The sequence below is a fragment of the Centruroides vittatus genome, unplaced genomic scaffold, assembly GCF_030686945.1.
Source record: "Centruroides vittatus isolate TY-2023 unplaced genomic scaffold, ASM3068694v2 contig_393, whole genome shotgun sequence".
Lineage (NCBI taxonomy): Eukaryota > Metazoa > Arthropoda > Arachnida > Scorpiones > Buthidae > Centruroides > Centruroides vittatus.
In genome coordinates this window covers 402,101-690,458 of record NW_027122209.1, presented here as the reverse complement: position 1 = coordinate 690,458, position 288,358 = coordinate 402,101, and the positions used below count along the sequence as shown (strand labels likewise).

The following is a 288,358-nucleotide window of genomic DNA, read 5'->3' as shown; positions in this document are numbered from 1 at the left end:
CCGAATTAAAGTACAAGAGGAACACGAAAACAATTCGTAGTTAATCACTTTAACCTAGAAAACGATTTTCGAAACATTTAATCCTTCCAGCTTCATTTAGACAGTAAATTTTAGAGTTTAAGTGAAGGCAGGACAATGAAAAGTGCTGGAAGGACTTTATCAAACTATTTTTTGAATAATATTTTACCGATTAATTCTATACAATACGGAATTTGATCATTTCAGAACAAGCTACATCTAGTTTAAAATACTTTCATACCGAAATCTGACCTTTACTTCACTTTACGAATGCAGGATTTTAAGAAATCCCTTTTAAAAAAGTAAATATTTAATGGTTTAATTGGGAGATATCTAAAAATTCTGTGGAATAACGTTAATAAAATTTCTTTTATTTTTATACGAAAGCAACCATTTAAGCGCTGCTTTTATGATGGCATTCAGAAATTCTAAGTTATAAAATACTTTAACATAAAAATTTCATTTAATAAAGTGGTTAGTATTATTCGAGTTAGCTACAGAATGACATTCGTACCATTCCAAATCAAAGCTTTGATGATATCCAGCGCAAATAACGTTTTAAACAAACATTAACTCGAACTAATTTGTACAGCAAAATAATTGTAGACATACGAAAAAGAAACGTAAACATTTAAGGACAAAGTATAGTTTAAATATAAATAACGATTTCTGCAAAATTTAAATCTGATTTTTACGTTAAAATTGAAGTTATTGATATTAAAATTTTTATTTTAGTATCAAAGACTTATGAGATAATAAAGATATATACTGTAATAGAATATTCGATATTATAAATGATCCATTATTACTTAAATGTTAGTGTGAAAAAATCTATCATATCATAAATGAATCTTCCCGACGGAAAATTTTCAGAGTAAAGGACTAAATTCTGAAATCATAAAACGCATAGTGATCCTTGAGAATATATAATTAGCAGGGTCGTTTGATGCACAAAGAAACTCCAAAATTTAGTCATTTATGTAAAAAACGTAATGCGAGGGACATAAAGATTCATTTCATAACTGGTGTAAAAATCTGTTTTTAATTGTTTTATTGAAATTGTGGATTTCGATAAGGGTCAAACCCCACATTTGTGATTAGCTTGGTTCCACCTCACCACTAGTAGGTCTTCGTTATACATAAATAAATTACCATAAATTTTTAAATTCATACGAGCAATTATTTATTATGACATCGTCATAATGCCGAGCTGCAATTTTTAATCATATTTTTAACTTATTTAACTTAATATATATGCTTTCCACCTCAAATTAGTAGTGTCGTGCCCCTGTACGTACATAATACTTTTCTTTTAACAATAGAGTCGTGCCAGTTATCTAACATCTTTCAAATGAAAATTTTTGAATTGAAATAACATGAGTTCCAGTTTGCATCGAAAGTTCGTATATAGTTAATTCGCCTCTTGCTCCTAAGGTTTTCATATCTGGTCTTGGATTTCATCTAATTCCAATCTCGATATTAAGGAAAGACGGACAGACAGACAGTGGGCATTTATACGTCTACAGTATTTTCAAATTGGAGTCCAATTATGCTATATAGTAAATTATAGTATTTATATTTATTAATACTAATCATCTGAATGTATTTTTATCAGCATTCTATGATTTCAGAATGTAGTTATTTAACAGAGATATAATAATAATTTTAATTAAATAATCTTTTAATAGAAATTAAAACGGATGTAACGGAGCCTTATTGTTTTAAAATAAATCTATCAATAATAGCAGAATTAAAACTGACAATTTAAATAATGAACAATTAAATACTGTATTGTTATAAATTATTTTAAAATTAATATTTTATGTTTTTCTAATCTAAATAATAAATATATCTTAATTATTATATATAAAATTTTAAAAATTTGTGAAAATATACATTCTAAACTTTAAAATTGAACTGTATAATTATAAGTAATATACAGTAAAATATCTTTTATAGAAGTGAGGTGCAAAGAACTAAAGGAAATAAGTAGTTTGTACAAAAACAAATTTAAAAAACTGAAAGAGTAAGTTGAAAAATATTAAAAATCCCGTGAAAAATCAATCCAGAGATAAATGTACATGTTTGAATTACATCTAATATAAGTCATGCATGTACAGTACAGTACATGGACTCTTGATTAATTAAATTACTTTAATATTTGACAATTTGTTTCGATAAAACAAGAATTCTTTGAGGAGAAAAAATTGAATAATGAGTTTGAATATGGAATATGATAAAATGTAATCATATTTTATAGAATCGTTAAAATAGTAAAAAAATAATTTAAAAAAAACTTAGATCTATATTTTCAGTCTGAAAAATTTATTAAGAAACACATTTTTTTCTTGTTTTAATTTAAAAAATTTGTATTAAATCTAATTTTTGAGAAAAATTCAGAGAGAGAAATGAAATAAGGCCCGAACAATTCATAAACGTATGTCCTCACTTCTTTCGAAAATTATGCGAATAAATCAATAAAAGGACTGAAAACAAAATTTCCACTATTTATCAAGACGAAATTCTACTTATATCTCTTTCGTATCTTGTTTTTAGAGACACGGATTAAGGTTAGCGGGTCCACTTTGTCAGTGCCTCGGACATAGAGGAATCTCTGTACTTTAGCAGTCCCTCTTTTGGGACTATTAAAATTCATTAATTTGTAGAATGTTTGAGGAAAAAAAAACTGATGTTTTTAATTAACATAAAAACTCTTCGTTAATTATATTGCGTTAATTATATAATGCAAAAATTGAATTTTGAAAACTCTTCTCCTATGACACGCAGTAAATTACGTGAAAAATTATCATCAATTTATTATATTTCGCAATTAAAATCACGAATAACGTTTTCAATAATTCGTGTTACGTAATTTTTCAATGGTTTATTGAAAAGCCAGGTGGTTCTTTTTCTTAAAAACATATCTGTTTAAACCGGCAAATAAATAATTAAAAAAAAAAATTGTAATTTACATACAAATACAAACGTTTAAGAATTATTTAAGATAAATATTCTTATGTATTTACATATAAAATCGATGTATAGATACAGGCCAAAGTAGAGGGTTGTCAGCCAGATCATTAGCGAGGTTGAGGCCGAAGTTTTCAACGCGAAAACGTGTACGTCGGACGTTCGGCGCCGTCTTCCTGTAAGCCTAGAAGTTTGACAATGGCGTTTGGAATGTCAATGGAATCATGCTCGACGTTCCAAACGCCATTGTCAAACTTCTCCGCTTACAGGAAGACGGTGCCTAACGTCCGACGTACACTTTTTCTTGTTGAATACTTCGGCCTCAACCTCGCTATTAATTCGGATTCCAGACATAAAGAGCCCAAATTTAAGCCCAGAAGAAAGGTGTTTTTTTGTTTAGGATAAAAATATGGAAAAAAATCAGAAATGATATCTTAAGGAATGATATCATTAAACAAATTTTACTTTAAATAATTCCTAAATTGCATATTTTGCAGTTAAATTAAAGGAAGAAAGAGCTAAAAATTCAAAATAATTCTTAATATTTAATAGAATAAATTACTTATTTCGAAATTTAGTAAATATTTTACGTTATAAATAGTATCTTAACGCATATTCTTATAATTTTTAACCTTAAAACGGTTATAATTAAAGAATTAGTATATTAATAGATATAATAATTAGTAGAATGATATTCAAATTTTCATTTTTAAACATTTGATTAAATTATAAACGAATTAGAGCGTACGTTTTTAAATTCATTTTCTATTTTTGTAAATGCATTTATAATCATTTATGTCCAGCTAAGTCAGATCTATATTCGTTAATACATTTTAAAATTAATTTAAATTAACGTAAATTAATATAATGCCAAATTCTCATCAGAAAATGTGCAATCGAATGAGAAATATGCAAGTGGTTAATTTTATGAATTGATCGAAACTTGTATATTTTTAAAGTCCAAAAATTTGTCAATTTAATTATAATTAAGTGAAAATATGCACGCGATTAAATGTTATGAACCGAAACAGATTAATTTTCGGTCATTCCATTACAATTAAATGGAAAAAGTGTTAAATTTATGAATGCAATTCATAATTGTAAAAATGCATCCATTTCATTCAAATGAAAAAATAAACACGTGGTTTATTTCATATTTCAATCCATTCGCCCAGATAGATCCTTTAATAATCTTTAATTTGAATAAAAACGACGAAAAATTATAAACGAAACAAATCATCTTTAAGTATCGATTTTAAGATTATCAACGGATTTAACTGCTGGAATTTTATTTTAATCAAGAGAAATTTCTTAAAAAAGTAATTTTTTAATATTTTTCTCATTTCGAAATTTTCGACTTTTTATTTAAAAAAAATTCTTTCAATTAAGCGCAAAAATAAAATTTTTTAAGATTATGTATAAGCAGTGAACGTGACTTATCTTTTTACGAAATTACAATGTAGCAATCGAATTCGGTAATATTAATTGGAGTAGATTCGTGCTTTAAAAACTACTTAATGGATTATGTAATAGTGATTGGTATGGAAATTCTACCGTTCTTTTCCTCGACAATTTCGAGCGATTGAATCGGAAGACGAGTAATGACGAAACAACGATCGATAATAAAATATTAAGCTTTAATCTTAAAAAAGTTTTGATGGCAGAACTTAAGTCAATATAACATAAAATAGTTCCAGTTGGAATGAGCCAACTCAGCAACCAATTATGTAGCAAACGGATGCAGTGTCAGCTGAACTCGACGATTTAAATTTAAATAAATTCGTCGTCAATTCATATTTAACCTTTTCATGAGAAATTTGTTTTTGTAAATTAAAAAAATTATCGATTTTTTTAACTTGAAAATATTTCTTGTATAATTTTAAATCTACAAAACATGTTTACAGTACGGCAATTCATACTGATATGTTTATTTTGTTAAAATAGAACTGAATATAAAGCTCATATATAAATAATTGCGTATACATGCATATATGTAGGCATATGTTATGTATTTTATAAAGATTTATATTATTTTTATACTGTACAAAGCCTAAATATATACGCTTTATATAGTATAAATCTACACATACATATACTGTATATATATATAGAGTTTATATTACTTTGTACACATTTTATATAATTTTATATATGTACACAATTTACATTTATAATTATGTATGTTAATAACATAGTTTTATTATGTGTGTATATAAAATAAATAAATAATATATAATATAGTTACATTTATATATTTAATTATATATATAACTAAATAAATAAAATTATAATACTGTATTATATATATCTATATATAATATGAATATAAACGTTATGCTTATGTAATGTATGTGTGCATATCTATGCATACTGATGCACATTAATTTTTACGTCATTTATTATATATATTTAAATGTATATCCTCGATTATGTTGACTGTTGTATAGTATGTACCTAACTATTTCTAACAGTAAATATTGAATTTTATATGGCCTCGGGGTTAGTCCCCAATTATTTTTAAATTCCTAAGTTTTTCTATGACATACAACCAATATAAATCAAAATCTGATAAACGCTTTAGGTCAAAAATCAAATTTGAATAAATTTAAATATTATTATATTTGCCCAAAGCACAATCATTAAATTTTTAAATTAATTATTGAAAGTTGTTAAATTTTGAACAGATTTTATAAACAAATAAGTTTAGTTAAATTTTAAACATATATTATCGCTTAAATACTTAATTTGTAATAGAATCTTATGTAATTTATAAGATTAATAAGTATAGGAAAAAATTAACTAATTTTGTACTTTACATACATAAAGTAGAAGGCTTATAATAGCTTTAAGAACATAAATCTTGTATAATACGAAATATAATGCTTACATAAAAACTTAACTTGCATTGTGTAGCTGCATGCAAACTGTTTTTCAAAAAGCCCAGATTTTCTTTGAAAGGAAACTATTTTTAACAGTCTTGGATACACACACATATATGTATGTATATACATACACACATACATACACTTCAAACATTGCCTTTAGTTTTCGTAGTAATAATTTCGAGGGAATTAATTTACTTTAAGGAGTTAGAGTTTATAAGAATTCAGATTAATCCTTTGATATATTCAATAATTTAAATATTGACTCTACCGAATTATCAAAGAGAAATATTCATTTTACTATTTTCGTTTTGGTTCGAGCTTAGTTTCATAAATCCTCATTAATCCTCAACTAACAACTCAGATTTACACGTGACCTTTACAACGAATAGACTTTATTAGTTTATAAACATGAATATTCATTTTTGTAACAAAAAAACCCACCATTTAAAATACAAAAAGATGGAAAATTACCATTAATTATTAGTCAATTATCCATTAATTAACGGCATATAAAATATGGCAAATTATAAGTTTCAATTGTATTTTATTAATTTGATACAGGCCTATATATTTTTGAAAAATTTATTTTTTACATAGTTTTTGAAGATATTTTAGAATAAATTCTACCTATTCACTGGAATCGCTGGAAAGAATGTTCCTTGACATTTTTCAATCTATAATAGCATAGATGCAGCACAATAAATTTTCTTTTGAAGGACCTTTTGTCGAAATGTATTATTTAAAATGGGGAGAAAATCGTTTTTTAAACTTCGTTCGAATAATGTTAATTTTCTAACCCTGTACAGATCTGTTACTAGATAAAGGTGGAGACGATACAGCGTAGTATGACTCCAGTCAATTCAAAAAGTACAGGGTGTGCAGAATAAAGAAAAATACTCTCCTGCAGAGAAGAGTCAAAGTTAAGCGAGTCACTCGCACCACCACCAACACCTATTGTCACTGGCAACCACCTCCCGAGTTATAGAACACTTCAGAAAGAGTGTTTTAAACCGTATATTATCCCATTAAGACTCTTCCTTATCTACTAATCCTCTATTTTACTTACCCGTTCAGTTTTTAAAGCGATTATCGCCGATTTAGAATCGAGCGACGGCGATTGGCGACAACTTTTAAAACTATTTTGAAATCTAACAGGTGTGGCTTTTTGGTAGGAGCCATGTTTTACACGAGTAGAACCGTAGCCGTAACACTTACCTGAAGTCAGCACAACGCATCCCATACATAGAAATAATATCCAACCGGTGGTTTCCATCTTTGCTTCTTTTTCTAACTCAACACGGTCGTCTCGGAGTACTTTTTTATGTTAACAACAATCAACTAACCGTCATCTTGGGGAGCAGGACTAGTATTTACACCTGTGAACTCCACCGCTCGGGTCGGATATTACGTCTACACCGTACAACCAATCAGAAACTGCCTATATAGTAATGTTAGCTCTGGCTATATCCAGCCAGTTGCACTAGTGAAAGCGACTGCCTTCCTTATCCGTTTATCAACAGTTTTAAAAATTGCAGAAAAGATACGAGTGTCTGAAGCTATTCAAATCATTTTTTTCGCCGTTTACTATTTTAAAAAAGTCGCAAATAACATGCAATTAGTGGTATTGTGCCGTTCGCTAATTACGCTAATGCCGCTCATTAGTAGCGATTTCAACAATCTACAAACGTTAAAAGGAAATCAATGAACATTAAGGACAACTACAATCGAACGGCGTACAAGATTTTAAACGTTCATATTAGATATTCCGCCATTAAATTTCCTTAATTTAGCACGAAAACGTGTGGATTTTTTCCGGCTTTCTTCGCGTGTAATGCAGCGCCACCTGATGTTATTTTTATTTAATTTTTAATAAAATATTTTAATGTAGATATGAATTTAATACTTTTACGTATTTCAATTTTTTTCGTGTTAAAATTTATTTCTTTATGTCCGTTTACGCGAATTTATCCGATTTTGAGATATGATTTAAATTATAATTAAGAGTTTAAAGTTTTGTTGTTAACGGATTTTGTTGCTAGGATACCTGTGACGTCAGATAGATTGAATATGTTTTAAATCATTCATACGTGAAATTTTGAAGGTTATTTGAGTTAAAAATTGAGTTGAAATATTCCTAAAATAAATTTTTACTTTATTTTTAGTGTATTTTTACCGAATTAAATCAGTAAATGTAAAGAAAAATTATTTTAAAAAGTTGTTTAGAAGTAGTAGTGCTGTCATCTGTTGAAAAGAAATAGAACAATTAGAATTTTATTTTTGTAGCTTTTATTATATCATTGTTAATTTCGTGTAATTTTTAAACATTATGTATAAAATTAAATTAAATTAACAGAAAATTAAAAAAAATAATAAAACAGAATTATTTTATTTATTTTACTATAACAGTGTTAATAACTATTTTGTTATTTTAAAAATGTATTTTCATTATGATTAAAATTATGAAAATTAAACTGAAAATAGTGAGGGTAGTTTTATTTTTTATTAAATTATAAATTAATAATAAAATTATTAAAATCGAAAGTGGTGCCATCTCGTAATTCCAATATTTAAAAAAAATTTCGAAAATATTTTTGTTAAATCTACAATAATTAAAATTTTTAAAATACTTTATTGACATTTTAATTAGAAATAAATTTAAAAATAATATAATAAAATAAAATTCAAATAAATTAATTACATTAAATTATAAACAATTATAAAATTTTAAATGATTTTTTAACGTTCGTTAACAACAAAATCCACTTCCAGGCAAATGGCGGCAATGACAATTCCTCTTGTAATATTTTACAATGCCGGATAATAGAAATTAAATAAAAATAATATAATATAAAACTTAAAAAAACATTTTTTAAATGCTTAAATTAAGAAAAAAATATTAAGGATATTTATACATTTAATTTTTTTTTAAATCATAAGTATTATTAATTGCAAGGCAATTAGTAAACTTCTCGTAAGTTGTATATTAGAAGGAGATGTATTGCAGTTATCTGTCGAGCATGCACGATGACAAACGATGACTACATCGCCATTTTCTATTCCATCTTCGCATTCCTCTTTTATAATGTCGTCAGGACTGCACGTCCTAGTAAGACGAATTAATTTTCCTTGAGAAAAATAAAAAGATGGAAGACAAATTTTAATTTTGAATTACGTTTTCTTAAAAATTTTCAAATTTATAACAGTTAATTAAATTGTATAGTATATGTATACATTTTACATTATACATTAGGAATATTTTAAACTCCTCATACAATTCTAATACAGTTGAACCCCCATGATCGGCCACCCTTAAATAGCGGCCATTTTTTCAGAAACGTTTTTTTGGAACAAAAATGCATACGAACACCGGTCAGTCTTCTAATTCCCGCCAGTAGCCGTTGTTTAGAGGTTTGACTGTATTAGTCTCGTAAAATAAATTATTTTTTTTTTAAATAACAAAATTTGATATTAATGAAATAATTTCTCTTAGAGGGCACTGTTAAGTAGTTATGATGATTGGCCATTTCGAAAATTTGAATTTACTTTATTGTTTGTAGCCATTTTTCGATCGTAAAATTGCGAACTTTACACCATTTACAGTTTATTAACAAAAAAAAAAGTGATAATTACTTGATTAATATGGCAGAATAAATTTTTGACACCGTGTAGTAGTAGATATTTGTTCTCTTCAAAAGAAAAGAACATCCAATTCAAACTGTCAAAAAATTATTGATACCATATTTCAACTTTAGTATGTACCGCCTGCCAGGCTTTTTCAATATCTTACATAAGGGTATTTTTGTCGCAGTCAATTTTCCGTTCAATTTTACAAAGAATGAATACAATTGCTTTGTCAACTTCGATGTTAAATAAGACCAATTTTAACGTTACACTCAATTAAGAGGATTTTTAATAATGTGGCATACGTGTTATATTAAAAATTCTCTTATCTAGCTGTTATATAACATTTTAAACATTTTCATCTGTGGGTTACGATAGCATCAGACATTTAAAAATAAATAATTCGTATTTGAAATATAACAACTTATTTTAGAACTAAAAATTTTCCCATATTTGTATTCTTGAAACAAGAAATAATTTTTTCATCAACAAAAACAATAATCATTTAATCAATTTAAAATTAATAAAAATTTCAGAAATTGCTGGACTTTTTGAAATGTAGGAAACGCCCACCAATGGCGGAATGGATAAAACCAATGTGCAACAGTAGTCAATCTTGGATTCGCGCTTCGCCAACGGGCTGGCCACGTGGAATTTTCTAGGCTTTCTTCACGTTTTTAACACCTAAATAGGGTCCATTTTCCCATAGGAAGTCCTCCCGGAGGGCATCCCTTTCGGCAGATCGCCTACGAGTTGCGTTGCCGTGTAAAACAACAACAAATGTGATAAACATGGGATGAATCTAGGAAGCAAGATTTATGGCGAACTCAATAGCTTCCACATCAACTAAACAAGTTACTGCTTAAGGCAGTATTTTTACTCAACCTTCTAACAGTAGCACCCCAACTTAAATTTTTCTTGTGGCACCCCTACTTCTTTGTCAATGTAGAGTTATTGTGCTTTGTGTATTTTTAGTAATACATATAAGAAGTGTAATGGCGCTGCTCAGCACTACATTTCGTCATGATGAGCAACCTGCGGCCCGCATTCATATATTTTGCGGCCCGCGACGCATAAAATGTCAATAAATATATCAATTTCCCAGCTTAAGGAAGTATGCAACAAAAATTCAAACGTTATTTTCTACAACTTATGTATGGGAATAGTTTTTCCCACAATGAATTTAGTAAAAATTAAAACAAGAAACCGGCTAACAGACACATCGAAACTAATTTAAAACTAGCAGTGACGAATATTTAACCAAATATGTCCAATATATTAGGTTTACATCAGTTCCAGAAGCTAAATTAAGTATACCTATGCTAGTTTATAATTATATATGAATAAATAATTCTGATTTACCAACATTTTTTTCTCTTTCTCTTGTATGCGGCCCGCATCAGTTCAAAAGTCTTAAAATGCGGCCCTTACATAGAAAAAGGTTGCCCATCCCTGCCCTATTGTGCTGGATAATTTTAATTAATTTGCACTAGGTCAGCGCCATCTAGGGACACTCAGAGAAATTAATGTCAAAATTAAAGGAGATGCGCCGTCACGAATTCTTTAATTTTAGTATCTCAGTTCCATATCGTAAAATGGGGTGACTTCGACCATTTTTTTAAAAATGAGATTAAAACTAATACAAGTAGAATTACAATTAATATATTAATAATAATAGCCACCCAACAGTATTACATACTCGTGATAAAAAAGTTTTCATTTTTAAATCATGCATTCATCTTTACCATGTGGTGACTATGTCCTGTCTTTGGAATGTGCATGTTATGCTACATTTAACCTTCTATGAGTTGAATATGACCATTAAAAATATTTTTAAAACTTACTATTTATTTACATTATTCTTTTAAAGTTTAAAACTTTATAAACTATTTAAAACTATATAAAATAAGATTTAAAAACTCTTTTTTATCTAAAATAAAATGATATTAGAAATAAAATCATAAAATAATTATTACAAACATTTTGAATACAAAGATATTACTGATATTATTTTTTTTCATAAAATTAACAAAAATATTTTTGTCATAAAGATCACATTTTTTATTTTTATTACAAAATTATAAGAATTTAATTAAAATAAGAGATTGGTATGTTTTTTACCAATGCTATTTTATTTCAGGAATTGAAAACATCTCTCGCCTGTTAAGAGCTTTTGGTTCTTATATAACCTGAATTATATTTCTATTTTCATAGGCCACTACCTAGAATACATCTTCCTTAGTAGGCCACTTCCAATAAAAAAGGCTGATTATCATTGTGATAACTATGGCACGTTTAGAGTCTATTCTTAATATTTTTCCTGGCAATTTTAAACTCCATTAGATCATTCATGTTACTAATGCAATACGGTTCAAAGCCATCCAATGTATGTGCCAAATTCTTGTAAAACTATAAATTTTATAGGTTCAATAGAAATTGTACCGCTTCTAGCTGTGATATTAGCAAATGTTCGTATAGCTAGCTTCTTATTGCATTGTAAAAATCCTTTTATAAAATCATATCCAGGTAAATTATCTCCGAGTCGACGGATTTTTGCTCCTTTATGGTCCATATAATCCTTTATGACATGACGTAATTAAAAATCCAAATTCTTATGCCATAATAATATGGTAACTAACGATTTTTTCCTCTTCTGTGGTCAAAACTGTCTGACCTCTCAAAGGATGGTTTTCACTATTTTGTAAAGTTGCCCTTGCAATGTTGTAGTAAGAACTAGCTTCTCGTTGTGACATTCTACCAGATTTAAAGCTTCAAGTGCAGCTTGTATTGTTTATTTGCTATGAACAACATATCGTATCATCTTTCCCCACTTTCAGGTATGTAACGCCTTTGCATTACTTATAAAAATGTAACAACATTGTTTTAACGTAATAAATATAACAATTCATTCATACTCAAAACAATCAAATACTAACCTTTTCTGTGGTCTATTCATTACTTCTTACTGCAAGCTGTCATGGCGGAAAACAGCGCCATCTATAACTTTTTTTATTGCCGGTGAATTTGGTCATCGTTGGCCACATTCATATTACAGAGTAACTTTCGTAATGTAATAGTAATTGATTAAAAAAAACTAATTATGTTTAATCTTTTTAACTTGAAACTAAAGGAATTAATAATTATTTTAGCAAAATATAGACTAAAATGCATTCACCACTTCTTTTTTCTAGATCAACTTTTCAGAGGTTAATTTTTATCATTATTATGGTTAAATATAAAAATTAACTATAAAAATAAATGTATTGAAAAGTTTTTTGATGGTTTTCTATAAACCAAATCGATTTCCAATTCAAAAAATTCAATTACGTTACAATTATTTTATATTCCGGAAGTTGTAGGAATTTATTTTTATTGTTTAATATTTTGGCCACGATCACCTACATGGGCCGAAATCACCTCATTTTACGGAACCTTTAACAACCCCAAAGAATGGAAAATTGTAAAAATAATTTTAAAAATCTTTAAGTTTGCAAAGATTTATAGCCTAACTTAAATTGAAATGTATAGGCCTACAGAGTTTATTAAAAAATACGTATCATTTAAAATATTTATATTTGATATTACTTATCCTATAATGAAAGAATAAATAATTAAGTTCGAAACTAGATTATAACGATTTAACAGGAAAGTTTCAATATGTGTATTGCACTATTATGATTGACTAAAGGAAATTACATAGAGCAAATATGAAATATATTACATTCTGTTGCAAAAAATCGACGTTTTTGCAACAGAGTGTATATTTGAAATTTATCCTGTTTCGCAATCCACTGTAGTTAATTGTTAATATAAACTTACAAGTAACAAAGTTACTGGATCAATGGAGGTTTAAAACGCCAGCCTTACCCCAGCATAATAGCAAAAAGAATTTTACGATTTGAGAACAGAATCGAAGGAGTTTGTTATGTAAGTACCTCAACTTATTCATTACTAAACGTAGTTTCATAAAAAAGCAATGATAAAAACAAAAGAAATTGTCAATTCCACTTGTCGATTTCTCGAATAAGCAAAAATTACACCGTATTATCAAAAATGAACATTCTGACAACACATATGAGATACAGTGTAATGGTTTCAGCTGCACATGCTTGTAGCCGCTACCTACTGGGATGTTGCCATATTTCTGATAGTAGCAAACTAGTTACCATGACTGGAGTTAATACCCTAGTCTTCTCTTTTCTAGAATTACTTCGATGGCATTTACAGATTTATAGAATATAGAATTAGTTATAGAGAGGTTTTAAGGTCACACGTCACGTGATAAAATGCATGTTAGCTCCGCTCCTTCGCCATGTTTGTGGTCTAACTTTCACTTGCTTAGCTTGCACGCAGTTTTTATTTGACAGGTTGCAGCACTTTTTTCTATTTAAACATAATAGAACTGTAGTATTTTTATATCATGGACAAAATTAAAAAAGATGCTTTTTTGACGGGCTATTCTCGCAATCTGACAGGACGAAATGCTGTTTTATATAAAGAGAAAGTTTCATTATGTCAAAGTGTCGATCCATACGAAGCCAGCGTCGTCGTTGTAGAACGAAAGTTGTGGTCTAAAGTAGAATTTGGTAACTATTTAGTTTTGACGACAAGTTACCACACTTATTTTACTTTGTAAGCTTTCACAAATGAAAGCTGAGAAATCTTTAGAGGCCCGTAACTATCTTACAAGTGGCTAGATTTCTCCTGATTACATGCTCTTTCATAACGCTCGTGATATACAGTTGGGTTGTGGCCACTATCATAATGTTGGCACTCAGTCTAGTGACAATACAATGAGGAAGGTTTTCCTTTGGAGTAAAAAAACTTTATCAATGATATATTATTATGACAATTTAATATTAAATTATTGTTATTAATATATATAAAATTATTAATATTAAACAATTAATATTTTAAAAAACTTATTATTATGGTATGTTATATAGTAGCAACTTAAAGAAATATTAATATTGCTTACCAAAATAACCTAACTTAGCTATTTGTAAGTAATCAATGGAAATTATTGGTTTATATCTTAAAAAATATACGCACTTTTATTTATGTAAACTAGACTGGAAAGACAATTAGTTCAAAATGCATTTCTAATTCTTCATCTGCTAAGCAATTATCTTTGCTTAACACTTTACATATTAACTCTGCTATATATTTATTGCAAACAGACGCTAAGAAAATAAATTGAAAGATGAAAAATAAAGTTAGAACACAATTATTATCTATTCAAACTAAAATCTTCGGTTGTTAAAATTATTTAACTTTGTTTTGTTGGTATTAACAAAAGGATTTATGCAAATGGCTTGTACACACTTTATAATACTTATGCAAAAATTCATCTAATCATTTATTAATAACTAGTAGTCTGATTTATTGCTTACCTGAAATTAAATGTTTCTGACAAACTCATGTATTGACATTCACTTTATCTGTATTGAAATCTTTCCGACTAACTCTTGAGGCCACGCAGATTGCCTTCGTCGTGAAAGCTCCTCAGTTTGGGGTCCTTGATGACAAATAATGCCGGGAATTTTAAAAAATTACATTCCTTTGTTCTTGAGTGAACTAGCATTACATCTAATTACACAACAACTCACCATAGTGATATTCGCGACGAATAAACAACACAAGAGCTCCAGCTAAAGAGCGCGTAAACATAAATAAAACGTAAATAAACCACAAAGATGCGGACAATTGCGCATGCTCATGACGTCACTCGTGATGTCGACTTGAAACCTCTCTATATATAAATTCTCGTATTTTCGTATTAAAAATTAGTTTTAGTCTAATTTTCTTTTGTAATTGTTTCTCTATAGCCCTCAAGCCACGATTTTTATATTTAACAATGGCCATTTGACATATCGATGAAAATATATAGGCTAACTTAAATTTAATCCTATGCATGAAAGTTATCTTCTTTTAATGTATAAATTCATTCACAATTACATAAATGCAGATAGCGCATCTGAAACTGCTATTAGAGGGGGCTGTGTGCACACCTACAATCATCCTATTCCACTATGGATGTAGCTACTAGTGCTGTGGATAAGTAAACTCTTAGATATTGTATATGCGTGTGTTTAAGTGCATTTAACACATTCAAATCTATTTTCTGTAATTACTTGAATTTTCTTTAATTATTTATTTACAAAGGAAAGGGAGCTCGTGCCCTTAGGCTCCTCGCAGGTTACGCTACTGTACAAAGGAAACTTTTTATTATCAATTTTATTACTTTTTTATGAAATTATACATGCCAATCAATCTTTTTACTTTGACTGCATTGTTATAGCCGTTAGTGATCCATGAATAGGAAGATTAGTAATGGATGAGTGGGATTTGGTTAATAACATTGACATTATAATTCATTTTATCCATTATTTTACCTACTTAGATTCAAGCGTATAAAATTTATCATTTTTTTATATGAATAAAAATGAATCTCAGATAAGTATGTTGCAATTTTCACTGTTCCTTTTTAAATTATAGGAATTAGTTTGCAGAACAATTTAATTATGGGATACGATAGAATGATTTGAGCAAGAAAATACGTCTAGAAATCAATTTAATTAAAATGGCTAAGAGTATTTTGCAATAAAAATATATGAAAGAAACTAAAACGCCTTTATATCTCTGTCATGTCCAATCACCAGGAGCAGACTTCCTTTCTTTCTTGGTTAGGGTGTTTATATGGAGTTTATGGCACAGTTAGGCACTATACTCCGGCGAGCTTGGTTTGATCACTAGGCGACCGATGAGCCGGCCTTAACGTACGCGAGGGGAGATAGAACGCCTTCCGGGAGGACTTTTATAGGGAGCTGGCCCCTATTTAGGCGTTATCTGCAAGGAGAAAACCCGGAAAACTCCTAGCTGTCAGCCTGTCCGACCGAGGCGCGAACCCACGAACTTCCCAGTGTTTAGGGTCTGGTTATCGCCGCTATCAGCGGCAACGGAGTCCACTCGGAGCAGACTTCCTTTACAGAGACGACCTTTTATTGAAGGAAGTGTCTGTAAAAATATGCAAAACAGTTTTAAAATGTTCACTAGTGATAAGCCAAAAATTAAGCGAAGATATGAAGACGTTTCAATTTCTTTCGTATATTTTTAATGTAAAATACTCTAAAGCCATTTTAATTTAAATTATGTATTTTTAATTTTTTACCATTTACTTCTTATTAATAGGTGGGTGTGGGTAACAGAATAATCGCTTTTGTTTCTGAAGTGTTGCATAGCGAACTGTACTGTACTGTTTACGTCACCGCTTTGTATGTTATACATGTAAAATAAAATAAAATAAAATACATGTTAATAAAATAATGCAACGTTCGTTACTCCTTGCTTTGTATTATTTCTTAGGACAATTAAGAGAACCCCTAACTGATGAGAATATGAGTTGCGTAATTTATGTACAACAGTGTTACGGAGCATTATAGGGTGTGGGATGATAGTTGAAAAGTATAAAACGTTACTTAATTTATGAACGATTCTATAGATCAGCAGATAGCTAAGGTAGTACAAGCACGATGGTGCCTTTTCTTAAATTCTCGAACTCGAACCCAAATCCTCAGAGTGCGTTCTGAGGATTCGGGTTTGAGTTCAAATCGTCTCAAAAATCATCATGAAATAAGCATCGAAAAATGCCACATAGCCAATCGGATCTACATTCTGCTAATCACACAAGCTTAACATCGCAGTGCAGCATACCAGAAGTGCCGCTATTATTTCTATCGCTTCGAAGATTTAGACTAATCGAGGATTTCAAGTACCAGTAAAAGAAAATTTGGATTTAAAAGTTTGTCGTAATCTGCATATATTTTGGTAGTAATTATATATTTATTAAATATTTTTCTAATTAATTTTATGTTTATAGTTGTTTGAAATGATAACGATTCTTATTCCGGACGATAATCTAATGGCTACCATCCGGTTCCGACATAATAGTGTGATTGTGCCCAGAGCCTGTTAATACAATAGTATATCAAATATGTAATACATGCCAAGGTAAGCTAATTTAGGTTGCTGTTTCAAGCAAAGAGATCGAAATCCACTGGTCAAAAAATAAACTTCCAAAACGAATTTGTCTTGTAATTTGTATCAAGATATATTCAGTCAGATCCTTTCACAAAATTGTCTATCGATACTGAAATTTTGTCATTTCTGACATTTTTAAACTGAAAATTCTCTTAGAATAAAAGAAAAGAAAACAAAAACACTTACATTTCGTTACAAATTTACACTTTTACGATTTTATTTACTTACTTTTACTTCCAAACAAATATATAAAATAGGGATTTTCAAGAATAATAAAGTTCCAGATTTCCGTTTTCTTTAAATTCTTATATAATTCTTTTCAAACTAATCTTTTTACCAAATGTCACTACTTTGATTTATAAATATTATTTCTCAATGTCAAAAAGTAAAGTCGAGTGAAAAATCACGTAATTTTTTAAACACAAATTGTTAAAATTAGAGTATACTAATCAGTTTTTAAAACCAATTAAATGTTTTAAACTAAAATTTGAAAATTTCCAATTAAATATCAAGGAAAATCTTAACTAAATGTTGCATTTGACTTAGATTTAGATCTATTTTACATTTGAGAAGTTTTCTGATACAGTAAAACCCTTGTCGTACGGTACAAAATATTTTTTCCGTTCAGGAAGGTTTCTGTTTTGAGCGGGTTTTACTGTATTACTTCAAAATTTTCATTGAGGCTTCGAAATAGCATAACCTCTATAATAAACAGGAATAATAAGACTTTAAGGAATATCAGTAAAATTTTTTAAATTTGAATTCAAATTTTTAGAGAGATATCAGATGAATGCCAAAGACGAATAGCTAAAATTTAGTTTGAATCTAGATTTAGTAATATAAAGAATTAAATTACTTTATTACTAAAATATTCACTAAATCTATTTAACTGTGATTTAATTACTTCAATTCTTTCGAATAAAACAGTAATCATAGTAATAGTAAGGCTCCGGGTTTGAATCCTGTCTGGCTCTTGAGATTTTAACGAGCCAATTTGGTTGTCGCATCACTCATTATCCTTTAATCGTATGGGCCAATCTCACTATGAGTCAGGCATTCTAATTATCAAATGGTTTCTAAGTATACAATATACGATATATTGGCACAGTCCGTACAGCATAAACTACATTATGACTTAATGATTTAACTATTTCAATCCCATTAAAATACGAGTGAAATAATGTGTCCTCTCCTCAGCCATACCGAGCGACCCTATTGCGGGCCAGACCCACCCGTAATTTGCATAGTTGGCTTGCATCGAGTCTAAATTACTTTATCCCGTTAACTAATCAATCAGTTTTTCTAAACGATATACAAATTTGATAGTCCCTGTATTGATGAGCAAACTGAGCAACAATCGGGAGCATTATTTACCATTTATCAAATTTAGTAGTTATCAAATTTAAATTATTTTATAGCTATTAATTATAAATTAAGGAAATAATTTATTCGAACATGCATTAGGTTTGTTTACGAAGACTTTCACAATATTTATTACTTTGTAACACGCTACAAATATATAGAAATCAAATTTTATAACACGAGTTGCATTGAATGAAGTCCGTTTTAAGTTTAAAAATTAAAAAAAAAATTATAAAATAAGATTGCATGAAATTTTTATAAATCACAAATTTATTTTTTAAAGAAAGAATTAAATTATAGATTTTGAGATGGAAAGAATGCATAAATGAACGTAGAAGAATACTTTATACTTTTCTACGAACGTAAGCAAACCTTTTCAGAAAAGTGTGACAATTTTGTTTTTTATATTTCGACTTGTTACATAGCCTTAAACAATTTATATCACTAAAGAAAATTAACTTTTTAGATATTATTCAGCTGTAAAATCTAATTACCTAAATAAAATTATTAAAAATTAAAGTAAATAATGATTAATGTCTCATAATATTATCATAATTGTACAGTAGAGCCCGGTTTTACGAGCGCTCGTTTTATGATAATCGCGTATAAATCTTCTGTTATGACTGTATAGAAGGCCTTATGTCAAGTTAACTATCTGTGAGTGATGTTAAGTAGTTAAAATTTCCTTTTCGAAAACATAACTAATTTATGATATTGCCTTTATGGAAAATAGGACGACGACTCACTTTACGACGGATTTTCGGGAAACAATTACGTTGTAAAACGAAGACAAGTATGCATAATAATACTGCAGTTAAATTAAAATAACGCTAATTAAGCATACAATTGCAAATTAAGTGCATAAAAACGCATTAGAGAAAATGAATAAAAATACGAATTAAAAAGGAAATTTTTCATGTAGGATTTTAAGAATTTAAAAATAAATAAACGAAATTTTTAATATAATAAATAGTTAGCGAATAATATATTCGTATTTATTTACAGATTTTTAGTAATTTGTAAACAATAATTTTAAAAATATGATACTGTATAAGAAACAGAGCATAGAATATTATAGTGGCGCCATCTGTTAGAGCTAGGATTTTTATTATCTCACGATATTTGGAGAATTTAACTTCTCTAAAATTAATTATAAAATTAAAAAAACCTATAACATGTAAAAAATAAATAAATTTTATATTTATTGTATTAAGTAGTTATATAACCTAAAATCAAAATTTTACATTTATAGTTTAGTTAAATAAAATAAGTTTATACTGTAACTTGTAATTTCGAGAAAATTCATAAAATTATTTCTTTATTATACGGAAGAGGGAACCATGGTATATTTAAAAAGATTAAATTATGAATTTATAAGGATTTCTAGTTGAATTTTATCCGGAAATATAAAATTTGACGTTTGAATTTTCTTTCTTTTAGAATTCAATACTCTTTGACAACGTACAGTACTAACAAGTTCCTTTTAAAGCTAAACACGTTTTACTTTCTTGTATTAAATAAACGGGATTTTATGTATATATAAAGCCATATAATTATGAAATACAAATATGAAATGCCACATATGAAAAATTTACCAACAATAATTTAAAATAAATCACATTATTAATTTTAACCTTTTTAAAAATGGCTAATTATTAATAAAAATATTATAAATATAATTTTTTTCAATTTAAATGGCTATTCTAAATTTAAAAACGAACATTCAAAGCTATATTAAATTAGAAAAAAAATCGATGACGTAAATTAAAATCGGGTGACGTAATACGATTCGAATATTCAAAATTCTGTTTTGTTTTTTTAAATAAACGATTTATTAACTTATTTACATAATAATTTAAATGTATGAAGTTAATATAGTTCAAAATTTAATCATAAATTTAAAAATTTGTTTGTTTTAAACACTAGGCTTTGAGTATGTAACAAAATTATCGTTAGCGTAGTCTCGTATTAGATATGAACGTACTAAACTTTTTTTATTTTAAAAACAAATAATTTAATTAATTATCGGAGATGCTTTATATAATTTTTTCGGATAAAATAAAGTTATAAGAATATTATAATTAAATTTTAAGATTTATTAAGTTTAAATAACATAATAAATTAAATTTTAAAATCGAAAAACAAATGCTGTATTTCTCGATGATAACGCGAAAACAAATTTATTATGTACTTAAGATGTTTATATAAATTATTTATGCAAGAATAAATACTGGATTTAATTATGAAATTTGAATCAAAATGATAAATTTAAATATTTAACTAGCTGACCCGGCCACGCGTTGTTGTGGCTCAAAATGTATCTATTATAAATGTATAACACTTCCCCCGTGGGGGAAATTTCAAAAAATCCCTTCTTAGTGTACATTCTCTTGACGTACCCTATTAAAACGCAATCAAAAACGCATCTAAAATAGTATAATAAAAGCCGAGTTCTTCACAGTAAGCCTTAATCCCGTCACTTTTCCCGCTGGGGAATATCGAAAAATCCCTTTTTAGTGTATATTCTGTTGACGTAACCTATTAAAACGCAAAAAACCGCATGTAAAATAGTATAATAGAAGCCGAGTTCTTCACGGTAAGCCTTAATCCCGTCCATCTCCCCCCACTGGGGGGAATTTCGACATGTATATTATATAAAAACACGTGCGTATTCGAATGCAACGTTGTGTCAAAATTTCAAAAGAATCGGTAGGAACAAACGAACGTTATATTTTATTTATATAGATAGATAGAAAATGATCTGCTTCAGTCCATTCTCACAGAAAAGCATAATGCCTCACAGAAAAGCAAACTTAGGTCGTCGGAAGTTAGCGCCATCTGTTGGACATAAAAGCCTTAATCCATATATAAATATATTTTTGAAAGGGGGAAATGGTGTAGGGGTATGTAAAATAGATAGTAGCCGATTCTCAGACCTACTGAATATGCATATAAAATTTGGTAAAAATCGGTAAAGCCGTTTCGGAGGAGTAAGGTAACTAACATTGTGACACGAGAATTTTATATATAAGATATACAGTATTAATGAAAAAATATTGTGGCGTAATGTTCAATATTATTTAAGAAAAATAGAATGTAGTTTTTCGACTATTATTATTATTATTATTTGGAAATATAATAACTTTTTTTTAAAAAATAAACATTTTCTACGGCGATTTTGTTTAATATTAGCATTAAAAAAATACTTTATACGAAAATAACTGGTTTTAAGTAGAATTAAATTGTGAAAAAAGGGAGACGATAATGTAAAACTCGTTATTTCTCGCATTTAGCGAGATATTTCGAAAGAATTTTTTTAAATTTAAAAAATTTTTTTGAAATGACAAATATTTTAATTTAATGGTTTGTACGCAATGATATTAAAACTTTAATTAGTTAAAATAATAGATTAAAATAGTATAAAAACCAGACGACATTTTATAAATCTCGCGTTTTATGCGAGAACGTCATCGAGATTTTACGTAATTTCTCTTTCCGTGTAAGTAATTGAATTGTTTTATAATAATAATAATTATTATTGAAGAATGTATAAAGATTTATCTTTTACAAAATAATCGCAAATTAAGGTTTTTTTCATTAATATAAGACTCGTAATAAGATGAATATCTCGACGTTTATCAAAAAGATGCTTTTCTTTTCCTTTGAAATGAAACATCATCAATCACTTTTTCTAATCCATAATCTTATAGACCCTTAAACATTTCAAACTTTTTATCACAGATTATGCATTTTAATCAATAAAAACTTTTATAAAATTAAATAAATATATATATATATATATATATTTAATTTTATAAAATGCCGGGCTGCAATTTTTGACCGTATTTTTAAAAATTTATTTAATTTAAAACATTGGCTTTGATTTTAATAGTGCCTTGCTCCTGTACGTCGCACTTTACCTATTTACAACAGAATCATGCTGGTCATCTAACTAACTTTGTTTAGGGGAAAATGTTTGAATTGAAATAAAGTGACTTCCAGAGCAAAGCGGAAGTTCGTATATAGTTAATAGGGGCCCCTAATCTTACCATATCTGATCAAGATTTTCATCTATCTAACTCTATTCTCGAGATTAACGAAGAACTGACAAACGGACGACAGTGGAAATTTATGCCTACAATTTTTTCAAATTGCAGCCTAATAAGCAAAAACGAGTTAATGGATGAGTTTATTAACAATATCATTATAATATACGAAAACATTAATCATAAGAAAAAAAAAGTTACAGAATTTTTAAGGTATAGATTTCCATATAAAGAACTGAACGGTGAGCATCTATTATATATATTTTGTATAATTTGTAACGAAACTTTTTCATGTTTCAAGCTCTTACGGCCAAATTCACAACCGAAGATCAAGAAGTAGAGTTAGAAGTTAACTAATAAGTGTTCATGTACTGTACTTAAAATAAAGCGAATTTTAATTGGTTAACTTCTAACCCCAGCTTCTGATCTTGAATACGGCCCTTAAAGACATTTGAAAACAAATAATTCAATGTGCAACGAAAAAGCTATTGCAATTTTCGAAATAAATCGCCCAACGCCCTCAAAAAGTTTGAAAAAATTTTTATTATTAAAACAAAGTACAGTGGTACCTCGTACTTCGAACGACTCTAACTTTAAACGTTTCGGAGTTCGAACGCCAAATTCGCTTCGGAGTTCGAACTACATACGGAATGAAAATTGCATTCGAAGAGTACAATAAGCTTTTGAACAAAGAATATAATCTGAAGTTAGTAATAATGTGTTAAAATTCACAACTGTTATAATTAAATCACACATCTATGTTACCTAACGACAACTGTTAAAATATGCAAAAACTTTCTATTAAACCCAATATCACTTTTACTTATTAATCATGGCATCCGAGAAGTGCGTGGAAGCAACGAAGTTTAACTATTAAGAGGAAGGCTAGAAAAAGGCTAAGACGAAAAAGGAACTTCTCGCGAAGCATGATATGTGGCGAACATGGCAAACATGGCTGCCATGTTTCAGATGCCGAACTCGACTGTGTACAATCAGTAAATGCAATTTTCATTTTATTATACATTATTTACGTATTTTATTTATTATTAGGGCATTTAATTGTGTTATTTTACCTTAAATTATGTGTATTTGCTGTTTTAAGTTTATCGAAATCAATATTGTCTAAGATCTGGGAATGGATTAATTCGCTTTCCATTATTTCTAATGGAAAAAATTTGCTTCAGACTTCGAACGATTCCGAGTTTAATTCATTCCAGGAGGAATGAATTTAATTCGCCAAAAATTCTTGGGGTTTTTCGACCCGTACGGATCGATCCCGGGTCTCCCAAAAGCGGCACGCTAACTACTTAATTTCTCGACTATCCAGACATCCGAAACAACGCTATTAAAGATTAATAATTTGAAGCATTGACGAAAAAAGCAGATAAACACCGAATATAGTGGACATACCGACAGCACCTTCAAAAAGCTAATTATCCGCGTAAGTTGAGAACTCTGGGCAGTTGAGAACTCTGCATTTGTACCGGTACATATACACATCTATATTACGTATTTATGTAATTATGTATATATACGTAAGTGTATTTATATATGTATCTATATACCGGTACATAGGTGTATTCAGAAGACAGCGAGAGCGCATATAATCCTTCCTAACCAAAAATATATTATATATATATTCAACAAAAATATAACAAAAAGAAAACTACCCATTCTTTCTCAAAATATTTATCTACAAAAATTCATGTACAAATTATTTCCGATGCCTCTTTATGATGATAGCTAGATACGCTAATGTTTATATAAACAAACATAAACATTTATTATAACATGCCATACTCACCATTGAAAGTTTTAACTTCTAATGTGATACAATATTTCATATCTGTACCATTACAAGGAATTGAAGGCGGAGGATTGTTGATGCAATTACTATCCACTTCAGACAGACATTGCACACATTCTATGGTTAGAACTAGATGAAAAGTAATAAAATTTGACACAACAAATACTATCCAAAATTAAATGTCAAGTGTAAAAATTATACTTCGAAAAGAACTTACTAAAACATAACTTTGAAGAAATAAAGTTAACAATATTTAACACATTTTTGCACTATATTTTATATATCGTTATATGTGAATAATAAATGAAATCATTCATAGATATTTTATCAAAGACGAAGAAACGTATTTTGAATATTTATTCTATCAATTTAATCAATATATTAAAAAATTATAAGATTAGTTTTATTTATAAGCAATTTAGGAAACATGAGATTTTTTAAATCAATAATTAATTACTTTACTGAATAAATAAAGTAAAATAAGCTATTATTAAATAAATATTAGGACTTAAAATCAAAATTATTCTACTTTTATTTACTAGCGAAACTATCACAAGGAATTGAAACTGAAGGAAAATCCTCCAGTTTCGTAAATGAAAATCTTAACATTGACTGTATTGGAATAAAATCATTCAAAACTTTTATCGAAACTTGTTGCATGGAAATTTATAACTGAAACTATTTTTAAAAGTTAGATTTTTCTATTAATTATATCGTGTTTTCGTTTTTCTTTAATTTATTGATGAAACTTGAGAAAGATAATGGTATCAATATCATTTCTTTTCTTTTTTTTTTAGTTGCTGATAGAAAATATCTCAAATTCAGTATCGGCATGTGATTCAAAAGCTATTTTCTTTCATTTCCTAAGAGATTGAATGCAAGCAAATCAATAAAACTCTTCAAGATAAATAAATCATAAAAACATAAGCATATTTATATTTGTTTTATAAATACGTTAAAAACATATTTATTATTTTAAATCTAAATAAAACTTTAAATGTAAAGAAATATTTTAATTTTTAAAATAATTAACTTACGTTAAAAGTTTATTTAATAAAATATCATTCACCTGATAAAAACGAGTTACTCCAAATTAAAGAGCAGATGAAAAAATTGAGACAATAACCAGACCTATAATTCATTATAATCCTATAAAATAATTATTTCAAAAATGAAAAATCTTTATACCATTTGCAAATTTGATAGATTTTACTTATTTTTATGCCCTCAGTTACGATGTTCGATCATTCGTTCTCTGCCTTTTTCTAACGTGATTGAGTAGAGTTTGCTAGATATATTCGAAGGCATTGCCATCTGTTGAGAGAGAAAAATAAAAATATTTATTATTATTACTATTATTCAAATATTATATTTAACTATACTATTATTATTATAATTAACTTAATCAATCATTTTAAAAAGTAAATAGTTTCGAATGATCATTTTCGACTTTTAACGTTACGATATTTATATCAAAATTGTTAAGTTACGGTTATATTAATCATAATTATTTTCAAAAAGTTAATAGTTTAATAATTTAATAACTAATGTCACAATAGTTATATTATATTTTACCTTTTAATAAAGAAAATCCACGGTTTAATAAAAATTTGTAAGATAAATTTTTACGTCTGAATCATTTCTAATTATCCAATTTTCTCGGTTTCCATAAATAGCATCGATTTAATATTATATTTAATTTATTTGTTTTTCTAACATAAAATAAATTTAAAATATATATGTATATTCTAAATATAAATATACATATATATATGTTATACATTTTAAAAATTTGCATTTACCTTTTTTAAAAATAATATATAGGGCCTATATATATATATATATATTATTTGAAAGTAAAAAGTAAATGTAAATTTTTAAAACGTATATCATAAATCATTTAAAATTAAGTTATATTTTAAAATTATAACTCGAATAAATTTGAAAAAAAAATTAAAACATTGAATTTTTAAAATTGTTTTAAAAAATTCATTTTTTTAAAAAAATAATATTTTATATTTAATTATTATCTTGTGCTTATTTATAATGAAACAATATAAAAATGTAAATAAGTAATTTAGAAATATTGATTTTAACGATTAATTTAAAATTTTTATTCTAATTATTTTTAAATGTTATTTTTAAAAAAAAATAAAATAAACTTTTTATAAGAGTTGTATCTCAACAGATGGCAGCATTATATTTTAATATCTGACACTTCAATCTTTAAACATCAAAGTAATTATACATGTAATAACAATTTAAATAGTAGGGAGAAAAAATTAAACTGCTTAAAACTGAATTACTTAATTTAAAATTAAAAATAGCAAATTTATGCAGATTGTTGGTTATAAATAAAGGAAAATAAATGATATTTTTCTAAAAATAAATTAGATAAATTTCCAAATAATTTTAGGGAGAATTATTTTAGTTTGATATGTCTCAATAATACAAACTATAGTCACTCATTTTTAGATCTTGTTACAATTAATACTTTCTAAAAAATTATATGTATGTAATAAATTAAATTAAAGTAGTTATTCGTCTTCTTTTAATTAATTAACATTTACTTACAGATGATTAATAAGCGCCAGTATTAAAAAATGCTTTTATGTTTTTAATCATTAAGTTAATTTTTATTACTTGTTAAATAATATATCGCTTTATTTTAATAAATGTTTGATTTAAAATAAGTTAAATTAAAATTCAGATGTTATATCAAATATTATTATATAAATAAAACGTATTTAATTAAGTTTTATAATTTCGAGTAAAAAATGAACTTCACTAAATGTTTGATGACGGAATTGTCTGCAAAATTAATCCTGTAAATGTGATTTTTCCTTACGGTATATAAGCTGTGAAGTGAAGTTTCATTTATTTTTATCTGCAAAAACTTTCATTTCTTTGAAAAATATTAAAATATTTTAAAAAGAATACTAAAAACATAACAAATCAATTAAATAAGTTAAAAAGTTTTTCTTTTTTTAAATAGAAAAGGCATTATTCTGTTTTATCCAGTCGGACTTAAAGCCATTTATCTAAAAGAAATTCAGTTTAAAGAAACACTAAATTTAACTGTATTATCCATGACAGCTTTACCTACGCCAGGTGTGTGTGCAACCCATGGGAATAAATACATTTGGTAGTATTTTATTTAAAAAGTAAACTCGGATCTCAGATAAAGCGAAGTAACAGGCGATGGACAGACAGACTCTTCAACTTAATCGTAAAATGTTTCGAGCAATAATTACCCTTATCTCGAGGACATTAATTCATTTTTATTAGAATAAATTTAAGTCAAGCATATGTAATATATAGACGTCGGAATGGACAATCTTCCGGGTCATTGACCAAATAACAATGCTGTTTTCTTTGTTTACAGTTTATCAAGCATACATAAAATTCACGGTTAGGATAATATAGTTATTAATAAGTTATTAAATAAGAGCAGTAGTTTAACAGCCGTTTTACAAGAGCGATAGGGATGTAGGTTATGAATAATTTTTGGCTAGAGAGGAAACCGTTACTTTAATGATTACAACAGTTGAATTATTTGTGTTTATCATTGCAGTGTCAGAATGAGGATAGCGCATATGTCATAGCACATGCGTGGTGTTTATTCCTGTGCGGCGCTGGAGTAGCAACTGAACTGGCTACTCAGTCGTCATCGCAGTGATAGTACAAACAAGACTTTTAAAAATGGTTTCTGACAATCTCAGCTCTTCGCTTTCTACAGACAGCGATATGACCAGCACCGACATGGATGACGCAGATGATCATTTAAAACTCCCGACCACATCGAACATGTAAAAATCAACAGTTAAACGTGTTCTGGTCGCCAGCTATACGGCGAACACTCCAGATATCCGAGACTATGAACTCTCATCTCGCAAGCTTAATCTATATAAAGAACGGCAGCTGAAAGCAGTGTCATGGCGGCTGGAGAAACAGAAGTCGACGTGGATGGATTCGGAACGACGACAACCTTAACTCCTCATCAAGAGTGTATGAAAGTTAGAAAATGGTGGTGCTTTTTGCTGTCAAGTATATTCACTTTCCTTGCAGGTCTGTTCATTATTCTTCTATGGAGGGCATTCGCCTTCCTCTGTTGTCGGAAGGACAAGCCATCTCAGGCCAAACAAAAACAAGAACGTGACTTAAAAGGAGCTAATAAAACACCCGGAGAAACAGAAATCGGATTTATGACCGAAGCTAAAGATTGGGCTGGTGAATTGATCTCTGGCCAATCAACTACTGGTAGAATACTAGTAAGTGACATTTTCCATCTTTTTAAAAATCTTCATCAAATATTAAAATATTTTTTGTTTTAATATCTACCTCGATTAATAACTCGTACGGTAGCATTAGAAGGGATATCATAAAAAATAACCGGATCTATATATAATTCCTAACTGCAACAGATAGGTAGTTTGCGTGCCTAAAACTTCTGTAATTCTCTCGTTTATCATAAGAACTGTTTAATTTTTCAGCACAAGGCGTAGTTTCAATTTATTTTGTAAAATATTAATATAGTATGTTTTTGAACCACTCGAAAGCGTTTGAAGAGGCTCAAAAATATACCATTTAAACGTGGAGATATAAATATTAAGTATACTGTTTATATTTTATATCCTAACGTTCATCGAATAACTTAAGAGTTTATTAAAAATTAAGCGTTACTAGAAACATCTCCATGCTGTAGACATTATTCAATTGTTATATGAATCTTCCTGTTACCATGACGACATACTTCTGTTTGTCTGACTTATAAGTACTTGACGTTCGACACGGAAAAGGATTCTTATTCCATTTTTAAACTCTGATCGAGTTTATCGAGGATTTAAAAATATCGGTGATACCGCATACTGCGTTTTATCTCTATTATCTGTTAAAGTACAGATTAACGCAACAGGTTATATAGTAAATCAAAATGGTCACGTTCCATTCCATTTGCTTTACTGATCCACTTAGCGACATCACAGCCGACATGTAGATAACGTTAACCGACCATGCTCTCCATATCTTGATGAAGTAATGAAAACGCTTTATCGAGCTTGATCGAACAGCTGATCGACGTAAATGCTACGTCATAAAAGCGTAGAAGATTTTATAGATTTTTTTCTTACATTTTGAATCATTTTCCATAATGGCAGGTTAGTTATTAAGCGAAATATTAATTTGGATTCATTTATGAGTTGTAGGAGCGACAAACGATCGTCTCGACTTCTTTCAATCAATATGTACAAAAGACGGAATTCAGCTGCGATTTTCTATTCACGTGAGCATGCGACTTCGCAGTAATTTCTTCGATCGATAAAATTGGGCAATACTTTTACATAAAGGAGATGCTGCACTTCCTCCTAACAAACATTAAATACACATCTATTTATCAAACGATCGATAATTAAATGCTACGATTATCTCGTCTAGATAGTAGTTTCGCAATCGGTAATTTTAGAGTGAATTGTTTCCTTCTAATCGTTCAAAATTCGTTCTTATGATCTATCTCTTTTTATATTCAACAGTTTAAATTTAGAAAATTTCTTTTTGAACATTATCTGGAATAAAAATAGATGAACGTCTTCGGCAGATGTGCTACTTATTATGATTGATTGAAAGGTTTTGTTAATAAGTTGGGTAAATGCGTGTAATGTCGAGACACAGCTGTTATCTCTCTTAACAAGACGCATACAGATAGGATTAATATGGAAAATGATTTTATAATTATTAAATGAATATGTTTTTATACTAATCTACATTTCTTTTCGAAAACACACGCAAAGTGCGAATGTTGTGGGCTATTCTAAAAAATATTAAAGGACACAGGAACAATTTTACGATATTAATGCTAAAGAGAGATCATTCGGAATACCAAATGTCATTCCCTAATGTTAAAACTTTCCTCTTTATTCTAAACACGTTAGAAGCATTAAGGAGACAAATAGAATAAATTTCTAATTATCTATTATCTTCAATAATATAGTTTCAATATTTACACAAAATTATATTAAAAAATCGCGATATGTTTCCTTTTAAAAATTCGTGAAAACGTATCCGTTTGCAATTTAAAAATATTTATATGTAAAATTGTAAAACTGAAAAATGTATAGGCCTACTTTTCGTTTTGTTTCTTAGTTTTACGATATTCCGAATGATTTAGGCTAATTTTTCTTTTCTATACAATCTTCTTCAAAAAATAAATAAGAAAATATCATTTTGTCAGGTAGGAAAACGATAGAATTGCGTGATACTGAAAAAGTTTTATTATACTGGATGTTGCGCTTTGTAGAAAATTTCGAATTATTTCTCCCATGACAATTTAGTTCAAAATACGGTACGGGAATAATAATTGAAGAAGCTATTTTTCGTTAATTTTGCTTCCAAAATTGCCATTATGTAAGTTTTATCGACATTTGTTTTTTATAAGCAAAATTTATAGGCCTGTATTTTTTTAAAGCAAAGTGAAAAGTTTTATTTTTGGTTGCTAGAAATAGTAAGTCTTAACTCGTAAAGCAGCTGGCTTTAAAACGAAGCAAAGAATATATATGTGTGTATATGTATATATTGGTTATAACAAATTGTAACCCTAACATATTTCATAGTATAAAATTAGTTTTGGAATGATAAATGGATGTATCTACCTCTTACTATCCAAACTTTCGTCTGAAATGGTTCTAGAATAAAACCCCGAGATGGTCATTCACTAGGAAAAAATAGATTTATGGAACTTACTGATCAATCATGACTAAAGTCGTATTTGCAATTTATACTTGGAAAACCTGCTTTTTTATTTCCATGCCTGACATTTACTAGATTTATTATTTTAAATCGTAGATTCATGTATGTAGATGAAATTCTAATTTTTAGAAACTTTCTAGAACATTTGCATAGTTTTGAAATATTTCAGCTAGATAAATTATTTGATAGTTAATTTTTGCTGAAAATTTAATATCAATGAATAATACTGTAAAAGAAATACTTTAATTAAGGCAAAACAAACCACAAAGAATAATTAATATCTACAAAAAATATGCTAAAAAATAACTTTTATCATTAAGCAGTTCAATTATTGAATTATACACGAGACATTGCAGGTAATATTTTATGCTACTTTTCTAATCAATTAGTTTGCTTGTCAGAAACAACTTGGTAGAAGTTTATTTTTTATTTTCTTTTTGTTATTATTGCAGACGTATCTTTTTACAAATATGTTTTCTTCGAATTTTATTCTATATGAGGAATGTGATTTCAGGTAGAAGTTTGAGTGATGTATTATAAAAGATTACCGCTCAAGTCGAACTCGTACATAATGCGATTTCAAACACTTCAAATAGGAGATTTAAATAAGACACGGATTATCTTCGGTAGCACTTCTGTAAACTGACTTTTGGCCTTAACATAGATTAATATAAGACATTATGCCATTCCATTTTATTATATACTTCAAAACTTGTACATTCTCGTGTATAATAGAGTGGTTGTTGCATATTTTCGACTAACTGTACCGAAACACTTTCGTCTTGACAGTGAAGGATTACCTAGTGATACACCTGTACCTGCTTCTTTCTCAATTTTTTTATTTACACAATCGACTCCAATTCCCTTAAGAAAGATGTCTGGTTTTTTAAAAGAAATTATTTCGATGCATCACTGATCTTTGTACTAAGTAATACCGGAACATTATTTAATACAAACGAATACACCTACAAAAACCTAAAATATATGTTTAAATAAACGTAAAAAGTTATATATCAATGTTTGTTATTCGAAATGTTAAATTTTATTACATCTTTTGTTCTAGTTCATCAATGATGGGAAATTTTCCAAATTTTTATCCAGAAAGTTAGTTTTCAAGGTTATTTAAATGTCAACAAAAGTTTGTCGATTTAAACAAAAATAAAAAGATTTTTATCCAAATATAAAAATGGCGCAGCAGATATAAAAAACAGAAGGAAAAAACACAAAACTGACAGAAATATTTCTGGATATGGAATGTAAAGATTACATATTTTATAGCTCAAAAAACTATAAATAATCTTTCTTTTATGAACACAGAACTTGAGTTAAATAATTTATTGTAAAGATAAATTCAGTTAAATGATATATAGATCTGGCCAACAAAAATTCGAACAACATAAACTACGTTAAATAGTTCTTTCCAATAAAAATAGGCGTTTGGTAGTTCTTGTGACGTAATTATCGATGTTCTCTTAGAAAGGTTGTTCGATTTATCGATCTATTCTTGATCTAAATTTTCCAGGTATTTTGTTTGAAGTAATTTGTCCTTGGTATGTTATTAAAACTATTATTAAATATTTTCTTTAATTAAAATAATTCAGTTTAAAGACCGCAAAGATGGGTGGAAACAGAGAAAAACGTGAAAACGAAATTTATAACTGCTTTTATATAGTATTTTATGCTAATTCATTAATGAAGTCTTGGAGTTTTATAGCTTTTAAACATATATCTAGGGGAAGGATCAAATATTTTATTTAAGCGACATTCTTAACATATCGAAGTGACAGAAGTTGAATATCTAAGGAGGAAAACCGAATGATTGATGGGTGCACACACCCACTTTTACATAATCCACCAACGGATGCAGAAATAAGATTGACATTTTGAATAATTCATTTGGGATAAAATATCCTCAATTTTGTTGCCTGGCTTTTTATTTTCGGATTATTAACATATTTTTATTGAGAGAAAAAAATGAAGAGATAGTCTTCGTTTCCGATAATGTCTAGCATTATATTGTGTTAATGCTTGTTAAATGCGTTTGTTATGCATTTATTCAAATCCTATGCGATTTCCATGATTAGTGTCAATGCAGGCTAATTTACTGAATTAGAATGAAGAAGAGCTATTAAAAAACACGAGATGCTCTATTTAGTTTTATGTTTGTCAATTAAATTGATTTGATTAATATTAGATTTGACATGTTAAATTTTAAATGTAATTGATGTACTTGAAGAATCTACATCAATATAATTTTCGTCCGTAATTGACGTCTGTTGTATGAATTAAAAAGAAAAAGTAAAGTAAAATAGAAATTAGAATTAGAATTGTTCTTTAAAATTAGAATTGCTTATCACTCAAACGAAAATAATATTAAATCAAATTGATTTTTGAATTTTGATCGATTTACTCGATATTTTTTGATTGAAATAATATCATAAAAATGTTTTCCTCTTTTTTTTTTATCGATTTCTTTCTATTTTTAGGTAGTATTGGTATTCCTCCTCAGTATATCTTCATTAATAATCTACTTCATCGATGCTTCCCGGTAAGTAATGTTTTGTCTAATTACCAGTGTGTAATTTTCTTTACTAACATAGGGAATCATCGCCCCATCTAAGTAATATAATCTGAAAGGCATTTATTATATAGATTTCATTAAAAAAGTAATCTTTCTTTATAAAATTTCGAAGCTATAAAAACAATACATGTACAGTACATATATAGATCTATGTGTTTATATGTAATGAGAATTATTCCTACATGACGTAGCTGGGATCGATTTTAACCTTTCTTAGCATCGTCGCCGCGTATTGATTACTGGATCAGAACTCCATGTTGATCCTGACGTCATAGCTCAAAAGATATATATGTTATTTTTTTTTTTATTTTTTGAAATTAACTAAATTGAAATAAAATATAATGAATTTTTATGCAAAATTGACTATTTTATACTTGCTTTCATTGCATCAGTACCGGACATTCTACGAAAGGGTGAGTGACCTTTGTCTATGCAGTTTGGATAAATCTTTAATTTCTTAAAAGATCAGAAAGTAGTTTTTGATGATGTTAACATGTTTCTGTACTTTGTAAACGCAGGGATGGCGTCGAGATGTGTCAGTCCTGGGCAACAAACACAACACAGCAAATAGACCTTGCTCTGAATATATTTTTTATGGTGTACTTTTTTATACGTGTTAGTAGATTTGAAAACATCATTAGAATGTTGACGAAAGATTTTGTTTTCTTATATAGTTTTACTTACAGTTTATAGCTGCCAGTGACAAGTTATGGTTCATGCTGGAACTTTATTCTTTCGTCGATTATTTTACCATTCCACCGTCCTTTGTCTCCATATATCTTGACCGCACATGGATTGGTAAATTTGTGTTTTATTTATTTATTTATTACATTCTCATTATCTGCAATTACTTCATTTACGGTGCTATCTTATAAGGTTTACGGTTTCTGCGTGCTTTGCGGTTAATGTCTGTGCCCGATATCTTGCAATATCTGAACGTGCTCAAGACTAGCAGTTCTATACGCCTAGCCCAATTGGTGTCCATTGTGATCAGTGTCTGGCTGACAGCAGCGGGTATTATCCACCTAGTGAGTCTTATTATTATAATAGATATAATCAACAAAATAGTAAATCTAATAAATCTTATGCAAAAAATTTAAAATGAACAATATTAATCAGAGTCTCGATTATGTTTTTAGTTAGAAAACTCAGGAGATCCACTGGATTTTGCTAATCCTCAAAGCTTAACTTACTGGGAATGTGTTTATTTCCTTATTGTCACTATGTCCACGGTAGGTTATGGTGACATTTGCTGCAAGACGACCCTCGGAAGAGCGTTCATAGTCTTCTTTATCCTTGTGGGCTTGGTAAGCAAGAATTTAATTTAACTAGTAACATAAAATCATTCTTAAATGTAGCTATTAATTAATGGAGAAATCATTAGTTAAGATTTGTATGTACTAACTATATTATAAACTAAATAGAATTTATAATGATATAATCGAATAATTATAGCGGATTTTATTAGCGATGGGTTTTTATCAAAATGGATTATCTCAAAATGCTCTTTTAAGGGAGGTGATAAAAACAAAACACAATTTTATTATTTTAAAACACAACTTAGTGTCAGGCCTAAGTAATTTAATCGAAAATTATTAATTTGGTTATTCGGTTTTAGAAGTCTTATTTAGTGAAAATTTATAATGCAAGTTTAAGGAAATATGTTAAGAAAATTGTAGTTTTTGAAAGTCAAAAACTTCAATTCAATTCATAATATTGTAGTAGGCCTGTATTTTAGTTTGAAACGTTTTTCCTCTTGCATATTTTGTTATTTTTTAGAATTCAGAATTTTATTATAATTTATTCTTAATATTTCTTGAATTCCTTTCCTCTTTTTCTAATCAAGAAAACCCTGATTATAATTGTTAGGATTGGTTTTCCCAAGTTCTGAAGCTATTAATTAATTGCTCAAAATTTTCATCAGAATTTTAGAATGTTTACTATAATTTCAGAGATTGTTCTACTTACGATAATGTTCAGAAATTGTCAACAAGGCAGTTTCGTGACATTCCACTACCGATTTTCCGTTCAGATTGTCCTTCAGACGACATTACTGCTCCGATAGGGATCGATATAGGATGTGTTGAAGTACACCTGGGTCCTTCAGTAATAAGCTAACACTCTTCCGTCGTAAATACACGTTTAATTAATACGAATAGCTGATTTAAATTGTACGTCTAAAAATTATCCACTTTGAAAAAAAAATTTCCAGTATCCTCTCGAATAAGGAAACTATCCCTATTTATAGATCTCCAAATTTAGGTTATGTTTTTTTCCTGCAGAGCAGGAATAACTTATAAAAGACCATAACTGAATTTAATTCTTTAAATTGTTCTAGTAAAATGTTAACATTGAAGAAAGGGGAACAAGAAATGGACAAATGGAAATTAGACGGTTTGTTAACACTTATTAAATCGAAATATTTTAAAAATTACATTACCAGTCCTATCCTTTTATCTACCCCTTATGTTTTATTTCCTTTATATCCTGCTCGGCTAACCTGGAATGAAAGAGCCCCTTTTCACCATCTTTTATTTACTGGGCAGTTGAATTGTTTTCACCATACCAAGCATTTTAAGTATGAGAACATGCCTGATAATTCGTAAATTCATTACTAAGCTATCCTCCTTGTAGATATGTTGTTTTGTGTGTATGATTTAATCATATCTGACAATTTCTGATGCAGAAAATTTTTTTTGTAGTTACAAAATAGTTTTTATCCAAACAAGAGCTTTACCGTTTTTAATAGTATAATAAAAAGCTTGTTTCCTGCTTAGGGAATGTTTAAAATAGCTTTATAATACGTTACGTGGAGAATTAAAAAAAAGAAAGAGAGAGAGAGAAAAAAAAACAATATGCATGATTATTGTAATAGTTTTAGTAGATTTTTTGAGTATTTTAAAAATTGCTTAGCCGTCTTTAAGTGATGGCAGTATGGCAGAATCATTTCCCAATGATCTTTTTTTTTTCTTTTTCCCCTGCTTTTTTTCTTTATTCATTTGTAGGCCGTCTTTGCAAGTTGCATACCCGAGATCCTAGAGTTAGTTGGAACTAGACCCAAGTACGGTGGTGAATATAGAAGGGAACATGGCAAAAGGTATAGCTGTGGTCCGTACACTTTTAGCTGGTCGATGTTCAGCACGTTACGTGGGCATGTTTGTATTAATGTGATCGTGTTATCTCTTGTCACCTATCACCTCTTTCTCTGGTACTTTTTCTGTATCTTTAACCTTCCTGTTTCCCAGTCTTTCCCATTCTTTCCGGACTGGTAAGTGCACTGTCTAGTGCATAACACATTACAGAAGGGTTAAAAATTTTAATGCAAAGGGAATAAAAAAGCGTACCACATTTTCATAGGGTCGGAATATTGTCACATAGCTAGCATTGTTGTTTTAATTATTATTATTTTTTTTTTTTACTTTTCACTCTGTTTACTATCTGTTGTTGTTGTTTTCTCTCTTCTTTCTGTATTGCCTGCACTTCTACACTGCATCTACGTGGCACATCTGCATTGTTGCACGTAATCTGCTAGGCCGTGTTTGCTAGCTGCATACCAGAAATCATAGACCTGATTGGTTCCCGACCTAAATATGGTGGTACCTTCAAGTCAGAAAGAGGAAGAAAGTAAGTTGAGATTTCGTATTTCAAATATTTAAAACTTAGTTGTTTCTGTACTCTTTCTCTTCCTTTCTATTTTTCCGAGTCTTGGCTTGATGTGTGCTTAAATACAGTGTCAGTTGTGTACGTGTAATGGGGCCTGCGTCGACATTAACGAACATTCGTATTTAGGCATATCGTGGTCTGTGGACATATTACGTACGAATCGGTATCCCATTTCCTGAAGGATTTCCTCCATGAAGACCGTGAGGATGTGGATGTTGAAGTGGTCTTCTTGCACAGGTGCGAATATCACTTTAACGTTTACATAAAAAACGGCTGCTTTAATGAAATAATCCTGTCGTTTTCATATTGTAGGAAGCCTCCAGATTTGGAACTCGAGGGTTTGATCAAGCGACATTTCACCACGGTAGAATTTTTTCAGGGGAGTGTGATGAATCCAATCGATCTCCAGAGAGTCAAGGTACTTTTTAATACTACTTCCGCAACACACAGAAAGATTGCACAGTAAAAATTTAATAATAGCTTGGAGGACACAATAGAATGATGGGGATATATATATATATACTGCTATAAACTTTGTAATATTAATAAAATTCGTTTTAGACCGAGGGAATTATTTATTTAAAAAATAAAATATATATGGCGTTTACACTAACTTGGGTTTTTTATTCATTTGTTTAAAGTTTTTCATAATTAGCTAAAATTTAAATGCGATTTTATTCCTGAATACTTAACATTAAATTTGATTTATGTTTTATGTTTAGAGAAAAATTTTCTCATATTTTAAATATATTTTTAGTTAAATTTTTATTAAATATAAAATAGAGATTATCTAGAAATTAAAACAACCTTGTATTTGTATATCTGATTTTTTGTTGAGTAAAAAATTCCACTGAAGAGTAATAAATTTAAGTTTTTTACAGTAATCAATGTATAACTAAATTTCAAGTTTTAACTCGAAAATACGGTAAAAATTTAAAATTATTGTTATTATTTATTTCGCGTTAAAATTGTTTTTTTTTCTTTTAATTGAATAACGAATCGTGTAAACTGTTTTGTTCCATTATTCATTCCCATTATATAGTTATCATAGTCACTAAAAGATATTTGCTCGTGATCACGCAGGTATCCTACAGGGTATTGTAAACTCTGTATCGGAAACCGTTATTATTCGTGAACACATGCGAACGTCCATATAGAACTTTTTTATTCTATTCTGTAAGATATAATTAAATGTTAAGCATTTAATATAAATTACTTTGCATTGTTAGCTAACACGCAACTTACAAATCGCATGCAACATACGTGAACAGTTTATAAAAAGTCCGATGCGTCTGGTGTTAGAATTAGTTTTAAAAATAACTATTAAAAGGGGAATTTTATTAAACACTTATATTTTGGCAACATTTTAGGTCCACGAGGCAGATGCTTGCTTAGTATTAGCCAACAAATACTGTCAGGACCCGGATGCAGAAGATGCAGCCAACATCATGAGAGTAATATCCATCAAAAATTATTCAGATGACATAAGAGTCATAATTCAGCTGATGCAATATCATAACAAGGTACTTATTTGTAACATTATAAAATATCTGTCGGATATATTTTTGCATTGTAATGCAAAAACATTTTTTCTATCTTAAAAGGCTTATCTCTTAAATATACCAAGTTGGAATTGGAAACAAGGTGATGACGTCATTTGCGTTTCGGAACTAAAACTCGGTTTCATCGCTCAAAGCTGTTTAGCTCCGGGCTTTTCGACAATGATGGCAAATTTATTCGCCATGAGATCTTACAAAACGGTACGTAATTTCAATAGACTGCCAGAATTTTCGCACATTTATGAAGAAAAAAGAAAAACAAAATTATTCCTTTGTATTTTAGTCTCCGGATATGCCAGCCTGGCAAAATGATTATTTGTGCGGAACTGGGATGGAAATGTATACAGAAAACTTATCGCCTTCTTTTACTGGAATGACGTTTCCCCAGGCTGCAGAGTATGTTTCGTGCTTGTATAGTGCATTGAGTCCTTTCTTTTTTCCTGTTATTTGTCGAGATTTTTCTCTTTCTTTTTTTCTTTTTTTTCCTGGGCAGATTGTGCTTCGTCAAGTTGAAGTTATTATTATTAGCAATTGAAGTTCCGAACGAAGATAATACCGACACAAAAATTGCCATAAATCCTAAAAAGAAAGTTAAAATACAAACCAATACACAAGGGTTCTTTATAGCCCAGTCGGCCGACGAGGTTAAAAGGTATTAGAAATATATTGACAATAAAATCTCTTCGTGACTGAAATGTAATATATTTTTATATGATTTCCAGAGCCTGGTATTACTGTAAAAACTGTCATGAAGATATTAAAGATGAAAAGTTAATTAAGAAATGTAAATGTAAAAATCGTAAGTAGCTAAGCTTTTTATTTAATTTATTTTTTATTCTACAGCGATTCAGTTTATTCATTATTTCCCAATCAAATATTAGGTTATGTTTCGATTATAACTAAGTTAATTCGGTTTCCAACTTCCGCATTTGTAAAAATATTAAGCATATATTAATTTTATAATTTTTATTTTATCTAACATGGAGCAGTCCGATGTCCAGGTAATAGCTGCTAAGTTATCTGCTAATTGTGATGTGAGAAATGTAGAACTGTGGCTTCTTGTCTTCCTTATTCTGCTTTCGTTCATTCTTTTGCTCCTCTTGACATCAATAGAATTTATTCTTTAAATATGCTAGTGTGCTTTCATCACATCAGTACTTTTACTATATTAGAATATAAAGATTAGAGCGTAGGCTTTAATATATGTTATCTTTCATAACTTATAAGTTAGATGCATTTATAATGGCGAAAATTAGTTGAAGAAGCATGTACTTCTATAAAATGAAACTGTTCTCTCTTTTTTTCTTTTGTACTTTGTGAGTCATTAGTTAGTTGTATGCATTGCTAAACATTTAAATGTTGTGGTGTAATTCCTTGAATGAAAATTTCTGCCGTCTTCTCCTTCAGAGTGACCATTTATTACTAATTTTGATCTTTATTCAATGATCATTAAATGTTAAATACTTTTCCTATACTGTATAGTGATTTTATTACGTAGACCTGTAGATGGGTCTTGGAATATAGTAAAGATTTCTAATTAATTAATCATAAATATAAATTTTTGTATATTCATCATTGCAGATGTTAAAAAATGGTCACTATGTAGAACTATGTATTATATATTGTCCTCCGTTTTTGTGTCGTTTTTTTGTATTGAATATTTTTAGGAATTAATTAATAACTAAGTTTTTTTATCGAATTACTTTTAAGTATTTTTTAAGATTCATTCTAATAACAATTACGCTAACATTACAGTCGCACTATTTAAGAAAGGAGTGAGAGCAGTCCAAGTTGTAGGAAGAGCAAGTACGTAGAAATTGAATGGAAATTTGGTGTTATACCATTTAGACACATAGTTGTGGCTGTATGTTTATATATAAACAAAATGTATACGTGGCTTTTGTACATTGTAGAATGCCATAGTCTGCTTTCACGTCAATTTTAACTATGTTTAGTACATTAGAGCGGATTATCCCAATAAATGCTGATATCTGCTATTCTGTACAAACGACAATTATAAATTTTCTATACACACAACTGATATCACTTCGCATGTCGCTTTTGGTATTTTTTATAAAACTAAAACTATTTAGTTGCTTTAATGTATCATTATTCACAGAAATGTCGAGTGTTGAATTGTTAATTATTGCACTTAAACTTGCTCGAGTGTGTATGTGAATTGATGTTTTAGCTTTAACTCTATTTTAGTGTCAAAGGTGAGACATTAATCATTAAATTATTTCTGATAAATTTTAAAACAAAGATTCTCTATCATGCCGGTAATTAAATACTGTATATTGAAATTATTATATATAGAATATAGACTTATAAAAAAAATAGAATAATCTGGATTTTACTCATTTTAAAGTTAAGAATGTTTAGAATGTTTTTGCATGATCATAAAAACCAATTCACTGGAATTGACATTCACAAAAGGTAAACTGCATGCGGCATGGTAAAGAAAGCTTGGCTTTGCACATTGTTGTCACGGGCTTTGTTCTTTTGTCTCTCATTATAAAACTGCTTTTCGAATATTTTGTGTTGTATTTTGACTATTACAGACGAAAACCTAAACAACTCCACATTTCCCACTTTTACGCCTCCCGAAATCCCCAAAAGAGTAAAATTACGAGGTAATTCGATACAAATATTATTAATTGTAAGTTAAAGAGTCGTAGAGACGTTAAGAACTGAAATGTAGATTATATTCCGACAGCCGACGTGACTAAAGAGCACGGAGATGGATGTGAGTGCTTCTATAATTAACATGCATAAAATTAAATGACTTTTTATCTGTAATTCAATTATACTCCTTTAAATTTTTTCGTAGTCAGCAATTTGCAGTCTCAAACTAGCATGATAAGACACGGAGGAGCAAGCGGACGTCCAAGAAATACATCTAGTAGTAAAACTCGGCCACATGGTAATCCAACAACTCCTCTAACATCTCCGAATAATCGTGGAGCGGGTGGAGGCGGTCATTCCGCTCCCGGTACATTTTCCAGGTACGATTTTTACATAAATATGCATGATTAATGTTTATCTGTACGTCGTATCTCGTCTTGTATGTCTCTGCACTTAGATTTATTAGTTAGATTTAATTATTAATAATTTAATTTTAATATTAATATAATAATTAATAATGTGTGTTTGAATACTAAATTTAATTTTATTTTAAATTTTAATTAAATAATTTATAAATAATAAAATTTTTAAAAATGCTCGTATGGCGAGTTCTAGTTTTATATTTTTGTGTCTGTTCATTTCTGTGGAATCTACAAACGTGTGGCAGTGCTCTCGGGTGAAAAAGTATACATATATATATATACGTATATATATATGTAAATTTATGTATATATATATGTATATGTATATATATATATATATTTATGTATATATGTACGCGTGTATGCAGCTCGTCCACTGTTTCGTGCACCTCACCGTGGATTTTATGTATAGATTCTTCTTGACATTACACATTCTGGTTGTGCACAATGTTTCATCACAGTATTCTTCCTCTTCCTGTTCTTTTTTTCCAGTCCGGTTACGGGCACACCACAAGCCTTACGGACAACTGGTTCCAACATGTATGCTGGCTTACACCTTGCCTATGAAGTAAAAAAGCTCATGTATGCTTCTCTTCTATCACTATCATCCTTCTTCTTGCGAATTTTTATTTTTTTAATATATATATTTATATCTTTTATTTGGCTATATGCGTACTTTGGTGTAATATTATAGGGTGAATTTACACCAAGGTACGCATTTATTCATGCTTTGATTGTAATTATTGCTCGACAGTGTTTAGCATGTTTCTGCTTTATTAAATTTTTAAAGAAAGAAATTATTACAGGTGTTAATATGCACTTAATTTTAACGTTAATGTAAAAAAATTAAATTATTTAAAATTTACATAATGTTAATTACTTGGTCAGTTGTTTTTTAGAAAGCTAAGCTTGGAAATTTGCTGAATATTGCTTGAAGGAATGCGGAATGCATGTAAAAGAAATTGGCCAATGCACGTTCAGAATTGAAATTGTCAGTTCACACGCTTTTCAAAACACTCGAATTGATACAAAAAAAAGAAAAAAAAATCATCCGAAGAGGAAATTAAAATGTATTGAATGGTCCAAAAATCTGTATTTTAGGGAAAATGCAATTTCGGAAGCATATTCTAATAAAACGCGAAATGTGTCGGAATAAACGGTTTTTGGATCAAATTAGTATTAAAAATTTTTTTATTTTTATTTTTAAGTGTTCCAAGCTAAATGCATTCTCGGCATGTTTTATATATTAAATTGCTTATTTTTATTTAACTAATTAAAATCCTTAAACGTGCCATTTAAAAAAGAGTATAAAGTGCTCTTATTAAACGGCATAAATATGTCATCCTAGGCCTACTAGTAGACCAACTGGCAGCAACGGACCAGCCAATCAGGATCGATCGTTTTCTGTCGGTCTAGCTGACGATCAGGCCAAGGATTTCGATTTTGAAAAAACCGAAATGAAATATGATTCCACGGGAATGTTCCATTGGTGTCCTGCCAGAGCAATTGAAGATTCTATTTTGGTGAGTGAAATAAATATTAACGTTTTTTCGTGTACAGAAATTAATAAATGATCTCCTTTTATTATTATTTTATTCCTATTATTTTTAAGGATCGAAATCAAGCAGCTATGACAGTTCTGAACGGACACGTGGTTGTGTGTCTTTTCGCCGATCCCGATTCACCTTTAATTGGTTTAAGGAACCTCGTCATGCCTCTCCGTGCAAGTAATTTCCACTACCACGAACTCAAACATGTGGTCATTGTAGGCAATGTCGACTATCTGAGGCGAGAGTGGAAAATGTTACAAAACCTTCCCAAAATTTCTGTACTTAATGTATGTTATTTTTGCATAAGCTAATGTCATTTGTAAATTACTGCATACTCAATCGCAATCTGCTTCTTTAGGGATCTCCTTTGAGTCGAGCTGATTTACGTGCGGTTAATATTAACTTATGTGATATGTGCGTCATCTTGTCAGCGAAGATACCCAGCAGCGAAGATCCTACTTTGGCTGACAAAGAAGCCATTTTAGCTTCACTTAACATTAAAGCCATGACGTTTGATGACACAATCGGCGTTCTAACCAATAGTGAGATAGTTATTTAATCTAATTTTATGTTTCTTTATTTCGATATAATTTTTATTTTATAATAGATCCTAGCGGTCCCGATGGTTTGTCACCCCTTGGAAGTCCTATTGTTTTACAGAGAAGAGGATCGGTTTACGGAACAAATGTTCCACTTATCACTGAACTCAGTAAGTTAAAAGTAATTTTGATAAGTAGTTTATTTCAAGAATAAGCAACGAATTTTTTTCTGTTTATTTATAGTTAATGACACAAATGTCCAATTTTTGGACCAAGACGATGACGATGACCCTGACACAGAATTATATCTTACTCAACCATTTGCGTGCGGAACTGCGTTTGCAGTCAGTGTTTTAGATTCACTGATGAGCACAGTAAATAAACATCATAAAATTCTGGCTTGCACTTCTAAATATATATATACATATATATTTTTTCTTCCCCGTTTCAGACATATTTTAACGCTAACGCACTGACTCTAATACGATCGTTAGTGACTGGTGGTGCTACGCCGGAGCTAGAATTAATTTTAGCAGAAGGAGCGGGTCTTCGAGGTGGTTACAGCACCGCTGAATCGCTTACGAATCGGGACAGGTGTCGAGTGGGTCAAATTTCACTCTATGACGGTCCTCTGGCACAATTTGGGGTAAGTAGACAATTTTTTAAATAATAATTTATGATGTTAGCAAATATTTAACGCATTTTTCTACGTTTTCTCGTAGGAGGGTGGCAATTACGGAGATTTGTTCGTTTCCGCATTGCGCAGTTACGGAATGCTTTGCATCGGTCTCTGCCGGTTTAGGGATACAAGTTCCTCTTGCGAAGCTTCTTCCAAGCGTTACGTCATCACTAATCCACCCGCAGACTTTACACTTCTCCCTACGGATATGGTAAGTCGATTGTTTATACGTGCGGAAAACGGCGGAAAAAGTAATTTGGCTTTTTCCTCGAATGCAGGTATTCGTTCTTCTACAGTTCGATCCCGGGTTGGAATACAAACCGAACCGTGGTGAAGAGATGAAGGACGATAACTCTTGACTCTTGCACTGTAGCGCCTTGACTGATGGGCCGTACTCCTTCATTTAACGAGAACGAACCAAAATCGATATGGGGAGAAACATTTTATTTTGTATCCCAAATGCTTTTAGGTTGTCCACAACCTAAGACTCACAATGGGTTCTAAAACTGAAGAACCCTACAGTCAAGGTTGCTACAGTTCCATTACCAGCATTCCAAAACACGCACGCGCGCGTGTAAATTTTACAGGCAGCAGCAATACCGACGCGGTATCGACTCGAATGGAGTAGATGCCACTTATATATCTATACATACTGTACATGTATATATATATATATATATATATGATTATACATAAACATTGTCCTTTCTACCCCTGCCGTCGGCACGTGTACAGAGATTTACACGCATGTACAATCGAAGATGGCAGGAAATTAGTCGAGACAAAGGTTGTGTTTGGAATGGAGGAGTTATCAGGAATCGAGCCCTTAACCTCCGCTCCTGTGGCGATTGTGTATACCTGTGCCTCCCGAGGACGGTGGCCTGAAACTCCTCCTCCAATCTTTGTCGGAAGCCGTGGTGTAGGGTAGCCACTACCAACCGGTCCACCGTCTCTGGTGGTACAGAACTATGTAGCACGACCGTTCAGGTTGAGGAACAACTATTCTCCAGTTCAAAGTCGCACTCGGGTTCGATTGCCGGGTTATGTTAGTGGTTACCTCTTTTTCATTTCTAAACTCATAGTGGATGAAAAAGAATCTTATGAAAAAAAAAACTCATTTTTCAAGCTTCTAATTCCCCGCTTCGTATTAAGAAAGATGCAATCACACACAAAAAAGAAACTTTTAGAATTATACGGTGCTGGTTTAGCTTGAGCAGTTGCCTTCTATGTCCAACTAGTTTTAAAAATTTAGTCTTACGCGGTTTACTATTACAGTAATATAGTTCAAATAATAAGTAAGAAGAGATGATGCAGGGGAAAAATTATAGTTCAAAATGGACACAATTTAGGGCCCAGAAATGCAGATTTAGGATTAGGGTAAGGAAAGTAGCATTCATCTCATGCGGGGAGTTTCGATTTCTCTATTGTATTTCTCTCTATCTATCTCTGTTTCGGCTCAGACAAGCATCTCAAAATGGTGATCTTCAGCAGCCATTAGCTTTAACTGTTCTACACCTCCACAAATAGTTGTGTATCACCCCCTCAGAATGAGAATGGGACTGTTCGTTACCGAGGTAATTTATCTGTACAGTTTGAGATGGTTACTAATAAAATAAGTCATGTTGACACTTTCACTTCAGGCTTTTTAATGTTTACATTTGATCACACACGCGTACCGAAACGGTGTTGCGTGTATTCTCGTGTCGCCATCTGGTGTAAAGAATTGTGAAACTAAATATCTATAACGTAAACAACCGTTTTGTGGGTGATTTAGATGACGAAGTAATGCTTCATAAAATTGAAACAGTTGTTAAATTATGACTTTACAAAACATAACATACACGTATGAACCCATAAAACTAGAAGTATATGGTCTTTAAACTTGCAAAATTTCACCATCTCTACAACCATACAAACAACTCGATGGTTGAGACGTGTAATGTCTGAATATTAGAATAATTTATAAAAATCGATTGCTCTTATCGCTAATTTATGCGATAAACTCGCTAATATTTTTCATAATTTATAATAGGGTAATTAATTAATGTAAAATTTAAATGATGGTTTTTTGGCAAGAATTTTTAATATTTTTTAAATTTATAAGTGATTTTCTTATTAAATTATAATTAATCTTTTTTTATATTTTTATGTTAAAAATTGCTATTATAAAAATCTGCACTTACTCAGCATCCAGAATTTCTGAAGTAAGGTATAAGAATGGGACAGTTCAAGTATTACGCCTCAGCTTTCAGGTTAGGGAAAGAGGGGCTTCGTATGTATTATGTTCGTCTCTCTGACGGTTGTTGACGGTGAGTCTTTGACGTATCATCGCATCCGTCGTTTATTTTTCTCCCCAGTTATCACAAAATTGTCTGAAAATAATTCCTGAATATTTAAGAGTGGTTTAAACTCCTGGCTGATATAATTAAAGAGTACCTTGGTTTCTGGTGATTGATGACGTTCACTTGAGGGAGGGTTAAATCGGATGATGTAATACTTGAAAACATCCCCTATAAATATTGTGTTAAATAAATAAGCAACTAAGAAGAATTTTTCAAAAATAAGGAAAACATGAAGCACTGAAAAATTCTTCAAGGAATTATATTGATTTCATTGAATTAAAAAATATAAAAGTCATGGTTAGAAGAATATCTAATACATTCTAAATTAATTATACTGTTATTTTTAAATTATAATAGTAACAAACAGTGCAAAAAGTTTATATAAATTATATATTGGATCATATAGTAATTAAATATAAGAGTTAGGATTTAATGATGATAAAATAACATCAATCTTGCTGCTTTGCAGCATGAATTCATTTTCAATAATGACTGTATTTTATTGATTAATAATCAGTACAAATGACATTATGGAACATATAGAACTGCTATTAACAATTCTTGATTGAAAAGGATGAAAATAATACTGTAAGTTGGCAAAGAAAATGGTATTGCCTCTTGTAGAAACTATTCTGGAAAATTTTATCTCATCAATTCTATCATCCACCAAACCTTTACAATAGGTGGTTACAAAGTAAAGATTGAGAACTGATATGGATTACATGGATGATTAAATTAAAACTGATCACAAAAGTTAATTAAAATTGTAAAAGAAAGAGAAATATATTTTCAATTACCTCTTGGATAAAAGTTTAATTCAAATTATATTTGGAATAGGGAAAATAATATAGTTTGATTGTAAGAATTCTTCTACTTATCAATTTACTATTGTATCATTCATTGAAAACTTCAAAATGATTGATCTTACATAATGAGTTTGGTATCTAAGTAAATTTTATTATGCCATCAACATTACAATGGCAAGTTTTCAAAGCTATTTTAGAAGAGAGTGGGTGCTTAATATATAAAAAGTACATTCTCTAAGATAAAATGCTTGAATGAATATTTTCTTTAGAAAATATTTTTCAGAATTTTTTATAGTTAAGTAAACTGGCACCAAAATGATTAGTTTTGATTGATGGAACTGATAAGTTACTGATAAAATTTATTTGACAAAATCAATTTGCTTCTTTTACAATCAATATATTTGTTAAAGTGTATATAGTTATAAAATGAGTAATTTATTATTGATAAGAAAAATATTTTAATTTAGTATATAATTTATTATTCATGCATTTTTTATTATTGAAAATATAATAAAATCCAGAGATTACTATATATAATTTAAAGAAAAAGATTAAATAAGAAACAAATAAGTTTTTAATGAAAAACTTTTAAGTAAAATACTAAATTATAGAATTTGAAACCTATTGCTATACATACTGCCTGTAATATCCAACAATAGATATAAGATTAAGTTTTCAAATGCTTTAAGCAACTATAATGAAATTAATTTCCAGTTATATGAAATGTTTCTTATATAAAATGCAAAATTCCCATGATGGTAATGTTGTTCAACTGCTGCATTTGATTTGCCCTTTTCATGTAAAGTTTACTTTCGTAGTATTGAATTTATTTGTATTCATTTCAAGTTCTTAACAGTGTGACAGAGTAAATATAAAAATATAGTATAGTGAAAAAAACTCCAAAAACTGGATGAATTTACTTAAATTAATACCAAAAAATAGAATGTTTATTAATGGAACAAATGTTCTATTTTTACTGGGGTTCTATGGGGGTTAAATGTTCTATAAATGTTCTATTTTTAAGGGTTTTTTGGTATTAATGTAGTATAGACAAGTAAGTACTCACTTTTTGAACCTTTGTATCTGGTACTTTTTTACCCTCCAGAAAACAAATGTTTTCGGCCTCACTCGAGGTCTGCTTCAGGTTAAAAGAACAAAAGAAACTGGCTTCCCAATTTTTGAATTATTCTTCGAGGAACGTTTAGTTTTAAAATAAATTCGAACATAATTTTTGAATATATGCGTGTGCTACATAGCATTGTCGTTTTCTTGTTCTTCGCATACATAATGCCAGTTTCTTTTGTTCTTTTAACCTGAAGCAGACCTTGAGTGAGGCGGAAAATGTTTGTTTTCTAGAGGGTAAAAAAGTACCAGATACAAAGGTTCAAAAAGTGAGTACTTATTTAATACCAGTATTCAGACTTGAAGATTTGGTAATAGACAAGTAAATATAAAAATGCTATTTTGTTGGTCTTGCCAGACATCCTCTATTTCAAAGGACAATTCTTTATTTTAATTAAACTGTCTTTATCCTTTATTGAAACAAGAAAGAATGCAATTTGTCCTTTATTTCTATTTTTTAATGCCTCTGTTTTGTATTGGCAGTGGCAGATCCCTATATATCAATCCATATCCTCCTGCATAGAAACAGTGGTATAGTGTCATTTCTTGTGAGGGTTAAGACATAGAAGACTAAGAAATAGGAATAGAGAATTCACCATTTGTAGGTCACAGGAAAGATGCAGCAAGTCTTAGGGGTGGTCACACCCAGGTAAAAGTGGGTCCAAGGTTAAAAGTCCCTGGAGAAAATTTGGTGAAATTTTTTAAGTGTACTAGTTAAAATATGCAACTAAGTACCCAAGTTACTCAGTACAGCTAGTAAACTATAATCTTGCCAGAATTTTATTTTAAATTAACAACAGATACAGACTGGACAAATAATATTAATAAGAGTATCTGATCAATCAGTACGTATTACAATATTTTCAGAGTAAATATATATCTTCCAATTTCCTCAATGGTGCTATGCAAATGCTTAGAAAGCTATGATTTATCATTAAATATGTTAAATTCTAAATTAAACTAAAATTTGTAATTTTTACAGTCAATAAGAAAACTATAATTTTGAAATCAAACTCTAAAATGCTGCAAACTCTATAATTCTGCTTATGCAGCAGAACGCTTAATTATTAACTTAAAAAAATCATTCAGTTTTACTTTGTAGAGGTGGGACAGAATGGAATAAAAGTTGAGGCATGGTAGCATTAATCACTTTTAAGTGTACTTTAATCTAGTCACATAAATCTGGCAATGCTAGCTACCCTTGAGAACTTGGGTTCAAGTCATGATTAACTCAATTTTATGTAAGTAGCTTGATCCAGAAAATTGGACCCTCTCACTCACCACCCAGCCACTCTGGCCTAGCACAACCACAATGGGAATAGTAAAAAGCTCACTTAGTGTCCAAAGAGCAGAAAGAAAATAATAATAAATAATAGTTTTCAATTTAAATTCTAAATACTAATGTCTGCTCTAGAATGAAAACAAATATATAACATACTGTATGTATTACTGGATATTATGGGACATGCCTCTCTCTTAGTATTTCTTACCTAGTATAGCAAACTTGCTATTTATTTCTGAAATATTTCAGATTCTGACTTATTTCAGAAGATGGAATTCTAAAGATGGATCAGAATCAAAACAAAAATATTTAAAAAATACATTTTAAATTTTATATTTAGAGATTATTTTTTAATATTTATTTTACATAACAAAATATTCAAACATAAGAATGTTGATGAATTGTTCAATTGTTGAAATTATTGATTTTATTATTATTATAAAGTAAATATAGATGTTTCAATTATGAGATATTTTTGCATTATATGCACATATTGAAAAAATATTTTTAAGAATCTGAATAAATAGTATGAAATTAAAACAATTTCTCAAATACTGGAAATAGACAAAAAAAAATTATTACAAATTTTGGGAGGAACCCTCTTAATTCATATAATTGAGACTTAACTATTAATCAGTTAATCAAAAAAAAAAAAAAAAAAAAAAAAATACAAGGACTATATTGAAGTGGGCATAACTTTTTTACTTACTGATATAGGTAATCCAAACTGTACATCTTGCTACAGTAACTCTTCCTGTATACAAAAATAGTATTCAATATAGCTTCTATTACAAGCAATGCATTTGTGCCATTGTTCAACCAAATTCTGGAATTCTCTGGGAAAAAGTTAAGTGTGCACTGTTGTACCCACTTTTTCACAGCCACTTTCCCTCATCTATGCCATCAAATTGTTGTCCCCAAAGACTGTTCTTCATTGCACTAAATAGGTGGAAGTCAGAAGAGGCCAGACCTGGGCTGTATGTAGATGGGGAATACCAACCAGCCGAATTTGCCAATTGCCTGATTTGGCATCAGAGATGTATGTGGTTGTGCATTGTCAAGATGAATGCAAATCCTTTTCAGATTCTTGTTTGGTCTCTTTCTCTTTGTGGTTTCTCTAAGCTTCTTGAATGTCTCACTGTATTTTTCAATCATCATATTGGGTTGTTTGGAAAGTTCGTAGCGATTTTTAAGAGAAATAAAAGAAATTGTTTTAAAACTAAAAATATACTTTTATTCCATTATGTATGCGCCATTGTTTATAATGACGTGTTGCCATCTATGGGGCAGCTTCATGATACCCTCTTCGTAGAACTTTCCAGTTTTTCCCGTGAAAAACTGATCCACGTGGTTTTTGCAAGCTTCCAAAGTATCAAAGTTTTTATCATGAATGGAATTTTGTAGAGAACGGAACAAATGGTAGTCCGACGGGGCAAGGTCGGGTGAGTAAGGGGGGTGTGGTAAAACATTCCAGCCTGGTTCCAATAATTTTTGGCGTGTTCGTAAAGACGTGTGAAGTCTGGCATTATCTTGGTGAAACACAATGTCTTTTTTTTTTTTATTGGCCAGTTCCGAATGTTTTTCTTTAATTGCCATGTTCAGCTTATCCAATTGGGAACAATACTTATCAGAATCAATTGTTTGATTCTGTGGAAGCAACTCGTAGTACAGGATTCGTTTCCAATCCTACTAGACAGTGAGCATGACCTTCTTTAGATGAAGACCGGCCTTTGGAGTTTTTAACAGTGATTCATTTTTCTTACCCCATGATCGTTTTCGGCTGATGTTGTTATAAATGATCCACTTTTCATCAACTGTCACTAAACGCTTCAGAAAAGGGTCATTTTCATTTCGTCTTTCAAGAGAATCACAAATGGAGATGCGATCCAAGTTTTTTCTGTTAAGTCGTGAGGTATCCAAATGTCGTAATGATTCACATATCCGAGCTTCTTTAGATGTTGAAATACAGTACTGTTTGATGACTTCACTATGTCTGCAATCTCTCGAGTTGTGTAATGAGGCTTTTCATCCAATAATGCTTTGATCTGGTCCTCTTCAATAACAGGAGGTCTTCCTGAGCGAGGAGCATCTTCAAGGCTGAACTTGCTCGTTTTAAATTTTGCAAACCACTTTCGAACAGTTGATTCTGATACAGCACTCCCACCATAAACATCACATATCTTTTTTGCTGTTTGTACAGCATTTTTGCCTTTACAAAAAAAGAAAAGAAACAAGTGTTGATAATGCACGTTGTTCGCATCCATTTTTGCAATGAGACAAATTAAACGCTATTTGAATAATCTTAACGGTTTTTTGTAATGGACGCGTCTCAAGGTCATTTATCGTAATATTCATTGGTTTGTACAATTCTAATAATTTTTGCGTCAATCGGTGTCTCAACTGTCGGCTATCAAAAATCGCTATGAACTTTCCGAACAACCCAATAGTATGGCCATGTTCCAGGAAAATCAAGGAGAATGAGGCCTCATCATCCCAAAATACAGTCACCATGATCTTCTATGCTGAAGAAGAATTATTCTATCAACATGTGCAATTTGAACAACCTCTGTCAGTTAATAAAAATGTTATGCGCAATTTTGCATTACTTTTGGTACAATACCCATATTTAATAAAAAATATACATATGATATCCTTTTATTTAAATAAAATTTCATAAAATTTACATATATTAACTACTTAGGTAATAAACTGCAGTATTTCATCATATAACATGCTCCAAGGAATGGATCCACAGGGGTTTAGAGACTTAAGCCCGCCCCATTGACACAAAAAAAATTAAAATTTGTTTGAACTTCAAAACATTGTTTTTAAATACATTTATGATAACAAATATGGTTTATTAGATCATCTGCAATACAATTACAGGCAGGGCTGGATTAACCGACTTTGGGACCCTAGACATTTTTTTCTTACCAGGCCCCCTCCCTCTTCCACAAGAAGAAACATAAGAACACATTTTCTTTAGATTTTAGAATTCACAATAACCATATAAAAAGCAATATATTTTTGTTTATTTGTTTATTATATACAGCTGTCCAACAGAAAAGTAAACTATCTTATTTACAAATCTTTTCAAAATAGACAGTTTGACCGTGCCCTTCAAAAAACTGGGCCCTAGACATTTGTCTCATTTGTCTATGCGATGATCCGGCCCTGATTACAGGTATACCTCACCTTACGTCGGTAATTGGTTCCAGGAGAGGCGACGTAAGTCGAATTTACTTGTGTAGTTACAATGTAAGTCGAACTACAGTGGAAAACGCCAATAATGAGCACTTAAAGACCGCTAAATAAGATGACAACACAGAAACAGATGTTTTCATGTTTCGTTCTCTAGGATTTATGATGATTATATTAACATTTACTGTAAATGTATATATTTTAATATGATTTTATGTGCTTTTAATGCTTTTCTAGTGGTATTATGACTTCAGTGTTCGTGGCAGACGGATGTAAAGTCGAATAAAATGACTTAAACTTAATTTTTATTTTTCCATATACTTTTTTTGACAAATGACGTATAATTGAGAACAACATAACTCGAGGTATACCTGTATTGTGCACATATTAATAAAAGGTACTTAAAATTATTCAAATATTTTTAACTTTTGAATTAGCCCATCTCTGGGTTCTTCACACAAGTACCCTTTGAGTTCTTCTGGATCTGTCACTGCATGCTGCTGAGAGTTGATTTAGACTAATATCTAACTCTTTCCATTAATGTGTAATGTTATAATACTTTTGCTTTGTTAATTGCAAAAATTCATTTAAGTGTAACACTAATGTTTTGGTGTAGGTAATTAGGATAAATAAATGGACCTTTAAGTTACCTAGCAACTTTAAAAATAATTTTTTTCATAAATGTGTATAATTTGAAAATTTTTTTAACACAATTACAATAACTTGAGTCCTTCATTGTATAAGGAAAATTGTTTAAATTAGGTTCAATCCAAAACAAAATTGCTAAAATGCTGGAAATTTATAATTCAGAAAATTTTTAATTCCAAAGATGGCACACTTTCTAAGTGCTTAGAGATTATTCTGAATATAAACATCTTAAACCTGGTTATTATAATATATTAAAGCCAAATGATCATTTGACTTTAATAGATTATTCTGAAATAATTTTGACTTTTAATTTTAATATTTAATTCCATTATGTATTAATTTTAATTTATGTACTTTTTCATTACTTATTTTTGTTTCTGTTTTTTTGTTTTTATTTTTATATTTATTTAACAGTTAAATAGTCATTTTTGTTCGGTGCTAATATAGTTATGTTCCATGTTTTATTTGTATTTTGAATTATTGATGACCATTAAAGATTACCAAAAGTGTTTTTGTTAAACAAATTATTGCTGGATTACAAAGATTTTTGTTTTAGATTGATTATTTGATCACTTAAATGTTTTCTGTTATTTAAACTATAATATATTCACAGTCTCCACTCTAAAAACTGGTTATACTTAATAAAAAACTTACTCAATTGATATTGGTATTTGAATGAGTTTTTTGTTAATATATTCACTCATTGGAGCATCTTTTGGATCATTTTATATAATTCATAAAACATTTTAGATTTAGATTTAAGTATTTAAACTCTGATGATGCCTTCATAAAACAAAATGTTTAAACTTTTTGCTTCATTAACAAAAACATTCAAATTAATGTTTTCTTATTTATTAATCACATAAATCCTTCAACAAAAATGTGAAACGTTAATTTAAAAATAAAAATCATTTTTATAAATTGGTCTTTCATTCATATATTTTTTCATATACAAGAAATTAGTCCTTTTATTAATAATTTTGCATTCATTCATTAGAATCTCTCAATGCCATTTTTATTAACTACAGTACTTATTTAAATTGTTATTTAATCAATATTTATCTTTGCTTTTAATATGCCCTTAGTTAAAAATTAATATCTTGCTATACTTATTGTAATATATTGCTAAAATAGCCTGAAATATGTTATTAAAAAATGTTTAAACATTTCTAGAAACTTTTATCTTAAATCAGTTTTGATTTTAAATATGTAATGATTATATTGGTATTATTCTAAGGATTACTATGTGAATATAAATTGAATTTTTGATATAAACAGTAAAAAAATGAGATGACATATATTGTTATACAGTAGTTGAGATGATCATTATCTCCAAGACTTCACTTATAACTAGAATCAGGGCTGTTAAAGTGATCTCATACCCCTGAAACTTGATTAAATTAAAATGAGCAATTATTTATTGTGACATCATCACAATGCTGGGCTGCAATTTTTAATCATATTTTTAATTTATTTAATTTAAAAATGTTCTCCACCTCAAATTAGTAGTAGCTTGCCCCTGTACATCATACTTTTCCTTCAACAATCAAGTCCACTCATCTATCAACTGCTTTCAAGGAAAAAGTTTTGAATGGAAATAACATGACTTCCAGTTTGCATTGGAAGTTTGTATATAGTTAATTGAGGCCTCCTCCCTATCTTTCCATAACTGGTCTCGGCTTTCATCTATCTAACTCCATTCTTGAGATAAAGGAAAAACAGATGGATGGCAGTGGAAATTTATTAATGTACAATGTTTTTTTAATTGCAGCTCAACTAGAGTAGATTATGCACTGTACATAAGTCTTTCTTCATAAATCAAATGAATTACCATATATTTCCACAGATAAGACAATAGTTGAATCATAAAAAATGGCCTCCAAAATCTGGGGTCATCTTATAGGACAGATACAAAAAAAATTAGATTGAAATTTATATAAATTAAAACCATTATAAAAAAACGGACAAACCATAATTATTTATTAGTAGAGAGTATGGTATGTCCACAAAATAGAATAGCCCATAGGACGTTTTTGTGAATAGTCAAGGTCATAACCCAAATGCCCGAATCAGTGTGAGTGTTTGCAACAATCACAAGGCAGTGCTGCCTTATGCAAGAAAATAAAATTTGTTCATTCGAATAATTACGAATAGGACATAATTCCATATACTATATGGAATTATGTCCTATTCGTAATTATTCGATGGTGATTGCTGATCTAAACTAAATTCAAAGGCCGTTGATAGTTTGGGGGTCCTATAGCATATAGCCCTATAGATCCTATATAGATCCTATAAGAAGCATATAGTCCTATAAGATGACCCATCTTATAGGACTATATGCTGAAACTATAAAACTTTGAAGAAAATTTATACCTTGTCTTATCTGAAGGTTGTCTTATCTGTGGAAATATACAGTATATTTTTTGTTTTATCCTAGTTATCAAAGAAGTACAGTACAGTATATTTTATCTTGCAAGATATTTTTTAAAATTAAAAAAATAGAGAGACTGTCTTGTGCTTCTACAAAATGTCAATAATATCCAACATTGACTTTAGAAAGTAGGATGACAGGATGATTCAAAAATTGCTTTACAAAACAGATATGAAAAAGGACTACTCTTATAACACAAGTGCACACATAACGACATATGTGCTAGTAGATATTTTGTTTTAACTGCAGAGGTGGATTTATATTGAAACTAAAGAGACTCAAGCTTTGGCCCCAAATCCAGGAGGTCCTATATGGCTGAAATTTTGAAAATTTATTTTCAATTTGTAGCCATATGTTAAAGTATGCATGTATGTATAGTTATACATTTTCCTAAGACAAAAGGAGATCTATACAAGTGTATATTCAATGTACTGTACTGTAAGTCTTATAGAGTATGTATTTTGAGATTCAAGTTTGCTAAAAATATAAATGTTTTTGAACACTAGAAATTGCATTTAGTTTGAATGTGTTCAATAGCTGAATAACTAAACAAATTTTGTTACTCTAAGTTTATATTTTATTTAAAAGCATATGTATGGTTACCATAACAGTTGAAGGCAAAATATGGACAGATTAGCATTAATAGTACTCAGACAGTGAGGCAAAATAAAATGAATTTATTCATATTTTTCAATCTAGTAAATGTAGGTATATAATATAAAGTTTCAATTTACACTTTCCTTTAGACACAGAATGCAATTTTAAATACTAAATATGGAAGTATGATAACCCGAGGCATATGGGTCCCTAAGATGACAGCATGTTTCAGATTCTCTGAAAAGTATCAAATGACAATAAGAAAGCTTTGAAAATATTTAATAAATATTGTCATGCTTATAATATGGATCTGTTAATAACATACCTACTAATATATGTGATAAATATATTTTATTTTAATTTAAAATTAAAATAAAACATTTTAAAATTTTATCAACCATCAGGACTGCTCTTCTCCATTTAGGGCCCTGTTTTTAATATGTATATGTGAAAATTTTTTTAAAGAGGTCTCCTGATGAGAAGAATTCATTTATATGTGTAATTAAACAGCACCCACATAGATTTCATTCTGTGACTTAAAAGTGATTGCATAATAAAGTAATCCATTGCCTTTTGAATCATCCTGTACACCATTGTTAGTATCATATGGCTGTCATTTATTATCTTAAGATCAGTCTTCGATAGAGATAGCATGAGATCAAGAGCTGATGGAAACAGACATTAAAGGAAAATCCAATATTGCCAAACAGAATCTACATAGCAAGTAGATGATGTAACACTCAAGTGATGTAGCTCCTGTTCCAAGTAAGGAGTCTGAAAATTATTATTGCTGTATTATGATTTATTGTGTGTATGTGTTGTTGTTGCTGTATGTTTGTTAATTTATATACATTTTAATCTTTAAATTTTGGTTATTCGTGTATAACCTATTATTGTGTGTAAATGGTGCAGAAGCCAAATGATTACCAGATTGCATTGGGTATAATAATGCTACTAATTATTAATTAAAAGTCAAGTAATTTGACCTGATGTAATCTAGCAATCATTTGGCATTAAACTAAAAATCAGGTTATTAGATATTTATATAGTGTAGAAGTTTGGTAAAATTATATTAATCCAATTTTATGTTTATTTTTATATTGGTTTAGTTTAGTGAATATCATTGTAAGAATATTTAAGGAACCTTTATCTATCAATATAATTTATTAACTGTGGAAATTTTATATTGATTTACATAGGCATTTTGATAAGCATATTTTGTCGTCTTCAGGTAATGAATTAAGAATCATACAATATATTGTAATTTTTGTATAATCTTGATAATTAAATCCTAAGTGTTTTTCTAAGAAGTATAGCTTTTTTAGAAGTTGGATTTGTTAGGAAATTACAAAATATTAAGCAATATTATATTATGTAATGTATATATATTGTATTTGTAATCAGGAATTATTTACACTATTACATTACAATAGTTGTAAATAATTTTAGAGTAAATTATATGTAATAGAAAGTAAGATAAATTTAAATTGCATATAGAAATGTTTACAGGATTTTTTACTTAGTTTTTAATACTGAATAACATAAAATATATAGAATCATGTTTATATTGGAAGTATTACATGTTTCTATTGTAAGAATGATAGTTATTTATGCTTTATATAATGTGCATTATTTAATTTTTAAAATTCTACAAAAATTATGTTGTGTGATTTTTTAATTTCTTTGCTAAGAAGACTGTAAGTATGCTTGTTAAGTATGCATAAGATTTAAAATTAAATTTTCAAGTTTTCATAGTTGGCTTATATGTAGACAGTTATTATTCAAACAAAAAGGTAACTAATAATATGTTTAATATTATTATTATGTTTATAAATAATATGTTTAATATTATTAGTTACCTCTTTGTTTGAATAATATTTCTAAATGAATTTAGTAACATGTCCAGAATTTAAAGTAGTTTAATCAATCTATTGGTAATATTTGACTATTAGTCAAGAAAATAATGGTTACATAAAAGTACAATAATCTTATGACTAAGTTTTTATTTCTTAGATGATTTTTTCCATTATATTTTTCTATGTGTAAAATTTCTATCTCAGTGAAATCCAAGAAAGAGTAGACAAGTAAATAAGTTTGAGATTCTGTTCTAGGGCATATTCAGGAGAGTGCTTATAGTGCTGTAGCCAGGGCTATGGAGTCAATAAAGCAAGTCCTTGATTCCAACTTTTTCCTGTAAATAATAATTTAAAGTATACTTTAATTATATTAACCTAGATAGCATTTCATACTACCAACTGAATTATCAAGTTACTTTTATAAACATTTTTTAAATGAATTATCAGGCATTTCTATTGAAACTGAAAGTAGTTTTTTCCCCTCAGTTTTTCATTTGTAAGATTTTTAATCTAACTTGAAATCTGGACAGATATAAAAGAGGTAAAGTTTGGATTGGTTGAGGTCTTTGTACGGAAAGATATGACACTGGGAGTAACTGAGTACCAACAATATTTATTATAAAAAAGGAAATAAATAAATGTTTCATACAAATGTGAGTTACATAATCATTTTGGAATGTAGAAAAGAGTGGTATATTTTTCAGACAACCAAAAATGCTTTGTTTGTCAATCTTCAGTTTAATTAATCTCTTTGTTTTTTAAATAAAAATGAAGGTTTCATAAAAAAAATTAATGAAAAGTATTCACAATTCAAAGAAATTAGCACAAAATTTTGAACTTTGTTCATACAAACCAAAGGTCCATGTTTTCTTCACACACACAAGTCACACCACTGATATCCAACAAAAGCCTTCCTATATTCTTTCTACTCTCCCATTCCGAAATGAACCCTTGGGGGTAAGATACCCAAGTGACAAATGATTCATCCTCTCATTTCTGCCTTTGAGGTTTGCCGTTTCAATAACAAAAACAAGTTCAGTGATGTTGCATACAAATAAATACACACAGTATTAACATAAGTTTGTGAGGAACAACAATTTGATACAAAAAAAACAAACAAAAAAAGTATACAAAACAAGTCCAGCAATGACCTTGCCTAACTTTCCCAGCAGGATTTAAAAAATGTGTGCTTGACCATTTGTTGTTTTAAAAAGTTTTTATATTATTAATTATTATAAAATAGCAAAAAGCTTAATGTTGAGGATAGAGATGAGTTTTATAAAATTCAAATTGTGTTCTTATTTAATTGCATTTTATCGGAAATTTGCCTTCACCTGAGGAGGAACTGTTTGTTTATGGTTTGAAAATGTTCATGGAAAACTGTTTTTTTTTTTTTTTCATTGTTTTTTGAGTTTCACACCAGTAACAGGCTTTGAGATATGTAAATAACTTTACTCTGGTGTTGGTTAGTGTTGATTAGTTTTATAAAAAATTGTAAATGCTAGTAATGAATAAAATCTTCATTAAGTCTATACCCACTTAAGATATAACACACAGCTCCCTCTATCTCCTCACCTCTATCCCTTTGACCTTTAACCACCAAAATTTAATAGCCTCACTTTCCTTAATACACAAACCTCCCTGTAAAATTTCAGAAATTTTTAATAAAAGGCACAGAAGTTACTAAGCTTTGAAGTGGATTAACAAAACTGTGCTCCCCCACACATACTAACATCCAAATACTTCCAAATCCTTGTGAATTTGAACTCAGATAGTTCAAAATTCTGTTAGTTTAGAACTGTACTTTTGTCCCAGCTTGGGATATGGAGATTTACATGTTAAGGAATTTGATTAATTTGAAATATGGCTACTTGAAAATTTAAAGTGAAAATTCTGTCCAAACTTTGATCATGATATTTATGTCTGAACATGATATGTTAACTCATTCATGTAGATTGAAGTGTTTCCCTACTATAAGAGAACAAGAGACCAAGTACAACTTTAATCTGGCTTTGCTTTTATGGTAACAGATTTTCAGGTGTCACCTTATCCATGGACAACTCTTTTTTTTCTTTCATCTCATAAAATATAGCTGGCTTTTGGGATTGCATGATTGGGCTATGAGTAGCAGATTGAGATATTTGTAGGGCTCTAGGCTACTACATTCAGGTGACTTACTACTTTTAAGGCCACTTAAAAATAATTTGGGATACATTTTGAGGAATTGTGCTTTATTTCTTATAAAATCTTTCTGGCAACCTGTAATGTTCTCACCGGATGCACTGTTTACCTGTAGTTTATTTATATTACTATTATTAATTATTAATTAATGAAAATAGCATTTTGTATACATAGCCCTATTTCAATTGCTTAATAAATTACATCAGTTACAAGACATTTGGCATATTGATAGAAATATGTAAATCTCAGATAATTCAAAGTCTCAATTATTTTGTTCCTTGAATTTCAAACTGATGAGGATTTCCTGTATACAGAAAAAATTCCAAAATTTTTTTGCATTTCTCTGCATTTCAAGTTTCCGAGTTCAAAAATGTAAAAATCTTAGGGGTTATTTTCTGACTAATCACCATACTTTTCCTCTATTATATATAGCAGCTAAGAAAGTAAAAATGGTGAATGAATATCACATTATCACATTATCACTATCATCATCATCATCTTCAATCACACATTTACACAAAAATGTTTTTTATCCGTGGTTATAGTTAAATATAGGCATTAGATTTAACCAATCATCTTAACCATTTTGTGTGGGTCTTTCAATAAAAAACTTTAGAATCGGCAAACACAAAATATAATCAGATATAACTTTCTGAAAATAAAATTGACAATACTTAGTGATATGCAAAGAAAGATAATGAAGTAAGGAAATTATTGTAAAATAATTTTCTTATTTCATGATTAGGAGCATTACAAGAGACTCCTATAATGCAAGATAGGAGTCTCTTGAAATGCTCCTATTAAAAGCTCATAAGCTTTATAAAGTATATTAAAAAAAATAGGAATCAGAATTGATCCATTTTTACAACATCTGACTCCTCTAGCAATGATTTTGTTCCAACTTCACAGCCCTGGCTGCAGCACCCTTTGATACAAAAACAATCAGTTTTGTTACTTTAAAATAAAAACGAATATAATAACACATATCTCATGACTATAATTGAATATCAGAAATTATTTATAAATATTATTTATAACTAAATTTTAGAAGGGCCTGGTTGTGTTTCATCATTTTCATTGACTGCTGAGTTTTGATATATGAAAAATGAATCTAAAGTATGTTATTTCTTGCAGCTTATTTTTTCATTTAATATTGTTTTATAACAAGATAAGTCTTTCATCCTGTGCTCAAATTTTTTTGCCCGTTCATAAACTGGATCATTTTTAAGAAAATAATTGACAATTTTATCATACTTTGCAAATGTGTTATGTAATGGATGGGCCATTCTCATTGGGAATTTTATTCATGTGCTCATCACTGAATTAGATTTCTTCAATTGAATGCCTACTTTTAAGTATATTATAATATATTAAGAATATTATAATATATAATATACACTGCTATTATATTATATTCTAGACTGTATGAAGCACGTTTTCTTTTAGGAACTTCATTGTCAGGTTTGCTATGCTTTGTTGACATAATTTTGATAAGAAAACTGGAAAACAAAACAGAAAAACTAGCCAGAATCAAAACTGAAATGACAAATGCATGTGCAATAATGCATCTGTATATGGTGATTATGTGTTAATGTGTATGTTTATCAAGTGATGCAAGAGGAAGTTACTATTCACCAGGGAAACCTTGTACATGCAGGTACTTTTTAAGGGGTGTTCCACAATTTTTTGACCATGTAACTACAGGGGTTTGGATAATGAATACTCGTTAAACAAGGAACCCTTGTAATTGAGTAACATTCTCTGAAAAATGACAGGGATCATGTGCCTTAGTCCCCTGGATCCACCTTGAGCAGCTCTGTATTCCTTAAAATCTTGGCTATGTCACTATTCTGTTCTAAAAGCTTTAAAAATCTTAAATACTTAAAAATAAATATTCTACTTTTTAAAGTTTATTTCTGTGTAAAATTGAACTTTTAACATAATACAATAGCATAATTCATCATGAAGAAATTATGATATTTTATATATATTAATATTCTGAGAATATTGTAAGAATTTTTATATATCAGATATTATAATTTTACAAGGATACAGCTTGTATAAAATACAACTTCAGTTTGTTTTGTTTTCAACCTTTATTCTATTACTTTAAAAATTCATATTCTGAAATTTCAACTTATTCAATAAATCTGCCACTTTAAATTTTAAAAAAGCTGTAAAATGAAAAATTCTGTGTATGTATGTGCACACACACACACACATTGTGATTTTTAGCCTCCCCTACACAAATCATTGTTCTATACTAATGTTATCAAATATTTAAACATTTTTGCAGGAATCTAATAATAAGAAAAAATTTAACAGATGGAGTTTATATTTTTACATTTAAATTCAACTGTCTTTTATACATATGCCACAACTATCATTATAATATGAAAGTAAAGTGTATGATAACATAAATAGCATCATAAAGAAAAGGAGATGTATAGTAAGAGAATAATTAATCGACAGTTTAGTGTAGGATCAATAACTTTGCCTACACATTCTGTATATTGATGACACTGTGGATAAACATATATTTAAGTATTAATCAAATAATACAGAGTACTTTCTCTTTCATTGATTATTCATGGCATCTTTAAATCAACTTACAAAGTTATTAGGTTTGAATATTTTATTTGTAAGCTAATTTGAAGATGCCATAAATAATCAATAAGGAGAGAAATGCTCTCTTATTATTTGATTAATTTTTATTTCCTCTGTAAAAACAGTTATCTAAAGCATTGCAGTATATATGTAAGTTATTGGAATTTTTGAGTTTTAATGCTTTATTTATTTATTAGTATCAGTTACTCAATTAAGACTCCTACAATTGGCATAGTCTAGTATGGGATCTTAAACTATATTTATGAAAAAATAAAAAAGTCTGATAGAGTAGAGAGCAACATTTTGTTATTAAATATTTATTGTCATATTTGAATTGCAGTTTAGGATATTAGATATAGAATAAAATATTCAAATAAAACATTGAAAAATTAATATTTTATTAAAAAATTTTGCTTTTAAATAATTTAATTCTCATACAATAATTTAATGTCATTAAATACAATGTTAGATAGGTTTCATTTAAAATAGCTGGATTTAAATTTACTGTAAAGGTTCTGAAATTTGAAATGAAAAATCTTTTGCCTTCTGTACAAATCTACATATATAAAAACGAATGTATGTCTTTGTGTGTGTCTGTGTGTCTGTCCTTCATGCATTACCACACTATTTATCCGATTGCCATGAAACTTTGGGAAGTTGTTTAATACACTCCCGCGAAGGTTTGTGGCATATGTGAAGACCACTATTTCCCCCCTTTCAAAAATATATTTATATATGGATTAAGGCTTTCATGTCCAACAGATGGCGCTAACTTCTGACAACCTAAGTTGGCTTTTCTGTGAGGCATTATGCTTTTCTGTTAGAATGGACTAAAGCAGATCATTTTCTATCTATCTATATAAATAAAATATAACGTTCGTTTGTTCCTACCGATTCTTTTGAAATTTTGACACCACGTTGCATTCAAATACGCACGTGTTTTTATATAATATACATGTCGAAATTCCCACCACTGGGGGAGATGGACAGGATTAAGGCTTACCATGAAGAACTCGGCTTCTATTATACTATTTTAGATGCGGTTTTTTGCGTTTTAATAGGTTACGTCAACAGAATATACACTAAAAAGGGATTTTTCGATATTCCCCAGCGGGGAGAGGGACAGGATTAAGGCTTACTGTGAAGAACTCCGACTTTTATTATACTATTTTGCATGCGGTTTTTTGCGTTTTTAATTGCGTTTTAATAGGTTACGTCAACAGAATATACACTAAAAAGGGATTTTTCGATAATCCCTTGCGGGGGAGAGGGACAGGATTAAGGCTTACCGTGAAAAACTTGGCTTCTATTATACTATTTTAGATGCGGTTTTTTGCGTTTTTAATTGCGTTTTAATAGGTTACGTCAACAGAATATACACTAAAAAGGGATTTTTCGATAATCCCTTGCGGGGGAGAGGGACAGGATTAAGGCTTACCGTGAAAAACTTGGCTTCTATTATACTATTTTAGATGCGGTTTTTTGCGTTTTTAATTGCGTTTTAATAGGTTACGTCAACAGAATATACACTAAAAAGGGATTTTTCGATATTCCCTGCGGGGGAGAGGGACAGGATTAAGGCTTACCGTGAAAAACTTGGCTTCTATTATACTATTTTAGATGCGGTTTTTTGCGTTTTTAATTGCGTTTTAATAGGTTACGTCAACAGAATATACACTAAAAAGGGATTTTTCGATAATCCCTTGCGGGGGAGAGGGACAGGATTAAGGCTTACCGTGAAAAACTTGGCTTCTATTATACTATTTTAGATGCGGTTTTTTGCGTTTTTAATTGCGTTTTAATAGGTTACGTCAACAGAATATACACTAAAAAGGGATTTTTCGATAATCCCTTGCGGGGGAGAGGGACAGGATTAAGGCTTACCGTGAAAAACTTGGCTTCTATTATACTATTTTAGATGCGGTTTTTTGCGTTTTTAATTGCGTTTTAATAGGTTACGTCAACAGAATATACATTAAAAAGGGATTTTTCGATATTTCCCTGCGGGGGAGAGGGACAGGATTAAGGCTTACCGTGAAAAACTTGGCTTCTATTATACTATTTTAGATGCGGTTTTTTGCGTTTTTAATTGCGTTTTAATAGGTTACGTCAACAGAATATACACTAAAAAGGGATTTTTCGATAATCCCTTGCGGGGGAGAGGGACAGGATTAAGGCTTACCGTGAAAAACTTGGCTTCTATTATACTATTTTAGATGCGGTTTTTTGCGTTTTTAATTGCGTTTTAATAGGTTACGTCAACAGAATATACACTAAAAAGGGATTTTTCGATAATCCCTTGCGGGGGAGAGGGACAGGATTAAGGCTTACCGTGAAAAACTTGGCTTCTATTATACTATTTTAGATGCGGTTTTTTGCGTTTTTAATTGCGTTTTAATAGGTTACGTCAACAGAATATACATTAAAAAGGGATTTTTCGATATTTCCCTGCGGGGGAGAGGGACAGGATTAAGGCTTACCGTGAAAAACTTGGCTTCTATTATACTATTTTAGATGCGGTTTTTTGCGTTTTTAATTGCGTTTTAATAGGTTACGTCAACAGAATATACACTAAAAATGGATTTTTCGATATTTCCCTGCGGGGAGAGGGACAGGATTAAGGCTTACTGTGAAGAACTCGACTTTTATTTATACTATTTTAGATGCGTGTTTGATTGCGTTTTAATAGGGTACGTCAAGAGAATGTACACTAAGAAGGGATTTTTTGAAATTCCCCCACGGGGGAGGCGTTATACATTTATAATAGATACATTTTGAGCCACAACAACGCGTGGCCGGGTCTACTAGTATTAAAATAAAAACACTGTTTTGTCCCTATGGCAAGTGAGAGAATGAGTTTCTTTCTGTATATAGAATACAAAAATATTCCAAGATGTTTCGTAAATCCTGTAACGATCTTAAACAATTTAATTTAGATATTTTTTATCTAAAGTTTCTTTATTTTCTAACTTTTTAAATATGTAATCCTAAGATAACTTTAGTTTTGTGAAGAATATGTTACAGTAGTATGTCCAGGATTTTGAGAATGTGGGTCTTGTTCTAGACAGATTTGTAAGTACAAAGGCACTTGAACCCTGTATTTTTTGGAAAATGTTATTCAATTACCTTAGTTGCCTAACATTTTGCATCATTCTTTTTCATTAATGTTTTAAAATTGTTAAATGGAAGATGGAAAATGTATAATTTTGAATTGTTAGATTGGTTATAAATTATTATAGATTTACACTTAGTATGATTCTAAAAGGAGGAATAGAAAAGGTATGAAATCATTATATTTCTCATTTTCACTAGAAATGAATAAAAAAAATAGTTATTTTGTATTCATATTTAATTATCTTTAGTCTGCATTTCATTCTTTCCAACATGTATTTCCAAGAAATGTCAGTTTAAATTTTTCTTCTTGTTTTTTGTTTATATATGACTACTTTCTCCCATTGAAGTCTTGCAATATTTGTTGTTGGGTTGCAATTTGAAAAAATTGTAGACCTATAAATTCCCACTGTCATCCATCTGCCATCTGCCCTTTCTTAGTCTCAAGAACAGTTAGATAGATGAAAGTCGAGACCAGATATGGTAAGCTCAGGGGTCCCTATTAACTATATATGATCTTCCAGTTTGCACTCGTCACGTTATCTCAATTCAAAAATTTTTCCCTAAACAGAGATGACTGGCACAACTATTGCTAACAGGAAAAGTATGATGTACAGGGGCAAGGCACTACTAGTTTGAGATGGAGAACACATTTTAAATTAAATAAATTTAAAAAATATGATTAAAAATTGCAGCCCATCATTGTTTTAAAGTCAAACATAACGTGCAATTATTTATTGTATTTTCATTTTAAAGTAACAAACTGATTGCTTTTAATGAAGAGAGTGCTGTAACACCATAATCACTTTCCCTGGATAAGCCTGATATAGATTGTATTCTTGGATAAACAGAAATATGTGCATGCTCTGTACAAAAGACTTGCTTGAACTTCCATTTTGTGTTTGTAGTTAGTTATAATTAAATGACACACAAGTGAATGATGCCTGGAAATTATTTTAATTTAATAAAGTCTAGTATGCTGTTCACACCAAATATAACATGTATTTTTGTATGTGTTCTCCTTTGTTTCGAACGTTCATGTTCAATATATATAAAAAATCGTTCATTTTCCTGACGACGACGGAAATACATTTGTTGAAAGCACTTGAAAGAAAAGAAAAATATTTGATAACGCCGTACATAGTGAGTTATATTTTGTATTTATTTTAATTTGTAGGATACTGAAACAAATTTAAGATATCAAGAAAAACAAATATAAAGAATTGGAATTTCCAGACCCATTAGACAAATACATCAGAAATGACATTTTTGAACAGTCAACAATTGGACCACACATTTATTTTGAGATATTTGGATTTATCTCATGCAAACTACATATACCTACCTACACAAAAGAAACTTTTATATGTGGGTGGAAGGGTTTAATTAGTCAATAATGCATTCAAACATTGGTCTTTGAAAATATCTGGCAAGTTATTTTTTTAATTGTATTCCTCTGTGATCATTTAATTATATTCTTTAGTACAATATATACAATTATAAATGGTACAATAGTACAATTAAGTTCAGTCAGTCCTGAAATATCATTACAACTATAGATTTACCAATTACAAATCAGAAACTTAGATCTTTATTAACAAATCCCTTTCCCTTTCAGTTTCATCAAAGTCAGCATAAAGTGACCTTTCCTCAGTTGAAATTTACCTGTAATTATTCCAGTTTTACTCTAACAGTTTGGTAAACACTTCCTTATTTGGTAATCCACTATTGATCTTGATAAATATTAGTTGTAATATTCATTAGTTTAAACATTTTTTCCCCTAGATTCACTATTGTTTGGATGTAACTAGCATTTTTTTTTTAATTTTATATTTTCTTCTAATATGATTTTAATTAATATAGAATGAAGTTTCAGCTGCATTATTTTGTGATATGCTGGTTCCTTAGCACTTCTTTCCTTTGTGGAATGGTTCAACTACTATTGTTTTTAACACTTTTGAAAGATTCTTCTTTTCATCTTTTACAGATTCTGCACTATTGAAAGATTCTGCATTTCATCTTTTACATCAACTGTGGCATTCTATTTTATCCTTTACATTTTCTTGAGATTTGGGAGAAAGCAATGATAATATCTAGTCTGGACTGTAGGGATCATTGGATGGCGGACCTATGAAATTAACACAATATACTATGCAACATACTGTTCTGTGTTTATGCACTCATTATTTCAAAACATCATAAACAATGTTTCAAGAAATACTCACACACACAATAATATTGATTAACAACAACAGGAAGTTAGAAATCAGAAGTGTTAGTAAGTTCCATAGCTGCGCCATCTATTGAGAAGATTTTCGATGAATACAATCTATATAAGTTAGTCAATAGTTTTATATAAATTAAATTTTAAAATTAGATGAAAATAAAAATACTTTATAAAGAATAGTTTTATTGTTTTTAAATCATTGGCGCAGTGGCACACCCAGAAGAGAGCCAAGAGATCCTGGCTTCCTCCAAAGAAAAAGGAAATCAAACACTAGAAAAATTTCCAAATATTTCTTTTTATTAAAATTAATTATTTTTATTTATATTGTGTTATGTCTCTTATTTCTATACTGCTATGAAGTAGTGGTCACATATAATGGGAACTTTATTGAATTTGCATTAAAAAAATTTTTTTCCATTCAACTCTGCTCCCCCAAAATTGGATCTTGAATGCACCACAGATTGCACTTACAAATAATTCTGTAATATATTTTTGACTGGATAGATGAGAGGAGTGATTTTCTCATGAATTAATATGATGAAATTGTATTTTTAATGATAATTTTTTACTTATTTTTTTAATTATCCTAAATTTAAAAATAGAAACATTCTTTCTGATTCAATTCAATATAAAATAATCTTATAATTCAAACTATAAAGTGGCCAAAAGTCATCAAGCATGAAACTATAGATTTTTTCAGCTTCATCCTAGATCCAATGTGATATAGCTTCTTCAATATCCAGACTTAACGTGTGATAATTTGCTATTGGGAATTATGAAGCAGAAAATTTCTGAACTCAGCTTTACAACAGTTAAACACTTAGCAATAGCTTTTGGGAATTACTCTAACGATTTCCAACCATCATCTTGGAAGATGTCCAGAAGAATGTGGGGTGAAATCAAAATTTGTGTAGAGAATGAGGAACATACAAATAACTTCTAACTAGATAAATAGAATTTATAATCATTCTATAAAACATTAAAACTACAAGTTTGATCATTTTAAAAAATAAAAAATATTCCATATCATAAGTTTTGAATAAAATAAATTGAAAAAATTAAATATTGATCCTTGTCATTTTTTAAATTAAAATTGGTGTTAGATTACTATTCCTCATATTTTTATATAAATTTTTCTAGTTATTAATATTCAGTAATAAATTAAAAAAGTATTAATTTATTAATGTATTCTACAGAAAAATTACTGTTAGAACTAATAATAATAATAATAATGTCATTGAATTATAAGGATGCATTCTGGTCAAACTACAATGCACAGGTTCACATACATATAGAAATAAAATTGTTCTAATAATTCAAAATTCTTTCTTTTACTGGGAAAGTAAAGTAAAAGTAATAGTTGGGTAAAAGTTATCAACTGATTGTATTACTATTATATCATTATAAAGCTAGTAGTAAATTGGATATTTAGGTAAGGTTTTTGAGTAAGTTTACGGTATGAAATGAATTTTATCAACATAATTTGTCATCATTGATGGTAAAATGTATATAGACATAGTACTCAGGATTTTGTTTCAGCCAAACACGTGGATATGCCATACTGGCAGATAGCATGAACAAGTATCTGTAGTACTGGCATAGTTACTCAGTAGTATATGTTCAGTTTCCATATATGCATACTGATGGTAATTTTTTTAGAAAAAGAACACTGGATATACCATATTGTACTGGATATACCATATTGCATTCTTAATAATCCTAATATATACATTAACTATTCTTTGTATCATACTTATAATATTACTTTAATAATTTACTTTATTATATGTCTACCGACTAGCTTCTTATCTCCTTTTTTGAATTAATTAGTTCTCATATACTGTTATATTCCAGTTATTTTAGGGGTTATTAAATAAAGAGACCTGATACCATTATTTTATTGTAAAACTATCAAATATAATATACATCTAGAGGATTTGATCCCGGAATCCCGACCACTTTTTAGTCCCAAAATTTTTGGGATTAAGTTTTCCTAATCCCAAGATTTTCAGGATTGACATTATTTTAAAAAAGTTGCAAAATGGACTGCATGAAACAAAACATTCAGTGCCAGTGCTCTTAACAGAATTGCTTGCCTATCAGTTCAATATAAAACGTCTTGTATTTTGAACTAAAATGATACGCAAGCAGTTACCTGGTAATATACTTCATTTTTGCATTTTTGAATTTTCGCGGGCGCCAATCCATTTTCTGGCACAGTCGAGAGCACTTTTGGTTGGCTGTAGAGTCCTAACATATCATAGTCATTCAAAAATTCTAATAAGTCATTCAATGGAGGAATATCATCACCCTTAAGTGAGTGCTCCCACCAGCCTCTGGTTGTTGCATCCAATTTAAATTGAATAATGAACATAAATAATATGCTTGAAAACTCATCTATATTAAAATTTAGAGTTTCTAAGGATTGAATACACTCTGTAAACAAAATTGTAACACGTGTCAGGTGTGTTTATGTTACTGTAGACTTAAGAATGCGGGGTGAGATCTTCCTGCTTAGTGCTCAGTGGGTTTTACCTGTCAATATGTCAGCCATCTTGTTTTGCTGGCAGATTTTAGTAGCGTTTTTTGGCGCAAGTGCTACTAAATAATTTCAAATAAATAATCCTGAAATGATCCCGGGATTGACTAAGTATAATCCCGAAATCCTAGGATTAGAAATGATGACCAGGATCGAATTCCCTATATACATCATTCAACTCTGACATCTAAAATGCATTTTGGCACTTTTTGCTGTGCCCTCTTCAATTAGATTTCTTATCAGAGTTTTACTCAATACGTTGAGACTCATATTGTCAGGAGGATATTATGTACATGAGGTATATGAGAACTAATTAATTTACTTTATTGTTTAATAATTTTCCATTTATTCCGTTTGAGAGATGCAAAGGTGGATTTTTTAATAATTTTTGTAGACTTCAATTGTAATATATTGTCAGTAGTATACAAAATAGATTACAAAAAATATGAGATGTTTTTGATTAAATTGTTCTGTGGTTTTTCATTATTTATATACATTATTAATGAATTTATTCATATTGTTAAACTTTTGACACTTAAAAATATAACAATAGCTTTCATAGTAAAAAAAAAAAACTGCAATATAGAAAGAATCTTGCTATTAGATATTGCAAAGAAGTAAATAGAATATCAAAATATTCTAAATTTATAAAAACTTGGTTTTTCTCCTGCTTTCAAGTTTTTTCTACATTATATACAATGCATTATTTTTTCACTATAATTTAGCATTAAAAAATCAAGAAAAATGAATATATATAGTATAATAATTTCTTCTTGCTATTCTATTTTTGTTAATTTAAAAATTAAAATGTAATGTCAAGAGATAGAGTAGGTCTTGATACAGCATTCTGCTTGGCCTCTTTCCTATTATATACCAAAGAAATAATTTGTGATATTTAAGTAATAAAAATAAGATGTATTACATAAAATTTATCAAAATTATGAAAATATGAATGTGAATTTATGTGAATACAGTAGATTCCCTGTCTTACTGATCTATTCAATTCCTGGAAAATCATCATTAGTTGTTGCAAATTAAATTTTGCATTCTTATAGATTCAGTGTTGTAAATTGAATTTCTATTTCTAAAAGTAGTTTGTATTATATACTGTAATATTACATCAGAATTCAAATAAAAAATATGGCTTTTCATAAAGATAGTAAACAATATCAGTCATAGAAGCAGAAAGTTACAAAATGAGTGTTAGTAAAGCAGAGGTCTTGAATATGAGGAGATCCATAACAAAATGTTACATTTTCATTTTGGGAAAAAATTATTTACTTGATTGGATTATGTTACCGTATTTACCTGCATATAAGACGACCTCTCATGTAGGACAAGGTGTGACTTTAAAGATCAAAATAAAGAAAATTAGATTTATTAATACATTTCTAATTTTATTTCGTTATTAAGTTTAAAATGCCAGTAATTTTTGCAGGACAATGCATGCATTTATGTTCGTTTGATATTTTACTTGTGATTAAGTGAAATAAAATTAGAATTGTATTAATAAATCTAATTTTATTTCGTTTAATCACAAGTAAAATATCAAATGAACATAAATGCATGCATTGTCCTGCAAAAATTACTGGCATTTTAAACTTTAAGGAAAAATCTTATAAAATTGGTGCCAATTTGTTCATGTAAAGCTGGACAATCGGGAACTTTTTTTTGCCAATTCTTAACAGTGAAATCCACTCTCTGTCAATTACACTTACGAGTTTCTCCAAATTTTGATTTCCAAATAATCATCTGTTTTCATGTGGGAATGGATTACCTTGAAGAAACAGTAAAAATTTAATAACATAAAATTTAACTTTTTGCTGTTTCTTTATTTCTTTAATGTTGTTTGAATATGTTTATTATAAAAATTATCTTTGTGTCTACACTTGTTAGAATTTTCATTTGTATCTGATAATGTTGGTTCTGATTCCAAAAATCTTATCATGATCAGATTGACTATGGATCATTCAAATATGACATTTGTACTGGGGAGGGAGATATGTATAGTGAGAGAATATTAATAGAATGATGATGTCCTAAAGATTCTCAAAAATGTTCCTATTTGAAATAATTTTTTATCAAAATCATTATGCAGAAATATTTGATTTGATCAGAATTTAAATTTGATATTTAAGTAAATAATTATAGAATGATCACAAAGTCCCCATGCATGTTAATGAAGTTGTCTGTATGTTCATTTTGTATACCAGTTTTTAAGTTTCCTCCATGCACTTCTTTACATTATCTTCCATTTCTATGATTAGGACTTATTATAGCAGTCATTAATAAGCAATTTTTTAGGTTGTCAACTTTAGCAGAGTTATGGAATTTTCTTTCACAATGTCCCATAGTCACATCATGTGCTGGTGTATGTCATACTGAAGCCCTATCAAAAAACTAAAACAAGTAATTGACAGAAGACACAATGTTATATACAAGAAATTTGACTATTCAAGTACAGTCTTAATATTGAGACATTAAACATTTATTTTTTCAAAGTGCCTATATTTATCATCATCATAAGCTTATAATTGAATAGAGTAAATTAAAATAGCATAATTAAACACAATGTGCATGATATTTTAATAAAATGAGAGTTTGCATAATAATTTTCATTGTAATCAAGATCAAGTTTCAAAATGATATTTTCAAAAAGTTTAACTCTAAAAATACAAAGAAAATATCTGATCCAATTACATTGTATTTGTATACTGATGTCAACAAAAAGCATAAAACAGTTAAGCACAATAGCACATTTCTTTATTTAAACATACTTTATTACTTATTATACAAAATTATTACTACAAGCCATTATAATTTCATTATCTAACTTTAATAAATCATAGTTAGGTTTTACTTTAACAGATATAGAATATATTTGAAAGAAATTGTTTTCATATTTTTTCATACTTCACTTTTTTAATAACTAAGCATCTTTTCTTTTTTTCCACATCCTAGGGCAATTTGTCAATCTAATCATCTTACAGTTATAATAATAAATTAATTTTTTCTAAATGTTGATTCTTTATGTTAGATGATACAATTTATATATCTAAATATTGTAAGAGAGTCTTTTTTTTTAATAAGATTAAAATGAAAATTTAAGATATTCAGGGATACTTCAGTGATGATGTGAAATCATGCTAAACAGTACAAAAACACACTTCTTACAGTATTAATAAAAGTACAAAAAGCACAATAACTCTATATTGATAAAGAAATAGGGGTGCTGCTATTAGAAAAAGATTGAAAAACATTGTAGTAGACACTCAATAGGTCCATCTCTAATGTCTAAAATTGCTAATCTAAATGCTTTTTGGCACCTCAGTTGATAAATCAAACATAAGCATATTAATTGTAAAGTTATCTTGCATGTTTTAAGTATGCCACAGCATGTTACTTTTCAAAATCTTTTCAAATATGAACCATTCATTTGCATTCATACTTTATCATCATGCTAACCACACCAATACTATTTTTGTCACAAAGTTGTTATAATGTAAGGTAACTAATCAATATTGAAGTTCACTCCCAAAAATACTTATCAGTTACATAATGCGAAATTTAGCGTTAAAAACTGAATGAATTTTGAACAAAATCTGTGTGGCGAGTTTTAATAAAAGTATATATAAAAATTCTCAGATGTATTTATTTGTGTCAACCGTATTTATACTGTAGATTCACATTAACCAAACATCATTAATGAAATTGTTAATTGAAATTAATGAAAAATCCTCTTGCTATGAATAGATTTAATAAATATCAAAAGTTTTACAAATCATTAATTGAATGATATGCATTGAGACTAAGATGTATTCTTTACAATACAAAATACAATGAAATTCCCTATGAAAGTACAAATATTTTTGTAGGGAATACGGTAAGTGGTAATACTGTCCATTTATATTTCCCACCTAAAATTTTTAATTTTTATTTGAATTTAATCGTTAATTACTTTCTTTAATTAATGATTTTTTCCAGTTAGATAGTCTGTAAAAAATATATTACAAATTTCCTCTTTAGTTTTTTTTTTAATCGTGACTTCCATACAGACAATAAAGCCTTTTAATCATGGGTTTGTCCAGGCTTACAATGGGGCAGCGAAATAGTGAGACAAACCCCAACATATCTGGATCAAGCTACTCATGAAAATTTCCAAGCTGATTTGAACTCAAACCTCAGTTTCAAGAGCAGCAAGCCATACTTTTACTATCCCAGCTATCCTCCTGAGAAGCATGAACCAGTCTAAATCGTAGGTTTTCACTTTGGTATCGCCATCCAAAATATTTTAAAATCTTAAAAATATTTGATTTTACTAATTCGGGTAAAATAAACAATTGCTGCGATATACACATTGGATAGGTTTTAAAATGGAGACTCAATTTCCCTTAACACACAAACTCTGAGGCAAAGCTACATTATAAGGGGCGCTATCCTATATTTCGTAAATGACCCTATATAGTTTTTGACTTAATGGTAACTTAACTTTTCATAATTAAAAAATATGTTTTGAAATTTTTTATTGCATCTCATCTATTATTAGCTTGTTTAAATGGATAAAATTTCGATTAAGCCTGCTGAAAATTATTCTATCGGGATGCTATTATTGAGGCATGTGGTTTACAGAATTGTGTTCATTCTCAAATTTGTAAGATCGATTTTGATTAAACTTTGCCACTTTCCATTAATTGAGATGAGGAAACCAAAAATGTAGTGAAGAATGGAGGTCCATGTTCCACCGTCGTCAGCACATCGTCTATGGCCTTATAGAAAAGAGTTCGTTCTCAAAAATAATGAACCTATTTTGATAAAATTTTACCATTTTTCCTTAATTCCGATGAGGGATCTAAAAATGTAATGAAGGTCCATTTAAATGTAAAAAAGAGTCCATGACTTCGTTTTCGATATACAGAGGTATTAAAATGGCAGTGTCCATGCTCTCTGATGCGACTGAGCGCGCCTAACGGAATTTAGGCCTAGGGGTGAAAGATAAAAACATTGCTTTCCTCCTAATAGACGCGAAAAACAAACAGAAGACAAGAAGAAAGCAATTGTCATCTCTGTTCTTGGATCGTCTCTCCATATCCAGCTAGTGCAAGAATCCTGTCCCATAGCCGGTAGGCACAGGTACAAGGATCGCCTCTTTTGTGACGGCAAATGCAAAGTTCACCTGTCTGCGTCCGTCAGGTACAAGGCCTAATAAGTGTTCTGTGCCTAATAAGTGCAGGGATCGCTTCTTTCTTTCCGGCTCCGCCTCAAATTCTATCGCGATACGACAAAGTCGCACGATGTCCTAGTTTTATAATAGCATCTAGAAAGAACTAAAGAAATTGAACAGTAAGGAATGTAGTCAAATCGACTTTGCCTTTATTAGTTCGTATTCCTTAATTCTGCGCATTTATTGTGTTTATTTGTTTGCTGTTTTATAAAATAAAAATTTTCCATTTACTGTAATAGAAAACTTTTTATCCGAAAAATTTTCTTTCATAATTTAAAATACAACAATAAAACTTTCAAAATTATCAAATTATGAAAACAAAATATCAAGTGAAAATTTAAGACAACTTCGAAAAATTTCTATAAGATGTTATAAATATTGAAAAAATGTTATATTATTGTGTCGTATTTTCCAATGCCGTTCAATTAACAGTGCGATCTGAGCCAAGTGATTGAGTGCGTTCGCAGGAGATAAAAATCCAAGACAAGATCCTTTTTCAAAAATATTCATCCTGGAGAGAGAGAACTAATAATGCTGAGACTGCGAAGAGGAACGAGACAGTCGCCACCAACATCAGCGATAGTTGACAAAAGGTTTTCAAAGTTGGATTCCAGGTGAAGTTGGGACGAAACAAGTGCGCTCCACCCTCAGTTGGAGCGCACTTAGATCTAAGGACTTTTCAGAACGACCTATCTCGGCTCTGATCAATATTCAATGAAGTCAATTTTGAGATAGTCTTTGGCTGAAAACGATCGCTGCTTACGACAGGCAACTGTTTTGACTGTTGCATAAAAGAAGACCAAAAAAGTCTATCAGTTCGTATACAGACAGTTTATTGAAGATGGATTATTTTGAGAGGGGAAAAATTATCGAAAATGATGAATGCTCTTTTAATAGTCAACTGTAAGGTTTCAGTGCTCTATAAAGATAATTTAGTGAAACTGTCGTCAGACACAAAGTCCTCCAATTATTTGAAAATGAATGTTTATTACCAAATGATAGATGATTACTACTATTAGTAAGTTACTTATCCTAATTTGTAACTGATCTTAGCCAAAGGATCGAGAAACAGAACAAAAAAAAAACCACTTAACAATCCAAAATATGGAGTAAAGGAAGATAGACTTTTCACTTGAATTTTGGAATAAACGCATTCGAAATATTGCTTATCGTTATGGGGATTATAATGTCTCGCGTTTCTTTTTTGGGGTAGGCTACAAATCAACCTAAGAAGATTCCGTTTGCTATCTTTAATTTTTGAGTTTATTATTATCCTTTAAACGCCTTGTGGCGAAGAATAATATAAATTATATTTAGGCCTATTTTTAATTATAAACCTGGAAGTAACGGCGCGAGTGACATCTTTGTAATGTGAGCAAGGGATAATGTTTTTAAAATAAAAAACTTTTATACCAGTATCATGTTTTATCTGTAATTATTTGTCTTTTGCAATTTGTTTCTTTTATTTGCTGTATTTCACAGCATGGAAAAAATTGTACTTCGCATGAAGTACAATTTTTACAGCATGAAGTATTGTACTTCGAATTACAATGGATAACTAGTTAGGCCTTTATGATTTTTCTTGATGTAAACTGATAAAATTATACATTTTAAATAAAAACAAAATAATACTTTTACATGAAATTATTTAAACTTTTAAAGCATATAGCATGGTCATGGTTCATCTGATTAATACCGAATGCCTTTTTTATGGGACTGGTACCTTTAATGTCAATCTGAAGTCATCTCTTCAGTTTACAGCGAACAAGTTTAAAAATGATGTTAAATTTACATAAAAGTGTGCATTATCTCAACCAAATAAACAGCCCACAAAGCTTAGCGAAATTGAAGGTACCGTCGACAATATTGTTACATTGAATCTAGAAATAACGTGGTATATAATACGTATTATTATTAAAAGAACAGTGCATGAATTTTATACTATTACTGAAAATATAAAAGGGAAAAAAATTCCGAGTAAACTATTCTCTTTGTTTTTTTTCGGTTTCGAGAAAATTTTTCCCCAGTATTTGAAAGTGTAAAATGAATTTCTAACCGTTTTGTAAGTTCATATTACATAGATCAATTTGTAATAACAAATACAGTCAAACCTGTTTTTATGCGGGGGATAGGGACCGCATTAAAAAAAACGCATTAAAAAAAATCTCACGAAACTTCACGAATGGTTGTAAATAATAGTTTTCGCAACACAATTAAAAAAATAATTTTTTTATGCGGTCAACAGGGACCGCATAAAAAAAAGTCTCACATAGAAAATAACTCAAAACCGTACGAAATAGAATTTATTGACAACAGATGTCAGCACTTGACTGCATCGTCTGGTCTATCGTCTGTTTTACATATTTTTGTCCAGGTGGTGTTTTGTTGACTTAAAAAGTAAATTATTTCATTTTTCGCATATTCATGCAATAATATTACTATAATAAGTGCATTTATGCTATAATAAGTTTATTTAGCTATAATAAGTCAACGTAAGACATGACGAATCGCACGAGACTAGTCGCCAACTATACCGCACAAATTAAAAATTCGCATTAAAAAAATCGCACAAATAAAAATCGCACATAAAAAGAGCGCATAAAAACAGGTTTGACTGTATATTTTAATGAAATTGTAACTCTTGAAATAGAATTACAAAGTGAGTGAGTTGTTCGGTTTTGAAAGACTCTCACTCATCGAACAATTCGGTCCACAAACTCAATTGCACCGTTTGCCGAACAAGCTACTCGACAAGAGCCGGGCCACAGATTAAACAGACAGTCAAGCATAATTTTAATCCGTACAAGGCGACCGTGGAACCGCTGAAGACCGTGAGTGTCGGTGCTTCTGATTGGTCGTTTCACCCTCCACCTGTTTTAGTTTTGCGCAAGAGCGGTCTTTTTGCTGATTTGATGATAAGTAGTGGTGTTCTGGACAGTACAAATGATAAGAATCATGTAACGTAAACGTAAATATCTAAAAATGAGTTTAAAATTGAATACTTATAAGTCAGGCTGCTTAACAAAAGAAAAAGTACAGTCTCGTTCATCCACTTATGTTCCACATAGTCAACAATGTGCTTTTCCAACACTTTGTCTGGAATATTCATAACCTCTATTACCTACAGCACATTTTAATTGTAATGCAGGCCCAATGGTCTCGTTAGTCCACTGATAGGGATTACTCTTCCTCACTCTCTGCAGATACTGCACTTGGTCAGACTTCAAAAATTTTCTAAGCTCTCTCCATTGCGTCTTGTCTCTCTATTAGTATTCTTATCTGAAAAATTATACAAATTTAACATTATTAAAATCTAGTTGTTTTGGCATTTCCTTTATAATTTCACAAAATATCCCGATGAAAAGAAAGCCTAACTTAATTTATTCTCTATGCACAGATCCCTCATCATGACAAAGTTGAATGTAAATGTAACATTAATATTACCTCCCTTCAACTTTTTATTTTCTGCCGCAAGTTTTTTATTACTACCATCATTTGTATCAACAGTTGCAGACTCTTCAGCTTTATCATAATCCACTGAAGATGAAATTTAATTTTAAAATATTGTTTATTGTATCTTTTAACTTATCAAACATTATTGTAATATAATGTTTGATAAGTTAAAAGATTATATTTTAAAAAAAGTCAAAGTTAAAAAACTTCAAAATAACAAATAAATTGTGAGGTTGGTCTGTCATTAAATGTACAAAAATTCAAGTCATTTAAGAAATTTTTTCTTATAAAAATTGTGAGAAATAAATCTGTCGCGAAGGTATGTAATAAACAATACGATCGACCCCGTGAGGTCACGAGTCGTCGCGAACTAACGGGTTGGAATGTTCAGAATGTCAATCGGAAAGATTGAGCTTTGACTCCGACGCTGGTAGACACGAAAAATCTAGAAATAAGCGAGAAAATGTAACGTTCCTTTAAAAGAAAAACTACCACGTTGTAAGTAATAAAAACATTAAAAAATTCTTAGATGCCAGAAAAGAAAATATCATCGCGTGATATACGAGCGAAAGTTTCAAAGTTCGACTAACACTCGCGGACGAAGTCGAATGGGTGTCAAATTGATTAAAATCCTCGCTTCATCCACGTTCCGCCGCACTACGCGAATTCCAGCCAGTTTGTCACAGGATCGCCGATTGCCGATCGAAATTCCGTCTGATCGCCATTACGTCTTCGATTGATCGCCTTTGGATAAACGACGACAGTGAACTTTCTATATTTATTTTCGTGCGAGAGAAGTACTCGACCAGAAACATGTTCCAAATAAACGGCTCATTATGTAAAAGTGACTGTCTCAGTGTCGACAACCCAGTGGCGTAGCGTGGGTGTCAGCCGCCCGGGGCCGAGGAAAATTTTGCCGCCCCCTTATTTAGGTATCTCAATTTAAAAGACTAAAATATACAGTAATTCTAAAGAACTTTTCGGCAAGAACAATCATCATTATTGTGTATTGTACAGGTTACAAATAAAAAATCATGTATATATGTTTTACAATATAATAATCATATTTATTACAAAAATTTTTACAAGATATTATTATTATTTATTGTGAAATTTTGCTGCCCCCTAAAAGTGCCGCCCGGGGCGGGCCGCCCCCACTACGCTACGCCACTGCGACAACCACACATTACGTTCGCACCCTCGTTCATCTTGACAAGAGCCTTCCCTTCTCCCTATCGACAAATCTCACAAAATTATTCTTCTCTGTCTTTAAATTTAATTATTCAAGCAAAACTACAGACAATTTTACAAGTGATCAATAGTAGAACTGAATATAGAAACACAACACATTCATGTGTGTTCGTACATTCTACTGCAGTTCTACTGTTGATAGTTTTATAGAAGCTACAAAAACTTACCAAAGCTGCGCTTATTTGGAGGCGGTTCTCTTTCTCTTGGTGCTTTTCTTCTTTCTTGCAGGCAGGATGGAGAATTTGGAACATCAAAAAGGGTTGCATTCCACTTCGATAATTTTCTCCCATCCGCTCTTTTAACTTCAAATTGTGATTCCTCAAAATATATCTAAAAGATTTAGTTACATTACTTTACCAAAGTTATTTTAAAAACTTCGTAAATTTATATTTTCAACATTATTTTATCCACTAACCTCACACAGCCTCAATTTCTCAGTTGGTTTCCACTTATCTCTTCGGTACTATTGCAACTATTTAGCTCTCCTGGATTTGTCAGCAGGAAAACGAAACAATCTTACACCTTTGGCCGAGGATTTTTTACAATTTTGTGCTGAACACAAAACCATTTAAATCCAACGAATTGTGATCGAAAGAAACAAATAACTAAATTCGCTCTACAAACACCGTACGCACAACCTCGAAGGAACAAATAAGGCAACTGCCGAAATGCATCACGGTATCGTGTCCAGACCTTGTGTTTATAGACTTTGGTTCAGATAAACGAACCACGTACAATATGCAAGAATGCTTGTTAACTCACCCGAATTTTACCTCCGATTAGAATTTGAGATTGTTTAAATCAACCAGAAAAGAAACAAAGAGAAGCTACACTAAGCAATAAAGTAACAGTGTAATTAATGACTTTGTTGTTTTATAATTTGCATAAAATTAGGCAACAATTTATTGAACATGTGATAACTTTCGAGCGTTTTTAGTAGTAACTTTCGATCTTAAAACAGAATTTTTTTTCTCTTGTAAAAAATGAAGCCTGCAAGTGATGAAGTGAATAATTTTAGCCGTTATCGAAACTCTACGTGAAGTTCAAGCAACCATCATTCAAAACCTCATTGATTATCATAAAGTACAAGTTTATCTGTTGTAAATTACACGATTTTGAAATAATGGATTATAAAAACATAAGTAATTCATGTAGCCTCTATTGCCTCTATTGGATGACATAAAAATCCCTTTGACTTTATATCTGTTAATGCACTTCTGGCACTGTGAAGAGAGCCTTCCTTGATCATAGCACTTAAAATTAAGGAGATAACATACAGGGAAATGTTCTCTGCATGTTATCTCCTTGTTTGTGTGCTATCTATTGCACGGTGATATCTATTGTATAGTAGTACAGAACGGTGAACTATAACAGAAACAAATATTAAAGTGACAACAACGGGAACCAGGCTTGGAAGAAATTTACAAGAAAATTTTGTGATTTTTATAGTTATTATTTTTGAATGTCAATATTAATATTATAGGAGTTTTATCATCTTTATAATAATTAATAACAGCTAATGTACATACTTTTACGTGTTATTTAATTGGTTTGTAAATTTTACTTTTATAATTGCCTGTCCTTAATATTGTCTGAAAGTCTGAAAGGTGGAAGTCTTCACCACCTTTAAACACCTCTTTCCTGAACAGAAAAAGTGGCTAGGAGGGCAGAGATTCGAGACTAATGACGATCTTCAAAATAACGTTAGGGCCCATCTCGAGTCATTGGCGGCAACATTCAATGACGAAGAGATGGAAAAGCTCGTCCACAGATATAACAAATTCCTCAATCTTCACGGTAAATATGTCGAAAAGTAACTATGTTTGTACCAAACTTTTTGAAATAAATTCGTTTTGTTATTTACACTTGTCTTTTTTTATGGACCATCGGAGCTTGAAAAAACAGCCTACGTATATTACTACTAAATAAATTAAACCAAAAATTAATTAAAACTAAAAATAATCATTGAATTTGAAAACAAAGGAATAATTAAAACTCTGGCCTTTACACCACAACCGAAACTAAAAATAAAATAAAAATTAATTAATTAAAATCAAATCAATTAAAAATTAAGATAATGTTTTTAAAAACCGTTTAAAGCTGTTTTGAAATTTTCAAATTGTAAATGAAATTAATTTTTTTAATTTACGTTATTTGTGCTCGGTGGTGACAAAACATTGTGCGTTTAATACATACAATGTAATAAAATAACAATAATAAATATATACAGACAGATATGTAGAATTGCGAGGTTTTGCTTTTTAACAGAGACCAAGATTAAAACAATTCTCTTTATTTCGCCTATTTAACAATGCATTTCGGATTGGTACTTTTCCAATCCCTCTTTGGGCTCACGGCTTCGGTGTCTAAAGTTGTTGTCTACAACATAACGAACGAAAGGTTAGTTCGTCTTAATATACTTTTGTTATCCAAAATGATGGATATAGTCCACAATTTGTACACATCCTAATGGTGTAGTTTCTACATATCAGTCTCTTTCACTTACTGGCATGTTTTCTTTGTTTATTTTTGACGGGAAAATGCAACGCTTCTTCCATTTCCCACAGTTATTAGCTCATTATTACCTCTTAGAAGAATTTTAATTTCAATATTGTGCTTGATAACGTGACAAAGGTCAAAATGTGCTTTATCATAGAAAATATTCTCACAAGTTGAAACCAAAGTTTTCACAAACAAACTATAACTACGAGAAATTATGTATTGTGACATAGTTACGACGCCGAGCTACAATTTTAAATCATATTTATAAATCATTTAATTTAAAATATATACTCTCCACCTCAAATTAGTAGCCCCTGTACATCATACTTTTCCTTTAACAATAGTGTCGTGCCGGTCACCTATTAACTGCTTTCGAAGAAAAGTTTTGAATTGAAAAAACGTCACTTCCGATTGGCATCGGAAATTCGTATATAGTTAATTGGGGTCTCCCTCCCCAAAAAGTCCATACCTGGTCTCGGATTTCATCTAACTCCGTGACTGTCTGTTACCCGGACGTGACCCACGGACTTGTCTCCCGAACGTGACACTCGGTCAACGACAACGGATTCGACTCCCGATTGTGACCACCCGAACATGACATTCGACCGACCTTTCTTCCCAAACAGCTGTTATGAGGATTGAGCTTCCAGTTAGGGTAGGTCAGGTTAGGTTAGGCTAAGCCAGATCCTTCGCTCTTCTCATAACACTGTTCGGGAAGAAAGACTGCCTGATAAAGGTAATAATGTCGACCTTAGGTAATAAATGAACTTCTCGCTTTCTCACTGTCTTTGTGATTTCTAGGAACATTTGAGAGGGAGATTTTACTCCCTCCTCAACTTTACCACGAAGAGGACAAAGCGGCCGTTTATAATACAAGTGAATATTTCCCGAAATCGCCGATGGTAAGAATTCTTTCATTTTCTTTTTTACACATCGTATTCTTGTATCATAATTTACTGTTTTTAGACATGCCGAAAGATGTTCTTAGATCACACACACATACACACACGGACAAAACATCACTGTACTGTACATGCAGATATATACCGTTTAACCTTTACTCGAATTCTCGCACTCACGCACTTACACGTCAAGAGCCTCGTTCTATGTAATTCGACACAATGAAACAACCCGAATATACTCGCTTCCCACAAATCCAACCCCTGGGTCTTCGTCCCGGAAAGTGGAAAGGCCAATTTTAGAGATAAAAATGCTTTAAATTGGCGGCCGAAGGGGCTCTGGTAATCACAACTTGCATGGATTAAATGGAATTTTATACATTAGGATCAATAATCGTTTCACATGAATTTTTCTGTTAAATCTCTGGAAATTTAGTACGGTAAGAAATTATCTGCGCACAAACCTCGCTCGTATTTCAGTATTACTAACTCTTACCTAAATCATTAAGATCTAGGTAAGAGTTAGTAATACTTATTAAGATCTCTTACCAAGATTATTAATTAAAAATCTTCGTGCTCGTCGTATATTTCATCACACTTGCAATATGGCAGCTGCTGATTTTTTTTGTTTTGTTTTGTTTATGGAGGGCACTAAGAGAGAGAGCCGTTTTAATCTTACCCGTCCTCGGTTTCTGAAGATCCACAATTTGGGCTGCCGGACTGTATGGGTCGGGTCTCGACACATCAAGTATGGATAGGTATGGATTATATAGTGCGATGGTAAAGGGTCTTCGACCCTAAGTGGCTGGGCTGATTTGCCGACGTCATAATTTACTTTGTGTCTTTGGACGCGCCAAGTCATTATTTCGTTCCTGGAAGCGCCTGTCGTTTCCACGCCCAGTGCGGACGAATTTTGAATCGCACTGTATTATCAGAGTGTCTAACAAATCTTAGAACCATGAGATTTGTGTTGATTTTTGTTTATTTCTTTATAGACAGATAATGGTTTTGAGTAAAGCTCCTTATGGAAAACGTATTTAGAGAAATTTTCCCTTTCCGTGCCACAAAACCAGTGCAGGTAATCGTGTCTAACTTTTCCTTTACGGAATGGGGAAAAGGGCTTTCCTGCACCGATAGCAATCAAGTAGAGATTTACGTCATCACCACTGCATAATAAAGAGTTCCGAAAGAATATATTATTTGAAGTAAAAGAGCAATCGGGATTTTATGCAATCGTTTATAGAAGAGAGGGCTGTTTTAATATTACTCGTCCTTGGTTTCTGAAGATCCACAATTTGGGCTACCGGACTGTATGGGTCGGGTCTTGACACATGAAGTACAGATCGCCCTGGGTTTTCAACAGCCCGAATTCGATCTTAGAGCGGTAGACTGAAGTCTTAACAGCTCAAATATCTGGCCGTCACCTTGTTATACCCTATTCACACTGTACATTTTAAGCGGGATTAAGATTTAAGCAGAATTAAGTTAAGTCGCATTGTCGAAAACAAGATTAACTACTCGTTCACACTAGGTAATTAAAGTGAATTATTCGCTTAGCCCTCAAGTGGGTGTACTCAATATTACATTTTAAATAAAATCAAACTTTTGCTTATTTTCATAAATCATCATAAATTAATTTATATTTAGTAATTTAAAATATAAATAACTTATTTAAAATGCATAAGACGTCAGTTAGGAATTATTAACATTTATTATCAGTGATGTCGTTGTCGTTGGCATCACGATTCTCTCAATGTTTATATCACTTTAGCGATAGATCTGTGATAAGAATGGATTTTTTGACAGAAATTTACATATATATATATAATATATATTTCCGTAAACAAGAAATTTATATTATCATTTAAACTTCTTGTACCGAAGCAGCATATACATGCTAACAGAGAAGAGTATCGTTTGTTCGAACATTTGTAACTTTTGTACCTGTACGTCTGCTTCCGCCATTATTGTTGAACTTGTGGCGGACCTCGTGGAAAGCTTGAAGCGATTTAAGCTTCTTTGAGAAAGCGATTTAAGTTGAGCGGTTGTTGGTAGTAAAACCGGTTTAACGTTAAGTCAGTTCCGTTCATATTTCATACCTTAAGCTGGCTTAAAATGTACAGTGTGAATAGGGTATTATACCCTATTCACAATCAAAAGGGTGAGATTCGGGGGGAGGGGAAATCTTATAAAACTCCCGAGTCGCAAGTTCAAGGAGTTCGCTCCTCCTTCGGTCATTCTTGGAAAAAGTGCGGCAGTTCTCCTCTGGACCAGTGTCACCTCACAGATGCCAGGACCTACGTTCACCAGCTGACCACACCATCCAAGCCTCCTGTCCAGTGCAGCAGACCTTTCGCCATCCAAGCCTTGGGCACGCATCTTCGAAACACGGACTGCAGCCGACCACGGACAACCGGAAACCATTGTCACCAAGTCGATCTAGATCGCATTGTTTAACAGTATTATGTAAGTTAACTTAGTTGTTAGAATAAACGGTTTTATGTAAGATGCTTGTCATCTTTGTCTCCTACCGCCACCACCCACATACGATTTCGACCCTAGGTTTTCCTGACGCGTGATTAACTGTTTTCCCCTGGAAGTCGGCGACCTTACATAAGTGCGCGCGCATCACGTCATTCGAAGCATTTAACACGGCCAGATTGTATCGAAAACTTGCGGTGCCCAGTCAGCGTACATGTATTGCGTACATGTACAGGGCGAATCTACATAGGGACTAACAGGGCTTAAGCTCAGGACCCCCAATGTCAAGGGCCCACAAAAATTGAATTATCACCATAAATTTTTAATACTTTTTTATTATATTTCATGTGTAGATATAATGGGCTTTATAATAGTCCATACTTTTTTATTCACACCAAATAACGTTTCTGCTTATTGTTTAGTGCTAGAGATGAGCCTATTATTCTTATTATAACTTTCAGCATGCTCAAAAATTTTGGTCAAGATCCGCCCCTGATTATTTCGGTGAGAAATTGATATTCCATGTACCTGTACACCATTTTGTTCACGGCGCGTTTTAGGAACTTAAAAAAAAAATATGATGTGCAAGGGCTGAGTGCCCTTGCACATCATATTTTTTTTTTAAGCCACTCAGGAGCGTACCAATCGAAAATGGCGCCTAGGGCACGCATCAAAGTTGCGCCCCTTCGTAAATTATCTTAATATAAAAAACAGATACACTACATAAAACAGTCATAAATCATACTTACAAAACATATTCATTTTCTATTTTATAACTAAAATGAGTCCGTAAATCCTTTACACTTACAATTGCACCTTCCTGACCTTCTGCGACGCAAACATATCGATGATGTTTTCGAAATCAGAGTTTTCCGTTTCTTCTCGCTCTACACTGAGCAAAGCTAGGTCGCATAACCTTTCTTGATCCATTGTAGCCCTCAAATACGAAAGTATTAATTTAACTTACTGAAAGATCGCTCACAACTTCCGATGGATACTGTAATTGTGAGCAGAATTTGAATGGAATGCGCAGATTCGGAAATACACTTTCATCTCCGTACTGCACAATAAATTCAAGCTCTTCAGATCTCTATGTTGACGTTTTTCTTGTAGATATTAGCATTCGAACATCCAATATTTCTTCGTATAACTGTTCCCCGTTAACATCGCAACCATAGAAATCTCCAAATTCTCTACATTTCTTTTTTAAATCGTCGCAGTCGTCAGTGCCGTAACACAGTGTTTTAACACCTAGAAGAAATCCAAATCTGGCGTCAGTTTCATGCAAACGAGTAAACCTTTCACTCATTTTACGCACAATACGATCTAGCGATCCCTTCATTATTCGTTCCATTTCTTCTTTAGCGGTCAACCCTGCGTCCGACGCACTCTCTCTAGCTATACATTTTTTTCGCCTTCGACGTTTTTCCGTGGCTACATCCCATTCCTGGCAGAGATTGAATCCTCTTTTTAATGCCTCATTAACTAACCTCTCTCCTTCATTTGAAAAATAGTCTCAGAGGGCTTTTATGTCCGAGGCAGCATTATGAAAATTCATACTAGGATCCTGGAGCCGCTTTTGGACACGGTCAATGGAAGCGAGTACATAGTTCCAAAATCTTAACAACGTCAGAAAATCGTAGGACAACATGTGATTATGAAAAAGTCTGGCTCCACTTCTTGTTTCAGTGGTTTGATCGCTATCGTCTGTCATATCTTGGAGAAGGTTCAGCATATCTTCAAGATATTTGTGAACTGGCTTTACTGCTTCAACCTTTGCACTCTATCTTGTTTCGGACTCTGATTTTACAACCACAGGCATGCATTTTTTGAGTTTTTCCCAGCACAGAGTGGAATGAGTAAAGAATACGTAAAGAGTTTCAATAGTTTCGAAAAACGTGACCATTAAAATGTCCTGCTTGACTGCATGTACACCGACCAAATTGAGTGAATGATTATCGCAATTCACAAATATCGTCAGATTATTCTTTTCGCTTATTCTTTGGCGAACTCCAGTTCGGTGCCCAGCCATCACAGCAGCGTTGTCATAACATTGTGAACGACAATCCTGTAGATCCATATCGTCTTTCCCTAGCTGTTTAAGTATTTCGTCAACTAAACTTCCAGCGTCCTTTTGACTTATCTGGATGAAACCAAGAAAGGACTCTCTAACGCGGACTGATTTTCTCTCAAATTCAACCTCTACATATCTCGCTACTTCTGACATCTGCTCACGATGTGCCTGATCAGGAGTCGAGTCAAACATGAGACCGTAGATTTTGATTTGCGAATGCTTCGCAATAAACTTTGGCGAACAGTGGTCGCCATCAGATGAATGAACTCATTTTGAACTTGAGGTGAAAAGTAAGATGTGGTTCCGGGATTATTTTTAACATGAGTGAGATGATTTATTCATGACGAGGTCGAATATGGCCAAGAGTTTTATTAATCCAAAAAAATTACCAACATTGCTGGATTCGGTTCCATCGCATGTAGTGAGTGACTCCCCGTGACCTCGTAATGCAAGATTTTGAGAAGCAAGAAATTTGATACAGTGAAGGATTCATTTTAATACGTTGCGCCACTTTTGTTTTTCTGTCTCGATCTGGGTTTGAAGTTCAGCGTCAATGATCTCTTTATTAGCTGCCAAATTTCTTTCCGTTTCCTTCCACTGGGTGAAACGGTGAAACACTCACGATGGTTCGCATTTTCATGTGTAGTGAGCCTTTCAGTTGCTTTCCAATGGGTAAATCCGTCTTTGTGCTCTAATGAAGATTGATTATCTAATCGTGAAAAGATAAGACAAAAGATGCAAAAAGCCGATTTTTTAGTCGGGGAATAGACTAGCCATGAGCGATTCATTTCTTCACCGCGATTTCCAAGTTTCTTCTTAAACCAAGTTTTGTTAATACAACGGTTATTTGTTGGCAAGAAAGGACCTTCAGTATTTTGAAAATATTTTGAACCCAATTTATTTCTGTTTTTAAATAATCTGACAGAATTGCTTTCCCTGTATTCTTAATATCAAACTCAAGAAGCCCAATATCATGCTGTATAATCACTTCTGGTATGACAGTCATTGGGATTTCGACATCATTCACCCTATCACCTCCGCCAACTTTTTCTCCTACTAAAATACTAATGGAGAAGCATTATAGAAGGGGGAGGGAGAGGTATAAAAGGAGAGATCGGAATGAATTGGAATACAGTTTAAGTGAAAAAGAATAATCAAAGATGTAAGTTGTTGATGTAAGTTTTAAATAAAACTTAAATTTATAAATTTAATCTGAGTAATTATGATGTATAAAAAAATAGGTATCAAGTTATATGGTTAATATGGATCACGTGTTTATTTGGAATTGTGAATAAGTTCGGAAATACAGAATTTGTAAGAATTTTATTTTATTGTCGGGAAGTTATTGTGATTAAATTAATTTTTAATTGTTAATTCTAGAAAGTGTCTTTAGAATGCCTGCTGAGGAGGGACGAACAAGTCCGAAACACAAGTTTAAAGTGTATGTGTTCAGGTGAACTAAATAAAAAATGTTATTTCTGATCTGTAAGACTAAATATCTGTATCCATAATTTCAGTATAATAAGTCCTGTTAATTGATTTTAAAAAAGGTACTAGTATACAAGGTGAATTTTAAACAAAATCCATTCGTTTGTTTTTAGCCAAGTTTGCGCCTTGTCGTCAAGTGACGCCGATTGGCGCTAAACGCCACTCGGAAACGAAACTCAATCTAATTTATGAACATGCCGATTCAAGAAATGAATATATGGAGATACTTACTGTAAAAATAAATCCAATATTTTTGTTCAAGGCACTGTCACTGACAATTGGATAACAAATCAAGTAGCTTCAATAACGGTCGCTCCCTCGGGAGTATTTACATCAGAATCTCAAATCACATGTAAACAAAATAAACAACTGCGCGAGAAGTGTCGAATTCGAAAGGGCAAATGCACCGCCTGCGCGCCCAACTGATTCCCTCTCGCTCATTCGCGTGAATCGCGGACGAGATTGTTTGACATGAATTGGTTTATTTTGATTTTTAAATTTAATTAGCAATTTTGTGTGCCCCCTTTGAAAGGCGACCGGGGCACATGCCCTACTTGCCCCACCCAAGGTACGCCTCTGAAGCCACTACTAATTGAAGTGTTGAGCATACGTTTTAAAGTTAGCCCAGTCTTGGATCCGTGGACCGCCATCACGCTTGGCACTCTACGACCAGGGGGCCGACTTCAGCAAACCCCCCCAGCACTAGATGTCGTGATGACATCAGGCAATTTCAACGAGCAATTATTTATTGTGATATTGTCACAATGCCGGGCTGCAATTTTTAATTTATTTAATTTAAAACGTATGCTCAACACTATACATCTCCAAACTTTAATACATCAGCAGATTTTTAAGACACAAACAGGGTTAATAATAAGTATTACTTTTAAATTAGTGGAGCATTTATAAAATTAACGGAGCTAAAATGTAGCAACAATTTTCTTTTGTAATTTTAAGAAATAAAATCATTTTTTATGATAAACTTCTAACAAAATATTTATAAACGGTATAAAATTCTTTTTGCATCGATGCAAGGAAAGCCATGCAAGAATTTTTTTTTTGTATATTGTGATATTTTATATTTTTGTTTATAATGACACCGTCGAAGAGCTACTTCGACGAATCTAACTTGACACCGTCCGTTACTTCTGGAAGGGAAGAATTGATGGAACTTTGAAACCTGCGCTGATATTTTCCCCATTGTCGTCTGGTCTGAGATATTTTTGAAATTTAATGATTCGACACGATGTTCCTTTTCATTATTAACCTTTCCCTTTTTCCAAATTTTAATGATCTAATATTTCGTATACGAGCGACTGTCAAAGGCCCATCTCTACTGGCGGACACTCGTCTACACCATTTATTTATTACAATTATCGCGTTTTATTTTACATTAGGCTCTTTTTGCCTTTCGACATCTTTTCCTTTTTTTGGCGTCGCGGTTTCAAATGACTAACGCGTCTAATCCGATCTTTGATCGGTTTTTGTCTTCTTTAACAATGGACGATTTTCTACATTCGTTTTACAATTTTCTAAAATAAATGATTAATGTCAACCCGTTTTTGGGACTTTACAATCAACTTCTTCAACTTCACATAATATTGGAAGTGAGAAAGACTAAATTACCATTAAAAATAAAGCATTAATTATTATTGTACGTACCATTAAATCAATAAATATAAATTGTATACTATGTATTGTACCTTATAGTCTAACAAGTAAGTTTCAATATATTATTTTAAAATAGTGCTGATCAGTTCATGAAAGGAAGAGAAGGAAAATAGGAGTGAAGTAGAAAAGCTGGGAGAAGGACAATGAGGATCGCATAAAGAGAATACAAAAGATAAATGCAAAAAGAATTATGAAGTATGTTGTTCCAGAATTACCTGATTCGTTCAGTATTAAACTGTTGTGTGGCATCAAAAGATTTCTCAAAACAAACTTTTGCACAATAATACAGTAGAATATGAATATGATAATTCTGAGACAAAATACTTTGTAATTCTTGTTGCTTGCCTCTTTCTTAATCTGCTCTTTTTCCCATTCTCCTCAAATTATTTACTCTCATTGAACCTACTCCTCCTTACTCTCCATTCATGAAACTTAGTCAATTCTGATTAAGTTTCAATAAACAACAACATGATTGGTTTTCTTGGTGTGATGCTACAATAAAGTATGTGATAAATCCCAGTAATTTTGGAATGGCATTCTTTAAGCAATTATCTCTTCAAGCAAAAGGAATTATGAAGATGTAAAAAAATGAAATCCATTTATGTTCTTGTAGGCATCTGCATCATCCGTTTGTGTATTACAATGCAAGAAAAAATGGAGAAATTATGACAAAACTTATTTTGGATACTATTTTAATTCAAATTATACAGAAGATTTTATTTTAATATGTACAAATAATTTACATTCAGGACTTGTGTTCTACTGCATTTTCAAAGAGGTCCAGCAACCGTTTGATTTCTTTACTGCACATAATTAAGAAAAATGTTCATTCTACACACTTTTTTATTAAAAATCAGATGTTTTTCTACTACAATTAAAAACCTTATTGTATTATTTAAAAATATAAATATAATTAAATATTTATATAGGTTAAACATATCATTAAATATAAACGTTTGTTAGTTATATTTTATGACCAGATCCTCTTTTTATTCTCCATATCTATTATAAGCACAAAAAAACCTCTATAAACTATATACACTTGTTAACAAAACAGTTATGCACCAAGAAGGTGACATTAGAATCAAATAAAACTTTATTAGTGCAGATATAATGATGATGGTTATCACAGCAAACAGACAATTTACTGTGGGATATCACAGCAAACAGTACAATTTAAAAGAATCTTTATACCTTGTAGAAGTTCTTCTTGCCTGGATACATACAGGCACTGCATGCTATCCATGTGACAGATTTTCCCACAGATATTGCAAATGCAACACTAGATGCCTCACTTGTAGACTGGCAAAGTGATGATCCATCTGGTCTCACAAATGCTCTATGGGAGACAAATCTGGAGACCAGACAGGCCAAAAAAGTATGGCAAGATAAGAGATATTCTCAGGAAACCCTAACTATGGGTGGCCAAGCATTACTTTGCTGGAAAATAATGGTTATAGCCTATTTATAAGAAGCATGCAGGAAAGTGCAGAATTTCCTGAACATACCATACCACAGTGCCATCAATAACCCTCATACCACTATTAGAGATGACTGACTGTCATATGAGAGGACTCCCTAGACTAGGGATGGCAAATTCATGATCTATGTGACAATATCAAGTTACCCAACTGAATGTTTAGAAATATTCAGTTTTTATAAATTATAAAAAAAACATTTGATAGATTTCAAAACTTTGCATATGTAGTATGAAAGCAGGGTCCTAAATCTGTTGTGAAAAATCTTAAAGGCTTCTAATAATGAACTTCAGATAGAAAAATTATCCTCAAACAAACAATTTCCCATTAAAAGATATGTTTGTTATAAACATGTTATTGTTTTCTTTACAATTATGTAGAGTTTACTGTTATTTTTGTCATGTAGATTAAAAAGTTAAATTTGTATTTTTTGTTATTTTTAAATACAGTAGAGCATCGTTTATCCGAATCAATTGGAGACTGGGGTTGTTCGGATAACCGATTATGTACGAAAAAATATATTAACCTATCCCATGTTGAAATTTTTCTCCGTTGCGTGTTGTTTTGTGTTGAATTTTTGTCGATTTTAAGCCTAACAAAAATTTTTATAATAATAATCGAGGCTATTGTATCGTTAAAAATTATTTCTTTATTTTGTACAAACAAAATAAATATATTGAAAAATATAAAAACAAAAAAATTATACTTTAGAAGTTAATCTAGTATCAAAAACGTTTGATTCAGCACGACATAGTCCAACTGGAAAGCTTTCGGTTGACCAGTTTTCGGATAAATAATGCTCTACTGCAGTGTTTCTCAAACTTTTTGGACCGCGACCCCCCTTCTGCACTTAAAAATTTCAAAAGACCCCCGAAGAATAAGTATGTGTCGAAAAACATCCCGGAGGGAGGGGGTTAGGCTCGTATTTAAATATTTATATTATTTTTATTATTTATACGTGCAATTATTTAAGTAAAAATTATTTTATATATTTTTTATTTCTATTATTTCTAAACATCAATCCATAGTAAATTTATAAAATATTTGAAAAAATTGATCTGGCATCAATTTTTCAGCGACCCTGCAAATATTATTCACGACCCCCTTGGGGGTCGCAACCCCCACTTTGAGAATCACTGCTCTACTGTACTCAAATTAAATATTTGACTTTTGATTTAGAGTTACTAAATTTTGAATTCGGTTTTGATCCATCTTCAGAAAAAAGTTTGCAATCACTGCCATAGACCACCATGCCAGAAGTATGGGACTTGTACTACTCAACAGTACAGGTGGCATTGAAGTACTTACAATGATCCACCACACACTAACACAGTTATTGTTTCCAAACAGAACTGGGATTCATTGCTAAAGACTATATGCTGCCAGTCCATTCTTCTCTATCACAGCACCAATGCAAATGAAGCAAATAATGTTCAGGTACAAAAAGCAAGATTCTTAGTGGTCATCATGCATGCAGATTTGCCTCTGCTAGTAACTTGCCAACAGTACACGAAGAGAAATGATTCTTTAGCAAGGTTTCCTCTTGTCTCTAGATCAGTGGTTCTTAACCTGGGGTGTGTGCACCCTCAGGGGTGCGAGAGAGCATTTCCAGGGGTGTGAGAGAAATTTCAAAAATTTGAAAAAAAAAAAAAAAAATAGCTAATGCACATATGGAAATGGAATTTGAAAAACTAGAGTTAGAACATTACAGAAAAATATTTCTATTCGACTATACATACATAGATGAGTCTAGCTGATTTGTCTCTTCACACGCTGTACGAGGCAATAACAGTTCCACCGGCAAAGTCGACCTTTCTTTGTAGGCTACCATTCACCGCAAAATGTAAAATAGCCTCACAGAAAATACAGAAAATAGTTTCTGTAAAGCCATATTAATCTCGGCAATTTTTATTAATTGTAATTTTTAATTTTAATTATGCTGTGCCACCGCTAGAGGACTTTTTAACTATTTTACATTTTGTGGCGAATGGTAGCCTACAAAGAAAGGTCAACTTTGCCGGTGGAACTGTTATTGCCTCGAACAGCGTGTGAAGGGACAAATCAGCTAGACTCATCTATGTATGTATAGTCGAATAGAAATATTTTTCTGTAAAGCCATATTGGTCCCGGCAATTTTTATTAGAGCTAGAACAGTTGTGGTGTAAACAGTTAGAAGCTTATCCACAACTGGCAAAAGCAGCACTAGAGACACTTTTACCATTTGCCACCACCTACCATTGTGAAATGGGATTTTCAGCACTTTTGCACATCAAAACAAAAGCCAGAAATCGCTTAAATGCATCTGATGACTTATGCATAGCTCTTTCAAAAAAAGAGCCTTGTTTTAATAGAATTATTATGAATAAACAACAACAACCTAGCCATTAAACTTTAAATATTGCTTTTCATGTTATACAGTAATATATATTGTAAACAAACATGACATTTGTTTATGCTATAAATGTTTTTCTTAAATAAAAAATATACACACATTTTTTAAGGGGGTGCAAAAGCTTATTTTCAGATTCAAGGGGGTGCTGACCACTAAAAAGGTTAAGAACCACTGCTCTAGATAGACAAAAACATCATTGTATCTGTTTGTACTTATCTCACAATCATCTCTCCTGGTGGTCTGAATGGGGGCATCCAGCCCTTAAAGGCCATCTGCCCACCATGTTTGTGACTCTGACACATTCAGTCCCCAAAACCACATCACAGCTGGATCAGAACAGTCTAGATGGAGAGTAATCTGGCAAAACAGCATTAGCTTTCCTCAGCCTGATAATGTCTCTTTCTCACTCTGTCAGGTGTGCATGATGCAAAGACATCATGCACACCTGACAGAGCAGGTGTGCTTGATGCAAATACAGGCAAACCTAGCATATAAAGACCTACAAACAGCAGGTACACTATAAATCTGGACACACTAAACTTTTACAAAACTTTTTAAAGGACAATCAGTTGCATTACCTGGTGGCAACTGAACCACAACTATAATTATTCACATACTGTCTGAGAGATACATGTATGCTGAGGTTTGCCATAATCACAGAAGTGATTATGAGTGAGAAACTTTATGTCAATGAATGTATATGTACAATTATTTAATATCAAAAATTAAAAACAGTGTTATTAAATTTAGTTTTTACTCTACTTTGGCTTGAATAATAAAAATATGCTTTCTTTAAATAAAAAGATTTTCTAAATTATTCTGTTCAAACATAAGCATTTTCTCAGATAAATTTTGATTTGTTGCTTTAAAATTTAATAAAAATAATCTGCATTTTCAATCTTTATACAGTTTAATTCAATTAGTAATAAAATTACAAAATTTTAAATTAATTTTATGAATATTGTAAGTTCTGTAATTAAAAATTATGAATTTGACCAAAATATATTGGTATGAATGGTGTTGCATTTCTTTTGTAAATAAAAGTTTGTAAATATTAGAAAAAAATCTGAAATTCATAGTACACAATCTTTCTGATTATATTCTATGTAATGTTCACAATATGACAATCATATTTATAATTAGAATTATATTATTATGTGCACATAACAGCATATTTCTGGTTACTTATATATAATAAAATTTTTCTTGTGTTATTTTTATAGCATAGATAATTGTTTATGGGCCAATTGTTCAACTCTTCTCTATTACTTATGTTTGTGACCAACATAGTTTCCTCCATTAGTAATAATGACAGTTTGAGCTATCAGCAGTTTATTTTGTAGAATAAGTTGATAATAGCTTTTATAAAAATGTTAATTAGTCTCATTAAAATTTTAATATAAAAAATACATATGCATATAAATATGTAATAGTTTTAATTTATCAAGAAAAGGATACATTTCCTCTGAGATTTTATAAAGTGGTCTCATTGATGCACTGATTTCTTCACATTTGGCCATTAGTTGATACATAGACTGAAGAATAACAAGATAAATACAAGATTAACATTTTAATTTTAAAATTAAATAATATTTTAAGTAAGTTATTTATTTATAAAAACTAAATCTCTTTACCTTGATATTAGTATCTACTCCATTACATGTTTTAAATACAGCTGTTTGATAAGTCTCCATACAATCTACTGTTAATGAAGAAATCTGAAATAGGTAATTTTATATATATAAAATTATACCAAGGTATAACATAAAATCTATGGATAGATATCAACAAATTACACTCTGTAAAGTTCCGCTTAAATTTTCCAACATGGTATCTAAACAGGAAGCAACTTTACATGCATGCACTTCCAGATCCACAATTGCACCGGCATCTACAGTTGGGACATGTGGCTGGAGTGCCTGTCGATAGAGACTAGGCGTAGAAGAACGAGATCCAGGAAAGGAGGGTGTATCTGAAAAGTTAAAAAACATAATATTAAAGCTATAAATAAAGTAAATTAATAAGTAAAAAACAATTTATAAAGATATACAGGGAATTGGTCAATTAAAAAGGATAATGTTTTAAAAAGCAACACAGAGAAACAAAAGATCTGAAACCTTTTTAATTTTTCAGGAGATACATGGAAATTCTAACATCTAAACAGCAGTAGAAAGGAATATGCAGTGAATTGAACCCACATTGAAATGCATATATAAAGTTAATATTTTTTAATCTTATAAATTTCTTTTTTAAATGTTTTTATTGCATATCAATTTTTCTATCTTAAAACAATTTTCTATATAAAATTTAACACACTTTTCTTAATTTTTTAATATATTTTAATCATTTAAACTGCACAGATTCCTTCTGAAATCTTATGATGAATCTTTAATTTTAATTTATACTTGTTGTCATTAAAGTTTCATATGATGACAATTTTGGTTCTGAAACTATTCAGTCTATTTAAAATTACATGAGAGAGAGTACCTGAAAGTTTAATTTTAAAAATTAGTAAATTTCATTATAAATATTCATTTAAAATTAAACAATTTAGAAGTGTTGAACACAAGTCATGTTAATAACAATCACTTGGCTTTTTCCACCTTTATTTAGTTGATTTTCTTTTTTCTTTTTTTTCAACTAAATAAAGGTGGAAAAAGCCAAGTGATTGTTATTAACATGACTTGTGTTCAACACTTCTAAGACAATACAACATGGTTTCACAACAAATTAAACAATTTAATTAATTTAGCAAAATTATTTAAAATTTGATCAATTATAGATGATATTTTGTGACAAATGACAATTTAAAGATAATTTATCTTAATTAATTTATATAAGCCATGTTTTATTTATTAACATTGTCTGCTTTTTGGTAAGAAATATTTGACTGTATGAAAACATTCATCTAAATTAAAATTTTCTACTTAAAATTACTTCTTAAATTATTTCTTTTACTTTTAATAGTTTGGAAGTATCCTATAATAAATAAAAGTATTTTAAATATTCTTGTGATTTAAAACATAAAATTCTAATAGCACGCTCTAATATTAAATTTATATATCAGCAATGTTAAGACTTCATAGATAGAAATAAGCTTGATGAGGAAGAAAGACAGAATCTTTCAGTAAGGAGAAATGGTGAATTTGAGTTGAATCTGTAAAAACAAAGATAAGAAGTTTGAATAGTTTATTGTTAAAATTGGAGTTTTTCTGTTAAATATAGGCAAAATGGTGTTTATCATTTGGGTGAAACTTAATTAATTAATCTAATTGATGAGTGGTTTTTACTTTTAATGTATTGATAATACTGTTTTAGTTCAATTGTTATTTTCCTTCATTTCTCTTTTTCTCCACCACCCTGGTTATTTTACATTGCTATATCCATTATAGCATTTTTTGTTGTTATAAACATTTCCATTTGTGTTGTGGAGAAGCACCTGTAGGACTTTCCCTTATTTTATTTATTTATGTTTTTCCCATTGTGGAATACTGTTAGTAGTAATCTGAATCTCAACTCTATTTTTTTCTTGTTAACTCTTAATGATAGGTATAAAGCCTGTAAGTTTTATAAAACTAGGCAGCCTGAAAGTTCAATTAATGTTAACTTGCTTAAAATTAAAATTTCTAAAAAGAAGGCAAATTTATAAAACAAAAATGAATGAAATTACTAAAAAATTGAAATAAGTTTAAATTTGTTCATCTGTTGTGTGAAACAACACTAAAACAATTTCTATAGTTATGTACCAAAAGAAAAATAAAATTGCAATTAAAAAAATTATAATTACTGGTTCAAAAAATGCAGACAAAATTAAATAAATAATTATAAAAGCTAAAACTAAATTAATACTAAAGAAATTAAAACAAAAATTAATTAAAATTAAAAATAACAATTAAATTTAATAATAATAAAATAATAACAAAAATTTTGGCCTTTATACCATAACCAAAATTATAAATAAAATCAAAAATAAAAATGATTAAAAATAATACAAAAACTAAAACTAAATCTGTATTCTGTACATAACCAAAAGTTATATATCAAAAATCAAACAGTTGCTATGGGAGCAAATGAATAGCTGTCTATTGGACTTCAAGTCTGACTTGTGAGTCAAAAGTGAAGTTTTTTTGTGTTTCCTATCCTTATGTAAAAACCATGAATTCATGCTGAGTCCACGAAGGGAGTTAACAGGTGGTCCTTTTGAGGAACGAATTGTAGACCCCACAGGTGACTCATTGTGACCTACTTACATGCTGCTTCTTTGTAGAGTGTTGGTTTCAGTTTTGATGGGTACAGAACATTTTGCTTTTAATATATATACAGATTTATTGCACCAAGAAAACCAGTTTGAAATGAATTTACATTTGAAAAGTAGAGAAGAGAAACTTCTTTAACAAAGAGCTTTGAACTGAGCTTTCTTGATTAGTGAGCAGTTTCCTTGACAGTGTGTTATACTTGAAGCATTTCCTTGATAAGCAAGTCATAATGTTTTATTCAGCTTAAGTGAATTTCAACTGTAATGTACTGTACATCTATAATGAAAACTTGACACAAAATGTACAAAATATATTGGAACCTCACTTAACGAGCATAATTCGTTTCAGAGTCTTACTCGTAATGCGAAACACTCGTTAAGCAAAACAATTTTTCCCATAGAAATTAATGTAAAATATGATAATGCGTTCCATACTGAAAAATGCTTAAATGTTTTACGTATAACGTTTATTAAAAAAAATTGTTCAATGCACACTGTTAAGGAGTGTGAATCATCATCATGTTTTCATCTAGCGCGGAATGAACCATCCTGGAATGAGAATTCAATTTGCAAAAAAAAAAAAAAAAAAAAAAAATTACAGCTAATATGTTTATGTTGTTGATATTTATAAGTAGTATGTGTGAACACAAGTTTGGAAAAATATGTGATCACAAGCCACACTATGATGCTAGGGAACAAGTGCTAAACACAAACTGATGGAGCATGCGCACAATTCGGGGACTTCCTGTCTCCTTGTCACTCGTTATGCGAAATATCGCTTGTTAAGTGAAGCAAATTTTTACAATTTGTTTCACTCGTTATGCAAAATACTCGTTGTGCGAGGTACTCGTTAAGCGAGGTTCCACTGTAATTTTATATTAAACTTTTGAAATTGTATTAAAATAAAATTAATTTTATTTAAAATTTAATTTAAATTATATCAAATTGTAGAGGACTATTCTCTAAAAGACTGAACAAAATAATACATGTCCTATTGGCATAGCAATACAAGATAAATATGCAGCTATATCATATTTAAAATTTATCTTAAGCCTGTTCACTTCAACAAGTCATACAATTTCTATCATTGCATGACACAGAAATTGCACAAGTAACAAAGATTGAAGAGTTCAATTTTGTTATCTACTTTTCAAAAAATTAATCCAACAAATGTAAGATCTTAAACAGTAAAATGATCTATTCCTGTTCTTTGTACAACTAAAATGTTTGAAAAAACCAATGAATAAATTTTTAAGAAAAACAAATAACAATTTGAGAGGTTAACTGAATTATACAAGAAAAAAAAAACTGTAAATATTAAATTCACAATAATCACTAAGATAAAAAAAATTAAACAGCTTGACACTAGACATAAGCACAACAGTAGTCCTTAATGTTATATAATGGAAATTAGTTTCTCAAAAAATATAGTTACTTGCAAGTTAAATGAGAACTGTGGCATCAAATGCTACTGCAGTGCATCATTTCTCCTAGATTTTAAATTACACCCCTGAGAAATGAAATTGAAACACCACAAAGAAATTCATGTAGCTATGCAAATTGGAGCATTTAGTACAGGTGACAGAGATATGCAAATGATTAACTTTGCATATGCATTGAGTCATGTGGTACCCAGTTTCAGGCTATAAAGACCAGAAGCTGGCTTGGGCCATAAATGTTATCAGTGACTGTTCATGGCAACTGAACTTTTAAAGAAGCATTGAAAATGCCTCAGAGACGACAGTGAACAGAATATTACCATTTAGCAGACGGGAAATGAGACCATATCCTTGAGCTGCACAACCAATGGTTCGTGTGCACTTGCCACACATTTTGGGCATGACATGAGTACCATCCAGCAATGTGTGACATGATGAATGCAGGAACATCTGAAAACATGCCAAAGAGGGAGTGGATTGCACCAGCACACAACAGAGCACATAGACTGACAAATTTGGCCCATCGGGGCCTATTCACCATGGCATGTGACATCCAAAGCCACCTACCGTCATCAATGGATGCATCTGTATCCATCCAAACCATTTGCAACAAGTTACATGAAGTCAAGCTGCACACTTGGCAACTAGCAACCAGGATGCCATTAACTGTTCGACACAGAGCTGCACACCTGGTGTGGTGTCATTGCCTGAATGGCATTGAGTATTTTTACGGATAAATTCTACTTCTCTCTGTGGAGAAATATGGCCATGGATGGATGTGCCAGCCCTTTATTCCAAATGTCACACCAACTCCACACTATGCATCATGGTTTGGGGGCATCAGGTTCAATTATTGGATAGCCCTGGTACACATTTCTGGTACTCTGACAAAGGATCAGTATGTCATACAAATTGTGGAGCTTGTGGTTCAACCACTGATGCAGATTGCATCCAACATATAGTATTAGGTATTCTAGCAAGACAATGCCCAACCGCATATTGCAAGGTAAACTCTCCCCAGCCTGAATAAAATTCACAGCCTTCCCTGGCCGGCAGCCTTGTTGGATCTCTCTCCCATTGAACACTTTTGAGATCTTGTCCGATGTGAGGTGTAACAGGGACCACCACCATATACTATAGATAACATGTGCACTGCAGTGGATGCAGTTTGGAAAGGGCTACCTCACACAACCATTAATTGCCTCATTGATAGTATACCTTGCCTTATAATGGCCTGTATAGCTGCCTTTGGGAGCCATATTTGTTGCATGAATAAATAGTTGTCTGTTTGTTCTTTTAATCATTTGCATATCTTTCTCACCTCTACTGGTTCTGCAATTTGCATTTGGCTACGTGCATTTCTTCATGGTGTTGCAGTTTCACTTTTGAGGAGTGTATGTGGCTATCTTTAATGTAAATTTTACCAATCATTAATGAGTTCATTAGTTAAATTAGATTTAAATTTACTTAAAGTAAATCAAAAAAACTGATCAAATATTTAATTTACTCATGATTTTATTAAAATTTCACTCTAACAATTATTATTTTCTAATCTTTATATTAGATATATGAAAATTTTCACCTTCTGCTGCTACTAATGTATTAAAATATTGTAAGGTTTTTTTAAAATTTTAATCAGTTAAAATCATATTTTTAAATTTATGCACTTTTTTATATGTAAATTGAAAAAATAAATGCATTCTTGTGTGTAAAAAGTAAGACTGCAAAAGACAAAACTGTAGTACAACTGAACTTGGTTTGACTCCTTTATTATCATAATGTTTCTGTGCATACAGCCTTCAAAACAAGCATTTTTGCATACAACATACTGTTTTTTTTTTTTCTGTCCTCCAAAATGAATTTGAAGCTCAATAGGTGGCATTTTGATATGATCAAGGAATTCCAGTCTGAATTGCAACAAGTACTTGAGAATTTTCAAAACAATATCTTCTAACAAGCATTTGAAACTTGGTAGAAGCAGTGGGATCACTATATACTTGCAAGGGAGGATTACTTTAAAGGGAATGGTGGCCAGATATAAATTAAGTATTAAAATCTTTATAGACCAAATCCAGTTTCTTTTTGATTGTACCTGTTATTTATATTAAAATTTAAAACTATTCTGGAAAAAAATTGATCCATAATGGGGCTCAAACCCACATCTGCATACTACGCAGAAGTTACAGGTTTGAATCCCTCTTCAGATCAATTTTTTCTTGCCAAATGAACTGCCAGATTATCTACAGGCTAAAACAAGGTTAATAATAAATTAAAAAGAAATCAATTTGACTAGAGTAGGCAATTAAGTCACCATCTCTAGCCAAATTGATTTATTTCAAATTTGTTATTATCTTTATTATAACTCAATTGGTAATCTGGCAATACATTTGACAATTCAAATACATTAGATTGTTTATGTTACTATATATCAATATTTTTTTTTTTTTTGGAACAGTCTAAATTATTTAATATAATATAAGCTAATTATTAAATTCAATAAAAGGGGTGACAGCATAACCACCCATCTTTAGTCCACATTACATAATATCTACAAAATTAATTGACCAAGTTCTATTCCAATAATTTACCTTGTCTTATATTAAAATGTGATATTATACAAATTCATAATATTTTAAAATAATAATCTGTAATTTCTTATTGTTTTGGCTGGAACATTTAAGAAAAATGAACAAAATTGATTATGATTAAACAGAGTTTGGATAAGTGAGAGGACATTGTAATTAAATTTGTAACAATAAATTTGAAAACCTTAAATAATTTGGTTTATTCTGCTAAATTATAATCATTATAAATAGCATAAGTGTATGAAATATTTAACAAATATTGCTCAAAATTTTTGTACTAACATCAATAAAATAGATTGATTCAAACATTCATTCATTTGCTCTCTCTTTTGCACTGCATTGATTTATTACTTTATTGCTCTGCTAATCCTTTACTTTTCAGTCTAATTGTAAGCACATACACAAGTGTACTGGGCACTCTCATAAACAATTCTTTTATACAAAAAAATAAAAAATAATAAATGTGTACAGTACACATAATAATAAATACAGTATTGAGTTACTAATTACGTGGTTACATTTAAACAATTTACAAATTTGACTTACATAAAATTCGAGTTATGTAAAGGTCTACGGTCTGCATTACTTGTGTAACTCAGGGTCTTACTGTAATAGTAAAGGCACCAGCCTGCCTCTTACAGGTTAGAGCCTAAGTGAGATCCTTAGAAATTTTCACAAGTGATTTGACATGTCTGATTCCATCTCTCATCACTTGAATATTTCCTTTCATGTCCTAAACAAACCCATAATGGATATGGAAAAAATAAAAGACTTCTTACTGTCCACAGAAAAGAAATAAATTAATTAATTAATTGTATCTATTCTGCTTCAATGTAGTAAAATTAAATCTTTCATAATATTGAGACAAGTTGTTAGTTTAAATTTTCAGATTTATGGTAATATAATAAATCAAAACAGCTAAGTTTTAAATAAATTAATATAAAAATTCTAAGCAATGCTAATCTAGTGTATTTAAATCAAATTTAAAACAAAGAATTTGAAGATCAAACTTGATAGATGTAAAATACAAATGGTTAAACAAAAAAAAAAAAAATATGAAAATAGTTTTCAGAAAGAAAAGATTCTAAAAATATTGAATGTAATTTTATTTAATAATATTTATTGAAAGTATATTACATATTAAATAATTAAATTATCTTATAATTCTTTCTATGTAAAAATTACTGTATATGCCAGTATAAGTTGACTTGTTAAGCTTTGGAAAACCTTTCCAAAATTAGGGGGTCAACTTATGTGGTAAGTATAAAAAGCAAAGTTTTACTATATAATAGTAAACAGATGGAACACTGGAATGCATTATTTAATGTATTGGATATCAAAGAGTCCTACAACAATCTGACAAGTGAGTATTGTGAAAGCCAGACTAAAAATCACTGTTCTATTCCTTCAATGATACAGCAGTAAGTAACCATTAATAATGTGATTTTTTTCCTAGACTGCAGGAATTCAATAATTAACATGATTCAAATTTGATCTTCTATCTTCTGTCTCCTTAACTCTTACAAATGTTTTATTACATCAGTAATACATAAAATCTAGAGGAAAATTATGTAACATGGACTATAATTATCAATAGTTACAAATGTTTTTGTTTTTAAAAACACTTTCTGATGATTGCACAAGAGGTCCTGGCATTTTGTTTTGTTATCCACAAGTGAAATGACAAGATTGCAACTGTCACAGATACCATGCAATGTGAAGACTGATGATGCATACAAAATGCCACTTTTATTGACTAGCTGTGGTTATAGAAATGGTTTTTAAACTTTTTGCTCCAGTAGAGACACTGGGAAAAAGGTTTTGTTTTGGGGATTTAATGAAGAAAAGGGCATAGAATTTTTTGAGGTGCATTTTGAAAAAAATAAAAATTACTGAATTGGATAATAACAAAGTAGATGGAAATAAATTTATTTTGTTATCCCATCTAATTACATGCTAGACCTGTATGGAGAAGTGCCAAGATGGATAACAAAACAAACACTAATGAAACTGTTTTGTTATACAGTAGAGAGTCGTTAATCCGAATCAATTGGGGACTGGGGTTGTTAGGATTAGTGATTTGTTCGGATAACCAATTACGTACGAAAAAATATATTAACCTGTCCGATGTTCAAATTTTTCTCCATTGCGTGTTGCTTCGTGTTGAATTTTCATCGATTTTAAGTCTAACGAAAATTTTTATAATAATAATTGAGGCTATTGTATCGTTAAAAATTATTTCTTTATTTTGTACAAACAAAATAAATATATTGAAGAATATAAAAACACGAAAATTTTCCTTTAGAAGTAAATCTAGTATCGAAAACGTTCGATTCAGCACGACACAGTCCGACTGAAAATCATTCGGATAACCAGTGATTCGGATTACCAGGGTTCGGATTAATGACTCTCTACTGTAATATGTTTTTAAATACTAGTCTTAAAGGAAAAATGGATAAAAAAAAAAAAAAAATACATATTAATTAATAACTGTTTTATTATACTATATGTTTACACACTATTCCTTAAGGATAATTAACTAAAACAAATAACAAAACAGATTTAATAATGTCTATTTTGTTATCCATTTTGGTAAATTATCTAAACTATGCACAAAACCTATAAGATTTATATGCAGGATATGCAGATGCTATAAAGTCAATTTTATTATACTGTCTGCTAGCAAGCACACTAGACCTCAAGGAAAATGAACCAAACTTAAGTATTTTGGTTCAATTTCAATATTATGTATTTTAATTATGTATTTGAAATAGTAGCTTACTTTTTGCATATCCATTGCATAAATATCTTTATTTAACAATATCACAGGTTTCAATAAATTCTTAGAGTTATATTAGTTTGAAAATACAGGAATACCCCAGGTTATGTACTGTACATAATGCATTCAAGCAAATAGTAGTTGTATCATGAGTTGCCATTTCTTGTGCATTTTCTTTTTATTTAAAGAAAGTTTCACCTCATGGAAACTTGACCACTATAGTTTCATGCCCCAGCATTCCACAGAGGATGCCTTTGTTAAATCATGTGATACTTTACAGCAAAGAAAGAAGAGATTAATGTCTCTGTTAATATCTCTAGATATGAATGGCACATCTAACAATATGTGGTAACCCTCAATTTTAAAACTTATTACAGATACTAAAGTATCATAAAATATTTTCTACTTGCTTAAGGATTTCTTAAAAGACAGAACAGCTGGGCTTAAATTGGGCTTTGTTAAAAAAAAAATCTGCTTCTAAATAAAGGCTGTCCTCAAAGCTTGTTATTTGGATTCTTACTCTGGAATGTTATTATAAATGACTTGCTAATTAAATTATAAGAATTTCTGTTCATCAGTTATAAAATCAGCTATATCATTAAAAATAATGATTGACAAATTTCCAAATTTTCTTAGAACCCAGACATTTTTGGTCCTTGCCCAGACACCCGGACATGACACAAAAACTAGACAGATGGCACACTTGGAATGGACAAAGCGTCATATCGGTAGGGATAGCTACAGCAGATCAGAGTAAAAATATATGATGGTTGTATCTGTGGTTTGTTTTATTGTGAAATGGTTATAAATTAGGGTACATCTGTATACTAAACAGCTTTGGGATGCCTAGATTTTCATGTTTTTAGCTTTTATACAGCTTTGACCCAGGAGGAGTTTGATGGTGCTTTAGAACAAATTTTGAGGGAATTGATAGGAAAAATCCAGCAATTAGTTGTTTAACTTTCCTGGCAACATTTATAACTGTGTGTGTGGTGCCATCTATTATGATATTTTAATAAAAATCTTTTCCTGTTTTTAATTATTATAAAATGGCAAAAAGCTTAATTTTGAGAGTAGGGATAGGTTTTATAAAATATTGTAAATAGTAATAATGAGGAAAATCATCACTAAGTCCCACACTATTTGAGATACGATATACAATCCCTCCCCTTTATCTCTCCATGCAGTCGACCTTTCACCACCAAAATTTAATAGCACCAATCTCCTAATACACAAACCTCCCTGCAAAATTTCAGAAATTTTTGACAGAAAGAACAGGCGTTATTAAGTTTCAAAGAGAATAAACAAAATTGTGCCACACACATACATACAGGAAAAAACCCCCAAATTTTTTTGCATTTCTCTACACGTCAAGGTCCTGACCCCAAAAATGTAAAAATCTTGCAGGTCATTTTTTGACTGATTTCCATATTTACCCTCTGTTATATATAACAGATCTGGAAAGTAAAAGGCCCGATTATGACACTAAAACTGAATCACAAAAGTGGGAGATTATAGAAGATAGTCAAAACAGTGACCCCAAACTATCAGCTGATTAGACTGACGACTTTTTTGTAGAAGACAAGAATAGTAGTACAAAATTGATCTATCAAGAATTTGATAAAAGCATCTGCAAGAAACACATTCATACAATCACTATATATGTGCAATTTGAGGTGAGCAACAGATGTAGGTGGAATGACCTATTTTAATTATCTAGATAATTTATAACCACATCTGTCCAATAAAAAGTTCTAAAATTATTTCATCTTTTATTTTATTCATATTTTCAAATACAAAATTAAATGGTGGAGGTTTTAAAGTAATATTACATATACAGTGTAATAGCTACAATGTGCCTTCTCATGAGACTCTATAAAGGCATGCCCACCAAAGGGTTAATTAACACTTACCAACTAATCCACTGTTATCATTATGAAGAAGAATTTTATATTTCATAAAACTTTGTCATTTTACTTCTCCCATATACTGAAAATGATTTATAACAATTGTAATACTTAACAGTCGTTAAAATATTCATTTTTATATTACAACATATTAATTTAGCTTTAAAAATGGTATATCAAGAAATAATTCAAGCTTTTGACTTGCATTTAGATATTTAAAAATGACTTAAGAAACAGTATAATTTACAATAAATAAAAAGAACTAGAAAACAATAAAATAATTCCTTTTAACCTTTTTACTTTAAATTATAAACATTACAATTGTTATTCATCGAAACAATATTTATAAAATAAATGCATATATGTAATGTAAATTTATTACTCGTGATCATCTTACGTAATATAATATAAAAGTTAAATTCTTCTTATTTGCTGAAATCAATTTTACTAAATAGGAGTTACATAAGATGTCACTGCAATGATAAAACATGCAAACATTTTTGAAGTTTATCAATCAATGATTCATATAACATATCCTTTTTGTGTCTTAAGAATATACAATAATTCTGAAATTCTATATACTTTCTGTAAATGATAAAGACAATCAAAAGTATAAAAAAGAAAGAAAACAATCACCCACCGGCCCAAGACCTGGAGACGGGACTGCTCATCTTAATCTTCTCTTGGAGATCTTCGGCCACAAAAGAAACCATATCGCCGTCTACGGTAACCATTCCCTGAAGTTCCGAAAGCCCGCTGGTATCGCTTCCACCTCCCGTGCAAGAGAATTCCGAACTGAGCGAAGGAGAACCTTCCAGACTCGTAGTCTGACTGTCTGAAGTCTGCTGGCATTTATTCTGTAATCTCTTCCATGGTTCTTCGCCCTCACTTACAGAAAATGTCTTTTCTATTCCCTTTTCTAGAACTAGACTTGTGGGCCTTTTATCTCTTGTTTCAACTGTAGGATTACCTTCGTCGTCGCTTTTCCTTTCACTTTTGGATCTCTTCTTAACTTCTTCACTATCTCCAGCATCTCTATCCAATGATATCTCGCCGTAAGAGCCTGCCATGATATCAACCGAGATATCATCGTTGTATTCCTGATCTTGGTATCTTCCATCAGCTGGCCTCTCCACATTTTCGCTATCGTTCTTTTCCAAACTAATTTTAGTGTTAAAGTTGGACGCGTTGTCCAACGACATGCAAACGATTTCTTCTGAATTCATGGATTACTTACGACAGCATTTAGATGATCGTTCAAAGACTGCATTTCTGTTTGTTTACAGAAAAAGATACACCGATATAAGTCGTCACTTCGGAACAGCGACATCTTTAGTCGGAAGTTCGTCCGTTTTAATAAATTAAAATCGAAAATTACCGGTATAAAATATATTCAATTTGATTTATTTTTTAAAATATTACTTTATATTATTTTATTAAGTATTTAAAAATAAAAATAAAATTATTTTCTTTTAAAATCTATTCTAAACCTTTAAAAAAATTTTATTAGATAAGATAACAATAATTTTAAATTAATATAATAAATTTAAGAATTTAAAAAAAAGTATGACTAACTGCCGCTTCGGACGACTGGATGGCAGCCTATCGCTCTGGAGGAGCTGGGATCCGGACGGATCGAAAAACCCTAGGAATTTTTCGGGTTGTCTCGTCTCGATTGTCGGGTCTTGTTCCTTACCACTCGGCTGCTCCCGAGGAATTTTTCGGGGGTTGGTCCGTTCGGATAACGAAACGTTAGAGATGGAAACTTCAGCCGCAATCTCTCTATTGCATAAATTGTATAAACACTTCATAAAATAAAACGATGTCCACTGAAGCTCAACTCCTTCCCCCAGTATGGACGTCATTTATGGACGCCCCTTCCGCTCCGCAATAAGTTATGATCTTGAATGTATTGGGTTGTTCGGAAAGTAATTTCGTTTTTTTATTACTAGAGGAATTAGATGTATTTTTACCAGCCAATTTTATTTTAAACCACATTTTCATTATATACTTCGACAGCTGACATTTTAAGGCTTATTTGTAAAAAATTTTGTTTTATTCTGTACAATCGTTTTTTTTTTTCGGTGACCCATCAAATATGGAAAATCGAAAGCATCATTTTCAGCATTTTTTGCTTTTTTATAACTAAAAAATCAAAATGCTGTTCAAACAAGAAAAAACTTGTGGTACATGTTTGAAGAAGATGTGTTGAGAGAAAGACAGTGCCAAAACTGGTTTACAAAATTGCGTTCTGGCAATTTTAATATCGAAGATACACCACATTCTGGATGGCCATTTGAAGCCAATGAAAACGAAATAAAGGTACTGATTGAAGCAATTGCCGTATAACACGTGAAATCACTAAGCGATTAAATCTGTTAAATTGAACCGTTTATTATTAATTAAAACGAATTGGTTTCGTTTCGAAGCTCGATATATGGGTTCCACACGTTATTAACGAGAGATGCTATGGTGGGATTTGAAAGAAATTTTTTTTTTTTTTTTTTTTTTGAGCTTTTACCAGACAATTTAACAATTGATTCGAAAGTGTACTGCCATCGATTAAACAAATTGAGTAATATCATCAAACAGAAAAAGCCAGAATTGATCAACAAACAAAATGTAGTGTTTTACCATGATAATGCCAGGCCGGATGGCCGAGCGGTCAAGGTGGCAGCCTACCGCTCTGGGGGACCCGGAATCGAATCCGAACGGTCGAATAATCGCCAGTAATTTTTCGGGGGGTGGTCCGTTCGGATATGTCGGGCCCCATCCCTCACCATCCGGTCACCCCATTGTGGGCCTGACCGAACCCATAATAGGCCTTCTAATAGAGGCCCTCTTAGTACCCACGGGGAGGAAAGAGTTAAAAAAAAATATTTCATGATAATGGCAAATTTCACACAAGTTTGGTAACGCGTCAGAAACTGTTATAGCTTAGATGGAATGTGTTATCACACCAACCATATTCGCCAGATCGGGCACACTTAAATTATTACTTGTTCCAGTCTATACAATTTTTTTTAACTGTAAGACATTTACTTGAAATAGAAATGTCAAAAATCACTTAAATCAGTTTTTTGTAAACAACGATCAAAATTTTTATAAAATCATGTTACTACCCGAAACAATGACAACAGGTATTTGGCCAAAATAGTCAATATATAATTTAATATAATATTCATTTATTATAAGAATATTGCGTTTATTTTTCTATGGAAAAAACGAAATTACTTTCCGAACAATCCAATATTTGTCACATGTATCAGATTTCGAATGTTTTAAAAACGTTTTCCTATACTATTATTATTTTAGTTTATTCATTATTTGTATTCTAAATCACAAACTAACTTCTTCTATTAATAAATATTACGTGTAGGACGAATAAATTTAACACTATTTAAATTAAAAAGAAATTTATTTTCCACGTTATTTAAACTTTTTATTTAAGAACCCTGTGAACACTAATAGTGCGCCTTTCGCATACCTATCCTTGGTCCAGATTGGAATAAGAATGGATTAAGAATTATAACGAATCGCACTTCTGCTTCAATGACTTAAAAAAACTATTCGTCTGAACTTTTCAAACACTATCATCGTGCTCGGCAACATATTTTCCTCGTGGGTAAACTTTGAAAGTAAAAGTTTATAGGAATCCATTCAATAAGAAATCTACTAACTTTGGTAACAATCTGGTCATTCCATATAGTTTCATAATTCAATCGGCACATTCAATTCTGGATACTTTGTACATATTTATAATTGTTATTGGTGTAATACACACTGATTATCTTACTGTAATATAATGAAGAGAAGACATAATAAAATTGACAAGTAATCTTGAGGTACAAAGCTACCAGCATGTACCGTTGTTGAGTGTGGCCTTCAAGTTGTAACAATTTCATCCTTTTTTTTTTCAATTTTTGTTTATGATATTTTAAACATTTACACACCAGAAGATTCAAGAAATTTTCGGGAAATACTTAATTTAAAAATATTTAAACTCAACCAAAAAACAAAAACAAAAAACAATTGAATTTAGTCTTTTTCGCCCGAAAAATATACCACCAGAGTTATTGTTATATTCTTCTATTGTTTATATTTAAGTATACTTTAAAGCCAAGTACATTTTTATATATTGTTTGCAAACATAACCCTTTACATTTTTCTTGTACTTCATGAACTGATGTTGCATATTTCACTTTCTTCACGATAAAACTAAGATATAATATTAAATTATATAAACTTTTCGGAAATGTTTATCCCAAATTATTGAATTTTTCATATAAATGCAGAGGTATATAGTTGTTATTACGGAGAACACAAGTGAAACAAAACATTTATTTTATGCACAAATTAAATCAGAAATAAAAACACCAAACAAATAATTAAAAAAATAATAATAACGAGGAACACCAAATATCCGTATTATACAAATGAACGCCTACTTTTGCACCATATTTAAAATATTTAAAGTCTATAATTTCGGACTTGAGTCTGAACTGGTCTAAACTAAACACTTATTATCCGATTTTGTCAGAAAAAGCGAGCTTATTGTTAAAATGCTATTACTTTCAACATTTAAACGTTTTTTTTTTTTTTTTTTACTATTACGTATTTCTACATGTAATTGTAAGTGAAACAGAATACGAAATAGCATCACAACCTCCTGAACTTCGTGTAATACATTAATAATACATTAAGAATTCCATCCGAACGTCAAACTTTTTATAGGACATATCGATATATTACTGTTTTCTTCTCCTATTAGTGCAGTATATTTTATATTAATTTTAGCTTGTGTCTATTTTTACCTATATAAAGCGATAGAGTCAACACATTTAATGCTGTGTGATTTTTAAGAAAGTGACAAAACATCGCATCACAAAACCTGCATGAAAATACTTGTGAAATTTCTGTCGGGTGTACTTAGTCCGTGGAAAGCATTATCTTGAGAACTTCGATAACATTTTCACACGTTAAGCCACAAAGCCACGTCAAGGCGACACCCATTTTGTGGTAGTTTTTTGTTCTCCAGAAACTAACCCCGATTGCTCGACAGAATAACAATCGGGGAATAAAACTGGACATTCGTTGCTATTCCATTAATTCGGTAACCTAAAATCGATGACAAAACACCCAATTTTTAAGTCAAATATTTCAACCCAGATTTGTCTATTCGAAATAAAAATAGCAACGAATAAAATAATTCAAAATATATTGTATATTAAAACACATAATTGAAAATGTATATTAGAAAATTATCATTATTTTGTAGCACACGGAACTAAATATTAATAAATAGAATATGTATATTATATTAATTAAATGTGAAATAATTTAATTGTATATACGAGGGTCATTCAAATGAAACCCAACCAATTATTTGTAACAGCTCTTGAACTATACACTCCATTCTATCTCTTCCTATACTGTGAAACTCCTCAGGTAGTCTACGTCGCTGTTTATACACTCCTGTACTTCCTGTATGAGTAAATGGATGTCCAGAAATTGCTGCTCATGTAATTGCAGTAAAGTAAGTTAAAAGCAATCCCTCTGATGAGTAAGGCACTTGTCGCACTGTGACTCCAGTCGTTGGATTTCTTGCTGACAGAACTCAGTGGGTTGATGTCTGCATCATTCCCAAACTGTGTCTTCCACCTCAGCGTCCGATTGAAACTTATGTGTCCTTTCAGGTGCTTCTTAAGCTCCTCAAAAACATGGAAATCACAGAGACAAGTATGCAGGATACTGGAGTGTTTCCTACTTCAATTTCACAAAGGATTCCTGTACGGTGCGCGCGGTGTGAGGACGGACGTTGTGACGAAGGACGACGACCCTTGCGAAAGCAGACAAGGCGGCTTGGACTTGATGAAAGTTCGCACAGTATTTAAAGTTTCCACGTACCGAGCAGCATTTATGGTGGTTCCACATTGTTGACGCATCCATGCTTGAAAATTGGGCGGAGTAACTGTCTGACCTGTTAAACGAACGCAGCTTGTTTGTAAGTTCACGTGACAGCAGCGTCACATGACACTGCAGCGTGAGCCTACAGTGTTTCCACCTACATTTCAAATAGACACATTCCACGCTTTGATATATCCATTGGTCGAATTTCATTTAAATGACCCTCATATAATATATAATCATATATATATAATATTGATATTTAACTCTAATTAATTCCAATTTTTATTTCTAATTCTAATTTAATCAACAATTATATAGTAATACTTTATATTTAAATATTTACATTTACTTAATATATATATTCCTATACACATATCACACACAAACGAATAAACAATTAAAAGTCCATTGTTCTTTGTTTGAATGTTCTGTTTATTATACTAAAACACCGCCGTTTCCTCTTCCCTGCATCGTTCTGCAATTTCGCGGCTCTTTCTTACGTTATTTCTTCCAAAATACGGGGAATACGACATTGGCGTCTTCATTCAAACAAAGAACAATGGAATTTAAATTGTTGATTCGTTAACAATAACCTAAAAAGCACATTATTGCACAATTGTTGTCGTCGGCCAATGACGTCACGTTACTAATAAAATTTGATATAGTTTTCTGTTTATAAAATTTAGTTCAATATCAAAGAATTCTTAAGATTCGCTGTCATAATGTTTTATTAATCTAAAAGAAAATATTAAATTACTTGCTGCAGAAACTCAAATTAAAAGTTGAAAAATTTTAAGCTTTAGTATTGGAGTAGCTTAACTTGTAAAATCTATCAGAACGTTTACGATAACTAAACGCAATATTCGTTATAATAAAAGTAACAACACTGTTTAGCGTCTTAATCAATGTATTTTCATTAATATATTTACCAAATTTACAGTTTTAATCGTAAACGCGAGAAATAAGCATAAAGATTCGACCGGGAAAATATGTGGTGTAATATAAACACACTTGTTGGCAAAAACTTAACGACGAATACAATTGATATTGTGATAGGAAAAGTCACTCGGTGACGAGCCTGCCACTACGTTGCGACGGTTGCATCCAAGGGCGTCGCCAGCCAATGGGCCAGGGGGGGCAAGATGATATAAATTGATAGATGATATGAATTGTATGTAGGTAAAATAAAAACGATTCATAAATTTTAAGAAGCTTAAGAAGATTATTTTAATTAAAACATAATCTTCTTGGGTTTTTGGTAAATTTTTCTACTACTTTATTATTAAAATCCCATATGTTCTCATTGATGATCTTTCTATGGACACTCATCATTGCAAGACCATTGAGGCGACTTTCCACCATGGTACTTCTTAGCCAGGTTTTCATCCGTCTCAGGCTGCTAAAGGATCGCTCTACAGTACACGTTGTGCACGGTAGAGTAATCAAAATTTTTAGCGCTTTACTCATTACGGGAAAGAAAGTTTTCGTTTCTTTTAGAACATCCACAACGGCTAGCTCAGTTACATTGGATTTATCCTGCCACAATTGTTGCCACAGTTCAATTTCGTATTTTATGTTTGGTAAATCGTAAAATTGAGAGAAAGTTTGGCAAGCTTTTGTGAGACTTTCCATGGACATGGTTTGCATTTGCGCCGGGTGTAATTTAGATAATGCGAATGATGGAGTATTTTCTTTTGCAAATCGTCCTTTAAGAGAATTAATAATGGAGTCCAGGTATGGTATTATTAAAGACCTTTTCCAGTATTCTGATGGACTTCTTGCTGGATGGTTGCTTCGATAACTTTGACTTCCAAAAATGCGCGGCACTGATGTCATGTCCTCCTCCAGTCCGAGTGTTTTTGCAATGACAAAAGCATCCCTTAAAATTTCATCTGTGACTTTATCGGCATCATCGCGGTGTCTTTTAAGCAATTGCATAATGTTCTTAATGTGCTGCGAGGCCTTGATCGCGTCCAAAGTTACAGACTGCAGTACGTTTACCACGGGTTCCATTAAAACCGAGTATTTGGCTATCAACAAAAGGCACAGAATAAACGAAACTCTTGAAGCGGCGGCACGGAGCTGGAATGCATGTGTGAGGTTAACCGAGGGTAGGAGATGGAGGATGATTCCTATCTTCTCTACCTCTTAACGGCACAAGACCTTGAGGTCCGACCTCGGTTGTCGAAAGGATGATTAAGGCTCGAGCGGTCAATGATTAGTTACGGATTTGGGATCGTAAGATCCCGTTTACGTCAGGAACTGACACCAATCTATCAAACTTCTCGCGGATAGATACGCGTTATTTTCCGAATCGTGGGATGCCAGATGGTGGCAATGGAGGAAGAAACGCACACTCTTCTAATATTAAACAAAAATACCCGTTTATTTTGAGATTGATAGGGAATACATCAATTAACATATTTGGAAGTATTTATATCATCGAATCGAATTATTAAACCGCGTCTCGAGTGATTGGAGAGAGAGAGTTTACAAAACATCGCGAGTAGGATAAATACCTTAGTGATCCTGAGATTTGCACAAAGTCCGAGGAACGAGAGTTCGCTTGAAAATAAGAGTCAATGAACTGTAGATAGATGAAATGGACGGCTTCAACAGCAGGAGATGATAATCCACGACACACACTTATCAGTTGTCGAAACTCTGTCTCTCTTTTTTTTTCTGCGTTCGTTTTTCCTTTTATTTCGGGATCTTGGGTTCGAGATTTTGTGAAGTACGTCAAGGGTGGAAGTCCTTTTTGACCAATGGCGAATTACATGATATAATTATTTTTCAACAGTTAACTCATCAAACAAATATCAAGCAATGGGATCGGTTATTGTATATTTAAAAAACAATAATCTCTAAAAAATTTGTAAAAATTTCTTAAAAATAAACGAGTTTCAAAAATTAACTCTTTTTTATCCGATTTCGAAAGAGCCAAGAACTGAGATGGACACTGTGAAATTAATAAATATTCCTTACTTTATTGTTCATTATCCATACGTTGTTATTCAAATTATCCAAATGCATTTCACAAATTCTTTTGCCTCTTCAGTGGATATTACACCTTTACAACAGTGTTACATTTATATTCGATCAAGTTCTCCCAGCATGCATCTACCGATAACCCGGTATTCAGATTGATGACATTTGCATAATTTTTGATACAATAATGTTCCGCGATGCGTCTTGTTACAATATTTTCAATTTTATACAATATTTTGATATTATTTCTATTTATGATACAATTATTATTTTTACAATGTTGATACCATGGAGATTCACTTCGTTTTAGACGAATCGCCGCCTCATGCTCCTTAACACGTTGTTCAAGTTGTCTTCCTGTTTCGCCAACATAGATCTTACTTTCTGGACATGTACATATTAGTTTGTAGACGACTCCTGCTGTTTTCAAAGGGTCATGTGAATGTCCTACTAATCCTCTGTTCAGCACATGAATACTTTTGCTTAATCTATTTTTCTGTTCACCTACTAAGTTGATGGAACAATTATTAAAGTTATTTTTATATTTTTCATAAAACTTTTTAATATATGGTATTTTAATGTATAGATTATTACTTTTTTCTTCCTTTACATTATATCTACTTATTGTATAACTATTATACCACTTACGTATTACTTGTTGAGGGTAATCGTTAAGCAAATATTTTTTAAACAGATTTTCAGTTTCAAATTCTATATGCTTCTGCAATGTCGTTCTGTTGAAAATTTTTCTTAGTTCCATTATAAAAACGTTTCTCTTTATACCTAAAGGACAGTATGATTTATAGTTGATTACTTTATTATTATTACAGATCTTTGTATACTTTTTTTTTTTTTTTTTTTTTTTTTTTAACTCTTTCCGCCCTGTGGGCACTAAGAGGGCCTCTTTTAGAAGGCCCATTATGGGTTCGGCCAGGCCCACAATGGGGCGACCGGGTGGTGAGGGACGGGGCCCGACATATCCGAACGGACCACCCCCCGAAAAATTCCTGGGGATTTTCGACCCGTTCGGATTCGATCCCGGGTCCCCCAGAGCGGTAGGTTGATTACCGTCTTATTATTACAGATCTTTGTATACTTACGAAATAGTAGTGTTTTTTCGTTTCGTGTGATTGTAACATCTAAATAGTTAATTTCGTTATTTTTCTCTTCTTCGTAGGTGAATCTAATATCATTGTTTAAACTGTTTGCATAAGTTTCGATGTTTTGGGCTGTGGTAATATTGGAATCATACAGGATTAATATGTCGTCTACATACCTGGCATAGAAGGAAATACCTTGGAACTGGAAAATCTTTTGATCTAATGATGTCATGCATATATCTGCAATCTTCGGGCCTATAACGGACCCCATTGCTATCCCATCTTTTTGTCGATAAAAGTCTGTAGAAACCGAAAAGTAGTTGTTTGTAGTAGTTTCGCATCTGTTACATGGTCAAAATAAGGAATCCTTTAGACTTATGAGTCTGGATGTGTTAATAATTGTATCATAAATAGAAATAATATCAAAATATTGTATAAAATTGAAAATATTGTAACAAGACGCATCGCGGAACATTATTGTATCAAAAATTATGCAAATGTCATCAATCTGAATACCGGGTTATCGGTAGATGCATGCTGGGAGAACTTGATCGAATATAAATGTAACACTGTTGTAAAGGTGTAATATCCACTGAAGAGGCAAAAGAATTTGTGAAATGCATTTGGATAATTTCAATAACAACGTATGGATAATGAACAATAAAGTAAGGAATATTTATTAATTTCACAGTGTCCATCTCAGTTCTTGGCTCTTTCGAAATCGGATAAAAAAGAGTTAATTTTTGAAACTCGTTTATTTTTAAGAAATTTTTACAAATTTTTTAGAGATTATTGTTTTTTAAAGTTAACTCATCTTCTACAAGGAAGTATTACCGTGGGAACGATGGTTTATGATTAATTTTTACGAGAAAATTTGTCGGGTGTTTTTCCGTTTTTTGTTTCTGTGTTTGATTTAACCCTAACTGTCGAAAATCGGTTGGCAAATAAAATAAAAATTCGTTATTCTTATATTCGGGCCTTCACACATGATTTCGAGTCGCACTGCTTCCATCACACGATAAAGTTTCTAAGGCCTCCATTATAACATGAAATTATCCTTAAAAACTCTGATGGTTTTATGTTTCTCGCTCCACCTTGTTTCGCAGAGCGTGGAAATATTAGGTATTAACTTCCTCCTCAAAATTGATTCCCGAAAAAATGAAATAATGTCTTTCGTGGTTCCTATGGTGTTCCGAATTTCAGGCAGAGCATTGAGATCATTGATTACTAGATTTAGTTTGTGCGAAGAACAATGAAAGAACAAAGCTTTAGTGTATTTTTTGCGTAAGATTGCTTGTACACCACCTTTTTTTCCGGACATTGTCGAACAACCATCAAATCCTAATCCAACGCATTTTACTGGAATAAGTTTTTCTTTTGTCAAAAATTCATCAATGGTTTGTGCGATAGATTTCGCATCCAGACCTTTTAGCTCAACAAATCCAACAAACACTTCTTGGACTTCGTTGTTTTTCTCATGAAAATAACGCAGTCCAATAGATAACTGTTCTGTTCCAGAAATGTCAGCTGTTTCGTCTGCTAATACACTATATGCTTCTGCTTCTTTTACTTCTTTTATAATATCTTCCTTAAGCACATCTCCACAAATGCTAATAATTTCATTTTGGATATCAACCGATCGATAGCTTGCATTTTTCTTCCTATGATCGATGTGTTTCTTGAAAACCACATCTCCTGCATCAATTCGCAGCTGGTACAAGTCCTCAAGAATTCCTTCACCATAATGTTTATCTCGCACCGCTAAGTCGTGGGATCCACAAAATATAATACAAGAAACGATCGACGTTATAATTCTTCGATTTTCCTCAATACGGCTGAGAGTATTTATTGAGTTGCACATCGACACGCAAATTTCCTTAAAATGATCTAGCAGCTTCCAGTGCCTCCTTATGAAAGTGTGTTTTCATGTGCTTTTTGCATTGATCGTGAGCATCATTAAACTTACGAAATGGTTTTACGATAAATGACCCTAATACACCTTTAACGGAACTCGGATTTGGCGGAAACAACGTGCAATATTTACAAAAGCCACATTTTTGGCATCGAGAATATACCAACCACGGCGAGTACGTTTCCAACCATGAATAATTAAATTTCTCTTTAAATGCTTACTTTATGATGTAAAAAAATTATATTTATTACAAATGCATGGCATCGTTTTTACATTCAACATAAACACGCATAGGTGTGCGTTTCACGTCGCATCGCGCGAGAATTTTAAATCGGGCAATAAATGACTTCGCATTTAAATAATTTTTTTCGCATGTCTAGGGAGGGGCAACTGCCCCTCTGACCCCTCTGGCGACGCCCTTGGTTGCATCGCAGTTCGAGTTGAGCATGATGACGTGCTGATCAGTTCATCTCTTTCACCATCGTATTTCCCAAACGTGGGCTTTGAAACGCTCTTAGTCGGACGCCATTTTCAGTCCGATAAATTTCGTTTTGTTGATAGCTTTCCGCAGTTTTTGGTCTTCCCATCTGAGTCGACTACACAATATTCCGTGTAGGTTATATCGAGTAATGGGTCAAAATAGGCACCGGTGCATTTTCTTGTCATGCTATCCGTCGCTGTTTTCTGCTTTTTACCACAAAAGTACAATGCTGTCTAGATGCTGAATGCACTCGGATACTTTTTCTTGGGATGCAATTTGAGAAAACTAAATTTATATATTCCCTCTGTTCGTCTATTCGCCTGTAATTTCCTAAATTTCGAGAATGGAGTTAGATAGATGAAAGACGAGAGAAGCGAAAACTTTAGTGGTAGTAGGCTACGATTAACTATATGAGAGCGACCGGTAGTCATGTTATTTCAATTCAAATATTTTCCCCTGAAAGGTATTAAATATATGTTCGGCACGTATCTGTTGTTAAAGGTAAAGTATGATATACAGGGGCAAAACACTACTACACTCCACGCCGGCAGGCATGTGCTGTGCGCTATCTGTCGCAGTAATGGCGTATCTATTTCGCTCTATATCATTGTCACAGTAATTCAGTGAATATAATATATATTTATTGTAAGAATTATAGTTAGTTAATTATTTTGTTGCAGATAGCATAACAACAAAATGCGCCGGTGCCTATTTTGGCCCATTACTCGATATAACCTACACGGAATATTGTGTAGTCGACTCAGATGGGAAGACCAAAAACTGCGGAAAGCTATCAACAAAACGAAATTTATCGGACTGAAAATGGCGTCCGACTAAGAGCGCTTCAAAGCCCACGTTTGGGAAATACGATGGTGAAAGAGATGAACTGATCAGCACGTCACCATGCTCACCTCGAACTGCGATGCAACCGTCGCAACGTAGTGGCAGGCTCGTCACCGAGTGACTTTTCCTATCACAATATCAATTGTATTCGTCGTTAAGTTTTTGCCAACAAGTGTGTTTATATTACACCACATATTTTCCCGGTCGAATCTTTATGCTTATTTCTCGCGTTTACGATTAAAACTGTAAATTTGGTAAATATATTAATGAAAATACATTGATTAAGACGCTAAACAGTGTTGTTACTTTTATTATAACGAATATTGCGTTTAGTTATCGTAAACGTTCTGATAGATTTTACAAGTTAAGCTACTCCAATACTAAAGCTTAAAATTTTTCAACTTTTAATTTGAGTTTCTGCAGCAAGTAATTTAATATTTTCTTTTAGATTAATAAAACATTATGACAGCGAATCTTAAGAATTCTTTGATATTGAACTAAATTTTATAAACAGAAAACTATATCAAATTTTATTAGTAACGTGACGTCATTGGCCGACGACAACAATTGTGCAATAATGTGCTTTTTAGGTTATTGTTAACGAATCAACAATTTAAATTCCATTGTTCTTTGTTTGAATGAAGACGCCAATGTCGTATTCCCCGTATTTTGGAAGAAATAACGTAAGAAAGAGCCGCGAAATTGCAGAACGATGCAGGGAAGAGGAAACGGCGGTGTTTTAGTATAATAAACAGAACATTCAAACAAAGAACAATGGACTTTTAATTGTTTATTCGTTTGTGTGTGATATGTGTATAGGAATATATATATTAAGTAAATGTAAATATTTAAATATAAAGTATTACTATATAATTGTTGATTAAATTAGAATTAGAAATAAAAATTGGAATTAATTAGAGTTAAATATCAATATTATATATATATGATTATATATTATATGAGGGTCATTTAAATGAAATTCGACCAATGGATATATCAAAGCGTGGAATGTGTCTATTTGAAATGTAGGTGGAAACACTGTAGGCTCACGCTGCAGTGTCATGTGACGCTGCTGTCACGTGAACTTACAAACAAGCTGCGTTCGTTTAACAGGTCAGACAGTTACTCCGCCCAATTTTCAAGCATGGATGCGTCAACAATGTGGAACCACCATAAATGCTGCTCGGTACGTGGAAACTTTAAATACTGTGCGAACTTTCATCAAGTCCAAGCCGCCTTGTCTGCTTTCGCAAGGGTCGTCGTCCTTCGTCACAACGTCCGTCCTCACACCGCGCGCACCGTACAGGAATCCTTTGTGAAATTGAAGTAGGAAACACTCCAGTATCCTGCATACTTGTCTCTGTGATTTCCATGTTTTTGAGGAGCTTAAGAAGCACCTGAAAGGACACATAAGTTTCAATCGGACGCTGAGGTGGAAGACACAGTTTGGGAATGATGCAGACATCAACCCACTGAGTTCTGTCAGCAAGAAATCCAACGACTGGAGTCACAGTGCGACAAGTGCCTTACTCATCAGAGGGATTGCTTTTAACTTACTTTACTGCAATTACACGAGCAGCAATTTCTGGACATCCATTTACTCATACAGGAAGTACAGGAGTGTATAAACAGCGACGTAGACTACCTGAGGAGTTTCACAGTATAGGAAGAGATAGAATGGAGTGTATAGTTCAAGAGCTGTTACAAATAATTGGTTGGGTTTCATTTGAATGACCCTCGTATATACAATTAAATTATTTCACATTTAATTAATATAATATACATATTCTATTTATTAATATTTAGTTCCGTGTGCTACAAAATAATGATAATTTTCTAATATACATTTTCAATTATGTGTTTTAATATACAATATATTTTGAATTATTTTATTCGTTGCTATTTTTATTTCGAATAGACAAATCTGGGTTGAAATATTTGACTTAAAAATTGGGTGTTTTGTCATCGATTTTAGGTTACCGAATTAATGGAATAGCAACGAATGTCCAGTTTTATTCCCCGATTGTTATTCTGTCGAGCAATCGGGGTTAGTTTCTGGAGAACAAAAAACTACCACAAAATGGGTGTCGCCTTGACGTGGCTTTGTGGCTTAACGTGTGAAAATGTTATCGAAGTTCTCAAGATAATGCTTTCCACGGACTAAGTACACCCGACAGAAATTTCACAAGTATTTTCATGCAGGTTTTGTGATGCGATGTTTTGTCACTTTCTTAAAAATCACACAGCATTAAATGTGTTGACTCTATCGCTTTATATAGGTAAAAATAGACACAAGCTAAAATTAATATAAAATATACTGCACTAATAGGAGAAGAAAACAGTAATATATCGATATGTCCTATAAAAAGTTTGACGTTCGGATGGAATTCTTAATGTATTATTAATGTATTACACGAAGTTCAGGAGGTTGTGATGCTATTTCGTATTCTGTTTCACTTACAATTACATGTAGAAATACGTAATAGTAAAAAAAAAAAAAAAAAAACGTTTAAATGTTGAAAGTAATAGCATTTTAACAATAAGCTCGCTTTTTCTGACAAAATCGGATAATAAGTGTTTAGTTTAGACCAGTTCAGACTCAAGTCCGAAATTATAGACTTTAAATATTTTAAATATGGTGCAAAAGTAGGCGTTCATTTGTATAATACGGATATTTGGTGTTCCTCGTTATTATTATTTTTTTAATTATTTGTTTGGTGTTTTTATTTCTGATTTAATTTGTGCATAAAATAAATGTTTTGTTTCACTTGTGTTCTCCGTAATAACAACTATATACCTCTGCATTTATATGAAAAATTCAATAATTTGGGATAAACATTTCCGAAAAGTTTATATAATTTAATATTATATCTTAGTTTTATCGTGAAGAAAGTGAAATATGCAACATCAGTTCATGAAGTACAAGAAAAATGTAAAGGGTTATGTTTGCAAACAATATATAAAAATGTACTTGGCTTTAAAGTATACTTAAATATAAACAATAGAAGAATATAACAATAACTCTGGTGGTATATTTTTCGGGCGAAAAAGACTAAATTCAATTGTTTTTTGTTTTTGTTTTTTGGTTGAGTTTAAATATTTTTAAATTAAGTATTTCCCGAAAATTTCTTGAATCTTCTGGTGTGTAAATGTTTAAAATATCATAAACAAAAATTGAAAAAAAAAAGGATGAAATTGTTACAACTTGAAGGCCACACTCAACAACGGTACATGCTGGTAGCTCCGTATCTCCAGCGCCGTAACTAGCCTTTTATGCGCCCGGTGCGAGCTTCTGTAACTATGCCCCAAAACTTGATCCAGGTCATTTTTATGCCCCCCGGGTCTGCGCCCTGTGTTTTGCCACCGCCCTAGTTACGGCACTGAGTGGAACATGCCCATGATTTTGATCTTATCATCCCATCTGGGATGATGAAACTCATTGCTTCAAACAGGGTATTTCACACAAAGGGATTACAAATCTGACTTGTGAGTGGTTGGCTTAAGGATTAAAAACAATGAGTTCTATTGAACAAAAATCTTTCTAAGAAAATCTGGTGCAAAGGAGTTGTTATATGAAAAGATTTTACTGAACACGGATATAAATCTCAAATAAAATTATTTTTCAATAGAAATATCAAATTCTTTATCTTTTCAATCATTTTTTTGTCACTATCATGTGATTGTGGACTTATATGGCCTGCATCAATTTTGTCTACTATAGATAAACCAGATAACAATGGATTTTATCAGCATGGATGAGAGATGAAGAACAATAACTTTACCTATTAATGAAAATCATGAGAATCCAGATCTGATTCAGCACCTGATCCAAACTTGACAAAGATGTCACATGATACTATTGTTTGCTTAATTCGTACCCGCGCTCGAGCTCAGTTCGAGCGGTTTACATAGCGTTACACAGAAAACGGTCTTTTAGACCCTCGGGGGAAATTTTTTTTTTTTTGATTTTTGGATGTTTTTTCAGTCCCCAAATTTTTTGAAAAATTTTTACCTGCGCGAAAAAATTTTATTGCGATTTTAATTAACCCTTAATGATGCGCGATTAACGCTTGTTTTTTTATGAGATTTTTTTATGGAACTTTATTCATCCATCTAAAGTTCTAGCGCGCCGATTTTACTTCGGTAAAGTTATTTAAAGCTATTTTCTGATGTAAAAAACAACATCCAATAGTTTTTTAATTTTTTTAATTAATAGATTTTTTAATATATACGTTTAATTAAGTCGGGGGGGTCGGAAATTTCAATTAAAATCGTAATTAAAAAAAAATTTGAAATATCCCGCCATCTAGTATTCACCCTACTTTTTACCCTTCTCCTCCGGAGAGATTCATGAGAATGTCCCGCGAAACACCACACCAGCTGTTCTCAAGGTCATCCAGCTGTGTAAACAATGACTCATCGGTGTCAAGATTTCGCGCTAAGGCGAGAAAAAGGAAATTGTACTTAGAAGCTTTTTCTTCAAAATTAACACATTTCTTTCGTTTTTTTCATTTTTATTATTTTTAATGTAATTAAACATAATTAATTATAAAATTTTTAAAAAAAGTAAAAAAAAAGGGGTTAATTCATTTTTATGCATTTTGATTTCCCTTATTTCTTCCATGTAATAAAAACTTTTACGAGTGAGTTTATTTTTTGGACTGTTATTGTTCAATTATCAAACTTTTCCAATCAACATAAAAAAAATGCATTAAATAAACTGATTTTCATTTTCAGAGTACAGTAAAATCTCAGTTTAGCTCCAGCATTTGTTCACCCCTGAAATGGACACACAGTTTAGTGTGTAGTACTAAAGGACCTCAAACAGTAGGAATTATATAAAGTAATTAGATATACAAAATAAATTTGTTTCAAAGTGCAAGTCTTGTAATTGTGGTGACAATAATGGTGTTTACAATGTAAAATTGTACATTTAGTAGTTCATAGATACTGTAGGGTTTCATATTTAATATTTATGGGTGATTCATTGATGAATATTTGTTGACACTAATTAGGATGGTGCTACATTCATTGATTGTACATTTTGGATTTTGGATTTTAATTCAGTATAGCAGTTTAAATAAGAAACTTTCTCAAGTTATATTAGATGCATTTTAAACAATGGATTTAGTTTAACCTTTCTCATATGAGAAGAATTAAACCAAATTCGTTGTACAGTAATAAATGGGAGGCTAATTAATGAACACAATAACAATAACAATTAATTAGTTTGTAGTAAATTACAACCAACAAATAAGTATGACAATATCAAAAAAGATATGAATTTAAATCACAATTCATCTAAGCATATTTTGTCTTGTTTTTTAGGCAGACTCAGGATTGTTTTAAATTTCATTTTATAAAAACTTTTATTCTAGAAAAATTTTTATAGAAGTAGAGAGGACATTTCTCCATGACTAATCTCAGTTCAAAAGAGAACAGAGATTAGTTGTGGAGAAATGCCTTATGAATTTTTAGCAAATAAATGTAACTGCATGTCTCAAAAGTTAAGATAGACATCAACTTGGATTCAGTTATCTTTTTTTATTCTTCTTTGTAATTAATCTAATTATCAAGTAGATGATTAAATGCTAGTTATATAACTACAAAGACCTTTGATACAAACTTCATTTTATTTGTACTACTACTTACTCTTATCCTGGTAAAACTGTGTTGTTAACTTTCAATCATTTCTTAATGTTTCATGTTCATGTATTTCATGCATATTGGGAAAAAAATGTTTCAAGTGTAAAAAACTATGTCTTTAAGTGTTTTTGAAATGTTTTCAATTTCAGTAATACTACTTTCCAGTTAAATTTTTTATGGTGCATAAAGTAGATTACACGTTTACTTTCCTATATTTCAGAAGGAAAGTATGGCAATCGATCAAAAAATGACTCCACTAAATTTTACATTTTTTGGTTTAGGGAACTTGAAAACGTCAAATGAAAAAAAATTTGGGGTTTTTTTTTTCTTCTATATATATGGATGGATGTTAGTCAGTTCAGGTCACAATTTTGTTCACCCTTTTTTGAAACTTAATTCCTGTGGCTTGTTGAAAATTTCTGAAATTTTGTAGGGAGATTTGTGTATTAGGAGCATTGATGCTATGCAATTTTGGTGGGTAAAGATCGAGGGATGAGGAGATAGGAGAGTCATATGTCATATCTTGAGTAGGGTCAGACTTTCTCTTGTTTCAGAGGTTTGGGACATTGATGATAAGTAATGAGTCGAGTCTGTGCCACTGCTAGTATGCCTCCCCTCTCTTCTTCATGTCTCTTACCTGGTACTGATAAATCACTCCATATCATTTATTTTTCAAACAATTAAAAATGAAAGTGATGTATACCAAAACAAGAAAAACAACACTAGAAATCAGATGTAATTTGAAGCACTTTATTTTTCCCTACTTATTGTACTTGTAAAAATAGTTTCATATTAGCATCTTTTATTCATATTTTAGATAACACTTTCACTCTACATTAATAGAAGCTTGCTAACAATAATACGAACCAACTAATAGTAAGATTTTTTTCAGTCTTATGCAATAAGGTTCTGTAATTTGACAATTCATATCAAAATTACATAAAGTTTCTTTTTTGTTTTGGCACTTAAAAACAAAAAATTTTATTTTATATATATATATATATATATATATAATATATTTAAATGGTTGGAAGACAACTTGTATTTTTTTAAGACAGATTGTTGTGGAATTAACATAACATAAATTTACAAAGTGAATAGCTTAAGAAATATTACACATTCATCTAAAATTTCAACAACTCTGAGGATAGCAATTCTTGTTTAAAACTGTTATTTAGGCACATATGGTAATCATAATCGGTTCAAATAACAAATTGGATTAAAAATCTAACATAATCATGTCATTCATATTAGTTTATTCCGTGGTAAAAGGCAATATTAAAGACAAAACTTCTTAACAGATCCTGAGAATTTATTGCTACAGACATATATATATATATGCTTATATATATATTTTTGTACCAAAATAGGCATAAAGTAAACTGCTTCTCAACTTGTTTAAATCATACGAACTTGGTGAATTCTCAGTAAAAATATTTGCATGGTTTATCACTTTTTCTTAGTAGAAACAAATTCTTAACAAAGGTTCAGATCATTATTTCTAACAAGATAGTTGCCGAACAATTTTGCCGTTATTACAAAAAATAATAAACTACTTTATACAGAGAGATTCGTGTGATAAATTATTATTATTTAAATATTTGAACATTAAATTCCAACCCAATATTTATTGCTACAAAGATATCACCCAGTGGAAAGTATCCTCTCCACAAAACATCCAACTTTTTCAAACAATTTCCTGAAAAATCTTGAATATCTAATTGATGTTAATCATAAGTTAACTAATAAACATTTACCGATCAATTAAATAATGCAAAGATCAAAATTATCCATTAAATCATCTTATTACTTACACTGAATTACATTAAAGATAACTAGATGTGAAACAAAAACACAAACTTCATACATTTGTCAGTTTACCCGAAGATGCAGACCATCTTAAATTATTTGTTACAAAAATACCTTGATCTGCTTTCCATACTTACAATTTACAGAACATATTTCAAAGTTAGTATGAAAAAAATCTACTTATTTTAAATCAGAAATATATTTCAAAATTAGTAAACTATATATATATACATATATTAAAAATAATTCTTGATGATATCTCAATTTAATAGCTATATAAAGCAACATTCCCTAAATTTAACTTAATATATGCTGTGGGGGTGTATTCTCTAGCAAAATATTTAATGAGCAAACAAACATTCATCACATAATCAATCAGCTGATAGCAGAATTTGCATATATGTATTTTCTACACTTGAGTGTTGAGCTTCATAAATACTTATCATAGTTAACGTAAGATATAATGAACTACACTATGCCATTAACAAACATTTTAATGGGATACAAAGCAACAGAAAATACTAAATTTCTTATTACTAAATGTATTTTCCTTTGAAATCTCAATACATCAAAAATCATTTATAATATTTATAAATGGAAGAAAATATTAGAAACAGATTACTGATTCAAAAAACACACTTGCAATCACAATATAAATTTTAAAACCTATACTTTAACAAAACTCAAGATTTTTTACAGATGCAGAAAAGTCAAAAAAAGGTGAAATAGCTACATATAATTCAAAATAATAAGACTGTCTCACATTCTAAATATACTAACTATCATATACTTACTATAATTAAAATTTTCTTTATTGAAAAACATATTGCCACGTAACAATTACTTTGCTTATTATGCATTTAATCAAAATTTCTTTAACTCAAACATATTAATCTCAAAATATGAACTTTGATGGATTGTTATATTGGATTAGAATAACTACTGGATCTGCAAAGTGATGGAAATGCATGGTAGAAAGGCAGGGCTTGAGCAGCATTTTCCTCACCAGTACAGAGATATGTGTAGTATCCAAATGCATGGTTAACTAACATTTTAAATAAGGCTCCGACATTTAATAACCTAATTAAGTAAAGTTCTGGCACAAAATTATCCAAACTCTGATCATCACCAACACTACAAAAATAACGAGGAGAAAATAAATTACTTTGCTTTGTATGCAATAACACATTTAAAAAATTATTGCATTGGCAATAATGGAATGAATCTAAAATTTGTATTATGAAATTTCGTTTATATTTGTTATAGGCCAATTAATTTTGTGTCTGTTTAAAATTTTGCTTTAACTAACAAAAAAATCTAGCAAATTCTGAGCAATTCTCAAATAATAAAAATAACGCATGATATGTTTTCACGTAACAAACCATGCAATTTTAATAAATATCTAGATTTGCTTAAACAGAGAGTGAATTGTCATTCTAACAATTATTATTGCAAATATTTGCTGAGGAATAATGCTAAAAGCATTTGAACCTGATTTGCATAGCAACTTATCACATTTAGTAAAGCTGATTATATCAAAACAAATATATATACTGTCTATATATATATACATATACATATGCAACCAGAAAGTTGAGTATATTCATTATCATCACTTTCCTATGCTAATATTTAAAAAAACAAATATGAAATAAGCAACATTAAATTAAAATTTAACATTGCAATAATTAAATATAATTCACATTTAGCATTTAAGGAAAAGAGATTTAACTGTTTGATTTATTCTTATTTATTTATTTTACTTTACAAATCCTAAAATTTTTATATAAATCAGTGTATATACATATATGTATATATATATATTTTTAATGATCTTGTATCCTGATACAATCTGTAAACATTAATATATTAAAAGAACTATATTTTAATTTAGTATAATATATCTACAATGTTAAAAACATTTAAGTTATTTCATTTTTTTTCCTGATAATTTTCATTATCCAATTTCATTAGCCAATATTAAAATGTGTGATGGTGTTTTAAAATTATTGCCTTGGTTTTGGTTTATAAGTAAAACAGCAAAAGTGCCTGAAATTATTATTTTAGTATATAATGTTGCATATGTTTTCACTCATGCTAACAAATTAAATAATCTAGCCAAACTTGATTGTGTGTCAAAATAATTTGTACAACAAGCATTTTGTCAAAAAGTAATTTATGTACTGATTAATTAAAAAATTAGTTAAACTTAGGTTAAATAATTATAACTTAATTCTCAAAAATCTTATTACCAAACACACTCAAGGAAGTCTTATTGCACACTTTAAGTGCTGAAAAGTAAACTTTTATAAAAATTATTTTGTATCAGTGAGATAAAATTACATTTAAAGATGATAATTATAGTAGTAATCTAATTAAGAAGTTAATAAAGATTCCCATGAGATAAAAAATATGAGCATTTGTCAATTTTATAGATGCTCACAAAATGTGATTTGCATACAAACAGTCAACAATTTTTTTTTTTCCTTTTTTTTCACAACTTAACAGATACCTGTGATTCAGGAATCCTCAGAAATTGTCTACGAACAGTGGCAACTTTTGCTAAATTCAACAAAGCATGAGCTCCTTCTGTCTGCTTTTGACGTTCTTCATCTACAATTTCTTTAGATTTTCGTAATGATGTGTGAGAACCATCTGTGACATCTATAATATCTTCATCACTGATATGCAGACTGTTATTTAGTTGATTAAAACAAACACTATAAGTATGATCTTCAATGGGATTATTTGAATTGAGAGGAGAATTTCGTCTTTGCCAAGGAAAATGATATCCAGGAATAAAAGGCCTGAAATTAAAGAATTTTCTAATTCAGTTCTAATTAGCCATTTATATCTAATTTAAAAAAATAACTTTAATTTACCTAAATCTTGTGTGTACTCTTCTTTGTTTTCCAAATGTGCTTGCAGTTTTAACATCCAATTCTTCAGTATAATCTTAAGATTGGTTTTAAAAAAACATTTATTAATGTACAATTATAAATAAGCAGATAAATTTTTATAATTATTAAGACAAATTGAAATTCTGCAGAAATATTTTAACTTAGTTAAATACTTATTTGTATAAAATGCTTTAATTCTAGTTTATTTTACCTCCAAGATTTTGAACTTCATTTTATAAATGTCACAATTTGTACAATCACAAAGTTCTAAGACATTTTCTAAAATACTTTTGAATTTATTTATGAATATGAATATAATAAATTTATATTACTAGTAATAATTGTTGTAATGAAAGCAGAAAGTTTTTAGTAGTGGAATGCTTGATATATAAGATTTAGGGAAAAACATAATTACCATATATCTCAGCAGATAAGATGACCTGCAGATAAGACGAGGTATAAATTTTCGTCGAAGTTTTATAATTTTAGCATATATCTGTCCTATAAGATGCCCCAAACTATCAACAGCCTATGAATTTAGTTTAGATCAGTGATCATCATCTGAGTAATCGTACTGTAAAGTGTATACAGAATTATGTCCTATTTGTAATTTTTCAAATGAACAAATTTTATTTTCTTGCATCTGGCAGCACTAACTTGTGATTGTCGCAAACATTCGCACTGATTCAGCATTCAGGTAATGACCTTGACTATTCACATAGTATGGGCTATTCTATTTTGTGGATATACCCTACTCTCTACTAGTAAATAATTACGATTTGTCCATTTTTTTATAATGGTTTTAATTTATATAAATTTCAATCTAATTTTTTTTGTATCTGTCCTATAAGATGACCCCGGATTTTGGGGGCCTTTTTGTATGATTCAACTATTGTCTTATCTGCCGAGATATACAGTATCTACTAAATCTTTTGTATAACTAGAAAAGATATGCTACAAATGTTTTATTTTGTAAATATGGAAATATACATTATAATGCAGTCAAATTATTATTTATAAGATGACAATCAATTATCTGTAACAAAAGATTTGTTTTACAAAGCAGATAAAATTAATACTTTTAACATTTAACCATTAATCTGCATTCTAAAAACTGTACTATCTGTATCAGGTTGGATTGGATTCATAATGTGCAACATTAGCAGTAGCTGGATGGCTGAGACAGTTAAGGAATCAGCCTACTACTCTGGGAGAATCAGAATCAAATCCAGTAAGTTGAAAAAACCCAGAATTTTTTTGGTGAGTGATCTGTTCTAGATATGTCAGATCCCATTCCTCACCACCTAGTTGCCTCATTGTGGGCCTGGCCAAATCCATGAGGGGGACCTAAAAAAAACTCTTTTAGTTAGAGTTACAATAAAAGAAAAAATACACACAAGTTATACAGTCAATCTCAATTTTGTCTGTTCAAGATGGACTTGATTTGCATTAGGACTACTTTTGCAAAATTGAGATGAAAAATAGTTTTCATAACTTTTTATATTTAATTCTGATAATCTTAAAGAAAATTTGAATCCAGATCCATTATGGTAGCAAAAAAAACCCCTTTATAGTTAGCCAACAAGATCTAATACATATTGTAAAATATGTATTAGATCTTTACATAAAAATGTAGAAATATTTGTGGAACTTATTGTTACCCACATTAATAAAATATTGCAAATTAAAATGCTGGTGAATTAAAACACAACTCCATCTTTTTCTCAAAAACTTCCTAATGTGGGATATGCCATTTTTCCATCTGGTTACTAAATTATTGAAAGTAATGCATTAATTATTCATAAGATCCATATACAAGTTATTTATAGATAATCTTGATCTCTACCATCAAAACACAACATTTTCAAATCTTATAAATAAAAGTGAAAGTTTGTATGTTTATAGCAGTTTTAAATAGGTATTAGGTCTTTGCACACACATTTGTATTTGGATTTTCAGTATCTTGAATTTTGTTGCCTTCTCTCTAAACTTCTGGTAAATTTATCTTTCTTTTTATTTATATACTTTCCTAAACAGCTGCTGCACTGTATTTTATAGAAAACTTTGCAAAAGCACACAAATTTCTTTCAAATGACCATAAAGATTTATTTAAGCAAACAAAACTGTCATCACTGTCTACAAACCAATCTGCCAACAAAAACACCATAAACATGTTTGACTTCAGATTCAGTTACTTCCATTTTAGAAATTCCACAATTTAATTAAGAACATATAATCTAAATAATGATGTGCAACTGGCTAAAATTGGCTGTGATGATGTTACAATTGAACTAGTGTTCTTTTACCAGAATACTGGTAATTTAGTTTATCACTTCTGATGTAAAACCTAATAATGCATGAATATTTAAGTATTTGAAAGTATCTTATTATTTCTCATTTGCTTTCATTGTAATAAAGTAAAACATATCTAAAATGAATAAACTGAATAAAATGGATAAACTCTTCAGAAGGGAATAATTTTCAGAAGGTAAACATTACTATAAGCCAAAAACCTATCCAACATGGAAACAGAAGAGACTTTCGGGTACAAAGAACATAACTTAACCTGGAGAAAGCAAAGAATTAAGATTCTATTTGTCTATGTAGACAAATAAGTAAAATTGCCTCTAGTTATAACAATCATTATATAGCATAACAAACTGTATTCTGAGGACAATTTCAAACCTTGTCAAAGAAATGAATATAGTGTAAGGAGAGCATATAGACAGCATCTTTGTTAATATACAAATTGTCTAAAAAGAAACGAAACTTTTTCTCTAGGAAGAAAAAGCTACAAAAAATATTTTTATAAATATGTTTATTTGAAATAAGATCCCTCTGAAGCAATACAATATTCAGAACAAATAATGAGCATTTCAAAGAACTTTTTCAGCTGTTTTGGAACATGGTTCAGTACTGTAGTCACAGCAGTCTCAGTCTTGAAAATGTCCTTATAATGAGTCCCTTTCATTGTAATTTTAAGTTTTGGGAACAGAAAATAGTCACAGGGAGCTAGATCGAAAGAATGGTGGATGGTCTAAGGCAGGGATGTCCAACTCACAGCCACATGCGGCCCACTTCACCCTAAACTTTTTACATACATTTTCATTTCTTTTGGTAAAGAATGTTGTAAAAATTGTTCTCGTTTCACTGGATGTCATAATGACATAATTGGTGCTAGAAAACTGTACTACTCTACATGCATAACATACTATAGTGAAATTTTTTTCACACATGAAAACATCAAAACTGCTGAAAGAAATAGGTTGAGTGATTCCCATTTAATTAACATTCTTAGAATTAAGACTAATTCCATAAAAGCAGATATTGACAATATTATAAAAATAAGGCAATGCCAAAACTCACATTGAATTTATTTTTATTTTGTGTGAGTATAAGTTTTTTTACTGTCAATAATACAATATTTCATGTAATTATATATATTTGTTATTAAAATTTGATATTCACATTTTAAACTTGTTAAAAATATATATTTATATAAAATACCTTTGTGGACAGCTGAATATATGTAAATTTCTAATTTGGCCAATTAGGGAAAAAGATTGGACAACCCTGGTCTAGGATTACAATACCTATTCAAACCAAAAATTGACAAACGACAATGCTCTTATGCGAGGGTGCATCGTCGAGTAGTAGTGTCCAGCTTCCTTAAGCACAATACTCTAGTCGTATGTGTAAAATTCAGTTCCAAAGACATTCCAAAATATCTAAATAATATTCTCTGGTAACATTATGGCCATTTGGGGCAAATTCCTTGTGCATGATACCCTTGGAGTCATAAAAACAGCCAAGCATAGTCTTGACCAGCAATTTTTAGAAATAAAGTTTTTTTGATGTGGATTTGTCTGGTGACTTCCACATGGAACTTTGACATTTTGTCAACAGGTTGCATTGGCAGCACAACATCTCATCATCCATGACAATATTTTTGAGAAAATTTGGATTGCAGTGAGCCGTTTCGATGAGATCCTGAGCATATGAATGTGTGCCTATTTTTGTTCCTCAGTAAGTACAGAACAAAGCAGGAACAGACCTTACTTTCCTTCAAATGATTAAGTAAAGTTATGTGGATGGAGTCCTTTGACATTCCAACTCCTCTGCAAACATTCTATAGGTCACATTTGAATCATTTCCTAATATTTGATGCACTTTATCAATGTTACTGTCCATAGTATGATTCTACAAGGTATTACAGTTGTCAATTGAAAATGATCTGAAAAGTGGTCGTCTGGCAACTGATGTCGTCAGATGACCATTTTTCAGATCATTTTCAACTGACACCCGGCCATCTTTGAATCAATTGAAACCAGTTGTAAACTTGTGTTTGATATAGGCAATCATCCCCATAAATTTGTTTTAGTAAAAGTTTTCTTTAGTTTTATGCAGAACTTAATGTTGGCACATTGCTCCATTGCAATTTTCAGCAAGGGTCACAAAATAACCCTTCCATTTCAAACAAAGGATTGTTATGAATGAATTCAAATGCTATTGCACATGACTGATAATATAACATTCAAAATTTTGAATTTGACCATTGATACTAGCTGTGCCATCTAGTTATATTTCTAGAGAAAAAGTTGAGTTTCTTTTTAGACAACCAGTATTAGTCTTTGTTGGAATTAACAAAGGACAGAATCAAATACTTCCAAGAATCAGAATGAGTTTCTTGAGAAACAAATTCTCAAGAACAAGTAATGAATGTAATTTATGAAAACAATGAGAGTAAAAAGTAACAATGTTCCAATTTGCCTTGTATCAAGTAGTTAGTAACTAATCAGTACAGAGTATTTGAGAACAAGTTTATTAATATGTTGGTAACTACAGAGATTGAAGAAAATGATTAATTAGAGTATCAAAAATAGGACTTATGGTGTTCCCTGGTTTGTGGGTCTTTGTGAATACAAATAGTTTAGGTTATCTGGGGTATTTAGAACTAGTGCATATGTTATGCTATTCCTCCTTTTTTCAATAAGATTACAAAATGTACTTACAAAAAAGAGGTGTACCGACGGGCAGTCCCTCGGGGCATCTTTGTGAGATGGTCATTAGGTTATTAGAGTATCAAATTCCTTGAAAACTCCTATCACAGGATAACTTGGTTACTATATTATGGTAATGCATGAACAGAATAACACCTGAATACAAATTTCCAGCAAATATACACATAAATATTTAATGTTCAAACGTTTTCGGCCACTATTTTATTGGCCCTCTTTAGAAACGAATATGACAAAAAACCATTCTATAAATAGAATATTCTAATTTTTTAAAATATAAAACACATTCAAATGACGGCTGTGACATCCAATTTACAACATATAAAATGAGAAAATTTTACAATGTATAGTTAAATGTGAAGTTCTTACTACAATTAAATTTTTTGGAAGTCTTAATAATGTTTCCATGCATGTGGAATTGGAATGCAATCCATGTTGATGCATGTTCCATTTATGTCAGCTCTGTAAATTTCTATGGCCTCCAATGATCTTAAGTCATGTCAATCAAAGACCCTGTGTATCAGGGTAGCCTTGTCCCAGCAGGGGGAAACCCCCATATTGGTGGCATAAATTTGTATTTAGATGTTATTTTGTTCATGTATTGTTCCAGTTTACTTGTGCAGTTTTACTGTAATGCAATTAGAATTTCCAATGGCAGAACAAAATATTAGTTTTTGAAACTCAAATTAGCTTGTTTACTATGGTGAGAGCTCATAAAGATCACATCTGAAGTACTGTATTTGAATATGTAGTATAAGTTCTTGAGAATAACAAAAACTTTTTAGAATCAAATAGTTCTCAATGCTTGCATTTGAATACTCCCATCTTTAGTTAGAATCACTTTTGATTAATTTGAATTAAGCCTAATAAAAAATTTTTTACATGTATAAAAGTGATTTCACTATTGGGTTTATAAATATGACTCCGCCCTTTTTTCGGTAATGTAAGACATTTGTTTGATTAAATTTTTCTTTCATTTTAAAAACAAAGTATTTTCCATCAGAAGTTACATTTGCCCATCTGTCAGGCAAAAACAAATAGATTCCATGAAGGAAGAAGTATGGTTGTTTTGAAGCAATTCAGTTATCAACCCAATTTTGAATATCCTCATAAGATCTGAACTGCTTTCATAAAAGGTTGCTCTGCATGGATCGAAACAAATAGTAATCTGAAGGAGTGACATCTGGAGAATATGGTGGGTGGGGCAATACATCCCAGCAAAGTTCTTCTAGAGTTTCCTTGACTGATCTTGCAACATGTGGGTGAGCGTTGTCATGTTGGAAGACAACCTTGTTGTGTCTTTTGGCATATTCTGGATGTTTTAGCTTCAATGCTTCGTTCAATTTGATTAACTGTTGTTTGTAACATTCAGCATTGATTGTATGACTAAGTTGCAACAGCTCATAGTGCACGACACCCTTTTGGTCCCACCAGATACACAACATAACTTTACTTCCATGAATATTCTGTTTTGGCACTGATGAACCTGGATCACATGGATGCACCAATGCCTTTGGTCATTTAGGATTGTCGAAGTGTATCCATTTTTCATCTCCAGTAACAATTTGGTGCAAAAAACCTTTTCTTTTTTGTCTTTGGAGCAATAATTCACATATGGTTTTTCGACGTTCTACATCTCTTTCTTTCAGCTCATATGGGACCCAATTTCCTTGGTTTTGAATCATTCCCATTGCACATAGATGTTGGGAAATACATAGTTGAGAAACATTTAAAGCAACAGCCAGTTCTAATTGTGTTTGGCTAGGATCATTGTCAAGTAATGCTTCCAATTCTTCATCTTGGAATTTTCTTGGTGGTTTTCCATACTCTTTGACATGTGTATCAAAATCATTATTTTTAAACTGTTGAAACCACTCTTTGCATGTTGTATTGGATGAAGCATGTTCACCATAAATTTCAAACAGCAGATGATATGTTTCTGATGCAGTTTTCTTTGAAATAAAGTAATGAAGGAAGACTTCCCACAAATGCTGTTTTCCTGGCACAAAACTTGACATTTTTAATCAAATAAAAATAATTATTGTTTACACTTTAAACAGTTGTCTGGGATTTATTTTTGAAGAATGCTGTAAAACCTTTCAAATAAAAGTGTTGCCAAAATCAGTTGCATGCAAGCAGTACTACTAATACCATCTATTAAAAAAGGGCAGTCATATTTATACACCCAATATTAAAAAAATGAATCTAACTGTATGACATTTATCTGGTTTAATTTAAAGATAAAAAAAAACATACTAAGATCTGTTGAAAATAAAAACCTGTCAAAACAAAATAAAATAATTTGGTACATGCAATTTTTGTTACACAGATTTTACTATATAATTGTTTTGTTACTGATTGTTCTACTAAAAACTTTTTTCATTTGTGAGAATTTTTTAACCTTTGCGAATACTTTTGTAAAATATGGAAAAGTTGAAAAAAATAATAGACAAGCAATTATTTGTTGTGACATCATCGTAATGCCAGGCTGCAATTTTTAATCATATTTTTAATTTACTTAATTTAAAATATATTCTCTCCAAATCAAATTAGTAGAGCTTGCCCCTGTACATCATACTTTTCCTTTAATTATAGAGTTGTGCTGGTCATCTATCAAATATCTTTCAGGGGAAAATTTTTGAATTGAAATAGACTTCAGGTTTGCATCGGGAGTTTGTATATAGTTAATTGGGGTCTCCTGCTCCTAAGGTTTCCATATCTGGTCTTTCATCTATCATATAGTGCCTTTCATCTATCTAACTCCCTTCTCGAGATTAAGAAAAGACAGATGATGATAGTGGGTATTTGTCTACAATTTTTTCAATTTGCAGCCTAATAAACATTAAAATTAAAACCATATTAAAAGTTTAATTATTTTAGCCTGGGCAACATTAATTATACCTACTAGTTATGAATATTTTTTATTAGCATATTATTGAATTCTCTTTTTTTTCTGTAAAACATTTCTACAAATTTATAAACTGTATTTGAAAAATCATGAGTGATATCAAACCATAAAAGTTTTTATATCACTGACTGATTTGAATTTCTATACATTCACAATTAATGATTTTCATATAGATTAAAGTTATTTTTATTTTCATATATTTTATATAATAGGAAGTAACAAATGTGGCAAGAGGCCAGAAATGAAATAAAACTCAAGTTTTATTTATTTTTTGGCTTTTTGCCATTCTAGTAGTATTACTACAGTTACTGCAATAACTAAAATGTGAAAAACTGTGTCGAAATTGTTTGATCATAAGTAAAGCCATATATATCCAAGTTGCAAATTGAAAATTTCTAATATATTACACAGATAGCAACAAAATTATTTATAATATATAAAAAATCAGTAATTTGATTTCACTCCTTAAATTGATATGATAATGATTTGGAACTATCAATTAAAATTCAACCTTATTTTTAGTCAAATTAATTCAAAAGTCATAAGAAACAAAACAGATATAAAATATTACTGAACTATTTTATATAAAAGCACATTGCTTTCATTTTTTAAAGATATTTGCAAGAAATCTTATCTACTTGTTGTGCAATATTTAAAAAATTGTAATTTGAAAATACATTATTTCTTCTTAGAAAATGAGAAAAAAATATATATATATATATATTGTCCATAATAAGTAATTAACTAAATTTGTAAATTAATAAAAAAAAGAATTAACATTAAAGATTAATGAGTTTAAAAGGCACACTTCAATAGATCAACAACACTACAATCATATAAATTATTTTATAATTATTACCTTTGTATATGTTTAGTAGTGAAGTTTATGATATATTTGTGTATTAATAAATATTAGTAATTATTCAAATTAATTATAATTAATACTTCCAAATACCTTGTTCATCTAACATATTTGGTCCATTTTTGAGAGCTAACATTGTTGCTGCTGCATCAACTTCAGTATCTGAAATTAAATTTAATAAAATGTTTTAAAGTTTTAAATTATGATTAACAGATAAATTTTAATGTAAAAAGTTCAACATTTTTAACAATTTGCATCAAATTATTAATACAGTTAGATTTATTAATGTTAAAGAATTAATAAAAATTCTAAATCTAAATATTTAAGACAATTGAGAAAATATAATTTTGAAAATTTAAATACAAAACTTTATGAATTTAAGGTGGTCATTTTTATTTCACATATATTCAATAAACTTAATACACATTACGGCAAAAAATATTTTTACCTTTGAGACTAGAAACGGCTAGTTGTCTATATAAATATGGGAAGAGTTCTGTATAAATAAAGTTTATATTTTCATATCATAAATAGAATCTGAATATTTCTGAAAATTCCATAAAATACTTACCTGGTGTAGGAATTTTAAAATCATTCTCTGTAGATAAGGAATTAGAAATATTTCCACTGTAAAATGAACAATGATTATTATTATTATAGAAAACATAAATTACTTTACATAATTTAAAAAAATGAAAAGGCATTAGATTTAATATTACTAGAAAATAAATTTATTCATACTAGTTATAATACAATTAGGACATAAAGCTTTCAATGTGAACATTTCATATTACATCAATGAGCATTAACACTGCTACTCATACTCAGTGTTGTAGTGGAGGATATATGATGATTACTATGTACTGTACACTGCATTACTACAAACAAACTACTTCAAACAACCTTTACTCTGCAGTAAAATTAATTCTTTAATCTAACGTTTTCGGTTAGCTTTACTAACCCTCTTCAGGATTGCCAAAAAAAATCGTTATTTCGAAAATTACGTTCGAAAAACTCTTTACAATTTAGAATGTTTTTAAACTTTCCGGCTGCGCAATCTCAGATCATTCTTTCACAGCTGCATACCGGCCGCTCTCCAAGCTGAAGGGATTCGATATGATTCTTTAAAATTAATGCTTTGTTCTTTTTCATTATACTTGTTAATACACCATGCCTCCGTATATTTAAGTTGCCTTATATTTGCCACTTTCTGTACAATTTTCGCATTGTCCCAGTTGATAGACACCTCGTCCGGATCTGCTATTGCATAGTTGGCTAACGCCGTAACTGGTTGCCTGCATCTTACATTTCTTTTATGCTCCTCTAACCTTACTGCCAGCGATCTCTTCGTGGCCCCTATATAATACAGCTCCGTACTCCTCCTTTTATCCTGCACTGGTATTCTGTAAACCCCTGGAATTTTCATTCTGTCTATGGGCGTTTTGTTGTTCCGTAGCAACTGAAATATAGTAGGGTTCCTCCTGTATGCTACTTTTTTATTCTTCTCTATTCCTATTCTTCTATATATGTTGCTTAATTGAGCTCTATACTCCATTATGGTAAATTCTCCCTTTTCTTTACTCTCGTTATTACCTTTCTCTATTTCCTGCACCAACCGTTTTATTTTGCTACTCTTTACTCCTACATTTTCTGCTATTTTCTTGATGTATTCTACCTCCCTTCTTGTGTCTTGCATCCTGCTACAATGCGTGTACGCTCTTCTAAGCAGTGCTCTGAAGGCTGCCAACTTGTAGTTCGTCGGGTCATGGGAAGCCCATGGTATCATCGGAATGTACTATCTTCGGGCTAGAACTAGAAATAGAACAGCAGAGCCATAGAAAAATACATTTCCTGGACATAGATGTAGAAGTGGAGGAAGAAGGAAAAATAACTACTAAAGTGTATCGTAAACCATCATACATTCCAGAGATGATACCATGGGCTTCCCATGACCCGACGAACTACAAGTTGGCAGCCTTCAGAGCACTGCTTAGAAGAGCGTACACGCATTGTAGCAGGATGCAAGACACAAGAAGGGAGGTAGAATACATCAAGAAAATAGCAGAAAATGTAGGAGTAAAGAGTAGCAAAATAAAACGGTTGGTGCAGGAAATAGAGAAAGGTAATAACGAGAGTAAAGAAAAGGGAGAATTTACCATAATGGAGTATAGAGCTCAATTAAGCAACATATATAGAAGAATAGGAATAGAGAAGAATAAAAAAGTAGCATACAGGAGGAACCCTACTATATTTCAGTTGCTACGGAACAACAAAACGCCCATAGACAGAATGAAAATTCCAGGGGTTTACAGAATACCAGTGCAGGATAAAAGGAGGAGTACGGAGCTGTATTATATAGGGGCCACGAAGAGATCGCTGGCAGTAAGGTTAGAGGAGCATAAAAGAAATGTAAGATGCAGGCAACCAGTTACGGCGTTAGCCAACTATGCAATAGCAGATCCGGACGAGGTGTCTATCAACTGGGACAATGCGAAAATTGTACAGAAAGTGCCAGACCAAAGTCAAGGCATAGTAACCAAAACAGAAATGAAAGAAGTGTATTAGTGTGTGTCTGTATTCAGGAATTTTCTCACAATATGACATGTATTCAATATAGTGGCCTTCTGTATTGTGATATATGTATTTCTATTCAATTGTAACGTGCCCAGGCTTTTGTGTAGTGTGTGTGGTATGACACCTGTAGAGGAGAGAACAACAGGTACAATAAGCACCCTATCCATCCTCCACAGACGCCTTATTTCCTGGGCAAGTTCTGTGTACTTACTAATTTTTTCAGTGCAAGCGTTTTGTATATGGTGAGTGTTTGGAATGGATATGTCTATAATGTATGTGATTTTATTGTGTTTGTCAATGAGTGTGATGTCTGGTCTGTTGTGGTAAATTGTTTTATCTGTGATTATGGCTCTGTCGTAGTACAACTTGTGCGTGTTGTTTTCCAATACTGTCTGTGGAATGTATTTGTAGTATGGTTCAGTGGACGTCTACTAATTTGTGTTTCTTTGCAAGCTCTTGGTGTATTATATTTGCTACTTGATTATGTGTAGATAATCTGTCTGTGCCGAGAGCTTGCAACCAGAGGTGATGTGTTGTATAGTTTCTGGCATGATGTGACATTTTCTGCACGTGTCATTTGTGAGTGTTGCAACTTTGAATATGTGTTTTCTGTAGTTTTTAGTATTTATGACCTGATCCTGTATGGCGATCATGAATCCTTCCGTCTCCCCAAAGAGGCATCCCCGAGCTAACCAGCTGTTTGACGCAATTTTGTCAACAAAATCCTGGGCCAGATCATAAGGATGCCTGCCATGGAGTGCCTTTCGAGCCCACGATTGCTTAATGGTGTCTATGCTTTTTATATGTTGTGTTGTGTCCATATGATGTGAGTGTAAGTTTAATGGTGTGTTATTTGAGTCTGCTAGAGTTACTGCTTTATGTAATTGTGATGTTTCTTGTTTTTTGTAGAAAAACTCTCGCAGTGACTGTATTTGTTTGTAGTGAAGGTTAACTATGTCAATCAGGCCACGTCCGCCATCTTTACGTGGAAGGGTTAATCTTTCTGTGACGGATTTAGGATGATGTTGTTTATGCTTAGTAAATGTAGTTCTTGTTTTCTTTTGGAGTTGCTCAAGATCTGTGTGAGTCCAATGTATAACTCCAAAAGAATATGTAAGTACTGGGATGACATATGTGTTTATTGCTTTAACTGTATGTTTTGCATTTAACTGTGTTCTGAGAATAGCATTTAACCTACTTTGGTATTCTTTAATTAATCTTTGCTTTAGTTGTGTATGTTCTGTTAGTTTGGCCTGTTGGAATCCTAAATACTTGTAGAACTCGCCCTCTTCCATGGATTCAATAATGTCTCCATTTCCAAGTGCAAAATCTTCTTTCTTCAGGATTCCTTTTTCTATGTGAAGTGTTTTGCATTTATCTAGGCCAAATTCCATTTGTATGTCCTTGGTGTATAAATGTGTGATTTGTAGGAGTTGATGAAGTTGTTTTTGTGTGGATGCATAAAGTTTTATGTCATCCATGTACATGAGATGTGACAGTGTAAACTGTGTTGTTTTTTCATGTCTGATATTGTAACCATATTGCGTGTTGTTTAACATGTTGGATAATGGGTTAAGGGCTAAGCAGAACCAGAGAGGACTAAAGGAATCTCCTTGAAAAATTCCTCGCCTAATAAAAATTTGGTTTGTTTGTATGGAAGTGTTACTAACCCTGAGATGTAGTGTTGTTCTCCAGTGCTGCATAGTGTTTTGAAAGAATGCAATGAGTGATGGATGTATTTTGTACATGTGTAGGATATGTAGCAGCCAACTGTGTGGAACACTGTCGAATGCTTTTCTGTAGTCTATATATGCCATGTGTATGTTTCTGTGTCGTTTGTGTGCTTGCCGTAGAATGACTGAATCTATGAGTAACTGTTCTTTGCATCCCCTGTGATTTCTATGGCAACCTTTTTGTTGTTCTGTTAGAATGTCGTGTTCTTCAATATGTTTGTATATTTTGTTTGCGATACAGGATGTCAATAATTTGTAGAGTGTTGGAAGACATGTAATTGGTCTGTATTGCGTGGGGTCAGTGGTATTGTTGTTTTTAGGTTTCATGTATGCGATGTCCTGAGTAAGAAAATTTGGCATGTCCTGTGGATTGATGATGATGTGTGTTAGGTGTTTAGCTAGTTCCTGGTGCAGTGATGTAAACTTTTTGTACCAGAAATTGTGAATGTTGTCTACACCAGGTGTCTTCCAGTTGTGTGCTCTGTTAACAGTGTATTGGAATTCATGTATGTTTATTTCAGCACAGGGCATAGTTGGTATGTTGTGCAAGTTTCTGTTCTCCTCCTCGATCCAGCCTGCATCGGCATTATGCGTGACAGCATTGGACCAAAGAGAAGACCAATATGTTGTGAGTTCTTCTTCTGTTGGTGTGCCACTGTGCTGTGTATCAGTGTTTGCTTTGTTATTAATTTGTCTGTAAAAGAGTTTTTCATTGTTTGTAAATAATTTATTTTGTTGTTTTCGTAGTGTACATGTTTTGTATCATTTGAATCTACGTGCTTTGGCAGCAAGTTTTTGTTTTAGTGTATCAATGTATTCTGTAATGTGTGTGTTGTGATGTTCATGTTTTGTGTGTGTTTTTATTTTCTTGAAAGTGTTTTTGAGCTGTTTCCTTAATTTGGGTGTTATGTTGTTTTTAGTGTATTGTGTCAGCCTGCCTAATTGCTGTCTAATGTCATTTATTTGTGTTTCTAATCTTCTCTGCCAGGCAAGCTTGTGATAGAATTTTGTTTTCTGTGTATTTGTCTGTGATTATACTTTCAGTCCATGGTGTGTCACTACTGTGATTGCCCCAGCATAAACTAATGTATGAATGTCTGCGAGTGTAGAAATTGAATGAATGTAGTGTGGTAGTAAGTGAGTGTTTACATAATTTAGTGTTTTTCCTACTTCTTTTGACGTGTTGATTTTTGGTATTCGTGGTCTTTGTGTGGGATCTGTACCTGTATATTTAGTGAGTGTTTCCTAAAATATAAGTGAGAGCATATTAACTAAATCCATGTCTATGTTATCAGTGATGGATGAGGAAGTGTCTGTAGTATCATTAGTGGTAATTGTTGTATGTGTGTTATTATCAATGCTTGTTGCTGGATTATCCTGACAGGTTACATGATCTTCATTAATGTTAGATGTTTCTGTCTGTTGATGTATTTGATCAGCAACCTGTTGTTTGATAAGTTCAAGTGTTGTTTGTGGAATAAGGTTGTTGTGTATAATTGTTCTTTTTTGATCAACAACCCTTTGTTCGGTGACAGTGAGATGAGGATACTGTTGTGTGAATCTATGGTGTAGTTGTTGTCTGTATGCTGTCATGTTTGTTTCGAGTTTTGTGATAGTGTAGTAAGTACGGATGATAAACGCGTTCATTTCTACTGTCCATTTCATCCGTTGGCGTGGTTTTCCAGCCTTTGTGGTCTGTGGATGCATTGCCACAGAAACACCAAGGCTGGGTTGGTTCCTCACATCTGTTGAGGCCATTGCAGTAGCCATGCTTGGGCCGGTGCTGCTTTCGCCACCGGTAACCAGGGGAGACTGTGACCTATTTTCCGAACGTGAGCCTCTGCCTAACCCACGAACGCGGACCTTGTTAACCCGGGTGACATCCGAGCCAGTATCACACTTTGATCTGGTTATTACCATAATAAATATCTCCACAGAATGTGGGTGTGGTCACTCTTAGCTTCATTTCTCCCCATAGACCTTACTGGCATGGGTGTCCCTACCAGGAGCTTATGCTCCAGCCTGCATTGCCCTATGGATCAGTAAAATTACTGGGCTCTCCCACCATGACCAGGTGGTGACCACGGGAGAGTTATTATTATTATTATTATTATTATTATTATTATCAACTCGTCTCAATTATATATATAGATAACCACTGTTATATAAAATTAATAGTAACCATGTGATAAAACAATATTGCCAACCTTTCTGACCTCGTGGACCACTAAACTCACAATTTTGAATCCTGCAGACCACTATCATGAATTTTTTTAACGATACAAATATTTATAGAATAACAATCATTAAAGTTGCATTTCATTTTATTAATATGAAATTCACTTGTCAAATTATAACAAATGAGTGCAAAGTTTGTTATTGCTTGTTTGAAGTAAGTTTATGGATTCTTGGTTCTTTTTCACAAAAAACAACAATCACACAACATTATTTACTGATTTATTGACATTACTATTTAATAATAACAGTCATTTCATGTTTGGTTTCAGATTTGAATAATAATCCACCAATGAGTGAGAAAAAGCAACAAAGCATTTTGCATTTCATTCGCAATACTTCACATAACCTTGAGTTGATCAATGTTGAAATTTCTGCACAAACCATCTGTTAGCGACTGCTGTTAGTAGTATATTTAATAGTGAAATAAAATAAAAATATATTGAAAATGCATATACTGTAATGTTAAAATAGAGATCCAAATTTTCTTAAAGATCTTGTTATTGCACAGAATAATTATCACTTTAATAGTTCCTGATTAATCAATTCCTTTTTATCTATATAAATTTATATATTATAATCATTAACAATAAATACCTAGCTGAATATAGTTTTTGGCATTGTGGTATATCTTGAAATTCTTTACCATGAGTATTTGAATATCTAGGACCTTTTTGTAATGCTTGAATGAGGTTAGGACGAAATTCAGGATCTATTGACCACAAAGAACCTTTGGCAATATTCTGTAACAAATTAAAAAAAACAAATATTTTACTATATCCAATTTTTCAAAATTTATTATTAATTATTAATTAATTTGTTTTGAGACAACTAAAATTATAAACAATTTTATAACAGATATAAGCCATTAAGAAAGTAGTATTTTTTCCATGTAAAAACTCTCTTTTTCAACATAATTATTAAAGTAAAAAAAAAAGGACCAACATTTAAAATTTAATCAAATAGTTTTCAACATAATTATTAAAGTAAAAAAAAAAGGACCAACATTTAAAATTTAATCAAATAGTTTTCAACATAATTATTAAAGTAAAAAAAAAAAAGGACCAACATTTAAAATTTAATCAAATAGTTTCAAATGTTTAAATAAATTATTTACCTGTCCCTTTTTCTCAATTTTACGGAAGCATTTATTCAGAGACAAATTATGGCGGACAGAATTTTTCCATCCATTTGGTGCTTGTTGAAAATATGGAAAATGAGTGAGTATCCAAGAATAAATATCTTTTACAGGTAGGGCTTTTGATGGAGAATTCTCTATTGCCATAAAAATTAAACAACTGAAAGAATATGGTGGTTTAACCTTAATATGGACAAAAGGATCGTATTGGATATCCGATGGATCTTTATCTTGGTTGATATTGCTTTTCTCTCTCTCATCCTTATCTGTTAAAAGTTCTTTGGTATTGGATCCTACATGAATATTCTTCAGCAAATTTGTATCTTGAAGCCAAGTAAGATTTGTCAAATCATCATCTATAGTTTTGACATCTTTAGAGGCAGTAACATTTAACGAAAGTTTAGAAGATCCATTTCTCAATCTCACTGAAGGGAAAGTATTCCATGAATGGTGGATGTCACTTGAACCTCTAATTACTTTACTGCTAACAAGTGATTCTTCCTTCATCAACTGCTCTTCAACAGTCATCAATGATTGATTTAAGAACTGTAAACATAAATAATTTGCTTTTGAATTCTTTAAGTTTATAATAAATTCTGACTAAATATTTTGATTTTAAGTATAAAAAACATGAATAAGGAATTTTATACCTACATTGACTGAGACGAATTTTATATTTCACTATAAGTTAATATAAAATTTACCATTCATAAATACATTTGCAATGATTTTATATTCAGTAATTTATCAAAGGCTTTAAAGCTACCTCATGCATCTTAAGTACCTTGTGTATTTAAGATAAAATATGAAAATGCAAAGATATAGCAATGTAGGCAATAGCAGATTTAAACAATATAAAATAGTTCTCTCATGATTACAGATTTTTATTTATTGTTATATAAATACCAAATTGATATTAATCTACAATCTATTTTCATTTTACTGAAACTTATTTTTAAAAATCAATTGCTATTATAATATTCTGTTATTGATTTCTGATTTATACTAAATTTATTTTTAGACAAAAGTAATATTTTGTTATAATGATAAGGATAATTATGAAGACATTCATGACTATGGCATATGATATGTAACTAATTGTCAAAACATAACTAGTAATTTTATATTAAAAAAATCTTCATAAATATCATTTAAATACAGTGGAACCTCTATGTTCGTCATTAATCTGTTCCTAAGGACCTAATGAATATGGAATATGACAAATATAGAAACGATTTTTCTCATAACAAATAACTGATATTCAATTAATCCATTCCCATCTTAAAAAGAAAGATGCAAGAGTAAAAATTATGTTGTTTGTAAAACTTTATTTTTATTGTACTAAATAAATACAGTATGTTGTAGAAGGAGAAGAAGAGTAAAGTTATTATTGTTTAGAAGAAGACATACCATCAATTAAAACATTAGGTAATTCCAATTATGATCATAGGGTCTATTTTGCTGATGATTCAGTAGCACTCGATTTAATAAAGAACTTGTCCAGTATTATCTATTTTTGTCTGCTATTTAAAATCTTTCTGAAGTAGGCAATAATAATTTCTTTTTTTACCTCTATTGCAGTTCTAACAGCTTTCCTTTTTTTGCTATTTTTCTTCAGTGAGCTTTGTTGGAGCCATTGAAACTTGAGTTTCTGAAAATAATCAATGCAAGAAACCAAGAACAAACATGACAACCACACAAAGCAGACTGATTAACTACAGTTAGCTAACATGGCTAACTGATTGGTGTGGGCATGCGATTGTAGCACCATTGCCAGTGTTGGGAATGACAATGAATACAGAAAATACTGATGAATATGGAGGGGAAAAAAGTCATCAAAATGTGATGAATATTGAATATTATGAATATAGAGGTTGACAAATACAGAGGTTCCACTGTGTTACTAAACAATTTAAGACTATACAATAATGAGTCTTTTGATGTCCTTTCTCACACCTCGGGAAAATAAGTCTTACAGCAGAGTTGACTTTTTATTAGAGGCTGCTCATCCGCCTCACTATGCAAAATGTTACACGACGTCTTTTCAGTGATGGCACAAATAAAAAATATATACATTTGATAAAATTGCCAGGTTTATTAAATTTTACAATTATTTGTCCTGAAAATGTTACCAAATCATTTAAATATGTTTAAATTCTTTAAAGTAAAATCATCTATTAATCTACTATGGAAGAATTTGCATAACTCTCTTAATTTTATATAAGTGCCAATCTTTAGGTTCAACAGATATGCAGTTAGAGCATTCGGATATATTAATAAACTGTTTATTTAGAACAAAGACACAAGTTCATGTTAATAGTCAATAAGAACCTATACCATTACCCAAACATAAAACAGATATTAGAAACAAAACTTAACTGTATTAGTAAAAGAAATAACACAAACAGAAAAAGGATTGAATAATTCTACACTGGTAATAACAAATATCAAGAGCCTAGCTACTTGAATTACTGAAGAGCAAACCATAGCCCAATATTCCAATCAGACCATAAATTAAATATATATCAAATATATTATTCATAACTATATCACTATAAGTGAGAGACAAAGGAGACTGGCTCACTGGTTTCAGAGCAGCCTATAGTTAGGAAACTAAAGCTGACTTGTGAGACAAAAGGTCTCTTCTTGTCTCAGTTTCATGCCTTACTCTTAAATTCTTTCAAGTGCTATTTTTGAGTTTTACATCATTACATCAAAAACACATTTTACATTACATTTTTCAAATTAAAAAAGAAAAATGAGAAAAAAACAATATATTAAGAAATCACCTTATTTTTTACTTTACTATATAAAACTATATGGAATATATCTAGAAAATCTCTCTTATGCTAAAGTTAATCTTAACACATGACCAATATATAAAAAATGTATATTATTAAGAAATTTCATGGTTACAGACAGAAATGTAGAATGTTTGAATAAGCTGAATGATGTACTAATACAATCAAATTAAATTTTTTGACAAAAGCTAAACACCAATTCTATTTTTACATGGAATTTTTTAATATCAATTTAATTTAACACAATTTGGAAAAAATTCAATGATGCAAATATAAGACAAACACTAAAATAATCCAGTTAAAAACAATTTAATGAAAACTGGTGTTTTCAACAACTACTTTGAGTGGTCATCCTCAGGTTAACAGTAGTTTGCTCAAGTATTTTGATGTTTGAGTGTCTTATATTTACATGTTCATCCAGTTACTTGTTCTACATATAAATTCAATTCTGTTTTTACACAATTTGTTTTGATCCAACACATTCAATAAATTTGACTTTTTTAAAAATCTCCATTTGAATTTCAAAAAAATATATTCATACTTTCTTTTCTAGAAAATTACTTTAAAAAATTCTTCGAATTTGCATTTAAGTCTGCTATGCATATTCAAATTTTAAGATTTTGTAATTTTTTATAACTTTATTGAATGTACAGTAGAGCGTCATTTATCCGAATCAATTGGGGACCAGGGTTGTTCGGATAACTGATTTTTCAGATAACCGATTATGTACAAAAAAATATATTAACCTATCCCATGTTGAAATTTTTCTCCGTTGCGTCTCTTCATGTTGAATTTTCATTGATTTCAAGTCTAACGAAAATGTTTATAATAATAATCGAGGCTATTGTATCATTAAAAATTATTTCTTTGTTTTGTACAAACAAAATAAATATATTGAAAAATATAAAAACAAAAAAAAAATATACTTTAGAAGTTAATCTAGTATCAAAAATGTTTGACTCAGCACGACACAGTCCGACTGGAAAGCTTTCAGATAAACAACGCTCTACTGTATTTAGCAATAATCAGTCTTTCATTTCAACTTTATCCCATAATTGAAGCAGTTGGAAAAATTTAGTTTAAAATTTGATAATTTTTTTTATATTTTTTTTCCTGATTTCTTTCAATGCATAATATTTTTTGTATACCATTTGGTGTTAAATCTAGAAATATTTTCATGTTTACCATATTTTACAACATATAAGATTCACAGCCCATTTCAGCACAGAATACTTAAGATAAAGTATTTAAAATATTTAAGCCATGCTGTATCTTTTGCACTCTGTCTCAAAATTGTTTTTACTATATTCAGGTTTAAAAAGTAGAATTAGAATGTACACTTTTATTTATCAGAAAAAAAAGAAGAGTTTAAAAGAAGTCATTTACAATTAAAATTTATTCTGATTACCTTGACAGAACAATTAAAATTTACCTTTAAAATAGTCAACATTAATACAAAAGTTCCTTAGCTATAGCAAATAATAATAATATGTTTAAATTTAATTAAATAACAACATTTTTATTCAAGTAGGGCTAGGTAGAGGTTACCTGTATCCTACTAAAGGCCATTTGGGAAATTCATTAGACTACAGGTGATTGCAACTTCATAGATAAGATACAGGGAAATTTTTTGAGCTTTTTTTATTTTTGGGGACAAAACTTGCATCTTATATGCTGAAAATACAGTAATTAAAAAAGCTGAATAAAAAATAAAATGAAAATTGTGCAAATAATGTAAATTTGTTAAATTTTGCTGATAAGTCAATTAAATTTGCCCCTGCTCGGCTTTATTACTAAACTTGAAATATTTTGTTTAAACACATCCATCTTATTATATTAACTGATTTATTGTATTATTTTTAATAGATTTTAAGGTCTGGAGTTAATCTTTCATTTTCAACACAAACAGTATCTTTTTTTACACGTATTTTTTGGGAATGTATCTACCATGTAAAAACAAAATTGGGTGTAATTTTATTTCTGTTATATTTTTATTTTCAAGGCATTAAAGATGTCTGCTAATAATCTGAATCATTAAACAGGAAATGATAAAAATTAATTTATCTATCATTATTTAGGTTTAATTCTGTCTCTAAGATATTTTATCCCTATCCTTCTGTGGACTTTTCACTTTAAATCATGATTATTCATTACAGAATGTTTCATAATTGCAATTTATTTAACTAAATAATCCTTAATTTACCAAAATATGTGAAAATATTTCCATTTAAATTCTACTAAATTTAAAAACAGAATGTGTAATCTTTCTGATAAAGATATCAATTTAACATAGTTTAAAGAATAAATACTAATATAAAATCCATATTCACTGATAAATAATAATATTTTTTGCTAAGCTGCAATTTGGTTTGTATCAAAATACTTTTAAAATTATATAAAAACTCATATATTCATTACTATTGTAAAATCAATTTTAAAATTTTCATCAAAATTCATTAATTATTTTTATTTAAATAATATTGCAAAGTTTAAGTATCTTTTTAGATAATCATTCACATATATCTATGAAAAAATCAAATTTCTGATAAATATAGATCAGAGAAGAGATATATACTATTATTATTATTCTTTCATAAGTATAAAAATATTTATTTTTCATTAATTAAATGAGTGTCAAGCAGAAAGCACGTTCTCTCAAAACAACTGCTATGAAATTGTTAGTAAATTAAACTGATAAGATGCATATAAATTAATACAGCTGGCAACAAAATATGTATACTGTTTTCTTTTTAGTAGATCTTAATTAGTATTTTTCATTAATTATTTTTCAAATGTACACAAAATGACAGGATTTTTAACTATAAAAAAAAATACCTAACATTTAAATAATTGTTTAAATCCAAACTTTAAAACAATTATGACATAGTAAAATAAATTTAGTTTATTAAACTCTAAGACTGATTCATATTTTGAGAGAAAAAAAAAAAACAGAAAATTACATTAAATTTGCTTAGTGTGCAACACTTTGTGTATTACAGTACCATTACTTCTGTTCGATTCTTGTTTGTGGAAAAAGTTCTATTTTTCCCCACAAGCCAAAAGTTTTATTTTTCTCTGCTTTATATTGTACAATTCTTTGTTGTTAATCAAGGAAACCATTAAAACTAATATTTAATAACATTTTTATATATTATTTGTGTATTTTGAATAACAGATAACCTGAAGATTTAAAATTTCAATAAATATTAATTTAAACTAAATACCCTATTCAGCTCCTTAAACAATAAATCATCCAACACCTGTTGCTGAAAAAATGTTTATTAAAGAAACTTTAATGTTTTTAACCTACTATGATAGGCCATCTTCAGACGTACCAGAAATTCAAACGTATTTAACATTTAAACAGCAGAATGTTCAAACACTTTTTACATTTAAATTTAAACAAAATACTGAGTAAATTAACAAATAAATATTAAATATACTGAATTAACAAATATAAAAGTGATGTAAATAATGTAATAAAATAAAATAATAAAATAAATACACAAAAATGCCACTAAGTGTAAGTACAGGAGTGGATTAAGGATTTTTGTGTTTTAGGTAGAACTTCCATGCAGAAGCTAGTCCATCTGCATCTCTGGTGTTAATACAGCCATCTTTTAGTTTACTTTTATATATTTCAATTTTTTTCTTCATGCATTGCAAGTGATGGAGAATGCATAGTCCTGAGGATAGTCACTTCATTCCACTTGACCACCAAGTTCTTTGCTTGTGCCATACAGGATAATACTGTGTTGCAGTGCCCTTTGTTGATATCGTATTTGTGCTCCTTAAATCTGGTAGCTAAATTATGTCTTGTGACCCCAATATAGTCCTTCTTAATTTGTAATTCTCAAACAGAATTCTACATACGCCTGCTTTTTCTTCTGTTTTAATCATGTCTTTGTCATTTCTTAAAATACTGTATACATTAGGTGCTATTTTGTAAACCATTTTTGAATGCTTTCTGTCCGACACTTGCCTCATAATTTTTTTGATGTTTGGATTATAAGTGAACTTGGAGATTTTTTTAAAAATGATTTGCTTGAGTTCTTATTATATTGCCTTCTTCATATTTTTTAATTAGCCCTTCTATTGTACTCTTTTTATATCCTAAGTTTGAAGCTGTTTCTTTAATCCTATTAAGTTCTTTGATCCTGTCCAGCACATTAAAGCAATGTGAATATGTTCTTCTGATGAGTACTTGAAAGGCAGACAGTATGTATCCGCAGGGGTCATTCGAGTTAGCCGGAATGTATAGTGGACTATGTATTGGTTTTATGTAGATACCTGTCATTATACCATCTCCTTTCAATTGGATGTCTATATCCAAAAAATGTATGCATTCATGACTTTTCTGCTCTAGTTTAAGTTTTAATCCATCGTTGTTGTTATTGTTGATTACATGTAGAAACTGTTGTGTTCTCTTGTTGTTTTTCCAAATAATGCACACATCGTCCACATACCTTTTGTAAAATACAATATCCATCTTGAACCCATTGATAATGTTCTTCTCCAAGATGCATAGGACTAGTTCACACAATAATCCTGAATCAGGCTTCCCATAGGTACCCCCTTTCTTTTGTCTGTAAGCTTATTTATTGAAACTGAAGGAGGACTCATAACAAATCGACTTGGCTAATTCTATCATATCATTCATAAATGCAACAATTTCTGGTTTATTGTGGAGCATAAATTCCATTAATGCTCCATAGCAGGATTCTATTTTTATAGATGGGTATAGATTTTCATAATCCATAATCATCCCAACTTCTTCATCTAATAAACTTAATTCCTGTAGTTCTTTTACTACATTCATTGGGTTTTGTGCAACTAGAGCATTGTTATCTAGCTCCTCTGAAATAAAGTTATGCAAGCATTTTTCAAGAATGTATGTGGGTCCTCTGCATTTCTCCACGACAGCTCTAACCTCTTTACCTTCTTTATGTATTTTTGTAAACACAAACAGTCTTGCCATCCCTGGCTTCAGGTTTTGAGATCTTTTAAGGTAAGTTAATACAGAACTTAAATCTTTCTATTTTATATTTGTTAATTCAGTGTATTTAATATTTATTTGTTAATTTACCCAGTATTTTGTTTAAATTTAAATGTAAAAAGTGTTCAAACATTCTGCTGTTTAAATGTTAAACATGTACAAATTTCTGGTACATCTGAAGATGGCATATCGTAGTAGGTCAAAAACGTTAATGTTTCCTTAATAAACGTTTTCTCAGCAACAGGTGTTGGATGATTTATTATTAATTTAAAACTTACATAAGACATTGAAAATGTACTTGAAACCTAAAACTCTTCTCTAATTTTTTTTACCAATTTTAAGACTCTTCATTCTTTTCTTCTTGAATTTATTAAAAGCATCCATTTTTTCTTTTTAAACAAAAGTTTAAAAGACGGACATAGATAAAATTGAAGACAAAATAAAGTAATATGAGTTTAAAACAAATGACAATTGCCACTAAGATTAAAAAGAAGATTAAATAACTAGAAAAAAAAATTGAGAGAAATGTAAACAAGTTCGCGACAAATTCGATGAGATCAAACTCATTTTACTTTATTTTGTTTTCAATTTTATCCATGTCTTTCTTTTAAACTTTTTTCTTTTTTTAAGCATTTAAAAAAATGTATGGTTTTGATGAGTGCTTAACATGCATTGGAGCTATCACATTTTAAATCAAGAATACTTTATGTATGTACACACGTACACACACACAGCTTTCTTTTTCTTTTGAAGTTTAAATTCTTATAAGAACAAAATTAAAAAATTCATGTTTTTTCCATGAAGTAACGTTAACCATCCAGTTGTCTTACTGCCACCATAATATTATAGAAGTGTGGGTTAGATGCACCATGACAATGAAAGGTTCCTCCCTTCTTATCCTATCTTTCTAAGGACAAATCCCCATGAAACAGTTATTTAGCTTCTTTAACTGTTCTTGTTATAACATATATATATTGCTCATAGTGTCATTCCTTTCAAAAGCCCACTAATCCACAGTTATCTAGCAGGAAATGTAATTATACAAACTAATACAAGACATTTAAACTTACAGTATGCAACATATTTTTTCTAACTGAATTTTGCTGAGAAAGTAAATGTTTACTTTCCACATGACTTTTGTGTAACTGAAATAGTAGTTAAGTAAAATTTTAGAAGAAATTATAAAGTATCAAAATATTTTCCAAAACTTCAGTTTTCTGACATGGTCAAATTTAACTTACTTTTGTTATAAAAATTCTTAAACAATAATTTTTAAAATTAAATTTAAAAGAAAATATATTTTTTTATTTCACTCAATGGGAACAAATTATGCACGCTATAGAAAAAAACATAATTCCAAAGAAAGTAAATAAATAACAAGTTTTTTTGATATTGTATTCTTCAAGAAAATCTTACTAGATAAAATAATCATAAGCAACTTTATCAGTTTAAATACAGTACCAGATTTTGAAAGAATATGACTTATTTAATTCATTCTTTACTAGTAAACAGTTTAAAACTCAAGTTTTATTTATCTGTTTGGTTTTCTTAAGCTCTAAACTTTTCAATTTCGAATATTTTCCTATTTACTAAAAGTTGTGCAGTTTATTGCTAAAAATCGCTCAATTATTTAGTCAAATTACTGATATAAATTCAATTTTTTCAATTATAATATTTCTAAAATTATCTATATCATTTCAATTTGTGAAGTTTAAAATTAGAAGAACAACAACAACAACAGCCATTAAGCAGGTCGACAGTAACAGAATAAGTAAACCAAGTTTATTTTATACTTTAACACAAATTAATAATATAATTTAAATATCTTTAAAATTAACATTAAGTTATATTTCTTCTCTTATACATCCAACGTTTTCAGAGGAAAACATGAACACAAGACAGTAAAAATTGACCTACTAATTTGTATAAAAGTTTAGTTGTGGGAAGGCTCTGATCCTATCTAAAATGAGGTCAATGGCACTAAAATCTAGACATGGCACATTTCCAGACCTTTTAAGATTTCTTTTTGTTGATATTTTCTAAAGGGTTAGCTATTTTAATATGTTCTAAGACATTTTATGTTATTAATAAAATTTGTTAAAGCCTAAAAGTACAATGTACAAATTAGATATATATGTACAATGAATATGTTTTGTTTCTAACTGTACTAGAGACATTGAAATATTTAATGGTAAATACATAAATAATTAAAATCAGCATCAGCTAAATTTTTTAATTCCTGCAAATTATTTTCAAACTTAATTAGTTATAAAAATTTTAAAAAATAAATATAAAATCTTAAATATTTATGTAAAATTTTATGTTAACTTCTACAATTTTTATTGATTTATAATAAAAGTATTAATAAAAAGTCATATTTCTATTGCAGAAAAATTTCTGTAAAATAAAAAAAAAAAAAAACTATCCTTCAAACTACATCAATAGGATGTTTTCTTAAATATTTTTCAAGCAACAACAGCAGAATAGTAAAGGAGAGGCAAATTTACCAGTTTTTCCTTGCATATAACTTGTGACAGCAATATAATTCACAGAAAATTGCTGGAACAAAAATAAAACCCTTTATCTAACCTTCCATTATATATCTCATACCCATGGAATAATGGCTGTTCTCATAGGCACAAGTTTATGACTGCGATTTAGAATTGACATATAACCCAACCTATTTCAATCTGACTTTTAAACATATCCCATGGATTACATACATAAAAATATAGATACTGTATATATATTGACCTGGATACTGCAAATACATGTTATGCTTCTGGATAGCAATATGTATCATCATAGACAAACAGATTTAAACCAGTGGCGTGCCGTCATTGGAAGCGGTGGAAGCGTCGCTTCCATCTTCCAATGACCTTCCCTTGTTTCTAAAATATAAATTTTCATATTTTAACGTACAATACTTTGAATTAATATTTTATCATAACTGCATTATGTATCTTATTACAAATTTCTATACTACACATAAAAAAAGGATAAGATTGCTATTGTATATTCGAATATCAGTGGCGGAATGGAAGCGCTTACAAGACAGCTTCCACGGCGAGAATAACTGAATGGTGTAAAGCAGCCAGACAGCATTGGCGCATGCGCTTTACAGAGCACCAACCTCAGCCGGTTTAGCTGGTGAAAGCTACACACGTGTAACGCTTCCAACGATTCTATCCCTTAGCCACTGGGCGGAGGAAAAATTGTCGTCGCTAGCGTCGCTTTCGATAGAAAAAGAGCTTTCAAATACGTTCATGGAGTCGACGACCAGCGACTTTTATGATAAAGTAATTAACGACTTTGCGGCAAAAAATCGCCAAATAGAGTTGTTTTTTTAAATTTTTTATAAACTAAGTTTTTCTATCATTGTTTGTATCGTATCAATTTGTATTATGTGTGTATTATTTGTATTTTAGAACTAAAATACATAAAATGTTTATTTTTGTTATTTCCAGTATTTGTTTAAAACTTTTATGAAAATATGAGGTTCCGGACAGGTCTGACCCGTCATGAAAGACGCGAAAAAACGGTTAATTTAGAGAAAAATTTATTAGTTTAAAAAACATAGGAAAAAGTCGTTTGTAGTCGGACATCCATTGTTTATATCAAATTGCCAGGCAGAAACCATAAATCGCGGAATGAAGTCGTCCTATGATTGGTGGAAAATCGAATTCATCTTCGATTTTGACTTTTCTTGCGCTCCAGGTACGAGTCTCGCGTTACGTTTAGTAACCAGTGACGAACAACTCGGGAAGCGCGATTGAAGGAGAATGACCAATCAAATGGACGAAAGAAAGAACGGAAATTGATATAATCCCCGACAATCGAAGACGACCGTGTCCTCGACGCCAACAGAGGAAGTCTCCCCGTGCCCTACAGACCTGTTAACGCCACTGTCCCGAGACCACCTTCGATCGACCATCAAAGAACCACATCGACACCCAGGATGTCCGAACGGCTGATTGTCCTAAAGCAAACTATTTTGTACATACTATATGTTTATTTAATGTTTCTTTTTTGTCGGTTTTTGTCAGATACGTCTCTTCCGCCACCACGCACGTACGAATGGACCCTAGGTCATCACTGACGCGCAATTAACTGATTGCCCCTGGAAGTCGGCTTCTTACAGAAACACAGCTTCCCTATCATCAAATGTCACGGCACGCCACTGATTTAAACACAGTGCAGCAAATTTTTCAGGAATAATTTTCTTTGAAAAAGTTATAGAAAAATATATATATATTAAAAATAGTTTGTATATAAACAATTAAAACCAATAAGTGTTACTTAATAATGTTAGCACAGTAAACATTTTGATGAGTGTCATTTCATTTCTATTTGATTATTTTATCTCAAAAAATTTCAATCATTGTTTGCAATTCTTTATTTAAAATATACTGAAAATAGGTTTCTGCATATGTAAAGAAGTTTGTTAATTAAACACAAATTAATGTTTCTGAAGCATTTTTAACTTCAGTTTCAGATCTCTCAAATTTCAAAATAATAATGTTAGTTTGAAATCCAGACTTTAAATTAGTTTGTTTCTTTCCCATTCACTCTTTCCACCTCACAGACACTAAGATATCCTTTTAACAAGCTTATCAAAGGTTTTACCAGGTCCACAATGGAGAATAAACAAGTTCAGAGGAATAGGGTCCAGAATGTGCAGGACAGACTGAAAAAAAAAATCTAGAACAAGAGTTGCTTAACTTTCCTGGCTGTCATGAGTTTTTATTAAAAAACTTTTATATTATTAAGCAAAAATTAAATTGTGTGTGGTGACATCTTTTATCAAATTTTGTCATAAAAACTTTTTATATTTTAAATTATTATAAAATGGCAAAAAACTTAATTTTGAAGATAGGAGTGCATTTTATAAAAGAGTGTAAATGTTAATACCAAATAAGATCTTCTAAGTCTTACCCCCTTTCAAGATACATGACACCCTCTATCTCCCAACCCTCTCAACCTTTCACCATCAAATTTAATAGCATCAATGCCCTCATATACAAGCCATCATGCCAAATTTCGTTTCTTAACCTTTATTCCATCATGAGATATTAAGCAATATAGACGCCAAAACACATGTACACATATATATCCATGGAACTTTTTTGCTGTGTTTTATTTACTTTTTTGGATTTGGGAGGTCTCAAAATGAAAAGATTTGCAAAAAACTCAGAGGGTCAAATTTGACATGATTCCCATACTTACCTTGTAAGGTATATTTAACTTCCAGGAAAGTAAAACTTGAGGGGTTCCTGGTCCAGACTTAAACCAGGTCCTCAGAGCAGCAGGATGATGCCTTTACCACCTTAGCAGTTCAGTCATATCCAAATTTTGAAGTGAAAAATATTGGTTCATCAAAAATTAAAATATTTTTAGGCCTCAGCTTTAATTTTTTCCCCATAATCAAACTATTTTAAAGGCTCAATATTGATGTGCTTTAACTATACTAAGCTCTGTATGCATACATATAACTAATATTTGAATGTGTTAAGCATGTTTTAACAACTATTTTAATCCAGATGAAGGAAAAAAATTCATCATTATCTCTCATCAGGCTATGGTCAGGTCAACTGAGCCAATCTGTTTCTCTTCCTAAACAGTCTACAAGCTTACTATTTTGCTACACTCCAACTCTATCTATCTACCTGCTCATCCTCCAATGGCTTTCTTGGTCATTTACCTTATCTTCAGTTCAAACATTCTTCTTGGTAGCTTCTCTTCCATCATTCCCAAAAAACATTCATACATTTAATCTTTACCTTTGCAATTCTCTCTAATAAACTTTCATTTCCATCCACTTTCTCACTTCTTCAATCAATCCAATTGCATTTTTGGGCTGCAATTTAAAAAATTGTAGACCTATAAATTCCCACTATCGTCTGTCTGTCTTCAATCTTGAGAACAGGAGGTCGTGATTAACTACATATGAACTCCTCATATAGACCAGAAGTCACATGATTTCAATTCAAAATTTTCCCAGAACAAAGTTATAGATGACAGCATAACTCTGTTGTCAGGAAAAGTATGCTGTACAGGGGGGCAAGACACTAATAATTTGAAAGCCAAATCATATACAGTAGAGCGTCGATAAGTGGAACCAACTGGGGACTGGGGTCCTTCCAGTTAATGATTTGTTCCAGTTTCCGACTTTGTACGAAAAAATACATTAACCTGTCCGATGTTCAAATTTTTCTCCGTTGCGTGTCGCTTCGTGTTGAATTTTCGTCGATTTTAAGCCTAACGAAAATTTTTATAATAATCATCGAGGCTATCGTATCGTTAAAAATTATTTCTGCATTTCGTACAAACAAAATAAATATATTAAAGAATATAAAAAACATGAAAATTATACTTTAGAAGTAAATTTAGTATCAAAAACATTCGATTCAGCACGACACAGTCCGACTGAAAATCGTTCCACTTTCCGGCCATTCCACTTACCGACGTTCCACTTATCGACGCTCTACTGTATTTTAAATTAAATAAATTAAAAATTGCAGCCTGGCATTGTGACAATGTCACAATAATTTTTGCTCATATCTATTGCATTCTGCAGAAATCTCATCTTGAATGGAATTTAGATTTCCCTCCTTGTTAAACCCCACCATAAGATATACAGTAATGTGGATTAAAAAAGTCTATCTTATAATTCTAAGGCATCTCCTTGTTCTATATTAGATGACACGCTCTCTTATAAAAAGTTACTGCAAATTGCTCTCTTTGGATGACCATGTCTGTCATTCATCCACTCCTTACCACTACATTTCTAGAAAAGTGAAATTGACCTTCTTGAGTTTCTTGCTTTCCATAACAAATGCTTTGATTTTCTGATCTCTCTTCTGCATCATTATAAATGCCCCATTTCTTCATGCTTAGCTTCATTTCATAATTCTTCACTTGCTCACACCATTCATTCACCTCTTTTTAGTACTTCCTTTTCACAGCCTTCCAAATTACTTTATTATTTGCAAATATTTCTTTCACTCTATCTACCCTCAGCTTTCTTCCATATCTTCAAATACTCCATTCTTGATTTGATTTTTACATTATCTTGTAGTTTTATTCTGAAAATGAATATTTTCAGAGACTATAACCAAAAAATGTATCTATGTAACTAATTTGCGAGATAATGTATTTTTAATCTTACGCATTAAAAAGTTCTAACTCCATTGTTTTTAATAATTTCTTTTTATGTATTTTTAAATATAATATTAAAAAATCAATAAGGGTGCCAGTCCCTTAGCCAAGTAATGGTGAGGGTTAGTGTCAGAAAGAATATCTGACCATAAAATTTATATGCCAAGACCAAATGGAATAATGGATAAGAGAGAATATATGAGAGTTTGGGCATATCTCAAGTGACATGCAGTTAGGTCATCCAAAAACTGTGAGAAAATGAGCTTGGGCTACCAAAGCAAGGATAGGTTTGGCTAAAGTAGTCCAACAAAAGCAAAAGAGGAGAGTGTTTAATGTCAGAATGGAAACATTAAACATGAGGACAATGACTGTAAACAGCAGAGAGCTAGTGGACTTGATGCTTTTTCATTGCATCAAGTCCACTGCTTTACCTCCTTTCCATCTAGTTTTCTGCAGGCATCTTATGCCTGCAGAAAACTAGATGGAAAGGAGGTAAAGCAAGGGAACTAGAGGACAGCCATAAACTGCTCTCTGAAGGAGAGATGAAAAAAGGAGGAATGGAATAGGTATTATAGTTGAAAACGAGTTAAGAAATGGTTATTATGAGGAAATCAGAAGAGATGGGATTATGAATGTTAAACTGGAGATAGGGGGGGGCATACACACACATTGTGTGTACACTTCCCCAAAGGATGCAGGAAAGAAGAAAAGGATGAATTCTGGATGGAATTAGATAAAATGGTAATGGAAATACTAGAGAATGAGAGGTTGATCATTGGAAGTGATTTAAATGGACATGTGATAAAAGTGAAGAAAGAAAAGTGCACAATGGGTGGAGTATATATAGGCAAGAGAAATAGAGAGTGAAATAGAATAGTGGAATACACAGTAGCATTTGACCTGGCAATAGTCTACACTTACTTCAAAAAGAAGGAGAATCAGCTTATAATATACAAAAGTGGGGACATGATAAGCCAGATTGACTACTTTATGTATCATAGGAGACATCTTAAGGAAATGAGGAATTGCAAGGTGATTAATGGAGAAAGTGTAGCTACACAGCATGGGTTTAGTTGATTGGGTGATTTTATTTGACAAAAAATCTAGAGACACCCAGGAAAGAAAGAACAAAGGATAAAGTGGTGGAAATTGAAAGAGAGGAACCTGAGTTTAAGAAAAGTGCTTGGAAGAATAAAGTTACTGGAAGATGTGCAAGAATGGTGGAAGTTTAATAGTTGTGTTATAAGGAAAGTTGAAGAGGCAGTAATGGAGAAAACATGAAGAAAAGGACTACCTTATGGAAAAGAGACTTGGGGAGAACAAGGAGGTACAAGTTGCAATAAAAGAAAGAAGGAAATGAAGATGAGAAATGACAAGTAACAAGGAAAATAAAGAAAAAGGCAAAAAGGCAATGGCAAAGACAGTGGATGAGGTCTATGAGGAACTGGAAAGAGAAGATGGAGATAGGGAGCTGATGAGTTGCAAAAGTGAGGGACAAGGCATCAAAAGAAGTCACATCAATAAAACAGATAAAAGATGAGAATGGTAAAGTGTTACAAAACCAAGAGAAGCTAAAGGAAAGGTGGCATAATTATTTTATAAAACTACTAAATGAGGAAAATTCAAGAGTACTATGCAAGGACAGGAAGACAGATGGAATGGCAGTAGATATAAGCAAGGAAGAGGTGGAAAAACACTTATAAAAATGAAGGATGGGAAAGCAGCAGGAGCTAATCATATCACAGCTGAGGTATGAAGACATTTGGGTAAAGAAGGTATTGATATTTTATGTGATCTTATGAAAAAGCAGTACAAAAATACTAGATGACTGGAGGAAAAATATTTTGGTGCCAATTTATAAAGGAAAAGAAGAAGTGCAGGGATATGGAAATTACAAAAGAATTAAATTGATGTTACACTCAATGAAGATCTGGGAGAGAATTCTGAAGGAAGGTTAAGGCAAGAGACAGCTAAAGGTGAAGAACAGTTTGGTTTCATGCTGGGAAGAGGAACAACAGATGTGATCTTTGTTTTAAAGCAGCTGATGAAAAGGATGCAGGCAGAACTGCACATGGTATTTATAGACCTGGAGAAAGTATACAATAGACTGTCTAGACAGGAGGTATGGAGATGTACGAGGGTAAAGAGAATACCAGAAAAATATGTAAGACTTGTAAAGGAAATGTATAAGAGAGCAATGACTCAAGTAAAAAATAGTATAGGTATGACAGAGGGTTCGCTATGAGAGTTTGACTGCACCAGGGCTCAACCCTTAGCCCATTTCTGTTCGATTTGGTGATGGATGTATTGGTGGAAGATAGGAAGAGCAAGGAGTTTGCTCTTTGGAGTATGCTGTTTGTGGATGACATTGTGCTGTCCAAAACATCTCGAGATAAGGTAGAGAAGAAGCTGGAGAATGGAGAAATATGCTGGAAGAGAGAGGCATGAAGATCAGCAGAGCAAAGACAGTATATATGACATCTGATGGAGAGAATGAGAGTTATATACAACTCCAGGGAGAAAAGTAAATAACTTCCAAATTTAAGTATCTTGAATTATATGTAGCAAGTGATGGAGGAATGAGTGCAGAAAACTAGCACAGAGTTCAGAGCAGATGACTGAACTGGAGAAAAATGAGTGGCTGTATGATAAAAAAATAAGATGTAAAATGAAAGTAAGACTACACAGAACCATGGTAAAGACCTTAATGATGTACAGTGCTAAGATGTGGGCAATTACAAAAGCCCAGGAAAAGAAGATGGAGACAGCAGAGATGAGAATGCTGAGATGGATGTTTGGTGTGATGAAGGACAGAATCAAGAATGATTACATAAGAGGAACAGTCAAGATGGGTCCTGTAAGAAGATGCAGGAAAGTAAATTATTTGGACATGCGGAGAAAGTGAGGACTATGTTGGAAAGAGGATTGAAAAGTTGGAAGTGATAGGGAGGAGGAAACAGGGAAGATTGAAGCTGAGATAGAGAGACAAGATGGCAGAGGATTTGGGAGAGAGAGTATAGAGAAGCGAAAATGCCCTGGATAGAGAGAAGTGAAGAAGACAGATTAAAGATGAAAATGCTGACCCCATATAAACATGGAAAAAAGCAAAGATAATGAAGAAGAGAAAGAATATTAAGAAATCAATAAAAAATGAAAAGATTTTATGAATTATAGTTAGTAATTCAAAACAAAATATACAAACTTTTATTCTACACTCAAATAAATACTATATATATACATGTGATGCCCGTCCCCCACGCTAGCAACATGGTCAAGCCGAATGTCATGCGCACCCATTCTGGCGCACGCAGGAAAAGATGAAGACGAAGCTTAGGCGCATTCTTCTCCCCCAAGGCAAAAAGACGAAGACGGTAAGAGTAGGAAAGGAAGAAGCTACGACGTGTCCGCCTCAAGACGATTTGTTAGTGTTCTTTGTGTTGTAACGTCCTCTGTATTATATTAAAGTGTACATCCTTATATGTTATAAGAAGTTCTTTGTGTTTTCTTAAACTGAGTTCTACATGTGCCTCTTCACGCTCAGCTCAGTCATCCACAGACACCATTTTCTCAGGGGTGGGATGCAAGTGACTGAAAGTGATCTAAGTGATTGTGGATTATCGAAATCGTAGTGTTTGAAGATTATAAAATGATTCAGATAGTCCAAGGTTGACGTTGGCAAAAAGGAAGGTTTTATTTCAATGTCTAAGCTATTTGAGAGCAGCAGAGAAGGCGAGTAGGGAAGTGGACAAGAGTTTATATAAGGGTCGTAAGTTATGTCACCCGTCTGACACGTGGCCGAGGTTCACATACTTTTAGAGAGGAAGTGCGGGGTGACAGGAAATTCCACGAAACTTGCTACAAATAGTTGCTGCACTTTTAGATACAAAAACACTCATCTTGGAAGCAGAGTAAGGGGTACGTAGACTTTTATTTTTCAAAATGATCCTAAATGACATAAAAGAAATAAGCGTTGCATTGAAAAACTGCAAATTTGATAAAATTAAAATTCTCCATAAATTTATTTTTAATACCGACGGTGATCAGTCAAATCGAAAGAGAATAAGAAATTTTAGTGGATTCAGGTTTGCTTTAGACAGTGACAATTTCAATAAGAAACTGAAAAGTATAGAAAGTGACTTTTCCCTGAATGAGCTGATCACGATTTCCAACATTCTAAACATATCTTTCGAGGGTAATAAGTCAGAAGTGGCGAAGAGAATTCTAGCTGATTTGTGTGTTTTGGAGTCCTTAGCCCAGCATGTCCGACTCGACGTTTTGTCTGGCTTTGAGTCTGAAGCCGATGAACCAAATGAAAAAAATGAAAGTGGAGGTGAACTCTCAATGCAGTGCGATATGAATAAAAATAAAAACAGTCTCAATTCCTTTATCCAACCTGAACAAAGTAATGCTGCCGCTAGTTCTGTTCCCAATGGTGTTACCATTAATTATTCCGATATCGAAAGTACCATTTCTAAGTTTAATGCAGAATCGCACGAAAATGTTATTCGTTGGATCGAACATTTTGAAAATATCTCTAAATTATTTAGTTTGTCTGAATTACAAAAATTCATTTTTGCGAAAAGATCCCTTGGTGGTAACACCTCTTTATTCATGAGAACAGTACCCGAGATTAATTCGTGGCAAAGACTAAAACAAGCCTTGATAGATGAATTCTCTTTTGAAATTCATTCGGCTAAGTTGCATGAGATTTTAAGTAAGCGCACAATGCAAGACTCTGAGTCCGTTCAGGAATATTATTTAAAGATGAGAAAGTTGTGTAATTTCGGAAAAATAGATGATGGTGCTTTAATGCATTATGTGATTAAAGGGATTAACGATAAACACAAAAATAAAATTATTTTATACAGATGTAAAGACTTGTCAGAATTTAAAGAAAAACTTAAAGTTTATGAAGTAATAAAAGGTGATTCTGTTAAGGGCAAGGGTGTTTTCGACAGAGTGAAGCCTAGACATGATTCTTATAACAGAAATAATAATACTTTCGATAGAAATAAACCAAGGTATGAAAATTATAGATCTAATGCAAAACACGAAAATGCGAATAAAAATAATGTAAAGCAGAATGGTTATGTTGATAATCGTAGCAACAGAATTTGTTATAATTGTGGTTCGAGAAATCATATCTCCAAGTATTGTATTCATAAAGATAAAGGTTTAAAGTGTTTTCAGTGTGAAGCGTTTGGTCACAAGGCTTCTGAATGCCCAAAATCAAATTCAAAACCAGAACTTGCCACTTTAGATATTGCTATAGAACCGAAATTGTTTAAAACGACAGTAATTGGTAACATGAGTATAAAGGCAGTGATGGACACTGGGAGTCAAGCAACATTACTTAGAAAATCTGTTTTCGATAAACTAGGATTTAGGAGGTTATTCCCAACTAATTCCACTTTAAATGGATTTGGAAAGTCAGTAGTTGACCCATTAGGCCGTTTACAGAAAATATTCAAATTGATGATTTTAAGTGTCGTGCTGATGTGTGCGTAGTAGCAAACGATGTAATGACTTGTGACGCCATTGTAGGCCTTAATGTTTTAATGCAGGGCGAGACAACTATTAATGAAAGTGGTATCATAATAAAAAATAAAACTCGATGTGTTAAGGAAATAAACTGTTTGTCTATTTTGCCAATCGATTTAACTACGACGGGTGAAATCGACGTAAACATTGAACCAGACGTTCCTAATATTTTTAAAAGTAAGGTGCAACAATTGGTTTTGGATTATGTTCCACATAAAGTTGAGAGAACAAATGTAGAACTAAATATTTTGGTCAAAAATCACAAACCAATATTTCATCAGCCGTGTAGATTGCCATTTTCCGAGAAAAGGATTGTTGAAACTCAAGTCGCTGAATGGTTAAAGCAAGGAATAATAGAGTCAAGTTGTGAAAAATATTGTAGTCCAGTGGTGGTCGTAAAGAAAAAGGATGGAACCCCCCGTGTATGCATAGATTACAGAAAATTGAACAAAATAATTGTAAAGGACAGGTTTCTCCTCCCACTAATTGAAGATATCTTAGACAGACTACAGGGATCACAAATTTTTAGTACAATCGATCTCAAAAATGGATTTTTCCATGTTGATGTAAATAAAGATAGCAGGAAGTATACTGCATTCGTGACACATGAAGGACAATATCAATTCCTTAAGGTTCCCTTTGGACTTTGCAACTCTCCCACTGTGTTTCAAAGGTATATCAACACCATTTTCCGACCTTTGATTAATGATGGCATTGTATTACCTTATATGGACGACATCATCATTTTGTCTTCCTCGCTTGAAGAAGGAATCAAGCGACTTGAAAGAGTCTTAGAACTTGCCAGTGATTATGGACTAGAGATAAACTTTAAGAAATCTCATTTTTTAAAAAAGAGAATTGAATTTTTGGGTCACGTAGTAGAAGGTAAAATTTTCCCATCTACTTTAAAAACTAGGGCTGTTCTCAATTTTCCAGAACCAACCAACTTGAAAAAAATTCAAAGCTTTTTAGGACTTAGTGGATACTTCAGGAAGTTCATTCCGAACTATTCCGTTATTGCTAAGCCGTTGAGTGACCTTTTGAAGAAAGACAGTCAGTTTAAATTCGGTGAAGAGGAGAGAAATTCCTTTGATCGACTTAAAACACTGTTAACTGAGAAGCCAGTCTTGGGAATATATAATCCTAATTATGAAACCGAGCTAAACACCGACGCAAGCTTAGAGGGGTATGGAGCAATTTTAATGCAAAAATCTCCAAATGATAATAAATTTCATCCTACCTATTTCAAGAGTAGAAAGACAACAGATGCCGAAAAGAAATATTCGAGCTATGAACTCGAAGCTCTTGCTATAATAGAGGCTTTAAAGAAATTTCGTGTATATCTATTGGGAATTCCATTTAAAATAGTCACCGATTGTTCTGCATTTGAGAAGACTCTGGCAAAGAGAGATTTATCCACTTGCATAGCTCATTGGGTTTTGATCTTACAAGAATTCAATTATGTTGTTGAGCATCGTTCCGGTACTAAGATGGCTCACGTCGACGCCCTTAGTAGATCTCCCGTAAATGTACTTTGTATTTCTGTCAACAATATTATACCAAAGTTAAAATCAGCCCAGGATAATGATAGCGAAATAAAAGCAATTAAAGAACTGTTAAAAATTTCTAAGTATGAAGATTATTGTGAGAGACAAGGAATCTTATATAAATTTGTGGACGGTAAAGAATTAGTCGTTGTACCTGAAAGTATGCAAACAGAGATTATAAGAGACGCTCATGAAAAGGGACATACAGGAATTAAATATACTGAGAAAAACATCGAAGAATATTATTTTATCCCCAAGCTTAGACAGAAAGTAGAGAAAATTGTAGCCAATTGTGTTCATTGTCTACTAGTGAATCGTAAGAAGGGAAAGAAGGAAGGACTTTTACACCCACTTCATAAAGAAGATATTCCATTAAAAACTTATCATATTGATCACCTCGGACCATTGGAAAGTACACATAAGAATTATAAGTACATTCTAGCAGTAATCGACTCATTTACCAAATTTGTGTGGATTTATCCTACGAAAACCACTACATCCGCTGAAACTATTGCGAAATTAGAGATACAAAAGGCTGCATTTGGGAACCCTTCTCAAATTATATCCGATAGAGGTACAGCATTTACCTCTAGTGAGTTCGCTGACTATTGTTCTAAAGAGAACATTAAGCATCATTTAATAACTACTGGCCTGCCTAGAGCAAACGGGCAAGTAGAACGTATAAATCAGACTATTATATCAATTCTTTTGAAGTTATCGATAAATAATCCAGCTCAGTGGTACAAGTATACAAATGAACTGCAGCGAGCGATTAATTCCACTTATCAGCATAGCATAGACACTACACCTTTTGAACTACTTTTTGGAACGAGGATGAATGTGAATGGACTGGAAAAGCTCAGGGAAATGATCGAAGTTGAATTTCAAGCAAATTTTGAAGCTCAGAGAGAAGAACTTAGAAAGCACGCTAAGCAACAGATTTTTAAAATACAAGAGGAAAATAGGAAGACGTACAATTTAAGAAGAAAAGAATCTAGACCTTATCGAGTTAATGACTTGGTTGCCATCAAAAGAACTCAATTTGGACCGCAATTGAAACTAAAACCAAAGTATCTTAGACCCTACAGGATCGTGAAAGTTAAAGAAGGAAACACCTATGACGTAATGAAGGAAGGATGTCATGAAGGACAAAATGGCACGACAACGTGTTCTGAATTTTTGAAACCATGGAATGCTATTCCAGAATGCTAATGAGAAAACGACAAATGACGTTTAAAGGCAAAAGGGCTGCTTGAAGAAGACGTAATGAGCCTTAAAATGAAAGCTGCTTCTTATCCATTTTCCAAGAAGACAGACGTTTGACGGACTTAAAAGACGATCAACCTTAGAACTTTTACTTTTCAAAGACTTATATTTTTGTAGTTCTGTTTTCTTTGTTTTTCGTTTGTATTTTAGTGTCGCTGGAGGTCCAGACGAATCCAGGACAGCTGAATGTGGTGCCCGTCCCCCGCGCTAGCAACATGGTCAAGCCGAATGTCGTGCGCACCCATTCTGGCGCACGCAGGAAAAGATGAAGACGAAGCTTAGGCGCATTCTTCTCCCCCGAGGCAAAAAGACGACGACGGTAAGAGTAGGAAAGGAAGAAGCTACGACGTGTCTGCCTCAAGACGATTTGTTAGTGTTCTTTGTGTTGTAACGTCCTCTGTATTATATTAAAGTGTACGTCCTTATATGTTATAAGAAGTTCTTCGTGTTTTCTTAAACTGAGTTCTACATGCGCCTCTTAATGCTCAGCTCAGCCATCCACAGACACCACATACATATATATATATTTAAGATTTTTCATTTCTTATAATTTACAAAACCTTTTGTTATATTGTTGTATTTTTTTTATATACATTTAATTTTTTTATTATTATAGAACATATATTCAGTGTCATGGTTATCTTCCTTCCTCTAATCCCTTATTGTCTATAAAATCTGCGTTGGTTTCACCAACCATGCCATTCCTTCCCATATAGAAGTGTTTCTCAACCTCTAACGAATCGTCGCTCCCTTCAATAAAACTGTTACGTAGTATTGCCCCCTTCACTTCGAAAAAAAATTTTGTTGGGTTTATTAGTTGATTTGATAATTATATACTTTGTAAAAAATTAAACATTTATTTACTCAGAATACATATTAGATTTTAATATGATTAACAAAATTAAAAAACTTAAGTGTTAAAAAATTTAACAAATATAATAAAATATAACACTTTTTATTGAATATAAAATGTTTAAGTATACAGAAAAATTATTGTTAGTGCAAACCTTGAGGCTGATGAAGGTGAGCCAATTTGTTTATCTTTGGTTCGAAATTTGTCAAAAGTAATCGCAAATTACCTTTTTGTGTTAATTGTAACCGATTTCTTTGTTTGGACGGTACAAAAAGGGTTAAAAGTAGAAGGAAGAAGGATTATAAGAATGCTATTTGTTTAATTATTGTACAATATAATGAATAAAATATCTAATTATTCTTGATATAATGTTTTACTTTGCCCCAGAAAGTTGTTTTTTGCCCCCCAAAATATAAATTGTTACTAATCGCCCCCAACATGGAAAAATTGCCCCTGTTGAGAAACACTGCCATATAGTGATGAGTAAAGACAGGATTTTAGTGTTCTAAAACAGTTTAAAACTGTGAAGTGCAGAGTGCTAAAAGAAGCAAAAATGGTGCTAAAGATCATGTAAGCATCAATCTTGAGTAAAAATTTTTATTTAAACTTTTTATTATAGTACAGTACATTTTTGACAAGTCATTTATTTTTATACAATACTTACATGTCATTGTCGTCTCAAGTTTTATTTGGAAAAATCCATCTAACTTATTTGCCACACTGGAAAAGCAAATAGACTGACAAATGAAAGTTACCTTACTTGTGTAATATTTAGACCAATATGGTATAAATAAACAACACTTACAATACGATAAACAAGTACAGAAATTTTTTAAAAAGCAGAGATGCCAAAGGAAACCATCTATTTATACTGTTTGTAAAATCACAATTAGTCAATGGACTTGTTTCTAACTAATAAAAAGAAATTTAAAATTTTGGGAAGAAGTAATTTTCAAATTCAAAATTGTTTACAGTTAAAATTTGTCAGCCAACAAAAAGCATAATTTCAATTTCTGAATGTTAAATGGGTGGGGAAAATTGGTTAGAAATCATTTGACTGTCGATACTAGAATCAAATTTAACAAATTTCATTTGTAATTTTCTGCAAAAGTTTGAAAAAGGCACAAATTGTTGTTAATTGAAGGAAATGGTAAAAAGGGGGGGAAAGAGTGCAAAATGGAAATTAAACATTTGGTTTAAATGGATCAGATCATTTCCTAATGGTTAGTTATGGTTTTCCCAAAAAATAAGACCTGCATTAAAAGTATTGTGACACCCAGATTCCTAAGCTTAATAATGAGGTACAGTACATGTAAATGACTCTCAAACTCAATATGATTTAGTGATTACAATGGTAATAGCAATGAAAAACTATATATTTAGTTATTCATAGATACTGAAGATGCATATAACATTTTTGCAAAAAATCTGTTCACAAATATTCATAAATATTTTCGGGATTTATATTAACATTTAAGAGATATCAAGATATGACAATGTTATGAAGTTAATTCCACTGTAGATTCAAAGCAAATAAAAATAATCCAAAATAATTAAGATTAAGACTATTCAATTAGTAAAAACTTCACATTACCAGAAACTTGAATTTAGAAATATTAAAAAAGAGTTTTAAAATAAAATTTTAGGTACATTACCGTATTTTATGGACTATAAGATGCACTTTTTTCTTTGAAAAATTGCCTCCAAAATTCAGGTGCGTCTTATAGTCCGTAAAATACGGTAATGTAAAATACTGTTTAATTTTATGTATTTTTAATTCTTCCCAAATGTGAGGCATTAAAGCCCCAAACCTCCTGTGAAGTGTGCGAATACTGTATACAAAGAAACTAAAAATTTTTTAAATCAGAATCTTTAATTTGCGTAACAGGATACAGGAAATTTTGTGGGATATAAAATCTCTATCCCCAACACGCATATATGTTAGTATAGTGACCGACAATATAAAGAGAATACCGACATAAGTTTAAATCTCGCGACGATTCTTTCTTTACAAAAATAACTAGTCTACTAAGGGTAATTAAAATATATGTACATCTTACTACTAAACTTATAACTAATTATAATTAATGTAGGACGAAAGATAAATTTAGAACAATAAAGTAAAGAATAGAAAGAAAAAAGAAAGGAGTACCCAAGAATTTCAGCGTTATTCACTGTGCAATATATATAAGTTGGACGGATCACTTCCTATTCACAAAGAATGTTAACTTTTTCTCTAAAATGTGGATTACTTAACAGACTTGGACAAAAAAAATACTCTTGCACATTTTCACGATCGAGATTTTCATTCCTTTCCTTTGGACCTCTTTGTCGTCTCCACACGGTTCCAAAAACATGGTGGAGAGCTCCCTTTCGCATGTCTTTCCTTGTCCAGTCCTATCCAAAATATCAACTCTTGGTCCCCATTCTACCCTGAGGGTCGCATACCTCCCATTGTTCTTAAGAGACCACCTGCTGTTACGCTGTTAAGCACCAGTTGGAAGAAAATTCCAGGAAGGGAAAATAATAGGAAGAAGAAAGAAAAGGGAAATATATTCTAATATAAAATTAAATACAACTGTACAATAATGGCATTTAGCCACACTCCTCCATGTGCATGGACTTTGTTAAGATCTTAGTTTATTTTTCATTACTATTTACAAAATGTAAATAGTAGAAGAAAGATCCTCCTTATCTACTGAAAAACAGTGCTTGCTAAAACACTAAAAAGATGATTTAAATTTATTTTATGGCAAGTTTAATCTATATTAATCACATAGGTTCTTCATTAGTTATCAATATTGCTATATCAAATATGCCTGTCTTTCATATATACTTACATACACATTTATAAATTTATATATAATATATATTTAATCTTAAAAGTATAAAACTTATCTAACTAAATATATTTTTGAAATCCTTTACTGAAATCTAATAATTTTCATAGTTTATAGAATCAAAGATTTTTCAAATAGCATTTAACTCAAAATATATTTTCAAATTATTGATTTTTTTATATCTTTGTAAGTCATTTTTCTTTCATTTCATTTTTAAAATTTCATTACCAAAGTGATCCAATTTTAATAATTGATTCAATACCAAATAACAATTGAATCAATTATTAGAATTAAAAAATAATTATTTGTAGTATGTAATTTATAACTAATATAACCAAAATAAAAATTTGAAGTCAGTTAATTACTCGTTTCAAAGGTCTTAAAATGTTAATAATAAAATTATATTAAGTATTTCATAATTGAAATCAATTTCTGTATCCTATATGTGTTTAAAAATATTCATATCTTTCCATTAATTTTTATTTATAATTTATCAATTTTTTCTTATTTAATTAAAAATTAAAAACTAAACATTTATTCTAAACTGTACCAAAATTTAAAATTTCTTGATATAAATTGGTAATTTTTGTATAATCTTCTAAATAAAAATATATAAATAAAGTAGCCTAAATAAGTTGAGTTTATAGTCTTTTGACTATATACTCTTATGATCTGATAAATGACTCTTATGATAAGTGATTTAAAGCTTTTCATTTTTTAAACTCTTTTTGCCCTGTAGGTAGAAAGGGAACCCAAAGAAAGGTTCCAGAGTGTCTTTTTCCATGATCACAGGTTTGGGCAATGTCCATACCAAGGACAGCTGGGTGGTTAAGATGGAATCAACATATCCAGGTTAAAATTTCTGAGTTGACCCAGACTCAAATCCATTTTTTCCAGTAACAGATTAATGCCTTTAATGTATTAATCTCATGCTATCTACCCAAAAGTTAATAAAAAAATTACTACATTCAATTGGTTTGTAGATAGAACCTATGGTCCCAAAAAACATTTAACTAAACAAAAAAATTTTTCTTGACTTCTTGATATAATTTACTAGTGAGATAATCAATCTTCTTTACACATTGGGATTCAATACAAAAACACACTTATGTAAGAACCAGATAACCGGAGTGGTTGATATTAGGGTCGCTAACGTTTTCATAGCCTTCAATACAAAAACACACTTACATAAGAACCAGATAACCAGAGTGGCTACGAAAACGTTAACGACCCTAATATCAACCACTCCGGTTATCTGGTTCTTATGTGTGTTTTTGTATTGAAGGCTACGAAATCGTTAGCGACCCTAATATCAACCACTCTGGTTATCTGGTTCTTACGTAAGTGTTTTTTTGTACTAGTGAGATATTCAGTTTAAATTATTAATATTTAAATGCAAATGAAAAAGTTTCATAATTTATTAATATTTATAAAACATTTAACTCAACTTAGAAATTATGTTCATACTTAAGTATTTATTTAATTTATACTACACTGATTATTGAAACTGAATTTTAAACTATATTCTAGATGTTGTAAGAATCAAAAATTTATGTTGTAAAAATAATTGATATTTAATAATAAACTGCCATATTTTAGGATGAAAGATTTTATAAATCTTAATCTGAAGACTTTTTTCAAATCACTTTTACATAAAGTTTTATCTTTATTAAAATAAATGAATACATTAAATATAGCTTAATTATTTTCTGAGATCAGAATAAATTCTTTAAAACCAAATTTTCAGGTAAAATTTTATTTTTGTATGATATTGATATAGTAGTAGTAGTTTAAAATCAATATTGCATGCAAGACATCATTTTAAAGATTGTATGTAATAACTAATAAACTATCAACTGATCAAAAACTAATTATTACATTTTTTAATGATCAAGTTGTACCACATATTTCATTATAGTTATATATTTGAATAACAAGAGATCAGGGAAATTTAAATTTGAATTTAAAACAATATTCTATTAACAATTTATTATATGTTAAGGTTATAAATTATTATTAATTAAAATATTTTAAAACTGAATTTATCATATTTACTAATTAGGAAATACAATTATCAGCATATTGATCATTTTAAATAAAAAATATAATTAATTTATGATTAATTTCAATAAGTTAAATTTTGAATTTGTTAACCATAGTTATACTACAATGTTGTCATGTAAAATTTTCTCCACTCAAAGGAATGGAGTCATGTAATATTTGGTTAAAATAATAAACTAACATTATTTAAGCACACAGATACTTACTGATGATTTCAAAAGCAATGTCTTTGTGTATTTATGCACTTTCGTGTATGTGTAATCACGTTCAGACTAAACTGTACATAAAATATTAATGTCTATAATTTCAATGCTTTAAAAATGCTTTCCTTCAGTTTAATCATAGTTCTGGAGTTATTGTATCATACACTTTCCCTTTTAAACAACCCCTATAAAATTTACCTCACTAATGTTTTATCATTTTAGTTGGGCCAATTTTAAATGATTAATCACCTATAACTTTAAATGACTAATTTTTTTAAATAAAAAGTTCACAATTCTGATCTTAAGTGATTAGGAATAACTTAAAAATTAATTATTTAAAAAAAATTAAATTTACTGAAGAGTACTAGCACTAAGTCTCACTATTTTATTTTGTTCAAATTCTCTATTCTTGAATTCTATGAAAATAGAAAACATTAATGCATTCAGAAGTGATCAGTCACTAGATATAACTTATGTATTTATTCACATAGAATAAATTTAAAAACCTCACTTTGAACATTTTTATTTTAATATTTGGTTAAAATAATAATATATATATAAAAACGAATGTATGTCTCTCTGTCTGTCTGTTTGTCCTTCATGCATTACTACACCATTTATCCGATTGCCATGAAACTTTGGGAAGTTATTTAATACACTCCCGTGGAGGTTTGTGGCATATGTGAAGATCACCATTTTCTCCCCTTCCAAAAATATCTTTATATATGGGTTAAGGCTTTTATGTCCAACAGATGGCGCTAACTCTGACAACCTAAGTTTGCTTTTCTGTGAGAATGGACTAAAGCAGATCATTTTCTATCTATCTATATAAATAAAATATAACGTTCGTTTGTTCCTACCAATTTCTTTGAAATTTTGACACAATGTTGCATTCGAATACACACGTGTTTTTATATAATATACATGTCGAAATTCCCCCCACTGGGGGAGATGGACAGGATTAAGGCTTACCGTGAAGAACTCGGCTTTTATTATACTATTTTAGATGCGTTTTTGATTGCGTTTTAATAGGGTACGTCAAGAGAATGTGCACTAAGAAGGGATTTTTTGAAATTCCCCCACGGGGAAGTGTTATACATTTATAATAGATACATTTTGAGCCACAACAACGCGTGGCCGGGTCAGCTAGTAAAATATAAAAATGCATAAGAATTTGATACACAATTTTTAAAATCCTATTTCAATTAAGAAGTCCACAATATTTTTAGATAAATTTCAACAACACAATTTATATTAGCAAGCAGTAATTATATGTATAGAAATACTAAAAAATCCATGTAAAAAGTAAATCTAAAAAATGTGTTTAAAACACTAAAATGAAAAAAGATGCAGCTAATTCATTTAAAACATCTTTTATAAAATATTATGTTTATACAGTGCAATCATAAAGTCCCTCCTCAGCAAGCAGGGAAACAGGAGGAGCTTCCAGTAATGAAGTAATGATGCCATAGCAGATTGCATCAAAAGAATTAAAGTTACGACATCACTACTTAGCCAAGCCACATGGGTGTGGCCAACTGCAGAGGGACTTTGTGATCACACACTATAGTAGTTTACATAATTTAAAATCATTCAAATTTCTAAATACAAATGTTCTTACACTATAAAAAGCTAGCATTAGAAAACATTATAATGTGAATCATTAATATTATTTCTCTGATATTCTTAACGTTTACAAAGAAAATTTTTATGTTAATACAAGTTAATATCTAAATTATTTCTTAATAACCATCAAATTTGATATAAAAAACTTTTTGTATGTATATAAGAGATGATTAATAAATAGTCAATCAGTGCAGCACTTCAAATGTAATTTACAAAGTGATGCAACATGGCAGGAATTGAGAGGTATAGATAAGGTAAACAGCAGCACTAGTAGTAGAGCAAGTGATTAGTAGTGCTTATAATCTTATAGTAGAATGCAAACATCTAAAATAGAGCAATGTACCATAATACAGTTCCTAACTGTAGAACGGGCTGAACCTCTGGAAATTCATTGATGACAAACATAAATGGACAAAACATACTAAGCCTAGTCCAAATGAAGGCCAAGGAACTTTCATGTCACTCACTAATAAGCTGAAGAAAGCTCTAAAGGCAGACATCTTCACTCCATCAGAGTACTATATGCACTTGGCTTTGTGGCTGACCCACATTTTTTGAATGCGGAATCATGAGGCTCTAGGATAGAGGGATAAATGCCTCAACAGCCAGGGTAATTATGTATAAAATAAAATGTACTCATTATATTTTATTGCCATTGAGTGGTTATTTTTCGATAACCCCCTATAAATATAAATTATTTTTTCATGTTTAATATGAAAATGAAAGATAACTACTTGAAAAATGACCACCATTTATCAAAAGATATAAATAATAATAAAATTATGTCAGAAAGCTTATAAATTACATCACAGAAAACAGTAAAAAATAATACTGTAAATTCAAATCACAATACATGTTATTTTTAAATGTAATTAGATTACAATTTATTTAGAATATAGTAAATTATAAACTACATTTAACTGTACAATCCACATCTTAAGAGAGTTTTCATTTGATCTATAAGTGTATGTCCTGTCTCTATTATATTTCATATACAAAGATATATGTTTTCTCATTCTTTCTCCTCATTATAAGATCATACCATAAATTACAAAATAAAAAGAACTACATTGACATGAGATTTATTGTAAGTCACCTTGAATGTTAATAAGATAGAGATGAAAATTGATAATTTATTGTTGATAAAACTTCCAATGTCAACTTCTATACTAAATCTTATAAAATTAAATACATTTTAACTTTATTTTTTGAAATATAATACTTTAATAATGGAAAGCCTTTTCATTTCTTTGATTTTGGGATATAAAACATCAAAGTTTTATAAATTTAAATGTTAAAATGATAGCTTTAAAAAGTTTGCATATTACATGATAAAATTTTAATTGAATTTATATAAGAACAGTTGTAAATTGTAATAAGAAAATGATCTTTTTTTCTATAACAAATATTTTATATTATTTGAAATTAAGATAAAATATAAGCAATCAAAACAAACTACACTTCCTATATTAAATAATCTATCAGCATAATAATACATTAAAAAAACACTGTTATTTCAAGAAAAAACTTTAACACAAAATAAATGTTGGATGAATTTTATTTATTAAACATAAATTACACAAAATATGACAATTATTTAAAAATTTTATTTCTAGCTATTTAAAATGCAACAAAAAGGTATTTACTTGTTTACAAAACTTTAAAAAGTTTTGTAAAAAAAATATTTTACATGACATTATTGTGATAACAAAAGACTGCTCCTTTTGAATTTATAGATCCACTTTTTGATTGTGTTCTAAAAATAAATTTTTAGGGTCCAAAACATTTTGAATTTTTACATAATTTTGCGTTATAAAATTTATCAATTATTACCGCATGTACTTACGTTACTATTTAATAAGAGTTTTGATTCGATTTTCATTTTTCTCAACAGATATAAATTTACAATAAAGGATGCATTACAATCATTTTTACATACAAACATTGAAACATTATCTAATGTTAACAAGATAAATATTGTTTAACATGTTTATGAAAAAGTTTTTGTGTAATTTACAAAGAAAGTATTTATCTTAATTAATTATATAATAATTAAATATATTTTAATGATTTTTTTTTGCTTACAAAACAATAATTTTCATATTAAGTAGTAAGATTTTTTAAACAAGTTTAACTGTTGTTTTGTCTTCTTTACATTGAATTAAACTTTAAAAAACTAATTCATTCAATTAAATTTTATATCAAAGCATTGTAAACTTTTGTTTTCAGTAAAAAATGATTATTTTTATGTAATAATATAAAATTATTCTCCATATTTTTTTCACTTTAATTAAATATCAAACATATATATATATATCAGGCTTTGAAATTATTATTTTATTATAAATTTTTTAAATGTTACTGTTAAAGAATAGATTTTTGTAAATTTGATAATTTTTATTTCTGATTTAATTTTATTTAAATGGAGACAAACAACAAGATTTTAAGTTCAAACAGGTGATGCAGCGACTTCAAATAAATCATCAAAAATCTTCATTAAAACTGTTTATTATATAAATTAAATATATTAGAATATATTAGAAGATTAATTTCAATACTTACGATGTAATCTTACATTTCAAGACGGAATAAAATGATCGAAATTAGTTTTATGGAAATTATCACTGCAATAAGACTCAGATGGTTGCTAGGATCCGACATCAAAACAATCAAGCAACTAAAAAGCGCCATCTAACTATTTTTCGGTATTTAGTTTTTTTTTTTTTTTTTCTTTCTTTCTTTCTTTTGATAATTATTTTGTGTAATATATATATTATTTAATGATTTAAAAATTAATACTGAAATTAAATAATTTTTAATTATTAAAATACATTTTATTTTATGTGAAAATATCAAACTAATGCAAAATGACGAATACCTAGTTTTCCTGCCGCTCTGAGGGACTGAGTTAAAATCCTGATTAGATTAAGTCAAGAAGTTTTTATAAATTGTCTGAGATAGATATTTTTGTCTTGTTTCTTGCTACATTGCCAATCTCAATGCAAATCAAGTCCTTTAATGCCGTGGTTCTCAATCCGTAGTCCGAGGAACACGGGTGCTCCGTGAAGCCATCTCAAGTGTTCCCTGAAAAATCAAATACTGTATACAATTAAAAATTGTTGCAAAAGAAAAATCATTATTACAATGTAAAATAACTTTTCTATGGAAATGTAATCAGCAAATGCCAATGACGTGATATACTAGACCGAGTGCGTCTTGATTTCAAAAAGGTTTGCCACTCCTGCTTTAAAGCTGATGTATTTCAAGTGTTCCGCGGAAAAATATGCCCGAAATTGTTATCCTGTCTGGTCTCATAAATGCTCGATGGGAGACAAATCTAGAGACCGAGCAGATAACTTAATGGAAACATCCACGGGAAACCCTAGCTGTGGACAGCCGAGCATTATTTTTCTGAAAAATGTCTGTTTGAAGCCCAGCCATAAAAGAAACACAGAGCAGAATATCCTAAACGTATTGCTGTGCTGTCGATGTCACTCGCAGCACTACTATTAATAACCAACTGTCATAGGAATTGATTCCCTAGACCAGCATGCCAGCAGTGGGGGCAGTGAGCCATTCAACAGTAAAGGAAGATTGTAGCGCCTTTGTATGTTTGCAAATTTGCCATTACTAGTTGTCTACCAATATTATGGGAAGAGACACTGTTCTGTAACGAGGTTTCCACCTATCTCTGGATGTAGAGAACGATGCTGTTGCAACTGTTTGTGCTTGTTTCTCGACCATCTCTTTTAGTAACGTCCAAGTTTGCCTGTCGTATATGTGCTTTCACATATCCATTGTTCTCGACATTTCCACAGTCAGATTAGAACAGCTCGAACAAAATTCGCAAAATGGCCATCTTGCTTTCTTTAGCCTGATAACGCAGCCTTTCTCAAACTCCGTGAGAGTTTTGCGCAATATTTTTTGACTGTATCGCATAACAATTGCTACTGTATACTAAAAATTTTGAACACAGTGAGCCTTTGCAAGCTTTTTTCTTTATTTTTATTTAAGGGATAGAGATTTTAAGACACTCTGATAACATTGCCTGGTATGCAGTCAGATAAACTAATTATTTAATATTTACCTGACTTGTGAAACATGCTGTGGGCCGAGTTTTAAATTAATCAGACATTTCTATTCGTGGAGTAAGTATAGATGGAGTGGACAGTCCCTACATTTTCCATGCATTAAAACTGGTCCATCGCATTGGAGTGGACCTAAGCGGCTGGGGTGACAATGAGATGACGTCACTATTTCTTTGGGAATAGTATAACCAGGGTCTTTTAATCCTACGGTCTATCAACTCCGCATTTTTACTTTCAATTTTTTTCTCAAGCTCTAACAGATGACGCTAAGAACAGCAGTTGATGTTCACAAACCACGTACAACAAGCAAGCATGCTTGTTAATTCACCTGAATTTTACCTCCAATTAGAATTTATAAGATATTTGAGATTGCTTAAATCAACCAGTAAAGAAACAAAGAGAAATTACACTAAGAAATAAAGTAACAGTATAATGACTTTGTTAAATTTAATACTTTGCATAAAATTAGGTAGCAATTTATTGAACATAATTATTATGTTCAATAAATTGCTACCTAATTTTATGCAAAGTATAAAATTTAACAAAGTCATTATACTGTTACTTTATTTCTTAGTGTAATTTCTCTTTGTTTCTTTACTGGTTGATTTAAGCAATCTCAAATATCTTATAAATTCTAATTGGAGGTAAAATTAACTTTCGAGCGTTTTTAGTAGTAACTTTCGATCTTAAAACAGAATTTTTTTCATCTTTTAAAAAGTGAAGTCTGTAAGTAATGTATAATTAATTAATTTTAGCCATTAGCGAAGCTGTGTGTGAAATGAGTTCACAACCAATTTTCAAGCTGTTCAAGCAACCTCATTCAAAAATTCATTGGTTATCATAAAGTACACGTTTGTCTGTTGTCAACTACACAAAGATTTTGAAATAATGGATTATAAAAACGTAAGCAATTTAAAGTTAAATAAATAAATATAGCATATACTAGTACTTCAATATCCAGTTTATCAGCAATACAGTAGAGAGTCGTTTATCCGAATCAATTGAAGACTGGGGTTATTCGGATAACCGATTATGCACGAAAAATATATTAACATATCCCATGTTAAAATTTATCTCCGTTGCGTGTCGCTTCGTGTTGAATTTTCGTCGATTTTAAGCCTAACGAAAATTTTTATAATAATAATCGAGGCTATTGTATCGTTAAAAATTATTTCTTTATTTTGTACAAACAAAATAAATATATTGAAAAATATAAAAACAAAAAAATTATACTTTAGAAGTAAATCTAGTATCAAAAAAGTTCGATTCAGCACGACACAGTCCGACTGGAAAGTGTTCGGATAACCGGTGTTCGGATAAACGACTCTCTACTGTATTTACATAAGTTATTCAAAATTTTATTACGGTTAGCGAATTTAATATAAGCGGAACGACTTTCTTGTTGATTTCTCTACCTTTCTCTCCAAATATCTTGTGTCTCCATCTTGCTGTTGTACATTTAAGTGATGTAAAAATGTACAGATTTTGATTTTATAGCAACTCTTTGCCTGACATTTTCACATCTCACTTGTTAGGAATTCACAGATTCTAAATTCACGTGCCTCTATAATAGAACACCTTAATTTTGCTGAGAAACATATATTTTAATCACAAACGTTTTCAACCTGATTAACAGGTCATCCTCAGGTCTACAAAACGATAATGGAACATAAACGTTCCATGTATAGAATATAAATATTTAAATCAAAATTTAGAACAAGAATTTAAAAAATATACCATAGAAACGGAATAAAACATAAAATTAAAATATATAAGAGAATAAATAAAAATAAAGATAAAGTAAAAAAATTATAACTAATAGTTTTCCAATAACTAATTCTAGCATGAGTTTTCAGTGAACTTTTTAATCATGTATTTCCACGCCGACGACAGGCTCTCAGCATCCCTCGCATTCAAACATCCTTCCCGTAGTCTACTCTTATATATTTCAATCTTCTCTGCTGTCATTGATAAAGTGGGGGAAGATACTGGTTTTATAATCGTTGCCTCGTCCCATTTTACTACCGAACCTTGGACTTGCGACATTGTGATAAAACTGTGGTATTGGATCCTTTTTTTACGTTATACCGATGTTCCTTTAGCCTTACCCCTAAGCTCCTGTTGGTGACGCCGATGTAGTCTTTCTTAACATCCAGCTGGATGTTTTCATAAGGAACTTTATAGACACCTGGTTTTTCTTCTGCGTTTATTCTATCTTTATCATTTCTCAATATCTTATATAAACTTGGGGCCCTTTTTAAAATCATTCTTGCTTGTTTCTTACTAGCCACTTCTTTCATAATACTATTCAAATTACTGTTATACGTAAACTTCAAGCGTCTATTGTGAGCTGTATTTAATCCTTGTTTCTCATTCTTCTTTTCATACTTTTTGAGTAATCCAACTATGGTGCTTTTCCTGTAGCCTAGGGCCTGAGCTATTTGCAATATCCGTTCAATTTCTTTATTTCTGTCACCAATTCTATCACAATACAAATAGGCTCTTCTTATCAACGCTTGAAATGCAGCCATTTTATATCGATATGGATCCATGGACTGCGCTGGTATATATAGTGGGGTGTGAGTAGGCTTAATATATACGCTGGTGAACCGTAAAACCGACGATTTCAGCCTCGTCTCTTTAAAAACAGACGATCTAAAGCCGAACGACAATCGCGTGTTAAAAAAAACTCAAAAAATAAAACTAAAATAACTAAAAACGATACAAAATTCCCTTTAAAAATACACACATGCTAACACAGCCCTCGCCAATATAGCCTACCAAGGTCCGTAAACACAAGTTCAGGACACGAATGTTCCCTATGGACGGGCGGATAGAGGTTTTTCGGGACCTATGGCTTGTTGAAGTCCAATGGTGCCCTATTTTTACCTAACCTAACCTATTAACTATTTTTTACTATACGATAAGTAGCCATTGTTAATGAAAAAGTATTTAAAATGTTATAATAATAATTGAATTTTTGTCGGCCCTTGACACTTGGGGACCCAGGGTTTAAGCCCTATTAGTCCCTATATAGATTCGTCCCTGCCTATGGAGCCGCCATATTGGGTCCTTAGTTTTAAGGTCACGGTATAGATTTCATGCTATGTACACGTGCGGTTTACTGCACGTTCCTTCGAGTTCGATCCACGGAATTACTTTTATAATTTCAAATAAAGTATTTTTCATTTAGAGCAGGGATGTCCAACCCGCAGCCCACTTAATGTTTTTATACGGCCCACGGCCCACGGCACCCTACACATTTTTTAGATGTATTTTCATTTATTTTTATTTAACAAAATTATTCTCATTTCACTGGATATATTTTGATGTCATAATAATGTAATTGGTTCTAAAAAACTGTTATGCAAGTGGAGTAGTACTGTACGTGTACATACATACTGTTGTGAGCAATTCTTTTGTGCATGAAAAACATCAAAACAGCTGAAAGAAATAAGTTGAGTGATTCCAATTTAAGTAACATTCTTAGAATAAAAGCAGATATTGACAATATTATAAAAGGAAAGCAATGTAAAAAATCGAATTGAATTTATTTTTATTTTGTGGGAGTATAATTTTTTTTACTGACAATAATATATATAATTACCAAAAATACTGTATTTGTTATTAATAAAAGAGATTTGACTGCCAGCAGGCCGACTTTTGCTTTTATAATTGAGATATTTAAGTGTGCACTGTAAACAACAGAACGTATCTTCTGTTCCTATATAAAGGCTAAAATGATGTTCTGATGCTTCTCCCAAGTAGTATTTAAATCACTTGGTAATTATTAAAAATTATAATTGTGCAGGTATCTGTTGCATCTGCAGAAAAATCATTTACAATGTTATATTTGATAAACTATCTTCTATGAACTATTTTCTCTTTAGATGCTGTCCATTGTAAATGATGTTGCTGATGTAATTCTGTTTGACTTTATTTTCAGGTTGTCAGCAGCTTTTATTCTATTCTTTCTTCATTGATTCAAATCGGACAGACCAAAAGGAAGACAGTCTATTCTTCCTTCTTAACCTCGAGAACAGAATTATACACATGAAAGACGAGACCAGATTTAGAAACCCCATTGTGGACTTGGCTGAACCCATAATGGGTTTGCTAAAAGACGCTCTTTTAGTGCCCACAGGGCACTAAAAAGATATATACACTACATAGAATAATTAGGATTATTTCATGATGACATAAGAAGAAAATGAACATACGGGTTCCTTTTCTCTGGAAACAGCGAGAGGATAAAAAACTTTATTATAATTTGTTAATAAAACAGAATTTGTATGAATTTATGTATATCTATAGTTTGAAAACAAAAACAAACGTCTTTTTGTGTATACGGTAGATGATAAATATGAGAAGCTATCTTCAACTGTACCGAAGTGTTGGTTACCTTAGTCTCACAATCCTACATTTAGTACGGATATACAAGGATCACAATACTTCCTTATAACTCGTATATCCTTAGTAATAATGCCGATATTTGTTTAATAATTAAAAGAATAAAAAATTTTATAAGAAAATCTCGTAACAGATAGCACCACATACAGTCTTTTTTTAATTTTGCTTAACACAGTAATATAAAAGTTATTTTTATTTTTAATAAAAACTCATAACAGCCGGGAAAGTTACGGAAATCTCGTTACTGGATTTTTGAAAATTAATATTACATATTATAGAAATTTTTAAATATGTTGTTTTTAATGATTTTATTTAAACAATCTCTTTAAAAAAAATTCAAAAAAGGATTAAGTATATTTAAAATATCAAAAATTGAAGAGTGAATACAAAGATTAAATTGATGCGTACGACATCCTTCCTAATTACAGGAACACAATGTTAACTTAGGTTAATAAGTAGAGTCCACCTTTCCTTTCAAGCTCTTCTTTGCTTACGAAAATACTAATCGATTAAACATTTATTCGATCCGTCACTCGCTAATCCGATACGTCGAGTAATACCATACTTCCCACGATATTTCCGACCCTTAAATTTTTTTTTAAGTAAAATATATTAAACCTTCTTCTTCTTAAACGCGACAGTATTTCCTTTGTAAGTCAGCGCTGGCGTGGACCAAATTTTCTTGATCACGTAAATCTTCTCTGCCTATCCACTACATAATTTATAAGCACGTGCAGAAACAAAAAAACAATGTAATATTTTAAAAATAAAAGCATACTTTAATAATTTCAATTATATTTATTTTAATTTATTTGTGCCAATGTCACATTTAAGAAATTCCATTTAAAATACGCGTAATTAGAAAAACAATTGAATTGAAACAATGCTTCAGAAGTTAATATGAACTAACAATGAATCTCCTTTGTTAGAATTATTTTATTGTGAAAAATTCATTTTCAGTTTTAATATCCACGGGTACAACTTGTTATTACGTGTGTCTTGCTTTAATTATTTAAAGTTTAAGATACGCGATGCCTTCATAATTAAAAGATAAGTGTAAATCCAATTTTTGATAATTGCAAGAGCTATTATTAATGTGAAATCTTTTCATTTTCAGGTTTCAAGTTGTTCAAAAGGGAAGTATACGTCCATAATTAGCATATTGCTGATTGATTACTTATGATTTTACTGTTATTTCAGGCATGGACTTTAGAATACTTCAATGACAGTCTTCATCCTATTGTTATTTCTCCGAGAAAACAGATTATTCGTACCTTTTTCTGCTGGGACTAAAAAGATTTTAATAAAATTGAATGTAAAAGACTGTCGAAATATCGCAATGTGATAGAAGGAAATCTTATTGAATTCAAATAATTATTTCCACATCTGAATTCAAAATGTGCAGAATCATCAGCTTGTTTCTTCTTGTTTTGGAGCGTTCAATGAATTCATACTTTACAGTTTCATCGTAACTCCATCGGAGTGTGTTTTATACGCGGTGTAGTGTGTGCTGTACTGCAAACAATACGCAAATATAACACATATTACGTACATTGATTTCCAAAAGAAACTCGCCAAAGGAGACTGTGTGGTGAACTTTGTAGACAAACCAGCTGAAGCAAGTGTGTTGCTCGAATGATGCATCATTCCAATGTGTGATAATAGTTTTAGACAAACTTTGGAATACATTATAGAACATTTTTGTTGTAGAAATGGCGCGATTCCAGTTTTTCCCGTAATGGCGATGCTGCCTAGTCATTACGGGGTTTCTGGACAAACAAAAAACCCACGGAGAGGGGTGAGACCTTGACGATGGTTCCGTGGCTTGAAATAGAATTAATTTTCTGTCACTAACTTCACCCGGCAGAACAAATCAAAAATATTTTTAAAATACATATATTCCTTTTTCGCATTTATTCTGAGTGAGTGCCCACCAGTGGCCGAGTAGTTAAAACCACCGAACAGTGATAGTTGTTTGTGGTTTCGCTCCTGGCTAATGGGGTGGCCAAATGGGGTTTTCCGTGTTTTCTTCGCGTTAGTAACACCTAAATATGGGCCAGTTTCCCATATAATCTCTCTCGGGAGGTATTTTTCCTTCTATAGATCGCCCATGTGTCGCATTTCCGAATACAGATAAAATCAAATTATTTATTCTTATTGTGGAATTATTATTGATAGTTTTTTTCATCAAGAATATAAATTTTTTAAACTTGTCAATTTCAATGTTTGGTAAAAACAAATAATCGACTTACATAGTGTACTACTGTACGTCTGAGTGACAAGGGGGTCTGGTGTTTTTGCTTTTTTTCTACTTCTTTCTGCACTTTGGGCACAAAGTCGGTCTTTTTTGCCAGCTCATTACAAGTTCTGTCAAGCCCGCAATTGGGCTACCAAGAGGAGAGGAAGAGAGCCCGACATATTCGGACAGGCCACTTCCGGAAAAATTCCTGTGATTTTTCGATCCATTCAAATTACCTGATTATAATAATAACATAAATGTATACTTAAGCAGCCACAGAAATTTAACTCATGTAAAGTCAAACTTTATTCTTAAAATAATTGTAATACTACATAAAGTACAAAATTCTATTTCATTCAGTAGTGATAAACAGTATGTATGTCTTACATTTTTGTATTTTGGCATAAGAAATGCAATTTCTTATGACATTCACATCGTTTTTATATATTTAGTAGTTTATACGATTATGCACCATTAAAAGTAGAATATGAATGCAGACTTATTAATGGCCTACTGACATCTTTCCTTGTTTATAAATAGGCATACATAAATCATATGTGATTAAAATATCAAGTAATGTCTTTTGGACTCTCTCATTACTACCACTTTCCATTCTACTTTTTAAACTTAGACTTGACTTCAAGTTAATTCATTCTCTTTCTTTTAACAGCCACATTTGATTTCAAGAATTGTATATCTGTTTCTAAATGACTAATCTCTGTTGATTTTTAATCCTCTTCTCATTTAATCTCCATGACAATAATTGGCAAAATCCTACGATAAGGGGTCTTCGTCAAACAAGCAGTTCTCAAGAGGAGATGTGATTAATGACCAAGTGTCTAAATAGCTATTCAGACAAAGTCTACACTCGTTAAATGTTAGAATTTATCAAGAAATTGAAAGTTTTAATTAGTCATTTTCTATAGACCGAAAAGAATCGCAAATCTCGGTTTTAATACTTACTTCCGAGTAACAGATACCATGAGTGTGAAGTGAGGCTAACCATCGTGTTTTACATCAAGATATCACTTGCTTGCTAAATAAGAAACTAGCATGGTGAATACCATTCATTGGTAGTGGGGTTAGCCGCATTTTAAACTGAAAATACTATAGATTTATACAGCTGGGATTTATAGCAATGTTCTGATGATAGTAAAAGTGAGACATTTGTGTGATTCATTATGGTACGTATACATTGATGAGCCTTAAATTAAATAAATGAAAGTGTTTTTTTAACTTTAAGAGGTTATCCCGTTATAAATTCTAATAAAATATTTGGATACAGCACCAAGAGTAATATGCAAAAACTTCAAAGTGAACGTAGCAAATTAATCGAATTGCATTCGTATCTAGTTGGAGTGTTTCTTAATTTAATATTATTCTCTTTACTTTGATGTAATTAGAGGTGATGTCATCTGTGGAACTTGACATCACTTCAGATGTTTTCAGACAAGGAATATTTCGAATACTCTGTATTTCTTGTTACCATCATTGTTATGATATTGCAATATAGCGTGTTAAAACGTACTTACTGTACTTACTATGTTATTTCCAATAACATTTCAACTTATAAAGGCGAAGAAAAAATAATAAATTCTGTGGAATTTATTTGTAATTTTTTCCTTATAACTTATTTCATAACGCAGTTATTATTTTTATTTTTCTTCGATTTTTCTTGTACAATGTTGTAAAAAGGTCATCTGATTTAGAGGTTTTGTTTTGTTACGTTGATTTCCAGCTGTTACCTATGCTACTAACAAGTCAATTTTATTCTATTTTTTCTCTTATCACTTGTACTTATTTTATATTATCTTCTTGATTAAGTTAAGTAAAACATCAGAAGAGTTTACTCGAATTTATTTAGAAACCAGAAATTTGAAATTTGTGTGCATCGAAGCAATTATACAGAAACATACAGAATTGTGGTATTGCATCCAATGTTATAACCAGTCATACGATATGGTTTTCGCTGTTGTTTACGGTTTCTACATATATTTCACCCGTTTTCTTATTGCTGGAGCCTTGTTTTTATACTTTCCTTCTTTCTATGTCATCATCTTTTCATTTATTTCGCTAATTACAATAAACGTTCTCGTTGTTGTTTCTTTCGGATTATTCAAATTTATATCAATTGTGAGAGACTTTCTTATACAGTACATGCTTATGTATTCTATGTTTTTCTCGTTAATGTTTTTTATATTCCTAGCTGAATCAAAGTTTTAATGAAATGAATTGATTTTCTTGTGAAGAATGTTGTCTCCTGTACAAACTGAAGATTAGATTACATTTCGTATTATACAAAGTTTTCATAGTTAAGGATATTGTTTTCCATTATATATATATATATTCATATATACACACATATATATGTTAAATAATATTTTACTTGTTCTTCCAGATGCTAAATTTTATGAAAAGATTTGGAAAAACACCCATTGGAATATCCATAGGAGGCTTCTTTTACATCAAAAAGAAATTTCAAATCAGGGTGAGATAATTCATTATTAATTATTCAGTGTTAGAAACGTTAACTTGAACCAATATTTAGTTTTATATTTTCGGCTTTTATGTATACATAACAAAGGAAAGTATTGAAATTGTGTCAAATTTGAACCCTCCTGAATTTTTTTAAATCTCTAAGTTTTGAGACTTCCTAAACCGAAAAAGTAAAAAGTTTTGTGGATACGTATGTATGTGTGTGTTGGCATCTATTCCTTTTAATGTCTCAGGATGGGGTAATGATGAAAAAACCAAATTTCGCATGGTAGTTTGTGTATAAAGATGATTAATGCTATTAAATTTTGGTGGTTGAAGGTCGAGACAATGGTAGATAAAAGGGTGCCATATGCCATATCTCGAGAGAGGTTGGATTTCACGAAGATGTTATATGTTATTAACATTTACAATTTGTTATAAAACTCATCTCTGCCCTCAAAATTTATCCTTTTGCTTTTACAATAATTAAAAATATAAACACTTTTTTGTAACAAAATCTCATAATAGATGGATCTATACACAATTTTATTTGTCATAATTTAAAATATACTGTAAAAGTTATCTTTAAATAGCCGCAAAAAGTTATGCAACTCGTTGCTAAATTTTTTTATGTCTTGTTGAATGAAATTAATGATGTTTAACCAATTTCTAATTGTCTATGTGATTCAAATATTAGGAATGAAATTAAAAATTTAACAATCCTTATCGCAGTATATTTTCTAAATTTATTACGTCACATCGGAAAAGTTATTAACTTTTCATATTCACATTTTGAACTTTTTAAAGGTATTTATTTATATAAAGTACCTTTGTGGCCCGCTGAATATACGTAAATTTCTAATTTAGCCCATTGGGAATAAAGGGTTGGACAACTCTAATATACAAGTTACTCTGACATACGAGAGCGGTTTTTTTTTTCAACTTACGGTGGTTTATAAAACAAGGACAAATGTAAATAACAAAATAAATTTACAATATTACCAAAAGTTAGGTACAAACATGATTACTTTTTGACATAATTACCGCGAAGATCAGTGGCGTGCCGTGACATTTGATGATAGGGAAGCTGTGTTTCTGTAAGAAGCCGACTTCCAGGGGCAATCAGTTAATTGCGCGTCAGTGATGACCTAGGATCCATTCGTACGTGCGTGGTGGCAGAAGAGACGTATCTGACAAAAACCGACAAAAAAGAAACATAAAATAAACACATACTATGTACAAAATAGTTTGCTTTAGGACAATCAGCCGTTCGGACATCCTGAGCGTCGATGTGGTTCTTTGATGATCGATCGAAGGTGGTCTCGGGACAGTGGCGTTGACAAGTCTGTAGGGCACGGGGAGACCTACCTCTGTTGGCGTCGGGGACACGGTTTAAATCCGAAGTGGCACGGGTTACAGGTTGCACAATAGGCGAGAAACTGTTTGTTTTTTTTTTCTGCGCGTTGACACACGGCGTTTTGGTTATTCGGAACATTAACCGAGTGCCAGGTGTCCTCGATTGTCGGAGATTATATCAATCTCCGTTCTTTCTTTCATCCATTTTGATTGGTCGTTCTCCCTCAATCACGCATCCCGAGTGGTTAATCCCTCGTTACTAAACGTAACGAGACTCTTACCTGGAGCCGGAGAAAAGTCAAAATAGAAGATAAATTCGATCTTCCACCGATCATAGGACGACTTCCTTCCGCGATTTATGATTTCTGCCTGGCAGTTTGATATAAACAATGGGTGTCCGACTACAAACGACTTTTACCTATGTTTTTTTTAAACTAATAAATTTTTCTCTAAATTAATTACTTCATCATAAAGTCGCTGGTCGTCGACTCCATCAACGTATTCGAAAGCTTTTTTTCTATCGAAAGCAATGCTAGCGACCACGATTTTTCCTCCGACCGAGTGTTCCTGGCCAATGTATGAATTTGCTCCGTGGTCGAAAAACTGCGCTCAACAGACCCACCGGTAGATGGTACCGTAAATATTAATGATATTATATCATATAATTCTTTTAGTACGTCTTTGTTCGGATCGACATTAATTATAATATGTTTTATGTTTAAGAGTTACTTGTCAATATAGTCCGGACACGAATATAAATATTGCGATTCGCTACGTAATTTAGATAAATCACAAAATTTCCCATAAAATTTATTTAATTTAAAGAATTAAAACACGCTTGGAAAAATTGTTTTTCGTAATATTAAAATTATTAACATCTAAAAGTGATAAAAATTCTAAAGATTTTATGTCAATATAATTACAGTATAATTAAAAGAAAAATATAACTTTGCAAAAAAAAAGTACATAAAAATAACATTGAATACTCTTTACTTTTTAAATCTTAAACAATTAACTTAGTCAGATAGCTTCCTGCCAGTGGCTAAGGGATAGAATTGTTGGAAGCGTTACACGTGTGTAGCTTCCACCAGCTAAACCGGGTGAGGTTGGTGTTCTGTAAAGCGCACGCGCCAGGGCCCTCTGGCTGCTTTACACTATTCAGTTATTCTCGCCGTGGAAGCTGTCTCGTAAGCGCTTCCATTCCGCCACTGATATTCGAATATACAATAGTAATCTTAACGTTTTTTTCACATGTAGTATAGAAATTTGTAATAAGATACATAACGCAGTTATAATAAAATATTAATTTTAATTAATTCAAAGTACGTTAAAATAAGAAACTTTATATTTTAGAAACTACAAGGGAAGTGGAAGCGGCGCTTCCACCGCTTCCAATGACGGCACGCCACTGCTCAGTACAAAAATAAATTTATTTAGTTTTGAAATGCAAAATTAGAGAAGAAATTTGCAGATACTTGTTAAAATAAAAATATATTTAATTTCTATATTTACATGAATTTTACAAACTGCAAACAGGAGTTCAGAGTAAACATTTTTATAAATATGTACAAAATAGTTTGCTTTAGGACAATCAGACGTTCTTCTTCTTCTTCTTCTTCTTTGTTCCAGTTTATATGGAGATTTTAGCCTGTTGGCCTTTTCTCCGATGTACACCGCTTGACGATTATACGAAGCGGTTGGAACGATATATGAAACGTTCTAAAGCTTCCACGTGCTGACGAGGAGGAAGGTCGACGTGAGCCCAGTAAATTGGAGTGAGGGTTTGGACTAATGTTAAATCTATTGATAAAGTGCGACCGAGGTCTTGACGGGCCTCCTTGTATTTTGGACAAGTAATCCAAAAATGGCGGGATGTTTCCGGAGCGCCACAGTTTGGGCAGTCGGGAGAGACACAAAGACCTCTGGAAAAGAGAAACCCATTTAGCGGGGCTGTATCGGTTCGAAGGCGGGCCAAGAGAGTTTCGGCATAGCGAGACGAGGCGTACGAATATGGCCAGGGAGCAAAAGGCCGGAGGTGATCCCGACCTTTTTGTCTAAGACTAGTAGACCAGGAATCAATGTAGGTGTTGATAATAATATCGCGTGTGGCCCGGATTAGATCGCGTGCCATGAGGGGCTGCCTCCAGGAGCCGGATGGATTGTCTTTTCTTGCCGCCTTGTCTGCTGCTTCATTGATTTGAATGCCGACATGTCCCGGGATCCACCCAATCTCGACTGCCTGGGGGTGCAGACTGATTTCGGCTGCTAAGTCAATTATTATTGCTGGGGATGAAAAATTAACATTACCCACCGCCTGTATGACAGATTTGCTGTCTGAGAGAATGACAGTCGGATTGTCGAAGCTGGAGCTGATTTGCAATGCTCGTTTTATTCCTAGAGCCTCTGCGCCAAATACGCTACAGTGCTCATGAAGGAGCCAAGTTTCCCGGAGTTCGTGAGCCGGGAAAACTATTCCTATCGCCGTACGGGCACTGGATTTGGAGGCATCTGCCCCCAGAAGGCATTTGCCCTGCCAAGACGACTCCAGAAGCTCCTGAAAACGAGCACAATTGACCTCCGGAGGGTCAGTGGTAGAAAATGATAACTCGTCGAGGCGAAGATGAGGAAGAATGCTAACTGTGCTCGGTGCCATATGCGTTTGCCGATAGAGGCGAGTCATTGGCAGACCCTCTCGGCGGAGATGGGATAAAACCCGGGAAACGTATGGACGCTGGTACAGGCGCCAATGATAATATTCTAAACAGGATGCCGTGAGAAAAATTGAGTGAAGGGGGCTAAACGGACCTCTGGAAATTTGAACGATAGCGTGGGACATCGCTCTTTGGCGTATTTTTGTCTATAATGGGATGTAGCCTGTTTCAGCATAAAGCGAGATAAGGGGGGTAGACTTAGGAACACCCAACGCCGTGCGAAGAGCGGTGTGTATTGGTTTTTCAATACGACTAATCGTGGTAGGAGGAGCGCCATCAAGAATAGGAGCACCGAAGGTTGCCATAGGACTTAGAACCGTGTATACTAGACGAAGAATGTCAGCTTTTCTGGCGCCATTCCGGCGCGAGGCGAAATATTTTAATAAGGAGCTTGCGCGAGTAAGTTTCGATCGCAGGAAGGTTTCGTGTACACGCCACGTAAAGGTCTGGGAGAAATGAACGTTAAGACATCCTGAGCGTCGATGTGGTTCTTTGATGGTCGATCGAAGGTGGCCCCGGGACAGTGGCGTTGACAACTCTGTAGGGCACGGGGAGAATTCCTCTGTTGGCATCGGAGACACGGTCTAAGTCCGAAGTGGCACGGGTTACAGGTTGGCACAATAGACGCAGCTTATTTTTTACCTAAATATTGCGAAATATGTTGTTTTGAAGTATTTGAAAGTTATCTTTTATTTTTTCCCTTGCTGCCCGTATAAAATTGTTTTCTAACAAATCTCAAACATTTTTTATGGTACTTAGGGCAAATTTTATCGCATTTTCTAAAAGTTTTTCGCAATTTTAAATTTGACAATCTGGAAGAGATGTTTATATTAAAAAATACATTCATAGTTTTTTCTCCTCTTTCCACTCAGTAGGCAACACGATCTTTTTATTGTGCCCACCATTGGCCAAGCGATCTTCGTATCCTGAACACTGGGGTCGTGGGTTTGCGCCACGGTCGGACGGGCTGGCCAAGTGGAGTTTTCCGGGTTTTTTCCACGTCTGTAACGCCTAAATAGGGGCCAGTTTCCCTTAAAAGACCTCCCGGAAGGCATCTCCCTAGGCAGATCGTCCAAATGTTGTGTTGTCGTAACTTACAAGCAAACAAACAAACAAAATCTTTTTATCAAGTAAAAAAAAATCGTGGATTCGATTCAACTTATCCGGGACAAACCCCAATCCCGAAAATTCCTAGTTTTTTGACCCGACCAAATTCATTTCTGGTTCTTCCAAAATGGTAGATTGACACCTAACCGCTTAGTGATTTTTTAAACTCTTTCTAACCTGTGGGCGTTAAGAGATTTTTTTAGCAAGTTTATTATGGGTTCGGCCATACTCATAGTGGGGCGAGCGGGAAGTGATGGACGGAGCTCGACATCTCGGACGCACCACTCTCTGAAAAACCGCTTAGTAGCGGCCGGATGGCCGAGCGGTCAAGGTTAGCAGCTTGCCGCCCTGGGGGACCCGGGATCGAATCCGGACGGGTCGAGAAATCCCCAGGAATTTTTCGGGGGGTGGTCCGTCCGGATATGTCGGTCCCCGTCCCTCACCACCCTCATTGTGGGCCTGGCCGAACCCATAATGGGCTTGCTATAAGAGGCTCTCTTAGTGCCCACTGGGCGGAAAGAGTTATAAAAAAAAAAAAAAAAAAAAAACCGCTGGGGTTTTTCGACCCGTCCAGATTCGATCCCGGACCACCCAGAGCGATAGGATGCATACCTATACGACCTTAATCTCTCGATCATCGGCCATTTATAGATTGGAAAGCAAGCTTTACATCAATTATTGAAAAATTTTACTTCGTTAATTTAAAATTAATTATTTCGCTTACTAAACATCTTTTTTGCTGTAATATTCCGATTCACACAGCCGAGGCGGTTAAAGAGTCACCTTATTCCGTTCTGAGAGACCCGAAATCAAATCCGGGCGAGCCACTTTTAGACCTAACCGAACTCCCCATGATTTAAAAACTTTTCAGTGCCCAGAGGGCGGAAAACGTCAAAAATGAAAAAAAGCAATAGATTTTGAATACGAGCGATACAAATTATTGTGCATACAACATACATTATCGCATCTTAATCTTAATCACTATAAATTGGCTACTAAAATTTATTATTATTATTATTATTATTTTTACTTATAAATATAATTTAATTGATTTAATTATATATTTTGGTTTTTAATAAGCGGAAATGACAGAAACATATTTAAAAACGATTAACTTCCGTCAATATAGATTTGAGAGTATAATATCTAAAACAACCACTAGGTAGCGCTCAAAAGGCAGTAGTGCAGCTAATGTTACAGATGATTGTCTATCGCCATAGTAGTTTACGATGTTTTCTCCTTTATTCTTAGACCATTACATAGGTTTATGTAGAATCGGTCCGTGTACAGAATGATCGTGGTCGTAAATTATTTTTTAACACTAATTATTTATTAATTATAAGTTAATTTAGAATTGCACTTCAGTTATTATGGGCACTTTGTTTACACGTCAAAATGTTGGGATGGAAGAAGTGGATATGAATGCCACTAATGCATACAGATATCCATCTAGAACAGGTAATTATCCTATAAGATTACGTATTATAAGGAATTTAATAAGCTTTACAATGACACCTTATTTAAAAGATTAATTTTATACAAGAATTAAGTAGGAGTTACTTTTAGATACTGTACACATAAAGCATTCAAAAATGTTATGTGTAAACAGAAGTAACTTCTGCCATTTTTTATGTACTCGTATTACTAGTTATAGAGATAGACAAATTTATATCTACCTATAATTATATAAAATCTAAACATTTATTAATGTCTTTTGAGACATTTTACCTGGAAACAAAATTTGCAGTTTTGGCAGTGTTTATCTTTAAACTAACAATCAATAAGACATTTTTTGTCTTGTTTTGAAGATGGATATATTTGAATTTATGATTAACATATTATATACATTTTAAAAATTCAAAAGAAAATTTATTACAAATTTATCCATTTTCAATGTATTATTGGAATTTCTTTCACTTTATTAATAGATATTTACAACAATAACTGCTACCTTACAACTGGTTAAATTAGTATTAAAAATGAACACAAAACCTATATGTCAGCAATTTTTATAACAAGTGAAAATAAACTAAATAATCAACACTTACTGGAATTGATTCTATAAAGTAAAATAACAACCTTTCCTGTTCCAGCACAAATTTAATTATTTAAAAACGTTTTCAACTGCTTTTAGCAGTCTGGAACAGAAAAAGGTTTTTATTTTACTTTACAAGTGAAAATGTTTTTGCCTGTGTTGAATGGACATCGTCGGGTAAACAAATTCCAAGACAGATGGGGGGATTGCTGAACATGTATGCAGGGGAAGATGACATATGACATAAGATGAGAGAAAGGGGAAGATGGAATAGTGAGATTTATATTTTGTGGAAAGACTTCCACTCTATGGAAAAGGAGTCAACATCACGAAAGTTTATTGTTGTGTTATTGTGGGTGGCCTTACATATTTCCACCTGCTCCAGATGCTCGAGGAAGGATTGCCTGGAAGAGTTATGTAAAATGCGTGCTTCGCAGAATTCGACTTCCTTATCTGGATTGGAGGCATAGATAGCCAATCCCTTTGTGATTGACATCTGATGCTCTTTGAGGCACATCTAGAGCAGGTGAAAATATATGAAGCCACCCACGATAACACAACTATAAACTTTCATGATATTGACTACTTCCCGGTAGTGTGGTAGTCTTTCTACAAAATATAAATCTCACTATACTCCTCCTCTCCGTTCTCTCGTCTTATGTCATATGTCATCTCCCTTACACACCTGTTCGGCAGTCCTCTTTTGTCTCAACATTTGTTTGCTTGATGATGTCTGTTCAACACAAGCAAAAATATTTGCACTTGTTATAAAAATTGCTGGTGTATAGATTTTGTTTGTTTTTGATAGATATTTACATTCAAAATATAATTAATGGAAGAACATTTTATTGTATATGATTTCTAAAGATAAATTGTAAAAATATACTGAATATTAAATGACATATTTTGACCTTTAAATATCAGTTTTCATTCCTAAGTATTTTTAATGAATTTAAGATGGTGATTTATATTATTGTATATTTAAATACAGAATATCTGTATTTATTGTTATTGTAATTATTATATTAATTTATTTTGAAAACTATATATAACAATCATGTATAATTTTAAAGAGGAATTCAGCTTTTCTTATAAATTATGAAAATTTAATATACATGTTCTATTTATTGCCTTTATACATCAACCATTATAGTAATTATCAGCTGTGATTTTAGAGTTGAGATTAATGTTTCTGTTTCTTGCAAATAAATGTATTGTTTTCTTAACAAGACAGAATGATATCAAACATCTGTAATTATTAAATAACTCCATTAAAACCTTTAAACTATACCAGCAAAAATAATTTAATTAAAATACATTATGACAAATGTTTTCGATCTGCATCAGGTTGTTATAATTAGAATGCTAAATGTTCAAATTTAAATATTTTCAAATGGTAGGAATCATAAATTTTGATGTATACTTGTTCTAAAGTTTATGGTTACTATGATTTGAAAATATTTAAATTTGAACATATTAATTATAATGACCTGATGCAGCTCCTAAGGGAGTCAAAAACATTTGTCGTAATGTATTTAAAATAAATTATTTTTGCTGGCATATTTTAAAGGTTTTAGTGGGGTTAGAAAAATCCAGTAGACTATTAAATAAGCTGGTAATAATCTGTAATTATTATGATAACATTTCTGAATGAGCAACAAGTCAGCAAGTCTTTGTTCATTACTTGCCACAATCTCCAGAAATTAGAAACCACAGTTTGCTAATTTAAGAATCAGATTTAGTGGCACTAGGAATGGGAATTAATTCATTACTATCTGTGAAAGTACAAATCTGTATATATTAAGTCTCATGTAAAATAAGACTCAACTGTAATCAAAGCCAGATGATTGCTGGATTATATTGGGCTATATTACTACTACTAATAATAATAGTAGTAATATAGTCTGTGATAATCTGGCAATTATTTGGCTTTAGTATGTAACTATCAGATGTAAGATGTTTATATTTGTATATAAAACTTCAAATAATGCTCTCCAAGAATGTGACATCATTACAGAATCTTTAAAGTGAATTTGGTCGCTTTCTTACTATCTTTATAAATTTTGAGACTTTCAAATATTTAAGTCATGTCATCACTGAAGCATGATTAGTAGGTGTGCTCCATTGAAAAACATCTACATCACTGTCAAAAGCAAAGGTTGCCGAAGCAGTTGTACAGTACATATGTATTTCCTAATGATATTTTGATGTTCTCTGATTCTAGTGCCCAAAGATCTATAAGTTGCTCCAATGTACTCATAGCCTACGATCCACTCTGTTATCCTGTAAGGTAACAGAGTTATATTTGAATTACTCAATTATATAGAGAGTTAAATTTGAGTAATTTGATTTTAACTCTGTATAATGATTTCAATTACAGTTATAATTGAAATCCTATAAAAATGATTAAGATATAAATCAGTATGTTATTAGTAAAAACTAACTATTTAAAGCATAATAATAAAATTAGAATTATAAGGCAATTTTGACAAATATTTTTCATTTTTTATCAAATTTGTTTTTTATTTATTATGATGACATTTGACTTAAACTGGTAAGTTTTAGTTGATTTTGAAATTGGAAACTGTAATATAATATTTTAAATTACAAATAATGCTTATATGATGAAAACAGTATGCTATTTATGTGCATGACATTCAAAATGATATTTGAATTTTAACTGTTGAATTATCAAAATTTGACATAATTCTAAACTGTTGACAAATTATAAAACACTGATTGTACAGTACATTAAAGCAATCTTCTCAAAGTATGGTTGATGGACACTGGTGGTCTGCAAACAAGTACAGATGGTCCATGGCTGATCTAGCCATTTTTCTAAAATGCACTTCTAGGTGTTTAGCCTGAAGAAAGAATATTTTTATATATCACTAACCTATTATGTTAGGATCAATGTTCCCTCTAATTTTTTTTGTAGATGAGCAGAATATATAATTTTCTGAGCAAAAAATTTTCTCTGCAGCATATATATTTTTTGAGCATATATGTATATATAATCTTATTTTTTCCTATAAAAATTAAAATAATTAATTATAAAGTAGAGATTAAAATTCATTTTAAAACATACTTCCATACAAAATATTATCTTTAGTCAATGATTTAATGTATTTAATTGAAATATACGTAGCAATAATCATGTTGCAGACAGAGTGAGAAATAAGTAAATAACAATTCAAATCAGTGTGCATGCTCGCCTGCGCGACACATAAGTTCTTGTGTGCGGCAACAACTTGAGCAGTGCGCGGCCACGCAGCTTAGAGGGAACATTGGTTAGGATACCAAATAGTTTTTTGACATGCCCCTATGGTCATTTTTTACAGGAAGAGAAGTAGATAGACCTTATAGTAAGATGTATCTATGACTTGATCTGTTAATGGATTACATAATTTTGACAATCATTGCATTAGAGCAGTGTTTCTCAACGGGGGTGATATTGCCCCCATGTGAGCGATTTTTCATGTTGGGGGTGATTAGTAACAAATTTTTTGGGCGATATACTAAAACATTATATTAAGAATAATTAGATATTTTATTTGTTATATTGTACAATAATTAAACAAATAACATTATACTAGTCAATAGTCTATTCGATGCAATATGAATTTGAAGGCCGAGGCTAACACCCAACAAAATTTTTTCGAAGTGAAGGAGGCGATACTACATAACAGTTTTATTGAAGGGGTGACGATTCATTAGAGGTTGAGAAACACTGCATTAGAGCATAGTACAATATCTAGGATTATAACAAAAATTTCTATATTTTAGTATAATTGGTGATAACACATGTTAATGAATGATTTGAATTATCATTGCAAATAATAATTTTTATTAATCTTTTAATTTTATTGTTGAAAGCATTTATTTATGAATCCAATCATCATCTACTTTCATAATGTCAAATCTGATGATTATATTTTGAATTACTGATGAAAAATTACCTGTTTAGTTTAAAATTTCTTTATATATGTGACAGTCAGAAAGAATGAAATTTAAAATTTTCAAATCTTTAATTTTTAGAGCTTCAAGTATAAAACATATAAAATGTGTTCTCAATACTAATAATGGTAATATATAAACATTTTTTAAATAGATATCATTTGTTACTTAGACTACAAATGAAGCTGTAATTTTATATAATCAATGGAATTTGATAATTTTTTAAAATACTTTTAATATACTAATATACTTTTAGAATTACTATAGTTAACTATCAATTAATATCTTATCAGTCATAATATTCACAAATACAATGAACCATCAAAAATGTCAAAAATCTGGATTCAGATTTTAAAAAATGGATATTAATCCTTTTGAAGGCAACTTTATTGTTAATGTTCTTTTGTTCTTGCAATGTTGATTATCTAACATTCATTCAGAATTTTTTAATTTTGAAATTAGTGTATGTTTTGCTTAAATATAGTGATTTTGTAAATTTTATTTTGAATCTTTATAAGCATTTCTATATTCCTTGTAAAATACCAGCTTGAACTTACAGTATAATACAAGTTTAGGCATTCTATTTGGAGTTTACTGTACTTAAAATACAAATTTACATGTACATTTGAAAATCTAGATTGGGTCTGGCCCAAATCAGTTTAGATTTTTGATGTTTTGACAATTTTTACAAATGTGTCATTTTAAGACTAGAATAGTAAAACTTAATTGTTATACTTAATTTCATACTTTAATGGTTAAAAGCAGTCTAATTCTGTTCATTTTTAGTTTATTGACTTAGAAAATGATTCAAATTTATAATTTTCATTTGTCATTATTTTCTGAGAGTACTAACAAAGTTTTAATTGAAGTGGTTGTTAAGGACATGTTTCAATTATAAATTCAATTCAAACTGCTTTACATGGAACTTTTTAAAAAACTATTACTTTAGTCCATCATTAAACTTTAACAACAGATAGTAATGATTGAAAGATAGCAAATTATTACTAATAGTGTTTTACTATTAGTAATAATTGTAGGAACAAGCATAATAAAACAAGTGCATGCTTTTTATCTTTTTATATATAATTAAATCAATACATTAAAAAAGACTAACTTGAGATGTTCAAATAGCATAGCTGTTAATATACAGAACAGTCATATTTTATGTAAATTTGTAATTATAAAAGTTCCAAAGATTTTTAAAAATTCATTAACAATTGCATATGTATTTCAAAACTAGTAGTGCAATTGTTTTAAAGAAGTAATTCAAACTTGGATTACAATCTTTTGGCACCATGGTAGATGATGAAAGGCATGTTTTCATGCCAAAAAATTCTGAGTGAAAGAAACAAAGAAGAAAACTTAAACCATATTGGATCTTTAAAGGAAAAAAAAGAATTTATATAAAATTAAGCTAACTTTCATCAACAAATGGGGAATGTATTTTAATTTGGTGTCTTGTATCTGTTATTCCGTCAGTATCATTGGACAGTGATGATGATGATGATGATGACAATTGTTTGGCCATGATTTGGCTAAACTTAAAGTTGAAATTTCAGATCCAACTCTCAGAATCTTCAAAGTTTAAATCTTTTCTTTAGAATATTCTAAATTGTATAAGTTAAGTATCAAGAGGGTGGCCAAACCACTTACCTTTAGATTAAATTTCTAAATTAAAGTTTAGTGAAGTTATAATCCAAATTTCTGGGTTATAACTTAGAAAATTTGGCATTTAGACATTTTATTAAAACATACTCTTATTTTGTTTCAGGAAGTGAAATAACTTGTTAATAATGAAACAAATTTATATTTATTCTATTTTATATTGCCTATAAGTTGAAATGAAAATTATCTCTGATTTTCCATTGTATGAGATCGATGTAAGCTATTTGTTTATATGAGATTTTTCATTTTATCCTGTATAATATCAGTATTTTATATTATGTTTTTATTTTTGTAACATTTTATTGGCTTCAAAGACACTTTGAATGCTACATACTACTAATAATTTAGGATGACCCAGAGGTCAGTCAACCAAGATATTATAAGATTATGTTAAGAGTAGTTAAAACCAATTTGGAACAGCTACATGCTGTTATTAGTGATTCAGTCTTGTCATTAGTAGTCACTAAAATAATTGTAAAATATGTATCAGTTAAATAACTATCTGTTCATATTATTCTGTTATTTGCTGATACAGAATAATATGAACAGATAAAAAAAACATTTGCCTTCATGTAATTAATGTGATTATATACATATGTAAAATAATAAATGTAATATTGATGTAAATAATGTCAAAGTTATTTATGTGGAAAAAACAAGTAAAAAAAAATTTAAAGAACATGTAGAAATAATAACAAATGAAAATAATATTAATTGTAATATGGGTATCAAAATTGATAACTGTTGGTATGACATCATTATTCCAGAATTTAAGTCAGATACAAATGCCAAAACAACCAGTTACAGATCGGAAAACACAGTTGGAAGACTTGTCTTATAATAGTTGGTGGCTAAAGAACTGAATTTATGCATAGGAAGAATTCCTTGGATTATGTAATCATACACTTTTGTTTTGAAGTTATATATTTTTTATTGTTTTGTGGTTTATATTTTATTTGTAATTTATAATATTATATGGCACTAAAGAGAGGTAATTACCTGAAATGCATTTGCCAGATTAGTAAAACATTTTAGTAAAGGTTTGTCAGTTGTCTCATCTAGTAGACACTTAGACATAGAAAAAACTTCAGGTTTTCCATTTTTTGTATATTTTTCCATTGTTTTAATCAATGATATGTCTTCTTAATCTTAATAGTTATGATATGTTAATGATATTGGTATTTTGTACTACATTGAATAAAAATGGCAGAATCTTCAAATATTTTCCTTAAATCTTATGTTTTCTTTGTGACTTATTTTTTCTCAAGAAGTTTTTTTTACCCATTATTAACCAAAGAAACTAAACCCAAAATCTTATTTTCTGTTTGTTTATGTCTATAAATAAATAATTACAGTTAATAAAGACACAAGGTTTAATAGACCTTGGTATTATTATTTAAAAAGGCTCCTTTCTTTTTTTAGAAAATCGTGATCAAAGAATTTCACATTATAAAATTAATGTTTAACAGAATATACTCAGCAAATAATTAGTAGATCATCAAAACACATCTTATGTTGCCAAGATAATTTATTGAAAACAAACTAACGTTTAACATTTTTAGCCTATTCCATAGATCAGTGATTCCCAACCCGTGGTACACATATCCCTAGGGGTACAGAAAAAAGTTAGTTATTATGGCAGAAAAAATAATATATTATGTATCACAAATTAACAGTATTAAAAAATTATTAGGTAAAAAATGTTCCTTGGAACAATCACAAACTTTATTATACATTTCAAAATGCAAAAATAGAAATAAAAACTTATGGTGCCGATTGTACAATGCAACAGATCAATAAATGTTGCGCAGTCAGTCAATGGTAGTGGGGATACCATTATGGCTGATTAGTGATATGCTACGGACTTTTGATGGTGGGGTATGTTACCATTATTATTATTATTATCTCTCAACAATATCCCCATGTGTTGTTTGAAAAAAGTATTTTTTATTGTTAGCAAGGAAAAGGACTTAGTTTCTCCAGATTTTCTCTACAAATGTTAATTTTTTCATTATTTATTCAGTATTTTTATTAAATTTTATTGACAAGACTGTCTTGTTTATAAAATCATACTGCCTGCTGTGTTACCAGCTTAGAGGTATGAAGGAGTACATGTCAGAAGTTGCAATTTGACACAGAGTATTTGGTGCCCAAATCATGTGCGCATAAAAAAAACCAAACTTGTAGGTACTCAGGACCAAGAACCGAGTCAAAATAAGATTCAAAATGGCAACACTCTACAAACAGGCAGTGCGAGATTTGCGCATGCGTTGCTCATTGGGAAGTTGGAAATGCCACGGGGGTATACTAATGAAAAAAGGTTGGTAACCGTTGCCATAGATCATTGAATAGGCTGAAAATGTTAGTTTGTTTTCAATAAATTATCCTGACAAAACTTCAACTATCAAAAAAAACTATCCTCTCCTTTCTCTCCAAAACCAACACAACTCTTAAGTTATCTGACTCCACATTCTGAAACCAACATTTATTTCATCAAACTATTTTTTTAAATCTTCTTGCACCCACAGTTTTCCATTTTGCATTCGATGTTTCAAACATTTTTTTAAAAATCTTAAACTTTCATAGATGAATTCTACAGGATGGCTTCTTGATCCTAACAAATGTGAATATAAAAATATTTAAAAATTTAAATTGAGTTTTAATCACAATGAAGTACTATATGTGTTGTGATTTATAACTTGTAAATGATATTTTTCATTTCACAAAATTTGTTTCTAATTCTTTTCCTTTATTAAAATGATAAATTTATCTACGGTAATAATTTTAACTGGAATTATTTTAATAAAAATTTATTTTAAATAGGAAATTATTTTGCTAGCCATTTTATTATGGGTGGTGAAAGATTTGAAACAACCCAACCAGAAGCATATCTCTTTGGAGAAAATATGGATTTAAATTTTCTTGGAAATCGACCCACACCTGTAAGTTTATTATCATCATCTAATATGAGCGATAATTATTCCTTTTTTGCGTTTTTAATGTTAAATGCAAATAGTTGATGTAATTGATTAAGTGATAATGCCAGATTCATTGGACTATAATTTGGCTAAACATATAAAGGAAGGTGGATTAAGTTTTTTTATATTATATTAAATTTCTTTATATTAAATTTAATAATTATTAGAATTGAATTAATTAATTTTGAATATTCTGGAAGAAAACATCAATCTGGAGTGGGACTCAAACTTGCAACTTTTACTTACCGGGCATTCAGTTACACAATCCAGACTTCCATTTGATCTACATCTATGTTTAATTAGTTATGGTCAGATTTAATTTACTGTATTGTTGAAGTAATTGTTAGTATCATATTAATGATATTTTATGCATGCTTAATAGCATACATTTCAATTTAAAATGTCTTATAATTTTGAAAAAAGTAAAAATTATAAGATATTTCAATTATGCAGTTAATTGACTAATAATTATATAAAAGTGTAAGGAGTTATCAATTCTTTATTAATAACTCTAGTGATGGCCAGATGCTATAGAAGTAAGTCATCTATTGCTTTTCTAAAAGCATCTGTTCAAATCCAAATCAGATCTCTAGGAATTTCTGGATAAGCTAACTTGATTAGATTATGTTCTATTTCTCACCATCCAACCTTATTCCTTTACAAGGTAAGTCCACCTGTAATAGACAAAATTGAGACCAACTGTAAAGCTTGTAGCAAAGTGATGTCTTACCTAAGAAATCATGAACTTGAGCTTCTTGGTTCTTCAGTTTTTATGTGGAAAAATTAGAGCTAAAATTTTTATAAAGCAACAATTTTCTGAAAAATATTAATTGGTTTTCTACATTTAACAGTTAATATTTTCAAGACTTGTATTATATAGATTTTTTTTATAGAAAACATAAAAATACAAACCAGTTTAGTTGACATACTAAGTTAAGTCTAGTATTTGTATTATAGATTTTATATTGAAATTGCTAATTGTACATTAAATAATTCATAAAATCAAGAAGTACTATTATCATCTAACAGAAATATTCATTCATAATTTATTATTTTTCAGTTTCCATATCCAGCTCCTCAGCCTAATGAGCCCACTAGAACTTTAAGAAGTCTGATAAATATAAGAAAAGAATCATTGAGATTTGTAAAGTAATTATTTTTATTAAGCCAGTTATTACATATTAATTAATCATATTTAGATAATGTAATAACAGTAGTTATAAGTAATAAAACAACTTTATCAAATTGTTTTATAATAGTATTTAAAACTATTTCCTTTACAATTAAGTCCCCAATGGCTAAGTGGATATAAATCACTAAACACTAGTAATTGGTTGCAGGTTTGCACCTCGCCAATGGGCTGACCACATTGAGTTTTTCATTTTATTTTTGCATCTAACACCTAAACAGGGGCCAGTTTCCCATAGAAAGTTCTCCCAGGAATTACTCCTTGTGGTAGATTGATCAAATATTTCATTGTATAATTCCTTCAATCCAATACAATCCTTTACAGCTTATAATCATTGATTTCTTTACATTAGATTTATATTAAATACATTTTTATAAATAACATCAGTTAAATACAGTGGAATTTTCTAAAAGTTTATCTTATGTTTAACCAAAACCTTATATAATTTAAAAATTGATATTTAATCTTATTTTTAATCTTTTATAACAGATACATTCTAATATATTCATTAGGAAAGAACAGTATGACAACATGTTGTTAATTATATCAAAATGAAGTATATGATTGCCTTTGTACATGTTGCATATTGGTACAAAGAACACAAAAATGATAAATTTGTAACTTGTAAATAGCAAGTAAAGTTAATAAAAGTATATTAATTGACAAAGTCTATCTATTTACAGTCCATTTGTAAAGGATTGGATTGGATTGAAGGAATTATACAATGAAATATTGGGTCAATCTACCATGGGATACTTAACAGGGAGAATTTTCTGTTGGAAATGTGTATGGAAGCATCTAAAAAATAAACAAATTATTGTGAAACTTCTTTTTGTATTTTATAATAGATTATTTAAACTACAAATTCTCTGTGGTAAGTCCAGTTTTCTCCATTATCAATTATTGCCTGGCATCTTCTGTCCATGCTTTCCATCAAAAAATTTTCTGCTTATTCTTGTTGAAAAGAGCACTATATTTGCCAAATCTCCATCATAGGCTACTTGAGATTGTATGCAGGCTTTTCTTTTTAATGCTTTTACATATCAGCAACACATTCTTGATCAGATTTGCATCTGGCAACAATGCTGGCTAATTCATCATCATGATGTTATCTTCCTTCTTGGACTATGTGCGCAGATGGCTCCAATGTTTTGGGTCATTGTCCTTGTGTAACAACCACTGGCTTATGACATCACTGAAATACTTCTTAGCAGACCTCAACAAGCAATTTTTATAAATATTGCACATTTTTCTATATTCATGTCGTTGGTAAAGTGTCCCAAAACCACATTCACAGAAGCATTCCCAGACATGGTCTTTTATTGGGTGTTTGATGGTATGTTGAACAATCCCATTACTTGGTGTTGACTAAATTTTTTTAAGAGACCATCATGTCCAGAAAAATGCTTCATCTGAGATGACTACATTGTTTCAATCATGACCCATATTTTTGTATGCCCATGCAATTTATTTTTTATCATGCTTTTCTGACAAAAGTGGTTTTTGAGTAGTGGATTGGTATTTAAGATTTTTTCATGTAGGTGACATCTAATTACAATTATTCGAACATCTATACTCTTGTTATGAAGAAAAAGTTGGCCTTCGTGCAACATCAAGTTTGGATATTGTTCATAACACTGGTAGATCACTTTTTATTGCTTTTCTGTCGTCACAAGATTTGATCTTCTCTTGCAAATCATCCACATTTCTAACCAACTTAGATGAACTCATTTACTTCTCCTTGATTGACTGAGTTTTTTAATTGATTTTGCAGCAGCAAACTCAATTAAATGTACTGTACCACCTAGTCCCAATGAAGAAGCATCAACCAATACTTTTGTTTCCTTGGATACATCATATAGTACTAAGACACAAGGCCTGGGCACCATTTCCTTAATTTTCATAAATTCTCTATCGAGATGTCGAGTCAACAGGCTGAGATATTTACCTTAGCCTGTTGACTCTACATCTTGATATATGAAATGGCTCTCAACAATTTTATTTAATGTTTAATGACCTAAATGTTTTAGGTCAATACATAGTCTAATTTTACCTCCTAGCTTAGATAGAATAACTACAGGTGCACACTGAACATATGATCCTTGGATACTCTCTATAACAGTTTTAGAGCAAAGTGTTTTCAATTTCAGTTTTAGGGTCTTTCTTATTGGCAAAGGAATTTGCCTCAATGCATTTATAGCATATAGCACTGTATCAGGTGTTTTGATATTGCTTATGTTGCTTAGTGTTATCCAGACTAATAAATAATTTTGAAAACTTCTTTCACAGGTCAAATGACCTATCTTGGGATGTAACCTCAAATGATATTAAAATTTATTAGAAAAACTTCTTTTACTTTACAATTTAATTAGTTAATCATGATAATTTTTATTTAATTTGTTTATATAACTGTTATGTAGTTTATTTTTTATGTATACTTGTTGATCACTTTTGTTTTTATTTTTTGGGATGGATATCATTTGTCTTTTGGACTTTTATTTTGTAACAATAAATAAATAAATATCTATAAAATTAATCAACAGCATTTTGAGTTAAAAGAAAAAAACTGAAATATTTTATTGAAATTTTTAGAGTTCCAGAAGAAGGTGAAAGAATAACAGATGGAAATGCGCCATCCAGCTCTTTATATAATCTTGAGTTTACATTCGATTCTGACGTTCGTTGTTCGATCACTATATATTATTTTTGCAGTGAAGAAATTACACAAAATGGAGTAATGTAAATAAGGACTATCTATATCAATTTCATTTCAAAAGAATTTAAACTATTTTAGTTTAAATGCTAGATTTTTACATCTTATAAAAGTGTTGTTTTATTAATACATATCTATTAATTCCTTTATGAATATTTATAAATAGTATATAGTTATATATTTTACATATAAGATATACAGGATGGCTTAAAACCTTCCTACTAAGTTTAATGCTTTATTTACAACTGAATAAAAAGATATAAAAAACTTACCGAATAGGTTTAAATTTGTATTTGAAGCCATTTATATTATAATGTATTCAATGTGTTTGCTCTGTCTTCCTCAATCTGATTTCTGAAATAATACTTTCAAGAACTAGTCTCATAAGAGTGAAGATTTCACATTTAATAGGTGACGTGTGTCTTCAAAGTCTTTGAGTAGATTTGGTAGACTTCATTTTTAAGATATCTATGAAAAGAAATTCAAAGATTTGGGCCCAGAGAATATGCAAGCCATACTATTTTTTTTTTGTGATGCTTTCTGGGATCATTGAAGAGGAGAGCAAACAGATTGAATACATAAATGATTTCAAATGCTGATTTGATTGATGTTTTGAGTTCCTCATTATTGGTTCTAATGAAGCATTAAACTGGTAAGTAGATTCTGGAGCACTGTCCATTTCAATTTTATGGTTTATATATTAAATCAATATTTATATTATAGCTATACGCCTCGAGATCCATCCATGAATTCGGAAACTTATCATTATAAGAGAGGAGCTAATCAGCAATTTAATCAAGTTTCACATACTTTTGATCCAACTAAATACACAGAAGAAGAGGTAAATATTTATCTTCTTTGGCCATACTATTAAAGATAATTTTTAATTTTTTTTGTTTAAATATTTATTAATGTATTATTGGATAATGTTTTTTTTTTTTTTTTTAAATAGTTGAATTATCAGTATGAAGATGAAATAATGCCAGTTGTTATACAATGTGTTGCTGAAGAGGGTGACGGTAAGTTCTGATCAATACATTAGAATTTTATTGAATTAAATGAATGAAATTAAGTGTATTTTATGGTCAGTAAGAAAAATTATTTATAAAATAATTTTTTTATTTTTAAAAAAATGAACTACAAGTGATATGACCAATTGTGTTTAAGAGTAATACATAATCACTGACAAAAATAAAAATCTATCTAAAAATAAGGATCACAGATAAGGATGTCAGTTTATTCACTAATAAAAGTTTTATTATATACTAACAATACATTTGGAACAAAATACATTTTTCTACAGTGTGTGTAAAAAATATAAGAAGACTTTTTTTAGGATGTAAAAAATTTTTAAATTTAAAAAAAGAAAAAATAGTGATAAACAAATGTTTTTTATTCTTACAATTTAGAAACAAAACATTATTTTACCTCTTTCTTCAATAAAGTTATAACTTGGAAGACATTTTTAATATAAAGAATGTAAAAAGTTCTTTGTGGGCTATCATAAAACATTAATGAAGACAAATCTGTGTAAAACAGGACAGGAAAAAAATACTACCCTCATGTTTTTTTCTTTCTTTGGAAGATTTAAGGCTTTTTTATTCTTTTAAACACCTTTCACACTATAAATTTTTCACATGGATCTTCACCCCATAAAATACTGTCATTTTTAAACATTGTTCTTTCATTTAAAAGAGAATGATGAATACTTATTTTATATGGATTTAACTTTAATGACTTAATAATAAGAGAGACAACCTTTTAATAGTTATTTTTTTTTTACAGAACCCAGGCAATCTCATGTATTAATAGCTGTTGTTGAAAAAAATGCTGATAATATATTTTCTGTGAAGCCATTAAAACAAAAACTGTTTATTGATGGCTTATGTTATCTTCTACAAGAAATATATGGCATTGAAAATAAAAATGTATTTCAGCCAAAGGTAATTTTTTTCTAGTTTTTCATTTTATATAAATTCAAATTACACAATTTAAAAATAAATTATTTAGAATTATATTTGTTTTTATAAAACTTTGAAAATTTTATAAAGCTAAAAACAATTTATTAATGTATGAAAAAGTTCATAATGTTAATTTTTCTTTTCTTTGCTTTTTGTCTGTAGGCACTAAGAGGGTCTTTTTAATTGTATACATTTTAGATTCTGATCAGATCCACAGTGGGGGGTGTCTGGGTGACAAGGGATGGGCCCGACATATCTATGACAAACCACCCACAAAATATTTCTTGGATTGCTTGCCTGGATTCTATCTAGGTTTCCTAGAACAGTAGCCTGATGTCCCCAGCCAAGATGGCCATCTTTTCTCACATTAAATGTGAAATTGAAATAGTTTTTCTTTGAATTGAAAATGATAATATTTATATAGCACTAGTCTCATTAGAAAGTTATTTAAATTTTAAAATAAGAAAATTTTTTTAATTTTACTGGTTTAAGTTTCAATCTTTCAACCAACCCTCAGATAAAAGTTTTGTAATCATTACAGTAACACCTTAAATTACTGAGAAAAGATTTATTCAATGAATGTTTTCAACCTGCTCGACAGACCATCATCAGGTTTTATATTTTTGGAACATTAACAACTGTTCCTTATCGATAGAACATGTAAGAACATATTTAAAATACAATAAATAAAGTAAAATACAAAGTTTTTTTTTTATAAAACTCATCTCTATCCTCAAACATAAACTGTTTAAAAGGTGTTTATATTTGTATATAAGCAGCTCTGTATGTAAATCATTTCCACAAATTTTTGCTTGTATTTTATATAAACAATGTAAATTATAAGTGTAAATGAAAACAAGACAGGTAAATTCAATGTTATGTTATGGGATTAATCACTTAAACCTTGTAGGACTATAGAGCATTTGTCATAATGTAATGGCACCCCAAGCTGAATACCATGACATGTATAGTAGTGTATGTGGAATTTGTAATACTCTAGTGTAACTGAATCCACTCCTTCCAAAGACAGTCTCTCTCCAAGACATCAAAGAAATCCTTAACTTTCCCTGGTATGGATGGTACCCATTAAACAGCATTCCAATCAGTGGCACTGACACATTTTTTGCTTTCCCACTTCTGCATCTGGTTTTCCAATTTTGTTAAGGTTTGGAGTTCTGCTCAAAAGATGTCCCAATTAGGCAGAGCATTTAACCAAACAGTAGTTTGTTTAGGTGCTGTTTAGTTATAGAGAAATGCTCTATAATCTGTACATGGGTTTAGAGCAGTGTTTCTCAAACTTTTTGGACCGCGACCCCCCTTCTGCACTTAAAAATTTCAAAGGACCCCGAAGAATAAGTATGTGTTATTTATGTGCAATTTATTTAAGTAAAAATTATTTTATATATTTTTTATTTCTATTATTTCTAAACATGAATCCATAGTAAATTTATAAAATATTTGAAAAAATTGATCTGGCATCAATTTTTCAGCGACCCCCCCCCCAAATATTTTTCACGACCCCCTTGGGGGTCGCGACCCCCACTTTGAGAATCACTGGTTTAGAGGTAAATGAATTTGAATGAAGAACATAAAAAAATTCTTTAAAGTTTTTAAAACTTTTGTTAAAAATCAAAATACTTCAAAAATAAATTAAAATGTTGTCATTCTAATAAACTACAAAAAGTTAATTAAATTAACATACAACTTCAACGTTAATCTATGTTTTCATGTCTTTGAAATATATATTATTCTCTGAATTGTTAGAGAATCTCAGAAAATGATAGTTTTAGAATTCTATATCTTGATATTATTTCAGTTACAGTTGTAGAAAGTATGTAAACTAATAAGTTACATTAAGAAAATTTTTACAAAAATATGAAATCATATATATTTTTTAAGGATATAAGTGACGATGAAGTTGAAGATAGTGGGTCTGAATGCGTGATCTGCATGTGCGATGCTCGAGATACACTCATTCTACCGTGTAGGCATTTATGCTTATGTAATAGCTGTGCCGATTCTCTTCGTTATCAAGCCAACAATTGTCCTATATGCAGAGCACCATTTCGGGCCCTCCTTCAAATCAGAGCCGTACAAAAATGTTCTACTCCTCTTCAGATTAATAGTTGTGGAGATAATCAGGTATTTACTAACAATTAACAATTTGGTACTTTCTTTGAAAATACAATGTTTCTAGTCTAAGTATCCTAAGATGCTGCATTCAGATTTTTAAGATTATGATATAGTACTTAGTTTATATGTATTATTTTTGTGGATTTAGTAGAAAATTTATGTTTTAGCAGTCAAGAATGATATAATTAGGCTAGAAAAACAAAAACATATTTTAATTACTGTCGTAATCCACATTTTATTGAAGACAATAACCATAAACTACAATGTGGGTAAGGGGTTCTGAAATTCTATCTTTATTTTCTCTGTAAACTTTCAAGTAAGTTTGAGAATTTCAACACAGCGCTTCTAACATCCAAAGGTTTCCAATGACAACAACTTTATTTGCTTAATTTACTGTTACATGTGCATTTTGGAATGATGTATACTTTCATTCTCTCTTCAGTGCTATTTAGGTTAAAAAAAATAATAGTTTTGAACAATTTTTAAAATTCATACACATTCAGATCATATACTTTAAAAACTTTCTTAAAAAATACAACTTCTTTATTCATAATGTTAAATTTTATAGTTTGTGAATGTTAAATTTAACATTCACAAACTATAAAATTGTTATACAGATATTTCACATAAGTATTATAACATTGAAAGTTTACAGAGTAAAGAAAGAAATTATAAACTAAATTTAATTTTTTTTTTTTTTGTTATTGTCATACTTGTGAAATATAAAATATTTATGATGAATCTTAAAGTAATGTAAGTTATATACTTATTAAAGCAAAAGGTTATTTTGTAATATAAGGCAATTTCTCTCTCTCCCATGGGCACTAAAAGGACATTTTAATTTTATCTGTCTTGGGTTTAGTCAAGTCAACAATGAGAGTAGTTGGGTGTTGAGAAAGGAAGCCCAACACTCAGGACAAAACCAATTGTAAAATTTGAGGATTTCCAATCCATACCTGAACCCAGGTCTGTCCAGAGTGGAAGGATGATGCCTTTTCTTTCATGGCCAACTAGTTGTCACTAAGGATATAACATTAATAAATCAGTTATAAAGAAGAATATTGATGTGTAGCAGCACAATGTGATCTGTTTAAATGTTCAATTAAGACTGTTGTCCAGTTTTGGTAAAATGTTTTTGTTAATGTACCTACCTAATATTTGTAAATATATTAGCATGATTCTAATTCAAACATGGATATAGTTGAATTAAAATATTTGTATACAAATACAACAATACAAAACTATTTGTTTAATGTCTACGCAAGTACATTTTAGCTATAATACTGCAGCCCATTCAAAAACACTAACTTAACATGATCTGAGACAATGTTTAAAGTTGTGCACTCCTAATACATAGATTTAAAAACAAATTAATATTTATAAATCTTTTGATACCTAAATTTACAAATTTTGAATTTTATATTTAAAATTTTTGTTAGAATTATTATTATGTATTTTACACTATAAAACAACAATAATAACCACAATAATAATAATATTATTATCAATCATTTTTATTCTCAAAGCATAAACATCATATTATTACCATCGTATCTCTGTTAATCCAAACTAACACTGTTCTCAATTAGTTTGGATTAGTGCAACAGTATTGTAAGTTAAAAAGTTTTTAAAACCAACATTTTTAACATTAGTTGTAAAGTGCCATTGCCTGAAACATTGGTTGTAAAGTGTCGTCTTAATATTTAGTTGACTGAAGAGGGGCATATTAGGTTCAAAACGAGCTACATACGCACGTATTGCTTGTCTCAACTAAATAACAGGGAGAAGAATAGCCAAGTGATCGTCGAAAGCACTATATTGTGTTCATAGTCAACAAAATAATAATAAAATTTCTATCTTTCACTGTAACTACTAGATGTAGGAGGATAACATAACTTGCATAGAAACATTATTTATTTACTTATTATTAAACACATTAAAAGTCAGGAATATATACATATATATTGGTCTTAATCTAATTTCTTCAACATCAATTGAATTTTCAGGAAATTCCAACTAGATTTTGACACAACATTAATGATTTCAATAAGTCTTTATCATTTGGATCATAGCATACAAATCACAAGAATAGCTGTTCAGAGTTTTCAGTACTTGAATTCTTGTTAATCATTGTCCTAGATTAAAAGTCTTTTTTTTCATATAATAGTGAATACTAAAAGCTTAAATAAATATTAAACAAATAATTAAATATGAAAGTACTAGAAATCTTAAATTCTGGCTTTTTGAAATTATGTTATTTATAACTTTATTATTAATTTGGAAATAAGTATTTAGTTTTTATGAAATAATAATATTTTCAGGTACCCCAAGATGTACCACCAGGTTATGAGGCTGTTCCTCTTATAGAAGCACTAAATGGACCTGTACAACAGCCTTTACCACTCTCTCCTTCCCCAAGTAAGTATATTAGTTTGCTAATATATATTGTATATTAGTAATATATTTTAATGATGATTAATTGTATATAAAACCAATCCTGAATTATATAAACATACTTGTTACAAGTTGACAAAATTATGTGTTGTGTGAAGGTGGCATAATAAAATCACATCAACCAATAATGAATATGTTAATATTTAAATTATAAAGCCAGATTATCAGACTCTAACATGCTAATTAAGTATAGATATTACATAATTTGAGTAAGGTAAGTGAATAAATTTAATACAAGATGGTGATGTAAATTTAATAAGCAGTAATAGTGATTTTGAGTTCCACTCCAGATCAATCCTTTCTTCCAGAATTTTCTAAGTTAATTTAATTTCTAGTACTGAAACTTAATACAAGATTGTGAGCTTAATCAGCTATTTTTAGTCCAAATTACATAATATCTGTATATTTAATTAGCCTTGTTATAGCCAATAATTAAATTTATCATTCAATTCTTAAATATTAATCATCATTAATATAGTTGTAATATATGTATATACTGTATATATTTATTAAATAATTAAAAATAGGTGTAATTAATTTAAAATAATTTTTCATTAAAATTCTTAGAATCTTTAAATGTGCCTAAGTTTTTTTTTTTTTTTTTATTTTAAGGCCAAATTAGTTTGATAATTTAATCAGAAAATAGTTTGAAAAAATTCAGCATAACATGGTTTATTGTTATTTATTACATTTAAGAAAATTAATTAGGAGTAGTAAAAAAGAATCTGCCTTTTCTTCCAGAATCTTCTAAATTGATTATTAAATATTAATTTAATTATAATTATTAAGTTTATCAAGAGATGGTGCCGAATGCCTAACTCTAGGCTAAATTACTTGTAATTTAATTAGTTTAGTAGCATTAATGTAACCTGATGTAATCCAGCAATCGTTTGCCTTCAAAGAAGAATTATCAGACATTTATTATATTTTCAGCTAATTATGTGAATAAATTAAAGCATAACAAAAGTGAACAAATGTAGAATTTTTAAAAATATATCATTTTTTAAAATGAAAAATAAAATCCTTTTTAAAAAACATTGGCTACTTACTCACAAAAACAAAGTAAGAAGTAATTCAATCAGTTTTTCTTGTACAATTCTAATAAAGCTGGAATTGAATCTAATTCATGTACTGATTTATTGGAAACAACATGATCTGAAGTTTTGAAATTAAATAAGATAGCATCGAATGATTAGCTATTGTAATTTTTTAAAAATAATTCTGAAAATAGAGTGATATCTTACAATTATCAATAAATATATACATATATGTCATTCATTAATTATAATTTTATGAGTTGATGGGTGACAAGAGATTGATTCTTGAACCCATCAACTCATAAAATAATTATTAACTTTTTAATATTCCCCAGTCCAAACTGTACTATAATTGGCAATGTCTTAAAAATTGACATTAAATAATGCAGAAATATTCAATATAAAATGATTAAATTGCAATAAAAAAAATCTGTTATTAATATTTGATAGCAATGGTTTTGGATTGGACAGCATTAATAGTGCAAAAAATATAATTCTGCACTATTGAACATGGATGGCCTAGGATTTGACTTGTCTATACCTAATTAAAGATGCCAAATTAAGTGATTAGCTTTGGTAATATGGTATCTAAATTATCATCTATAAAAATTCTAGAATTTTGTGGAATTGTCTTGTCAGACAAATTTTAAAATTACAATACTGTTGCACTAATCCAAACTAATTGAGAACAGTGTTAGTTTGGATTAACAGAGATACGATGGTAATAATATGATGTTTATGCTTTGAGACCGATTTTTACTGTTGTAAGATACTTTACAGCAGTAAATAGATATTAGAATTGTTGTTAGGACAAACAAGTTCACATAAAGAATGAGTAGCAACATTCACAACATATGACTTATGTTTACATGTGAGCTGCAAGTATACAGTTGACAAGTCTATTATTTTTGTTAGGGGAAGGATAGAAGCTGTTTGGATTAGCATGACCATACTGTAATATCATTCTATAAAATGTGCATTTTAACTAAATTAATTTTTCTGTTTAAAATAATGTAGTAAAGTATTACTTTTAGTGATGATGATGTTAAATATTGTTAGACTTCTGGAAGCTGTCTATTTTAAAATATTTATTTCATTAAGCTTAAATTATGATTTTAAGTTATAAGTGATGATGATAAAAGTCAATAATTTTTTCAGTTCAGCAGCCTCATGTAGAGAGTCCTGATATTTCTCAAAAATTAAGAAGCATTGAAAGGTTAGTAGGATTTTAAATAAAACAGTGTGTATATATATATATATATATTTTGTTCAAAAGTATACATTTTTTTTCCAGACTTCATTCCAACAGTGCAGCATCTTTAAGAGCATTGGGAAATAGTACAGCTGAGAAGGAACCAATAAATAATTGCCATCCTCGGGAAGAAAATGAAAGCTCTCCAGAAGTATTATCTCCTATACTATCTCCTGACAAAACCACTCATAAGTCCGAAACATTATCACTGACACGAGGCGAAGCCAAGAGGCACAGGAAAGGAATTATTGCTCTCTCTGCTCCTGAGAAAGTTCGTCTCCTCTCAGACTCTCTTCATATTGTGAATGAAATCAACAGTGGAAAGAAGAAGGTAGTTGCAAAAGTTTTGTTATTTATTGTTAAATTTATTTTATTTGTATAATTAAAAACTTTGATTCTTTTAATTCTCTTTTAAAATATAATTTAATATTACATAAATATATTCAGGCTTTATAAGATTATTTATCAAAATATTTTCTGTAATAATAAAGGGAAACTTTTAATTATGATTTCTAATAGTTACACTATTACCTTTTTAGATTAAATAAAATATATTGAAACTTTTACTAATCCATCAAAATTATATTATATTATTATGAAGGACAGTTTACTTTTATTTTTATTATATTATATAATTATAAAGCATATTTTAGGACAGTTTTTTCCAAAATTTTGCAGTAATACATAAATACATTTGTGCCTGCTTGACGTTTTTCTCTACAAATAACATCCTATTGCATTTATGATTGTTGCACAATGTTATGTAATATAATATTTTACTAAGGTTTGATAAACACTAATCTTCTAAGATTTTTACAATGAGATTGGTGTTTTTTCACAGTCAGGGACTGGTCGTCAATCACACTTTGGGAATTGTTATAAAGTATTGTTCAGATTTGATGCTTGATACATCAAATATAAATTATCTTGTAGTATAATTGTTTAATTTAATTTAATTTTATTAATTATTTGAGTATTTTCATTATAAACAATGATAGTGATTTCTTCAGGAGAAAAAATATTTGAACATAGACACTGTTGATAAACATGTGTAAGTTTTTATTTTTTTATTCCACCTAGAGATGTTATGAAATATTTGTATTGAGCATGTAAGTAAATATAATAAAATTAAATAACTTTTATCAGTTACAAGATCTAACATTAAATAAAGGGTCATTCAAATTGAGCACCTTTTTTAAAAATAAATAAAAGACATAATTTGCATTGATTTTTAAAAACTTTTTATTGGTAATTGAAGTATCAGTTACGACATTTATATATGAAAAATAATATCTGACAAATGACCACCTCTTGCTACTTCACAGCTCTTGCTGGTTCACTCTTTTTTTTTTAAATTTTCTATGACATTTTGACAATTTAGGCTCTATTTCACCAATGACACGAATAATTTCATCTTTCAGTTCAGGAATCAGTTGTGGTTTGTTCTTATAGACCTGGCTTTTTACATAACCCCAAAGAAAATAGTCCAATGGTGTTAGACCACATGATCTTGGTGGCCAATTAACATCATCATTTCTTGCAATAATTTTTCCAGGAAATTTTTGTCTCAATAAAGCAATTGTTTCATTAGCAAAGTGAGGTGTTGCACTGTCCTGTTGAAACCATATATTCTTTAGAACAATATCATTCAGTTCAGGCCACAAAAATTCAGTTAACATCTTACGATATTGAACACCATTCACTGTTGCAGCATTACCAGCCGCATTTTCAAAGAAATATGGTCCAATTACCCCACCTTACCATAATGGCTTTTCATGTAAAGGCTTTTTATGAATCACTCATGGATTTTCCTCACCCCAAATACGACAATTTTGTTTATTAACATGAAGCACATTTTGAAATTGGTGGTTATCAGAAAAGATGATTTTTTTGAGAAAAATCATCTGGTTGTTCTTTAATCCAATTGACAAATGCACAACATTTTGAATGGTCCAGTGGCTGTAGTTCCTGTGTTATTTGAACCTTATATGGTTTTAAAGCTAAATCCTTTCATAAAATATGCCGTGTTGTTGATTCACTGAGTCCAACTTGTTGTGAACATCGACTAATGGACATTTCAGGTGCTTCAGCAACACTTTCACAAACCAAATCAATATGCTCTTGTGAACGACCACTACGACTGTATTTTTCTCTTTTTTGATCTTCCACCGAACTGGTCTCTTGAAATTTTTTAATAATTCGACCAATAGTTCTTTCAGATGGACAATTATGTAAACCATAAAATTCACATAATTTTCTAAAAACGTTTTTCACAGAACACTGATTTTCATAAAATAATTCAACAACTGGAATGCATTGTATTTAACAATAAAATTGAAATCAGTTGCATTTGAAGATTGAATATATATCAGTATTTTTTTGATACTTTTGAACTCCCTGCATATTTTCACAAATTTTTGGGTTAATAATTCAGTTAATATGATTAGCAAGAGTAAATATGATCTATTGTCTTATTACAATATACATAGCTAAGCAATATTATATAAGCTTATGGTCTTAGAAAGTAACTGAGTACTGTATTTCAGTCTGTTGTATTTTTACTTTTTGTTTACATGGAGTCAGTGTTTTCTTCATAAACTTTATATTATAAGAAAAAGTATTTAGTTAATTTACAATTCTAAAATTTGTTTTTTTACTTAGGACATGGATGTAGATGTAGCTGAAACAAAATCATTATTAGAAGGTAATACAGCTGGAAATCAAAAAGCAGCAGTTCCATCCAGTGTTTGTCATTCTGTTAACAATTCTGTATTTTTATCAACTCCACATTCACTTCATTTATGTGAAGGAAATGATAAATTATCAATGACGGGTAAGTTGATTTGTTTTTGTGTTTTTATAAACTATTGTAATGTGTTGTTGTTAGTGTAATTGCAAAATTATGAGCAGTATCCAAAAAGTAAGTTCCAGAGGGCTATTGAAGGCATATAACACTTTACTTTCAAACCATATTTATTACCATTGGATATATTGTACATATCTTACACTACCTTTTGATGTAGTTTTCACAATTGTAGAGGCATTTGTCATAGTGAAGCATTAATTTTTATATCCTCACATTGTAGAATGATAATGCCTGAGATTCAAACCATATGTCCATGGTTTCTTTGACATTGTTGTCTTCGCGTAAATGTCTGCCATTTCAGATGCAGGAACAAATGGGAATTGCTTTGCACTGAGGGGTTGGGGCTGTAGGTGAATGTACCGTTGGTTTCCAGCTGAATGTTGTGATGAGATCTTGCATTTTAAAAGCATTATGAGTAGGCATTTTCATGAAACAGCACAACATTCCAACTAGGCAGGCCCCATCGTTTATTTTGGATTGCAAGACAGTTTTTTTTAATGTCTTGCAATAGATGCCTAGCTGCAATAAACTGCCACAACCCATTGGAAGCTTTATGCGATAAATTGACATAGGGAAAACCCCATTTAAATGACATTGCAAAAGAAATTCGAACTTCATTCGTGCTTTGCATACTTTAAGCACTAAATTCCTATAAACTCTGGCTGGCATAGCCATTGAACATATAAAGAAATGCTTACTGGAACTGTATAATAACAAGTTAAATAAATTTACACCTTACACCATAGATGCCTATGGTTTATTGTTAACCTGGAAGCAAGAATTCCACAAGGAAAATGTCTTTAACGTACCAAAACACTGTGCACATGACCTTTTGATTGAAATGATCTGTTTGAAGTTTTTCTTGCTTGGCAATGATATTTGCCTTCACTCCATGGATCTCTGTTTTGACTGAGAGGTTGTGTGCAGCACTCATATCTTGTTATCTGTAATAATGCATCAGGAATTCATCACTCTGCTCGCTGTATCATGTCAGAAAGTCAACACACTACCAACCCATTTTGTTTTGTGTTCCTTGGGGAGCACCTAACATGATTTCCAAAAATCCTTGTGATCAGACACAATTTTGTGGGAAATGCAGGAAAAGTGGAAAAATGGTGAATCATCTGTTCTCTTGAACCTTCATTTCTATCACGTGCACCAAATCATTAGTGATAAACAGTTGGCCTCTTCATGGATTGTCATGCACATTTCTGTGTCCTTGAAGTTTCTCATCCATCTCAGTACCATTGAATCAATCATGACCTGTTCTTCATAAACCTTGTGCAGTTGGCAATGAATGTCTGCCAGTTTCCCAAGTCTTGCATTGAAGAAATGGATAGAAAACTATATTTCATAGGCAGCAGGTCTAACAATTTTCTTCGACATTGTAAGCTCACAAAACAATGAGTTAACATGATCTAATTGTATGCAAATGAAATATGTTGCTTGCTGATGGATAAAAGAACTCAGCATGCATGCATGCACACAGTCTTGACTACAGTGCTGCAAGGGTGCTATTTGCAAATAGAACTTCTTTTCTGGATACACCTTATGCATATAAAATAAATACAGTGGTGCCTTGTACTTCAAATTTAATTCTTTTCAGAAGACCGTTTGAAATTTAAAGCAATTTCTCCCATTAGAAATAATGGAAAGTGAATTAATCCATTTTCAGATCCTAAATGATACCTACTTTGATAAACTTAGACTTAAAATATATTCAGCTATACCTCGCCTTACATCGGTAATTAGTTTCAGGAGAGGCAACGTAAGTCGAATTTACTTGTGTAGTTACGATGTAAGTCGAAACTACAGTGGAAAATGCAATAATGAGCACTTAAAGACCGCTAAATAAGACGACAACACAGAAACACATATGTTTTCTTGTTTCGTTCTCTAGGATTTATGATGATTATATTAACATTTACTGTAAATGTACATATTTTAATATGATTTTATGTGCTTTTAACGCTTTTCTAGTGATATTACGACTTTGATATTTGTGGCGGACGGATGTAAAGTCGAATAAAATGACTTAAACTTGATTTTTATTTTTCTACATGCTTTTTTGACAAATGACGTATAATCAAGAACAACGTAACTTGAGGTATACCTGTGTGTATGTATATATATATATATGTATATATATATATAACAGTACTAAGGTTGATGTACACATGATCTCAGTAATTAATCAGATTATTTTTTCCTACTATTAATAATTAGATACAGTAAGACCCTGCTTAATGCAGGGGATGCATTCCTAGACAACAAAGTGCTAAGTGAAACAGCATTAAATGAGACCATTTTAACATAGAGTAAATAGGTATAGAGGAACATGCGACCAAAAAATAAGCAATTTTACTACAATTTTATGTTATTTTTATATGAATTTTTGAATAATAATATATGTTAAATAACACATAAATATATGCACACAGAAATGTAAAGTTAATTTTTTGTGACAAAGGTCCTGGCTCTTCTGAAATTCTTGTTTTTTGCAATGAAGTCATGTAGTTTCACTGGTCGCTTTCTTTTTCTTTCCTTAAGCAAATGTCAGCAGCAGAAGATCGCATCCAAAATGCCTCATTTTGCTTTGGCACTCCTATCCAAATATGGATCATTCGCTACAATTTGATCAACGATTTCGGATATCGTTACCAACCTTTTACTAAGGAAAACTATAGCGAAATTTTTTGAGTTCTTCGTCTTCAGAATCTCTATTTTCCAGTTCTACACAAATTTCTTGTTCTGCCAGTTCTTGAAGTTGTTGTTGGTAAGGCTCTTATCAGAAACCTGCAGTACCTCCCCAATATCCTGCTCGGCTACATCTCCTGTATCGATTAAGTTGACAATTTTGTCAACCTAACGATACAGCGACAGGCTCTACTCAATGAGAGTTCTTAGATACCTCCAGCCATAACTTCTTCCACATTTTGTTCATGCATTTCTCAGTTAATTCTTGCCAAGCGAAGTCAATATTTCCTATGGTATCCATGATGTTATATTTTTTCCAAAATTGCATAAAACAAACATATTTAAGGGAAATACAGTGCTACAACGAATTGCCACCTTTTGCTAATTGGTTTGTGTTTGGGAATAATTGTATTATATATGAATCATTGAAGTACTGCGTTATTTTGTATCAGCTGAATTTTGAGCGTTTTTTAGGCATCAAACAGACCGTGTTATATTGAATCAGCGTTAAGCGAGGCAGTGTTAAGCGGGGTCTTACTGTATTAAGTAATTTGGTATTATAGCTAACATCAGGCATCATCTCTTAAGATGCTTAACATCCATGTCCATCCACAGTTATCTCTTGAGTAACCATGGAATGTTATATCAAGAATTAAATGTTTTTTGTTTGGTAAACTGGCACAATGAAGTGACGCTTAATCAACACTGGGCAAGTTTTCCATCTTTATTTAGTTATCTAACTAAACTTGCCCAGTATTGATTAAGCATCACTTCATTGTGCCAGTATACCAAATACAAATAACAACATGGTTTCGATAGTACCAATTAAATATGTCTAGAAGTGAAGAATTGCTCGGAAGTCTGGGTGGCATAACTGGCAATGCAACCACACAGTAAGTGGGCATTGTGAGTTTGAATCCTGCTTCGGACTGATTCTTTTCTTCCATCCTATTCTAAAATTATTTAATAAATATTAAATTATTATAATTACTAATTTCAATAAGAGATGGCACCTAATGTCTACCTCTAATACTAAATTATTTAATAATTAATTATTAATAGTAGCAAAAAATAGCCAGATTATTTATGGTGATTGTTTGGTTTATTAAACTTAAAGCAACAAATATACATAATTTGAGATAAAAATAAACACAATTAAATGCCCTGATAAAAAATTAAAATACTAAAACAATAAATAACATACATAAATACTGTACAATAAGATGAAAATTGCATTTACTGCTTGCACATTGTCGACTTCTGCATCTTAAACATGGCCACCAGATCTGCCACACACATACTGCTTTCGTGCTTCGTGATAAGTTTTTCTTTTTTTTTTACTTCAATTGTGGCTATTAAACCTTCCTCTTAGACTTCATTGTTTCTACACACTTCTCTGAAGTTATGGTTAGTGAGTAAAGGTTATAGTGGATCTAACAAAGTTTTTCATATTTTTGATAGCCATCATTACTTAACACAAATGTGCAATTTAATTAAGTTATAACAGTTGTGAAATTAACATATTATTGCTAATCCAAGATTGTATTTTTCAATTCAGAAGCTTATTTTCAACTTTTTACTTTACATTTTGTTTGAATAAATTGAAGATGAAATGTTTTTGGATAAAAAGCATATTAGGCATATTGTGCTTTAGAAGTTTTGAAAAGATACAATGCTGTACAAGCAGTAAAAAAAATCTAAAAAATATGTCTGAATAAATGGCACCAATAACTCCAGTGAGACCTTCTCTCTCTTATTTTTATATGTTATAATACATAAACTTTACTTTTTACAATTTGAGTTTTTGATATCATTAACTGCATTTAAAGAATTGTATTTTGCATTATTTCAGTTACTCAATAAAATATTATTTTTAAAATATTTAAAAATAACAACAAAAAAAAATTTTACTTTTGGATTTTTAAAAACAATATATTTTATATTTTAAGATGCATCACCCGGAGGAGACGATTCAGATTATTACACACCCGAAGATCCAAATACTACCATTTTAGTGGACCAAGGCACGGACACGAGTTTAGATGCTTCGCAGGAAACCGAAATGACCCACATATCCGAATGTAAACGTAATAACGAATCTCCGAGCGTCAAGTGGAGACATAATGGGAGAGACTGGAGAAAAGGTGAAGCAGAAACTGTCGTCATCTGCGAAAATAACGAAAAGGACGAGAAAACAAATACCTGCATCGACATGCCAAACGATCATGGCCACGGCATCCAGACGCAATTATCTCCTAGCCGGTTCATACTCATGTCTCACTTGGAAGGGTCTCTGCCGGGAACTCCGGCGAGTAATGCTAGTAACCGCAGCAGTGGCGATAGTTTTAGTAGCACTTCGAGTACTCGATTCTTATTGCCTCATCAGAGCCACGAGACCCTTCCGGAGTGAGAATGTCGTGGATCAGTCTCGAAGTAAAATATCAGTATCGACATTGCTACGTTACATAGCAGGGAAAGAACCGTTCAAACTTTATCTTTGAGGTATAAAATTTTTGAATATGCCACATCTAAATAAAATATAAAAATTGAGAAATTACATATACAGTTATAAATCTTGAGATTCTGTAAATACTAATATTTATTTAAGTAAGACATTCCAGTCTTTCGTAGAGAAAAGTTAAAAGTATTTCACATCGTTAATGATATAAGACCTGATTATTTTTTAATTTTTCTTATGGTTTTGATAAAAAAGAAAAAATGTGTTTTAATAATATAGCAAGAATGTTGTATTAATTTATTGAAAAATTAATAATAGAAAAAGTTATATTATTTTTTAATACCAGTACAATCGCATATCTATGTATTTTATTATTTACAATGTTTTAATTATAAAATTTGATGATGATTATATAATATTTTATTTTTTAAAATTAAAAAAAGTGAAGCAAAATTCTTTAATAAATTGAGTTTTAAATCACTCTGAAGCTAATATATTTGTTTGAAATAGTTGACTCTATATATTTAGAAAATCATAAATTCTAAATAGTTCAAGGAGTTACTATTTTATTTTGTATTTTAGAGATAGTAAGTCTCGTTGGATCCAAACTCTGATGAGACATTTAACATCTCAAAAATGATTTAACGCAAAATAAAATACTAACTCCTTGAACTGCGTAGTATTTAAATAAGTATTTCTTGTAATAATTATCCACTGGGCAATTACTTTAGTAAAAAATACTGACATAAGGAAAAAAGTCATGATTTATAAAGAGGCATAAAACTAGTTAAATTGTTATGTCATGACAAATAAATAAAAAATAATTTGAATGAAGTACCCAAATTACTGTAATTAACTTTGTAGATTTTGACAATTCCTGACATTAGTAATACCGAACATCAATAACGATATTAGCCAGTATTCATATTTCCGATCTCAATATTGGAAAATATATTGTATCAATACTCTATTGTTCAGTAATATTGAACACCACTACTGGTATTTAGATCAACCAGTGCACTTTACCTCACAATACAAGTTAGATGGGCAATTATTACAGAAAATATGGTACATTTAATACTGGCTGTTTTTGAGCAACACTCCAAAGATGAGCAAGCAATGCTCATCTTTGGAGTGTTGCAAAAAAGCACTAAGATCCTAGTAAAGTAAAAAAAGAAATTACAGTAAACTTTCATTTTAATGGACTTTGGACCTATTAGAAAAATTTAAAACCTTTTTTCTTTGAAAATAGATCATGCTGAAAAGTTGGAACAAGGAGTCAGTGAGTATAAATTACTCAATGTACATTATTGTTTTATTCATACTAAATCTGCAAGATGTGTTAAAATGTTATTAACATTTGTTTTTAAAATACATTCAATTTAACAGACTTTCTGCCATAGCAGATACCCCTTTCCCCAATTAGTCTGTTAAATCAGGGTTTTTATTGTAGTTACAAGACAATGGAACAGTTTAAAAAGATATAATCAGTTATTAGAAAAAGTTTTCTCAAAAACAAAATTATAAAAAAATGACAAAATGTGGAAGACGATATGACTTTCAGAACTAAAATTGTTTACACTTTGAAATTACCCATTTCCAGGTTGACTGAAATTTCTTAAGCATCAAGAAAACAGTTTTATCTCTAAGTATACGAGGTGCATTCAAGTTATGACACCTCCGATTTTTTTTCTCAGGACTGGAAACAGATAGAAACATGCGGTTTGTTTTAAAATACGCGTGCACTCGTTGTGAATGCGTGACAGAGATGGCAGAACTGTACGGTACACACAACTCTAGTTACAGCGGCGAGAGTGCGGACTGTTTTTGATACTTAAAATGGCGACATTTTCATTACAAGAACAGCGTGTAATCATTCGTTTTCTCCACTTGAGTGGTGTGACACCGATTGAAATTCATCGCCAGTTGAGCGAGACATATGGTGATGGTGTCATGGATGTGTCTAATGTGCGTTCATGGGTGCGACAGTTCAAAGAAGGCAGAACGTCGTGTGACAACAAACCAAGATAATCTCGGCCTCGCACCAACTGGTCTGACGATATGATCGAGCAAGTGGAGAAAGTTGTTTTGGAGAATCTCCGAATTAGTGTGGGACACATCGCCTCCAAAGTTGGCATTTCCGTAGGATCTGTGTGCACAATCCTGTACGAAAACCTGTAAATGCGAAAAGTGTCCTCCAGGTGGGGTGCCACGAATGCTGACGGACGACCAGAAGGCTGCGCACGTGGCATGTTGACACCACCACGTCTCACTCAACTGACGATAAATTTCAATCAGTGTCACACCACTCAAGTGGAGAAAACGAATGATTACACGCTGTTCTTGTAATGAAAATGTCGCCATTTTAAGTATCAAAAACAGTCCGCACTCTCGCCGCTTTAACTAGAGTTGTGTGTGCCGTACATTCTGCCATCTTTGTCATGCATTCACAATGAGTGCACGCGTATTTTAAAACAAATTGCATGTTTCTATCTGTTTCCAGTTCTGAGAAAAAAAATCGGAGGTGTTATAACTTGAATGCACCTCGTACTTGTGGGATTGTTTAAGTAATAAGATATCTAGAAAATATAACTTTTGATAAAACTTGACTTTGAACTACGAACAACGTATTTTATAGTTAATTATGCATCGTATAAGTCAGAGTCCAGGAGCATTTTGTAAATTATTAACCCATTAACAATTTATTTTTTTTATTTCGTATTAAAATTAAGTGAACTACAGCAATGAAAACTTGTAAGAGATTAAATGAGATAAATAATGTTTCTCCATTTCCAAACTTTTTATACAGTAAAAATATATAATGCGACAAAATACTGAAACATTGTCAAGACTAAGCTGAAGCTTTTATATTTCTAAAAGCATTTAGAAATATAAAGGAAAGAAGTGGCCATTAGTATTCCTGAAGGTTATTTTATTAGAAAATGCTGCTATAATTAGATAGCTTTTCATTTATTACAAGTGTTGTAATTTTTAGTCATTGTCCAGACATCCATTGTTCAGAATGAAATTCTGTATGCTTTGTTACAATAATTCAAAAAAGCTAAGCAAAAGAACATCGGTGTCAAGTTACTATGATCATTTGATTTAAAGTTTGATTGAGAGTCACAGCAATGACTCCGCGCCAAGTGAAGAGTCACTGACCGACTGTATACAGGGTATCTGAAAATTATTCACCCAATTACATATGTTCATAAAAATTACACCACAGAGATGGGAAAACTGATTGTAGCAGGTAGTAAAGTGGAAACATATTATTTTTCCTCAGTAAACCTCAACATGTGCAGTGTGTTGTACGAATAATGTCCAATTTGTATTCAAACTTTCCAAGTGTTTCCGATCGTGTCAATTGGAATTATTCCGATTGCCTGTGTGATGTGTTCTTTCAATTCCTCCATACTCGATATCTTTTTCGCAAACACTATTTTTGACCAAAGAAAAAATTAATAAGAGGCGTCAGATTGGGTGAGTGAGAAGACCAAGCGATGGAACCTCCTCGGCCTATCCATCGATCTGGGAAAGTTGTGTCGAGGTAATGCCGACTTTCTTTTCCCAGTGCGGAGGTGCCCAATCTTGTTGGAAATATTTGTTTGCCGGTCTTCCAGTTGCGGAACAACAAACAATTAAAACATATCAAGGTAATTGCTGCTTATCACTGTTTTCGGCAAAGAAAAACGGGCCAATCACCATCGTTTGTCATGGCGCACCATACATGCACTTTAGGGCTATTGCACTAGTGTTCCAGATAGGCGTGCAGATTCTCAGAACCCCGTATGCAACAGTTATGTCTGTTGACTTTTCCCGATATGTGAAAAATACTTCATCCACCCTCGTCAACTTTGGACAGCATGGCGATAACAAAATCCTTTCTTTTCAGCTGGTCATCAGATATCACCTGCAACAATCTGCAATTTGTTTGCATGCATCCTCAACCTCTTATGATGATTACGTAGATCTTGGAAGATTCAGTTTCAAAGTTGCATGACAAATGGATTTTCGAGGACTTTGCTGGAACAACGCATGAAGCTGGTGGATATTTTCATTTGCCGTTTTCGTCCTAATTGTGCTTGTTTGGTGCAGTACCTAGGATTGCCAACTATACCGCATTGTGTGGAACTGTCGTACATTTTCGAACGAAATCCTGCAACACGGGAAGACACGTGAAAATTCCTCAAAATATTTTTAAACGATAATATTAAAGAACTTTATAAAAACATATATGTATTTCACTTTCAATAGATAAGTGTAGTGTGGGCATGAACATGTGATAGATCGACAAGCGAAGTTACCTTACATAGTGGCGTGCCGTCCATGGAAGCTGTGGAAATGCCACTTCCCTTGTATTTTCTAAAATATAAATATATATTGCGCGACCGCTCCCAGCCAGATGGCATAAGACCAAAAAGCAATCCAGATATTACACTTTTGATCTTAGCCAAAGAAGGCCGAGAAGCGCTATGGTGTAACGCTTCCAATGATTCTATCCAGGGCCGGCACAGCTTCCCTATCATCAAATGTCATCGCACGCCACTGATCTTACATCAATCACTGACCATGTAAAATTCATGTATATAGAATCGGACTTTTTCTATTCACTATTTCTATAACTGATGACGTTTTCTATTCACACATTCCAAATGGGAATATTTTGGCCAATAGAGGGCGCAAAGACTACCAGTAACAGTTCGGTAAACAAGGTAGCTTTGCTACGAAGGAGTGTTTTAATTATGTTTATTTAGATTCTGTTCATGTGACCAGTGTTTTCTAACCTTTTGGATTAGCGACATTTTGAATTTAATTAGATTCCTGCAACACATCATAATTTTTAAAATAAAAATGTTTAAAATTCTTTTCTAATTAAAACTTGTCTATATTATCATCTGCTTCAAATTTAAAATAAATCACGATAGGTTTTAAAACATTTTGATAATACGGAAGTTAAACTTAATTGTGCATAATTACGAAAGACGTGATAAATATTACTAGTCTCACTATTGGAAAAAGAAACCTTCACTTATAACTTTTTATATCCTCTCTAGCCTGACGAAATAGAGTCTGTCTCTTCGAAGTGAACTACCGTCCTTCTCCCGAAGGCTTTGTACACTTTTAACCTTTCGGCCGAGGCACTATTTTCTCTCAGTGGCGTCTTTTTCATTTCTAAGGAGTGAGGAAATTGTAGGGTTAAAATTTTTTCACTCCTTAGAATTGTGTTTACTACATCGGGCTATCTCTTTATAGATAGAACAGAGGGCCTTGTGGTATGTGACTACCACACCGTGTGATAGAACCGCCTCGGTTAAAACATTCGAAAAGAATAGATATCTACAAACTGTTTAGCAAATCGCTGTAGAGGAAATTACCGTCAACTTTAAAGTTATAAACAATGATGTTACGAAACGATGACGTCATCTATGTTTATCTCAAAATATATTTTAAATTATCGTCATGTTACTGAACGCCGTTTAGTAAAATCGTTATAAAAAGTTTTAATTGCCATAAATTTGAGCTTTTGTAATTCTGAGTAACATTTTGAATAATATGCATTTGTTTCTATGCAATTTTTCTTATAAGCATAAAATGACTGAATTAGCTGCATGGGAAACCCCTATGAACTTTGACCTATCGACCCGTCAGTTTCGCTAGTAATAACGAAAAAGGCTGAGCTTTCTAAATCCAGTAGTTTTTTTTTTTTTTTTCTATACGAGCGCCTGCAGTGCCGGACGAAGAAAAATGAAAAGAAAATATAGCTTTTTTTGGAGATTTTTTCATTTTTCGATTGCTTATATTTTGGCAACCGCTTTATACAAAATCTTGGAATTTTTAATGTAAAAATTATGTATTCTAATACATCTGCAGACGCATAATCGTAATCAATTATCCCATCACACTCCTAAATACCTCTCTCAATATGTCCATCCGATTTCTCTTTTAATTTTTGAATCATGAAGAAGTAAAAAAAAACATTCGAAAAGAAATCTAAAGAGAATCTTACCCACTTGAAAAAATGAAAAGAGAAATCGGATGGACATATTGAGAGAGGTATTTAGGAGTGTGATGCTGGAGTACGTACGGTGTTTGTTTGTGTCAGTATCAATGGTTTAAGTTGTTTACCGCCATAATAAAGGGGCATGTCTTTGTTCTTTTCGTTCCGTATTGTTGAAACGGCTGACTGGGCCGATGACGCGATAGACTTTACAAGAGACTGACACATTTTTAAGGAATATAAGTAAAATTAGGTAAGAGCTACAACAAAACTAAGGTATGCTTGACATTTGTAATATAAGTAACTTTTTTTTAATTTATATAAAAATAAATATTTGATAAATATGAAAATAAGCGGAAATTTTTCAAATAAAATGATCAAATATACAAGTTTTCAGAGATTGCATGCTTAGAAGAAACAGCATTCGAATCGTCTCCAGAAAACTGTAAATCTGCCATTCTAGCATGGTACGGGAGTATAGCAGGAAAGCCGATATGCTAAATCTTTTATGGATCGGCAATTATGGATCGGATTGTCTACATTAATCGTTTCTATAATTAATTTTATAGATTAAAATCTAAATTTTAATTGTAGACAGTTTTACATGCAATATAGAAGGGCGAACATTTATTTTAAATTTACTAAGAAATTCTAAACACAATATCATATTCTCGTTAGTTTACTTACGATAGACAGGGGCGGATCTAGGTTTTTTTGGGGCCTAGGGCTTATTGAAGTCATATGGGGGCCCCATTTTTTGCTAGATTAGGAACCTTTACATTGATTACAATAAAACAAATAATAGTATAAATTATCATTATTATTATATTATTAATTTTAACTATTTTTATTAAGTGTTATAGTTATACGATAAGTGCTCATTGTCAAGGAAAAAGTATTAAAAATGTATGATAATAATTCAATTTTTGTAAATGACAATCTAATCCAGTGGTTTCCGAAGTGGGCGCTACCGTCCCCCTGTGGGCGGTAAATCCCCTTATGGTGAGTAAATCTAGGGGGAAGAAAAGAGCAAATGGACTGAAGGGGAGCGCTGTAGGCAGGGTACTGAACGGTGACCATAAGCAAAGGTTTGGGCCACGGACAGCCTTTCCCTTTCCTCTGTTAAATGGGTAAGAAGAAACATTGCGTTTAATGGTTTCCAGATCTTGAGAACAATGTACGGTTAAGGACACAAAGTGTGAGAATCATAGAAAAGTTTTTCTAAGAATATTTCCAAGCTTTTCTCACAAAAGGGAAAAAGAGTTGGGGTCCTTGGGTATAACTTTATGAAACCAAGAGGACGGTAGATCGAAAAACTTTGGAAATCATTGGTCTAACCATTCTATGTGAAGCATGCCATGTTCCGTATTGCCACTCGTATTATTTATATTACTGGTGTTATTGTTCCAATTTCTCTCGTGGCTTGCATTTCGGCTCCTGCTGTGTGCTGTGTGGCTTGCATTCAGATCATAAGATGTAGCATTGTGTAGGAAGTGTTTAGGTAACACTTCAGAGAACACGATGGTGCCGCTATCGAGTGTTACTCGTAATGCTGAATACTGTATATCTCGTGAGGAGAACACTTGTCATTTGCTTGGGTTTACGAGAAAGATTATACATAAACACATGAGTTTGTACTTGGCATATCTACATCTAAACACGTAATATCCTGATATTTCACAACCTAATTCAAGATATCCCTTGTTTTTGCCTTCACTATTTTTGGTTGATATTCACTAATTTAATAGTAATCTCAAAAAATAAAGATATAAGAATTTACGCAATTATTAAAAATTATGTACAAATGTTATTAACAGTTATATTAAAAATATACGTAATCATCGTTTTTAACCCTTCTTCCTGCTGGATATCCAAATTCCACGGTCTATTCATTCTTTTAACATGGTTATGCCGTTTTTTCCTAAATGCAGACAATATGTAGGATAGGGGACAACGCCCCGATCTGTAAAAGAATAAAAAATGTACCCCAAAAAATGCATTCACATTTTTGGACTGTTCTGTATACATTTGATAATGTATATGTTTATATATAATGTGAGCATTCAAAACGTGTTTATTTTATGCAGTTTGAGTTATCCAATAATATAATTTTTATGCAAATCATTTACTTTTAATAAGATAATTTCTAGCATCATCGAAGAATCTGTCAATGACGTACAGTAATATCAGCATAAAATTTGGTAAATAAAACATTAATTTCGTGTCTCAATTCTCCACGTGTTGCAGGTTTTATAATATACATGAGTTATTATGCTTTGAGTAATCCCAAAAGTTAGATTTAGTACATTTTTAAGCTTACAATATCGGTTCAACAATAACCTAGTTTTAAACAATAAGTACATTATAACTATTAAGAAATGCTTACTTAGTCTCTTATTGTTGTCACTGTATAATGTCAATAATGCCAGATTGTGTCGTAACGTTATTGATTATTCTGACACAGATAGTCAATTACTACTATCCATATTGGCCCATAGAAGACGGTTGTATAGAAGTGAATAGAATAACGAAAAACCACGAATGGAAAAGATTATTTTTAGCCACATTCTACCATTTAAACATAATCCATCTTGTCTTCAACCTTGACTCTCTGTATACCGTCGGTCGTGATCTCGAAAATGAATTGGGTAGTTTGATGTTTTCTTGGATTTTCATCTTTACTACATTTTCGAGTAATATCATCCTGGTGACGTTTTTATATATCCTGGGAATAAAATGGCCAATTTATTCTCAGCAATGTGTAGTGGGATCTTCTGGAGTTATCTTCTCACTTCATACCTGTTGCTGCTACTTTTGGCCTTTTTATGAGGTCGAAAACGTACGAGTCCACAGATTCTCCGTTATTGTAACTATGTTGATTCTCATTCATCTGGTATTTTGGAATTCCTCGTTTTTGGGACATATTTCTGGTATTCTTGCTGGAGGAATATGCTGTTTATTAATGCTAGCAAGAGAACATCTCTCGGTACATTCCGAAACCTTTCGATATTAATAAATTTTGAAAACGTTTTAAATACGATAATTTTGAGGAACTTAAATTGTAACATTTAAAGTTTAATTTTCATTAAATTTGAAAGGAATTCCTGTAGAATTAAAAATTTTATTTTATTTGTATTGCTTATTTTGAAACTTTACATATCATTTATATTTTAAAAAATATAATCTAACAGTGGCGTAGAGTCATTGGAAGCGATGGAAGCGCCGATTCCACCTTCCAATGACATTCCCTTGTATTTTATAAAATATGATTTTTATAATATATATTATATAATTTTAACGTACTTTGCATTAATTAAAATTAATATTTTATTATAACTGCATTACGTATCTTTTACAAATTTCTATACTACATGTGAAAAAAACGATAAGATTGCTATTATATATTCGAATAATTCGGTGGCGGAAGGAGTGTCGAAACCGGGTCAGTTTCCAATCAGCCAGATTATATAGGCATTGGCACATGCGGTTTACAGAGCACCAACCTCACCCGGTTTAGCTGGTAGAAGCAACACACGCATAAAGCATCTAATTTTATATCCCGGACCGGTTCTCAGCTGTTAGCCGCCTGCCTGTCAACTTCCAAGCAGCCAGATTATAGGCATTGGCGCATGCGCTTTATAGAGCACCAACGTCACGGTTTAGCTGGTAGAAGCAACACAGCATAAAGAGTCCGACTTTATATCCCGGAGCGGTTGTGGGCTGTTAGCCGCCTGCTAGATATTCGGCCACCCTCGCCCGATTATGTGAATCACGAGTAGACTAGATCAACGGCGGGCAACCCCCGGCCCGCGGGCCAGCTATGGCTCGCGAAAAGTTTCTATCCAGCCCGCGAGATCTTTAATAGATTATTAAATTGGAAAAATAACTAATTAATAGTTATTTTTCCAATTCTTTGTAATTTTCGAAAACGATAAGAGAAATAAATGTAGTAATTAACTTTTTATTTATTTATTTCATATTTGCAGACTAAAATAATTACGAGTCACAAGAAGGCGTCAATTAACTACTACAGCCTGCGGAATAAACGTAAAATTTATTCTGGCCCATGTTATAAAAAGGTTGCCCACTGTAGACTAGATTTATAACTTAACCCAACCGATAGAAGTTTACTGGCACGTTTTTATGATAGTTCTGTATAGTTGACAGGAGTTTTAAAAAATCCATTAAAATATTTGATATATTTATTCCGCGTTTATTCTGCTCTCCCATCTTATATTACTTACGGATTTCAATGTTAAACCGCTGATATTACGATTTACTATGTCCCATCTGTAAGGGGATGCAGAAAAAACGTGTACAATTCTAGTAGTGTTAAAAAATTAACTGTTACTTTGGCAGCATCATTTACAACCAAATTTAATGAATGAGACGTACTGTACAAGGTACAAAAAAAGCTCTAGAATTTATTTTCTTTAAATTTACGATTTATGTATCGGTTGTCATAAAAATTCCTTTCCACTTCTTTCCCAAGACTACAGATATTTAAGTACAAAGTAACCGGTTTCGACTTATTTCTATTTAAGAAGTAGTTAAATAATTAAGCGATTAGGGAATTAGAAACATAAATAAAACCCTGATGAAAGAGCCGAAATTTTACTTAAACAGAAGCTTAACCGAACTAATCTCTTGCCGAATACAGTGGGGTCTGATCTCTTCATAATATTAGATGTAATAAAGACAGAAATTTTTCCAGTTCAATGAGAGTGACCGAAAAGTTGTAAATTTTGGAAATTTCCGTGAACACTTGGTCCTAAAACGAATTAGTTAGAAAACGAACAACGGACAATCTGTTAAGTTTAACATATTTAGATTTTTACAGTTATGGTGAGAAACGTTTAAAATCTACAACAACCCTGTCGCGTCCTTTGATATATACTAGTGATGCGACAAAATAGGCATTTGACATTGACCGGTATCGGCACCCTCGGGATTTGGCACGCACACACCTACCTGGACCGTCTCTGATTCCATTCATTAGCCACTCGTAGGGAGCTACAGTATTTCACTAAGTGGATTGTTTTAAGATTTAAAAAGTAAAGAATATTTTGTTATTTTTATGTACGTTTCTTCACAAAGTTATATTTAATTATAAGTTTCTTTAAAAGTATATTCGTACAATTGAAGAATTTTTTTTACTAGGCATGTATATTCATCACACATTTTGTTTTACTAAGTAAGTTTTTTTATATAATTTTAATTTTAGCCCTTATATCGTGGCTAGTGATTCAAAAATTTATTTTAAAAAAGTTTTGGTTCAAGACCGTATAATGAAAAGGAAAACATTATTAAAAGAGAAAGACCAATGCCTAAATTAAATATAAATACGTCGACAAAAAAATTTCGACATTTTGACGATAAAATTTATGACGAATGACGATTCTTTCGTAAAATTGAAGCAATTTGGAAATCAAAGCGGAATAGAATTTAACTTTGGTAGACAATATAAAATAAATATTGAAAATTATAACGAGATAATTAGGATTAATAGATATATGTAAATTAATAGATGTTATATGTTTTTTCTCAAAGCAAGAATTGGCATGTAGAGAGCATAGGGAATGTATTGAATCTAATAACGGAGGTAATTATATTGAACTTTTTTATTTATTAAGTACGTCGGATAATCTATTAAAAATACATTTAAAGAAGTATAAGGTTTTTACTGGCTTATCGAACGAACGAATACGAACGGGCCCTGACGCGCAATTAATTGATTGCCCCTGTAAGTCGGCTTCTTACAGAGACACAGCTTCCCTATCATCAAATGTCACGGCACGGCACTGTAATCTAAGGCTCGATAGAGGCAAGCCGTCAAGTAAGCGAGCGAACGAACGGCTTAACAAAGCAAACCTTCTATACTGGAAATAGAACACTTTGTTTATCCGAATTCACATTTTATTTAAAAAACTAAAGATAAACGCTTCATCCAGACAAATTATGAGTATCGTGGTCTATGGCAGTGATGGCAAACTTTTTTCTGAAGATGGATCAAAACCGAATTCAAAATTTAGTAACTCTAAATCACAAGTCGAATATTTAATTTGAGTAATTAAAAAATAACAAAAAATACAAATTTAACTTTTTAATCTATATGACAAAAATAACGGTAAACTAACTCTAAATAACTGTAAAGAAAATAATAACGCGATTATAACAAACATTTCTTTTAATGGGAAATCTGTTTGTTTGAAGATAATTTCTCTATCTGAAGTATCGTGCAAGAACTTAAAAGTATAAATTTTTAAAATATCTTTAATTTTGAGTGTTTTAAATTTATAATTTCATTATTCCTTAAAAATTGTGCAACATTGTCTATTAGTTTTATGTTCAAATCCAGATAAAGAGTTCACTGATCCGTTGAAGGCCGTATTCATAAAAGTACAAAATGAATAATGTGTTGGTAGTTCCGAAACTGGAACTGTCTCGGCCTATGATTTGGAACTGTTTCTAGTATCGAGTCCGAAGCGGTTCCGTCCGGAACTACCCATTTTTAATTCTGAAACGTTCGAAATTAGAATCGTTGCAAGTGGAAGATACCACTGCATATTTGTCCTTTATTGAATACGTATTCGAATTTTTTTTTTAAATTGAGATTTGATTTTATTATTCTAGTTTTATTAAATTATGGATCATTTATTTCCGAGCCGTCTGTTAGTGATAAACAACTATTATACGTAATGAAAACTAGATTTTGCCCATATTCTACAAAATTGTACTTATTATTCGATTTTACTACCAAATTACATCCAAAATCCCGCAATTGTTTTTTCTATTAGATACGATATCGATCATATACAAATTCTTCATAGCAGTGATCATTGGATTTATGCTTATTACGACACAAAAGGTATTCGTATGTACGATTCCATAATTTACGGTAAAATATGCACGGAACTCAAATTATTTTTATGGAGATTGCATTCTCGTATTAATACTGACATCTCTGAACTTTGAGTACAGCAACAACCAAATATAGTCGACTGAGGTATATATGGAATCGATTTTGCTGTGTTCTTAGCATTTGGTGTCAAACCCGATACAATTCGATATGATCATAAATAAATGCATTTTCATATGTTGAAAATATTTAATTTGTCTAAATTTGAAATGGTATCTGGAAAATGCTATATGTGTTCTCGATGAAATTAAACCTTTGCCACTTGCTCCGATTAATAATTTAGTGGAAAATCTTTTTTTATTTTTCTTATTGATCTTATATTTTTATGGCTTTCGGTGATGGACAAGGCTTGATCCTATCCGGATGTAGTCGTAAATTAAAAAGTGCCAAGGCGCCACAGTTTACAAAGGTGCGAATCTATGGAGTTTTGTACGGCATAGTGCAACTTTGGACACAATATCTGCAAAATGATTAAATGGGCAAAAAATGACCTAAATGATCTAAAAATTACCATAATCAGTGCAAAAAATATAGGAAGTAATTTTCTTAGTTTTTTGACCGAGATACATTGTGAACATTTAGGTTGGACTTTAGACTAAGTACAGTACCGTACAAGGGCTTTGTCTTGCATGTGCCATGGCTGGAATACAGCGCTGGTCCTATCTCATCTTTCGGTCCCTGTGTATGTGTTCGTTGAATATATTGAAACTAATAAAACTTTAGATCCGAATGTAAGAGATGTTTATAATTTTTAACTAGAAAACGTGCGCGTTAGATATATGCTGTTATTTTCATTGGTTATGAAGAAGTTGAATACTCGAAATGAGGTATAACGAGAAAGAATTAATAGGATTAGCCAATGGTAATGCAGATAAGGAAGGAAGACTTCATCATAGATGTCCAGGATTCAGAAAAACATAGGGCCTACAAGGAAAAGTGGTTTAAATTAAGGGGCAATCTATTATTTTACTTTCGATTGAATAAGTATAGAGCAGTTTATGAAAAAGAGCCTGTTGGTGTTTTGGTTGTAGAAAACTGTAGAGTTCAGCATGAACCTTATACAGATCTTCCTTTTGCATTTTCTATCACATTTTCAATTGAATTAGATAAACGTCATTATTTTAGTTGCATCACACAGAAGCACTGATAATTGGATTAATTTAATAAGAGAAGCAAGTTATGAATATCAAAGAGAAAAATTACTTAGAATACAAACAAAAATACTAGAATTAACAGGAACAGATCCACTTGTAAGTTTTCGTTCTGGATATGAAGGTAAAGTTTCTAAACAAGATGCATTAGTCCCACCGAAACGCCCTCCAAGAAATATGAAAAAAATCATCAGGTGCTGCCTCTACATTTTGGGGAGAATCTTCATCAAATGATACACAGCAGTTGAAATGGGATTTTGCTTCTGCAGGCGGATCGGCGAATAAATGAAGATTTACTTACACGATTACACGTGAAATCCAGAGCTTAATAGTCGCGCCTTAATTGAAGATAATCAACAAATTTATTGTTTCCTCAGGGATTGTTTCTTTAAATTAAAAGGCCACAATTACATTGTTTTTTAAGATTTTTTTTTTAGTAATTAGGTTTAAAGCAAGGTACTAAATATATTATGATCGATCTCAATTTTTCCTTTTATGAGCAAACTTTGTATGCAAAAGGATCAATAAATGTAGTTGGTGGAACTCAAATTTAACTCAATAATTTCATAACAAACATTTTAATAAGAAGATTCAACAAAAGAAGAATTCATCAAAAGAATTCATCAAAAGAATTTCAATAAAGCTCTTAAATATTTTTATGTAGTCCAACATTTTGTTTTGCTTCAATTGGATCCAAGAATCATTTTTTAGACTTTTTAAGCTAAAATATTTTGATATTATAATAACAAAACAACGCAAATTTTAGTTTCAAAGATATATTCATTTCCCTGTATTTTTCATTGGAGCTAAAATGTTTATTTTGTGTAAGTTATGACATTTTTACGAAAGACATTTTTTAAGTTTAGTAATAAATTATCATGTAACTTATAACTCACATATATTAGAAATCTCTATATCTGTGTTCAAATTATTATTATTATTATTATCATTATTTGAATTTTCCTGTATACGCTGTATGATTTTACAACCTTTCAAAATAATTTATTAAATAAAACATTGATATTTAATGGTTAATATGGAGTATGCAGCTCATATAGGCTATGACTCCGAGTGAGCGATATATTAGACGCATGAGTCCGAGTAGCAGACCGTAAATGGAATGGCCAAATGTGCGCGGGGAAATAATGCTTTCCGGGAGGTCTTTTAAGAGAAACTGGCCCCTATTCAGGCGTTACAAACGTGGATAAAACTCCACGTTGTTTCCTGTTGCAATTTCTGTGGCTGTAAAGAGATTTTCATTTGGAAAACCTCTTAGATTGGGGAAAAACAATGACAAAAACTCCAAATTGATATTTAATATTTATAAAATACCTTTTCAAAAGAATTCTGTACTTCTATTTTCCTTCTTTTGTAATTCTTCAAAAAATTAGAAAAATTTTTCAGAAGAAATCCGTTTGAACACAGTTTTTATCATAACCGCATTCAAAAACATGAACAAAATCGTCTGTAATCAATTAATTTATATATGAAAATTTTATTCTGAAGTGTCATCTTCGTTATTCCTGTTCACTTTATTAATCCTTATAGTAAGAGACGATTAAAAAAAAATTTATATATATATATAATATACGGATATATTATTTGCATGTACAGCATTTGAAAATGAGTTTAATTAAAATAAAAATAAAAAACAAAGCTTTTTTACAAATCTGTGATCAATTTCATATTTAAAATTTAACTTTACATTTCATATCGCTTCTGTTAGTATACGATAAAATAGGATTTAGGATTTTTGAGAATACTGTACAAAAAATCAAACTACCCAAAAACACTGTAAGTACAGTTTTATAGACTCGTTTATTTAAACTCTCTATATTCCATGTTGTACGTAAATGAATATATTAATTTAAAAAGCTTACAGGTAATTTATTTTAATATAAGAGTAATATTGATGTTAGTAACAATGTGAGAAGTTTTAGGTGATTTTGAAGTTATTTGTATACAGCAGCGGTTTTAATTGTGCGAGAAATGGGCCCTCGAAAGTCCTAATCAAACATGGACTTGCGAGATCGCTTTTGCATAAGTTTTATTTGTTGTAAAGACTTTATCAAATGGTACTTGACATTGTAAAATAGCTAGTATTGTAGATAGTATTGGGTTCTGAATACCGGATCAAAAGTTCGAGTATCGGTAAGAATATCATAAGTTCCTAAAAGCGCAAGACTCTAGGTTAGAGATTTTCAATCAGAGTGCCGCGAGAGGATCGTAGGTGTGCCGCGAAAATTTTTGAAGGTTATTAAATAAATTATTTTTGAAAGAAGCTCAAAGAACAATAAGTGTACCCGTCAAAATTAAAACTTCTTTAAATTGGTTATTAGAGTTTTTCATTGTTACAATAAATAAACGTAGAATTTAGAATGTTTTAGAATTTAGATCAAGATCATAGCTCACATTAAGGACAGACCAATTGATAATAAATAAAAGGATACTCATTTTAATTTTTTGTTGTTGTAAATAAATCAAGAAAATAATTAATAGTACGAAAAATTCTAATTTAACATCGATAAAAAATTAACATCTTTATTAAGCACATTATTTATATTTAAGAAGAGTCTTACAACCATCCATGATATTTGTCTCTGTAAAATGTGAAAATATCACTTTCAGCGATTAAAATTCTAAGAACTAATGTAATTGGCAGTGTTTCGTTTTGTTAAAATCACCAAAAGTGTTTCATAAAAATAAAAATATGAAAAGTAACGTTAAGGATAACGATATACATACATATATATATATTTATATATATGTAAAACCGGCTTGAATGTGTTTTCCAAAGATACAAATTTGTGAAATATTAAGTTTAGCAAACAAAAGTTTAAATAATTACTTTTGAAAAAAAGCTGAAAAAAAATTGTCTTCTGAAGTTTAAAAAAATGCTTCAATTCTATAATGATAGTGTTTTAATTTCTGATCTCTGCACATTTATCTTCGATTTCACCTGTAAAATATCGTTTGTGTTAGTGTAATTTCGATTTAATTTAAATCAAAAGAAAATATAAAACAACTTACTTTGCTCTAATCCCAAACAATTTCCCCATTCTTCTAAAGAAACTTTATGATCATCGTTGGCGTCACAAGAATCCAAGAATGGAGCAATGCAATGCTCTAACGAAACTAAAGGTGCACGGATTGGAAAGAATTCGTGTCTAGAAACACTCCTGATATAGAAAAAAATTAAAATTGGATTAAATTTAATTTTATTATATGACAAAAAATAATATGAGATGGTTCTTACCTGTCGTGGGGATGAGAATCCAAATCGCAAAATTTCCAGATTACAGCATTAACCCATTTTCTGCTTTGGCTAATTTCTGCTTCTTTTTCCAACTCTAAATACGGAGGTTTTAATTCTTCTCGTCTAGCCAGATCTTGCATGATGTTAAACAACCATTCTCTCATTCTTCTGGGAAAATCCTCTAATTCTTCTTTGCTGCATTCTGGGATCTCTGAAAAATTAACGATAATTTTCTCATTTACAGTAATTTGTTTATTAATAAAATAAATTAAAATCTTGACAAAATGTAACTCAATTTTTGCAGCTTTAATAATTGCAATTAAATATTCCTTTTATTGAAATGAGATTTATTTTGGTATTAATTTGATATTTCGTATCTTGTTCTTTATGAAACAGATGTGGAATTAATAATAAAAACATGAAGTTAATTTTAAAATCATTATCTTAATAGTTAATCTTGCTAGAAGAATCAAACAGCATATTTGATCTTTAAGGAGACATTTGTTTGAGTAAAACTCATCTTTACAGTTAAATTAAAATTCTTTTAAATTTAAGTACTGTAAAATTAAGCGATTACCAAAACATATGATTGCAAGTGAAGCTTAAGTAAAAAATTTGCATTTGACTTTGCATTTTTATCACTTTATCATTTCCTTTTTTGGTGTGTTTAAATGATCGCATTATAACTTGAACTGAAAACAACTTTTGTTTGATTCTTCATCCTTTGACTATTAAAGCTTGTTAAACTGTAAGTAAAAAAAGAAAAAGCCGAGTCCATAAAAAAGACCACACAAGTTTAACAGATGATGTAAGACGAGGAAACGAAATACCTTCAATAAATAAATAATGTAAAAACCGGAGGAGATGCTACACACTGCAACATTTTTACTTTTACTCAAAATGTTAGGAGTTTTCTGTATTAATTAAATATTTAAATATACAATAATTATATAAATTACTTCTATAATAAAAAATATAGGAGTTTTTTAATCAATAAAACTTTATTTTTGCTATAAAAAATTCCTCTTTTCTTAATAAACAAAATTTTGCTTTCAAAAGTATCACACAGACAACAATCGAACAGATTCATTTTATTTTAAATTATCTCAGTGTGCCATTTCGAATGCTATTAAAATTTAATAAAACTATGAATAAAAATGTCATAGTTAAATAGAGAAAATATTGTAAAAGAAACACAGTATATTTTTATAGTTCAGCAATTTAACATACAGCATATTATAACACCCTGTAACAAATTCTATACAGTTCTGACATTAACACATTAACAAATCTGGATACATGAGTTCAGATAGGGATATCAAATCTATCTTTTAAAAGTTTTAACGCCAAAATTTTTGCCGTAGTAATTTATCGTTATTATAAATGAATAAATTCAATCTATTATGAATTGGTTAAATAATTATATTGAGAATTTTTAAAATTAAATTCTTAAATACAGACCAGAAATTTTAAAAACAAGCTTTATTCAAATTTAATTTAGAATTTCAAATCTGTTTATTAAACACGTCTGGGATTTTATTTGAAATAAAAACTTAAGTATACGAAAGCGTTAAAAAAGACGAGGAGACAATCGATCCCCTGCTTTTGTTAAAATGTTACCGCAAATCGAGAAAATTCCTTAACTATCGGTTGATGTAGGTTCGATGGTTTTGAACGATAAGTAAAGTTTCTCTACATTTTCACTATGTTTGCATGCCAACATCATTTTAATTTCTTCTGCTTTGAAATTTACTTTTACTATTGTTTGAATATTAATTAAAATCTTCATAACTTCGGCTTATTTTTTCTCGAAGCTTCGAAGTCTAAAAATGCCAAAAATTTTTGAAGGATCGAAGTTTCGAAGGCTTCGATTGATAGCTCTAAGTTAAGATGGTCTTACACCGATTTCGTTTGCGGTGAGTTATAAATTTTGGATTTAACGTATAAGAATTTATGTCGAAAATTTTCTTATTACTAGAATAGAAGTACGGTAAACAGTATATAATGTACTATAAAAATTTCCATTGAATTAGTTACTGTAACCTTTCAACATCAATCAATTGAATTTGTTGACGCGAAACTAGAGTATAATTTTTGTCTATAATTAATCGTAATAACCCACGATAGGATCAGTTATTGTAAACAGTGAAAAAGAAGCCCCGAACATTTCGTAAAATTATATGAAGAATAATTACTGACTAGTTATTATGAATAAATTAAATCAATAATCATTCATTTATATTTTCTAAGCGACTTCTATCTTTTGTATCTATTAAATAATAAAAAATTAATAAAAATAATAAAATTAAATAATTTTAAAAAATATCATTTTAATAAACATATTTTTAAAGGTTTTGCTGATTAATCTAAAAAATGCCTATAAAGAATGTTAAGATCTACAGATATAACAGAAAGATTCAAAAGAATTTATGGTGGTTTTTTCGGATCTCTTATTCAATGAAAAATTTTAAAGACTTATCGACATCGTATCATCTTATCGACATACCTATTCTTTGTGGAAATAAAAATAAAAAAAATACAATACAATATTTTACTATCAAAGATATAAAAAGCATTTAAATTAAAATTTAAAATGTTATTTAACAACTTCTAGTAGCAAATAAGACAATTTAATTATTTTATACAATTCCTTTCACTTGTGTTTATTTGTAAAAATGTATAAAGTTCCATATCAGGAAATGCCTTCACATTTCCTGATATAGAAAGATAAAGACTACTTTGTTAATAATTAATATATTGGTTGATATTCACACAGTTACGTTATCCAATACCAGAACGTAATATAAACTGTATATATATTTTAAAAACAAATATAAAAATAGTGTAAGCCTAGACGTGTTATGTATTATGTATAAGAAAAGAAAATACAGTATAGTATTTGGTGTCTGATAGATTGAAAACTGAACTGAATTTATATATTATATATATATAGCCTTATTTAAAATACTGTTGTTCTCTTGTAAACATATAAGAAGTTATTTCAATATTAAAGTATTCAATTTACCTACCAAAATTATCACTCATATAAGTGAACAATTCTAATAAGTTGTCTTAAGATAGGTAGGTATCCACACGAGCGATTTCATCACGCCAAGCCAGCATATAATCACGCAATCCGCGTGAATCGTATCGCTGATACCCACTACGCTTCTCCTTTCTATCAGAATAGGAATGAACAAATCGAAGATGGAAGACGCCGAGGCGATCATCTTATTGACATACCTGTTCTTTGTGGAAATAAAAATAATAATTAATCTATGATTTGTTTTCTTTTTCCTATCGTTTTTCATCTTTATACTTCCCGTCTCTTTTATCAAAAATTTCGGGAAAATTGCGAACTTTATTAATTTCTCGGTTTCTAATTTCATCCATTTAGCAACATTGTAGAAAATGATGACGTTTACTCGTCGTAGATTGGTTGCGTCTGATTCGCATAAAGAAAAAGTTCATCCAGCTCGAGCGTCTGATTCACGCCTAATTAACCGCCTAATTTTTTTCTAGGTCGCGCATACGTAGTCTCGAAAGCGTTTAAACGCGCGGCGAAATTGCCCGTGTGGATACCCAGCTTTAGAGAGCTGTTTGTGTGTAATTCTTAAAATATCAGATTTATAGAAATGAGATAAGAGCAACAAATATATTCAGAAGATGTAAAATGATTATGAACATATTTTTTTATCTCCTTTCTAAAAACAGAAATTCATACAAGAGTGCAAAAATGTTACATTGCCAAATAATAATTTCGTTAAGTGTTCTGTGTATAATTTTAACAGATGAGTCAATAAAGAAGAATTTTAAAAATAGAATAAAATGAGAAATAAATTAATGAAAAGTTACGAGCTAAAATTTTATGGATTTCGTAGCAGGCAAAAGACTGAACTTTCTAAATTCTATGGCATATGGTAAAGCTTATTGTCCTATAGTTTATGTCATCATATGCACATTAATAATTCTTATTTAAAAGAGTTCATTTTTTTATTCAAACTGAAACAGAAGTTATTTCTGTTTTTAATTAAATGAGTTTATTTATCATTCCAAATCACTTACACTTACAATTTATTTTTGGTAGTTTCATCAATATACGAATGTTTAGATAACGTTACAATAGACGAATACATTTATAAAGCAAGAAAAGCTTACTAGCACACAAAAATCAATAAACGCTATTAGATTTTATAGCAGAAACTGCAATCAGAGAAGATCTATAATTTCCGATTTATGAAAATTTTTCGTTAAAATTAAAATTCGACCGCTAAAAACCATTAGTCTACTTCTAAATATTAAATTTCTCATATCTTACGATAAAATCTCACTATAAATTTTAAACGAATTTTTTTCAAATTTTCCAAAATGGTTATATATTCGCTGGATCTGAAAATTTTAATGATTCATAATAATGAGAAAGAATAAGCATATTTATATTCACAAAATTTGTTTTTAACCTAATTTTTCAAAGCGTGTTAACTAAGGTAATGATCTCATAACAACTTTGCAAGAATAAGCCAATCGGCAAGAACAAAGGTTTTAAAATCTGAATTGGAACGACGCCAAAGATTATTTAACATTCCCAACTAAATAATTTAATTGGTAATGTTGTCCCTAATCAATTCCTTCAGTTATGAGTTAGGTGCTGTCTATAAATGACGTCCACATTGGAGGAAGGGAGGGGAGTTAAGACAAGTAGGACAAAAATCGGACAAGGAAGCGGGGAGGGGATGTTGAGCTTCAGTGAACGTCCGTATATTTCATTAAAATTTATATAGTTTATACATTTCATTATATTTATTTCAAAATTTCTTGTACAGTACGTTTCATTTCTACTTGTCGTATCTATCATTCATAAAGTGATAAAGGTTTAAGGAGGTTTTGAGTTTTGTTGGACATCAGAAGTGGGGATGGTTTATGGAAACGTGGACAAACTGGGAGGGGGAGGAAGAGTAAAAATTTCAAGAAAAACGCGGACGTGATTTATGGAAAACCCCTTATTTAAGTCTAAATTATAAAAATAAAATTATTTTTAATATAAAGATTTATAAAATTTTATCAAATACGTGGAAAATATACGAAAAGTATAATAAAGTACTTTAAAAAAGTACGAAAAAATAACTTAAATTAAAATAACTTATTTTAAGTACTTTAAAAAAGTACTTAAAATAAAGTACGAAAAAATACTTTATTTGGCCGAGGCCAAATAAAGTATTTTTTCGCTTTGAATCACTTTCAAAGTTTTTTTTTTTTTTCGTTTGCTTGAACAAAAGAAGCAAAAGAGTTTGTTGTTAGTAAAAATATATTTTGAATGTGATGCATGCTTTATTGCTTAAAGGGATGTTTTATGACGAAGTTATTTGAGCGAGCAATGCTATCACTGTTTATATAGGCCTATACATAATCATTAAGATAGTTAAGTATCTGAAGATAATTCCATGTAAGTACAAAAGATCATTTCCTGTCATGATAATTATCAATATATTTAAAATTTTCGTATTTATCCCTAGTGAATTAATATGATATTTTCATCTATGCGAATAAAAAGAATTTCAATATAAACAAACTGTTATCTTTGGACAGGCTGTCTTTCCCTATGTTTATATTAACACAATAATAATATTTACCTTTACAACTTCCGTAATAGTCAACATGTACGTGTTTATATTTCTTATTCGTACATTCTTCATCATTTTTAGCACAAATACATCTCATTCTATATAATTCGCAATCGCTGTTCCAAGTTTCATTATGATTACTGCAGACCTACATATAGTAACATTTGAGTAAATTGAAAATACAAAAACGAGGTATTCATATTTAAATCAGTAGCTTTACCTTTCTTCTCTCGTCTTTTTCTTTCATGCATTTCTTAACACAAACACATTTTGCTTTGCCATTATCATCAACTTCGCATTCACGTCCAGCTGAACAGTGTACTTTTAGGCAGGGGTCTGTAAACATTATTTCTGATTAAACAAAATGAAATCAAACACAAAGTTTTGAAATTATTATTAGTTATCGCCACTCAGTGGAATGTTAAAAATACCAAGCATACCCGTTTAACAAATAAGCATTTGGCCATTAAAGCACGCCCACAATACTGAGATTAAATAGTTTTGTGAGAGTTTCATTAGTGAAAATTTTATGAATAATTTATTAGATTATGAAGTTATTAGTTATCGTTAATGGTTTCTCGGTTTATAATTATGTTATATTTTTGCTCGGGAGAAATTATTTAAATTAATGTGCTTGGATAAGCGAGCACACAATTCAAAAGGTCACTTACGTGCAGATATTTTGGCTGTAACGAAGAAAAATCGGGACGTGAAGATATAGAATAGTAATTTATAACTCGTAAAAATTATTAACATATAAGTTAATTAAGTTCTCTAAACTATGTACTTACTTTCTTCTTTGGGTGTTTCAGTATCGTCATCTTCAGCTATCAGATCGATCTGATCTTTCGATTCTTCATTCTGAATAATAATTATTTTAGAATATTAATTAAATAAACGGCAGCGAGCAACTACATAAAAAAGTTATATTGCTATACCTCTTCTGCCAATCCAGTCAAGATAAGCAACGAGAAGACTAGTAAATAAATGAACTTCATTCTCTCTGTAAAATTAAATATAATAGCTTAAACAAAACAGAACGACGAATAAATAAACAATTGAACTTTAACTAAATTCCTCTGTATTATTTCGCATTCTCTTTGGCTTATTTAAGTAGAGTTACTTTTTTTTTATTCGTTGAAATTCTTTTCAGATGTGACATATGTTAAAGCTTAGACTCTTTCATCTAACAAATCTTTTTAATATACATTTAAACCAATTTGTTTTTTAAAATTTTTCAATGCAGGAAGTGTTCGTTTATATTTTAAAATAGGTTATTGACACTTTACTACAAAAATGTTTAAAATAAATGTTATAATAGAACTTAATTAGATTTTAGTTAAATGTGTAATTATCCTCTTTAGAATTAATATTTATTATCATATAATTGTCTAAAAGATAATTATGAGCAATTTTTAAGTATATACAGTATAGGCATTTTTCTCATGTTTCACTAACTCTGTTCTATTTTAGTGAAGAATAACTTCTTATTTTGGTTCATTTATATTTAGTCTACTTGACTATTTACTTGCATAAACTTTAAATGACGATTATTAGCGGCAAAAGAGCTGGGAGAAAAGATGTTAATATGTTTATAAGGCGTCAATGGAGAGTTATCAAAACAGTTTATAGGCCACAAAAGGGTGCTAATTATATATCATTATATTTATTCAAGGCTATTACTGCATGAAAGCGTCGTAAAATATACCATTCTCTCTAATTTATGTATTTCCTGCTAGAAAAATATAATTTTTGACCATATATAATCAGTTATTACATCATTTAAGAGTTTTATTTATATACAATCCAGTTTTTCGATCGAAGGTTGCATTGCGTAACATTTATTTAAGCTAACTAAATACAACTAGCAATTTTTAATTAAATAATAGTAAATTCCTTCTTCATGCAGAATATTTCAGTGTTGAAGAGGGATTCTGTAGGGTAAAGGTACAAGAACTACTTCAGTCTGTTATAAAGGTCAGCAGCAGGGGTGCAAGACTGATAAATGGTCGTGTAGCAGGCATTCTACATTGCTGAGTCAGATATCAGACTATTCTGCAGTTTAAAATTACTTTTAAAAGATATTTCATAAACATATCAAGATGATAAAATTTTGTTTTTAGTAATTTATAACTCAATTCAGAGAGAATTATATTTATTAAACATATATGAAAGAACCTGTATAAAAATAAAATAATTATATATTAATTTTTCCATATAGCCAACGATAATTAATATATGAATTAATTTTGTTTATAATGAAAGTAAATAGTAATTGTATTTGTAGCTACATGCATTTGAATAAATATATCTATAAGATAAAATTTTAAAAATAAATTTTACATAAATAAAGTTATATTATTCCAAGAAATATCTTAATAGTTAAAAAAAAAAAAGTAAAACAAAACCCACATTGAATCTATTCAGTTAAAGTGTGGGTTTTCGTCTACAGAAAATTGAACATCTGTGGATATTTCTTTTTGATTCTTAGAAACGTGCTAATTTTTTCTAATGCAAAATCCTCGTTGTTATGTTTATATATCAAAAAAGTCATAAATAATTCACAAAACGGAAGTGAAACTTTCCAAAAAGAATAAGAAAGCTAAAAAAGAAATTCGGGAAATATCCTTGACTTTTAAGTGTATCGAGTTATAGAATGTCCTTCACTCCGTGACAATAGTCATTAAATGCTATAAAATAAACAACTATGCCGTTCCTACGCTTTAAATCAATAAAGAACCAACAATTTAATAAAATGTTTAAAATGGCTTCCTGTCAGCAACCTTGCAAGATAAATGACTCATTGGCCCATTTTAGAAGTCCTTCGAGTGGAGGATGGCCAGAAATTTCCACGCCTTAATATTAAGGAACTTTTTTTTTTTTTTTTAAACTAATATAGATCATATTTCTACTTCATATACGATAATAAATATGAAAATTGCTGCTTTAATATGAAAAATATTTATTCATTTTTTATTTATTTATTAAATGCAAACACAAAAACAAATTTTAACAAAGAATCTAAGTCCTTTTTCTTTGTTAAAATTTGTTTTTGTGATATCTAAGTCTTACATAATATTAAAAAAAATCATAAATATAAATAAATAAATAAATAAATATATATATATATATATATATATATATATATTATACATATTTTGGGGTATTTTATACTTCAAATTAAAATTTAAGTGCAGTATTTAAAGTAACAAAACATATAATAGAGTAAAATGTAATGGATTATAAGAAAATATAAACTTTGAAGACAGTCTCTATTTAGATGTTTACTGATAATCTGTAAATTCGATCAAGAGCTTTAAATGGTTGTTTTTCTTTATAAATAATTATAAATTTGTAATTTATTTTCATTTTCTATAAAAATAATTATAAGATTAAAATAATGTTTTATCTATAAGCAACTGTAAGTTAAAATCTGTAGCTTCTTATAGTTGTAATTACAGTACTTATGAGTACTATAAGCTTATATAGCTAACTTACGCGATAAAGTTAATAAAATTATACTATACGCAAGTATAAGTCTAAGGATTTAAGATAAGTTTTAACTTATCTTAAATCCTCAGACTATAATTTATTGTATAAATGTCTACTGGGACATATCATATCAGTAGGACTTATTATACTGGTGTGTACACCAGTGTAATAAGGACACCAAGGCATATGAATTAATACTTCAGAGTTAATTAATTGCTTCTAAGTTACTTATAAAAGTGAAAATTCAAGATAAATTTTAACTCTAAGATGTTTCAAGTAATATAAACTTGAAGTTACTTATAGTATAATTTAAAGTAACTGCATATTTAAGCATAATACAAGAATATTGAGAAGTTTATTGTTCATTTGATGCCTTCTAGACCTTCTTTAACTCGTTCCTGGGTTCGAAAATCTGCATAATTATAGCTTTAAGTGGTTATTGTTCAGGGATTTACATTCTTTCTGGCTTGAATCATGTATTATGTAGTCGAATACCTCCAATATATAACAGTAAGCCATAATTAAGCCGTAAATATATCATAATGTTACGATTTTTTTATATATTACGACATAAACATTAAATATTCATTATTTAAACATTAATTATCCAAAAAACTGAAACATTTTTAAACATAAATTCTCTCACCTGCACCAAACGATATATGTATCTTGGAATCTACGCATGCGTTAATTTAAAAAAGGAAATTTTTAAATAATAATAATTATAACACGCCATTCGAAATTTCATTTAACATAAAATTATAATTAGGTTATTAAAATTGCTAAATAATTTACCAGAGAGAGAAAGAGGCGGCCTTAATGTTCTTGAGTTCGGTCACAAAGTCGTCTGAAACTTGAGAATGTCGTCTGCTTCGCCCATACGGAGCCACCTGATTGGTTGATTTTATATTTTCTTTCTCTCATCCGGTTCGTTATTTTCAAAAGTTCTTTCAGATGATCAAATGTTATCCAGATGCTTCCACAAGGACTTTTTGGTGGGTGTTAGGAATTAAATTTTACAGATGAATTTTATAGAATTTTTAACCTTTTTATTATTTATTTTTTGTCGGAAAAATTACATTCGATTAATAACAAATGACATTGCACGATAACATATATGAACTATTTTTTCTTTTAATTTAAATTTTTAAATATCTGACGTCATAAATTTAAATTATTGAAAATTATTACATTTGAGTGCAAAATCTTTTAAAATTTTATATATTACATTACATGTATGTACATTATAATATATATATATATATATATATATATTATAATGTACAGTCAAACCTGTTTTTATGCGCTCTTTTTATGTGCGATTTTTATTTGTGCGATTTTTTTAATGCGAATTTTTAATTTGTGCGGTATAGTTGGCGACTAGTCTCGTGCGATTCGTCATGTCTTACGTTGACTTATTATAGCTAAATAAACTTATTATAGCATAAATGCACTTATTATAGTAATATTATTGCATGAATATGCGAAAAATGAAATAATTTACTTTTTAAGTCAACAAAACACCACCTGGACAAAAATATGTAAAACAGACGATAGACCAGACGATGCAGTCAAGTGCTGACATCTGTTGTCAATAAATTCTATTTCGTACGGTTTTGAGTTATTTTCTATGTGAGACTTTTTTTATGCGGTCCCTGTTGACCGCATAAAAAAAAATATTTTTTAATTGTGTTGCGAAAACTATTATTTACAGCCATTCGTGAAGTTTCGTGAGATTTTTTTTTGTGCGTTTTTTTTAATGCGGTCCCTATCCCCCGCATAAAAACAGGTTTGACTGTATATATATATTATATAAAATTAACATATTAATAAAATTAATAAAATAATATATATATATATATATATATATATATATTTAAAATAATTAATATATTAATATTAGATTTTATATGATCTACATGAGATAATTTAAACTAATTTCATTTAAAAATTTAAGAATTATTAAATAACAAATAAATAACCTAATTATTTATTTACGTTTCTTATCTAGAGAGAAATAAAATACAGTAATAATTTTTGAATGATAAAATTTTTGTTTATATATTTACGTCTCTACTACTTTCAATATATAAACAATAAATTTACTTTGATTGGTTGAATTCATTTTTAAAATTGACCAATCGCGTCGAAATGACCTATTACAGTTTTTTTTTTTTTTTTCTTTCAGTTTCTTTAATTTAACACCAGATGGTACTGTGCGTTGTCATCTTTAATTAAGATTCACTACGTAGTTTAAATTTAATTATTAAATAAATATTTTTTAAAAATAATAAGAATAAAAAATGTTAAAAAAAACTCTAAACTATTTTTTAAATATAATTATCGATTATCTGTTCTAGTTTAAGCAACTCAATAATCTGATAAAACTAGACATGTGATAAAACATTCATATGACTAATTTCTTTTTTTTTTTTTTTTTTTTCCTGCTGTCTATAATTTTGAAATATGTCTTTATTTAAATTATGACTTCATAAATAATGATTCTGTTAATGTTTGACGATACAGAAACAGATGAAAATATTCTATTGTAGATGGCAGATAATATTATAAAATTCTTTTTACAAGTTAATTTAAATTACTATCGAATCTTGAAAATATTAACGAATCGTTAATATTTTCAAACTTTTCCATTTCAAATTTTGAACAGATTTTGAATTTAATGCTTTTGATTATTAAAAATTGGTAAATTCTTATACTTCTTTATCTTTTTCTTCCTTTCTTTATTTTTCCTCTTTTTAATCATACTTAATTTTTTTTGTTTTTGTTTTTCTCTTTCCTCTTCCTTTTCCCCCTTCTTCTTCTTCTTCTTCTTCTTCTTCCTACTCCTCTTATTACCAACTTCTGGGTTTTCATCATCATCCACTTTCATCAGTTTCTTTCTCGTCTCTTCATTTTTTTAAATGTTGTTTCTCTTTTTTTTCGTCTTTACGTTCTTCTTTTTTTCCTCCTTCTCTCTATTCTTCTCCTCTCCCTCTTCTTCTTCCTCTTCTTCTCTTCCTCCTCTCCTCCTCCTCCTCTCTTTTCTCCTTCTTCGTTTTTTGTTCTTCCTCTTCTTTTTCTTCTTCTTGTCCTGCTTTTCCCATCCAATAATACTCGCCCAATTTACGAATATATTTACTGAGCTAACCTAGCACATAATTCTTTCCTGAAGAACATAAAACTTTCGTGAATGTAAGGAATTTTATACTTTCGTTTTTACAATATAATCGTTTTACAGCCCTCTGTTACCCGCTTGAAAATGAAATAATTTATTATGTAAAATTCTCGTTAAACTTGTATATTAACTAGCTTAAATGACAATATTATTTAGTGAGAGAATTCTTATTAAATTAAAGTTTATTAACAAGGGCGATATAAAACAAACATAATGTAAAAAGAAATATTAATTTAGAGCGTGGTTTTTACTTTCCAGTCATGACATAAATATATTTTTAAATGACAGAATGACATTTTATCAAGATTGAAAAATTGATAAGATTATGGAATTATCACATCGATCCTTCGGGGTCGTCGACTTCAAGAAGAATAGTTATTCCCGTTAGAATTCGATACGATAAGTTTTTCAGTTTAAAAAAGAAAAAAATTCAAAAGTTTGATAAATTATAAGTCCTAAAACGAAAATTAGTATTAAAACATTAAAAAAAATAGCATTTTAATTACAAAACCAGCATAAAAACTTTTTAAAATTTAACGTGTGTAATTTCAAAAATGGCGTTAAATTTTAATAATTTGAATATCTATTCTTTAAAATTTTATTTCTAATAATATCAATGATAAAAATCAGTTTTTACTACATAACCTTAATTAATACTAATTAATTTAATTACAGTTATTTATTTATTTAAAAATATTATCATCATCAGAACGCACCACCATCTGGTGTTAAGTTGCTGAACTTATTAAAACGCGATAGGTCATACATCAATGATTGGTCAATGTTAAATTTGTTAAAGACTAATTTTATTCTTTCAAATTAAAAACTAGAAAAACTTAAAATAAATAAACCGAGAGTATTTTTACGATCATTAAATTAAAAAAAAAAATGTTTTTTTTCCCTTCTAATTACTCTGTTTTCGAATAAATTCTCATTTAATATATCTTAAGACTAACTCATTATTTGTAAAAACATTGAACGGTATTGAGCTAAACATGTAGTAACTAAGGTATTTATTACACGAAACATTAAAAATAATTAGAAAGAAAGATAGAGGGGGAAAAAGAGTAAGAAGACAAACTTGCTTCTTATTTTAATGATGTTTTAACTGCTGAAACTAATCCTCGTCCGTGTATTTGAATCACGAATCTATTAGCTGTGCATGGTCAAAGGAGCATAAAACGTAGTTTTCGTCACAAACTCTCTTACAAATTATTCTTTTTTCTTCTTCCTACTTGCTCTCGAATTAAAAATAATTATAAATTGCGAATCTTTTCGAAACATAATTACAATCTGAATTAAACCTGACAGAAAATTTTTGCCATTTGGTAAATTAAATTCTCAATGTCGTATGCAGTTGCCATTGTTTTAAAATTTTTGTTTTCTTGTGTTAGATGCGTTCGTTTTGACAAAATAATATAAATTTTTATGTCAATTTGACGTCATTTTGTCATTATATAAAGGTAGGAATGATACCAAATTGACGTAAATTGTATTTTTCCGATAAAATAAGCATACCTATTTATTTATTGGTTGCAATATCTGAAATTGAATGCATTATAATAAAGAGTTTATAATGTAGAGTTTACCTGGCGAATATGTTTATCTGAAGATAAATCATAATAGGCCTACTCTACAGATAAAGCTTGCTGCTCTGGGGACTGTATTCGAGTTGGAATCGGTTCAGAAATTTACTTACGTGATTTACCCAGATACGTCAGACTTCTCTCATACTAGGCCGCCAAAATCCTCCATTTGTTGTCTTGTTCTAATCCGTGATGGGCACGAGAAAAAGTTCTCTTACAGGACAGAAGGAGTTAATTATTACGGAATACGGATTTTTAAAAGTATAATTAGTAATAATATTTGGAGATATAATTGCAACTTTTTCCGCTCTGCAGACATTAAGTCTTTTCTCTCATGCCCATTATCAGTTTGACCATTTGGTGCTGAAGGCACTAGGTTACGATGGATATGGCCCTACATATCTGGATAAAACTATATAAATTTTTAACGAAAGTTTCTGGATTAGAACCTTTTGTCAATCATACTAGTATCATCATTTTATAGTAACAAACTCAATCAACAGATGTCACTACAATACATATGTTATTACTAGAACAGTACAAAGTTGCTATGCGCGTACTGTACTGTACATATTTAAAATACCGTTTACGTCATAACGTTTGATAAATTTTTACGTCTAACACTATTTTAGAAACAATTGCCGTGTAAAAAAGGGCACAATTCAATTTTAAGTTGAAAATTTTACCGATGAAGTCGGAAATAAAATGCAAATAAAAAGCAGAAATATTTTAAATCATAAATAAAATTTCAACATTAAAAAAAATTCGGGACGACTTAAGTAAAAATTCACGAAAATGTCACGAGTCATGCGTCCGTCCATATTCTATTTAAATAATTTATCTTATATATATATCCAGATGATGATTGATGAGTGGTAATTTCTTTCAACATGGAAAGAATCAACTTATAAATCATCAAATTGTATTTTATTTCGTACTTATATTATCAACGTGACAGGATGTTTCAAAAAAGCATCACCTCACCCATTGGTCGACATCGTGCTTCCCATAAGCGTGACGTAATTTACCAACGACCCCAACATCAATCATCATTTTATGGGGCAAAATCTGCAAAGCAATTAGAAGTTTCAATCTTCGTTGTAACTCCGAGTAATTAAAGATTAGTGGAACGTAATTTATGGATAAATTTTTTTATATATATTTTTAATAACAGTTGTCCATTTTCTTGATCATTTTTTCCGTGTGTGTTACGGGGTAGTTTGCATTAATTAATTAATTAAATTCCTCCAGGCGCTACACGCAATTTTAAGATGGAATTATTTTAAGCATTAAATCTCTTAATTTGTGCGTTTGTGTTTGGTATCTGCGTGCTGTGTATTTGTATAACTGTATTCATGCGTCATAGTGGGTTGTGTTTATGAATATGTGTGGAACGTGTGTGGATACTTGTCTATATTTTATGTTTTATACTTTTAAATATCAACTAAATATGGTTAGAGTTTTTAATGTTCGAAGATTGTAAAATATTAAATATAAATATTCGATTTATTCATTATTATATTTATCTAAAAAAATATAATCGTTTTTACGTGTGCGCTTACATTTACGTGCTTTTATCGTATCACGCATGGTGCCACGTACCGTGCGATCTATCTACAACTCGGTGGCGATCGACTTTAACGTAAATCTATGAACATCTCGTACGCGACATATCGATGTTTCCGCAATCGATTATCGAGTAAACAAAAACAGATTTGTAAATTGTGTATAGCTCTTTATATTACTCTAAATGAAACAATGTACAACAATATATACTGTACAAAAGTAACAATACAAGTTCTCGCTGAGGTTCTAGAGTTTTGTTTTGGTACAAGTGATGAGCAGTGTAATCAAACGAGCGATTGCATCTGCCGGAAGACTTTTCGGCAATATTGCATATTCTACAATTTGAAAAAATCTAGAAAAATTATTTACAATTTTGTTGTTTTTTTCCCTCTCTTCTCCTTGGTATTTGCAACAAAGATGCAAGACTTTAGTGTTAATTAACACATGGAAAACGTTGTTTTTTTTCACTTTTAAAATGATACAAATAGTGCATTTCTCGTTATGCAATAACAGTTTTTTTGTTTTTTTTTTAACATCAGACAACAAATGTATACATATAATGGTTATTAACAGATGAATATAGTTTTTAAGTCCTATTAACAAGGTTTAAAAAAGGGAAAAAATTTAAAAAATTAATAAATATGTTTTTAAACATATTTTTTAATTTTTTAATTTTATTATCATTTTCGAGTCTGATATTGCACCGTTTGATAAACTATTTTCCCCCTGTATTTTGTACTATAAACATACTATTGTTATTATTTCTTAAATTATCTGTAAACAATTGTTGAACACTGCATAAAAAGTGAAAGAGCAAACAATGAAAGAAAACAACAATAACAGAATCCGTAAAACAAACAAATACGAACATTTACGGCATTTTTCTTTGTGTTAATTCAACTTATTCGTTGGAAAATAATTTAAATTTTTCTTCTCTCCTGCTGAGGTTTAACATTGTTAAATAGTTTACACTTATTTACAAATTTCTGGTTGCGTTTATGAAGAGTTGTAAACATTTTTTTCAGTAAGTCATATACATTAAATTAACGTAAAAAGCATATTTCAATATAATGTTTAAGGGGTGAATTACGCAAAACTTACTATTCTACTCTTGTGTACGATTGGTGATATCGCTAAAGTGAAAAAGCCTAATTACACTTAAACAATCGACTATACATTTTTTTTGTACTTTGAAAGAGTAGTTATATAAAAAACATATTTGTTTTTCATCTTTTTTATAACTAGTTACGACCTTTTCTTCTGTTCTCTCTTCCTCCTTTACACAGTATAACAATTCGAAAAAAATGGAGATTTTGAAGATTAATTTTAAAATCTGATGGCCATTTCCCATAAACTTGAACATTATCGCTTTGTGACCTGATTATCTTCCTGATTTTTTAAATTTATTAATTATATCACAAAGTTCAACGCAACTTCATTGTGTTATTGTTTTCTTCTTGACTGGATAGCGAGCGATGTTAGAATAAATAGTTTCTCACAGCCAGGAACCAACATGTTTTTCTACAGCAGAAGCCGCATCGCACCTTCCCATCACTCTAAGAATGTTCAACAAGTCTGTTAAAGCAACTGCATCTCTGTTCCTCGCTTCCCAAAGATCCAATATTTGATCAGTAGGGCTTTTCTTTGTAGCGAAGTAGTTAATGTACCTTAAATTTCAAAAATCAAATTACTCGTGTGAAAACTTCATCATGAAAAGGTAAAAGTAAAAAAGTAAATTACCTATCGACCCCCAATTCTTTCGCCAGTCTCCTCCAATCGTTTCCTCTACTATTGGGAGGATCTAAGCAGATACACAACTGTTTCCTGACGGCGGAACTCAACCTAGAAACACCATTAACGGGAGTTAGTAACAAAGAAAAATTAATTAAAATTTTACACGTACGAGCAGGCTACTACCTGAATCCTTCTGAGGATGCATCTAATTTTACTTGAGTATTAGATCCGATCGACGTGACTATTGACTGAACACTTCCAGGATTAGACGGTATTTTCTAAAATAAATAAATAAATATTCGAGATATTTCGTTTAGGAATGCGGCATTAGGAGGAAGTTCGTGAAAGTTTTATGCAATGTTAGTAAGCTTTGACAGCATTTTACCTCTTTCAAATCTGTGTTAATCCTCAACAGCTGCCGATGAGCTTGCGTTCCTCTTTGATAAACAAGAACATTACAACCGATCATTTGAATGGATCGGTCAATATGCTCTAAAGTGAACGAGCAATGGAGATTATTCTGATGTCCACTCCATACGTGAAGAAACGGAATTTCCTGAAAAAAATAACCCAATTAAAATCTTTTCGAAACTGTGCCAAGAAGATCGTTAACTAAATAAAATTTCCTCTCACCAACCTGATAATTTGATCCTGGCTTACACTTCCATCCGGGACCAATATCTTCTAAGCAAAAACAGAGATTAGCACCTCCATCGTGGAACAGCATTGTCTTTGGACGGTCTAAGAGTTTACCACCAATTTTTTGTTCTATCTGGACTACACCCTGTTTGTATAGAGAAATTCGGAGTGTAAACAAACAAACACGGCAGCAATTTCATTCAATACAGTTTAAAGATAAAAGCACTACACGGAATTGCTCTTATCAAAAATAGATTCTTTTTATTATTATTTCGTTCTGACTTTTGAGAACAGAAATCATAAAATTCCGTTATTATATTTAACGTTGTTTAGTGTATGACATCAAATAGCCATAAATCAATCAAACTGAGTGGTTGTTCAACAAGAATGTGTAACATTATAGTGAAACCAATTAACAACTTGTCTCTCAAATGTCTGAATATCCATTTATAAACGCAGTTTATAGTAATTTGATATTTATCACAGGAAATGTCAGGAAATTTATATTTCGCCATTTCTTAATCTAAACTGCAAAAATGGAGAGAAAACGATCGATAAATCTGACAAATTTGCCAATCCTTTTTTTGTATGGTAATGTTTATTTCTGTGAATTGAAAATCGTTGTTTCGATCGTGTACCATCTGATATTTAACTTTGCAGAGTTCATTTCTGCATCGATCTTTGTACCGGGTAGTTGTTCTTGTGTACTGCAGTCTTCCCCCACTGACTAATTAATGTTTAATGTTGGATCAATGGGGACGAAGCTCGCGAGCTTTATCAGAATTAAAGCTGGATTCTGGTAGAGTGAATTTCTTATTTTTACAAATGTTAAAAGTTTTCGAGTTGAAATTTAAATTACTACTTCTTGCCCAGATGCTCCACCCATGTATATTTACGTCACAGAGACATAAGGGCTACAATATACGGTATACTAATTATTAAGCGCTACTGGTTTTCGTGCGTGCATGACAATTCATTTGCGTAAGAATAACTTATGAAGGATATTCTATTATTTATAAAAATTTTTATAATTGTACCTTTCGCAATTAGGTCAAGAATATGATTACATGATTACAAAAATGCAGTCCAGTATGAGTTATGAACCGGTGTAAAAATGGGAATAAAATCCTTTTGTATAATGAAAGCTGCCCGAGTTGGTATTTGTTAACGACATCGCCTATTAAATTTGCATATCTGTATAAAGCTAAGATTTAAAGAGGGAAAGAAGTATCGTTCTTGTTCTATAAATCGTGTAAATGCGCGAAAAATGTTAAGTAAATGGCGTCAGTACGATCTTTATGAGAACTTACTTCTAAGGCAGCTTGTGTTGCTTCTACACAATACAAGCGTAGACTGTAATCAACGGATGAATGAAGATAAGGTGCGAAGGCTGCTAGAGTTAACGATTTTGTGGCTTTACAGCCAGATTTTGATTCACCGACCAGGACATAACGAGCCAGATTGTCTATTATTATATGGCACTGCTTCAAATCCAACTGGCAGTACAAGTTGGTGTTGATCGTCTCTCGACCTACAGTAACTAAATTCTGTCGTAAAAAAAGCAAGAAAAAAAATCTAAATATGTATCGACGTTATGTAATGTTATGCAATGTATAATTATAACAAAATTACAAGGTACAAACCTGCCAAATGGGACTCTCCTCTTCTGGGCTACTGTCACTTTTATATACATTAAATAAATAGTTTTCATGGTTTAAAGCACAATGTTGAAAACTAAGAATAACAGGTTTATTAAACTGTAAATCAGGTGGTCCACATTGAATGACCGAACTCAACACTGTTGATTTATCTGAAACATAATTATAATGTAAAATAAAAAAAAAAATGTGATGAGTAAAACAACGCTGATTATTATCTACCTGGCAGTTTAGGTCTGTCTTTATCATCTCTTAATATAGCTATATATATATCTTCTCCTGAAATATTCTTAATAGCACCTTCTGGTACAGTTAACGTTATACCTAATACAAAATTGAAGGTAGTATAACTTTTTTTCAATTAAAAAAAAATTGATTATAATGCTGTAAAATAGCAATTTACCAGACGAAGGCAACTCAATTCGTCCACCACATTTTGAGATATGACTCCACGAAACACATTCTGTTTCCAAACAAGATGGCAACTGCGACATGACCGAGTTTCTAACCGATGGCGCTATTGAATCATACGTCGAACTATGTTGAGAACCTAAGAAAGAAAACATTTTTTCACTCTAAAAACTAAACAAAACACATTTAAAAACATTTACACAAAAGATTTACATACCTAACAACATTGGGGAATCTACAGAACTAGACTTATTACTAAAGTTAATGATCTCTGGCGGTTGAGATTCTAGTAGAGGTTCACAATTCTGTCTTTTGCAGCAGATATCACCGGAAGGATAAATTGGAGCTGGGTAAAAAAGTGGAACTAATGGACTTCCATTTTCTATTCTGCCGAGGACAGATTTTGTTGAATTTCCATTGTTGTTATGACAATTTTGTCTAGTGGTTTGAGTTAAATCTGGCTGAACTAAAAAACAAACCATAAATATCTAGTTTTGTATTCGTTGAAAAATTATATTCACACAAAAATTAGAATGAATGAAAAATTAACCTGTAACAGGCACACTATATATGGAAGAATCGTGACCTTTAATTTTTCTGACCAGCAAAATGATCATGATGAGAACGATGATAAATACAGCAATGGCAACAAATAAACCAACGTACAGGGATATATCGACGTCGGGTTGAGAAGGAGAAGCTAAAATATTTAATTTATTCATGTATTATTTTACATAATAAATATATCAAAATTTTCGAGAACGCTAAAATACATTATTTTAATACTTTAAAAAGTCAGAAAAATAATTTTATGGTATTCACGTTATTACGTTTAAAAATTCATCTTTTCGCCGTATTTAATACTTTGAAATAATAAATTTTTAATATTTCTCTTTTAATATACGTGAAATGTTTATTTTATATTGTGTCGTAACGTTTATAAATACGATACACTTTAAATTTTAAGACTTTTCGAGAGTAAACTTTTAAAATTTAAACACGTTTTATAGTAACTTTCAATTACTTTTTACAACATTCGAAAATAGAGTAAAATAAATAAAAATTCAAAATTCCATACAATGTAAATCAAAACTATAACAAGCTAGCCATATTTCAACTGAGATGGACTCATTTGTCAAACGGAAGGGGGTAGAAAGAGCGGAAGAATTATGGCTCAAACGATGTTGGGTGTCCTACTTAAAAATGAGGGGGCGTTTAAGACCCGAAGCTTTCTTTAAATACTCCGAGCTCTATCTTAAATACCCCAAGTAAGCTTCTGTTGTCATGTTTAAAACAAACAAGTCACATATTCTCATTGAAAATAGCTCTTGGTTAAGTTCCATTTTCAGTTTACAGCCAATGTTCTTCATACCTTCCTCCGTTCTTCCATATATTAAAGGGCTGTCATTCATTCTTCCAACTAGAAGAGTAGGGAGGAAAAACGAAAAAAAAAATTAATACTGACAAAAAATGTTTTTCAAATTTTAATACGGGTTAAATTATTTTAAATATTTACAGAATGATCATATAAATTCCTCGAATCTCTGATCGTTAATTCCAATTATTATTATTAAACATACCTCTACACATTCCATTTGTGCAGTTGGCGGTAGCCAAATCTTTTCCCGGACAATACCGACCACCGTTGGAAGGGGGAGGATTAGTACAAGAACGACGTTTGTGATGTCTACAGTCGGGACTACAAGTAGACCAAGAGGACCAACTCGTCCATTGACCGTCTTCAGCTACAGAGGAAAGAAAAAAAAAAAAAGTCAAAAATCAGCAGATGTACAAGAACTCGTCCGTTCCTTCGAATAACAAGGAGGTTTTTATGCTATAAGGATATTCTCAACTAAACATAAGGACTAAAAATAATTCTACAGTACTTTTTGCTAGTTGTGATAATTAATTGAGGTGTTATCTTCACACGAAAGGCTAACTCAGCGAATAATTCTTTGCTTCCATCCTTCGGATCACGATAACATCGCTTCATAAAAATACCCACGTGGGTGAAAATTACGAGGGTAGAGCAAACGTTCCAGTGTTATTTTCAGGATTTTCACATTCCAAACTATCGTATAACGAGTGTAAAATTTAAAACTACAGGGGAAAATGGCTACGAAACAAGTTACTTTAAAACAAAATGCAGATGTTACATCCGCCATTGTTGTTAGGCAACAACCGAGCAAAATGCGTGTTTGGGATAATCTGATCTCGACTAATTTGTCACATTTTATCACAACGGCGAGATAACATTAACGAACGAGCATTAGTGATAAGGCTGTTGTGTTTTAATTAGTCTGCAGTTAAACAATTGCGAAGATAGTGTCGGCGACATGCTATAAAAAGGGAGCACGATTAAAAAGTAATTCTTTCGAATGATAATTATCGCATGGATTCTTTTCCAGGAAGACACAAACAATTCAAAAAAGAAAGATTGAATTATTAGAATGTGCATGTAGCAATCGTGGAATTTCCTCCATTTTTAAGCGAAAATTCGAGAGGGGGAAGAGGAGAGCAATGATAAAATTTTCTAATCCTACCCATTTTTGTGTTCGTTTCCAAAATTATCGCGATTTAAGTACGAATTAAAATACAAAAGCCACGTTAAAAATTCGATTCAAATCCGAGATTTTACGATTTATCAATGCAATTTGTGATCTTATCTTTTTTCCTTCTATTTAAGAAGCTGGAAAACAAAAAACGGGGCTCAAATATTAAAAAAGCCATTTGTCGGTTTACAGTGTTTCCACACCAGGAGATAAGCCTCTTTCAAAATATGACGTTTCTCATTTAATGACAATTTGATGTTTCAAAAGTGATGTGGAGTAATGACGTGATCAGCATCCCCGCTAATATGCTTCCTTTCCTCGGTGTCATTTTATGTCAACCGAAAGGAGAAAATTTGAAATTTTACTACCAAAACTTTCTACCAGAAATCAATTTTTCTTATACTTACATATTTAAAGTTTCTTACGATCGAGTTAAATTTTATAAAATCAGCCCAAGCTTTTTATAATAATAAAAAAATTTATTCCTTATACTTCTGGGCTAGTTCGATTTAATGTTCTGGCGAATATTATTAAAGTTGAGGTCTTATGTGCCAAGTCGTGTGAATGGTGGGTTAACTATTCTATCCGGTTCTTTGTTTAAAATCAATATAGGCTGACTTACGAGGGCACAAATTGGTGCAGTCGATCCTTTGTGTGGCATCACCTAGGCACTGTTCTCCTCCATTTAATGGGGCAGGATTGGTGCAGAGCCGATGTCTCGTTTGAATTCCACGACCGCATCTAACACTGCACTCGTTCCAAGGGCTCCACGATGACCATTCTCCATTAACTGAAAAAAATAATAATAATAAATTTTATAAAGTTAAGCAAACTAAACACAATTTCCTTAATTACACAAAAGGCAGATGTTTAGTAACATCTGCCATAGAGCAGATGGAACGTTTAGTAAGGCAGCTACGTTTTAATACGGAAAGAATTTTTGGAATTTATTCGTTAATGTGCGTGTGCAGTAAATGTTATCTATCCTAATGTAAATAAACTTTTTTAAGAAAAAAAAGAACAGATTTCCAAGAATTCTGCAGAAGCTATTGAAAGAAAGTCACTCTTGCAGCACCAAAGTCATAAAATAGGTAAGCTAGAAGGCGAGGATAAGGCTATACCTATGATTTCGACAAAAGCAATGGATCAGATTACTTTGCCTGTAGGAGGTCATATCGGAGGAAGGAAGACCCCTAGCGCTAGCTGCGGGAAATGACAGATGGATCAAAAGATGCAAGACGTAAACTGTCAGCGCAGTTGGGTCTGACTCGAAATTCTAAAGTTCAGCTGGGTCAAAATGATGTCACGATCTGCCGACGGATGATAAAGTGGTTATACGTGATAACAGCGAAAAACTTTCCATTCTTTTTACTACATTAACATCATTATAAAGAGAGGCCCTCTTACCATCAAAATAAGCTCTTCAATCTTTATTATATAGGGAAATCGTTGGCATACAAGAGAAAGAAAGCTCTCGACTGGAGAAACGGGGTTCGAATCAGTCGATAGAAACAAAAAAGAAAGCAAACCGAGAAAGAAAAGAACACTCGAAATCGTGTTTTCTACTTGTTAAGCGGTTGGCAAAACTAATATCAAAGGAAACATTTATCAATGTCGTGTCCTTATTCCACTATTTCTTACCACTTGACGGAAACGTAGCTGCATTCTGGCGATAAGGTACTTCTTTCGCTGCGCAAAGACAATAGTCAAACAACCATCCTACTAAATATTTCTTAAAAATATTCCGACTTAAAGAGACTTCTTAAACAGATATAACCGCGTATTAATCAAAATCTACATGGTAATTTTTATATATTATCCTATTAACATTGGCATTGTTCGTTTCCCCCCTCTTACGACTTTACATTTTGTATTCTTTCGGCAGAGTGAAATCGTGTTTTATGTTCAACCTTAATAACACGGTCAAACGCAGGCAGAAGTCGTTCATCAGATGGAAATCAAGCCCTTAAGGATCTTTCAGATGTTGGGTGGTTTAGTTGGTTTAACAAGACGGATGATACAACAACCCCAAGGCCACGGTAAGGACCCAAGTTCATTTATCGCGCCGTCGATTGAACGTTTTAGTATATACTATTTTAGTAATAAAAACGATGTAAAAGTTATATATCTAAATTATTTATTTAATAAATAACAAATTATCATTGGGTAAAAGATTTTGTCGTGCCTGACTTTATTTCTATGACCTGGATAAGATCAAGACAGTTTGATAAAAATAAAACCCCATAAAAACATTATTAGAAAATATTAAATTTTTCCAGAATATTTAGAAAGAAAAAAAACTAGAATTTTCAATGTCTTTTCTATTAAAAAATTTGAATACAAAATATTAATATTTTAAAGAATTTAAAAAGGAATGAAGACCATACAAATATTCTATATTGAATTTGACGTTAGAAAAGATTATTTCCGCTGAAAACCCAGAGGAAAAAAGAAGTAGCCAAATATTGCCATTTTTATCCATGAAAATAAGCGTAGACTATCCTTTGGGATGGAGTTTTATAACAGACTTTTCTCTCTCTCTATGAAATCATTCATCCCTATTTCACAAAGAATGAGTTTTTCTTTACCCTCTATTAATTTTGCTCACAAAATGCGAAAAATTTTAATAAATAGAAAAAGTACAGTTAGCCAAAGAGAATTGACTTGCTTAAAAACACGCACTTTTTTCAATATCTACTAACATTTTAATTTTCTAACTCGTTCGATTCCAAAGAAGAAGAAGAAAAAGAAGCTGTTACGGAATATCGAATTAAAAAGATAAGCGTCCAGTTCCTGGAGTAACGTACATTCTTACGTGTTATTTCAGAATGTCGATACTTTCTCAACCCAGGAGAGAAATTATAAAAATTCACTCACGTCTGCCATCTTGTTAATATGGCGTTGGACGGAGTCGGCAGTTTTTTTAATTCGAATTTTTCATATATCCTACCCTCGTTTAAATCTCCAATCAAGAGTATAGATAACCGATAAGATTTTTTGAATCGAAACGGCATGTAAAAAATGTCATCATCTAGCGAACGAGCACGAAAAAAAAAAGAGAATGAAAAATAATTTTAGTTGAGTTAGTACATGGAATGCAAAAACGAAAACAAATAATGCCAACGTTGTTAAGATGAGAGGGAATTATTTTTTCCCCCTTTTTGTTATGTCAACGATCGACCTTGAAAACGTCCGATCTTTGTCTGCTTGGCCTTCATAAATATCAACACGAAACCGGTTGTGGTTTCGAGCCCGGTTTGTACTGAAGATATTTAGGATTTCCGACAAGTGACGTCAATTTCGGTAGCTTATCTTCAATCTACAAAAGTAGCAATCCTTCAACACTATCAAGTAAACTAGAACTAGAACCAAGCCCTACTTCGAAACCCTCTTTTAGACACAGTAGACCTTTACAGGAATTTTTTTTACCTTTTGAAACACAAAACAATAGCATATTAAAACATTTTTTGATTATAGAGCAGTGGCGTGCGAAGGATGCCATTTGCGACTATAATAGTTCTATTATAGCTCAGACCGTTCTAAATCAATTGTTAAATGAATAACAACAGACAGGAATTGCTGAAAGTAATACATCTCGAAACCAAGGGGTTTTTTTCGTTTTTGTCGTCCCCTACAAAAACACCCGAAAATGTTTGAAATTTTAAAACTAGCGAAAAATATTCGCAAAAAGCAGTATAAGAAATATTGTAACTAGTCATTTTTTACTTTTCAAAAACAGAAACCTTTTTAAAAATAAAATTCCTGACCATAACTCATAAAAGCAAAACATTCCAGAACGTAAAAGCTATCATTTCGATACTTTACACAGAAACGACAGCACTAAATTCAACGTTTTGGTCAATGTATAGTAATCATACTGTTGATGGTTTCAATAAAAAAAATTTCAATTCCTAAGAATCTTACGAAAGAAAAATAGAAGAAACGACACCGCTGAGGATATAGAAAAGGAATTGACTTACATCCCAGATTTCCGCTTTAAAATAGACCTTTATTTTCAAACTATATATCTTATCCTAAGTAATGTTCGATTCTATCGACATAGACTTTAAGAGTATTGAATATGTTTAGACCACATGACGTCGTAAACATTTATAAGTGTTTAGTGTGAATAAACGATAATGGTCGGTGCATTTATTGTTCAGAGAAGAGGAAAATTACTCACCGTACACGGTCAAAACGGCAGTTTCGCTGAGTCTTTGATTGGCCAAGTTTCTCGCACCGCAAGTGTAATTACCCATATCTGATAAACGCACTTGACTAATTAACAGATTTCCTTCGTTGGAAATAATAAAATTAGGATCTTTGTACGTGTCGATCTGCTCTCCGTTCTTAAGCCAGAACACTTCTGGAGTCGGTACACCGTCGGGTGGTAAACACTGGAGAGAAATTTGACCATCAATCTCAACGCTGGTACTCAAAGGCTGATTGATGAAGATCTTTTTCAAGTCTATAAAAATTAAGTAAATATAAATTTTTGAGTAAATTTCATAATGAAAAAAAACAAAAATTTAAATTGAAAATTTACATAAATATATAATAAAATTACAGAAGTTCTCTTACATATCTTAAAAGTGAGGCTAATTTATAACGCGTCGGCTATCTTTTTTAACGTGTTGAGTGCATTTGAAATTAATTATCATAGTTATAAACTTTTGTATTAAATATAATTTATTGTGTTTTTATGTTTTACCTATACAGAAAGTATTTGTTTTTGTTTTTTTTAACTATAAAGGTAATACAGAAAACTTTATTTGCAAAATGTAATTACAAAATCAGAAACTGGAGGACACAGTAAAAGTGGAGATTCTTAGCGCTTGAAACCGCCTAACAGTGAATGTTTTCGGTTACATATTACGAAATTACTTGGCAGCAATCACAAGAAAGTTAATCACAGCAGCTTGTCGTACGAGGTCGATCTCTCTCTGGAGAGAGGGCATGAACGATTATTAAGAAAGTTTATTAATCATTTAATCTATAAAAAAAAATCAAAACTGAAAAATATGCTAAACAAATTTATAGAAAGTAAGCAAACATTTTTCTAAAGAAAAGAGGAAGGAAAAAATTATATTTTTAAATTAATTCCAACTTATAAAAATGCAGATTAATTATAATACTTTTTTTGAATGAGGAAAAAAATGGTTAAACATTTGCATAATTTCTCTTTCCTCACATAAAATCATTATTAAACTTTTAAACAGTTTACAGTTTTATATAAATGGATAATTTCATTAACTTTTCGGATAAAAATTAATTATTGAACTATTTTCCGAGTTAAGCGGGTGAATTTTATATATGTATGTCTTATTTCATAATTAAAAAATCTGGATATGTAGACAAATCGATAACACGAGATTTCTTCCGTACGACATCTCCAAAAGCGTTTATGAGATAGGGTAACGTACAAACAACCCAAAGCAATCTCATAAATCTTCGTCCCTCGAGTAACAGAAATAGAAACAAAAAACAATAAAAATAAAAAAAAGCATTTGATTGAAGATAAAAAAAAAATACAAAGATCAATTTCAGAACGAGTTAAAAGATATCTCAATGCCAAAAGGTGTGGGTCTTACTCTGACAAGAACATGTGGTGCCTAATTGTCTTCTATCTATCAGACTTTGTCGCCAATTTGACCCATCGTGAGGAGTAGGAACAATTGATCTGACCGATCACGTGACACACCATCGGTCATCATTGTCTGGACTTTTGTGCCATTAGGTCGAAATGTCAATGATCTTTCCTTTTTCCTACCCTCTCTCGTCTCCTCGCTAAATAATCTAGTTCCTTAAATAACTAACTATACATATAAACTACAAGAATATTTAAGAAAGTTTCGGCATTTCTTCTTTTGTACGTAAGCCGGAGATAATGACTTTTTAACACGTGATAATGGATTCTTTAGTTATAGCTCACGTAATACTCTTAACGAGTAAGGACGTACTGTACATCGAAGAAGTTATATTCTTTTTAAAAAAAGGAAAAAAAATCTTTTCAAGATTACAGTCGTTCTCTCGAAATTTACTTGTCATTTCCATTTTTAAAAATAGAATAACTTGATTTTATGAAGAATTAATCACCAGATATGTCAAATCCCGATGTCTAAATGGAGAAGAACAGCTCTCGATCGGAAATGTGTCGGAAATGTTGAGCTATAACCTTCTCTAATGTGTTCTACAGGCAGGAAGAATCGATTGAAAATTTCGAAAATTTCATTGAGAAATATTCATATTAAACTTTTCTACAAGATGAGATATAAGTGTACACATAAATACCTAAGTACAAGCTTAAAACTTGGCCTCGAACCCCTCTTTACACTTCTAAACATATCGAAAAATATAAACACATTCTGAAAGATATCAAAACATAAAAAAGAAGTGTAACTGAACTTTAAAAACTTTTCACATCTAACTTTAAAAATATAAAATAAGAGTTGCCCTAAAGGCCTAGTCGTGAGAAAATTTTTATAGAATTTAATCCCTTGTTTTTTTTTTTTATACGTTATATACGTAGCAGGGCATTCACTTTTTTTTTTTAATTTTATGACACGAATATCCGAATAACTTCAATGTTCACACAGCTGTTGTTGATGATAGTTTTTCCGTCGTCATAGAAACCAGGTGAATTTTAAACAGAAAACACACAGAATACTCCACTCCGAACCCCCTTCTCTCTTTTTTCCTATCATTTTATCGAAAGGTGAATATTAAAAAAAAGTCAGCTGCACTCAACTGCCAAATCTTTTCTCCATCTTTCAGAATCCTAATTCCATTACAGACAATGGCAAAAAAAACAATAGTTAATATATATATTTGCTCCCCCTTTCTGTTAGGAAGAAAAATTGATTACATCTAGAGAAAACAAGAAAATAAAAGTGGAGCAACAAGAGACTTGTGTATGTCAGAACGGGTAGCGAAAGAACAATGTGCTGTCGAACTTGAAGATTGTAAATGATCTGAAAGACACGAAACAACAAAGTCCATTTAGAGAGACTTACATTTCTTTTCCACATTTTGGGCATTAAAATCAATAATAACTATGGACTGCATAGTTATCTAGATAAGATTTCACTCACTCATTTTCATAAGTAAACAAGGAACTCAATCGAACTGCAAAAGAAGTTAACAGAACGTAGCACCTGTCTCTGAAAGATCACCACTGAAGTCAAGACTTCCTGTAATTAAAAGAAAGCCATAAAAAGGTTTTCGGTACTGCTCTGTCGACATGTCCTCTCCATTACAAGAGAAAGTTCCTCGTGTACAAACGTATAACAAGGAGCGTATGACCTTGGTTTCCTTCCCTTTTTTATAGGATGTAGCAACTGTTAATTATTGATCTGTCGGATTTGTAATCTCAATAAAAACATCACAGTCGTGTATAACAATGAAGGAAAGTCTATTTCGCTTTCTTCTGAAAGAAACGATTTTTCTTATGACACTGATCCTTTTGAACAGTCTATTATAGCGAAAAATAGATAATTATACGGCACAGATGCCTTTCTAGGATAATAAAAACATAAATCATTTTCCTTATATAATTATTAAAGAGGGGAAAAGTTATATACCGTATACAAGTTTCTCTTAAAATGATTAGATTTTGTCCATATGTATGTCATAATGCGTTATGAGACATTCACAATTTTGATAGATTAATTCTAGAAAGCTATATACTTTCCAAGAAAGGCTTGGTATGGGCGAATCGGTTGAAAAAGAAAAGAGAAAAATATGCTACTATTTTCGTAGTTGAATTTTGTATTTTTAAATAGAAATATAAAAACATCTGCACATTTTTACTACGGCTACGCGCCTCTTCAAACTCCAAATAATACAAGACTAATTGTCGTTTGAAAGATAAGAATGGAAAGAGGGTAAAAAAGAAAAAGGATGAAGTGGAAATAACCGTTTTCTGTAAGCCTTTCAATTACAAAAGGTTAGTCGGATGTAAGAGGATAAAAGAGATCATCTTGTTCACGATTGGAAATGTCAAATTCGATCAAACGCCTTCGCTCTAATAAGAAAACGAAATTTATCACCGGCAACAACTTTTTTTTTCCTTAATTCTTCGTTTTTAGATCTAAACGTTAAAAACAGTATTTTTTTAAGGAAGAGAAAGAGGGAAAGAAAATACTTACAGGAAGCTCTAACGATGGCTTTTCTGCTCTTAATTTTACCGGTAGAAGACCAAGCATGACAGAAACACGTGTACAAATCGAAATACTCGTCCACTTCATCTCTACTGATGTCAAGGCTGACTTCTACTTGTGATATTCCTGTCATGGGATCGACGTATTGCTGTTGATTTGCGTGATGCATTTCTTTACCGTTGCAGAGATAATAAACATGGAGGGCATGACGAGCTTTGCACCATAATCTTGCAGCACGATTTCGGAGGGCATAAGTATCTTGTGGCTCTTCCAAAAACATTGGCGTGGTCGATGGCTCGCTATCTTGAATTGGGAGTGGTTCGAGGAGTAAACCACCTGTAAATATGTCAAAGAGAAAAAAGAAACGTTTATTTTCACCCCAAATAAATAATAATAATAATTTAGGAAATCACCAATTTTCATAAATATTAATTAATGACTTCTAAAGACATAAAACACAACTTATAAACGAAAACAGATTATAACAGTAAAATCTTAATATAGTTAGATTTCTAATCGATTGAATTAGATTTCGTTTAAAAGTGAGAAATATATATAATTATTTAATTTATATCGGCACAGAGATATTATTATAATTATAATTATAATGCCATCATTAACCCCGAAATTTAAGTTTATTCTATTCAAACTGTCATATAACTCTCCCGTTGCCCATTAAAATCAGATGTAGTACTAAAATTAGTACGCTAAACAGAGTAAAATGACGGTATAATATATTTTAAAATTTACATTAGTTAAAATTAAGTATTAACTGTTAAAATCGCTTATTTAAACCCCAAAAAGGGGTGAAAAAGAGCGTAACATTCTTCGAATCTGAAAGGAAATCTCTTCGAACCGATCCCTGATATACAATCCTCTTCCGGTTCAAAATAATCCAAACAACTAAAACTATCTTCGACACTAATAAAAATGGAAACCAGTGATGTCAGCTTGCCAAAATTTTCCTTTTGGCCCCGCTGGAGTAACTGAATGGCATATTTTCAATTGAACGACGATAACATCGCCAACAGTTTAAGTACACAACGTGACGGCATGTAAAGATATAGATTCTCATTTCAGGCACTCCACAGTGGCCATCTTCAAAACAATAATTAAGAAAAATCCTGGCCAATCTATATACCGATTCGACGTACAATCTGTGATAAATTTGTTCTAGTAATTTTTGAACAGTCGCGGACGATTGGTAGTGATTCCTCTACATTTCGACAAATCGATTGACCTCATAACCGCATAAGCAGTTTGTAGTTGAAACTAAATAGAGGAAAAAACAAAAATGTTGAAATGAACAATTTAGAAAAAATTTTATCTGTTAAGTAACCTAAAATCAAATTGGAAAGTGTAGAAGAATTTTCATTGTCCATTACAAATAAAAGCTTTTATTATTGTCGAGGAATAAACTAACTACACCATTTTATCCCGTTCCTCAAATAAATAAATAAATATATATATATATAATCTAAAGTTTATAGAATTTAAGTATATTGAACTCCGCCCAATACGGTTTTAACGACAACAGCTTATTTTCTAAAAATATCTCGAAGTATCCGCCCAATTGGATGCTTCGCTAGCTTCTATTCACTCTTTTTTACTCGGTCTCTCGAGGATACTTTTTAATCTTTACTGGGGTTTGTTCGCTATATCTGCACTCCGCTCACTCCGCTTCCTGTAGCCGATCCCACTTTCTAAAAATAGATTCCATCCCAACCGTATCCTGTAGGGAATACTTTTAAGCCCCTATATGGTCTTTTCACAACATCACTACTCCGCCCATTCGATGATTCCAGCAATTACTAATAGCGGTAGCTAGAAATTCTTCCAATTAAGTTGTTCCACTTCGAACTTTTTATAACGCGATCGGCAATTTTTTCTCTTTGTTTTTTTTTAATATACTCGTCCAAACTAGTGTTCCCTGTTAAACTAGAAAGCATAAAAAACACTCTTAGCATTTTTAATATAAAAACAAAAAATTACAACAGATGCTTATTAAATAATCCATAAACAGGTGAGAAGATCCAACAATTGCCAAGATCGATAATGATACAGGTTTTTCTCTTATACGATTTTGTGGGTTGCACATCGAGTATGAAGCCCGTAACAGCTTTCGATTTTGTATTATACCACTTCAGTTGTCGATTCCCCCCCCTCTTTTTTTTAATAGTAAGAACACTGATTGGATCGATGGTACTATTCGCACTTATCTCACTCATACGTCTAAAGCAACACCTTTATTTCCTCCTCCGTTACTGATATCTGATCTCTGCCTATCGATTGATGTACAATGTGGTCAGTCGTCGATATCTCTGACAATGTCGATCATGCATAGGGGATGACACCAAAAAGGATCACTTGCTCGAATAAAATTCGTTAAAATCTGATTTTTTCCCCCTGCGAAAACACTACACATTCGTGTACACTCTTTATTTTAACGGGGCGTATCCTCTTTTGGAAGAAGATTTAAAGCATAATTGAGGGATAAACATGCAATTTATCATTAATATCCATTAAATAAAGCGTTTTATTATATGTGTGAGCGTTAAAGCGTATCTTAATAGTAAAAAAAAAAAATTATACCACACTTTGTAATTTTTCCATACGGTGATCGAACGTTGTCGACTATATTAATTCCTATATATAGATACAACGTTAACATATCAGAAGGGTTTTCAGAGCAACTCATATTCTTTCGAGGACGTTTAAAACATACAAACATTTAATACTTATAAAATAAAGGAGTTTATTGTTTATATAAACTACTTCAACATCGTACTTCAAAGACTAACAATTCAAATATCCTATATAAAGAAAAAAAAGCATTTTTTTTTTTCTTTTTTCCAAACGTAACGCTTTTATTCTTCATATAAAAGCGTTTATTGTGGAGTTCGCCATGCGGCTGCAGCTTTTATTAACCCTTCATAAACGGATTCTAGACGAATATTGTAGTTACAGACATTCGTTTAGTCGTGTAAAATATTCCAAAATAAATGCAAGAAATATCTTCGTGTAGTTTAATATTGATAATAGTTTCTTGTAACATACATTCATCCAGTAGAGTCAAGAGTCGTTAGTAGCATTTAAAAAAGAATATTAAAAAAAATGTATATCACTTAAGGATGCAACTTTAATCATTCTAGTTTGTGACTTCCATTTCTAGACAGAAAATCTGATTAGTATACATTAGGAGAGAGAGTGAGTGAGTGGGGGCAAGTTCATCTCCTGGACATTAATGAAGATATTTCCGGAGTAAAAAGTTGATTGCTTACTATCTTTAAAACTACTCTAGCAAGTTTTCATTCAATGTTTGGTGTATATTACTTTAATTATGACCTCATAAAATAAAGAAAGATAGAAAAAAAGAAGAAGAAGAAGAGTCGCTCGTTTGACTCCTGTTCAACGAACTACTTAAATAATTGAACATTACCTTCAATTTATGAGCAATAATAATGCATTTAACTGATCAATTATTAAACGGTTTCTGTATCTGGTTAACATCTACGTTAATTTAATGCCGTGGAAGCGCAATGATTGTAATTAAATAATTATGTTTTAGCTGGAATATTCTGTATTCGGTTATTAATAGAGTGTATACGGATGTCGATGAATATTCCAAAATAAGTTGTTGAAGTATAATCACTTTTGTGTAAACTATAGCAATCTGAACGATCGCTCTTTTGGATCATTAAAGTTAATGAAGTTGCTTCAAATGGCGCTATATTATAGCTTATGTTGCATTATGTTTAAAGTGATTTTATAATAAATAAAAAAAAACACAAACACAAAGGTTGGCCTATATTGACTTATGCATTATCCATCTTTTAGTTAGTTCAATTTAGGTAAAAAGATGTTAATAAATTAAAGAATTGTCTGTTCTGTAGCCTAATTAACACACAGTATATGTAAACTACATATGATACTACTCAAATATCCTTCAGAGAGTTTTTATGAGGCCCGGAGTAGAGCGGACGGGCCACTTTTGCCCATTTTTTTGAACAAATGAAATATGTAGAATGTTTTCGTATTAATAAAGAAACAATTTTAAATATTTTATTTTTCGTTCGTAAAAATAACATTTATAAAAAAAAAGGTAGGAAACACTATGTGCCCTTTCTCTCCAATCCCGAGAAAAAATCCCCAGCTTTCCCCCTCTCGACGGCCCTGTACGTTCGTAACTAAGTTCTACTCATAAATTAAGTTACTTAATCAAAAAAAATGATAATTTATTCACAAATTTAAAAATAGGATTACATATACAAATTATTTTAAAAATTCTATAATTATAACTTGCATCGATTTCTTCTCACAAAAATTTTTATTAAATAACTTAATTATAAACAAAGTCATTTTTTTATCTTGAGAGGATAAAAAAAATAAATCCTAATTCTTATAAACATCATTATTAAATTATATAACAAACAGAATAGTATTGATCTTTCTATTTATTTGGGTCAAGATAATAAAAATCAGACTACTCGAAAAAACAAAGAAAATAATAATAACGATAATCTTCAAAATATATGAAATATCTACAAATGGCTTGTGGCCTTTACTTAAAAAAGCTCAGAGGAAAAACACGAAAAGGACATTAATTAAATAATAATATACCAACAAAAATTATGATGTGAAAATGGCTGCAGTTTACTACATTGTTTTCCTATTGTAAACGTGTAAACTTACCAGGCTTTTCAGTTTAAAAAGGATGCTTTTACGTTTTAAAGATGTTTAAATATTTGTAAAAGCCTGTTTGTTTGAACTCGGATCTATCGAGTGATAAAAAAAGAAGTTATAGAAAGCAAAAGCATGAAAGAATATAGCAACAGAAAGTTGTTTTATATATACAGAGGACAGAGGAGAAACTCCTCGATGTAAAGTTATAAATTTATACGTACTGTACATTAAAGCAAATTAATTAAAATGACGCCAATTTTATCTAGATAACGAGTAAATGTAGCACTATTTTATAAAATAATGATGAGGAAAGGGAGTTTCATTTTTGTCAGCGTACAAAAACAGTATTATTCCCTCTCTTATTTTATCTGTTTAATTATTACAAATTTGTCGAATTTATTACAAAAATATAAATTTTTATAACTCATAAAGCGAACATAATAGGAATTAGATTCATTAAAATATAAAAACTGATAGATTCTGATTAACGATATTATGGATAATCCTATATTAAATCTAGATTAATCCATAGAAAGACGAAAAAAATCTCTCCTTATTTATATAAAAATTTTACCAAAATTGATCAATTGGAAAAAGAAATCCGATTAATTTATTATTCAGATTTAAATAATAGAAAACTGCGAAATATCACAGGATTTATGTTTAAAAAACGGATTAAAATAGAATTAAGAATTTTTATTATTAAAAACGTTTATTCCCCAAAATTCTCTTTAAAATTTCATTCGGAAAAGTAATTAAAAGAGGATTATCCTCTTCGTTATCCGGATCAGAGAGGATGCATTTACTACTACTTCGGCGGATTAACGAACCACAACTTATTAACAAATACAGAAAATTTATTATTAAGTTTACTTTACAGGAGATTAAGTTATAAATTCGGATTAAGAAAGAAAAAGTATCTAGAATTTCTCAATAAAAAACAATTTTTTTTAAATACAAAACTATAGGTTACGGATAGATCAGATCGAAAGGGATTTTCGTAAAATAAAATCCGGATCAAAGAGAAACACAAAAGTGGAAATTCCTAAAAAATTTGATTAAAAAAAACAATAATTTAGCATCCGACATCACTTTGAGAAAAAGATTAACGTTACGCGTGACGTCACGAAAAGATTAATGACATCACGGGATTAACTTAAACGCATTGGAGAGCGGGAAAATAGCCAAACGAGAAGCATTTAATTTCCGCAAAATTTATCACACTGTATGTGACGCATTGATCAATATATAGGCCAATGTCAATATTGTATACAGACAACAAGGAAGAGAAGTTAAGATTAAGTGGATAAGGATTAAGAAAGGGATTAAGTAGCATTTAATCCACTTACCGTCTCTCCTACATAAGCCTAATCTGGCAGCAGACGTCAACACTGCGACAACAAATACGACATCCATGGCAAATCTTCTCAGGTACGGCCGGTTACCGATCGGCCACACGAAACGGCTCCTAGTGCAGCCACGAGTGTGATGTTATACGTTACGGTGGCCGTCATGGGCCGGTTACGACGCCGGCAGCAGACTCAGACTTCAGCAGACGACTGCAGCAGCCATGGCGCCTTCGCGTACACTTAAAAATACGCTTACGGCGCACGCTCGATAGTGGTTCCCCCTGGCTGCTAAAAGTCCGGTTTGCAGGTGGAAAGAAAATTTTATAAATAATTTTTATTTTTTTAACTCTTTTTATTTTTATTGTTTGTATATATATATATATATATATATTTTAAATTAAGTTTCTTTTCGAAGAATTATTTTACAGTTAATAGCTTTTATTTTATTTATTTGTTTTATTCTTTTTATATGCGCGTCTATACGGTTTCGTTTTATGCAAATTTTTACATTCTCGAAAGGTTTGTAGAGTTTCGCTTACGATAATTAATGGGTAGATTTTGTTTTCTTTTTTTTAAAAAAATGGAGATTCTTTGTGAAATTTAATAAAAAAACCAATTTTTCATTTTGTAAATTGTTTTACTTACTTTTAAATGATCTTTTAAGAATAAATGTAAAAATGAGAGGCTATAAAATGCGATGTTTAATACGCGCGTGCCCGTCCCCAACGCTTTAAGGTCTTTAAGTGCAAACGTTTGGAGCACTTTAATGTCTTTAAACGCATCTCCATTCAGGAGTTTAACGCTTATCAGCGCGAACTTTCCCTCAATGCTTTAATTTCCACACACGCGTGTCGACTTCCAGCGCATACACGTCCTTTACAACTCTTCTAATGTTATTAGAACGCGTTAACTAGAAGCTTTAACGTTATAATTACGCGTTAACTAACGCTTTAATGCGATCAACTCGCCTTCTAGCTTTTAATTTCTATAATCACACTCGCCCTTCAGCATTCTGAGATCAATAATCGTGTAACCCGCGACTTAAAAGTTTTTTGCGGTTTTATAACGATGCCTCAATTAAATTTACAAATTAAATTCAATTTCCGAGACCTAAATTCGCTTACTTTTTCTAAAAATTGGCATTTTTTTGAAACGGAATACCGATTCATAATGATGAAAAACTTACATGGAGGGAATAACAATGTTTAGTCTTTCTTACAAATGACGTTATTAATGATAGGTTATGAAGAGGAAGGGGAAAAACTAATCGTAGACTAATGACATGAATATACAAAGAAGATGAGATTAGGATACGGTAAATAAACATTAATTATATTTAGAAATTTATAGATGGTCGAATAATATCCTTTTATGGGTCCGAACTGGATAAAATTTTAAGTATGTTACGAGTCAAGAACATAATGAAAAATGTCACGGAATAATTTAAAGATAAAGAAAAAAAAAACACCAAAAATATCCATAGGGGAGGGAAAGAGGGAAGAATATATAAGAAAACTGTAAGAAAAGAAAATCATAAAAGCAAGAAAAGACAATTTAAATTCAAATATCGGAGACTTTATTTAATCCAGATGTTGTAGAGAAAAGAATGAAACCAATATTAAGAAGAGTTTTGCCAAAGAAACATATTAAATTTGGAATTTATGAGAGTTTGTTTCCACAATAAATGCCTGTGTAATACCTGAAACGGTCGTTATCGTTAATTGTTATTTATGCGTATGAAAGTGGAAGAATAAAATGTGTTTTAATTCCCGTAAAAAAATTACAAAAAAGTTAATTTTGTTTATTTGCATGATCGATGAACCTGTTTTAGCAGGAAGCCATATTTAAATATATATATATATTTATATACACAGTACATAATGATAAGATCTTTACAGTTCTTAGGTTTCTCTTATCAATATGGAAGCGTTGGTGGCCTGTATGTCATCTGGTGTCGGGTTCGATTCCTGTTTGGGCCTCACGGTCATTGTTTTTCTGTGTATGTCTGTATGTAGAAGCTTAGATACTTTGAAGAAATTTTATCTTAGCAAGGAAGATAACGCTTTACTTTTGCGAATTGTAAACTATCTTTAAGAGTATAGACCTGCAGATAACAGCCCACTCTGGCTTGTTAGTTGAGACAGAATTGCAACTCCATTAGAGAAATTTCAAAAACAAGTTAAAATAAAAAGGAAATACGCCAATTTAATTTAATTTCATTAACAAATAACTATTAATTAATTTTTAATATAATAAACTTTAAAACTTATCTAAAATGTAAATATATTTGTTCTATTTTTAATAAATAAATAAAATACAAATTTAATAGTTTTAAAATAAAAACTTCGGTTAAATAAATAATTTTTTCCCATTTTATCAAAATATTTAAATTAATTTTAAAAGTTTAGTTATTAAACACCAGACTGTATAATAATTTATAGAAATTTACGTTAATTCAAGCGTAAATTTTAATATAAAGAGTGATCTAAAGTCAGTTAACTGCGTGTTAGTTACACTTGTGGATATGATTTATAAACTGAGTTTAGAATATGATTTAAATACTTAAAAATAAGATACCAATGGTTAACTTTGTATATAGAAATATAAATTTTAGTTTAATTTTTTCTAGATTAATACTGAAAACATAAAATTTATTTAAACAATGTATAAATGAATATATTGATTTATAAGCAAAAATTAATGTATGAATTAATAAAATTTATTCACATATTAATGTGATAGTGTATAATTCGACTATAAAATATACTTTTTTAAATTCTCTCTCTCTCTCTCTCTCTCTCTCTCTGTTTTTTTTTTAATTTTAGAAGTTTAGAACATTCATTGTAATATTCCAAAATTATACGAGGTCAACTAATTATACTGTTACAGCTCTTACTTTGAATTATATCTCGATTGTTTTCTTTATGAGTAATATCCGACAGAATTTATGAATGTAGTAGCAATATTTTTAAACCTTTTTTTCTTATTTTTTCCTTTGTAAAGATAGATAAACAGCTGTGACGAATTGCGATTTATTCTTTCTTACTCGCCATTTTATCCGAAACAATAACTTTTGAAATAGTACCTAAAGAAAGAAGAAGAAAAAAAAAGGAGTGAAAATTCCTAAGAATTCTGGAAAAAATTCGAACAGAAATAAAAAATGACAAAACATAAAACAGGTTGGTGAGCGGTTTCTATATAATGATAGACGAAGTAGAAGACAGTGCATACCGTCATTATATTCACCCCAACTTTCTCTGATGGCAAAAATACCCCTCCTCGTCACTGACACGGATTTCGGTCCACAATAGGGACCGAAAACATCAACGTGTCATTAGCGGTAGCCAATAGGGAGCGACATTATGTGATTTATTTCATTACACGTCATACGTCTGCACGACAGCAAATCACGTCTAGATTATTACGACGAATTATTAAGCTTCGTACATTCGTATTCGTGTATATAAACTTATTTAAATTATTAATTTACCCCTGTTTACATGCTAAAATAAATAAGAATATTTTTACGTTTGTTTTTATCGAATTTTTACCGTAGTGACGGTTTTGTTTTTGAACGACGAGAGGTGTATCCCGAGGCAAAAAGGAGCAGAAAATTGGCAGTTGTCTCCTGGACTGTGGAACAGTTGTACTCTGTATTTACCTCAGTCTGAATGTAGTTGGGGTAAGGTTAGACGGAGAAAAAATGCTCTTAATGCCATCGTAATCATAGGCCCTTGGGG

At 30.8% G+C, this 288,358-nt stretch overlaps 12 protein-coding genes and 1 pseudogene across 16 annotated transcripts in view; 3 read left to right on the top strand and 10 right to left on the bottom strand.

Moving 5' to 3' along the window:
• Window positions 1-7,358, bottom strand: part of bou (boudin) — a 9,932-nt gene extending 2,574 nt beyond the window's left edge. Inside the window, exon 1 of the mRNA XM_067271255.1 lies at window positions 7,089-7,358. Within this exon, the coding sequence (XP_067127356.1) occupies window positions 7,089-7,146 (58 nt within the window). The 5' untranslated portion in view covers window positions 7,147-7,358. The remainder of the gene's footprint in view (window positions 1-7,088) is intronic.
• Window positions 7,359-28,317: 20,959 nt separating this feature from the next.
• Window positions 28,318-46,742, top strand: LOC136976063 (calcium-activated potassium channel slowpoke-like). Its single transcript, XM_067271254.1, has 29 exons — window positions 28,318-29,020; window positions 33,977-34,038; window positions 34,464-34,484; window positions 34,590-34,686; window positions 34,758-34,869; window positions 34,948-35,099; window positions 35,211-35,378; window positions 37,604-37,695; window positions 37,861-37,971; window positions 38,047-38,152; window positions 39,105-39,257; window positions 39,339-39,494; window positions 39,577-39,689; window positions 39,787-39,945; window positions 40,016-40,092; window positions 40,280-40,294; window positions 41,049-41,099; window positions 41,855-41,926; window positions 41,995-42,039; window positions 42,124-42,298; window positions 42,833-42,922; window positions 43,689-43,863; window positions 43,953-44,177; window positions 44,249-44,432; window positions 44,498-44,599; window positions 44,673-44,803; window positions 44,881-45,075; window positions 45,152-45,319; window positions 45,387-46,742. Exons 1-29 carry the CDS (start codon window positions 28,685-28,687, stop codon window positions 45,465-45,467), a joined length of 3,624 nt encoding a protein of 1,207 aa, XP_067127355.1. The 5' UTR covers window positions 28,318-28,684; the 3' UTR covers window positions 45,468-46,742.
• Window positions 46,743-88,672: 41,930 nt separating this feature from the next.
• Window positions 88,673-89,603, bottom strand: LOC136976111 (uncharacterized; annotated as a pseudogene).
• A 48-nt stretch (window positions 89,604-89,651) lies between these two features.
• Window positions 89,652-90,134, bottom strand: LOC136976110 (uncharacterized). The gene has a single exon (XM_067271325.1). The coding sequence runs from the start codon at window positions 90,132-90,134 to the stop codon at window positions 89,652-89,654; it is 483 nt and encodes a 160-aa protein (XP_067127426.1).
• Window positions 90,135-93,776: 3,642 nt separating this feature from the next.
• Window positions 93,777-111,286, bottom strand: BORCS6 (BLOC-1 related complex subunit 6). Its single transcript, XM_067271253.1, has 5 exons — window positions 110,577-111,286; window positions 98,768-98,943; window positions 98,606-98,689; window positions 98,430-98,506; window positions 93,777-93,904 (listed from the first exon to the last, which is right to left on the bottom strand). The coding sequence occupies exons 1-5, from the start codon at window positions 111,160-111,162 to the stop codon at window positions 93,847-93,849; spliced, it is 981 nt and encodes a 326-aa protein (XP_067127354.1). The 5' UTR covers window positions 111,163-111,286; the 3' UTR covers window positions 93,777-93,846.
• A 5,787-nt stretch (window positions 111,287-117,073) lies between these two features.
• Window positions 117,074-117,784, bottom strand: LOC136976109 (52 kDa repressor of the inhibitor of the protein kinase-like). The gene has a single exon (XM_067271324.1). The coding sequence runs from the start codon at window positions 117,782-117,784 to the stop codon at window positions 117,074-117,076; it is 711 nt and encodes a 236-aa protein (XP_067127425.1).
• Window positions 117,785-120,973: 3,189 nt separating this feature from the next.
• On the bottom strand, window positions 120,974-121,795 carry LOC136976108 (52 kDa repressor of the inhibitor of the protein kinase-like). Its single transcript, XM_067271323.1, has one exon. It carries the CDS (start codon window positions 121,793-121,795, stop codon window positions 120,974-120,976), a length of 822 nt encoding a protein of 273 aa, XP_067127424.1.
• A 7,750-nt stretch (window positions 121,796-129,545) lies between these two features.
• On the bottom strand, window positions 129,546-183,568 carry LOC136976061 (forkhead box protein N3-like). 2 transcript variants are annotated; one of them, XM_067271252.1, is made up of 8 exons: window positions 183,461-183,568; window positions 149,973-150,539; window positions 149,453-149,598; window positions 142,885-142,940; window positions 142,762-142,809; window positions 142,407-142,475; window positions 133,508-133,580; window positions 129,546-133,432 (listed from the first exon to the last, which is right to left on the bottom strand). In XM_067271252.1, the coding sequence occupies exons 2-8, from the start codon at window positions 150,519-150,521 to the stop codon at window positions 133,120-133,122; spliced, it is 1,254 nt and encodes a 417-aa protein (XP_067127353.1). In that variant the 5' UTR covers window positions 150,522-150,539; window positions 183,461-183,568; the 3' UTR covers window positions 129,546-133,119. The 2 variants fall into 2 exon arrangements, with proteins under 2 accessions (XP_067127353.1, XP_067127352.1); XM_067271251.1 differs by having other exon boundaries at window positions 183,448-183,559.
• Window positions 166,318-167,396, top strand: LOC136976107 (uncharacterized). The gene is made up of 3 exons (XM_067271322.1): window positions 166,318-166,435; window positions 166,877-167,154; window positions 167,211-167,396. The coding sequence occupies exons 1-3, from the start codon at window positions 166,318-166,320 to the stop codon at window positions 167,394-167,396; spliced, it is 582 nt and encodes a 193-aa protein (XP_067127423.1).
• A 13,569-nt stretch (window positions 183,569-197,137) lies between the features above and the next one.
• Window positions 197,138-198,106, bottom strand: LOC136976105 (uncharacterized). Its single transcript, XM_067271321.1, has one exon. It carries the CDS (start codon window positions 198,104-198,106, stop codon window positions 197,138-197,140), a length of 969 nt encoding a protein of 322 aa, XP_067127422.1.
• A 2,317-nt stretch (window positions 198,107-200,423) lies between these two features.
• Window positions 200,424-230,647, top strand: Mrgn1 (Mahogunin ring finger 1). Of its 2 annotated transcripts, XM_067271245.1 has the most exons (13): window positions 200,424-200,729; window positions 209,752-209,870; window positions 210,967-211,055; window positions 213,688-213,834; window positions 214,532-214,649; window positions 214,761-214,827; window positions 215,594-215,751; window positions 217,669-217,911; window positions 220,224-220,320; window positions 222,552-222,609; window positions 222,688-222,976; window positions 225,307-225,478; window positions 230,158-230,647. In XM_067271245.1, the coding sequence occupies exons 1-13, from the start codon at window positions 200,642-200,644 to the stop codon at window positions 230,616-230,618; spliced, it is 2,106 nt and encodes a 701-aa protein (XP_067127346.1). In that variant the 5' UTR covers window positions 200,424-200,641; the 3' UTR covers window positions 230,619-230,647. The 2 variants fall into 2 exon arrangements, with proteins under 2 accessions (XP_067127346.1, XP_067127347.1); XM_067271246.1 differs by lacking the exon at window positions 213,688-213,834.
• Window positions 230,648-247,251: 16,604 nt separating this feature from the next.
• On the bottom strand, window positions 247,252-258,059 carry SPARC (secreted protein, acidic, cysteine-rich). 3 transcript variants are annotated; one of them, XM_067271248.1, is made up of 10 exons: window positions 257,902-257,969; window positions 257,753-257,782; window positions 254,553-254,617; window positions 254,406-254,475; window positions 254,286-254,300; window positions 253,835-253,950; window positions 253,624-253,762; window positions 247,994-248,204; window positions 247,768-247,916; window positions 247,252-247,696 (listed from the first exon to the last, which is right to left on the bottom strand). In XM_067271248.1, the coding sequence occupies exons 3-10, from the start codon at window positions 254,610-254,612 to the stop codon at window positions 247,659-247,661; spliced, it is 798 nt and encodes a 265-aa protein (XP_067127349.1). In that variant the 5' UTR covers window positions 254,613-254,617; window positions 257,753-257,782; window positions 257,902-257,969; the 3' UTR covers window positions 247,252-247,658. The 3 variants fall into 3 exon arrangements, with proteins under 3 accessions (XP_067127349.1, XP_067127348.1, XP_067127350.1); XM_067271247.1 differs by lacking the exon at window positions 257,753-257,782 and having other exon boundaries at window positions 257,902-258,059; XM_067271249.1 differs by lacking the exons at window positions 254,286-254,300; window positions 257,753-257,782 and having other exon boundaries at window positions 257,902-258,059.
• A 5,522-nt stretch (window positions 258,060-263,581) lies between these two features.
• LOC136976057 (netrin receptor UNC5C-like) lies at window positions 263,582-284,898 on the bottom strand. Its single transcript, XM_067271244.1, has 17 exons — window positions 284,619-284,898; window positions 278,575-278,922; window positions 274,611-274,895; window positions 271,050-271,217; window positions 269,456-269,620; window positions 269,248-269,295; window positions 268,426-268,575; window positions 268,093-268,341; window positions 267,868-268,014; window positions 267,687-267,788; window positions 267,450-267,616; window positions 267,117-267,353; window positions 265,805-265,951; window positions 265,553-265,723; window positions 265,351-265,445; window positions 265,174-265,275; window positions 263,582-265,100 (listed from the first exon to the last, which is right to left on the bottom strand). Exons 1-17 carry the CDS (start codon window positions 284,683-284,685, stop codon window positions 264,929-264,931), a joined length of 2,820 nt encoding a protein of 939 aa, XP_067127345.1. The 5' UTR covers window positions 284,686-284,898; the 3' UTR covers window positions 263,582-264,928.
• Window positions 284,899-288,358: the final 3,460 nt, after the last annotated feature.

What these genes read in the sequence shown, in the direction of transcription:
- LOC136976107 (XM_067271322.1), top strand. Translation starts at nt 166,318, where the DNA reads ATGACAAGTAACAAGGAAAATAAAGAAAAAGGCAAAAAGGCAATGGCA. An exon ending in GGAGCTGATGAGTTGCAAAA is followed by an intron (nt 166,436 to 166,876) that starts GTGAGGGACAAG and finishes CACTCAATGAAG; the next exon opens with ATCTGGGAGAGAATTCTGAA. An exon ending in ATAAGAGAGCAATGACTCAA is followed by an intron (nt 167,155 to 167,210) that starts GTAAAAAATAGT and finishes TGACTGCACCAG; the next exon opens with GGCTCAACCCTTAGCCCATT.
- LOC136976110 (XM_067271325.1), bottom strand. Translation starts at nt 90,134, where the DNA reads ATGTTTGACTCGACTCCTGATCAGGCACATCGTGAGCAGATGTCAGAA.
- BORCS6 (XM_067271253.1), bottom strand. Translation starts at nt 111,162, where the DNA reads ATGAATTCAGAAGAAATCGTTTGCATGTCGTTGGACAACGCGTCCAAC. An exon ending in CGTCTCCAGGTCTTGGGCCG is followed by an intron (nt 98,944 to 110,576) that starts GTGGGTGATTGT and finishes TTAACTTTTCAG; the next exon opens with ATACACCCTCCTTTCCTGGA. An exon ending in GAGTAGATACTAATATCAAG is followed by an intron (nt 98,507 to 98,605) that starts GTAAAGAGATTT and finishes GTTATTCTTCAG; the next exon opens with TCTATGTATCAACTAATGGC.
- LOC136976109 (XM_067271324.1), bottom strand. Translation starts at nt 117,784, where the DNA reads ATGCAATTGCTTAAAAGACACCGCGATGATGCCGATAAAGTCACAGAT.
- SPARC (XM_067271247.1), bottom strand. Translation starts at nt 254,612, where the DNA reads ATGAAGTTCATTTATTTACTAGTCTTCTCGTTGCTTATCTTGACTGGA. An exon ending in TGACTGGATTGGCAGAAGAG is followed by an intron (nt 254,476 to 254,552) that starts GTATAGCAATAT and finishes ATTATTATTCAG; the next exon opens with AATGAAGAATCGAAAGATCA. An exon ending in AAAAAGACGAGAGAAGAAAG is followed by an intron (nt 253,763 to 253,834) that starts GTAAAGCTACTG and finishes TACTATATGTAG; the next exon opens with GTCTGCAGTAATCATAATGA.
- LOC136976063 (XM_067271254.1), top strand. Translation starts at nt 28,685, where the DNA reads ATGGCGGCTGGAGAAACAGAAGTCGACGTGGATGGATTCGGAACGACG. An exon ending in TCTTTATCCTTGTGGGCTTG is followed by an intron (nt 35,379 to 37,603) that starts GTAAGCAAGAAT and finishes GTAATCTGCTAG; the next exon opens with GCCGTGTTTGCTAGCTGCAT. An exon ending in AAGTCAGAAAGAGGAAGAAA is followed by an intron (nt 37,696 to 37,860) that starts GTAAGTTGAGAT and finishes ATTCGTATTTAG; the next exon opens with GCATATCGTGGTCTGTGGAC.
- LOC136976057 (XM_067271244.1), bottom strand. Translation starts at nt 284,685, where the DNA reads ATGGATGTCGTATTTGTTGTCGCAGTGTTGACGTCTGCTGCCAGATTA. An exon ending in AGACAGACCTAAACTGCCAG is followed by an intron (nt 267,617 to 267,686) that starts GTAGATAATAAT and finishes ATTATGTTTCAG; the next exon opens with ATAAATCAACAGTGTTGAGT. An exon ending in GCATCCTCAGAAGGATTCAG is followed by an intron (nt 265,276 to 265,350) that starts GTAGTAGCCTGC and finishes TGGTGTTTCTAG; the next exon opens with GTTGAGTTCCGCCGTCAGGA.
- Mrgn1 (XM_067271245.1), top strand. Translation starts at nt 200,642, where the DNA reads ATGGGCACTTTGTTTACACGTCAAAATGTTGGGATGGAAGAAGTGGAT. An exon ending in TGTTGCTGAAGAGGGTGACG is followed by an intron (nt 214,828 to 215,593) that starts GTAAGTTCTGAT and finishes TTTTTTTTACAG; the next exon opens with AACCCAGGCAATCTCATGTA. An exon ending in TCAACAGTGGAAAGAAGAAG is followed by an intron (nt 222,977 to 225,306) that starts GTAGTTGCAAAA and finishes TTTTTTACTTAG; the next exon opens with GACATGGATGTAGATGTAGC.
- LOC136976108 (XM_067271323.1), bottom strand. Translation starts at nt 121,795, where the DNA reads ATGTGCAACTCAATAAATACTCTCAGCCGTATTGAGGAAAATCGAAGA.
- LOC136976105 (XM_067271321.1), bottom strand. Translation starts at nt 198,106, where the DNA reads ATGGCACCGAGCACAGTTAGCATTCTTCCTCATCTTCGCCTCGACGAG.
- LOC136976061 (XM_067271252.1), bottom strand. Translation starts at nt 150,521, where the DNA reads ATGACTGTTGAAGAGCAGTTGATGAAGGAAGAATCACTTGTTAGCAGT. An exon ending in TTTTAAAATTCCTACACCAG is followed by an intron (nt 142,810 to 142,884) that starts GTAAGTATTTTA and finishes TTATTTATACAG; the next exon opens with AACTCTTCCCATATTTATAT. An exon ending in AAATATGTTAGATGAACAAG is followed by an intron (nt 133,581 to 142,406) that starts GTATTTGGAAGT and finishes ACCAATCTTAAG; the next exon opens with ATTATACTGAAGAATTGGAT.